The sequence below is a fragment of the Microcaecilia unicolor genome, chromosome 7, assembly GCF_901765095.1.
Source record: "Microcaecilia unicolor chromosome 7, aMicUni1.1, whole genome shotgun sequence".
Lineage (NCBI taxonomy): Eukaryota > Metazoa > Chordata > Amphibia > Gymnophiona > Siphonopidae > Microcaecilia > Microcaecilia unicolor.
The window spans coordinates 216,483,382-216,771,739 of NC_044037.1; the positions used below are offsets into that span (position 1 = coordinate 216,483,382).

General features: G+C 44.0%; 1 protein-coding gene across 2 annotated transcripts; it reads left to right on the forward strand.

The window, feature by feature from the left end:
- The first annotated feature begins 29,323 nt into the window (after nt 1–29,323).
- On the forward strand, nt 29,324–230,380 carry CWC22 (CWC22 spliceosome associated protein homolog). 2 transcript variants are annotated; one of them, XM_030210141.1, is made up of 20 exons: nt 29,324–29,695; nt 56,435–56,502; nt 64,466–64,582; nt 70,365–70,481; nt 79,452–79,700; nt 89,626–89,754; nt 115,608–115,776; nt 116,153–116,206; nt 119,672–119,807; nt 120,362–120,568; nt 120,724–120,786; nt 121,193–121,291; nt 142,437–142,518; nt 154,416–154,476; nt 192,919–192,996; nt 195,186–195,338; nt 196,122–196,249; nt 206,892–206,993; nt 214,665–214,843; nt 229,891–230,380. In XM_030210141.1, exons 1-20 carry the CDS (start codon nt 29,669–29,671, stop codon nt 230,118–230,120), a joined length of 2,448 nt encoding a protein of 815 aa, XP_030066001.1. In that variant the 5' UTR covers nt 29,324–29,668; the 3' UTR covers nt 230,121–230,380. The 2 variants fall into 2 exon arrangements, with proteins under 2 accessions (XP_030066001.1, XP_030066002.1); XM_030210142.1 differs by having other exon boundaries at nt 56,438–56,502.
- Nucleotides 230,381–288,358: the final 57,978 nt, after the last annotated feature.

The window sequence follows — 288,358 nt, forward strand, 5'->3', positions numbered from 1 at the left end:
TTCCTGTACTAAGTGCTGTGAGCCAATACATATATGCAAATAGAATATACTTTATATATCCAAATCTGTGTGGATTGCGTATTCTTTGGGAACCCACTGCCTCTGTGAAGTGGACCCCGGGACCACCCTAGACAACGATAGCTGACATCCACCATCTGCCCTCTCTCTCTCTCTCCCCCTTCCATCTACTGTCTGCCCTTTCTCTCTGCCCCTTCAATCCACCATTTGCCATCCCTCTCCCATCCATCCAGGGTCTGCCTTCCCTCTCGCTCCCCCTTCCATCCAGGGTCTGCCCTCCCTCTCGCTCCCCCTTCCACCCAGGATCTGTCCCCTCTCTCTCTCTCTCTCTCTGCCCCCTCTGTTCGGCCCCCAGTTCTAGCCCCAGCCCACATCTCCCACCTGCCCCCCTTTTCAGCCCCCAGTTTCAGCCCCACTATCCCACCAGTCCCCAATTTCAGCCCCAGCCCTTTTCTCCCACCAGTCCCGAGCTTCAGCTTCAGGATTTTCTTTTAGCTCTAATAGCTTCCCTCACCTCATTTTTTAACCATGCCGGCTGTTGTTTGGTCTTCCTTCCTCTTTTTTTAATACACGGAATATATTTGGCCTGGGCTTCCAAGATGGAATTTTTGAACAGCAACCACACCTGATGTAAATTTTTGACCTTCGCAGCTGCTCCTCTAAATTTTTTTTTCACCGTTCTTCTCATTTTATCATAGTCTCATTTTATCAGTGGCCTCTTTGTTCCAGCACTCACAATTTGCTTTCCCTCCCCCCACCTATTGTTGTTCTGTGTTTCTCTGTCAACATTTGTGGAAATATTGTGAGCTTCAATTCATTGTATGTATTTTATTATATCTTTCCGAGTGTCGCAGCTGCAGAAACACCCGAGCCAAGGAAGCATCCTTGAAGCGGTTTGTACAAAAAGGCAGCTTTCCATGGAACTTGACTCAAGGACTTGGAACCTGGAATGGGTGCCTTGATGCTACTCAAAAGTCCAGCCAGTGCCAGGTAGACATGGACTTAAGCTGCTCAGCGAAATGCACAACTGGAGGAAAAGCTGGGCATAGATTGGAGCTACCCTGCTGTTAAAAGCTGACTTGTCATATGACCCAGCTGGATAATTGGGAAGATGGGTCAGTGAAAGTCTTCAGAAGGCAAACCCACCTATCTGGAAAGTGGCAGGTGGAGTATATCAAAGTGACAGTAGGATGTGGCTAGGGTGCTTCCTGAATATTGTTTTGAGGGTTGTTGGTTAATAATAAATCAGTGGCCCATAAAACTCCACATATTTAATAAATAATACTTGTGTTAGATGTGTTTCGTTTGCTAAATATAGTAAGGGGGATGAGTGGAGTACAGGGCGGGTATGCTGACTGCCTTTGCTCATAAAAAGTAGCATATCGAATGCACAAGACATAAGTAAAATCTTATTCGTAACTTTACATTAGGATAACATGATCTTTTTTTCATTAAAAATACAAATGTCACGTTATACGAACCTTTTAAACGTATTCAGTCTGTGCATTGTTCTATGACAACACAAATCTTGATCACATTGAATCAGTAAATCAGGAGTGATAGCATGAGACTATTTCAGCAACAAATGTAGCTAAAACATACATTTCACTCTGTAGCTGTTTTTATGAAATCAAACCCTGTGCCAGCAAGATGCTGCCAAAATTCGAGGATGAAGTCTGCCAATTTCTACTTAGCTGTGACTTAGCACAGAAGTGCTTTTTATTTTACATTCTGTTATTAATGTCAGGGAGCTCATTAATTATTGGAATAGATGTCTAACAGTGGTATGTAAATAATAAGCCATTTCATTCAAAGTAAACTTACACCAATGTGATATATTTTATTTCGTTAGAACTACAGAATCTAGGTGATGCCCAGTGAAATTCATCAAAAGAGCTTAATCATTCTCTAGTCCCTCTCCCCACCCCCACCACTCAGCAGTCACTCTCCAGGAGTAGCCTAAAGGTTAGAGTAGTGGGCTGAGAGCCAGTGAAACCAGGTTGAAATCCCACTAACATTCCTTGTGATCTTGGGAAAGTCACTTAACCTTCCACTGTGTCAGGTACAAAGCTAGATTGCAATCCCTCTGGGGATGGGAAAATACCTACTGTACCTGAATATAATTTGCTTTGAATTATTACTGAAAAATGCATACACTAAATCCAAAATCCCTTCACTTCAGCCTTTCCTTCTCTCCACTCTGCCCACTCCCTCACCCAGCTGCAGAGGTCACTCTCTCTGCCATCCTATAAGACGCCCAAGTGGGGTTGGGTGTGACTGGATAAATAATAAAGCTGGACAGACGGTACAAACTCCTTAATCTTCAGCTTGTTATGTCACAGAATTGGGATTGTAAAGTAAAGCAATTTCTCTTAATTAACATTACTTGCATAGGCCTCTGCCTAGCAGGCCAAATAGTCCATGGGTGCAGGGTAACCCCACCCCAAACACCGCTTCTCAGTTCTACTTCACTTGTCGGGTCTGACTCCAGCATACTTCACAGTTGACTTCAATCAATGCTTCCTCTTGCACAGATCAGTTCAATAATATCAATGCTTCCAGCACACTTACACAACTCTCCAACACTATTGTATATCTCATTTAAGTAGTGTAAATGCTTCCAGCACACTTCAACACACTTGTACAATTTACTTCACTGACCATCATGACTTACCTCAGCCCAGTCACAGTACTTCTCATGGCAGGCTGCCTCACTTTCTCATAATGTACTAACTAATCCTGCCATAGTAACTCTGCAGTTCAGCCTCTGACCAGCAGGGTTAACACCACCTGCTGCGAAGGTGGCTGAACTGCAACTCCCCACAGGCAATATCTCTAGGGACGCTCACACTATGTCCCTCACTGCCTCACACATCCCCTTGAAACTAGTAGTCACTATCACTCCTCATTCCGCCATAACACCAGAGGCCATTTTTACTCTGTGTTCACTTATGGTTCCTCTGACTCAGTCTGCAGAAGACTAAGCCTCCTTCTCCTGTGGCTACTCTAGAACATTTTAAACACTCCTCACAATGCCAAAACATGACCATAGCTAATATCTGGGGCAGTGCACATTATGCCCTAGTGCATAGTTGCGTAAACCACCCAGCAAGGATGGACAGAACTGCACCGCCTTACTGCTAATATATATAATATTTGGGACAGCCATTACAGTGTAAACAGCTCCTGCTGGTTAAATAGTGTTTAAGTGTCTAACTACAAATATTCAGCAGGAGATAACTGGTTATTTCCTGCTGATATTCCAGTCAGTGGCTAGCCGCTAACTGGCTATATCGCGCGACATAGAGGCATATTTTCAAAGCACTTAGCCTCCCAAAGTTCCATAGAAACCTATGAAACTTAGCCTCTCAAAGTGCTTTGAAAATAAGCCTGATAGTCAGTTAGGCATGGATATTCAATGCCTAACCGGCTATGTTGAGCAGTCAAAATAGGCCACTTAATTAGCAGGCATATTTTTGACCGCTAAAAAGTTAACCGGTTAGCACTGAATATTGGCATAGCTGGTTAACTTTATAGGGGACAAAATAAACCCAGATATTGAATGCCAGTCACCGGATACAGCCCGGCATTGAATATCTGGGTTTAACACCGACGGCGAACAGCAAACCCACTACCTGCTGCTGACTGAATATCGGGCCCTATGTTTCTAAATTTTAAATATTTAAATAATATTGTACCGCTTTCTTGAGATCATATTCACCGGAGCTCAGTTAATTCATAATTACAATTAAAAAAAACTTCCAACAGGAAGTTATTTATTTATTTATTATTTTAGATTTTCCTCACACCTTTTTCAGTAGTAGCTCTAGGTTACATTCGGGTACTCTGGATATTTCTCTGTCCCAGGAGGGCTCATAATCTAGGTTTGTTTACATTAGGTCAGGTCAGAAGGACTAAATCAGCTAGGACTTACATCAACTTAACTGACCCGGACAGATCCCCTTGGTCACCCTATTATATCAGAGAACAGTGACCTCCACCCACCGGTGAGATCATCAGGCAACACACCCCACAGGATTTAAATGCAGCACACCACCACAGGTGTGCCACCAAAGAGGCATGCCTCTTCTCACACTGTTTAAAATATGGTATTTAAACTTGCCTTTTTGATAGATTTACGCAAAGAGGCTATCCTGTAAAATATATTGAAAAAGGTATAGTAAGAGCAAAACAGGTACAAAGAAAAGACCTTTTGCAGAATAAGGAGAAGAAAAGTAATGACCAAAAAGTTATTTGCACTTTATATTATGATTATCTATCTTCTGATATCATTAAAATATTAAGATCTCATTGGCCGTTGATCCAGAACATTCCATCTTTTGCAAATAAAGAATTGTTGATAGCATACAAAAGAAATAAGAATTTGAAGGATTTTTTGTCACCATCAGCATTACCAGTTCCACTTTATAAGGATAGAGTAAGGGGTCATTACCCATGCTTAAATTGTTCCGTTTGTCCAGTCAATCTAAAAACAAAATGTTTTGAACACCCTGTAACAGGAGAAAAATATCAGTTAAAACATTACTCAAATTGCAAGTCTTCTCACACTGTTTAAAATGTGGTATTTAAACTTGCCTTTTTGAATTTTTTTCCTTTATAATGTTGGAATTAAGGTGAATATTTGTATAAGTACACATGTTCTGATAGGTTGTTTTAAGATATATATATATATATATATATATATATATATATATATATATATATATATATATATATATATATATATATATACTAGTAAAAAAGCCCCATTTCTGATGCAAATGAAACGGGGGCTAGCAAGGTTTTCTTCTGTGTGCATGTGGGAGTGTGTGTGTCCCTGCCCTCTGCCCTCTCTCCCTTCCCCTGTGCCGTCTGTCCCCTCCCCCCTCAGAGTCGAGTCCTTCAGTGTTGTTTCCTGCTGTGCTGTGTTTGTGTTACAGAGATAGTGAGGGCTTCTGCCCTCTCTCCCCTTCCCCCTCTGAGTCCTTCACTGTTACAGAAAGAGCGATTTGATTTCGTGCTTTGCTGTGTTTTCCTTCACTGCTTGTGTTACAGAGAGAGCGAGGGCGGGGCAGACACTCATGGGGAAACCGGATATCTCTCCCCCTTCACACTTCCGGCTGGAGGCTTCATTTAGAACATTGGTGGTGCCTTTTATATATATACTAGTAAAAATGGCCCGTTTCTGGCGCCGATGAAACGGGCGCTAGCGGGCACAGGACTCCCTTCCCCTCCCCTTCCGGTACCTGTTCTGTCGGCCCAGGAAAGAAAGAGCCCCCTCTTTCCTCCCGTAGCGGTGGCTTCTTTGCTGCATGGTGTGGGAGTCCGGCTCTCGGCATTTCAAAATGGCCGCCAAGAGTTGAAGTCTCGCGAGGCAGCTTGAACTCTCGGCGGCCATTTTGAAACGCCGAGAGCCGGACTCCCACACCATGCAGCAAAGAAGCCACCGCTACGGGAGGAAAGAGGGGGCTCTTTCTTTCCTGGGCCGACGGAACAGGTACCTCTAGACCACCAGGGAGACACGCGTAAGGGGAGGGGAGGTGACAGGGAGGGAGGGAGGTTGGTGAGGTTAAGCGTGTGCTACCATGGGCGGGGCTATGTGGCAAAAGGGGCGGGGTTCATGTGCACGTCAGCGGCGGCTGGGATTTGTTGGAAGGGGAGGAGTAGGGCAACACGCGGAGCGTGTTGCCCTACTGCTCCCCGTGCGTAAATTTGTTTTCGTGTTCCGCCCTCGACGTCATCACGTGTGACACGAGGGCGGGGCATGAAGATGTTGTGGTGGCTTCACCACCATGAAACCACGAACCGGTGTGTGAGTGACTTCAGTGACGTCAGTGTCGTCAGAACATTGAGGCTGCGTTTTATTATAGTAGAGATATATATATATATATATATATAGAGAGAGAGAGATATATATATATATATATATATATATATATATATACACACACACACACACACACACACACACACAAATCCTATAATTTTGTATGGTGGAAGATCTGGGCAGAGGTAAGCAAGATCAAAGTTTAACTCTCTGCCTTTAGTGAACATCTATCCAGCAGTATTAGCTGATTCTTTTGAATTAATCATTACATCTCTCAGTGCACCTTCTATTAAGAATAAGATTCAAGTGCTGTATGATTTAATTTTAGCAAAAAATCTTGATATTTGTGGTATAATGGAATCATGGTGCACATTAGCAGATGTTCAACTCTTGAATCAATTATGTCATAGAAGGCAATCGACTTGAACATCAATCCAGGTCTGGAAAGCACAGAGGGTGGCATAATATTGCTTGTTAAAAAATCCTTAGTTGCTTATCACATTGTAGAGAAAGTGAATAAGAGTTAGAAGGATATTGCGCTTCTGTGGCAGTAATTTGCTTTATTTCCTTTCTATAGTCTGCCTGATGTAACTTTAACTGATCCTGCTGAAGAGTAGTAAATCACCGGGACCTGATGGTATTCATCCCAGAGTATTAATAGAACTAAAAAATGAACTTGCGGAGCTACTGTTAGAAATATGCAATCTGTCCCTAAAATCGAGTGTAGTACCGGAAGACTGGAGGGTAGCCAATGTTACTCCGATTTTTAAGAAGGGTTCCAGAGGAGATCCGGGAAATTATAGACCGGTGAGTCTGACGTCGGTGCCGGGCAAGATGGTGGAGGCTATTATTAAGAATAAAATTGCAGAGCATATACAAAAACATGGACTGATGAGACAAAGTCAGCACGGATTTAGTGAAGGGAAGTCTTGCCTCACCAATCTAATGCATTTTTTTGAGGGGGTAAGCAAACATGTGGACAATGGGGAGCCGGTTGATATTGTATATCTGGATTTCAGAAGGCGTTTGACAAAGTGCCGCACGAAAGACTCCTGAAGAAATTGCAGAGTCATGGAATCGGAGGTAGGGTATTATTATGGATTAAGAACTGGTTGAAAGATAGGAAGCAGAGAGTAGGATTGCGTGGCCAGTATTCTCAGTGGAGGAGGGTAGTTAGTGGGGTCCCGCAGGGGTCTGTGCTGGGTCCGTTGCTTTTTAATGTATTTATAAATGACCTAGAGATGGGAATAACTAGTGAGGTAATTAAATTCGCCGATGACACAAAATTATTCAGGGTCGTCAAGTCGCAGGAGGAATGTGAACGATTACAGGAGGACCTTGCGAGACTGGGAGAATGGGCGTGCAAGTGGCAGATGAAGTTCAATGTTGACAAGTGCAAAGTGATGCATGTGGGTAAGAGGAACCCGAATTATAGCTACGTCTTGCAAGGTTCCGCGTTAGGAGTTACGGATCAAGAAAGGGATCTGGGTGTCGTCGTCGATGATACGCTGAAACCTTCTGCTCAGTGTGCTGCTGCGGCTAGGAAAGCGAATAGAATGTTGGGTGTTATTAGGAAGGGTATGGAGTCCAGGTGCGCGGATATTATAATGCCGTTGTATCGCTCCATGGTGCGACCGCACCTGGAATATTGTGTTCAGTACTGGTCTCCGTATCTCAAAAAAGATATAGTAGAATTGGAAAAGGTACAGCGAAGGGCGACGAAAATGATAGTGGGGATGGGACGACTTTCCTATGAAGAGAGGCTGAGAACGCTAGGGCTTTTCAGCTTGGAGAAGAGACGGCTGAGGGGAGATATGATAGAAGTGTATAAAATAATGAGTGGAATGGATCGGGTGGATGTGAAGCGACTGTTCACGCTATCCAAAAATACTAGGACTAGAGGGCATGAGTTGAAGCTACAGTGTGGTAAATTTAAAACGAATCGGAGAAAATTTTTCTTCACCCAACGTGTAATTAGACTCTGGAATTCGTTGCCGGAGAACGTGGTACGGGAGGTTAGCTTGACGGAGTTTAAAAAGGGGTTAGATAGATTCCTAAAGGACAAGTCCATAGACCGCTATTAAATGGACTTGGAAAAATTCCGCATTTTTAGGTATAACTTGTCTGGAATGTTTTTACGTTTGGGGAGCGTGCCAGGTGCCCTTGACCTGGATTGGCCACTGTCGGTGACAGGATGCTGGGCTAGATGGACCTTTGGTCTTTCCCAGTATGGCACTACTTATGTACTTATGTACTTATGCTCTGCTTTGCTTTTGGAGTTTATCACTTTACACTATCTGTAATTCATTAATTGTCATGGGCGGGTTTTAACTTGAATTCAGAGGATTTGCCTTTAAATCAGGCTGATGTTTTAAACAATAATGGCTGCTTTAAGTTTTTTTTTCCTTCATTGATACACCAGGGTGGTTGCTTATATTATCACTGTTCATTGTATTAAAGGAGAGATTTTTTTTGGGGGGGGGAGGGGTAGCAATGTGCACAGATAGACAATATGCCTGTCCTATGGTCAGATCATCATTTTCTTTTCAGATGAAAACTGAAAAATTTTTATTAAGCATATCTTGGTCAGAAATAGTTGTATGCTTGAAACTGGATATTATTAAATTTAGGGGTAAATGGCATGAAAGGGACGCCATAACATTTGGGGAGAACACGGATTCTTTGATTTGGAGAGTCTTTAAATTAGTTGATTCCTGTTAAGAAAATTTTAAGACCATTGCATTGAAAACAGGCATCCCAATCGCCTACAAAGAATTTACTTAAGATGAGAAGGCAGCCGAGGTGTCTAGAGCATCGCTGGCACCAATCTAGATCTGTAGAAGCTCAGCAAGCATTTAAGATACATTTGAAAAAGTATGAGTTAGCACTCAGGATAAGAAGTGATAAATTGAAATTGGCTAGTAATCATCTCAGAGAACTCTCTTCCCTCCTTAAAGGGCCATTTTACTAAGCCACAACAGGCACTAGCATGTGCCTACCGTGCATCAAAAAGCACTGCCAAGAGACACGCTGAGGCATTCCGCAGTAGAGACCTGTTCACCGCACGCTAATCCTGCTCTAAAAAATAGTCTGAGTAGGTGAAACATGGGCATATTGCCGCACACAGCCCAATTAGTGCGGGAGCCCTTAGTGCCTTCAAAATAGGAGTCAGTAAGGGCTCCCACAGGTCTGGCACAACATGGTAAGCAGGCAGGGGGTGTCGACATTCAGGGGCACCAAACACTGCCAATGCTTACCAGTTGCACCAACCCTGGATCATGACACTCCACTGGCTTTAGCTCTCCCAGCTGCCTTGCTCGCTCTTTGGAATACTTAGCGGAGCAACGGGAGCATCTTTTTTCACTGCCACTGCTCTGCTTCTAGTCAAATGGGTCGGGTGCGCCGTACTCCTCTGAGTCACAAATTAACTACTGCCAGTTTCATGAAACCGGAACTAGCTAATCTGTAGCTCGGAGAAGCACGCATTGTTGACTTGCCAGCGTGCCAGACCCATTTGACTAGAGGCAGAGCAGCAGCAGTGAAAGAGGGGGAGGGAAATGGGACTTGATGTACCACCTTTCTGTGGTATTTTGCAACTACATTCAAAGTGGTTTACATATATACAGGTACTTATTTTGTACCTGGGGCAATGGAGGGTTAAGTGACTTGCCCACAGTCACAAGGAGCTGCAGTGGGAATTGAACCCAGTTCCCCAGGATCAAAGTCTGCTGCACTAACTACTAGGCTACTCCTCCACTGAACAGATGCTCTGCTACGTATTTCAAAGCAGGCCAACTAGGAGAAGGGGAAGGCTACATGGGGGGTTGGAAGGAGGGAGAAGAGAGAAAGGAGATGCTGGAGCAGGAGGGGTGCACAGACTGATATTTTGCAAGGGAGCGCTGGATACCCTAGCACCGGCCCTCCCAGAGTAATGGCCACATGCTAATTGGGAAATCAGCATGCGGCCATTTCCCCGCTGCGCTATAAGTGGCCACAGCATGCAGGAAACCCAAGCGCTAACAACAGCGCCAGCCACTTAGCTTAGTAAAAGGGCCCCTAAGTCCTTAATCAGGTAACTAGTATATACCTGATAAAAGATGTGTGCATACTGTTAATGCAATGGCAGATTGCTGTGCATATAAAAACAAAGCACTGCAAGCAGTGTTACGAGATGGTGAGGGAGGGAGAAGATGGATTCTCTGGATGGGGGCCAGTGTGGCTCTAAAGGTTTGGATGACTTTAGATTGGTAACTTTAGAAAACATTTATTATTTTAAGTAATATAAAATGGAAAGGTTCACGTTTGGATGACTGTTCAACATTACTTTTAGGTCAAATCCAAGATATAGCAGAACCACTGCTTTTGTCTACAGTAAACAGTCCACTCAAATCTGGTAGTGTTCCTGAACTTTTAAAATTTGCAGTCATCCAGCCTGTATTAAAAGGATGCAGCCCAGGACATGGAGAAACAAAAGAATTATGATCCAATCTCAAATTTATCTGTATTAACTAAGATTTTGTATGGTGTGTCCTCGGGAAGTTGCAGGACTTCTTGGACAATATTTAACTGTTGGACGATTGTCAATGTGGCTTCTGAAAGAGTCACAGTACCAAGACTTTATTCATAGGCACCTTGTATAAGAGGCTTACCGAATTTAAGCCTTCCCAGTTTTAATTGTGACCTCTCTGACCTTTGTACTTCGCAAAATAAAAATAGAAACAAAAACATGCATTTCACAAAGCAGGCACATCTTAGTCCTTAAAAAGTATTAAATAAATATAATTGTTTTCTTTTCTATCTTTGTTGTCTGGGCATTTTATTTCTACAATTAGACTGGTCCCAGTCTCTTTTCCACTTTCCACGTGTCAGTCTTCTAAATTCTTTTCTGGGTTGGCCTTTCCATTTCTTCTCTCTCCTGTCTTCTTCCTTTATTTCTCTACATCTGTTTGGCACTGATCTTTCGTTTTATGTTTTTCCCCCCTGCTTTTCTCTTCTCTGCATTTGTCCACCCATTTGATTTTACTCCCATTATCCCCTTCTCTCACCTTCTATTCCTTAGTCTCCTTTTAACTTTTCATCTACCTACTGGCTTTCCCCATCTCCCTCCCATTGCCCTCTCTGTCCATCTCCTATCCTCTTCATCTTTCATCCACTTCCTTACTTTCCCATTCCCATCCTCTGTACTCACTCTTTTAGCTATCTACTATCCACTGTGTCTCATCCCCTCACCAGCCACAGCCTCATCTTCATCCCTCTCTCTCTCGTTCCCTTGCCTCCAGGCCATTCTTCTATATTTTACCCTATACCCCATGTCCTACTGCCTCTTCCACCATCTTTTTAACCCCATTTCCACCCTCACACAATCTCTTCAGAGACCCAACCCCTTGCTCCCATACCCCTCTCCAGTACCCCCATCCCTTTTCAGTGTCTCTCATCCTCTCCAGTCTTCCAGGTCATTCATATTATGCCTCAAACTTCCCAAAACCTCATCCCCCTTTTTCCCATGCTTGTCTAATCCATTTCACACACTCACTCATTACCCCCACTCATACTTACCAATGCCAAGTACGAGCATCCCTCAAAATTCCCATACCACCCAACACTCTCTCATTCAATCACCAAGTTCTAGTCATTTTCTGATCTGTCCCCCTTCTACCCTCGTCTCATTCATCTTCTGCTTTCCAACATCTCCTGTCCATTTGACATTTCTTCTTTCTTCATGTCTAACATCATTGCTTTTTATCTGTCATGTCCAGCACCTCTCCTCTGTGTCTGTTTCTATTTCCCTCATGTTCAGTATCTGCCCTCTGTGTCATCATCCCTACCCTGTCCAGTTTCTCCTTCTCTCTTCCGTTTCTTCTGTACTCTCCCCCCCAGACAGCACTTCCTCTCTCTCCCCTGAACCTCCCCATGGTACCGCATCTCTCTCTCTCTCTCTGGCTCCAGCATTTTTCCTACTCCCCTCCCCTCCCAACCCATCTCATCTTTCTCTTTTCCCTCTGGTCAGCCATTCCCATCCCAGCATCTCTCCCTTTCTTCCCATGGGATCAGCTTCTCTTCCTCTCTCTCCATCCGACCTTCTCTTTCATGTTCCTTTTCTCCCTCCCTGTGGTCTGGTGACATCCTTCTCCCTACCCCTATGCGATGTGGCATCTCTTTTACCTTCCCTCCGTTTCAAGCATAACCCCCACCCCAGATCCCCATCTTCCCCCTATTCCAGCACTGTCCCCCCATGTCCCCATCTCCCTCCCTTTCCACCATAACCCATGTCCCCATCTTCCTCCTTTTCCAGCATTGTCCCCGTATCTCTATCTCCCCTCCTTTTCCAGTAGTGTCCCTCTGTTTCCTTATCTCCCCCTTTTCCAGCATTATCCCCCAGTCCAGGTTCTGCTGGCCAACTACTAGAGTTGCAAGGTAGCTGAATAATTCTATTTTATCATTCTGAAGTACATTTGGCATATAATTCACAACACACTTTTGAAATAATCAAAATATTTTTTTATTTGGATCCAAATTTATTTTTAAACAATGAAAGGACACAGTTAGGAGAGAAGAATGCTATCCACTGTCATGTGCGGCATCAGTTGGTATGTCCTCTGGTTCACTGCAAGCAGATGAACAGACCTGCAGATGCCCAGGCACAAGCTACCTGGTTCTCTGCTGAGCTCGCATTTTGCTGACCTTGTAGTATTTTGGGCACTTCTTTGATTACCAGTTTTCAAAAATTATATTTTTAAGGATTTTTTTTAACTTTACAAATCATTTTTTCTTAATTTTAGATTATGTTTATAATAATGTACATTACATCCAATTCAGCAAATGCCCCTCCCCCACCCTCACATTTCATGTCCACAGAAAAAACTTTTAATTCAGTCCCATTGTTTGTTCTCATGTCATATACACCAGTGGAATGCCTGTCAAAAATGAAAAGGGAAAACATGTACTTGAGTAGCCTCAGTCCCCAGCAGCAAACACAGAACATCCACATAAACATAGCGTGTACTTCAGCCCCCTCCCCACTGTCTCTGCTCCCTTGCTCTACAGAGGGAGAGGCAATTTTTAAAAAGGAGGATTGTCCAAGGGTAAACACCTGTTTGCCTTATCTAGCTTAGCTATGAAAACATGGTAAAAATAATAGGAAAGCTGAGCACAGAAAGAAAGAGCACCCTATTTACCAACCATCATATCAAAGATGACACTTGAAAATGAAGAGGATGGTAACAAGCCGCATAATCTAACATTTCCTGTGGTTAAACTGGAAACATTGACTCATGCTAGGGATCAAGAGCTCACTATCAAGTACATTAATATGAACTTGAAGTCTAGACATTTGGAGGATAATTTTATAAAGGGGCACTTAGTTAAAACACCATTTTAAGCACCTATGTGAAGCCTATTTTATAAAGGCAAGTAGGCACCTATTTGTCTTTATAAAGTACTACTATAAATGGAAAAAGTTACATTAGCCCTAGAACTGGTATAAATGTGTGTGCACCAATATTTTCAACTATGCGAATAAATTATAGTATTTTTTAACAGAAACACAGAGACAGAGAAAATGAAGGTAGATAAAGACCATATGGCCTATTCAGTCTGTCTATCCATTCCATCTTCTATCCCTTTCTATCCCTTAGAGATCCTATGTACTTGTCCAAAGCTTTCTTAAATTCAGACACTGTCTTTGGCTTCATTTCCTCCAATGGGAGGCCATTCCATTCATTCACCACCCTTTCCATGAAGAGAATTTCCTTAGGTTACTCCTGAATCTGTGTCCTTTCACCTTCATCCTATGCCTCCTCATACCAGAACTTCTTTTCAACTGAAAGATACTTGCCTCCAGTGCACTTATGCCACGGAGATATATAAACCTCCCTATCATAGCTCCCCTCTCCTGCTTTTCTTCCAAAGTAAACATATTGAGGTCTTTAAGTCTGTTCTTGCAAGCTTTATGGTGAAGACCACTGACTATTTTAGTAGCCACCCTCTAAACTAACTCTGTCTTGTTTATATCTTTTTGAAGTTACGATCTCCAGAACTGTACACAGTACTCTAAATTGGATCTCACCAGAGACTTAATCAGAAGCATTATCACCTCCTTGTTCCTGTTGGCCATTCCTCTCCCTATGCACTCAAACATCCATCCATCAACTTTTCTACCTGTTTGGCCACCTTAAGATAATCACATATGATCACATTCAGCGTAGATTATAAACACCATCCCTGATGATGTAACAACAAACTTCACCTCTGTCCATACTCACTGGCAAAATATGTAGCATCATTTCAAAGTGTGTACTTTTGCACCAGTCGGTATTTTATAAGAGGTAATTTATGCATGTATGTAGCTACATCCAGGTGTAAATGACTAAATTACCCCAAAGGTGGCAGGTACAGCGAATGCTACATACCTGTAGAGGGTATTCTCCGAGGACAGCAGGCTGATTCTTCTCACTGATGGGTATGTCCACGGCAGCCCCTCTGATCAGAGATCTTCACTAGCAACAGCGTTTGCTAGCCCTCGCATGCGCATGTACCATGTGCATGCGCGACCGTCTTCCCGCCCGAACGCGCTCGTGTTCGTCAGTCCAGTACATAGCAAAGACATAGACAAGGGAAGACAACTCCAAAGGGGAGGCAGGCGGGTTGGTGAGAACAATCAGCCTGCTGTCCTCGGAGAATACCCTCTACAGGTATGTAGCATTCGCTTTCTCTGAGGACAAGCAGGCTGCTTGTTCTCACTGATGGGGTATCCCTAGCCCCCAGGTTCACTGAAAACAACAAACAGGGTCAATTGGGCCTCGCAACGGCGAGGACATAACTGAGATTGACCTAAACTTATCCAACTAACTGAGAGTGCAGCCTGGAACAGAATAAAAATGGGCCTAGGGGGGTGGAGTTGGATTCTAAACCCCGAACAGATTCTGCAGCACCGACTGCCCGAACCGACTGTCGCGTCGGGTATCCTGCTGAAGGCAGTAATGAGATGTGAATGTGTGGACGGATGACCACATCGCAGCCTTGCAAGTCTCTTCAATAGTGGCTGACTTCAAGTGGGCCACTGACGCCGCCATGGCTCTAATACTATGAGCCGTGACATGACCCTCAAGAGTCAGCCCAGACTGGGCGTAAGCGAAGGAAATGCAATCTGCTAGCCAATTGGATATGGTGCATTTCCCGACAGCCACTCCCCTTCTGTTGGGATCAAAAGAAACAAACAATTGGGCGGACTGTCTGTGGGGCTGTGTCCGCTCCAGATAGAAGGCCAATGCTCTTTTGCAGTCCAATGTGTGCAGCTGGCGTTCAGCAGGGCGGGTATGAGGACGGGGAAAGAATGTTGGCAAGACAATTGACTGGTTCAGATGGAACTCTGACACCACCTTCGGCAAGAACCTAGGGTGAGTACGGAGGACTACTCTGTTATGATGAAATTTGGTATAAGAAGCATGAGCTACCAAGGCTTGAAGTTCACTGACTCTGCGAGCTGAAGTAACTGCCACCAAGAAAATGACGTTCCAGGTCAAGTACTTCAGATGGCATGAATTCAGTGGCTCGAAAGGAGGTTTCATCAGCTGGGTGAGAACGACATTGAGATCCCATGACACTGTAGGAGGTTTCATGGGGGGTTTTGACAAAAGCAAACCTCTCATGAAGCGAACAACTAAAGGCTGTCCCGAGATCGGCTTACCTTCCACACGGTAATGGTATGCACTAATCGCATTAAGATGAACTCGTACAGAGTTGGTATTCAAGCAGGGTCTGTGTAGGACAAGAGCGAGGATCTAGGGCCTTGCTGTCACACCAGACGGCAAACCTCCGCCATAGAAAGAAGTAACTCTTTTTAGTGGAATCTTTCCTGGAAGCAAGCAAGACCGGGGAGACACCCTCGGAGAGACCCATGGAGGCAAAATCTACACTCTCAACATACAGGCCGTGAGAGCCAGAGACTAGAGGTTGGGATGCAGAAGCGCCCCCTCGTTCTGAGTAATGAGGGTCGGAAAACACTCCAATCTCCATGGTTCTTCGGAGGACAACTCCAGAAGAAGAGGGGAACCAGATCTGACGCGGCCAGAAAGGAGCGATCAGAATCATCGTGCCTCGGTCTTGCCTGAGTTTCAGCAAAGTCTTCCCCACCAAAGGTATGGGAGGATAAGCATACAGGAGGCCTTCCCCCCAATCCAGTAGGAAGGCATCCGATGCTAGTCTGCCGTGGGCCTGAAGTCTGGAACAGAACTGAGGGACCTTGTGGTTGGCTCAAGTAGCAAAGAGATCCACCAAGGGGGTGCCCCACGCTTGGAAGATCTCGTGTACTACTTTGGAATTGAGCGACCACTCGTGAGTTTGCATGATCCTGCTCAACCTGTCGGCCAGACTGTTTTGGCCTGTCGGCCAGATATGTGGCCTGAAGACCCATGCCGTATCGGCAAGCCCAAAGCCACATTCTGACGGCCTCCTAACGCAGAGGGCGAGATCTGGTGCCCCCCTGCTTATTGATGTAGTACATGGCAACCTGGTTGTCTGTTTGAATTTGAATAATTTGGTGGGACAGCCGATCCCTGAAAGCCCTTAGAGCGTTCCAGACCGCTCGTAACTCCAGGAGATTGATCTGAAGACCTTGTTCCTGGAGGGACCAACTCCCTTGGGTGTGAAGCCCATCGACATGAGCTCCCCATCCCAGGAGAGACGCAGCCGTTGTCAGCACTTTTTGCGGCTGAGGAATTTGGAAGGGACGTCCCAGAGTCAAATTGGACCAAATTGTCCACCACTGCAGGGATTGAAGAATAATGGTGGACAGCTGGACTACATCCTCTAGATCCCCAGCAGCTTGGTACCACTGGGAAGCTAGGGTCCATTGAGCTGATCTCATGTGAAGACGGGCCATGGGAGTCACATGAACTGTGGAGGCCATGTGGCCGAGTAATCTCAACATCTGCTGAGCTGTGATCTGCTGAGACGCCTGCACCCAGGAAACGAGGGACCGAAGGTTGTCAGCCCTCGCTTCTGAAAGGTAGGCACGAGCTGTCTGAGAATCCAGCAGAGCTCCTATGAATTCGAGTTGTTGAACTGGAAGAAGGTGGGACTTTGGATAATTTATCACAAACCCCAGTAGCTCCAGGAGTCGAATAGTCATCTGCATGGACTGTAGAGCTCCTACCTCGGAGGTGTTCTTCACCAGCCAATCGTCGAGGTAAGGGAACACGTGCACTCCCAGTCTGCGTAGAGATGCCACTACGACAGCCAGGCATTTTGTGAACACCCTGGGCGCGGAGGCGAGACCAAAGGGTAGCACACAATACAGAAAGTGTCGTGTTCCCAGACGAAATCGAAGATACTGTCTGTGAGCTGGCAGTATCGGGATATGAGTGTAAGCATCCTTTAAGTCCAGAGAGCATAGCCAATCGTTTTCCTGAATCATGGGGAGAAGGGTGCCCAGGGAAAGCATCCTGAACTTTTCTCAGACCAGATATTTGTTCAGGGCCCTTAGGTCTAGAATGGGACGCATCCCCCCTGTTTTCTTTTCCACAAGGAAGTATCTGGAATAGAATCCCAGCCCTTCCTGCCCCGGTGGCACGGGCTCGACCGCATTGGCACTGAGAAGGGCGGAGAGTTCCTCTGCAAGTACCTGCTTGTGCTGGAAGCTGAAGGACTGAGCTCCCGGTGGGCAATTTGGAGGCTTTGTGACCAAATTGAGGGAGTATCCTAGCCGGACTATTTGAAGAACCGACTGGTCGGAGGTTATGAGAGGTCACCTTTGGTGAAAAAATTTTAACCTCCCCCCCGACCGGTAGATCGTCAGTCACGGACACTTTGATTGTGGCTACGCTCTGCTGGAGCCAGTCAAAAGCCCATCCCTTGCTTTTGCTGGGGAGCTGCAGGGGCATGTGGAGGTGCACGCTGTTGACGAGAACGAGCGTACTGGGGTTTGGCCTGGACAGCAGGCTGGTGAGAGGGAGGATTGTACCTACGCTTATTAGAAGAATAGGTAACAGTCCGCCTTCCCCCATAAAAACGTCTACCAGTTGAGGTAGATGCTGAAGGTGTCCGGCAGGAGAATTTGTCAAAAGCGGTGTCCCGCTGGTGGAGCTGTTCTACCACCTGTTCGACCTTTTCACTAAAAATATTATCCCCCCGGCAAGGAGAATCCGCTATCTGCTGCTGGAGCCTATTCTCCAGGTCTGAGGCGCGCAGCCATGAGAGTCTGCGCATCACCACACCTTGAGCAGCGGCCCTGGACGTGACATCAAAAGAATCATAAACACCCCTGGCCAGGTATTTAAGACACACCTTTAGCTGCCTGACCACCTGCTGAAAAGGCTTGGCTTGCTCAGAGGGGAGCTTGTCCACCAAGTCCGCCAACTGCCGCACATTGTTCTGCATATGAATGCTCGTGTAGAGCTGGTAGGACTGAATTTTGGAAATGAGCATTGAAGAATGGTAGGCCTTCCTCCCAAAAGAATCCAAGGTTCTAGAGTCTTTGCCCGGGGGCGCCGAAGCATACTCTCTAGAACTCTTGACCTTCTTAAGGGCCAGATCCACCACACCAGATTCGTGAGGCAACTGAGTCCGCATCAACTCCGGGTCCCCATGGATCTGATACTGGGATTCGATCTTCTTGGGAATGTGGGGATTAGTTAGTGGCTTCGCCCAGTTCACCAGCAATGTCTTCTTGAGGACATGATGCATGGGTACTGTGGACGATTCCTTAGGTGGCGAAGGATAGTCCAAAAGCTCAAACATTTCAGCCCTTGGCTCATCCTCCATAACCACAGGGAAGGGAATGGCCGTAGACATTTCTCGGACAAAGGCCGCGAAAGAGAGACTCTCGGGAGGAGAAAGCTGTCTTTCAGGAGAGGGAGTGGGATCAGAAGGAAGACCATCAGACTCCTCATCTGAGAAATATCTGATGTCTTCCTCTGCCTCCCATGAGGCCTCACCATCAGTATCGGACACCAGTCATGAACTTCAGTCCGAAGCTGTGCCCGCCTCGACTCCGTAGGAATATGACCACGGTGGGAGCGTCGAGAGGAGGACTCCCGTACCGGCGGCGATGGAGCTCCCTCCATCGATGTCGTCGGGAGTCCGCCTGGGAGGCAGCCGATGCCGGTACCGCAAGCGGTACCGGTACGGGGGACCTCACCACGGACGAGGGCCCAGCCATCGCCTCAGTCGTCGGTACCGGCGGTGCAACACCCCCGGCACTGGTGGAGAAGGGCGCAACAGCTCTTCCAGGATCCCTAGAAGGATGGCCCTGAGGCTCTCGTTCAGAGTGGCTGTCAAGAGAGGCAAGGAGTCCGGTAACGGCGACGAGCTGCGAATCTGTCCAGGACACGGAGGCGGTACCGGGCTGTCCACAGGGGAGTGCATCGACACCTCCTGAATGGAGGGTGAGCGGTCCTCCTGATGTTGACTCTTGGGTGCCGGACGCTCTCGGTACCGCGTCTGGAAGGCGACCGATGACGATGCTTCTTTGCCTTCACACGAAGCACGTCACCGGTACCTCCCAGTACCGAAGAGGAGGACGTGGAATCCACACGTCTCCTGTGGGCCGGATCCGAAAGAGGTCGATCCTGGGGGGGTCTGTACCGCAGGAGCCCTCGAGGCAGGCGGCGACCTACTCGAGGGCTCACCGCCACCAGAGGGGAATGGACAGCCCTCACCTGCACTCCGGAAGATGAAGCACCCTCCGACGACATCGATACCACCGATTACCTCGGTATCGCAGACTCTGGATCACTGGCAGAAGAGCTGGGTACCGCAGACGTCGACGTACCGGACGATGACCTCGGTACCGAAGACGTCGAAGCACCGGACGAGGCCCTGAACAAAAGGTTCCACTGGGCCAATCTCGCCGCCTGAGTCCGCTTCTTCAAGAAAAGACAGAGAGTACAGGTCTGGGGGCGATGCCCGGCCCCACACACTGAAGGCACGAAACGTGCCTATCAGTGAGGGAGATAGTCCGGCTGCACTGGGTGCACTTTTTGAAGCCAGTGGGAGGCTTTGAGGACATGGGCGGAAAAATCACGCCGGCGAAGTCAAAATTCGCAATGACTAATGGCACCAAAAAAGTTAGAAAAAACCCCGTAGGGGCAGCGAAAAAGGCAGCGCCCGACAACGAAAGGAAACTAACGGGAAAAACTCAAAATAAAGGAAGTTTTTTTTTTTTTAAAGTAAGAGACACACGATGGAAAAGACAAAAACCGGACACTTCCGAAAGGAATAACGCGGCGAAAAGACGCGAGGGGTCCCCTTGGGGCACAGACTGACCAAAAAACAGCCGTCCTGAGCCACGAAAAAAAGAAGACTGATGAACACGAGCGCATTCAGGCGGGAAGACGGTCGCGCATGCGCACGGTGCATGCACACGTGAGGACTAGCAAACGCTGTTGCTAGTGAAGATCTCCGGTCGGAGGGGCTGCCATGGACGTCACCCATCAGTGAGAACAAGCAGCCTGCTTGTCCTCGGAGAATTTATTGTTTACAGTATATGCCCACTTATAAAATTACCTTTTTATAAAGACCCTGCCCAACGAATCCCAGGATGCACCAGGCAGGGCGCCAACATTTTGAGACACGTCCAACAGAAGGAGACTAGGACTGCATCCCTCCTCCATTTTAGGTATGAAGGGTTCTGGGGTTACCACTAGGCCACCAGGATGTCTTTGGGGGGGGGGCCTTGGCAGGGGTCCCACTGAACCACCAGGGTTTCTAGCATTTGTGTATGTGTGTGTGTGTGTGGGGTTGTCCAGGAGTCCACCGGGGCTGACAGTGATAGCCGGCATCCTGGGCATGCGCTAAAAAGTTGTGCTTAACGCGAATGAACCAGGCAACTTTCTCCCCTTAATGCTCCAAAAGCTCCCTCATGCTCAACGCTATGACCGCTCTTAAATTTTCATGTCATTAGCATTGAGCATGAGGGGGAGCTATTCAGACGCGCTGATTGGGTGGTATTTCTGTTCCTCCAATGCAAGAGTTTTGAGTATTTGGGCATGAGAGTGCCATCAATGTTGCCAGCCAACTCTAAGGGCCCTGCTTACTAAGCCGCACTAAAGCTAAAATGAGGTTGAGAAAATATGGTCAACTTTATTACTATCTGGATTTGATTTTACCAAGGGGCTGCAAGGGTTAAAAAAATTTTGGCACTTGCCTAGTAGCCGATTGTATATGTCTGAATTTGATAAAGCCGACCAGGTATGTTTACTAAGGTGCATTAGCGTTTTAGTATGCATCTAAAAGCGCACGCTAACCGTGTAGTTGCCCATGGGAAGGGGAGGTCATCTGGAGAGGAAATAGGAGGGAGAGATACTGGACTATTTGTGAGGATGGAGAATGAGCTTGCGGAGCTACTGCTAGTGATATGCAACTTATCCTTAAAATTGAGCGTGGTACCGGAAGATTGGAGGGTGGCCAATGTAACGACGATTTTTAAGAAATGTTTCAGGGGAGATCCGGGAAATTATAGACCGGTGAGTCTGACGTCGGTGCCGGGGAAAATGGTAGAGACTATTATTAAAAACAAAATTACAGAGCACATCCGAGGACATGGATTACTGAGACCAAGTCAGCACGGCTTTTCTGTGGGGAAATCTTGCCTGACCAATTTACTTCAATTCTTTGAAGGAGTAAACAAACATGTGGACAAAGGGGAGCCAGTTGATATTGTGTATCTGGATTTTCAAAAGGCGTTTGACAAGGTACCTCATGAAAGGCTACAGGAAATTGGAGGGTCATGGGATAGGAGGAAATGTCCTATTGTGGATTAAAAACTGGTTGAAGGATAGGAAACAGAGAGTGGGGTTAAATGGGCTGTATTCACAATGGAGAAGGGTAGTTAGTGGGGTTCCTCAGGGGTCTTTGCTAGGACCGCTGCTTTTTAATATATTTATAAATGATTTAGAGATGGGAGTAACTAGCGAGGTAATTAAATTTGCTGATGACACTAAGTTATTCAAAGTTGTTAACTCGCAACAGGATTGTGAAAAATTACAGAAGGACCTTACGAGACTGGGCGTCTAAATGGCAGATGACGTCTAATGTGAGCAAGTGCAAGGGGATGCACGTGTGAAAAAAGAACCCGAATTATAGCTACGTCATGCGAGGTTCCACGTTAGGAGTTACGGACCAAGAAAGGGATCTGGGTGTCGTCGATAATACACTGAAACCTTCTGCTCAGTGTGCTTCTGCGGCTAGGAAAGCAAATAGAATGTTGGGTATTATTAGGAAAGGTATGGAAAACAGGTGTGAGGATGTTATAATGCAGTTATATCGCTCCATAGTGCGACCGCACCTTGAGTATTGTGTTCAATTCTGGTCGCCGCATCTCAAGAAAGATATAGCAGAATTGGAAAAGGTGCAGCAAAGGGCGACTAAAATGATAGCGGGGATGGGACGACTTCCCTATGAAGAAAGACTAAGGAGGCTAGGGCTTTTCAGCTTGGAGAAGAGATGGCTGAGGGGAGACATGATAGAGGTATATAAAATAATGAGTGGAGTGGAACAGGTGGATGTGAAGCATCTGTTCACGCTTTCCAAAAATACTAGGTCTAGGGGGCATGTGATGAAACTACAGTGTAGTAAATTTAAAACAAATCGGAGAAAATGTTTCTTCACCCAACGTGTAATTAAACTCTGGAATTCGTTGCCGGAGAATGTGGTGAAGGCGGTTAGCTTGGCAGAATTTAAAAAGGGGTTAGACGGTTTCCTAAAGGACAAGACAATAAACCATTACTAAATGGACTTGGGAAAAATCCACAATTCCAGGAATAACATGTATAGAATGTTTCTACGTTTGTGAAGCTTGCCAGGTGCCCTTGGCCTGGATTGGCCGCTGTCGTGGACAGGATGCTGGGCTCAATGGACCCTTGGTCTTTTCTCAGTGTGGCATTACTTATGTACTTACTAATAAAAAAAGGCCCGTTTCGGGAACAAATGAAACGGGCGCTAGCATGTTTTTTTTTTGTGTGTGTTTGATATTAAGGGATATAAATGGTTTTGAAAAAGGGGAGGGGCAGGGGAGAGGGAGGGGGTAATAGGGGGGTCCTCACAGCAGTCACTCAGATTCTCTATGTATAACACTATGTCTGTCACACACAGATAGTAAACCTATCCCCATCGTTGTACATAAAGTAAATTGACATGTATTACTTTCTGAAGAATATTTTGTTGTTATACTTGCCTGGTATTAGAAAGCAGTAGGATCATGTACAGCAGATTGTGGAGTAGTGCAGGCAACGTTGTCCTAATCGCAGTGAATTTAGATGTGAAACAGGTAGTGGGTAAATACTTCGTTGAAGCAGTAAGAAACAACACTTTTAAAGCAAGTAAAAAACAATGAATGAGCGGTTTTGTTTTAGTTTCATTCCTTTTTTTGTTTGTTTAGGTTATTTAATGTAGCGAGGCAAGTGATTTGCAAGCGCAGTGAAAGTATTGTAATACCCTCCGTTCTTGTATTCGTTTCACCGGTAGTTGTGTTTTTGTATTTAGCGGGCCCACTGAATCGCGGGAAAAGGGTAATGGGAAGCTGTTGAGAACAGTAGGCAGCAGGGCCGAAGGACACCAATGTTGTGTGCGCTATAGCGCCTCCGCGGAATATATTATCTGGTAGCAGGACGGAAGGACAACAATATTGTGGGCAGTATACCCCCTCGGCGCAATATATTCGCCGCTTTACCGAAGGACAGCAATATTATCTGCGCTATACCCCCTCCACGCAATATATTCGCCGGTAATAGAACTGCACCTGTGTTATAGCAGGAATGTTTTCCTCCTCGTGGCAGCGATGTTTCTGTGACCCCTTCTGCTGCTGACGCTCCTCTCCGACCTCCGTTGTATATATGTAGTTGGTTGCGATTGGTCCGAATACGTCTGATGTGTGTGGTAGTTGCCTGGTAACCCTAGTTTTGATAGGTTCCTGGTGCATTTCACGTGGCGTTCCGTTGCCTGGAAACTGGTTTCTCCGAGGACAAGCAGGCTGATATTCTCACATGTGGGTGACGTCACGTCGGCCCGGAGGATTTTCTAGCAAAATCTAAAAGTCTCTTCAGCTACGTTCTGTCGCGCGAGCGGTCACATCGCGCATGCGTGCGCACATCTTCCCGCTCGCCGCGCGGACACGCTCCTCAGTTGCTTTCTTTCCGCGTCTGAGGAGACACGGAGTTTTTGGCTTTGCGCGCTTCAAGCAGTGATCAATCGAGCGGGTCTCCACCCGCCTCGGCGCCTCCTGCTTTGCAGGCCCCCCGGGACTGATCTCTATCGGACCCGGCCCCGAGGAAGTGTGTGGATTCCACGTCTTCCTCACCGGTACCGAGGAGTCTCAATGACGGGCGTCGGGCGAAGGCCAAGAAGCATCGTCCTCGATCTCCTTCTCAACACGGTACCGGGAGCTCCGGGTCATCGAGGCATTCGGTACCCGAGAAGCGTCGGTGCCGAGAGGGTCGCTCTCCCTCTGTCATGGAGGTATCGACACGCAGGTCATCTGGCAGCCCGGTACCGGCTCCCCAGCCTCTGCAGATTCTGCCTCTGACGCCCACATCGGCACCGCAGCCTTTCTCGACAGCTTCTCTGGATGAGCGAATCAAAGCTTTGTTTCCTGCTTTTATGGAGACCATGCTGCACCAGTTGCGTCTGGTACCGGAGGTATCAGTACCATCGGTGCCGGAGGTTACTGCGGCATATAGCCTTTTGCCTGGGGTGAGGTCCCCTTCACCGGTACCGCCGGTATAGGTGTCGGCGGCCTTCCGAGTTGATTCTCCATCGGCGTCGGTGGAGGAAGCTTCACCGGAGTCGCCTGGGGAGTCAACTTCTCGGCACCGTCATTGAGGTCACCGCACCTCTATGTCGAGACGAGCACAAATTCGGGCTGCTCTTTCTGAGTTGTTAGCCCCATCCGATGATGGCTCATCTGATGAGGATGGAGGTCATGGACTTTTCTCTGCTGAGGATTCTCTAGGTCTTCCATCTGACTCAACTCCCTCGCCTCAAAAGCAGCTCTCCCCTCCAGAGAGTCTGTCTTTCTCATCTTTTGTACGGGAAATGTCTGAGGCCATTCCCTTCCCTGTGGAGCTTGTGGATGAGCCCAGAGCCAAGATGCTCGCGGTCCTGGACTATCCATCTCCACCTAAGTCTTCTACCACAGTTCCTTTTCATGATACACTCAAGGAAGTGCTGTTAAGGAACTGGGAGAAGCCTCTTTCATGCCCAACTATCCCTAAAAAGCTAAATCCCAGTATCGAATCCATGGGGAACCCAGTTTTGTCAGGCCTCAGTTGCCTCATGACTCTGCGGTGGTGGATTCCACTCTCAGAAGAGCTAAGAGTTCTAGGAACTTTGCTTCGGCACCCCCGGGGCGAGAGTATAGAACCTTAGACTCTTTTGGGAGAAAGGCGTATCAGGCTGGCATGCTCGCATCCAAAATCCAGTCCTACCAGCTTTTTACGAGTATTCATTTGCGGAACTCTGTGCGGCAGCTTGAGAGTTTGGTCGATGCACTCCCACCGGAGCAGGCCGAGCCTTTTCGCCAAGTGGTCAGACAACAGAAGGCGTGTTGCAAGTTCCTGTCCAGGGGCATTTATGACACTTACGATGTGACATCCAGATTTTCTGCTATGGGTATAGTGATGCGCAGACTCTCATGGCTGCGTGCCTCTAACCTGGAGGAGAGAACTCAGCAGAAAATTGCGGATATCCCATGCCGGGGGGATCATCTTTTTGGAGAGAAGGTCAAAGAGTTGATTGATAATCTCTATCAGCGTGATAACGCTATGGACTCTCTCTCCTGCCGGGCGCCTTCTGCATCTGCTTCCTCATCTAGGAAGTTTTTTAAATGGAAGAGAAGTGTGCCTTATGCCTCTAGGGGCCGTAAGTACACTCCTGCTTCTCGACAGCCGGTTCAGGCTCTGCCACAGCATGCTCGTTCTCGTGAACAGCGTGCGCCCAAGCAGGTCCCTGCGGCTCCCCAGCAAAAACCAGGGACGGGTTTTTGACTGGCTCCAGATGAGCATAGCCTCCATAAATGTGTCCGTGCCGGACGACTTGCCAGTCGGAGGGAGGTTAACATTTTTCACCAAAGGTGGCCTTTGATAACCTCCGACAGGTGGGTTCTTCAAATAGTCCGGTTAGGATACACCCTAAGTCTGGAAACCAAACCTCCAAATTGCCCACCGGGAGCTCAGTCCTTCAGCTCCCAACACAAGCAGGTATTTGCAGAGGAACTCTCCGCCCTTCTCAGCAACAATGCGGTCGAGCCCGTTCCACCAAGGCAAGAAGGGCTGGGATTCTATTCCAGGTACTTCCTTGTGGAAAAGACAGGGGGGATGCGTCCCATCCTAGACCTAAGGGGCCTGAACAAATATCTGGTCTGAGAAAAGTTCAGGATGCTTTCTCTGGGCACCCTTCTTCCCATGATTCAGGAAAACGATTGGCTATGCTCTCTGGACTTAAAGGATGCTTATACCCACATCTCGATACTTCCAGCTCACAGAAAGTATCTGCAGTTTCGGCTGGGAGCACAGCACTTTCAGTACTGTGTGTTGCCTCTTGGCTTGGCGTCTGCGCCCAGGGTATTTACCAAGTGCCTGGCAGTTGTTGCAGCATCTCTACGCAGGCTGTGAGTGCATGTGTTCCCTTATCTCGACGATTGGCTGGTGAAGAGCACCTCCCAGGAAGGAGCCTTACAGTCCGTGCAGATGACTATTCAGGTGCTGGAGCTACTAGGGTTCGTAATCAACTACCCAAAGTCCCATCTCATTCCAGTCCAGAAATTGGAATTCATAGGGCTCTGTTGTGCACAAAAACGGCTTGTGCCTATCTCCCCGAGACAAGGGCGGACAACCTTCTGGCTCTGGCCTCCAGGATTCAAGCGTCTCAACAGATCACAGCTCGGCAGGTGTTGAGACTTCTGGGCCACATGGCTTCCACAGTTCATGTAACTCCCATGGCACGTTTACACATGAGATCTGCTCAGTGGACCCTAGCTTCCCAGTGGTATCAAACTGCAGGGAATCTAAAGGATGTAATCCAACTGTCCGCCAATTTTCGGAAATCTCTTCAGTGGTGGACAATTCGATCCATTCCAAATTCCTCACCAAGAAAAGTGCTGATGACGGATGCATCCCTCCTTGGGTGGGGAGCGCATGTAGATGGGCTTCACACTCAAGGAGCTTGGTCCCTTCAGGAAAAGCATCTGCAGATCAACCTCCTGGAGTTGCGAGCAATCTGGAACGCTCTAAAGGCTTTCAGAGATCAGCTATCCAACCAAATTATTCAAATTCAGACAGACAATCAGTTTGCCATGTATTACACGAACAAGCAAGGTGGTACCGGATCTCGCCCTCTGTGTCAGGAGGCCGTGCAGATGTGGCTGTGGGCTTCCCAGCACGGCATGTTTCTCCAAGCCATCTATCTAGCTGGCGTAAACAACAGTCTGGCCGACAGGTTGAGCAGGATAATGCAGCCTCACGAGTGGTCATTGAGCATGACTATTGCCAGAATGATTTTTCGAGAGTGGGGCACCCCCTCGGTGGATCTTTTTGCCACTCAATTCAATCACAAGGTCCCTCAGTTCTGTTCCAGACTTCAGGCCTACGGCAGGCTAGCATCGGATGCCTTTCTCCTTCATTGGGGGACAGGCCTTCTGTATGCGTATCCTCCCATACCTCTGGTGGGGAAGACTTTGATGAAACTCAAGCAAGACCGCGGAGCCATGATTCTGATTGGGCCTTTTTGGCCGCGTCAGATCTGGTTCCCTCTTCTTCTGGAGTTGTCCTCCAAAGAACCGTGGTGATTGGAATGTTTTCTGACTCTCATTACACAGAATGAGGGGTTGCTTCTACATCCCAACCTCCAGTCTCTGGCTCTCACAGCCTGGATGTTGAAAGCGTAGACTTCGCCTCTTTGGGTCTTTCTGAGAGTGTCTCCCGAGTCTTGCTTGCTTCCAGAAAAGATTCCACAAAGAGATCTTATTCTTTTAAATGGAAGAGGTTTGCCGTCTGGTGTGATAGCAAGGCCTTAGATCCTCGCTCTTGTCCTACACAGACCTTGCTTGAATACCTTCTATACTTGTCTGAGTCTGGCCTCAAGACCAACTCTGTAAGGGTTCATCTTAGTGCAATAAGTGCTTATCATTCTCGTGTAGAAGGCCAGCCTATCTCTGGACAGCCTTTAGTTGTCCACTTCATGAGAGGTTTGCTTCTGTCAAAGCCCCCTATCAAACCTCCTCCAGTGTCATGGGATCTCAATGTCGTTCTCACCCAGCTGATGAAAGCCCCTTTCGAGCCACTGGATTCCTGCCATCTGAAGTACTTGACCTGGAAGGTCGTTTTCTTGGTGGCTGTTACTTCAGCTCGTAGGGTCAGTGAGCTTCAAGCTCTAGTGGTTCAAGCACCTTACCTTAAATTTCATCATAACAGAGTAGTCCTCCGCCCGCACCCGAAGTTCTTGCCGAAGGTGGTATCGGAGTTCCATCTGAACCAGTCAATTGTCTTGCCAACATTCTTTCCTCCTCCTCACGCAAGCCCTGGCGAAAGCAAGTTGCACACTTTGGACTGCAAAAGAGCATTAGCCTGTTACATGGAGCGGACAAGCCCCCACAGACAGTCCGCCCAGTTGTTTATTTCTTTTAATCCCAACAAGAGGGGAGTTGCTGTCGGGAAACGCACCATATCTAATTGGCTAGCAGATTGCATTTCCTGCACTTACGCCCAAGCTGGGCTGACTTTAGAAGGCCATGTCACGGCTCATAGTATTAGAGCCATGGCTGCGTCAGTGTCTCATCTGAGGTCAGCCACTATTGAAGAGATCTGCAAGGCTGCGACATAGTCATCAGTCCACACATTCACATCTCACTACTGCCTACAGCAGGATAGCTGACGCGACAGTCGGTTTGGGCAGTCGGTGCTGCAGAATCTGTTTGGGGTTTAGAATCCAACTACAACCCTCCTAGGTCCATTTTTATTCTGTTCCAGGCTGCACTCTCAGTTAGCTGTTTCTTGTTTCAGGTCAATCTTTGTTATGTCCTCGCCGTTGCGAGGCCAGTGAGCCTGGGAGCTAGGGATACCTCACATGTGAGAATATCAGCGTGCTTGTCCTCGGAGAAAGAGTAGTTACTTACCTGTAGCAGGTGTTCTCCGAGGACAGCAGGCTGCATATTCTCACAACCCTCCCACCTCCCCTTCGGAGTTGTATTCCTCTCATCTTTTGGATTCAACTGAGGAGCGTGTCCGCGCGGTGAGCAGGAAGATGTGCACACACATGCGCGACTGAACATAGATTTTGCTACAAAATCCTCTGGCCGACGTGACATCACCCACATGTGAGAATATGCAGCCTGCTGTCCTCGGAGAACACCTGCTACAGGTAAGTAACTACTCTTTCCCATGCATCGTCTGATAGGTTCTGCATCACTTTGCCCTCACGTCGTGACGTTAACGTCATTACGTTTGAGTGCAGGGCAAATTCATTTGGGGAGAGATACCCGTTACACACCTTTCCGCCTAGCAGCACTTCTGTTTAGTAACCCTTTTCCTTTCACAGCTCACTGTGCATTCATGGAACGAGCGAATTTTCTCCAATAACAAACAAGATGCCTGTAGAGGTAGTTTGTCCGTGTTGGGGCACCATATGGTACGGTTTCTGATTAAGCGAAACCGGAAGTGAAGTGTAGTCGGAACTCGGAATGTAATTAGAGAGTCGGAACGTAATTACAGAGAAAGTGTGGAAAGGGGTCGGTAGGTGCGAGGCTGTTGTGGTATGTTTAAGTTCCAGTGCTGCTGCAGTGAGAGGAAACAGAAATACTCCACTCGTTGGGATCTGTGATTTTTGTAGCCAGAAAAGATGAAGAACAGCGAGAGCCATATCCGGGTAAGTGTCTAGTGGGCTCTTTGTATTGTCTGAAATAGTGAAGTGGTCGTTATGGAGTCTTTTATTTCTTGGCCTTAGTTATGAGTTCAGGTGGTCTATATGAAATGAGGGTGGTCTCGGCCCAGTTCCAGAGGCCGTAGCAAAGGTAGTCACGTTGAAGCAATTGTCAAATTCTGGTGAATATATGAATTCTGCCATGCATCTCGTCGCAAGTTTTTGAGAAACATGGGATGTGACTAGAGAGAAAATGAGAAGATCAGGCATATTTTCAAAGCACTTAGCCTTCCAAAGTTCCATAGAAACCTATGGAACTTTGGAAGGCTAAGTGCTTTGAAAATATGCCTAATTGTAAACTACGCACTGACAATTTACATCATTTTATAAGAAAGCATATTTTGTGAATGTGGATATCGGCTTCGTTTTTTTTTCTTGTTAGGACATACGATTAGTGGTGTTACGTGGATTTCTCTTTCTTGACGCTTTTCAATAACGTGACAATTTAAGGCTTTTAGGGACAATGTAGGGAGTTAAGGGGCCCTTTTATTAAACTGCATTAAGCGCTAACAAGTGCTTAATGCAGAAAAAAATTGTCTAATGTGGGATGGGTATTCCATGTTTTTGACATGTGCATGTAGTAATTGCTTTTTTTGTAATTTTTTTTTGAGGGGGTATGTCAGGTGGAAAGGGTGTTCTGTGCTAACTAGTTAGCGCATGTGTGTTATTGTGCACTAAGGGGTCCTTTTACTAAGCAGCGGTATCACTTGCCAAATCAGCACTACTGCAGCAGTAGCTTAGGTGCCCTGCAGTAGTTTTGAAGTTGGCACTCCCGCTGTAGAAAATATTTTTCTATTTTCTACTATGGGGGTTATTCCTGGTGGTAGTCGGCAGAGTGGCCACATTAGCGTCCACTGCCTGATTACCACACGAGTAGCACATGAGCCCTTACCGCTAGGTCAGTGGGTGGTGGTAAGGGCTCAGGCAGTAAATAGCTGCACGCTACTTTAAATTTTAGCATACTTTTTCCTAGCCATGGTAAAAAAAAAATGGCTCAATGCATTCCAATTTCATGCATCCACACTACTTTAAAAGAACCCCTATCTGGTTAGCAAACAAGGCGGGAGCCATTAGCACCACCTAAATAGGTAGCAGTAAGTGCTCTCTCAAAATTTTTTTTAAATGGCCACACGCTAATGCTAGCAGTGCACAGTCATTAATGAAATAAATTGAAAAAAGCCCTTTTAACTTGTTTAACATGTGAGAAAAGCATATGTAAGGGCACAATAAGCCCTTTTCTTAGCAGAACTTAGTAAATGGACCTCTAAGTGTCTAGTGCCTAGTACTCAGTTGTGTACTAACCATAAGAACATAAAGAAAGTACCCACTTAGATGAACATCTCATAATGGTGACCAATCCAAGTTGCAAGTATCTAGCACGATCCCAAAGAATATCCGTACTTTTTTTGTTCTTATTTGGAGTTAAGCGGTGGCTTTCTCAAGACTCTATGGCTAAACACATAAAATAAATAGTAATTTTTTATGGGGTTTTTTCCTACAGGAAGCTGTACATACCTTTTTGAAACTTGGCTATAATATTTTCACAACATCCGCTCAGTACATGCATATCTTGATGACTTATCCTGCGCCATCCTTTTGTATGCTTTGGTAGCATGATGACTTGATTATTGCAGTTTGTACAGAACCTCAGGTTGCTTTCCCATGTTACCCGATTTGGTTGGGTTACCCCTTTACTGTACAAGTACCACTGGCTTCCAATTATATATCATATTCAACACAAGATTTTGTTGATTCACAAGATTCTTTATTCCTGTATATCTTCTTATACCTGCTCTCCACTTCTTATCTTTCACTTATCCTGATCAATAATAGGATAATTGTTACTTATCCCATGAATTTCATTTTCAGACAAGACTGTCATAAGGGACTTTGAGGCATATTTTCAAAGCACTTAGCCTTCCAAAGTTCCATAGAAACCTATGGAACTTTGGAAGGCTAAGTGCTTTGAAAATATGCCTCATTGTCAACCTTCTGAAAATCTAGATACAGTAGCTCCACTGACTCATTCTTGTTCACACATTTATTAACCTCTCCTGGCTAAGGTGATATTTTTCCTTAACTAAATCTGTGTTGGCTCTGCTGCATTAATGTGTCTAGATGGTTAGTAATTTTGTCCTTCAGAGTAGCTTCTCCATTTTGCTTAATACTGACATCACAGTCTCAAATCTTGAATTTCCCAGATCATCCCGGAGCCCTTTTTAAAAATGGTTGTTACGTTGGCCATCCTCCAGTCCTGATTTAATCTCAGTGAGGAGTTACAGATTGCAATAAGTCTACTGTTTTGTTTGAGTTCATTAGGGTATATATTTAGTTTAATCACTTCCTCTACCATCTTTCAAATGATCATCAAAGGATTTTACAATAGAATTAATAAAATGTAACACAATAAGACATATACATAGATTTAATAATATATTTAAAAAAATAAAAGATATGATACAATTAGAAAAAAATCCAATAATGCAATCAATCATGACATAAGCAAACATAAACAAAATAGGTCAAATACGCTACACATAAAAAAAGAAAATTTAATATCAGAGACCTTGAGTGCTCAAACCCTCTTCCTCTACCTGGAAGCTACTCAAATGCTGGGGGGTGGGAACAAGGGCTTAGGTAAACACAGGAGGCCAGCGCTGGGGAAGGAGAGAGAAGTGGGAGACCACTGCAGGATCAGTAGCACTAAGAGCTTCCCAAGTGCTTTATTCATGCCTGCATGTAGGAGGAGTTCTTTCTCGTGAACTAGCACCAGTGCAGCAGCAGATGCAAGATATCTCCACAGAGCAGCTGGCCCCAGGGAATACATAGGGTACCCCCCCCCCCAAAAAAAAAAACCCCTCTGCTTGCACCTCTCAATTTCATTCTAATGATGTATAAAACTTACATGGCTATGGGGCAGTGAGCTAAATTGCCTACCAAGTCCAAGACTGCAGTTTCCCAGGCAGGCACTGGTTATCTCTTTAGACCTTGGACTGGCAGTTAAGAATGGAGTGTTGCACAGGGACAGAAATCAGAAATATAACCTGTCTCATCACGTCCCTGCAGGAATCTAACCTGTCTCCACCGCAAGTAATCTCTTCCATCCCAGCTTCCGGCCTGCCCAGCCCTTGCTGTGCCACAGTCACCTTGACCCCCCCCCACTCCTCCCAAGAAAGCCAGGTTCTACAAGCAGTAAAAATTCTAGTAAAAGTAACATAAATAATTTTCTTCTGTACTCAAAGACAGCAGATGTACAGATTAGCAGGACCCAAAGCAGTCCAAAACAAGTAAAGTCAGAAAGAACACAGTTTATACTTATTGTTCAGCCGCCCTAAGGGTTCACCTTTGGGTTTAAAAAGCAAAACCATGCACATGTAAGGACTGGATAAACAAAGCAAAGTTTTAAACAAGTGCCCTTAATATATAATACTTGGTATCAATAATGAAACAGTGATAGAATATTCAAATAGCAGCCTGGGACAACAGATTTATTTTCCCACTGAGCATAATTAACTTTGTATAAATTTGGTGGCTGATAGTGTGCTGAACTGGACAATGTTGGCACATTTAGACTGACGCTGGACAGAACTTCTGCATGAAGTAAACCCTTCCCTCATTATGCAATACCTCTCTGTGAAATAGTTGTAATAATAAAAAAGGCAAGTGCATTTTTTATAATATACCACTTCAATCTACAAAACAAAAGGAGCAAATTCCCACGTTATCTCTTTTAATGTAGGCATAGGAAAAGAGGTTTTTAAATGCTGTCATCTCTGCACGAATATAACAGTTCTAGGGTGTCCCTTTAACCAGCTCCTCCAAATGACACACTGATTACAATTTATAAACAAATTACTATTCTACCTATGAAAAGTTATTTCGTTATTATACTTCCTCTGGGCATATCTGTATGCTGCACAAGTTGATATGTTTGAAAATGTAAGTGAGATTAAATAAAAATTCTACCATCAATAAAGAACAATGTGAATGCAGCAGCTAATAGGTTTCTTTGCATTGTTTTGAGTTTACGGCAATGACGGCTGTGAGAGGAAGGGGAAACAGAGACTAGCCTAACTGGCTTCAACTCCCTCCCTCCCACCCACCCACATACAGCACCATCCCATCCACCTTGCACGGTTTCCTCCACAAGTGTAACAGGTAGGGGGAGGTAGGAGCCAGGGTTCACCTGTCTGCAGTGCACTGAACCACTACTAGACTACTCCAGAGACCTTCATGCTATTCTAATGGACATAAATATAACATCTGAGGTTGGCAAGTAATATTTTTCATCACATTTTTTGGGGGTAGGAGGTTATTTAGGGCACCTATTTGTGCCTTATTTGTTATAAAAGCAGGTGTAGCTCAAAATGTCTAAGTGTTAGTCCTGGACGTTTTTGTTTTGTTCCATTATGGCTGAAAAACGTCTAAGTCTTAGGAACGCCCAAGTTACGCCCTGAACACGCCCCTGGCACTCCCCCTTGAGATTTGGACGCACTTCTGGTGGACTTCAGAGAAAAACGTCTAAAAATAAGTTTCAAAAAATGCTGATTTGGACTTTTTTGTGAGAAAAACGTCCAAATGTAGACATGCCACTTTTTGGATGTTTTTCTCTTTTGAAAATGAGCCCAGTAATAACCTATGGAACTTTGTAAGTCTATGTGGTTTGAAAATGAGCACCCATTATTTCATAGTTCTGGTCTACTAAAAATATGCATACTATGAAAGAGCATAGTAGCCAAGTAGTTAGTGCAGCAGACTTTGATCCTGGGGAACTGGGTTTAATTCCCACTGCTTTATGCCACTTTTTAGACGTTTTTCTCTTTTGAAAATGAGCCCTGTAGTATAATACTAACATAATAAGTAATGGTCCATCTAGTCTGCCCAGTAGTCACATTCATTATCAATTCAAGATTAAATCAACAATGAACGTGATATTATATTCTTGATCATGGTCTTTGTTGTTTCTGGGACACAGACCGTAGAAGTCTGCCCGACTCTGTCCTTATGTTCCAACTACTGGAATTGCCATCAACGCCCACTCCAGCCTATCCGAATCAGTCTTGTTATTTGCGGAACACAGACCGTAAAAGTCTGCCTGGCACTGTCCTCACATTCTAAATTACTGGAGTTCTGTTGAAGCTCTCTCCAGCCCATCCTAAACCAGATTGTTTTATGAGGGACTCAGACAGTATTAGCCAGCCCAGCATCGACCTTAGCTGATACTGCTAGAGTTGCCATCTAAGCACCATTCGAAATGCAAACACTTATGCAATCCTGTAAGTTTTTGTTGTATATTAAAATTTTTATATACCGCCACTTCTAACGAAGATCGCAGCGGTTTACAATAAAATTCAAATCATAATATAATAGAAAAGAACTCCATAAACGATAGGACAGAACATTTACACAAAATCAAACACACAGGGAAGTAAGCATCCGAATAGGTAACCGATAACCTGCAGCCCACAATCAACTGGGGGGGGCAAAACCCAATGTGAAGGAGAAAAAAGTTTTAAGCATGGTTTTGAAAAGATGAAAAGACAGTTTGGAACGCAGAGCAAGAGGGAGGTCATTCCAAAGTTTAGGGGCCAGAAAGAAAAATGTAGAGTGACAAGTATTTTTTATTTGGATTTTGTTCATACCTTTTTTTCAGTAGTAGCTCAAAGTGAGTTACATTCAGGTACACTGGATATTTCTCTGTCCCTTGGCTCACAATCTAATTTTGTACCTGAGGCAATGGAGAGTTAAGTGACTTGCCCAAGATCACAAGGAACAGCAGTGGGATTTGAACTGGCCACCTCTGGATGTCAAGACTGATGTTCTAACCACTAGGCTACTCCTCAGAGTTGATTCATAGTGGGCTTGCTTTGGTGAAGGAAGAACCAGATAATGAGAATCCAGGGAACAAAGAGAACGAGAAGGAGTGTAAGGAACAATGAGAGAGGAAAGATAGGCAGGAGAACTGCAGTGGAGTGTTTTATGAGTTATGCAAAGAATTTTAAACCAGGAGTGGTATTTGATCAGCAGCCAATGGAACGAGGACAGAAGGAGTGTTATAGAATCGAACCTTTGAGCTTTAAGGAGAAATCAAACTGCTGCATTTTGCAAAGTTTGAAGATGGCGAAGTTGGGAACTAGAGATTCCTGAATAAACAACATTAGCTTAATCCAAGAGAGAAATTACAAATGCATGCAACAGAGTGTGAAGATAAGAAAAATCAAGGAATTTAGAAATAGAGGGGAGGCATCTAAGGGAGAGGAAACCATGCTGGAGAATAGAAGAGACCTTGGATGAGAAACAGAGGGTCCAATCAAAGACAACACCAAGGTATTTGAAAGAATTAACAGTGAGGACAGGGGCATTGAATAAATGCTGCACAAGCAAAGGAGAAAAAGGACCTGAAATCCAACATGCAACAGTTTTAGAAGTGTTAACTACCAAACGGTGGGCAGAAAGCCAATCAGAGACGGCATTAAGACAGGTTTACACATGGCTATTATTAGGGTTACATGAAGGAACCGGAAAGAGCAAGAGAATATCATCAGCGTAGATAAAAAAAAAAAAACCTTTATATTAAAATTTTGAATCAAAGTAGCAAGTGGGCTAAAAAAAAATGTTAAAGAGCAATGGTGAGAGTACAGAATAGGTATATTGTAGGCGCCTACATGGTTAAAACATGTTAAAAACGCTAGTGCGCCTATAACGCGACTTAGTAAACAGGGTCCTAAGTTTGTAAACTCTTATTACTCCTAACTCTTTTGATACATGCATTCAATATGTCTCTCTTTATCCCTCATCCACTTTTTCTTTATTTAACTACATGTCAGTCCCGTTTACATCAGATAATTGAGACTGTACTGTATTTGTATTGTTGCTTTCAGCTTCAAATAAAAAGACCTCTAAAAATTAAATAGATAAAAAAAAACAAACCCTAAATATTAGAATAGCCTAATATATAATTAGCAGTCTTAGGGGACTTCAGTTTACATACTCATACTCCATTAGCAACCTAAGGGCCCTTTTACTAACTTGCGGGGAAAAAGTGGCTTTTTGCTGTAACTGTAAAGTGGCCTATTTTTTTCTTTGTTTTTTTTTGTTTATTAATGGCCATTTGGTAATGTTACCATTAGTGTGCAAAACCAAACTACTCAATATAATTCCCAACTATCTCTCTGGTAGAGGTTATACAATAAAATGCAAACCAGAGTACTAACTTAAAGAGAAGTATGAGAAGACTGACCTTGAAGAATATAAACAAAGTATAGAAAAAAAGTTTTATGAGTGGAGGAGAGATTCTCAGTGTTAACTCACCCAAGCGAAGCAGTACTCAAAGGTAAAATCTGCTTCTAAGGGTGGACAAGTTTCTTGATCATTGAACGTTTCCAAAATATTTTTTTAAATATGACGTGAGCAAACAAAACCAGTGCTCCCAAATTTGTCGTGATAAACATTCACCTAAAGAAATTTTTCCTTGTCATCAAGCAGATGAAGCCATTACGTATGGGTTGTGTCCATCAACCAGCAGGGGGAGATAGAGAGCACTCAACTTTTCACAGTGCCTCATGGCCAGCCAGCTCCACTGCCTCTCCAGTATTCTCTATCTCCCCAAGCAGGGTAGCTGCAGCTTCTTCGAGCTCCATCAGAAATCTGCCTGGGGGTGGCTCCTGGCTTGCCAGTTGTTAGCCGGGGTGTTAGAGGCTATAGCAGCTTCACTTTGAAGGCACATAGGTTAGCCATTTCCCTGCCTTACCCATGCCCCCGTGGATGCAGGCACATTGGTTCACCTTTCCCTGCCTTTCCCACTCATCTGAGCCTCCGGAGTTCTTATTACCTCTGCTTTCCTGACAGCATTAAAAAAAAAAAAAAAGGAACAGAGGTTTCCATATCATCATGCTGATCAATCCATAGACTGGTGGGTTGTGTCCATCTACCAGCAGGTGGAGATAGAGAGCAAACTTTTGCCTCCCTATATGTGGTCATGTGCTGCCGGAAACTCCTCAGTATGTTCTCTATCTCAGCAGGTGGTGGTCACACACAGCAGCAGCTCTGGCTAGGCCTCCAAGCCTAATTTTTAGGTTTTGTTGAGTGCCTGGGGTTGAGGGCTCTTCTTGAGCAAGTGCAAACCTGGTGGCGCCAGGTCCCTCCTTTTCTCCCCCCTCCCGCTGACTCTGTTAAAAAAAAAAAAAAATTTTGAACGTCCTTAAAGGCGTTTATTTCGACGTTTATTTAAACGTTTATTGCAGCTACTCACTGGGACACCAGGTCGTTACAGCTCGGAGCGGAAAGCAGGTAATTTTTACCTTTTTATAGCGGGCAGGGGGTTCCCCGATTGATCTCCACGTGGCCTATGGCGTCGGAGGGCGCAAAGAGTCGCTCCCCGGATCGCTTGGGCGCTTCTAGAGGGGATGCGGGGGTCTTAAAGTCTGATTCGCCCTTGTTGGGTGACAGTTTCGTGACCGATGAGTGTCCCGGTCCTTCCTCCGGTGTGGCGGTTTTTCCCGCCATAAACGCCCATCCCCCGCTGCTCGCCTCCGCCATCTTGGCCGGCCACGCGGCTCGGACGGCTTCTTCTTGGGCCGCCCTTGAGGTGGGAGACATTAATGCCATGAACGCCCTTAATATGGGTGACGGCACAAAAGCGGCTAAAGTTAAGCGCCGTTCTTCCCGCGCGGCTCCTTCGCGGAGTGTCGCGCCGGACGCCATCTTGGATGCGCAGCATGTCTCTCCCCCGCTCTTGCGAGCGCCGGTTGAGGGTGCGTCTAGGGCTGTAGCCCAGGCTGCGGAAGTGCACAGTCTGGGGGGTTTCTCCCCCAAGTTTGTTTTGCTGCTGCATCAGGCCTTCCTTATGCAAAACGCTGCCCCTGCTCCCTCGTCTGGTAAAGAGGTTGAGGCTCCCGGAGGTAAACGCCCTCGGGTTGATTCCCAGGCCTTGGAGGACTTTGTCTCCTCCGATGTAGATGAGGGCAGCGTATCTGAGTTCTCCCAACGGTCCTTTGCGGATTCCTTGGAGGAGACGGATCCCCACTCGGATGGAGCGGATGACCCCTCTGCAGCGCGGCTCTTTAGCTCAGAGGATTTGCCCAACCTGTTAGTGCAGGCCATGGGCATTTTGAAGATTTCCTCTCCGGAGGACGTCTCTCCCTCAGCCCCTGTTGGCTCCGCCATTATGCTGGGGACGAAGCGCCCGCCTAGAACCTTCCACGTGCATGATGCCATGCACACCTTAATTTCGGCTCAATGGGATGTCCCGGAAGCGAGCCTTAAAGTGGCTAGGGCTATGTCCCGCCTCTATCCTTTGCCTGAAAGTGAACGTGAGGCCTATCTGTGGCCTACCGTGGATTCTTTAATCACTGCGGTGACTAAGAAAACGGCGTTGCCGGTGGAAGGTGGCACGGCCCTAAAGGACGCCCAAGACAGAAGATTGGAGGCGGCCTTAAGGTCGTCCTTTGAGGCGGCTGCTTTAAGTTTGCAGGCCTCAGTTTGCGGCTCCTATGTAGCCAGGGCGTGCCTGACTATGGTGCAGCGGGCTTCCCCCTCGGATCATTCCTTGAGGGCTGATTGGCCGGCCCTGGAATCGGGCTTAGCCTATTTGGCAGACTTGCTGTATGATGTCTTGAGGGCCTCAGCTAAAGGCATGGCTCAGACAATCTCTGCGTGGCGGTGGCTTTGGCTGAAGCATTGGTCTGCTGACCACGCCTCTAAATCCCGCCTGGCTAGATTGCCTTTTAAAGGCAAGCTGCTCTTTGGGGTCGAGCTGGACAAAATCGTGACCGATCTCGGCACGTCTAAGGGCAAGAAGTTACCAGAGGTCAGGGCTCGGGCTAGTACTCGCCCCGGTACCTCCAGAGGACGGTTTCAGGAAGCCCGTCGGTATCGCCCGGGCAGGTCGGGCTCCTCTGCCCCCTCTTCCTTCAAGAGGAACTTCTCCCCCAAGCAGCATTCCTTTCGCAGAGACCGCCGTCCCGGAGGTGCTCCCTCCGGTCCTCCCCCAGGGTCTCGTACCCAATGACGGGGCCTTGGTCCACGCCCCAGTGCAGATTGGAGGACGGCTGTCCTCGTTTCTGGGCGAGTGGACCACAATAACTTCAGACGCTTGGGTGCTGGAAGTCATCAGAGACGGCTACAAGCTAGAGTTCTGCCGACCCTTAAGAGACGGGTTTGTACTCTCTCCCTGCAAGTCTCCGGTCAAAGCTGTGGCAGTGCAGCAGACCTTGGACAATCTGATCCGCCTGGGCTGCGGTCGTTCCGGTGCCAGAAAATCAGCTTGGCAAGGGGACGTTACTCCATTTACTTTGTGGTACCAAAGAAAGGAGGTTCTGTCCGGCCTATCCTCGACCTCAAAGGGGTCAATCAGGCCTTGAAAGTGCGGCACTTTCGCATGGAGACTCTCCGCTCTGTTATAGCGGCAGTGAAGGCAGGGGAGTACCTGGCATCCTTGGACATCAAGGAAGCGTACTTGCATATTCCCATCTGGCCTCCTCATCAACGCTTTCTGCGTTTTGCAGTCCTGGGCCGACACTTCCAGTTCAGAGCCCTCCTGTTCGGGTTGGCTACTGCTCCGCGGACCTTCTCCAAAGTAATGGTGGTCATCGCGGCCTTCCTGAGGAAGGAAGGAGTACAAGTCCATCCTTATCTGGACGACTGGTTGATCCGAGCCCCCTCTTATGCAGAGTGCGGCAAAGCTGTGAACCGGGTGGTTGCTCTTTTGAGCTCCCTGGGGTGGATCATCAACTGGGAGAAAAGCCAGCTGCGCCCAACTCAGTTCCTGGAGTATCTGGGAGTTCGATTCGACACCCAAGTGGGCAGAGTGTTCCTGCCAGACAATCGGATTGTCAAGCTTCAGGCTCAGGTGGACCAGTTCCTAGTAGCCTCTCCTCTTCGGGCTTGGGACTATGTGCAGCTGTTGGGCTCTATGACGGCCACGATGGAAGTAGTGCCATGGGCCAGGGCTCATATGAGACCACTACAACACTATCTGCTGCAGCGCTGGACTCCGATGTCGGAGGATTATGCTGTGCGCCTTCCCTTGGACCCAGCAGTGCGCAAGGCGCTGAGCTGGTGGACGCAGACGGACAAGTTGTCTGCAGGAATGCCTCTGGTGACCCCGGAGTGGATTGTCGTCACGACGGACGCCTCATTGTCGGGCTGGGGAGCCCACTGCTTGGGAAGGACAGCGCAGGGGCTCTGGTCTCCTGCAGAGGCAAAGTGGTCTATCAACCTCCTGGAACTCAGAGCCATTCGGTTGGCGCTTTTGGAGTTCATCCCGGTACTGGTGTTGAAGCCTGTACGGGTCCTGTCGGACAATGCCACGGCTGTGGCCTATGTCAACCGCCAGGGAGGTACCAAGAGCGCCCCTCTAGCCAAGGAGGCCATGAATTTATGCCAGTGGGCGGAAGCGAACCTGGAACAGTTGTCAGCGGCCCACATTGCCGGAGTCATGAATGTCAAGGCGGACTTTCTCAGTCGCCATACCTTGGAGCCCGGAGAGTGGCAGCTATCTGCTCAGGCGTTCTTGGACATCACGAAGCGCTGGGGCCAGCCGAGCCTAGATCTGATGGCGTCATCGGCCAATTGCCAAGTGCCGCGCTTTTTCAGCAGAGGACGGGACCCTCGATCCCTGGGAGTAGATGCTCTTCTCCAACAGTGGCCGACACAAGAGCTTCTCTATGTGTTCCCGCCCTGGCCCATGTTGGGCAGGGTGCTAGACCGGGTGGCAAAGCATCCAGGCCGGATAATCCTGGTGGGTCCGGATTGGCCCAGACGTCCCTGGTATGCGGACTTGATCAGGCTCTCAGTCGACGATCCTCTGCGGCTGCCAGTGGAGCAGGGCCTGTTACATCAGGGTCCCGTGGTGATGGAGGATCCCTCCCCCTTTGGTCTTACGGCCTGGCTATTGAGCGGCAGCGTCTGAGAAAGAAGGGCTTCTCAGACAAGGTCATCACCACTATGCTGAGAGCGAGGAAGCGCTCTACTTCTGCGGCTTACGCCAGGGTTTGGCGTACCTTTGCAGCGTGGTGTGAAGCGGGCTCACTTTCTCCCTTCACTGCTCCAGTTTCTTCAGTGTTGGCGTTCCTGCAAGAAGGTCTGGAGAAAGGCCTGTCGCTCAGTTCCCTTAAAGTCCAGGTAGCGGCTCTGGCTTGCTTCAGGGGCCGCCTGAAGGGTGCTTCCCTGGCTTCGCAGCCAGATGTGGTGCGCTTTCTCAAGGGAGTTAATCACCTGCGCCCTCCTCTGCACTCAGTGGTGCCTGCGTGGAATCTCAACCTGGTGCTAAGAGCCTTGCAGAAGCCGCCTTTTGAACCCTTGTCGAGGGCATCTCTGAAAGACCTGACGTTGAAAGCAGTCTTTTTGGTGGCTATCACTTCAGCCAGAAGAGTTTCCGAGCTCCAGGCGCTCTCATGTCGAGAGCCTTTTCTGCAGTTCACTGAGGCAGGAGTGACTATTCGCACAGTGCCTTCCTTCCTGCCCAAGATTGTTTCTCGCTTCCATGTGAATCAGCAGCTCTGTCTCCCTTCCTTTCGTAGGGAGGACTACCCAGAGGAATTCTCTGCTCTCAAATATCTGGATGTGAGACGAGTGATCATCAGATACTTGGAAGTGACCAATGATTTCCGGAAATCGGATCATCTGTTTGTCCTGTTTGCAGGTCCTCGTAAGGGTCTGCAGGCTGCTAAGCCTACAGTGGCAAGATGGGTCAAGGAAGCCATTGCAGCGGCTTATGTGGCCGCGGGGAAGGTGCCGCCTATCCAGCTGAAGGCTCACTCCACTAGAGCTCAGGCGGCCTCGATGGCAGAGGCCGGGTCCGTCTCCTTGGCAGAGATATGCAAGGTGGCAACTTGGGCATCGGCCCATACATTCTCCAAGCATTACCGCTTGACTGTGGCTGCTCGGGCGGAGGCCCGGTTTGGAGCTTCAGTGTTGAGGTCAGGGATTTCAATGTCCCGCCCTGGGTGAGTACTGCTTCGGTACATCCCACCAGTCTATGGATTGATCAGCATGATGATATGGAAGGTAAAATTATGTATCATACCTGATAATTTTCTTTCCATTAATCATAGCTGATCAATCCATAGCCCCTCCCAGATATCTGTACTGTTTATATTCTGGTTGAATTTTAGGTTCAAGTTTAGTGTTCAGTTCCTGTTCAGGAGGACTTCGTGTTCAAGTTTTTTCACTTGGATTCTTCAAGAGTTGAGACGAGTTTGTGTTACAGTGAGCTGCTGCATTCCTCTCCCCTCCGTTTTACGGGGCTGGATTGAGACTTAAATTCTGCCGGCACTCCCTCCCGCTTCGTGCGGCTGTAGGGCAGCTTTGTACCCCTCCCGCTTCGGCGGTGTTAGGGTCAGTCAGCTCCTCCCGCGGTTGCGGTTGCAGGATAAGCCAGATCCCCCCGCATCGGCGGGGTGGTGTCCCTCCCCCGCTCCGCGGGGATGAGCTGGACGGATTCCCCTCCCCCACTTGTGTGGGGATGAGCTGGGTTAATTCCCCTCCCCCGTTTCGGCAGTGGTGAGCTGGGCAGAGTGTCCCTTTGTGGGTGTAATTCTCTAAGTGCTGAGTCCTGCGGATGGAGCTTTGATATCGACATACTGAGGAGTTTCCGGCAGCACATGACCACATATAGGGAGGCAAAAGTTTGCTCTCTATCTCCACCTGCTGGTAGATGGACACAACCCACCAGTCTATGGATTGATCAGCTATGATTAATGGAAAGAAAATTATCAGGTATGATACATAATTTTACCTTTCCTTTGATTCTTCTATGGGACCGGAGCTGTGATACTCGGTCCGGTGAGGCAAGAGTGTTTTCTAACTCCTCCGGGGTGGGCCCGCGATCAGGGCGTTTTTGGCGCAAAACCGCCATTTTGAATTTTTCCGCCGTTTTCGGTGATGGCTGCAGAGAATGTAAAGCGTGGTTCCCGGTGTGGCAAGTGCAAATCAGCAGCGGGGCTCTGTAAATCGTGCTGTACAGGTGTAAGAGCCGGCCCGAGCATGGCGAGTGATGATTCTTCCCGCTCAGAGCTGGCAGCGGACGCCATTTTGAATTCTCCGCATGGCGCGGCCTCCGTAGAGATGGAGAGCCCTGAGCCCCGGGGGTGGGGGGGGGGACCTCGAATTGAGACTATTCAGGGAGTGGCTAGCCCCGGACGGGATCTGGGTGCCCAGGGCGAGTTTTTCTCCCCTGATTTTGTGTTGTTATTGCATAAAGCATACATGCTGAAAAGAGCTCTCCCTTAAGGGTCGTCTGAGGCCCCTTCTACTGTCCCCCCCCCCCCCCCCCCGGTGGATTCTGGCCTGGGACTGCCCGCTGAGGCTATTTTCCCTGATAATTGGCATAAAGAAAAGCGTAGAAGGGCTAATTCCCCTTCGGATTGTGGTGCACCTCCCCCCCCCCCCCCCCCCCCCCCCCCCCGTGGTTGGGCTGTGAGGATTTGGAGAGTTCTGGGAGGCCTTCGTGGTCTGAGGAGCCAGAGTTGGGTGCAGAATTACCACAGGATCTGGATGATCCCTCCGCTGTTAGGATTTTCCACCGTGATGAGCTGCCAGCGCTTATTTCAGATGCCCGACAGGTCCTTTCTATTGAAGAGCCTGACAGTGGCACGGCCTCCTCTGTGAATCCTAGGATGGCTAGTACCAAAAAGCCTGCTCGAGCCTTTCCTTTGCATGACTCCATCTAAGAGCTTATTTCCGCTCAGTGGGCTGACCCCGAGGGACCTTTGAAAGTTTCCAGGGCTATGGGGCAATTATACCCTCTGCGTGAGGAGCATTTGGCTCGCTTTGCAATGCCTAAAGTAGATGCCCTAGTCACTATGGTGACAAAGAGAACTACCCTCCCTGTGGAAGGAGGAGTTGCCCTGAAGGATATACAAGACCGTAGGCTGGAAGCAGCACTTAAACGGTCCTTTGAAATTGCAGGGCTTACTGTTCGGGCGTCTGCATGCAGTTGTTATGCTGCTAGAGCCTGCCTGGCGTGGTTGCAACAGGCAGTGGAACAGCCTGGAGATGGAGCGGAGCCCTTCTCGGATGTGGCTCCATGGCTGGAGTCGGCCTTGTCCTTTTTGGCTGATGCCCTTTATGATATTGTCAGAGCTTCGGCTAAACAAATGGCAGTAGCAGTGGCAGCTCGCCGTCTTATTTGGCTACGACATTGGGCAGCGGGCATGGCCTCTAAGCAAAGGTTGGTGAAGTTGCCCTTTCAAGGTCTTCTCCTATTTGGTGAGGAGTTGGAAAAAAAAATTGTTAAAGGCCTGGGAGATCCTAAACCCCAGCGCTTGCCCGAAGATAGGCTGAGGCCTTCCTCCAAGGGCCAGGCGGTCCATTCCTCTTATAGACCTCGCTTCCGTGAAGCTAGAAGGTACCGCCCGGGGCGTTCTGCTGGGTTCACTTCTCGTGGCCGTTTTTCAGCAGAGGAACTCCTTTCGCTCGGACAAGCGTTCTGCAGCCACCGGCTCTAGGCCTGGAGTTCAGGGGCGACCCTCTCAATGATGGTGCGCCGGCCCCCTCCTCGCTTCCTGCCATCAGAGGACGTCTTTCCCTCTTTGCCAAGGAGTGGGCCAATATTTCCTCAGATCAGTGGGTTCTGGACCTGATCAGAGATGGCTACAGAATAGAATTCAACGCTCCAGTAAGAGACGTGTTTGTGGAGTCCCGATGCGGTTCTGCCGCCAAACTGGCGGCGGTAGAGGAGACTTTGCAAGGTCTGATTCAGTTAGGGGCTGTGTCCCCGGTACCTCCCGCCGAACACGGCTAGGGCCGATACTCCATCTACTTTGTGGTGCCGCGAAAAGGTGGGTCTTTTCGCCCTATTCTGGACTTAAAATAATTAAACAAGTCCCTGAGAGTGCGGCATTTCCACATGGAAACCCTGCGCTCCGTCATTGCTGCGGTACAGCCAGGAGAGTTTCTCACGTCTCTAGATCTGAAAGAAGCTTACTTGCACATACCAATTTGGCCCCCGAACCTTTTCGAAGGTAATGGTGGTAGTAGCTGCTTTGCTCAGGCAAGAAGGTATCAGGGTTCACCCGTACCTAGACGACTGGCTCATCAGAGCAGACTCTGTAACAGAGAGCTTACAAGCTACAGCCAGAGTGGTCTCAGTACTTCAATCTCTAGGCTGGGTCGTCAATATGGCCAAAAGTCACCTGACCCCCTCGCAATCTGTAGAATATTTGGGGGCCAGGTTCGACACAGACTCGGGCTATGTATACCTATCTGAGCTAAGGCGGTGCAAGCTTCAGAATCAGGTCCGTCTGCTCCTGAGGATGCCCCGCCCGCGAGCTTGGGACATTGTCCAGCTGCTGGGATCGATGACAGCCACATTGGAAGTGGTGCCCTGGGCGAGAGCGCACCTGAGACCTCTACAGTATTCCCTACTTCAAAGATGGTCTCCAGTTTCTCAGGATTATCAATGCAGACTTTCTTGGCTCCCTGCGGCCTGACTCAGCATGGAGTGGTGGCTCTCAGACAGCATGCTGCGGCGAGGAATGCCACTGGCGCTCCCCGATTGGTGTCTAGTAGTGACAGATGCCAGCCTGAAGGGGAAGCAAGGCCAGGGGAAGCAAGGCCAGACATTGCAAGGGGAAGCATGCCCAGGGTCTATGGACACCTGAGGAGTCAGAGTGGTCCATCAACTGCCTGGAGTTGAAAGCGGTGTTTCAGGCGCTTCTGGCCTTTCAAGTGACCCTGGAAGGATTGGCTGTCAGAGTGATGTCGGACAACACGACAGCAGTGGCCTACATAAATCGACAAGGCGGCACTCCGTGCAGAGCACTGGCCGCGCAGGCCGAACAGATTTGCCTCTGGGCCAAGCTGCATCTTCAGTTTCTGTCGGCAGCTCACATTGCAGGTCAGAGCAACGTGCAAGCCGATTATCTAAGCAGGCATCAGATCGATCCAGCAGAATGGGAACTAGCAGACGAAGTATTTCTGCAGATATGTGCCAAATGGGGCAAGCCCGTGATGGATCTTATGGCGACAAGTTCAAATGCCAAAGTCATAAGTACATAAGTACATAAGTAGTGCCATACTGGGAAAGACCAAAGGTCCATCTAGCCCAGTATCCTGTCACCGACAGTGGCCAATCCAGGTCAAGGGCACCTGGCACGCTCCCCAAACGTAAAAACATTCCAGACAAGTTATACCTAAAAATGAGGAATTTTTCCAGTCCATTTAATAGCGGTCTATGGACTTGTCCTTTAGGAATCTATCTAACCCCTTTTTAAACTCCGTCAAGCTAACCGCCCGTACCACGTTCTCCGGCAATGAATTCCAGAGTCTAATTACACGTTGGGTGAAGAAAAATTTTCTCCGATTCGTTTTAAATTTACCACACTGTAGCTTCAACTCATGCCCTCTAGTCCTAGTATTTTTGGATAGCGTGAACAGTCGCTTCACATCCACCCGATCCATTCCACTCATTATTTTATACACTTCTATCATATCTCCCCTCAGCCGTCTCTTCTCCAAGCTGAAAAGCCCTAGCCTTCTCAGCCTCTCTTCATAGGAAAGTCGTCCCATCCCCACTATCATTTTCGTCGCCCTTCGCTGTACCTTTTCCAATTCTACTATATCTTTTTTGAGATACGGAGACCAGTACTGAACACAATACTCCAGGTGCGGTCGCACCATGGAGCGATACAACGGCATTATAACATCCGCACACCTGGACTCCATACCCTTCTTAATAACACCCAACATTCTATTCGCTTTCCTAGCCGCAGCAGCACACTGAGCAGAAGGTTTCAGCGTATCATCGACGACGACACCCAGATCCCTTTCTTGATCCGTAACTCCTAACGCGGAACCTTGCAAGACGTAGCTATAATTCGGGTTCCTCTTACCCACATGCATCACTTTGCACTTGTCAACATTGAACTTCATCTGCCACTTGCACGCCCATTCTCCCAGTCTCGCAAGGTCCTCCTGTAATCGTTCACATTCCTCCTGCGACTTGACGACCCTGAATAATTTTGTGTCATCAGCGAATTTAATTACCTCACTAGTTATTCCCATCTCTAGGTCATTTATAAATACATTAAAAAGCAACGGACCCAGCACAGACCCCTGCGGGACCCCACTAACTACCCTCCTCCACTGAGAATACTGGCCACGCAATCCTACTCTCTGCTTCCTATCTTTCAACCAGTTCTTAATCCATAATAATACCCTACCTCCGATTCCATGACTCTGCAATTTCTTCAGGAGTCTTTCGTGCGGCACTTTGTCAAACGCCTTCTGAAAATCCAGATATACAATATCAACCGGCTCCCCATTGTCCACATGTTTGCTTACCCCCTCAAAAAAATGCATTAGATTGGTGAGGCAAGACTTCCCTTCACTAAATCCGTGCTGACTTTGTCTCATCAGTCCATGTTTTTGTATATGCTCTGCAATTTTATTCTTAATAATAGCCTCCACCATCTTGCCCGGCACCGACGTCAGACTCACCGGTCTATAATTTCCCGGATCTCCTCTGGAACCTTTCTTAAAAATCGGAGTAACATTGGCTACCCTCCAGTCTTCCGGTATTACACTCGATTTTAGGGACAGATTGCATATTTCTAACAGTAGCTCCGCAAGTTCATTTTTTAGTTCTATTAATACTCTGGGATGAATACCATCAGGTCCCGGTGATTTACTACTCTTCAGCTTGCTGAACTGACCCATTACATCCTCCAAGGTTACAGAGAATTTGTTTAGTTTCTCCGACTCCCCCGCTTCAAATATTCTTTCCGGCACCGGTGTCCCCCCCAAATCCTCCTCGGTGAAGACCGAAGCAAAGAATTCATTTAATTTCTCCGCTACGGCTTTGTCCTCCTTGATCGCCCCTTTAACACCATTTTCGTCCAGCGGCCCAACCGACTCTTTGGCCGGTTTCCTGCTTTTAATGTATCTAAAAAAGTTTTTACTATGTATTTTTGCTTCCAACGCTAATTTCTTCTCAAAGTCCTTTTTTGCCCTCCTTATCTCCGCTTTGCATTTGGCTTGGCATTCCTTATGATCTATCCTGTTACTTTCAGTTGGTTCTCTTCTCCACTTTCTGAAGGATTGTTTTTTGGCTCTAATGATTTCCTTTATCTTACTGTTTAGCCACGCCGGCTGACGTTTAGTCTTTTTTCCCTTTTTTCTAATACGTGGAATATATTTGTCCTGAACCTCCAGGATGGTGTTTTTAAACAGCATCCACGCCTGATGCAAGTTTTTTACTCTGCGAGCTGCTCCTTTCAGTCTTTTTTTCACCATTTTTCTCATTTTGTCGTAATCACCCTTTCTATAGTTAAACGCTAGCGTACTTGATTTCCTAGTTTCACTTCCTTCAATGCCAATATCAAAACCGATCATATTATGATCACTGTTATCAAGCGGCCCTCGTATCGTTACCCCCTGCACTAGATCATGAGCACCACTAAGGACTAAGTCTAGTATTTTTCCTTCTCTTGTCGGCTCCTGAACTAGCTGTTCCATGAAGCTGTCCTTGATTTCATCAAGAAATCTTATGTCCCTTGCGTGTACAGATGTTACATTACCCCAGTCTATATGCGGGTAATTGAAATCCCCCATTATTATTGTGTTGCCCAGTTTGTTTGCGTCCCTGATTTCCTTTAACATTTCCGCATCCGTCTGTTCGTCCTGGCCAGGCGGACGGTAGTACACTCCTATCACTATCCTTTTCCCCTTTGCACATGGAATTTCAATCCACAGTGATTCCAAGGAGTGTTTTGCTTCCTGCAGAATTTTCAATCTATTTGATTCAAGGCTCTCGTTAATATACAATGCTACCCCTCCACCAATCCGATTCACCCTATCACTACGATATAATTTGTACCCCGGTATGACAGTGTCCCACTGGTTATCCTCCTTCCACCAGGTCTCAGAGATGCCTATTATATCTAATTTTTCATTTAGTGCAATATATTCTAACTCCCCCATCTTATTTCTTAGGCTCCTGGCATTCGCATATAGACATTTCAAACTATGTTTGTTGTTCCTAAGTACATCATGCTTAGTACTTGACAGTATTAATTGGCAATCTTTTGTCTGATTTTTATTGTTATTTAAAGATACCCGATCTACTACAATCTCTTTTGCAACCTCACTATCAGGATACTCTATCTTCCCTGTTATGGTGATATCTTTGAAAGATACCTTATCCCGAACCATGCTCTTTTGAGCGACTGTCGGCCTTCCCCCCATTTCTAGTTTAAAAGCTGCTCTATCTCCTTCTTAAACGCCGATGCCAGCAGCCTGGTCCCACTCTGGTTAAGATGGAGCCCATCCTTTCGGAATAGGCTCCCCCTTCCCCAGAATGTTGCCCAGTTCCTAACAAATCTAAAGCCCTCCTCCCTGCACCATCGTCTCATCCACGCATTGAGACTCTGGAGCTCTGCCTGTCTCTTGGGCCCTGCGCGTGGCACAGGTAGCATTTCAGAAAATGCTACCCTGGAGGATCTGGATTTCAGCTTTCTACCTAAGAGCCTAAATTTTGCTTCCAGAACCTCTCTCTTCTTCAGCAGACGGAGAGATCCTCGCTCGGCAGGGTTGGATGCCTTAACTCAGCCCTGGCCTCTGGGCCTACAGTATGTGTTCCCTCCGTGGCCCTTGATAGGGCGCATGCTCCTGCGGATTCGGCTGCACCCAGGAGAAGTGGTCCTCATCGCCCCGGATTGGCCCAGGAGGCCTTGGTATGCGGACCTCCGACAGATGCTAGTGGAGGCTCCCCTTCCTTTACCTCTGGTACCGAACCTGTTGTCACAGGGCCCGGTAGCCATGGAGGACGCCTGCCGCTTTGGTCTTATGGCATGGCGATTGAGAGGGCACAATTGAGGGACAAAGGCTATTCAAACACAGTCATTTCCACTCTCCTGCAGGACCGCAAGCGTTCCACTTCCGTGGCTTATGCCAGGATTTGGCGCCAGTTTGAGTCTTGGTGTGCTTCAAAAGCGATCACACCCATGCGGGCTCCTGTCTCGCCGATTCTGGACTTTTTGCAGTATGCTGTACAAATAGGCTTGGCCTATAATTCCCTGCGGGAGCAAGTGGCAGCGTTGGCCTCCCTTCGTGGTAAGGTTGAAGGCGTGTCTTTAGCTGCTCATCCAGATGTGGCATGGTTTCTTAGTGGGGTGCTTCGGCTCCGGCCTTCCGTGCGAGCACCCTGTCCAGCTTGGAACCTGGGGCTAGTTTTGAAGGCCCTGCAGGCTTCTCCTTTTGAGCCACTTCGGCGAGCATCGGAGAAAGATTTGACACTAAAGGCCGTTTTTCTTGTGGCCATTATTTCAGCGAGACGGGTGTCAGAGCTCCAGGCGCTGTCCTGTAGAGACCCATTTCTGCAATTCTCAGAGTCCGGGGTCACGATTCGGACCGCGCCTTCCTTCATGCCTAAGGTGGTTTCAGCGTTTCACCTAAACCAGCCTATTTTCTTGCCCTCCTTTGATAAGGAGGAGTTTCCAGAATCTTTTGGGCAGTTGCACCTGTTGGATGTGCGCAGGACTCTGCTGCAGTATCTGCGAGTTACTATCTCTTTCAGGATCTATGATCATCTGTTTGTTTTGCTATCAGGCCCTCGCAGAGGGTCTCCAGCGTGTAAAGCCACTACTGCCCGCTGGCTCAAAGAAAGTATCTTTTCAGCTTATCTGCTTGCCGGCCTGTCTCCGCCTGTAGCCTTTAAGGCGCATTCTACCAGAGCGATTTCTTCCTCTTGGGCTGAAACTGGAGCACTCTCTCGTCAAGAGATATGCAGTGCAGCAACATGGGCTTCTAAGCTCTCTTTTGCCTGACATTACAGGTTGGATGTGGCTGCTAGGAGGGATGCGCGTTTTGGAGCACAAGTGCTAGCGCGTGGTGTGACCTGTTCCCACCCTATATAGGGATTGCTTTGTTACATCCCATACATAATGGCTTCATCTGCTTGATGACAAGGAAGGGAAAATTAGGTTCTTACCTTGGTAATTTTCTTTCCTTTAGTCATAGCAGATGAAGCCATGAGCCCTCCTTGTATGATTGTCTGTATGCTGTGAATCTGTTTCAGGTTCTGTTCTTGTTTCCTGAAGTTCCTTCCTTGGGAGAAAGTTGGAAAACAGTCTTCAGGATTCATGTTCACTTATAGGAGGATGAGTCCATTCCCTCCAGTTTATGTTTTGGAGGATGAGTTTATTCCCTCCAGGAGGTTGTGTGTATCCCCCCCCAGTTATACAATAAGGAGGACGAGTTTATTCCCTCCAGGAGGATGTGTTCATTCCCTCCTTTTGAGTTCATGCCCTTGTTAAGGGGCCATCGTTCGCTGTGAGGAAAGTTCATGTTATTCCCATTGTGGTTTGCCATACTGCTTTGGAAGCTTCAATTACTGAAGAGGCAGTGGAGCTGGCTGGCCATGAGGCACTGTGAAAAGTTGAGTGCTCTCTATCTCCCCCTGCTGGTTGATGGACACAACCCATATGTAATGGCTTCATCTGCTATGACTAAAGGAAAGAAAATTACCGAGGTAAGAGTCTAATTTTCCCTTTTCAAATTATTAACTTCAAGTTCTGCCCTCTCACATTCTCAATAAACCTTATTTACACTACTCACTGGGATATATTCCCTCCCACTTATATCACTCATTGTCTTAAGTGCGCCTTTATTCATTACTTTGTAATGTTTATTTAGAACTTATAGCACATTTAGAGTGCAATATCACAGTTGGGAATGTGCATCATATGATTACATCAGCGCATATTTATGTGATAAAACTCTGAGAGTCGCTTGTATGGAGATAAGTTAAAAATCTATACCAATACATGATATGATATTATATGAATAACACATATGTACATGTAGGCAGGTTTATGTATGTATATAGAGAGGTGTATACTTAATAGCATCTGATAACATACATAACAATAATGACTTAAGAATAGTTTCAGACTGACTTCCAGAGCAGATCCAGGAAATTATAGACCGGTGAGTCTTACATCGGTGGCGGGCAAAATGGTAAAGACTATTATGCAGAACAAAATTACAAAGCATATTCAAAAGCATGGATTAATGAGACAAAGCCAACATGGACACCAATCTACTACATTTCTTTGAAGGGGTGAACAAACATGTGGATAAAGAATAGCCAGTCGATATCGTGTATCTGGATTTTCAGAAGGCGTTTGACAAAGTACCTCATGAAATTGGAGAGTCATGGGATAGGAGGTAGTGTTGTATTGTGGATTAAAAACTGGTTAAAAGATAGAAAACAGAGAGTAGGGTTAAAAAGTCAGTATTCTCAATGGAGAAGGGTAGTTGGTGGGGTTCCCCAGGGGTCTGTGCTGGGACTGCTGCTTTTTAACATATTTATAAATAATCTAGAGGTGTGGGTTATTAGTGAGGTAATTAAATTTGCTGATGACACAAAATTACAAGAGGACCTTACGAGACTGAGAGATTGGGCGTCTAAATGGCAGATGGCATTTAATGTGTGCAAGTGCAAAGTGATGCCCATGGGAAAGAGAAACCCAAATTATATCTACGTCATGCAAGGTTCCATGTTAGGAGTCACTGATCAAGAAAGGGATTTAGGTGTCGCCGATGATACGTTGAATCCTTCTGCTCAGTGTTCTGTGGCGGCTAAGAAAGCAAATAGAATGTTAGGTATTATTAGGAAAGGAATGGAAAACAAAAATGAGGACGTTATAATGCCTTTGTATCGCTCCATGGTGCGACCGCACCTCTAATATTGTGTTCAATTCTGGTTGCCACATCTCAAAAAGGATATAGTGGAATTAGAAAAGGTGCAGAGAAGAGTGACGAAAATGATAAAGGGGATGGGACGACTTCCCTATGAAGAAAGGCTAAAGTGGCTGGGGCTCTTCAGCTTGGAGAAAAGACGGCTGAGGGGAGATATGATAGAGGTCTATAAAATAATGAGTTGAGTGGAACGGCTGGACGTGAAGCATCTGTTTACGCTTTCCAAAAATACTAGGACTTGGGGCATTCGATGAAGCTACAAAGTAGAAAATTTAAAATGAATCGGAGAAAACTTTTCTTCACTCAACGTGTAATTTAACTCTGGAATTCGTTGCCAGAAAATGTGGTAAAGGCGGTTAGCGTAGCAGAGTTTAAAAAATGTTTGGACGGCTTCTTAAAGGAAAAGTCTGTAGTCCATTATTAAATTGGACTTGGGGAAATATTTCTGAGATATGCAGCATAAAATGTTTTGCACTTTTATTGGGATCTTGCCAGGTATTTGTGACCTGGATTGGCCACTGTTGGAAACAGGGTGCTGGGCGGAATGGACCTTTGGTCTGTCCCAGTGTGGCAATGCTTATGTACTTATGTACAAACAGGTTTCACAAGGCAATACATGGAATCAGAAACTCAAACTGTCAACAATTCCCACAATAGCCCACTACTCCAGACTGACACCACAACTAACTCGCATAAAGTGGAGGATAAACCTAAGTTGTTCCGCCCTACCTATAATGTTTTAAGGCATAATGTCATGGCTGTTCCTGTGCACCCAGGAAGTTCTTATTGGACCACATGATCTGGTGCAAGAGGTAATGATGCTAGTGTCAGTTCTGTGAAGACTATGAAGATTGCAAGTTGAGTATTCTCTTCATGGTGACGTTATGCCTTAACCAGCTGTATGTTTAATTCCTGTTGGACAACTGCTATCCTGTGTGATTTTTCCCTGCTGTAGTGGCTTGATACTGACACATTGAACTTTTCTCTGCACAGTTGATAGTGTGATGATGAGCCGTGCCCATGCCTTAAAACATTATAGGCTAGGTGGCACAACTGAGGTTTTTCCTCCACTTTATGTGAGTTAGTTGTGGTGTCAGTCAGTCCGGAGTAGGGGGCTACCATGGGAATTGTTGAGGGTTTGAGTTTCTGATATTACAAACTCTCAACCTTGTGTGCTTTACTGTCAGTACATGGAATCAGCCAATCATTGGTCAAACTCTTCAAAGTACAAATAATATAAAGTATTGAATGAGAAAAAAGCCCCTCAAATGGTAAATTTCAATTATCCCAATATTAACTAGATATATGTAACATCATGGCAAACTAGGGAAGTAAATCTTGAAATCTGTTTTGTGGAGCAGCTGGCTCAGAAGTCAATGAGAGGGGAGCAATTCTAGATCTAGTTCTTATTGGACCACATGATCTGGTGCAAGAGGTAATGATGCTGGGGCCACTTGACAATAATGATGATAAACATGATCAGATTTGATTTAATAACTGTTGTAAGTACACACAGGAAATCCAATACATTAGCATTTAACTTTCAAACTGGGAATTAGCACACCTCTATAATTAATTCAAAACTTACATCAGGTATCTAAGTTGTTCAAAGATACTATTCTGAAAGCCCAGACCAGATATATTCCACTTATTTAAAAAGGCAAAAAGAAGGCTAAAACAGCAACTGACATGTTTAAAAAGTGAGATGAAGGAGGCTATTATAGCTAAAAGAACACACTTCGGAAAGTAGAAAAAGAATCAAAGTGAAGATAATAGGAAACAGCATAAGGAATGGCTAGTCCAATGCAAAGCATCGATAAGGAGGGCAAACTTGGAGTCAAAAACATATAGTAAAATCTTTCTTGGTACATTAGAAGTAAGAAACCAGTAAAAGAATCATTTGGATTGCTAGATGATTGAGGGGCAAAAGTGTCACTTGTAGAGGACAAGGCCATAATAGAGAGACAGTACACCTCAACAAAATAGGGATACATGTGTTTGTAAGCAGCCTGAAGTCCTTAGACAATCAAGCCAGCTTTTGCTATTTGATCCCAATAGTCCAGTTTGCCTCCCATCCCATGATATTCCTAAGGAATCTCTCATGAGGGACTTTGTCAAACCCGTTCTGAAAATTTAAACACACTGTCTGTAATGCCATTTAAAAAAAAAAAAAAAAAAGGTTCCAGAGGTGATCTGGGAAATATATAGTCAAGTGAGCCTGACATTGGGTGCTGGGTAAAATGTTAGAGGCTATTATAAATTATTGATCATAGACATGAATTAATGGGACAAAGCCAGCAATGATTTAGCCAAGAGAAATTTTGCCTTACCAATCTGCTATGCTTCTTTGAAGGGGTGAATAAAGGTGAGCTGGTTAATATTGTATATCTGGATTTTTCGAAGACATTTTAAAGTATCATATGAACGACTCCTGAGTAAATTAGAAAGTCATGGGATAAGAGTTAGTGTTCTATTAAGAACTGGCTAAAAGATAGAAAACAGAGTGGATTTGAATGCTCAGTATTCTCAATGGAGAAGGGGAACCCTGCTATTTACCAAGGGGTCTGTGCTAGGACCACTGCTGTTAAAAAAAATAATTTTAAATGATTTGGAAATGGGAATAACAGGTGATTTTAAATTTACTGATGATACAAAGTTATTCAAAGTTGTTAAATCTCAAGAGGATTGTGAAAAATTGCAAGAGGACCTCAAGAGACTGGGCATCCAAATGGCAGATGACATTTAATTTGAGCAAGTGCAATGTGATGCATGTAGGGAAGAAGAGCCCAGTCTATAGCCATATGATAAGGGTTCCACATTAAGAGTTATCGCCCAGGAAAAGAATTTAGGTGTCATTTTTGTTACGTTGAAGCATTCTGCTCGGTGTGTAGTGGCGGTAGCATAGGTTTTTAATATTTGTATTGTACTGAATTTTGATGATTGATAAAACATTGTAGGTTTTTTTATTTTGTTTTATTTAAGCAGACTTCCACTTGTGAAAGAAGAGAAGGTCGTAGCTCCCGGCACAGAAGCTCCTCTCCTGAGGATAGGTAAGAATTACTACTGTACTTTAAGACATTCTGTAAGTACATGATACTAGGAGGAAAGGTTTGCAAGCCGTTCTGAGCATTAAACTGTGTACTTTGATTAGCAAATACTGTTCATACTAAGTTATCTCCTTCGTAATGGCTTTATTGAATACATTTGTTTCCTCTTTTATGCCTAAAGAAGGGTGATCATCCTTAGTCAATTTGTCTTTCATTGACTGCATATTGTCAACTTTCATGCCAAAAGCATAATTTGATTGGAAGTTTCCATCTGGTAAAACTCTATCTTGGAAGGGACCCCTAGTTTATCAGACTATCCATATGAGAGAGATTTACATTTACAACCTCCTTTGCATGTAGATCTATTTTATTCATATTTACTGTGGATATCTTAAAACTTGTTTAGCTAGACGCTGGGTCAGGTTTTGGGAACCACTCTCATAGTGCATAAAAATGCCTTGCTGTTCTTATGTATGTTTTGCTTCTGGACATTCTGTATATTTTACAATGCGATTTAATATGTTATGTCATCAATAAAAAAAACTGTTGAATGATGAAAACGTGTGGTGTAAAACTAGTTTCTTCTCATTGTAATTCAGCATTCTGTTACCCTGTTGAGGCTGCTCAAGCCTGTCCTGGTGATCCCACAATCTTTTTTTATTTTTTAGAAGGTATTTTTCTTCCCTCCCCCCCCCCCCCCCCCCCCCCCCCCCCCCCCCCCCCCCCCCCCCCCCCCCATCCTGGGCCTTGCCTGTGTCTTTCCAGGTGCCCTGGCATCTTGGACTATTTCATCCCTGCTGATCACTAGAGAAGGCTTGAGAAGTAGTGCTTGAATAACATGTTTCCTGTCACCAAACCTACACAGCCCACTTTGCCTAGAGCACTGGAGGCTAATTTAACTATTCTGCACAGAAGACAGAAAGGCTGAGCACAATGCCAGGTCTTTTAACACCAAGTCAGAGGAGGAATGGAGGATAAGAGCATAGATTAAAAAGGAACAGAGAGTGATCTGAGGTGAAGTGTGGTACTTCACCTCAGATCACCGATCCTCACAAAAAGCTCCTGGACTCTCCACCCTCCTCCCTGCTGACCTTGAATATGAGAGGCAGGAGTAATGCTCATTCACTCTTACCTCTACACTGTCATCTTGCTAAGTGGTGGCACCTGAACCCACGTGGTGCATCCCGAGACACATTGTGTGGGGTAAGTCTGCCAGATACAGCAGTAATTCCCTTATTTGGCAGACTGACCCCTTGCGATGCATCCTTGGATGTACTGTGGAGCTTCAGTTGCTGCTGTTTTGCAAGATGGCGCAGAGACAGGAGCGAGTGGACATTTCTTTTGACTACCATCTTCAAGGAGTCTGTGGGGGTGGGGGCCACTAAATGACCAGGATTAATTTTGGGGAGAGAGGGACATAATCTGTGGGCTTTTTTTCTTAATGTCTCCCTTCCTGTGAAGGACTGGCTCATGCACTGACAGGAAGGGAGACATTTTACTTCTCAGTGCAAATGACAGCATATTACCATGATGATGTTTACTGTTAGTGCACACTTTTAACACAGTAGTAATTTGCATTCTATTTGCCTCTTGCGTTGAAGAGCTGAAATATTGCGTTAGGCTTGCATTTGGAAGCTGTGCACAGGGTTGGTTCATAATTTGAATGCAAGTTTACTGCATCGGCTTCTAAATGTTTTAGTCCAGCACTTTTCAAACCTCTTCTAGAGGCAAACCTAACCATTTTCAGGATTGCCATAGTGAATATGAATGAGATGATGATTGTGCGTATCTTAGAGACTCTGTGTGTGCTAATCGTTCTCATGCATACTGATTGTGGTAATCCTACAAAACCAACTGGCTAGGTATGCCTCTAGGAGAAGGTTAAGAAAAACTTATTCTATTTTTTTATTTTTTTTTTTTGCATCTAGGGTTGTCTTTACGTTGCTGTTCAGTTAAAACAAAATCAGATTCCTTAGCATCCCTCCGGACCGGCCCAGGATTGGACTGATGGGTTGTGCACGCCTTCCAGCAGGTGGAGACTGAGAAAAAAACTCTGACTCTAGCGAGCCAATAAGAGCCCTGGTCATGTGACCCTAACCTCAGTATTTTCTCAGTCTCCCAGCAGGTAGGAAGTGAGCCCATTAGTTTCTCTTTCTTAATTTACAGTCTTTTTATTCTGTTTTTTTTGTCTTTCTCTGTGCCACAGGAATTCTTTTGAGGCTTGTTAGGAATTTTCAGCTTTATTAGCTCAGCCTCAGGGGTGCTATACTCTGGTGTCCCGGGTCCCTCCCCCTCTTCTTCCTCCTCACCTCCCTTCTATTCATGAAATTTGACTAGCAAAGGGGTATTACCTTTGGGAGAGGCAGCCAGTTATAAACAAACAAACAAAAAAAAAACTGAAGCAGTGCTCCCCATTGTTTTAACAGCAGGCAGCTCTGATTCCTGTTTTGGATGTTTGTGTTGTGTAGCTGCTCAGCTGGTTGAAAAAAAAAACAACTAATAAAATATGGAAGAGGAAAGGTTTTGCCTTGTTGTTCTTACCTTCCGTTTTCGGGGGTATATTATTTATTAGCGCTATTTTGGTCGACGGAGCGGGGCCTTGGTTAAAAAGAAAAAAAGAATTTAGGTGCAAACCACATACGCATGTGTACGTGCGTCGCCGCCATGTCAGAAAAGCTGAAACAATGCGCTGTCTGCCAGCGTCGGGGGCTTTCTTCTTCCGGCTCCTGTAAGTACTGTACCGCGCTGGGGGGAGCGTCAGGTCCATCTTTACCTTCGACTTCGGGAATTCAGTTGTCAGTTCAGGGTTCCTCGCCGTCGCGGTTGGTTTCAGCAGTTACTGAGGGGTCAGGCGCGCCTCCGGAGGCTGCTCCAGCGAATTTGGTGCGAACGGCGGCCATTATGATTCCCGCTCCGTCTTCACTGTCGCGTGCACAGACTTTGGCCCTAAGTGTCTCAAATACTGATTCTTTTAATTCAGGAGCTCTGGTACAATCTGGGCCCACTCAGGCAGGGGGTTTTCCTCCTGAGTTTGTGCTCCAGATGTACCAGGCCTTTTTGATGCAGAAAGGCGATGCAGGAGCTGGGACAGGAGATTCTGTCAGACCTGCTCCTCCACCTCCTAAAAAATTTAGGGAAGGTGATTTGCATGGAGATTTTTGGTGCGATCAGGAGATGCCCTATTTGGAAGAGGAGGAAGATCTTGTAGAAAATGTCTGGGATGATCCCTCTTCTACAGATCCTGAGGCTGCATCTTTTGCCCAGGAGGAAGATCCTTCAGTGGCTAGAATTTTCCATAAGGATGACTTGCAGGAGCTCATTTCTATGGTCTCCTCTACTTTGAACTTTGAGGATCTCCCGCCAGTTTCAGAAACCCGTAAGGTAGACTTCTTGATTAAGGGTTCTAGATCTGCTGCCAAAACGTTTCCCATGCATCAGGACATTTGGGATGTTATTAAAGCGCAATGGGAGGTCCCAGATGCGGCTTTTCGTCCGACCAGATCTATGACTCGTCTCTATCCGGTTCCAGAAGCGGATAGAGCTATGTTTAAGGTGCCGGTCGTGGATGCAGTGGTGTCGGCGGTTACTAAGCGTAATACGGTCCTCATAGATGGAGGAACGGCTCTTCGTGATGTTCAGGACAGAAGACTGGATTCTCTGCTCAGGAATAGTTTTGATGTTTCTTCCTTGGCAGTTCAGGCTGCCATTTGTGGTTCCTTAGTGGCTAGAGCCTGTTTTAGATGGGCAGAGAGAGTCCTGGACAGGAGTTCGGATGATCTTCAAGCTATCGATGTAGAGGTGGCTAAGATTGAAACAGGGGCGGCTTTTCTGGCTGATGCCCTGTATGATTTGTTGCGAGCATCTTCTAAGTCTTTGGCTTTGGGAGTCGCTGCTCGCCGATCTCTGTGGTTGAGAGGTTGGTCGGCGGATGCGGCCTCCAAGTCAAAGTTGAGCAAGTTTCCTTTTAAAGGTTCTTTCTTGTTTGGAGAAGAATTGGATAAATTGGTTAATTCCTTAGGAGATGCTAAAGTTCCTCGCCTACCGCAAGATAGGCCTCATCTGTCCAGTCGAGGTTCTTTGTTTGGTAGGGGTTTAGTGAGAGGTTTCTGTAGGTTTCAGGCTGGTCGGGACTTTCAACTTCAGAGGTCTCGTTTTTTCAACAGGACTCAATCCTTTCAGGGTTCTCGCAGAGGAGCAGGTTTCTCCAACGCAGGTTTTCGATCCCAGACACGTTCTACCCAATGAAGGTGTGAGGGCCTCTCCTCTGGTCCCTGTCGGGAGCTCATCTTTCTCAGTTCTTTCTGAGGTGGGCCCACATCACTTCAGATCAGTGGGTCTGGGAAGTTATTCGAGACAGTTATGCCTTAGAGTTCGCAATGCCTATTTCAGACGCCTTTCTGGAGTCTCCCTGCCGCTCTCCTCTCAAGGCGAGGGCGGTTCGAGACACTCTACAGAGGCTCTTAGATCTTTAGGCTATCTGTCCAGTCCCTCCGTCCGAGCACAAACAAAGTTGGTATTCCATTTACTTTGTAGTTCCCAAGAAGGAAGACTCTTTTCGCCCTATTTTAGATCTCAAGGCTGTCAGTCGCGCTCTCAGAGTCACAAGCTTTCGTATGGAGACCCTTCGATCAGTCATAGTAGCAATTCGCCAGGGAGAGTATTTGACAGCCTTAGATCTCACAGAGGCCTATTTGCGTATTCCCATTCGTCCGGCTCACCACAAGTTCTTGCGCTTTGCGATTCTAGGACGGCATTTCCAGTTTCGCGCTCTGCCTTTCAGTCTAGCGACCGCTCCACGCACTTTTACCAAAGCAATGGTTGTGGTGGCTGCGCCCCTCAGAAAAGAAGGGATTCTCGTTCATCTATACCTAGACGAATGGTTAATCAGAGCGAAGTCTTATCAGGAGAGTTGTTGCGTCACAGGCCGAGTGATGGCGTTCTTGCAGTCCCTAGGTTGGGTGGTAAATGTAGCCAAGAGTCGGTTAGTTCCATCTCAGTCTCTGGAGTATTTGGGCGTCACCTTTGACACGGCATGGGGCCAAGTCTTTCTGCTGCAGGCCAGGATTGTAAAGCTCCAGTCTCAGATACGGGGTTTACTTCAGCAGCAGCGTCCGTGTGCTTGAGATTATCTTCAGGTTCTCGGTTCCATGGCACCCACTATAGAGGTAGTGCCGTGGGCCAGGGTTCATATGAGGCCTCTTCAGTGATCCCTTCTATCCCGGTGGTCCTCTCAGAAGGATTCGCTTCTGATGCGATTGACTCTTCGCAACCGAGAACGCAGCTCTCTATTTTGGTGGCTACGGATGAAGAATCGCACTGTAGGAATGCCTTTGGAATCTCCTTGGTGGATACCATTAACGACAGATGCCAGTCTCCGAGGCTGGGGAGCTCATTGCCTGGGCAGCTGGACCCAGGGTCTCTGGTCTCAACTGGAAGCAGTTCAATCAATCAACTTTTTGGAGACCAGGGCGATCCGGTTAGCTCTGCAGCACTTCAGTTATCTCCTGGTAGGCAAAGCGGTGCGAGTTCTTTCGGACAACGCCTCAGCAGTGGCCTATATCAACCGCCAGGGAGGAACGAGATGCCGTCTCTTGTGTCGAGAGGCGGAGAGTCTCCTCGCGTGGGTGGAGGTTCACCTCACGGCCATTTCAGCCTCGCATGTAGCGGGAGTGAAGAACGTTCAAGCCGACTTTCTCAGTCGCCACACTCTCGATCCAGGAGAATGGGCTCTCAGCGATCAGGCGTTTCAGTTGATAGTGGAGCGCTGGGGCACTCCAGTTCTAGATCTTTTCGCCACCAGTCTCAATTCAAAAGTTCCTCGATTCTTCAGTCGCCAAAGGGGTGCAAGAGTGGCAGGGGTAGACGCTCTCTTGCTGCAGTGGCCCTCCGACCTTCTTTACACGTTTCCTCCTTGGCCGCTAATAGGTCGTCTCCTACAGAGGATCGAGGAACATGGAGGACTGGTAATTTTGATGGCACCAGACTGGCCTCGACGTCCTTGGTACGCGGATCTGCAACGTCTGTCGGTGGCGTCTCCTCTTCGACTTCCAGTTCACAAGTCTTTGCTGGTACAAGGCCCAGTTCCACATCCAGACCCGGCTCGATTTTGTCTTACGGCTTGGCTCTTGAACGAGCCCGTTTAGCTAAGTGGGGTTTTTCAGCGCCAGTGATTTCCACCATGCTTCGGTCTCGTCGGCACTCCACTTCTCTAAACTATATTCGCACTTGGAGAGTTTTTGAGGCTTGGTGTGCAGAGGCTGGCATTCGTCCTTTTCGGGCGTCCGTGGCTCAGATGTTAGATTTTCTACAGCGAGGGTTTGATAAAGGGCTGTATCTTTCTTCTCTTGAAGTGCAGGCGGCAGCTGTTTCCTGTTTCAGAGGTTGGATTCGGGGTAAATCTTTGGCTAGTCTTCCCGATGTGGCCCGTTTTTTGAAGGGAATCAGTCTTCTTCGTCCTCCGGTCAGATCAGTCTTTCCATCTTGGGATCTTAATCTGCTTCTTTCGACTCTGACAAAACCCCCATTTGAACCATTGCAAACATGTTCTTTGAAGGATTTGACGCTTAAGACAGTGTTTTTGGTGGCTATTGCGTCAGCTAGGAGGGTCTCAGAGTTGCCAGCTTTTTACTGTAGATCTCCATTTCTGGAATTTTCTAAGGAGCGAGTGGTACTTCGTCCTGTTCCTTCCTTTTTGCCTAAGGTGTTATCTCGGTTTCATCTGTCCCAGTCCGTTTTTCTTCCTGTTCTGGGATCGGCCTCAGGGACGCAGGAGCAGAGACGGTTGCATATGCTGGATGTTAAGAGAGTGCTTAAACGATATCTCGCAGTTACTGAGGGTTTTCGTCACATGGACCGTCTTTTTCTTCTGTTGGCTGGTCACAGTAAGGGTTTGTCGGTTTCTAAACCCACGTTGTCTAGGTGGATTAAAGAAATGATAGCGTCGGCCTATCTTTTGGCAGGTAAAGCAGTCCCGGAGTCTGTTAAAGCTCATTCGACTAGAGGGCAAGCAGCGTCCTGGGCCGAGTGTTCCTTGGTACCGCCAGCGGAGATTTGTAAGGCAGCGACTTGGTCCTCTCTCCATTCGTTTTCTAAACATTACAGACTTGATGTTCAGTGTCAGCAGGAGGCGGTCTTTGCTTCGCGAGTACTTACAGCGGGTTTGCTGGGGTCCCTCCCATAGGACTACTGCTTTGTTACGTCCCATCAGTCCAATCCTGGGCCGGGAGAAATTAGACCTTACCTGCTAATTTACTTTCCTTTAATCCCTCCGGACCGGCTCAGGCCCCTCCCATGGTCTATCTTTCTGTCTATGTTTGTTTGTATGTTCAATTGTTTGTTTGCAGAGCTGTTTTTTGCTAGTTAATATAAAAGAAAAAGAAAACGGATATTCTGTTTAAGGCCATACTGCTGCCCTGGTAAGGGTGGCGGTGAGCCATTATGGTAAGGCCATACCGCTGCTCTGGTGAGAGTTGTCGGTGAGCCTTTGTTTGAGCACGTTTTCAATAGTGCTTCCTGGTTGCTTGAATTCCTCAGGGCACAGACCGTATTCTTCTCCTTCTTTCTGCTTTGTTATTCAAATACTGAGGCTAGGGTCACATGACCAGGGCTCTTATTGGCTTGCTAGAGTCAGAGTTTTTTTCTCAGGCTCCACCTGCTGGAAGGCGTGCACAACCCATCAGTCCAATCCTGGGCTGGTCCTGAGGGATTAAAGGAAAGCAAAGTAGCAGGTGTAAGGTCTAATTTCTCCATCCATACATATGTGCCATTTATATGCAGAAATGGCTTTAAAAATTGCTCTCCCTGTTTGTAATTAGTGCAAATACAAAATTACCCCGTAATTCCTCTTTCTACAAAAGTGTTTTACTGCTGGTTCATATTGGCGCATATCTTAGGATTTATGCTAGTCATGCTGCATTTCCAGAATAAAATTTCTTGGACTCTAACCTTACTTTTTGGGTGGCTATAGATATGGTGAACGGGAGAGGTCCTTGTCCCCACCAGAAAGAAATTATTCTCATCATAAGAAGTATGATCTTGAGCACTCGGGAAGCAGGCGTTACATTGATAGAAATGAGGATACAGGGTGAGTTTTTAAGCAAAAGAAAACATTTTTATCATCTGTGTTCTGTAACAAAATTAGAATCCATACATATGTGCTATTTCCATAGCGTCCCCAGATCAATCCAGAGACTTGTGGGTTATTCCCCTCCTCTAGCAGGTTAGATAAAGAGAACTCAGAAGTTTGCTACAATAGAGCATGTGCAGCCAGCCAAGGTTGCCAGATGGGCGGTTTTCTGCGACCCGCCGTGGGAAATTTCTGACCGCTGCGGGTTGCGGTTTTTTGGGCTGCTTTTTTTTTCCCCGGGCGGTTTTTTTTTCTCCGCCGGCGCTGCGGTTTGGGGGTGGAGCTGGTGACGGCGGGGGTGGAGCTGATGGCGGCGGGGGCAGTGTTGATGACGGCGGGGGTGTGAAATTTTGGGCGGGTTTTGACACTGGTTAATTGGCAACACTGCAGCCAGCCTCACTTCAGTATTCTCTCTATCTAGCAGGTAGAAGGGAGCATAAAGTGCAGCTCTGTGGCCTGAGGCTCCTATCCCGTTCCCTCGGGTGTGTTGAGCTTTCTCTGTGGTTGAGGTGCTGGAGCACATTCTGGGATACACCTGGTGGTGCCAGGTCCCTACCCTTCTCCCCCTGTCAGCCTACTTAAATTCTGTTGAGGATTTTGGCTGTATTCCTCTCCTGTCTCTTTTAAAAAAAAAAAAAAAAGAACCAGACGGAACGATTCTCCAGTCCAGCCTCATTTTGGCTTGCTTGGCGCTTGGAATAATTCTCCGTTCAGCTTAATTGGAACGTGAGCAGGGCTGGGACTGCAGAGAAGGTAAGGCTTTTGGGGCTATGTTTTTTCCGTTGGAGTCTGTTAAGCGCGGCTCGCGCTGCAGGGCACGGTGGCACGTCGCTTCCCTGCGAGTTTTCCGCGACGGTAGTGAGTCATAGTGTGGATCAGGGGATCGCATGTTGGGCACCACGGTGCCAAAAGGGATCGTTTCTCGCTTGGCGGGAAAGTCTGTGACTGGAACGGTTGATCCGCCAGCGCCATTTTCTCGCTAGCGCCGCAGTCTTAGGATGCGGCGGCGGGATCTGCTGGGGCTCCCTCCGACAGAGAAGCCTCGATTTCTCTCCCGGAAAAGGCTATTATGGGGGCATTTCCCCCGGAGTTTGTACTCTTTTGCTCAAAGCGTTTTTATTGCACTCTGAGGGAGAGGGGCAGGAGGCGGCCATTTTCGAGGCTCTGCTGCCTCGGGCTCTGAGTTCGTACAGAAGCCGCCTAAGACGGCCCGGTTGGGTTTAAGGGGCTGGTAGATTGGAGGAGTAGCATAATGGTTAGTGCAGCAGGCTTTGAACCTGGCTGTTTGGGCTCGTTTCCCTCTGCCGCTCCTTCTGTCCGTGAGCAAGTCACTTAGCCCTCCATAATAACCCTGGGACGACATATGGATTCAGAGGGTGTCCCAGGGTCAGGGGAATCCTTTTCAGGGTACCTTGAACAGAGGGAGTTGCTCGCGGGTGAGGGAGTTGACCTCACCGCGACCAGGCTCTTTAAAGGGAAGAACTGATTCCGCTCTTTATACAGGCATTGTAAGTGCTAATTTTATATCCTCAGCGGTTAGCTCTTCCATTTGGTCGGGGCACTAGGATGCCGGCGGAAGCCTGTTAGGTTCATGAGGCTATTCTGTTCTTGGGTGTATGTGCGCGCTTGATTATTAGCATTTGTATGCGCTACCAAACACTTGCAGGGCTGAACACCTGACATAAAGAGACAGTCCCTGCTCAAGAGCTTACAATCTAGTATAGCTCCATCTTTATTGCCACTCCACATGGCACTGCTGAGGCCCCAGTGCTCCCCTGGGTTCTGATGTGCTTGCAATTCAGGCAGTTTTATATGTAGATCTTTCAGGAATGTGATTGGGAAACTAGTGTGGAGCACTCCAGTTTCTGCATATTGGTTTTCCACAGCTTTGAGTCTTCCTCAGCTTTCCAGGGGCGAGGTAGGTGACCCTTTAGTCTCCTGCAGCTGTGCCGGGACAGTGAGAGCCTTATGCTGCTGCTTGGAAAGTACTGCCTATCTGAAAGTCTCCTGGTAGAGATGCTTGTGTTTCACGAGGTGAGTTACAGTAAGACTATTTCTGGACCCTCCTTGAGGAGGTTCAGGGGGTGTGTACATCTTTAATGGAAGGGAGGAAGGGATCAGGATTAGGGATCCTACCCTAGGTTTTCATGCTTCCACTCTTCTCCTTTCTCAGACATGGCAGTACAGTGTTTTAGTTGTCAGGCTTAAGGCTGCTGACTACATGTTTCTGTGAGAAATGTTACATTTTGAGGCTAGTGCAGGCCTCTCAGGTTTCTCTCGGTTTCCTTGGTAACCTTGCACCCTCTGGGCTCCCCTGGTGGCTTTTGCTCTGTGGGTATTGTTTACATCAATCTAGTTTTATTGAGGAGGGCTGCTGGCCTTTCAGCCTGAAGGTTATAGGTTCAAGGCTGGTTTTTCCATCCTATTAGATACTGTGGGCTCAGCTAGATTTCCAGTGGGGCATATTTTATTTCATTATCTCTTATGGCTTGCTTGGCCAAGTAGTTCTTACATGACTGGAACAGTTTTCAGAACTCTTCATTATTAAATTTTGCTCTTCTCTCTCTCTCTTAGCACACTGATACTGGCCACACTTTTACATATTAGCCTCAGCTACCTGGTACTGTAGCGTACCCGGTACCTCTAATTGCTTCTTATGGGGTAGTTCAATTTCATGAGGAGTGGCCCAGGAGCTACTTCAGTGTAGAGATAGCTTAATAGTGGTTGCAATCAGCTGAGAGTAAGCACTGAGATCTAGGGGTGCGGCTTCACGACCCACTGTAGCTTGCCTTTTGTAGCATGCAATGGTACTACAGACATATGCTGCTACACTATCTGTCTCTGGTGTACCTGGTAGTATGACTGATACCCGTCAGGGCGGAGTTTTTCTTCCGGAACAGCGACGGGCGAAGCTGTGCCAGGTTTCTTCCCTCATTCAGCTGAAGGCTCCAACAGCGTTGGACTATGTTCAGGGGTCGTTCCTTGGGCCCAGAGCTGCATGCGGCCTTTGCAATGGTATCTACTCAGCCGTTGGGCTTTCCTTTCCGAGGTTCTTCGATTCATTTTCCCTGGACACCACAAGCTTCTTTTGCTCTGCGGTGTTGGCTCAGGTTGGATACTGACTCGAGGCATGCCTCCCGCCGCGTCGGAGTGGCGTGTGGTTCTCGGCCACTCAGCTGAGGGGAGTTGGTCCCCCTCGGAGTCCAGGTTGCAGTTCAATCTCATGGAACTTCGGGCATTTCGGTTGGCGCTCCTAGCTTTCGAGATGTTGTTGAGAGTTCAACCAGTCTGAGTTCTCTGCGACAATGCGACGGCGGTAGCGTACGTCATTAGGCAGGGCGGAATTCGAAGTGCTCCGCTGGCAGAAGAGGCGTCCGTGCTGTCTCGGGGCAGAGAAGCGTCGAGTTCGGTTGTCGGCGGCTCACATAGCGGGAGTGCTAAGTGTACAGGCCAACTTTTTCAGTCGCAATCGCTTGGATGCTGGGTAGTGGGAGCTTTCTCCGCTGGCTGTCAGCCAGATTTCGGATCGCTGGCGGACTCCGGTGATGGATCTCATGGCTTGATTCTACAATCCCAAGGTGACCCTGTTCTTCAGCAAAGTGCAGTTGTGGCCAAGTGGTAACAGCACTGGTCTTGTAATGCAGAGGTATCCGGTTCAAATCCCACAGTTACTACTAATAAAGCTGTGAGCAACAACAGTTAAGAGGCAGAGAGTTTGAGTCCGAAGGAATAGACGCTATTCTTCAGCCGTGGCAGTTGGAGCTTCTATATGTCTTTCCTCCGTGGCCGATGGTAGGTCGAGTAGTGGGGAAATCTCTCGTCTTCCGGATCCGGTAATACTTATTGCGCCGGACTGGCCCAGATGTCCTTGGTATGCGGGCTTGATTCGCCTCCTGATCGACGAGCCGTTCCACCTGTCTCACTGGCCGGGTCTTATCCATCAGGGGCCGGTAGTCATGAAAGATCATGCTCCATTTGGGCTTATGGCCTCGCCTTTGTACGGTCGCTTCTGAGGTGTCCAGGATAGCCGGAGGCGGTTTTTGGGACCATGTTACAGGCGCGCAAATGTTCCACTTCTACTGTGTATGATGGAGTGTGGAGGTCGTTTGTGGCTTGGGGTTCCTTGGCAGGCATTTCCCCTCAATGAGACCCTCTTGGGTCCATTCTGGCCTTTTTGCAGGAAGTGATGGTTAATGAACTGTCGCTAAGTACTTTAAAGGGTCAGTTTGCGGCATTGGCTTCCTGGAGGGGTCGTTCGGGGAGCCACTCCTTAGTGTCTCTTCCGGAGTTCGTTTGTTTTCTTCGCAGTGTAGGGCATCTCAGACCTCCTTGGGTTCCGGTGGTGCCGGATTAGAATTTGCATCTGGTCCTTAGGGCGTTTCGGCGGTCTCCTTTTGAGCCCCTGAGTAAAGATCTTGAATGTTTTCAAGTTGAAGACTGTGTTTCTGGTGGCAATGGCTTCAGTCAGGCGGGTGTCTGAGCTTCAGGCCCTTTTGTGCAGAGCCCCTTTCTCCGTTTTTTCGGAGGCGGGAGTGACAATTCGAAGGGTGCCGTCCTTGGTTTCTAAGGTACTCACGCATTTTTACGTTAACCAGGGAGTGTTGTTGCCATCCATCCTTCAAACAAGAGGATTTCCCTCACAATTTTTGAGCTCTACGGGTTTTAGATGTTAGGAGACCTCTGATGTGTTATTTGGAGGCGACTAATTCGTTTCGAAAGCAGATCATCTTTTTATGCTGTTCGCAGGGCATAAGCAAGTGAACATGACCTCTAAGGCCACTGTCGATCGGTGGCTTAGGGAGGCTATTGCGTCGGCTTACCTGTTGTCAGGGGATTTTTTTCCCTATTCGCATTCGGGCACTCTCCAAGAGGGTTCAGTCCTCTTCTTTTGCGGAGTGTCGTCTGGTGTCGTTGGAGGACATTTGTTAAGCGGAGTCTTGGTCGTCTTGGCATTCCTTTGTTAAGCATTGCCATCTTGATGTTGCTGCGCGTCGAGAGGCGCTTGTTGAGACTTCTGTGTTGGCGGCCGGAGTAGGCCGGTCCCACCCTTGATGAGGATTGCTTTGGTACATCCCACAAGTCTCTGGATTGATCTGGGGACGCTATGGAAGGTAAAATTATGTCTTACCCGATAGTTTTCTTTCCATTAGTCCCTCAGATCAATCCAGATCCCCTCCCTGGAATTTGCTTTTGTAATCTCTGATTGGGTTCAGTTTACTTCAGTCGGTTCTGTTCACGTTCCTTTGTTTCTGGATGGGTAAGGCTGTTAGGTTGTGTTTATATTTACATTTCTAAGTTATAGCAGCTCGGAGAGTTTCTTCCAAGTTTATGCTGCTTTTGCAGAGACAGGAGAGTGTTCTATGGTTCTTACTGCCTTGGTATCGTTATACTGAAGTGAGGCGGGCTGCACATGCTGTATTGTAGCAAACTTCTGAGTTCTCTCTATCTAACCTGCTAGAGGAGGGGCATAACCCACAAGTCTCTGGATTGATCTAAGGGACTAATGGAAAGAAAATTATCAGGTAAGACATAATTTTACCTTATATGCAGAAATGGCTTTAAAAATTGCTCTCCCTGTTTGTAATTGGTGCAAATACAAAATTACCCCTTAATTCCTCTTTCTACAAAAGTGTTTTACTGCTGGTTCATATTGGCGCATATCTTAGAATTTATACTAGTCATGCTGCATTTCCAGAATAAAATTTCATGGACTCTAACCTTACTTTTTGGGTGGCTATAGATATGGTGAACGGGAGAGGTCCTTATCCCCACCAGAAAGAAATTATTCTCATCATAAGAAGTATGATCTTGAGCACTCGGGAAGCAGGCGTTACATTGATAGAAATGAGGATACAGGGTGAGTTTTTAAGCATAAGAAAAAAATTTTATCATCGGTATTCTGTAAATGTAACAAGTAGTTCCTCTAAAGGATGTTTTAAATCCTTGTGCTCTTTTCAAAGTCTGATCTTAGAATAGTGATTTTTGCATTTTCCCAGCTTAGTTTTTATTGTTTAAACAGTTTCAAATAATTCAATTTTGTGGTTTTTGACATTGGCTACACCAGCTTTTTAGTGGCACACAGTTTGTACGGATGGATGGATGGATGAAACAGGAAGATGGCTGTTTAGCATGGCAGCCCTATGACAAGCTCCCGGACTCTAGTGGGCCTGCCCTACCCCAGCCGCAATCGAATGCCCGACCGAAGGCAACCAGTGGAGGGCGACCAGTGGGGCTGAGGGTCTACTCGCGGGCTGAGCCTAAAAAACACATGACCACAAGCACACGTGGTTGGCAGCCAAGGCCACCGCTCAAGACTCTTCAAAACGTGCTGACAATGCTTGCCGCTCCTGACTTGGTCCACCAGGCGTGGTGCCTGACCCGGGGCCTAGACCTATCTCAGCAGCGGAGGGACCTGCACGGGAGTGTCTGAGCCAGATAAAGCTGACAGCACTGCCACTTCTGACTAAGTCACCCGGTGCGACCGCTGGTGAAGTCAACCCCTCACCGGAGGCATGAGAGGTTCCGAGAACAGGCCACCCTGCTCACCATATCTAAACAGCTAACTTGAGTGGGTGGTAGCGGGCAAGTCCATGTCATCTTCTCACATGCTGAAAGCCTGGGAGAGGAGGAGAGCTGGCGATCGTTGGAAACCTAGGAGGTGAGGAGAACCAGCGTTGGAAACTTGGGAGGTAAGGAAAATTGGCGACCTTATCCTCCCGTCAGCCACCTGAAAAGCTAAAATCAGGTGATCCCCACGCATGACCTAACCAAGAGGGCCGGAAGCAGGCAAACTCCTCTCCATTGCCTGCTTGCTGCACCGCTGCACAGTACCACTCTATGATACCAGACCAGGTGACCCGGCAAGACGCCGGTAGATTCTATCACAGCCTAAAGCAGGAGATTCATCCTCGTGAACACTAGAATGACAGACTGCTGAGACCCAATGTGAGACCAATGAGCTGTCCACGTCACTCATTGATCTGGTAGAGCCAAAGAAAGCTGCTCCCCAGTGATACCGGACCCTTACACCAGAAGAAGAGGTCCCACATGACTCCAGATCCAACCCCCAGAAAGAACTGGAATAAGAAGTAGCAGTGACACGACCCAAACGAGAGACACATGAATAACCACATCATAGAGAAACAGAGCCATCAACAACACACAGGACGACCACACGCTACAAACCACATGGGGTGACAGGATTGGTCACAAAATCTCGGCGGAAAATTTCTACCTTTCCCCCTCTGTTTTCTCTCCCCTCCCCCACCTCTTCTTTCTCCCTTCTCATCCCTTGACACTCCCCCCAACCATTCTGCCCTCCGCCCAACCCAGATCAAGCCCAACGACAGTAACCCTTCCCCAATCGGCAACAATGTGTAACCCCTATCGCAGTGTAAACTTCAAAGAAAACCAACACTATAACCAACAAATATATATACCTCAAAGCAATCCTACTCATACTACTACTATTTTCCCCCAACCACAGCACACCCAACCTCAGCACAGACAACATACACAACATCCCATTCATTCCCCATGCGCACCCTATCCTCACACTACTGCACAGCAACATCTAGAGCCCGAATCTCCAGAAACAAGAAGGCAAAAACAACAGAAATATAAAACCAAAGAAAACTGCCAAGCACAACCTCATCAAAATTAGATGCAACAAGACTTCCCCCATCTACTTACCAATACCAATCACATACATAAACACCAGATCAGTAGTAAACAAAACAGAAAACATCCGAGACTGGATAGGAAAACCTAGGAGCACTATTCATTACAGAAACCTGGACCCAACACGAAAATGACCCTATTCTAAACAATATCTCCCCCCCCCACAGGATACAAAATCCTACACACCACAAGGCACAGGAAGAAAGGAGGCTGAGTAGCAGTGATCTTCAAATCCTTCCTCAAAACAGAACACATTTCCAAATTCAGCTCCCCCCAGCTCAAAATACTATCCTGCACAATATGAGATAACACACTCCCAAGATCAACTCTGCTGCATCCTCTTCTTCAGATGGGAGTCTGACCAAGAAAGGGTCAGACTCCCATCAAGGTTTCACTGACTTCATCTCCAACACATTCTTATCACACTCAAACATACTGCTACTCGGTGATCTAAACATACACCTAGAAAACACAAAAGATACAAGCGCCAAAGAATGTTACAATTTCCTTCAGCAATGGAACTTCCAATACCCCATCCCCCAGCCTACCCACAACAAAGGCCACACACTTGACTTAATAGCCTATAAATTCACAGAAACATATCACATAGTAACATAGTAGATGACGGCAGAAAAAGACCAGCACGGTCCATCCAGTCTGCCCAACAAGATAAACTCATGTGTGCTACTTTTTGTGTATACCTTACCTTGATTTGTACCTGTCCTTTTCAGGGCACAGACCGTATAAGTCTGCCCAGCACTATCCCTGCCTCCCAACCACCGGCTCTGGCACAGAAACATATCACATAATGCACAAAGACATAAAATGAGAAGAAACCACTTCAAACTTCTTGCAACCCTCAACTGGAAGAAAGCCTCCCCCCCAAACCACAACCACCACGTATCCTGAAGCAGAATCAACGACGAAATCTTCTGGAACAATTTTTTATTCCAATTCCTGGTTGCTACCCGGCAATTCCTCACAGTTCCTAACCTCCTGGGAGGACATATGCCTGACAGTCCTCAACAACATTGCACCTTTTTGAAAAAAACAATCAGAACCAAGGCAAACCCATGGTATAATGACGAACTAAAAGAACACAAAAGAGAATGTAGAAAACTTGAAAGGTTATGGCAGAAAAACAAAACAGATGAAAACAAAACAAATTGGAAATCAAAACTCAAGACAATTCAAAGTGAAACAGAGAACGATCAAATTCAACCACTACAGGCAAATAATTGGTGCAGATTACAAAAACACAAAAAAACTCTATAGCATAATCAGCATGCTTCTAACCACAAATCAACAGACATGCAAAACAGTAAACCCTCCTGGAGCCCAAGAACTAGCTAACTATTTTGAGGATAAAATAACTTCAATGAGAGCCTCCTTCCAGATTGACTCTGACTTGGAGCCAAACTTAGATAAACTCACCAGAAGCGAAGAGCCATTCGACACAAACGGATCACGGTCATCATTCGCAACCCCAAATTTGACACTAATTTGGCAATTACTTCACAAAACAACCAAATCCCACTGCTTACTGGACATCTGCTCCAGCTACTTACTTAAAGAACCTCCTGCCCAATTCCTAGAAAGCATCACAGCCTACTTAGCCAGGCTACTAACCACAGGCATCTTCCCTGAGGAAAAAGGTAATATCAACCTAACACCTATCCTCAAAAACCCCAAATCGCGCAAAAGTGACGCCAAAAACTACAGACCAGTGACTTCCATACCCCTTATTTCCAAATTATTAGAAAGCATTGTCAATAAGCAACTCACAGAGTTCCTGCACAACTTCCCTATACTCCACGACTCTCAATCAGGATTTAGATCTCGCTATAGCACAGAAACCACACTAACCACACTCATCGCCAACTTCAGAAGAGAAATCAGTTGAGGCAGAAACATACCATTACAATTCGACATGTCCTTATCCTTACATGGTCGGCCACTGCACCTTAATAAGAATGCTCGACAAGATCAGAATAAATGGAGTAGTATTCCAGTGGTTTGAGAAATTCCTGACCAAGAGATCATACCAAGTCAAAATGAAAAACAAACTTTCCTCTACATGGAAAGCTCAATCAGGAGTCCCACAGGAATACTCATTATCTGCAATTCTCTTCCACATCATGATGACCCCTCTAGCCAAGATTCTCGACAATCAAGGGCTGAACCCTTACATATATGCAGATGACGTGACCTGGTATATCCCATTCGAAAATGACATCAAAGATATCATACACAATCAAAAGAAGCCTAAACACAATAGAAAACTGGGCCACCACCTTCAAGCTCAAACTCAACAGAGACAAGACCCAATTCCTGGTAATAACAGCAGCATACAATCAAAACCCCTCACCCAACATAACCTTCGACTGGAACACATATTCACTCTCTGTCCAATAACCAATTCCTAATCCACATCAGAACCTTGCCTCCTATCCCATGACTCTCTAATTTTCTCAGGGGTCTCTCAAAAGGAACTTCAAAAGCTTTCTGAAAATCTAGATACACTACATCAACCAACTGACCTTTATCCACATGTTTATTCAAACTTAAGAAATGAAGCAAATTAATGAAGCAAGACTTCCCTGGCTGAACTCATACTGACTGTGTCCCATTAAACCATGTTTATCTATGTGTTCTGTAATTTGTTTCTTTATAATAGTTTCCACTATTTTCCCGGCACTGATATCAGGCTTACTGGTCTATAATTTCCCAAATCACCCCTAGACCACTTCTCAAAAAATGTGTGTCACATTGGCCACCCTCCAATCTTCAAGTACTACATATGATTTTAATGACAGGTTATATATTACTAACAGCAAATCAGCAGTTTCATGCTTAAGTTTTTTCAGTACCCTTGGATGTATGCCATCCAGTCCAGGCAGTTACTACTCCTTTGATTTGTCAATTTGACTTAGTACATCTTCCAGGTTCACCGAAAGTTTTGTTTCTCTGCATCATCACCCTTAACCTGTTTCTGGTACAGGCAGATCTCTTACATCTTCTTCTGTAAAGACAGAAGCAAAGAATTCATTGTTACTCTGCTATGGCCTTGTCCTCTCTAAGAGCCCCTTTTGCTCTTTCGTGATCTAATGGTCCCACGGAGTCTTTTGCAGGCTTTCTGCTTCTGATGTACCTGAAAAAGTTGTTACTGTGAGTTTTAGTCTCTATGGCAAGTTTCACTTTGTTTTCTTTTAGCCTTCTTTATTAATGCTTTGCATCTGACTTGTGCGTATGTTGCTTCTTATTTTCTTCATTGGGGTCTTTTTTCCATTCTTTGAAGGACAATCTTTTGGCTGTAACGGCCTCTTTTACTTCACCTTTTAACCACGCTGGCTGTCGTTTTCTCTTCTTTCCACCTTTGCAGATACGTGGAATGCATCTGGCCTGAGCTTCCAATATGGTATTTTTGAATAACGTCCACGCCTGATTTAGTGTCCTAACCTTAGCAGCTGATCCTTTTAGTTTATTTTTAACCATTTTCCTCATTTTATTGTAGTCACCCTTTCGAAAATTAAATGCAGCTGCAGTAGATTTCATTTGTGGTTTCACTTGATTATATTATGATCACGGTTTCCCAGCGGACCCAACACCACCACCTCTTGCAGTATGCACTTACACCACCACGGACCAGATCCAAAATGTCTCCCCCTCTTATTGGTTCCTGGACCAGTTGCTCCAAGAAGCAGTCGTTTGTTTACATCTAGATATTTTATCTCCCTAGCACTCCCTGATGTAACATTTATCCAGTCAATATTGGGGTAATTGAAATCACCTATTATTATAGCATTGCCCAATTTGTCAGCTTTCCTAATCTCTGTAAACATTTCTTCATCCTTCTGTTCATTCTGTCCTGGTGGACGTTAGTACAACCCTACAAGAATACTCTTCCCTTCGCACATGGATTTTCTATTCATAATGATTCCATGCTTCTGTCTCATGTGGAATGTTTATTTTATTTGACTCGATTCCCTCTTTAATATATATAGTGCAACCCCCCTCTAATTTGATCTTCTCTATCGTTGCGGTACAATTTGTACCCTGTTAATACAGTGTCCCATTGATTGTCCTCTTTCTACCAAATCTCTGAGATACCTATTTTATCTACCTCATCATTTAGTGCTCTATATTTTTTAACTCTCTCATCTTATTTTTTAGGCTTCTAGCATTTGTATACAGGCACTTCAAATTGTGTTCTTTCCTTTGATCTACAAGCTGCTTAGAAGTTGAAGGAGATAATTTGCATCCTTTATCCTGCTCTCTCATTAAGCACACCTGGCTTACTTTCAGCATTGTTGAAACCTCTCTATTGGGATTCCCTAAATGTCCTGTTTCAGTAGTATCCTTCAAGGATACTTCATATCGAACCATGCACTCCTGGGCGATTGTCAGCTTTCCACCCCCCCCCCCCCCCCCCCATTCTAGTTTAAAAGCTGCTCTACCTCCTTTTAAAAGTTAGCGCCAGCAGCCTGGTACCATCCTGGTTAAGGTGGAGCCCATCCTTTCGGAATAGTCTCCCCCTTTCTCAGAGTGTCAACCAAATCTAACAAATGTAAATCCCTCATCCCTGCACCATTGTCTCAACCACGCATTGTCTCAACCCCTGACTTTTTGGTCCTGCGCGTGGAATGGGATGCATCTCTGAAACTGCTACCATGGAGGATTTGGACTTCAGCTTTCTACCTAAGAACCTAAATATGGCTTCCAGAACCTCCCTTCCACATTTTCCTATGTCATTGGTACCCACATGTACCATTACAGCCGGTTGCTCCCCAGCACTATTTAAGATCCTGTCTAGGTGACACTTTAGGTTTGCCGCCTTTGCATCAGGTAAGCAAGTGACCAGGCGATCCTCATGTCCACCAGCCACCCAGCTATCTACATGCCTAATAAATTGCCAACTACAACAGCTGTTCTAACCCTTCCTGCCTGACCAGAAGTAGAGACATATCCTCGGTGCGAGAGGATAGTGCTGATCCTGGCTACAGGAGTACTTCCTACTACACCAGGGTGCTGCTCTCCTAGGAGACCTTCTTCCTCCAATGTAAGGAGTACCTGTTGAAAATACTCTAAACAGCTCAAAACACTGCAGCCAGGTTCATACATAAAATCTCTAGTTTTGAAAGTGCCTCCCCTTTATTAATCAAATTATACTGGCTTCCCATCAATGTGAGAATCACCTCTCAATTATGTACCTTTATCTTTCAAATACTAAATGGCACAGCTCCAGACTATATGGTACCATTAATAAACTTACCTCAAAGAAACACTAAATATGAGGCAAGAAATTATCTCAGACTACACCTCCCAAAATGCAAAAAAGTGATCTACAAAACTGTCCACTCTGCAGACTTCAGTTGCCTGGGAACCAAATGGTGGCACTCTTTACCACCCAAAATAAGAAATATACAGGAATATACTAGATTCTGCAAAATCCTCAAATCATTCCTATTCAAACAAACCCTCACAAAGGACAACCATATCTCAAACAATTAATTATTTCCTGAATTGGTTATTACTCTATTTACCATTAACTTTCTCTTTGCTTCATGTACAATTTCTCATTAATAATAGATTTTCTAAATGTTAGCATCCATAGTTATCCCAGTATGTTTATGATTCTGTATTGTAAAATTGGATTCTTACAACAAATTATTTTCTTATGCATTATTCTGTTTTATGTATCCTTTACTGTTTATTGCAAGCCACATTGAACTCAAACTTGTTTGGGATAATGTGGGATATAAATGTCACAAATAAATAAATGCAGCACAGGGGCTGCCAAACTGGAAGTGGGACTTCTCTACAATGTCCCTGTAGGTCTCCTGTGGTTGTGCGTTTTGGGGGTAATTCTATAAAATAGGTGCTAACCCTTACTAATTATACATGTAAATGTTTGGAATCGTGGCACTTAATGTATATTTGCACATATGTGCATGTATGCCAGCATTCCACCTAAGTGCTATTTTGTAAATACATGTGTATCTTGCATAGTGTGTTTTGACAGTGGGCATACGCATAGGCGAAGTCTTTGCAGAGTGTGGGTGGGACTCACTTTTAAACATGTAACTCTTACAGTTATATATTACAGTTTTATATATATATATATATATATATATATATATATATATAGCACTTACGCTGGCTATAGAGCTAGTGTAAATCCTGTGCATATATATTGTTAAGTTAGTATTCTGCAGAATAAAATTGGCACCTATATATAGGTACACAGTTACAGAATTACCTTCTTTGTATATGAGTATCCAGCAACTGTGAAAATTGCAAGTATGCCTTTGCAAGTTCCATTCATATTTCTCCTGGTGCTTCCTGAATTGAATGATCTAGGCCCGCAGATAACTAAAAGTGAAGTGAAAAGCCTTATTCGTGCAGGTCTTGTTGGTTTATTGTAATTTCTACTATTGATTTGATCTGTAACACTATGAGTTATCAGAGTTGTAGTATCGCTTACCATGCTTGATAATGGTCAAAATTAACAATGTGTATAGGGGCATGGACTGCTAAGATAAGATAAATCCAAAAAAATTAAGAGCTGCATAATTGCCAGAGAGGACAGATTGGTGCATTTAAAGCTATCTAGACTAGAATGAAGAAAACTCATGGCAAACTGTTCCAGGTTTTCATGCTAAAGCCAAGGGGGCCATCTCTATATTAAGGGAAAGGGAAATGGGACTTGATATATCGCCTTTCTGAGTTTTTTGCAACTGCATTCAAAGCGGTTTACATATATTCAGGTACTTATTTTGTACCAGTGATTAGAAAACTTTAAAATAGAATTAGGATACAGCTTTTAAAAGTAGACTTCAAAAAGATACTTCTCAGAAAGGGGTTATGGGCTGTTGGATGAAACAGCTTGAAGATGTGGCAATTGCAAAGTGCATTTGCTGTAAAATTGGAATCTGTATGTTATTAAAGTGCTGCATGGTAGTACTGTGATTACTGATAGAAAATTTCTCTTTAAAAAAAGTAACTAAACTACTTAATTCCTTTGTAATAGAAATTGTGCAGCCAAAGTGAAAGGGAAGCAGCAGTGAGACCCTTAATTAGCAAACCGGAGGTAATTTTCTGATAATTGCTAAGTGTTCTTAAAACTTTTTTAAACCCTGCATTTTAGGGAGAGAGAGCAAGAGAGATCTCGAAAGGAACGAGAGAGAGATTCTGATGGAAGGAAGTCCAGAAGATCATCTCCTTCTCCAAGGAGAAGTGAGGAGAAGATGGCGCCTCCCAGATCAGCTGATTCTAGTGAGCCCCCAGCAAAGAAGAAAAAAGATGATTTGGACCCAATCCTCACCCGTACTGGAGGAGCTTACATTCCCCCTGCAAAGCTCAGGATGATGCAACAACAGATCACAGATAAAAGCAGGTATGGGCACAGTTGGCTAGTGCCAAGTTCATCTTAAAATTTTGACTAAATACCATAGAATGAAGAATTACTAAAGTTTATACCAGCTATAATAAAACTTCAGTATTTTAGGAAATAGTCCCAGATGTGCATATGGTTTTGATTGTTTCTGAAAATACTTTGCATGATGCGTTTTTCCTTTTCCTTCAAATGGGTACTTTAGGCTTGTGAAACCACAACCCATTTATCTTTCATTTGAAAACTCTGCTACTGTTAGGGGAACTTTTTCCCTTTGGGTTATCTTGCTCATCTTCTTCTATTGGACCCTGCCATTTCAGAAACTGTCCTGTCACTGGGAGGCACATTCCTTGGTTCCCTGTGGAGCCTGGTACAGTCCTTTAGAGAGCAATGACTGAGACTTCTCCCAGGGGTTGTAAACGTTATCGTTACAGAATCTGTAGCCCCAGCTGCCTCAATAAGCAGTAAAATCCAGAAATTTAAGTCTAGTCTATATTGATGTTTCTCAACCCAGTCCTTGAGGCACTCCTAGTCCCATTTGGTTTTCAGGATATCCACAATGAATATGCATGAGTAAGATTTGCATGCATTGCTGCCTTTGGTATGTAAATCTCATGCATATTCTTTGTGGATATCCTGAATACCTGATAGAATTAGATGTGCCTGCAGGACTGGGTTGAGAAGCACTGTTCTCTATGGTAGTGCACAGCACTATTGGTTCTTCAGTGGTTCAGAGGATTAAAAGAAAAGAATATAATTTACAGTTGCCTTTCTTTTTCCCCTCATTTTATTTTGTCCTTACAGCAAGGCTCCTTTGAGCCTGCAGCTCAGACAGAATCAGCCTGTATTGGGGTGGTGGCACCATAAGCTTTTGTTTGTAGCTAGCTGCATTTTTTTTTAATACCAACAGCAAAAGGCCAAACAGACAGAAGAAGTCAGAAGTAACAGGCACAAGCAAAACAACACTTCTCCAGGGCACAAAATGGCATAAAAAATAAACTCTAAACTCAACTCCTTCTTGGCTGATTCTTATCCAAGATAGAGTTCAGAACTAGGCCTCCTGCCATCCAATTTTATCCCTATTTGTAGCCCTAAGAAACCAAACACACACACCACATACACACTTCCTTCTCCCATACCAACCCTACCCCCACCTATTAGCCAGAATCTTGGCAATAATTTAGTACAGAAATAGATCTGTATGACAAGGGTGATGTAGGATCTCTGCTTGGTTTGGGCAAGGCAATCATTTGGACTAGTTTGTAAAGAGTTAGTTAACTGCCTTGTCTCTAAAAGCAAATGAGAAGAAATATCCAAGATTGGAAGTTTGTAGGATTCAGCTTGGTTACCATCTGGACTCGGTGTCTTCCTCGAAGCGCTAGAACCAGTGGACAGATAAAATTAATCTAAGGTGAACGGCATATTCAATTGAGTAAGCTGTGTAGGAATTATCTTGGGCAGTATCAAATTTTCCAAGTAAACAGATTAATCCATAGAGAGTGCTGCCTCATACAGTATAACACAGTAATCCCTAAAAATCTCATTAATAACTGTGTTGGAGTTAGAGAGCTGTCAGGTTTTTGAAGTTGTGTTATCTTTTTACTCTCCTGCTGGGCTCGAATCAAATATGACTTTAACATCCCACTCTTGTCACGGAAATAAAGTTGATATTTATAATAAAAGCTCGCCTTGATGACTCTGTGATGCAACAGTTCATTAAGTTCTGTTTGGAGGGCAAGTAGGGAGGCTTTGTTAGCTTCTGTCGGGGATTTGCCCAAACCTATCCTCTGTGTGTGAATCTGGGTCTCTAAACGCAAGATGTTACACTTTACAATCTCACATCCGTCTTATGTGTACAGAAGGCTGTGGTGTCTCCCCTCAGAACTGCTTTGGCTGTCTCCCAAAATAGGATAATTTGATCTAAGTGTTGGCTATTAAAGGTATAGTAATCTAACCATTTCTTGTGGATATATTCCTGGTACTTGATTATCTTGGTGTAATTCCAAGGGCAACCTCTAGTGTTCTCTACCCTGATGTCCGCATTTGAACCCAGACCAGCACAGCATGGTCTGAGATGTCATACAGGCCAGTTTCATCTCTAATGACCTGGGAAAAGAACTGTCTAATCTAACCTGTCCTGGGTGGAATGTGCGCGAGAGAGGTGTGTGTAGTCTCTCTTTCTCCTGGATGGACTGTTCTGCACACATCTATCAACTCTAGTATATTACACAAGAGAGTCAACACTTAAATCCAACTTGGGCCCCTGTGGGTCATAGGCCGTGTTAAAAACTCCTCCTGTAATTATGTTGTCATCTGAAAATGGGGAAAGTAGTAGTATCAGTTTACGAAAGACCTGATTATTAAACATGTTAGGTGCATAAAAGTTGCATAATAGATATTTTGTCCACATCAGTGTCGCCTGTGCAAATACAAAACATCCGTCATGGCTCGAGTGCATTTTATGAATCTGATAGTCCAGGCCCTTTCAAATCAAAGTAATTACTCCTGCTTTTCGGTTAGGTGCTGGTGATTGTATAATCGCCCATACCCACCACCTCTGAAATTGTTTGTGTTCCAGGGAGGTCAGATATGTTTCTTGGAGAAAAGCTATGTCTACCCTCTGCCGGTGTAGCGGCTGTAGTATTTTTTTGGCACTTGAAAGGGGAACATTCCACCCTCCACATTCTAAGAAACCATTTTAAGTGGCCCCTCCTATTCCTAAAAAGCTAAGTGTAAGACCATGAATTATTGTTACTAGGAATGAGGTCGTCCCAGCCTGAGACCTTCACTTCAAACCCAAGACCCGATCAGCCTCTTCTAAAACAAATACAATGCACTCCATTTAAGTGCACGTCGGATAAGCGCATGCTCTGTTTAACTGCATGCCATACTTCAGTCCCATTTTTGGCACCATCAATTTCTATGTGGACAAACTTCGGTTTAGCACACCACTGATAAGTGCAAGATTCGCTTATATGCACGGGTTAAGACCGCTGCTCTGCAGGAAATACTCCACATAAGTGCATGGACAGAATATGGAAGCCGATTGGCTCTTGACAACCAATGAGATTTCAAATTTACCACCCCTTTAACTGCCACAGGCAGAATAAGCGAAAAAATGTTGTTAGAGTGTACACTGGGGTCGTCATCGCGGCAGCGGAACTGTAAGACTTTAACACTGGCTGAACGAATAGAAGTTCTTAAAAAATTAGAAAACAAACAAAGTCAAGCATCTATTGCTAAAGAATATGGTGTGAATCCCAGTCAAATTTCACGTGTCTTGAAGCAGAAAGACCAGCTTCTGGAAGACTGGCAAAACAATACAAATCCACACCGGAAGCGAAAATGGGCAGGAAAAACTGAGGAGGTAGAAGATGCTCTTCGGTGGTTTTCTCAAGTCAGGAGCAGACAGTTTCCTGTCAGTGGTCCACTGCTTATGGAGAAAACTAACCAGCTAGCTGAAAGTCTTGGACTAACTGAATTCAAAGCTACTGTTGGATGGTTGGAAAGATGGAAGGAGAGGAACAACATAAAATTCAAGAAACAGCATGGTGAGAAACAAGACGATGATGACTTTGGTGCTGAAAATTGGGTTGTTTCAGTTCTTCCATCTTGAACGAGTTTGCACCTCGTGACATTTTCAATGCTGATGAAAACGGTCTCTACTGGCGAGCGATTCCTGATGAAACACTTGCATTCAAACATGCCGAAACTACTGGAGGTAAAACGTCGAAGGACCAACTGACGATCCTCCTTTGCTGCAATATGGATGGGAGTGAGAAGTTGGAACCCCTCATCATTGGAAAGAGCAAACAGCTCCGTTGCTTCAAGAAAGTTAAGCGACTTCCTGTGTCAAAGGAGGCTAATGCAAATTCATGGATGACGGGAAATTTGGAAGCAGTGGCTAAAGTTAGACACTAGAATGTGGGCACAAAGGCGTCAGATTTTGTTGCTTTGTGATAATTGTGCTGCTCACAGGAATGATGTCAGGCTGTCTAACGTCAAAGTGGTTTTCCTGCCACCAAACACTACCTCTCTGATCCAACCTATGGATCAGGGCATAATAGCCAATTTCAAACATTATCGGGCTCTTGTGCTACGTCATCTGATGAGCATTATGGATGACCAGACTGGCAAGGATAAACATGCTGTTGAACTGGCTCGTAATCTATCACTGTTGGATTCCCTACATATACAGAAAGAAGCCTGGAATCATGCAACCATTGTGAACTGCTACAAGCGGGCAAGCTTTGTTAAGGATGTGGAGGGGGATGCAGCTGTTGCAAATGTGTCAGATGAACAGGTTATTGACATCCCAGCCGGTGTTACTGAAGAGGAGTTTCATCACTACATAGCTATTGATTACGATCTACAAACAACTGACGACAGCACTGATGTGGAGATATGCGCCTACACGCAGGCAACAACGGCTGATGATGAAACAGAGGATGAAATGAGTAGCGAGGCACATGCTGACGAAATTCAACAACCTCCATCTGTCACTTTTGCAAGCGCGCTGGAGAGTCTCAACACCGTGCGGGCTGATCTGGAGGCCACTGGATATCAGTGCTATGACAGTTTTTACCATCTGGCAGACGTAGTCTGTGGAACTCAGACCCATTAGTGTACAGAGGACTATAACTGATTACTTAAAGTAAGCATAATGTAAGTTAACGGAGACTGTATATGTATAATAATAAACAGTACTGTACATATGTTTATCAGATGTCAAGCTTCTTTGAGTCACAACGGTTAAGTGCACGCTCCGGTTAACTGCATGCATTTCTTTGGTCCCAGACCAAACTGATATTCTGTTAACAAAAAATACATAGCTACTTAGCTTAGGTCGAGTCTGTGCATGTCCAATCGTTTTCTTGCTGTAAGTTCTTGATCACTTCAATACTTTTTAAATATCAATCTGTGTAAAGCTCTTGGTGAAAAATCAATATTCAGGGTTCCTAGTTCCCTACATGGGCCATGTTTCGCCAAACTAACGGTGTCTTCAGGGGAACTGATCTGTAAAAACAATACATGCAGCATATAAAAAACAAACACCACACAATATGTAAAAGATAGAAAAATGTGCAAAGTTAAAATACTCAAAAATATGACAATATTCATAAATTCAGCAAAATTGATTAAACTTTGTTACTCACTGTTCGGCATAACCAGGGAGGAATAACACCCAGCCCGGTCCAAAACTTGCTAAAGAACGCCCACACATGCGGAGATTATATATAGGTTGTCACCTATATATAGGTTGGTTATGCCGAACAGTGAGTAACAAAGTTTAATCAATTTTGCTGAATTTATGAATATTGTCATATTTTTGAGTACTTTAACTTTGCACATTTTTCTGTCTTTTATATATTGTGTGGTGTTTTTTTTTTATACGCTGCATGTATTGTTTTTACAGATCAGTTCCCCTGAAGACACCGTTAGTTTGGCGAAACTCAGATATAAATCAACCTATGCATCCAATTTCTCCTATTTAGGCACACAAATGTGGACTGCACTACCAAAGACTGTGAAAATGATTTACGACCATCTTAACTTCAGGAGATCATTAAAGACTTACCTGTTTTGCAAGGCCCATCCCACTGACCCTACTTAAATGCATCAACTCTGCAACACAACCTTAGATCGTATTAGACAGATTATATATTCCTTATTATCCTTGATCCTTATTGTACCTTATATGTTTACCCTACCGGACTTGGCGTTCGCCTTTACGATATTTTGTAAGCCATATTGAGCCTGCTAATGGGTGGGAAAATGTGGGATACAAATGTTACAAATAAATAAAGAAGTCAATAAGATTCGTTTGGCAGGATTTTCCTTTAGTGAAGCCATGTTGCCTTGTTGTGAAGGCACCGGAAATCAGGGCTGAGCTTCCTTAAGAGAACTCAGGCCCCAATGAAGCCCAGGCATGCCCCTTCCTGATGTCAGCCCAGATCCGCTGAGTCTCTGCGCACGTGCTGGTGTGGAAAGACACCGCCACTGGATTCCATGGGGCAAAGTCATGGTAAGACCATAACACTGAGTTAGTGTATGTGCAGACTAGTGCGCATGCACTATGGTTCACACCATTGTTTTAGCATATTCATGGTGGTGCCACTATTGGGAAAGAGTGCGCACTATTTCCACCTTGTGTGCACTATTATCAGCGAATGCCAAAGTGTGAAATGCTGTGTTCTTTCTGCTTGTCTTTTGGTAGTACAAAAAGACCACAAAAAGTGGAAAGAACACAGAGATCTTACGGCGTGGATAAACGTTTTAGCACAATATCGGTATTTTACATGCTACTCAACAATTGTTTCTTTCATCAACGGTCTTTCTAAAGACCAGCTCATGTTCTTTTCACAAGATCAATGATAAATGTGATTATCAATTATACGCATCAAGACTCCTGAGGCAGGCATGCATGTTCCGAAACATGGTAAATATGATAGACCTTATAGACTTGCCAGCCAGAAATTCTAAAAGATCAGCACGCACATTCCTAAATCCTCACTTTCCCAGTTGCAGAGGAATAAAATACAAACTAACACATGCATCTAGCTTCTCATATATGAGCACACAGCTGTGGAATACATTGCCAATAGACCTGAAAAAAATGTACAATCTAATTAACTTTCGCAAATCACTGAAGACCTATCTCTTCAACAAGGCATACCACAATGACCCATAACAGGAACTGTAATGCATCACCTATTACTGATATCCAAAATGTCTTCTCCTTATGCTTATCGCTTAATTTTTGTACATCATCTATATTCTCTGTAGTACACAAATTGCATCTATACTCTGAAATGACGTGCTATTAATCGACTAGTTAATCGACCAGATCATCAATGTTCTTTAGATAATACCAATCGCCTCTTTTACTCTATAATGACGATCCATTATGTTAGTCACATAATCTATTATGTAAACCATGCTCTCTATGTAATAACAACTGTACCTTTTTACTCCGGAGTGGCAAATACCACAAAGGAACATTGTAAGCCACAATGAGCCTGCAAATAGGTGGGAAAATGTGGGATACAAATGCAGCAAATAAATAAATAATGAAATTCAGTGATGCCTGTTCCACTGCTAAATAAGTGACAATCATTATGTCAGCAGTTTTTGTTAAGTGTAGCTGTGGTTTTAGCAAAGCAGTCTTTTTCATTTGAAAGACTAGACTTTAGACACAGGCTCAAAGTCACATCAAAGAAGATTACCATCCATCTTTTGGGGAGGATTTGGATTTGTTACCCCCCCCCCCCCCCCCCCAAAAAAAAATAAAATCGGTCAAGATTACTCTAATATACAGTACCAGAGAAGATACCCAGATCATTATTCCAGACAAAGGAAAGTGGAAAATGATACATTTTTAGTTAATAGGGATCACTGGGCAGTCATAATAGCAATTGAATAAATATTTTTTTAGAGGCGAGCCTCAAGATGAAATGCATGAAGATGCTTTAATTTTTTATTTTTTTAGACTCTATATAGGAAAAAATATTGCTTTATCATTTAGAAGAGCAAACTTAAAACAACATCAGACTGATGGCTCTTAGGTATTATAAACCATAGACATTCTTTCGAATTTCTGAATACACAATCTAAGCAGATTTATTCAATATCCAGTTCAGAGCAAGAGAAATAAGTTGTGGCAAATTGCATTGCAGATTTAAGATTGATGAGAGTTGTACCTTCAGTCTGAAACTCAGAAATAAGCAAATGGTATTTTTATGCTAAGTTTAAGTCTCTCTTGAATAGGCTCTTAAAGTATGACTTATAAAGTACTTTAAGAGCCTATTCAAGACTATAGTTTCAAATACCTTTGGGGGAAGGAGGTTCAGAGCAGTGCTGGACTTCAAACAACCTGAAGTAGTGTTTCAAGATTTAACATTTTCAAAGTGGAATCAATCAATACAACTAACCTCAGTGTAAATAATACAGATTATATAACAGTAGAAGTGAAAGAGGCACACATTTAGTTCACAATAATGTAAAAGCATATTTGAGATTTATAACATCTGCTTAACCATTGGGCAGACTAGGTGGCTGTCTATGACGAGAGGTTCAAGGCAATTCAGTAGAAATAGTAGCTTGCAAGCAAAGCAAAAAAATCCTGACAGCAACATAGACTTGAAGAACCATCACTTCATACATTTATCTGCAGGGAGGATGAGAATATTTCAAGGAGAAAATCTAGCTATAATCAATATCCACAAATATCTGATTTATATATTTAATTTGAATAGAGGAAAAGCCTCAAAATCTAGAACATTCTATCGTTGATGTCATCAACATAAAGGAGGTCCTCTATGATGATTTAGAGGACCTCCTTTTGTTGATGACATCAATGACAGAGTGTTCTTCTAGATTTTGAGGCTTTTCCTCTATTCAAATTTAATATATACATCAGATATTTGTGGATATTGATTATAGCTAGATTTTCATCTTAATTTTGTATATCCTTGTTTGCTCTTTATGGTGCTTTAGATTTTTCTAAATATTTCAAGGAGCACATTTATATAAATAAGCATTTACCTGTGTAAATGGTGAATTGGAAACCACACTCATTGGAGTAGTTCATAGTAAATAAGTAGATTTATCAAAATGTTTAGAATATTGGCATATGTGCGCATAAGTGTACACATACACATGTGAAATGCCAAACTCCCACCCAAGTGCTACTCTGTAAAATATTTATATAACTTACATAACATGTATTTTACAGTGGTGTACACATAGGCAGAACTCCAACTTAAACATATAGCTTACAGAATGCTATAACTTATATACTTATCTCTAGCATTTAGGCATCATCTTTGTGGCTGGTGTAAGTGCTTGCACCTAACTGGATATGCACATCCATACCCAGTTAGCTAGTGTTTTGTAAAGGAGACTAGGAGTCTACTTCACTTTATGGAATATGTGCCAATCAGGTGCCTTCTGGGTGCCTAGCTGTATAGATGTAGTTCTATCTATCTATCTGTCTATCTATATCTATTTCTCTCTCTCGCTCCCCATAGGTATAGAGTTACCCTCCTTATGAGTGTCAATACATGCATATACACGCACACTTCCGCAATCTATGTTCTTGTGTCCACATTTTCATGGTTGTTCACATACAGGTTATAGAATAGTGCTGGTTACACATGTAACATAATTGGTGCTAACAACCAATAATTGCAGGTAATTGGAATTGGTTGGTACTGATTTGTAGCTGTGTGCATAACTGCACTTAGTCACTATTCTAGAAACTTGGCACACAAAATATGTAATGTGTAACTACGGGGGGGGGGGGGGGGGGGCTGCATGTGGGAGGGGCATGGTAGGGTTGGATGATGTCACTGGGGGAGGGGTCTGTCAGATATGGTCAGATTAGTGAAGGTCGGATAATCAAGACTGTACTGTATTATGTTCTTCTTTAGTCTTCAATGATCAGTAAGCATTAAAGGTATTTAATCCAGTCTTGAATTTGGTAAAACAGTGCCCACAGCTGTCTGTATGAAAACACCTTAAAAATAAATTTAGAACAGGATGTACATCTGTGAAGGCACCTAGGTGCATATGTTGCATCTGTTTTATAAAATTGACTTCTTGAAAGTTGTACAGTTACACCTGTTCCAGAGAGATAACTGTGTTGTGCATGTATTTTTAAAGATTCATACATAAGAATTGATCCTGCCCCTACTTCACCCATTTAAATGCTACATGTATACCACATAATAGTAGGTGATGTGTTTTTCTAGCACCTACTTTATGCACGTATATGCCAGGGTAATTTTATGCGTCTAAAAATGCAGAACAGTATTTTTTTTGTATTTAAGTTGCCTATAGCATTACCTCCATTATGTGTATCTAAAAACTTGAAAAACAGATTGTTTCTTTATATGTACAAGATAAAATGTAACTTTTTGTTTTATAGTTTGGCGTATCAGAGGATGAGTTGGGAAGCGCTAAAGAAGTCAATCAATGGTCTCATCAACAAGGTCAACGTTTCAAACATAGGAAATATTATCCATGAGCTTCTTCAAGAAAATATTGTTAGAGGAAGGCAAGTAATACAAGCTTACTTTCAACCTTTCCTAGCAACAAATATGAATGTATTGAAAAACATTAAAGAATCTCCCAGATATCTAAAGGAAAAAATGGTTTTATTTAGAAAGTTAGAGAATAGAGGATTGGCTGCTAAAGTAGATTTTGAGTATGAAGAGCCCACACGTCTGAACATGGTATTTATTTTAAAAAGTTTGTATCCCGCACTGCCTACAGCTGTAGGTGACTTACATAAAACATTCATAGTAAAATCAATAAATCATAATATACAAATAATATCATGGGATAATTAGCACTGAAGGAGGTGCAGGTACTGGCACTGTTAAGCCCACAGAACTTGTACAAGTGAGCCCCCTCCCTCCCCGATGCACAACACAATTGGAGAAATACTGCTGAATTTGAATTTGCATGGCTCAAATTCAGTAGTGTCGCAGAGGAGCCGGATACAGCTTGGCATGCTGCTGCTCTCCTGTTCCTTTGCTTGGGGTGAGTGCTGGGGAGGGCAGGGATCCAGAGGAAATGAACAAGACAAGCTGGGCAATGCCATGGGCAGGGTGTGTATGCTGGGTGACAGGGGAGAGTGTGGGGAGGGAGGGGCAAGCTGAGGAAGTGCCCACCCAGGGGAGTGTGTGTGTTGAAGACACAAGGAAAGGCGTGGAGGGCAAGCTGGGGATAGCATGGTTGAAGTGTGGGGATACCATAGGAGTGGAGCAAGAGGTAGATGTGGGTATGTGTATGTGCTGAGGGGAATAGGGAGAGAAAGGGCTAATGGGGTGTATTGGGGCAGATTCACAAACAGCTATTAAGGATGGGTTTGAGAGAGAGAGCTATAATGCTTTGAGTGGGAAATGGGTTTGAGAAAGCTATCAGGCTCAGAGTGCTGGGGAGGTTGAGAGAACTATGATAGTGCGTTTGTCTAGGTGAGGTACAGAGATTGAGAAGAGAGCTATGGTAGGGTGCGTGCTGAGGGAGTTGAAAGAGCTATGAAGGATGTGTGAAGGGCATTTTGAGAGAGCTACAGGAGTGTGTAATTCCATCAGGACTAAATAGCAGAACTGTATGAGTAGAAAAGATAAGTACCATATATACTCATGCCACCAGCCACTGCCCCCCACTAGGTCTACCTTAAAATGTCTCTGTCCTCTCTCTCTCTCTCTCTCTCTCTCTCTCTGTCCTTTCTTTGTCTCTCTTTCTCTCTCGTGGTTGCCAACAGCAGCAAGAACAATACACACAATACCTGCAGCTGAGCCGGAGCCTTTCCTCTGAAGTTCTTTCATAGGGGGCACGATGCATCAGAGGAAAGGGCCAGGCTGCAGGCAGTGTATGTGTATCTCTGCTGCTGCTGCTGTCATCGACAACCTCTAAAGAGAGAGACATTTTAAGGTAGCCTGAGGAGGAGGTTTTGAGAGAAAGGGGGATATACTAAACTTGGGGGCGGAGGGAAAGGAGAGAGGAAGGGCTGGAGGGGAGCCTCAGCTTAAACATGGGTCACAAGTTTTAGTTATTGTTTAGCCCAAAACTGCCCGCGACTTATACATGAGTATATATGGTAGTTATATAAGTGCTCTGCTACTCGATCTCTAGGCAAAATGTTTCCTAGCTCTTGGTGATTTGCAGTCATAAGGTTCTAGCTTCCTAGTTGTGTATTTGGAGCACAACTATAACAGACTGTGCTCACTCATGTTAGGAAAAGTAGTCTAAATCAGCATTGTCCAACCTCGGTCCTTGAGGGCTGCTAGCCGTCGAGTTTTCAGGATTTCCCCAGTGAATATGCATGAGATCTATTTGCATGCACTGCCTTCGTTGTATGCAAATAGATCTCATACATATTTATTGGGGAAATTGTGAAAACCCAAACTGTTAAGGGCCGAGGTTGGACACCTGTGGTCAACATAAATAAGATCTCTAAATGCGGGAGAGAAATATGTGAGTTGTTTCTAACCAGTTAAACTGTATGACCTACAGTTTTCTTGATAGCCATGTGTTCAGATATATTGAGGGTAATTTTATAAGGGGGCACCTAGTGTAAGCATGTTTTTTTTTTTCAGATGCCTATTTTAGGTAAATTTTTATAAAGGCAAGTAGTGTAAGTGGAAGAAATCATGCCTGTGTTGCAGGCACAGATATTTACTAGTATTTCTGCCCTGGAGCAGTTGTAAATGTCTGTGCCTAAAATTTATTTAAACAACTGCATAAATTAGTGTAGTTTGTAATCTGAGTGCATACATATGTGTACCACCCAAATTCCGTAGCTGTACACTCTTAATGGCAAAGAATGCAGCATTGTGTCAAAACATGTACTTTTATACCAGTCAGTATGTTATTGGAGGTCACTTATATGCTTATGACCACAAATGCTTGAAAATGATTTTATTAAATTACCCCCTTATGCTTTTGCAAGAAACCCTACTGTCTACGGAGGGGAGAAACCAAATATAACAGGATACTGTAGTTAAATATGCTCCATTAGTTACTCTCATTTGCTTTAACAGGGAGATGACATGTTTTGTTTTGATGACATGCTTGTTTTGTTTTCAGTGAGTATCCTAATCTAAACCAAATGCTTTTTCTGTCATTTGGGAGGAATAAAATCAATAGACAAACAGGATTATGGTAGTGCCTATTCATCTCAAGGCTAAAAGCTAGGGTGAGGAATGATGCCAATTTACACATTAGGTAAATGTCACTTATTCATGATCATAGTGAGGCTTTAAAACCACAAGACATCCTGAAAATAACAAGGGCTAGGCTGTTGGCTGCCTTCCCATCTAGTTAGCTTTGAAAAAAATATTCTACTAATTGCCATTTGGTTTTCAACAAAACAAAATGATTTTCTAAGATGCTTTTAAAACATACTATCTGGATTTCAGAATATTTCTCTGAGTTGTATTTTAGTGAAGTCCTGTCCACTAGAAGACATTTTACTATAGGATTGAGAACCCATTGCAGATCTATTGTACCTGTAATACCATCGTAATCTTTCCTGTAGTGCTGATCTGATTTGCAAACTGGAAGAAAAGGATAGGATTTCTAACATTTATTTTAATGTTAATACTATGCTAAAGATACAACTGTATACAGAGCATCCCTTAAATATGATTTGTTTTTCATATAACAGCATTTATATTTTAATTTTAACACTTTTATTTAGAAATTTCAACTTGTGTCAGCATTACTGAGAGCTCAGACCTCGCCTTAGAGCCATGGTTCTCAACCCAGTCCTCAGGAAACACTTGACCAAACAGTTGTTTAGGATATCCACACTAAAATGCATAAGAGCGATTACCGCCCCCCCCCCCCCCCCCCGCCAGTGCACCATATTCATTATAGAGATGCTGAAAACCAGACTGACTGGATATGTCACGAGGACTGAGTTGAAACCATGGCCTGAAAGTATCTAGGTTTTTCTTACCTTACATCGCTATACATTATGGACTTTATTCTGGAAGGGCATTCTGGAATCCTTTTTCAGGGACGCTTTAACCTTATTAAATCTTGCTTTGTGTGTAATGCAGAATCAGGGACCCTAATTTTATTTACTTCAGCAAGTATATATTTTGATGCTAAATTAATCTTTAAAAAAAAAAAGAAAGCAATACTACACAATCTGCGACATCTGTCTGTACACCAGTAAGGTCCAACTGCATATATATAATATAGTTGCTTCTCTCCCGTGTGATGGTCTCATACTTTGTGGTGCCATTATACCTATCTCTGTGAGAAGTGACATAGGATTCTAAAAGACAAATGCATAGCAACTCTAGAGAGTTTTCAGCGTACAATTTTTTGTGTAGGCAAACTTCATTGCATGTGTTTGACATACAGCAACACACCACTTCTCCTTTGTAAAAGTAAAAATTAAAATGTTCTGGTTTTGTAAGAATGCTTACTTTTTTGTTAGTGTCTTGCAAAAGTCTTCACATCCTAGATCATTTTTTTTTACATTTTGCTGTCTATAAACTACAGTCCAAAATACACTAAAGTAGAAGTGTATTTTACTGATCTACAACTTGTACACCATTAACATGAAAGAACAATTATGAAATATTCAGAAAGTGATTAAAGATAAGAAACAACAACGTCTTGATACAGAAGTCCATACTCTGTCACAGCAACCCAAATTAGCTGTTTCTCCAAAAATTGCCTCAACAAGGACCGCGATAAGTTAGACTACCCTTTGACCAACCAGAATAGATGAGCTGATGCAAATATTTTTAGAAGAACCAAGCTACTACTTCTACACAAAGTGAATTTGAAGCCAAGGGCTCAAAATGCTGAGCACTGAGTTGATAAAAGAACACTGGGATAAAGTTTATTCAAAGATACAAACTGGGGGAAGGATATAAAAATATTCAGTGTATTTGAATATGCATTGGTGCAAGTTAAGTCCATCATAGTTAAGTAGTCTGGCTCTACCAGAGCACTTCCCCAATAAGGCCATCCCTCAATTTCAGTAGCTATATTAGGTCCTTATGTGGAACCTAGCATTGTGCTTAGGAAGGTCACTGTGAGGCCAAGATTGCTTTAAAAGAATTAGATCTCTGATTGAATCTAGGAAAAATTTTGTGTTTTCATCAATTTTAAGATTACATCACAAACCTGGCCTTATAGAAAAATGGCAAGAATGAAACCACTACGGAGGGAAACCCATATGATGTGACACATAGAGGGACATTTTCGAAAGGATGTCTTGGTGTCAAAAATAGTCCGGAAAACCCTGACCATCTGGCACCCATTTCAACAGAAAAAATGGGGTTTCCTGTTTGAATATATGTGATATGGATGTATCTTACGCTGGAAATGTCCATCCTGAACAACCACTTTATAAACTGAAATGTTTACATTTGTAAACGGAGGAAGACAAGGCAAAAGGACGTCTGTCTGGCAGCATTCTTATGAAAATGGCCACATGGACATTCTTGCAGAACAGAGGAGTAGCCTAGTGATTAGTGCACTGGACTGTGAACCAAGGGACACAAGTTCAAATCCCACTGTCACTCTTTTTTGTAAACGTCATCCCTTCAGGAACAGAAAAATACCTACGGTACCTGAATGTACACCACTTCAGGCTTGTAGGTGTTCTATATCTTTAGGTGCAGAAAGTATTTTTCTGTTCCTTAAGGGAGCCCCCAGAAAAAACATTAATAGAATTATAGTAGGATTTGAACCTGTGTCCCTGGGTTTACAAATCCACTGCACTTACCGCTAGGCTACTCCTCCTCTGACCTGCTTGCTGCCTTATTCAGAATGACTATAATACGTGCGGCTGACATTAGAGTCTTGTGTATTCTGGTCTTTAAACTTGAGTCCCATTTCATCAATGCAGCATCACTTTTTACATTTTCTGCTTTGGATGATATATACTGCATTAATAGAGGAAGGTGACTGTTTTATCCTTTTATGTTGAACATCTTTCTCCTTCTATATTGAACATCTTTCTCATTGGGTAAATGTAGGGTCCTATGGTATATAGAACTAGCTTCCCTTTCAGATTAGGCAAAAGCTTTAAAAAGTTATTTATTCTCTAACATAACATAGAGGCATATTTTCAAAGCACTTAGCCTTCCAAAGTTCCATAGAAACCTATGGAACTTTGGAAGGCTAAGTGCTTTGAAAATGAGCCTAATAGTGTGTTACCATTGGTAGTTTCAAGTGAGAATTTTATATATATATTTTTTTATTTTTAGTGTACTGTAGAAACTTATAAGGATTGTAATTCTTCTCTAATAGGAGGACTTGTAAGTTAATCCCCATTGAATCTACTTCTTGTATCATCGTGATCTTGAACAAGTCGCTTAACCCTCCATTGCTTCAGGTGCAAACTTAGATTGTGAGTCCTCACAAAAATAACTCACCTTGAAAATCCAAATAAAAAAAATAATTGGATTAATGCAGAGTATAAGACACCATATAGTATAGTATGTGCTGGATAACATCATTCAAGTTTCTTGTTTCTGCACAAGAACATAAGAATTGCTAGACTGGGTTAGACCAAAGGTCAATCAAGGCAGTATCCTGTCTCCAACAGTGACCAATCCAGATTACAAGTACCTGGCAGAATCCCAAAAACGTAGATAGATTCCCAATTCTGTCTTAATAACAATTTATAAATTTTTTTTTTTTGTATTATTTAAACCCATCTACACTAATAGCTTTTACCCTGTCCTTAGGCAACAAATTCCAGAGTGTAATTATACCTTGAGTGATAAATTTTTTTTATTTGTATTACATTTCTTCCAGAGACATGATAGGTCGAATGCAGGCACGCACACTAGGTGACATTGTCCGATGGAGCCTCACTTGCTGGTGTTCTCTCTACTTAGAGATCTCTTAGATATTTCTGAGCACGTGTTAGGGTTCCCATTCTCATACTTATCCCTTCTCCTTAGTCTTAAACATCCACTGGATGTGGAAATTCTCTTTTTCATGCCTTGTTGTTGCCTTTCTTCTCACAGATGCTCAATATTATCTTCTTTTACCCTCCTCAGTAAGACCCTGCTATGCATGACTTTTACACTTTCACTTTGTGAGTATGGAGCTACAAACACTGGAAAACGAACAGGACAAAATAACTGCCTAGAAAGCTACTATCTTGCTAAGTGAGGCTGAGGGTTCTCTCTACCTCCCAACCTCCTTCCTCTCAGTGATACTGTAAATAAAACAAACTTTAAGCATAAAGGCAAGAAAACACACACTTCCCAAAACTCAAGCAGCACACATCCTAATAAGGAGAAACAGCCAAAACAGTCTGTCACTCTTACTGCAGGCAGTTCAGCTTCTGTCACCTCCACTGTGGTACTCGCCTCTTCCTCTCCCCCCCCCCCCCCCCTCCCAGGGCAGAAGGATAAGAATATCACTCCTCTACACTTCCTCCACCCTCTGACCCCTTCCTAGACTTACTGAGTTCCTGGAATCTAGTGGGCTGGAGGCAGTACCAGCCTTCAAAATGGCAGACAAAACCTCTTGCCCATATATGGAAGTTTGATCCCCTGGTGGTAATACCATAATATACAGGTAGAGGCATCAACAAGGCAGGAGCAAGTGGACGTGTGAAGAAGTAGCTTAATGTTTAGAGGGACAGAGAAAGTACCAGCATATAATGTGTACAGCACTCCATACATCTAACAGTGCTATAGAAATGATGACGGGTAGTAGTATTAAGTTGGCATAGATCCTGCCCCACCAGACCCCCAAGACCCCCCAGTGAGGTTGGGGTGAAAGTGTGCAGCCTCAAGGGGAGAGCCTCTGTAGTCCTTCTGCTCTCATGTGGGGATGGCAGATTCCACCACACGATGGTGCTTGCCCATCTGGCAACAAGAAGTTGCGACACGAGGAAGGACCCCGAGGCTGGTGGAGAGAGCCTGATGTAATCCTTCCTTATGTTGCAACTTCCTTTTTGTAGTAAGATTTTCCATGTGAGTTAACACCCATGCTGAAACCCTTCCTGCATTGCTATCCTGCAGTAAAGCTATGTTACTCCCCTATTAACTGCACAGGAAATTTTTTGCATGACTCCGTTTATGTTGAAAAAATCTTGGGGGGATGGCAAGGATGACATTAAATGTTTTCATTTTTCAGAGTTGATGATCAATTAAGGGGGAAAATTGGTACCTTGGAAAACATGCATGGGGGTGTTGAACCAAAATATCACTTTTCATTTGTTTAGTTTATTGACACTTATCTCCATGTTCATGTGTGAAATATCCCTTCAATTTTTTTTTTTTGCCTCTACCTCAGATCTGTTTCCATGTATTTTTTTTTCTCTTTTCTGTGGCCCTGCTGCTGTTTGCCAGGATTCAGTCTAGCAGAAGACTCAACTGTATCATCCTCACCGGTTTGATGTGACTTCATTTTCATTCTGCTCAGTCTGCAGCCCTCCTTAGTGGACTTCTGCACTGGGTGGATGAGAGATGTATGTTCTACTGAGGGAGGGGGATTTCTCTAGGTAGACAAAGCAAACTTTTTGGGAGGTCCAAGACTTGGTATAACTACAGAGGTTTCAAAACTTTGTAAAAAACGTGTCCTAAAGAGTGGATTTTTTTCCCTGTGTTTTTCCTGGGAATTTATGGACAAAATCCTGGTTTTTTTATCCCTATTGAATGATATGATATTCCTTGTGACACCATAGTCCTATATATAGAAGTAATACACAAGTGTCTTTTGGGCTCATTTTCGAAAGAGGACACCCATCTTTCGACATAAATCGGAAGATGGACATCCTCCCAGGGTCATCCAAATTGGTATAATCGAAAGCCGATTTAGGATGTCCCCAACTGCTTTCCATCACAGGGATGGCCAAAGTTCAAGGGGGCATGTCGGAGGCATAGCGAAGGCAGGACTTGTGCGTGCCTAACACTTTGGTCCTCGACCCATAATCGAAAGAAATAAGGATGTCCCTAACGAACACTTGGACGACTTTACCTGGTTGTATTTTTCTTACGTCCAAGGCAGAAAAAGGTGGTCGAAATGACCAGATGACCACCGGAGAGAATCGGGGATGACCTCCCGTTACTCCCCCAATGGTCACTAACCCCCTCCCACCCTCAAAAAAAATCTTTAAATCTATTTTGTGCCGGCCTCAGATGTCATACTCAGGTTCATCACAGCAGTATGCAGGTCCCTGGAGCAGTTTCAGTGGGTGCAGTGCACTTCAGGCAGGCAGACCCAGGCCCATTCCCCCCCCTACCTGTTACGTTTGTGGAGGAAAGAGCGAGCCCTCCAAAACCCACCACAATCCACTGTACCCACATCTAGGTGCCCCCCTTCACCCGTAAGGGCTATGGTAGTGGTGTACAGTCGTGGATTTTGGGGGGCTCAGCACACAAGGTAAGGGAGCTATGTACCTGGAAGCAATTTATGAAGTCCACTTCAGTGCCCCCTAGGGTGCCCGGTTGGTGTCCTGACATGTCAGGGGGACCAGTGCACTAGAAATGCTGGCTCCTTCCACGACCAAATGGCTTGCATTTGGTCGTTTCTGAGATGGACATCCTTGGTTTCGATTATCGCCGAAAATCAGAAACGACCAAGTCTAGGGACGACCATCTCTAAGGACGACCAAATTTCAGGATTTGGGCGTCCGTGACCATATTATCGAAACGAAAGTTGGACCTCCATCTTGTTTTCAAAATACTGGTTTCCCCGCCCCTGGATGGGGAAGTTTTGCGAGGACGTCCAAATCGAAACAAGGGTGTCCCTTTTGATTATGCCCCTCTTTATGTTTGATGCTATGTACATCTGAAAGATAAATATAAGGCTTGCAGCTGCTTTCCGAAATGAATGACAAACGGCTTTGTTCAGCAGAAATGTGAACATGTTGTGTTACCATGCTTAGCCTTTCTTTAACATCCAGCTGAACTGATCTGTCTTGGATGTCAGCCAAGATATCTTATTCAGTCCACCCCTCTTCCACTTTATTTTTGGAATGATGGTGTTTTATTTCTCCAGCAGTACTGTTTGTGTATTTTCAGGTGTTCTTTCTGCAAGAAAATGTCTTTATGTTCTGGTCATGTCTTTTCATCATGTGACCTGCAGTGCTCTTGGGTGTACTGTCTAAGAATGCTGTGTCAGGAAAGCCTTTCCAATTTGTTTTAAAACCATCACCTTAAACCTTAAAAAAAAAAAAAAACCCTTCTTAACAGTTTTTAAAACCCAAGGTAGCTAACAGTAAAAATTAGCTATTTTGATAATGCTTGATACTGCATTTTGATTACAGCTGAGCCAAAAAATCAAATTGGATAGTCTTTGAGTCATATAGACACTGTTTTGTTAGGTATGTTGAGGGGGGGGGGGGGGGGGTAATGTTTTGGTGATCCATTTCAGGTCCTTCAGTATGTAACCTCTGAATTCCCAGTTCACCTTATTCTGCTCAATTTGTGATCCATAGAATCTCACTCTGATAAATACTATCACATACTATGGTTCTTGGAATTTCACATACATGCGCCAGTTTTAATATAACATGAGTACATTAAAGGGTAATATTATAATAGGTTGCCTGTGTTGAAATCTAAGAAGGCTTCTATTTTATGAAAGTGTAACATAGTTGCCTGCCTGTGCACATTATAAAATAGGAATCCAAATGCATGTGTGCAAACTTAGCACCTGCTGTATAGATGTGTAAATGTGTACACATGTATATTTTATAAAATGCACATATATACAGCAACTCTGCCCCAACTGTTCTACTTTCCACCCCCAGGAACACCTACATATGCTATGTATGTAATCACTGTGTGCATACTAAAACATGCCTAAATGGCTGTACAGTTTTATAGAAAAAGTCTCTTCGATTTGTAAAAATCTTTATAAAATTATATCCTAGAAAGCTATTTTTTTTAATAGGGCACCTAATTTGTGCAGTAAGAATGGGCGTAAGTTATACCAGTTTTCAAAGGAAGACTATACTTATAAGTTCCCTATGAAATTAACCTACCAAAACTACAAGTACACATTTACTATGCACAACATTTTTGAGAAAATGTATGCATATTCTTTTGAAAATACAACAGTATGTATCATTCATGTGGGTGGACCTGATTTAGGATTTTGCTTGTGTCGATAGGGATATGTGCCAAATGCCATTACCTACATATATTCCAAGCATTTTTATAATGGTCCATTTCCCTATGTAAACCTTTGTTTTACGTGCATAAACAGCTTTTAAAATTACCCCCAAAGTATGCAAAAAATTAATGGTAATAGTTCACACATGGTTTGCTTGTTACATATCAGTCAGTTTGGGGGTTTTGTAAATTCTCCAGTTTCCTCCTGGGTTGGATGTTGACTCTGCCAGCAACAGCCACAGACAGAAACCCTTTAGGTGGGTGATTTTATTTTATTTAACTTTATAGTGATATGTTTTGATTATTTACTGTTAATAATAATTTGATCACTAAAAAAATTGAAATATGTTAAATATATTTTAAATGTGGGATATATTTAATCATATTTAGCATACTGCTCTATGCAAGTTGCGAGTAACATCTGTAATATGAAACAATAATAAAGTGAATAAGCAAAAGTAATGTATGCTAGAAAAGACTAAAAGCCACAGGGAGAAAAAGAAGCAGAAAACAATGAACCAAAGTTATGGAAAAGTCTCTCCAATTAAAAAAAAAAAAAACAATACAAAACTCTCTTAATCAGTTTCCTAAAGTGCAAATAATTGATTGCCAGATAAGCCTCAAGAGGCAAGTTATTTCAAGCATGAGGAGTAATAATATTTCCTGGTACATACTAACTGACTGTATCAATTGTATATAGTGACTTAGGGTTTCAGCCAATTTGTCACAGAGACTCCAGCTCTGTAGGAATCAGCGCCAGAAAGCACTGGTCTGAACACTGAAGAAAAATTGCCGCACAATACTCAACATTAACAACATAGCAATTATATGTATGCTGTTGGTGTTGAGCACTGGAAGTTAAAAGGGAAAGAATGTGCCTTGCGCATGCCCAGTCCAAGAGGGAACAGCTGTGGGCTGTGGTCTCTGATGCAGAAACCATAGGCAGAAAGTAAACCAGACAGCAAAAATGTAAAAATACACAAGTAAAAAAAACCAAACAAAAACCAAACAAACCATAACACTAGACAACACCAGAAGCAAGTTGCAGAAACTTCAGAGCTGCACTCAGGGCTACAGCTTTCTGGTACCCACAACCTCCTTCATCAGGAACTAGATATCGGTGGGGGACCCCTGAAATTAAGCAAAGATCAGCTACCCCAACTCTCCCTCCCAGGGACTCCTCTGTAAATTTGCGCACACACCCTAATACCTGCTCATACCTGTTGGTAGGTTTTAGTCGTTAGGGGCGGGGGATGGTATGCTGTTTCTCTGAGCTTTGGAGGGAATTGCTACTGGCTTTGTTTACATAGAATTTGCATAGAATCTTTGGTCGCTGCTTTCATGAACAATAAACTCCAAAAAAGGTAGACTGTGGATTCACTGCAGATTTGGTATGTGGGGGAGAAAAAGTCTCAAACTTGTAACAGGGTCATGATTCGCACAATGAACACCCAGTCTATGGATGAAACCTCTTTTTTTGCAACTGGCTTAATCATTGACAAAAACCCCCTTCCAACCAAATGTGTGTCTACAATTGTGCAAAAGAAATTGTCTTTTTTTTTTTTTTATGCTTATTATGACAGGCAATGGCAGTGAGTAATAATACTCTCTCTATCGGGTCCCTTATCTCTGCATGCTGCAAACTCTCCAGGCTCCCGTTTCGCTGAGGATTTTTCATAAGGTCTCTTCATGAACAATAAAAGCAGCGCCGAAACCTTTTGTGCATTAGGCGCACAACACAGTCCATGCTAAAACCAGTCTCATTAAAACATTGCAAGTCCAGTTAGCTTTGACCATCAGGGCCAGAGAGAGGTACATGACTGTTACTGCTTTCCTGTTTTATAGGTGCTGAAACATCACTGTAAAATCTATTTAAAGGAGATCCCCTATAAGAGAGCATTGTTTGATAAAATTAAGTAAACAAGTGTAAAATGCAAGCTTGCTTTCTAATTAAGCTGTAGCATCACTACTTCAAATGAGGCAGGGAATATTAAACATGAAACGATATGATACTGCTAACCAATGTAATTTGGCAAAAACCAGGGACAGAGTTTCCCTGTAAACGTAACCAACAACAGTGCGAGAAGCAGCATTTTGAATTACCTGGAACCAGTGAATATATTTAGGTAGTATGGCATTTAGAAAAATGAAATAGTTTATGCAGGAAGGGGTGAAGCTGTTTAAGAAAGCACAAGCATGTACAGCAGGATTTACAGATTATCTGATCTGTGGAACCATAAGTACATAAGTAATGCCACACTGGGAAAAGACCAAGGGTCCATCGAGCCCAGCATCCTGTCCATGACAGTGGCCAATCCAGGCCAAGGGCACCTGGCAAGCTTCTCAAACGTACAAACATTCTATACATTTTATTCCCGGAATTGTGGATTTTTCCCAAGTCCATTTAGTAGCGGTCATAATCGCAATCATAATTATAGAGGTTATAGACCACATAATCCCAATCTAGTTCAGTGCGGCACATAAAGATTTCTTACAACAAAAATCATTTAAAAAAATTTTTTAAAGTTGCCATCTAAGCTGCGTGTAAATACTTTTGAAATAATAAATGCCTGTGAAACAGAGTATAAGTGGATATTGTCTAACATGTATTGGAATCATGTTCCAATAATGAACTGCAAGATAAGGAAATGAACTATTCAACATTCTTTTTAACGTACTCCAGTGTATGCTGGAATGTGAATTAGTTGGATGACCTCATTTTAATTTTAAAAGATTTGAGCATAACCACTGACTAACGATGAGTAGACACAAAGTTAAATGATGTTTTTATCCTCTCTGGCTACAGAGGATATTTGAACTTCTAACTTCAACTGGGAATACAGTTGGACTTCCTACTCTTACCTCTGTGATGAAAATGTCTTATTTAGTGTTCAGACTTCTCAGTTGATGATTTGCAAATTATTTGTGCTCTGCTAATTAGTTGCCTTGTCTGTTGTAATTCTTTGTGTCTTGCTTAAAGGCTTAAATGCTTCTTGAAGAACCTTTAGATGCTTTAAGAATATAGCTGCCAAAATAATTGTTGAGACAAAGCTTTCTAATCACCTGGTACTGATACTGAGAGCTTACTATCCATAGAATGGAGAACTCTGTTTAAAACTTTGATATTTGGTTTTATGCTTCACCAGCGTTTTGCACTCAAGTAGATCTAGCACAGTATTTAGAAGCTATGGTTTGACTAGAAAAGCAATACGTTTATGACTTATCCAATGTAACTCAGTTTCTCCGAGGACAAGCAGGCTGCTTGTTCTCACTGATGGGTGACGTCCACGGCAGCCCCTCCAATCGGAAACTTCTCTAGCAAAGTCCTTTGCTAGTCCTCGCGCGCCCGCACCGCGCATGCGCGGCCGTCTTCCCGCCCGAAACCGGCTCGAGCCGGCCAGTCTTCTTTTGTCCGCACTCGGTACGGTCGTGTTTTCGCCGTGTCGAGCCCCGGAAAGTCGACCTCGCGCGTCCAAATTTATTTTGACGTGTGTTTTCTTCGGAAAAGTCTTTTCAAGTGTCGGGAAGTGCTCCGGAAACCCCCGCCGGGTTTCGTGTTAATCCTCCCCGTACTTCCACCTTTTTGCCCCGATAAGTTTTCTTTCGTCGTCGGGGTAGGCCTCTTTTCGGCCTCGGTCGAGATTTTCTCCCTTACAAATTTTTTGGTGCTCTTTTTCCGTCATTTCGGACTTTGATTTCGCCGGCGTGATTTTTCCGCCCATGACATCGAAGCCTTCCAGCGGCTTCAAGAAGTGCACCCAGTGCGCCCGGGTTATCTCGCTCACTGATCGACACTCGTCGTGTCTTCAGTGTCTGGGGGCCGAGCACCGCCCTCAGAACTGCAGTCTGTGTTCCCTGCTTCAAAGGCGGACTCAGGTAGCGAGACTAGCCCAGTGGAACGTGTTGTTCTCGGGCTCTTCGTCGGCATCGGCACTGGGATCTTCGAGTGCATCGACGTCGTCAGCGTCCAGACCATCTTCCTCGGCCGCCCGTGCATCGAGGCATCGGGCCTCTGCATCGGCGCCGAGACATCGGATAGCTGCATCGACGTCGGTGGTACCGGGACCTCGTCTGCTGATGTCGTCGGACGGTGGTGCATCGTCAGGAGTGCAGGTGAGGGCTGCCCATTCCCCTGCTGGTGGCGGTGAGCCTTCGGGGTGGGTCTCCTCCTACCCTGAGGGCTCCTGCGGTACAGCCCCCCCGAGACCGACCTCCTTCGGCCTCGGCCCCGAGGAAGCGACGGCTGGATTCTACGTCCTCCTCGTCGGTGCCGGGGAGCTCCGGTGACATGCTTCGGAAGAAATCGAAGAAGCATCGACACCGGTCGCCTCCCCGCGTCGGCACCGAGAGCTCTGGGTCGCCGAGGGAGTCGGCACCCAGCAGGCATCGGCACCGAGAGGACCGCTCACCCTCTGTTCAAGAGGTGTCGATGCGCTCCGCTCTGGACAGCCCGGAACAGCCTCCTCGCCCGGAACAGGTTCTGACGTCGACGCCTGCATCGACCTCTTTGCCTTTCTCTGCAGCCGCTCTAAACGAGAGCCTCCGGGCCGTTCTCCCAGAGATTCTGGGAGAGCTGTTGCACCCTACCCCTCCGGTACCGGCGGTGCTTGCGCCTCCGGTACCGTCAAGAGTGGCGCCGGCTGGCCCATCGCCCGGGGTGAGGTCCCCGACGTCGGTACCGCGTGCGGTGCCGACTGCGGCCACCTCCCAGGAGGGCTCCCCGACTACGTCGGCGGAGGGAGCTTCGCCGATGCGGGCCAGGGAGTCTACCTCTCGACGCCCCCATCGTGGACGTGGCTCCACTGAGTCGAGCCGGGCGAGGTTGCAGACACAGGTTCGTGAACTTGTGTCTGACACCGAGGGTGAGGCCTCGTGGGAGGAAGAAGAAGACCCCAGATATTTCTCTGACGAGGAGTCTGAGGGTCTTCCTTCCGATCCCACTCCCTCTCCTGAAAGACAGCTTTCTCCTCCTGAGAGTCTGTCTTTCGCTTCCTTTGTCCGGGAGATGTCTACGGCCATCCCCTTCCCGGTGGTTGTGGAGGACGAGCCCAGGGCTGAAATGTTTGAGCTCCTGGACTATCCTTCTCCACCTAAGGAAGCGTCCACTGTTCCCTTGCACCATGTCCTAAAAAAGACATTGCTTGCGAACTGGACAAAACCTCTAACTAATCCCCACATCCCCAAGAAGATTGAGTCCCAGTACCGGATCCATGGGGACCCAGAGCTGATGCGCACCCAGTTGCCTCATGATTCTGGAGTTGTGGATCTGGCCCTAAAGAAGGCTAAGAGTTCTAGGGAGCATGCTTCGGCGCCCCCGGGCAAGGACTCTAGAACCTTAGACTCCTTTGGGAGGAAGGCCTACCATTCTTCTATGCTCGTGGCCAAAATCCAGTCTTACCAGCTCTACACGAGCATACACATGCGGAACAATGTGCGGCAGTTGGCGGGCTTGGTTGATGCTCTCCCCCCTGAGCAAGCCAAGCCTTTTCAGGAGGTGGTCAGGCAGCTGAAGGCGTGCAGAAAATTCCTGGCCAGAGGGGTGTATGACACCTTTGATGTTGCGTCCAGGGCCGCTGCTCAAGGTGTGGTGATGCGCAGGCTCTCATGGCTGCGTGCCGCCGACCTGGAGAATAGACTCCAGCAGCGGATTGCGGACTCGCCTTGCCGTGCGGACAACATTTTTGGAGAGAAAGTCGAACAGGTGGTAGAGTCTCTCCACCAGCGGGACACCGCATTCGACAAGTTCTCCCGCCGGCAGCCTTCAGCATCTACCTCTACAGGTAGAAGATTTTTCGGGGGAAGGAAGACTGTTCCCTACTCTTCTGGTAAGCGTAGGTACAATCCTCCTTCTCGATAGCCGACATCCAAGTGTCAGTGCCGGGCGACCTACCAGTCGGGGGGAGGTTGAAAGCTTTTCACCAAAGGTGGCCTCTGGTAACCTCCGATCAGTGGGTTCTCCAAATAGTCCGGCAAGGATACACCCTCAATTTGGCCTCAACACCTCCAAATTGTCCACCGGGAGCTCAGTCTTACAGCTTCCAGCACAAGCAGGTACTTGCAGAGGAACTCTCCGCCCTTCTCAGCGCCAATGCGGTCGAGCCCGTGCCATCCGGGCAAGAAGGGCTGGGATTCTATTCCAGGTACTTCCTTGTGGAAAAGAAAACAGGGGGGATGCGTCCCATCCTAGACCTAAGGGCCCTGAACAAATATCTCGTAAAAGAAAAGTTCAGGATGCTTTCCCTGGGCACCCTTCTCCCCATGATTCAGCAAAACGATTGGCTATGCTCTCTGGACTTGAAGGATGCCTACACACACATCCCGATACTGCCAGCTCACAGACAGTATCTGCGATTTCAGTTGGGCACACGCCACTTCCAGTACTGTGTGCTACCCTTTGGGCTCGCCTCTGCGCCCAGGGTGTTCACAAAGTGCCTAGCTGTGGTAGCAGCGGCACTTCGCAGGCTGGGGGTGCACGTGTTCCCATATCTCGACGATTGGCTGGTGAAGAACACATCCGAGGCAGGAGCCCTGCAGTCCATGCAGATGACTATTCGCCTCCTGGAGCTACTGGGGTTTGTGATAAGTTATCCAAAGTCCCATCTTCTCCCAGTGCAGAAACTCGAATTCATAGGAGCTCTGCTGGATTCTCGGACGGCTCGCGCCTCTCTCCCGGAGGCGAGGGCCAACAACTTGTTGTCCCTCGTCTCGCGGGTGCGAGCGTCCCAGCAGATCACAGCTCGGCAGATGTTGAGATTGCTGGGCCACATGGCCTCCACAGTTCACGTGACTCCCATGGCCCGTCTTCACATGAGATCTGCTCAATGGACCCTAGCCTCCCAGTGGTTTCAGGCTGCTGGGGGTCTAGAAGACGTGATCCACCTGTCCACGAGTTTTCTCGAATCCCTGTATTGGTGGACAATCTGGTCCAATTTGACTCTGGGACGTCCTTTCCAAATTCCTCAGCCACAAAAAGTGCTGACAACGGATGCGTCTCTCCTGGGATGGGGAGCTCATGTCGATGGGCTTCACACCCAAGGAAGCTGGTCCCTCCAGGAACGCGGTCTACAGATCAATCTCCTGGAGTTGCGAGCGATCTGGAACGCTCTGAAGGCTTTCAGAGATCGGCTGTCCCATCAAATTATCCAAATTCAGACAGACAACCAGGTTGCCATGTACTACGTCAACCAGCAGGGGGGCACCGGATCTCGCCCCCTGTGTCAGGAAGCCGTCAGCATGTGGCTCTGGGCTCGCCGTTTCGGCATGGTGCTCCAAGCCACATATCTGGCAGGCGTAAACAACAGTCTGGCCGACAGACTGAGCCTGATTATGCAACCTCACGAGTGGTCGCTCAACTCCAGAGTGGTGCGCCAGATCTTCCAAGCGTGGGGCACCCCCTTGGTGGATCTCTTCGCATCTCGAGTGAACCACAAAGTCCCTCAGTTCTGTTCCAGGCTTCAGGCCCCCGGCAGACTAGCATCGGATGCCTTCCTCCTGTTTTGGGGGGAGGGCCTGCTGTATGCTTATCCTCCCATTCCTCTGGTGGGGAAGACTTTGTTGAAACTCAAGCAAGACCGAGGCACCATGATTCTGATTGCTCCCTTTTGGCCGCGTCAGATCTGGTTTCCTCTTCTTCTGGAGTTATCCTCCGAAGAACCGTGGAGATTGGAGTGTTTTCCGACCCTCATCACGCAGGACGAAGGGGCGCTTCTGCATCCCAGCCTCCGGTCCCTGGCTCTCACGGCCTGGATGTTGAGAGCGTAGACTTTGCCTCTTTGGGTCTGTCAGAGGGTGTCTCCCGCGTCTTGCTTGCTTCCAGGAAAGATTCCACTAAGAGGAGTTACTTCTTTCTATGGAGGAGGTTTGCCGTCTGGTGTGACAGCAAGGCCCTAGCTCCTCGCTCTTGTCCTACACAGACCCTGCTTGAATACCTTCTGCACTTGTCTGAGTCTGGTCTCAAGACCAACTCTGTAAGAGTTCACCTTAGCGCAATCAGTGCATACCATTACCATGTGGAAGGTAAGCCGATCTCAGGACAGCCTTTAGTTGTTCGCTTCATGAGAGGTTTGCTTTTGTCAAAGCCCCCTGTCAAGCCTCCTACAGTGTCATGGGATCTCAATGTCGTTCTCACCCAGCTGATGAAACCTCCTTTTGAGCCACTGAATTCCTGCCATCTGAAGTACTTGACCTGGAAGGTCATTTTCTTGGTGGCAGTTACTTCAGCTCGTAGAGTCAGTGAGCTTCAGGCCCTGGTAGCCCAGGCCCCTTACACCAAATTTCATCATAATAGAGTAGTCCTCCGCACTCACCCTAAGTTCTTGCCAAAGGTCGTGTCGGAGTTCCATCTGAACCAGTCAATTGTCTTGCCAACATTCTTTCCCCGTCCTCATTCCTGCCCTGCTGAACGTCAGCTGCACACATTGGACTGCAAGAGAGCATTGGCCTTCTATTTGAAGCGGACACAGCCCAACAGACAGTCCGCCCAGTTGTTTGTTTCTTTTGATCCCAATAGGAGGGGAGTGGCTGTAGGGAAACGCACCATATCCAATTGGCTAGCAGATTGCATTTCCTTCACTTACGCCCAGGCTGGGCTGGCTCTTGAGGGTCATGTCACGGCTCATAATGTTAGAGCCATGGCAGCGTCGGTAGCCCACTTGAAGTCAGCCACTATTGAAGAGATCTGCAAAGCTGCGACGTGGTCATCTGTCCACACATTCACATCTCATTACTGCCTGCAGCAGGATACCCGACGCGATAGTCGGTTCGGGCAGTCAGTACTTCAGAACCTGTTTGGGCTTTAGGATCCAACTCCACCCCCCGAGGGCCCTGTTTGTTCTGTTCCAGGCTGCACTCTCAGTTAGTTGGTAAATTTTTTAGGTCAATCTCAGTTATGTCCTCGCCGTTGCGAGGCCCAATTGACCATGGTTGTTGTTTTGAGTGAGCCTGGGGGCTAGGGATACCCCATCAGTGAGAACAAGCAGCCTGCTTGTCCTCGGAGAAAGCGAATGCTACATACCTGTAGAAGGTATTCTCCGAGGACAACAGGCTGATTGTTCTCACAAACCCGCCCGCCTCCCCTTTGGAGTTGTGTCTTCCCTTGTATTGTCTTGCTACATACTGGACTGGCCGGCTCGAGCCGGTTTCGGGCGGGAAGACGGCCGCGCATGTGCGGTGCGCGCGGGCGCGCGAGGACTAGCAAAGGACTTTGCTAGAGAAGTTTCCGATTGGAGGGGCTGCCGTGGACGTCACCCATCAGTGAGAACAATCAGCCTGCTGTCCTCGGAGAATACCTTCTACAGGTATGTAGCATTCGCTTTTTCCTGGGTTCAATATCAATTCATTGGAAGCTATCAAGGCAATAGTATCAGATAGACACTTGACCACCTGTAAGCAGTTGAATGTTTGAACATCAGTGACACTCAAACAGCTGTCTACCATCTGCATAAAACATTTGTTACTATGACCAAAAAAGTTCAAATTTTCACTTACCTAACCATAGAACATATTTCCAGAAGTCTTATGGGTCATTGAGATGCTCTTTGGTGAACCTGAGATGGGAAGCAATGTTTTTTTTTCCCCTGGTGGTTGATTCTCGAACAGTGAGAAAGGCCTCAACCTGTAGCTGTTAGTATGGGTTTCTTTGTGACTTCATGGATGATTTTCCTTTTTGCTTTTGGGATGATCTTGGTAGGATGACTTGTCTTGGGTAGAAAAACTGTAGTCTTCAACTTTTTTCCATTTTGTACACTGTATGACAGTGGAAGATAGATGGAGCCCTGGGGGGGGGGGGGGGGGGGGGGGGGGGGAGTTGTCAATATGAGCTACCATTAAGACTGGTTATTTAACCACAACTTACACTATGGATCCCATGCAATGACATCTGGTTACTAATAATCCAGGTTAACAACAAAGTAGTCTGTCTTAACTTTAGCCCATATTGATAACTTCCCCTGCTCAATATACCTGTGGGGTAAATTTACTTGTAACCCAATTATTTAAACATCTGATTCTAGTTAGCCAATTCCTTGTGCTAAGGAAACAGGCGTTCACTCAGTGCTTCACATTCTGATTCTGAATGCGTTGTTATTCCTACTTTGTGTATGATTATGCCTCAGGAAACATGACATTTGTTTAGTTTATATCCTTTTTTTATTGGTTAAGAAAAGGCTAGCTTCATTCAAACAACAGTATCATGATAAGAGCATGTAATTCTCATTATTATTCTTGGGGTTCATAAATATTTCTCAGTAATATAGCCAACACAGTGTGAGAGTCCACATTGACAATTTACTAAGAATTTTTGCCTCATTCAGTAGTCAGTTACTTGATTCTGTATTTGAGATACCTGTTGCTTTTACTTCTCCATGTCTTACCCTCTAGAGTTCAGATTCATAGCACTTCTGCTTGTTGGCAGCATGATTCCTAGAGCATTTAAAAATATATATCCTTATAACATAAATTATATTTAAGGTTCCCATTAGACTCACCAGAGGTGTTGTAGATCCAGCTGCAGCTTTGGTCTTTGCTACAGGCATTTACATCTGTTTTAATTTACCTTGCTGTAATCCATATCCATGATTTTCTGTAGAAAATGGCAAAATTGTTGATGTACCATTCAACTTACACAAAAAAGCAAAAGGAGAAATTCCAGTCCTCACGAATACGTAAACACCATCAAAAAGGAGTGAGAAAACAAAAAATGAGGAAGCCAAAGCTGAGTGATATTTCCAACGTGCTGTAGGTGTACAATCAAAGGACTTTGTTTGTACACCTACAGCACATTGGAAATATCTAGGATTTTTATCATCACTTAGCTTTGTACTAAAGTTATCCATGTAAAGATTGTGTTTGCTCAAAACATGATTGATTTAATTTACTAATAGGCATATTTTCAAAGCACTTAGCCTTCCAAAGTTCCATAGAAACCTATGGAACTTTGGAAGTACTACTACTACTACTACTATTTAGCATTTCTATAGCACTACAAGGCGTACTCAGCGCTGCACAAACATAGAAGAAAGACAGTCCCTGCTCAAAGAGCTTACAATCTAATAGACAAAAAAAAAAAATAAAGTAATCAAATCAATTAATGTGTACAGGAAGGAGGAGAGGAGGGTAGGTGGAGGCAAGTGGTTACGAGTCAAAAGCAATGTCAAAGAGGTGGGCTTTCAGTCTAGATTTAAAGGTGGCCAAGGATGGGGCAAGACGTAGGGGCTCAGGAAGTTTATTCCAGGCGTAGGGTGCAGCGAGACAGAAGGCGCGAAGTCTGGAGTTGGCAGTAGTGGAGAAGGGAACAGATAAGAAGGATTTATCCATGGAGCGGAGTGCACGGGAAGGGGTGTAGGGAAGGACGAGTGTGGAGAGATACTGGGGAGCAGCAGAGTGAGTACATTTATAGGTTAGTAGAAGAAGTTTGAACAGGATGCGAAAACGGATAGGGAGCCAGTGAAGGGTCTTGAGGAGGGGGGTAGTATGAGTAAAGCGACCCTGGCGGAAGATGAGACGGGCAGCAGAGTTTTGAACCGACTGGAGAGGGGAGAGGTGACTAAGTGGGAGGCCAGCAAGAAGCAGATTGCAGTAGTCTAAACGAGAGGTGACAAGGGTGTGGAAGGCTAAGTGAAAATATGCCTCTCCTGTTTACTAAGGTGCGCTAGCGTTTTTAGCACACACTAAAATTAGTGTGCCCTAAATGCTAGAGAAGCCCATATATTCCTAACTAAAAATGCTAGTACACCTATAGTGCAACTTAGTAAACAGGGCCCTAAATGCATGTGGTTAGTTAAAATATTTGCATACAATTTTAGATTTTGCATTCCATTGAATGGTGAATCAAAACTATTAAGATTGTTAGTATTGGAAAAAAAAAACTGTATGGCAGTTTTAGTTGTAACATTTATAACAATTTTAGTTTGTGTATTGTTGCATAGTATTGTGGTGATTTTTGTTTTATTGGATTATCAAAGGTGACAAGAGGAAAGAGGATAGGACTTGATGTACCGCCTTTCTGAGGTTATAATGAAAGTGGTTTACATATTATGTACAGGGAGGGTTAAATGGCTTGCCCAAAGTCACAAGGAGCTGCAGTAGTAATTGAACCCAGTTCCCCAGGTTCTCAGGCCACTGCACTAACCATAGGGCTTTTCCTGCACTCCACTAAGCAGACTAAGGGCCTTATTTTCGAAAGAGAAAAAAACATCTGAAAGTGGCATAAAGCAACATTTGGATGTTTCAGTTGTTTTTTCTGTGCTGTTTGCAGCTCTTCCAGATCTCAAAAGGGCGTGTAAGGGCGGGATTTGGACGTTTCTAAGAGTTGCACATTTTTCAGCCATAATGGAACAAAACAAAACTGTCCAGGACTAAAAATAAGACATTTTGAGCTAGACCTTTTTTTAGAACAAATAAATCAACAAAAGTTGCCCTAATTGACCAGATGACCACTGGAGGGAATTAGGGATGGCCTCCCCTTACTACCCCAGTGGTCACTGACCCCCTCCCACCCCCTAAACATGTGATTAAAAACATTACTTACCAACCTCTATGTCAGCCTTAGATGTTATACTCGGGTCCTTCAGAACAGCATGCAAGTTCCTGGAGTAGTCTAGTGCACTGTAGACAGGTGGATCCAAACCCATACTTCCCTCCTACCTGTTACAATTGTGGTGGAAAATGTGAGCCCTTCTGTACCCACATATAGGCCCCCCCCTTCACCCATATGGGTTATTGTACTAGTGTACAGTTAGGGACAGTAGGTTTGAGGGGGGGGGGGGGCGGCTCAGATAAAGGAGCAACAGTGAGAGTTTTACCTGGGAACATTTATTTGAAGTCCTCTGCAGTGCCCCCTTAGGGGCCTCATTGCTGTCCTGGGATTTCTGGGGGGGATCAGTCTACTAACAATTCTGGCCCCTCCTACATCCCAATGGCTTGATTTTCTACATTTTTCACTTGAATGGTTTTTTTTTTTCTTGAAAATGGTATTTAAAAAAAGTACAAAGCACAAAACCTTGTTTGAAACGGTGTTAAAAAAAACACGTTTTCCTTTTTTCAAAAATAGCTGCCTTTCTTGTATTGATTTTGGATGTTTTGTGCAAAATGTCCAAAGTCGTACTTAGATGTTATATCAAAAATGCCCCTCTATACCTTCAGATAAAAAAAAAGATTGTGTGGAGTAAAGTATGGTATCTAGAGAGGGTATTTTTTCTTTTTTTTTTTTACTCAATCTGGGTTAAAAAGAAATCAGCAGTCTGCAGAAGCAGAAAGAAATCAAAAACAAGCCAGCTGGCCATTTTTATGAGAGCAGGCTTGTCCAGCCCTTTTCTGTTGGGGGCCACATTTAATATTTTGTAACATTCGAAGGGCCAAAACACGCATTGTTATATTTTGCCATGTGTTCCGTTAAATAGTGGTAAAATACGATGGTGTATTTTCCCCTCCCTAGCCTTCATCCAGTCTCTCTAGCTCTCATGTACAACCCTCCCCCCAGCCTTCACCCATTCTCTTTCCCCTCACTTGGCTTCAGCTGCAGAAGAAACAGGGGAATTCCTGTGACATGGCTCTCTGCAAGCTTGAGCTATATGATGCTGGAAATTGGGTTGGGTTGGTCTCATGGTTTCAAGTCTCATGAGACTTGAAACCACGAGACAAATCTGAATTTCTGGCACCAAGTAGCTCAAACTTAGAGAGCTGAGTTGTGGATGGAAAGCAGGAATCCTGCTGTAAGTACCACAAGTCAAGCTTCTGAAGGCTAAAAAAAAAAAAAGCACTTGGTGGACTGGATTCTGGTCCTGCGGGGTAGGTTGGACAAGCCTGTACTAAGAGTATCTAGACAAGACATCAAATTTCACTGGACTTCACATTTCTTATACATAATAATGAAAAGTATGCTCAGAAACTGTGACAGATTTTTATGGTTTGGTCTAATTACTGAGGTTGCCTATACATACAATTGTGTTATTGAAACATAAGTATTTCAACTTGACTGTAATTTTGCCCCATGTTGTAAAAATGTATATCTAATTGTGAAACTGTAGGGTGCTGTTTTCATAAATGATTGCTGGGTTCTCACAAAATAATTTATTTACTTTTCTTGTGTTCATCAGAACCTTAACATTAAACTGCCTAAAACACAAAAGTCTAAAATATTTGGCCCATGAGAATAGAAAACAATTGCCCCAAATAAGGAAAGACCCATTGATTTTACTGTAATTTTGAGATGGGATGAATGAATAGAAACTTTTTATGCTTGATAACAAATAGTACTAGTTCATATAAGACTTGTTTTATTCTTGATTACAGTAACATGCTCCTGCCAGTTCCAGTTCATAAAATTACAGTTCAGCAGTTTTCTAATTTATTAATGGGTTGTATCATTTTTATTTTTCTAAAAATAATTATATTGATTTTAAAGAGATTTGCCATGAAAGCACAGCCAAGTACAGTTATGTACCTCTAAAACTACAGAGCAGCTAATTTCCATTGTGATTAATTATTACTTTTGCCACATATTTAGCTTTTGTTTTAGAAGCACCCCCACATGTAAATGGCAGCATCTAAATGTATAGAAAGGTCTGCGTGTATAAATGGCATTTCAAAACAGGGGCCCTTTACACTCGGGGAAGCAAATTTATAGATATCAAAGGGGCATGAGTAAAGCAGGACGAGTGTGTGTGTTTCTGGGAAGTCCTATGATACAGATGTGGATGCCTCCTTTCACTTAGGGGGAATCCACATCTGTACTAAAAAAGATGGATGTCAGTATTTACAGCTGCCTCAAGGCACACATAATTGCCTGGTGTAAGGGGAAGCTTTAAATCCCCCCCCCCCCCCCCATCCCACTCTTACCACCACAACCACTCTGATACAGCAACCACCCCTCTCATGCAAGTGACCACCCCAGTTTCCAAATCACCTTCCTCTGATGCAAGCAGCCACCCCCATGTGTAGCCAACCACCCACCATGTGTCACCCTCTCCCCAAGGCCCACACCCTTCATTTGAGTGTTGAAACTCCCATGATACACCTACTACACCCTGGGCTTACTCCAGGTGTTTCTGGGGACTAGTGAGGCAGGAGCAATACATACTTACTCCCACCTTGACAGGGTGTTAGGTTTAGCATATGGAGCTTATGGTTCACTAACCAGGAAGGCAATCTGTGCTCTCCATCCTGTTGAGTGTGACATCTGCCTCTTTCTCTTGAGGTTTTCTTTCTTCACTTGAAGTTTGTAAATGTTTGGTGTGTTAACCCATTCTGTTCATAATTGGGGATTCAATTCTTCTTTTTTTTTTTTTTTAAGGGGCCAGCTGTCTAGATCAGTTCTGCAAGCACAGAGTGCCTCTCCCATCTTCACCCATGTGTATGCTGCAGTGGTGGCGATTATTAATTCAAAATTCCCAAATATTGGAGAACTGATTCTGAAGAGGCTCATTTTGAATTTCCGGAAGGGATACCGTAGGAATGATAAGGTAGCTAAGATATTTCTCTTTCTGTCCATAATCATTTCAAATTAACTTTTTTTAAATTTGAAATTAGCTTAGCTTAGCGGAGTTTAAAAAGGTTTGGATGGCTTCCTAAAGGAAAAGTCCATAGACCATTATTAAATGGACTTGGGGAAAATCCACTATTTCTGGGATAAGCAGTATAAAACGTTTTGTACTTTTTTGGGATCTTGCCAGGTATTTGTGACCTGGATTGGCCACTGTTGGAAACAGGATGTTGGGCTTGATGGACCTTTGGTCTTTCCCAGTATGGCAATACTTATGTACTTATGTATATCTAACTCTTTAGAATATTGCTATATATTTTTACATACATGCAAAATCTCTTTGGTTTATTTTACAGACACTTTGCTTGACAGCTTCAAAGTTTATAGCCCATCTTATGAATCAGAATGTGGTAAGTTTTGTGTTCTGTGTTTTTCCACGATTTCTCATTCACATCTCATCAACAGGGCTTGCTCAACCATTAGGTAAGACCAGGTGGTCGCGTAGGTTAGCATCTTCTGATGTCAACAAAGAACTACTGCAGGCAAAGCAAAATAATAGGTCCTGAGAGGCCTAAATCAAGAACCATTAGCATCTTCTTGTACCTGCAGAGTGAGCACACACATGTTCAAAAAGTTTAACGTTAAGAAGTATGCATCTTTTACGGGATTTTTTTTGGAGGGGGATGGAGGTGAACAGGCCAGAGTGCATCACTTGCACAATACGTCCATGCCCTTCAACTAGATGTCCCAAGCCTGTGCTTTGGCTACATTTTGGCTTGGGCACAAATTGTTTAAGAACAAAACACATAAGTATAGGCCTAGTATTTGACAATGTTATTGCATTTCTGTTGGGCCTTTACAGCAAGGTGTAGACTGGAATGGTATGTGCTGACACACTGTACCCCATTTTAGAAGATTAGATGAGCAGTAGTTAAACTGCAGCTGCCAACTGGAAAAAAATTTCTGTGATGCTCTTCCCTCTGGCAGCATTAAGAGCAAAAGGAGAAATGTGATATTCAATCTCTGCTCCAATTCCACGGCTGTTTCTCCTCTATTCTATGCTCTTCAGGGGTAGAAGTGCATAGAGCTGGAAGAGAAATGGCTGCAGGGACCCAAAACAAATGCTTACTTCTTCACTATGCTTATTATTTACTATTGCTCACTGTTATGGTTCAAGTGAAGCACATGAAAAACAAAGAAAGGATAAAGGAGAGGAGAAATCAGAAGCCTAAAAAAGATTGAGGTGGAAAGGAGAGTGAATAAAAACTGCAAGTAAGCAGGAAATGGCAAAGAGGGAAAGAGGAGCTTGGAGTGGAGGGAGAGGAACGGGAGGTAGTAGAAAAGGAGAATAACCTTTTAGAGGAAGGGAGAATGTTTAATCCTGATGGAATTATGCACACACAAAAAACGTCATTCTTCCCATCTGTAATTTTTTCCTGCAGAATTCCACCATCATAAGGCCTCATATCCCCCCCCCCCCTTTCCCTCCTCAGGCTCCACTTTCCTCAATTCTCTCTTGAAGTTCTCTCCCCACCCCTTAAGAACCTCCCCTACCCCTTAGTGCTATCTCTCCCTCCAACTCTCAGCAAGACTCCCAATCCTTTGTATCCCCTTGGTCTCCACCCTAAAGTATATATACCAACTCTTCATCTTTCTTCCCCAGCACATACCCACACCTCATCTTCCCACACCTCACCTTCTTTCTCCTTTCCCTCTCCACACACATTGCCCAGCCTCTCCTTCCCCCTTACATACCCACATCTCTCATTGTTCCCATGATATAGCAGTCTCCTACCTGTGGCACACACATACCCAATCTTCTCCAGCAAACCCTACCCCTGTAGCACACCGCTCCCACACCAGCTTGCTCCAGCTGGTCCAATCCCATTACAGTACCCACTGCTTTGCCTTTTCTCCCAGCCCCAATTGCATAGCAAAAGGAGGAGATGACTGGTTGTGCCTCAGACTGCGTCCTCCACTGTTGTCATATGCCCAACTGTTCAATTGAACTGCGTGGCTGTATGGAGACCCACACAGCTCAAATGAAAAGATAGGGCCTGACGGCAAAGGAGAACACAACGATTCACCATCTTGCTATCACGATCTCAGTAGGAGAGGTTGCAGGGATGGAGGAGAGCTGCTAGTACTGGTGCCTGCACAGAATTCTGTGTTGCGCAGAATTCCCCCAGGGATAAACGTTGCAGGGAGAAAAAAAGTAGGGGGCTGAGAGGGAAGGTATAAGGTGATGAAGGAAGAATTGAATAAGTGATTGAGGGAAGAGTGAAAGATTATCCAAATGTGGGCAGAGACCTAGCAAGATAAGGAGGAAGAGAACCGACAGACTTGTGAACTGAAAACAGAGAGTACTATCCAGTAGTACTTTCGCTGCATTTTACCTCTTTTCTCTTCAACAGTAATTTTAGTATTAGTGTGCCATTTGCCAGACAAGGAAACTGGTGGGCCTTCAGGATTCTCCTTAACCCAGAGTCTGTTGAATAGCATAACGTGCAATGGTCATTAGATGTACTAGAAGATAAATATACCTGAATTACAGTTGTCAATTGAATATGAAAGTTATTATAGACCTGAAGAACATATTAGGGGCTCATTTTTGAAATAGAACAACGTCCAAAAAGTGGCACGAAACAGCAGATGGACGTTTTTCTTGCAAAAAGTCCAACGCTATTTTTGGAACACATTTTTAAGACGTCTTTCTATGCAGTGCATCCGAATCACAAGGGGGCATAATGGGGGTGGGGTTTGAGCATTTGCACAACTTGGACATTTTTGTGCCATAATGAAACAAAGCAAAAACATCTAGATCTAAAAGTAGGACGTTTTGGTCTGAATCTGTTTCAGTCATGATTAAGTCATAAAAAGGTGCCCTAAATGACCAGATGACCACTGGTGGGATTAAGGCATGATCCCCTCACACCCTCCAAAGATGTGAATGAAACAGTACATACTAGCTTCTGTGGCAGCGTTGGGTGTTATGGGCAGTCTTATTAGAGCAGCAGGCAGGTCCCTGGAGTAGCCTAGTGGTTAGTGCAGTTCACTGTAGAGAAGGGAATCCGGTCCCATATCCCTTTCTAACTGTTACACTTGTAGTGAAAAGTGTGAGCCCTCCAAAACCCACCAATAACCTACTGTACCCACATACATGTGACACCCGCAGGCATAAGGGCTGTTGTAGTGGTGTAGGTTTTTGGTGGGTTTTGGAGGGCTCACCATACAATATAAGGGGTAGCAGTGAAATGTGAAGTCGACTTCAGTGCCCTTTAGTGTGCCCCACATTTCTGCTGGGATGTCTGTTGGTTTTTTAGTGGTCACAAAAGAAAAACGCATGAGCACAAAATGTCTGGGAAATGGCTTTTTTGGAATCTGAAAACGTCTATGTTTGCCACTTGATTTTTGGACGTTTTCAGCAAAACCTCCAAAACCGGATTTAGACGTCATATCGAAAGTGCACCTCATAATAAAAAGAGATTTAAAAATGTTTGGTAACGTGTATTCTCATACAATATGCTCTTGATATACCACATTTATTGGGTATTCCTGAGCTTCATTTCTCCAACTGGCTCTTTATACTATTTGTAACTCCTGTATAGCTTCACTGTATCACTGAGGATTGTTGAATCTATAACATTTTAGAGAAGTGTAGTTATAACTGGAAAATAAAAGTACTGATTCCAGTAAAGTTGGCTTAAATCATTCCCACTTGTCCACAACACATCCACCCAAATACAGTACAGTTGCACTTGAAGAGTTTGATTTGCTTGTAGAAGAAAATCCTTGATACCAATTAACCAACGCAAACGTAGAATGCTGCACCCTTATTTTTTTTGTTTCATAGAAAAGTGTTTGGGTTTTTTTAGGCTCATGAAGTTCTGGCCCTAGAGATGCTCACCTTGCTCCTTGAAAGACCTACAGATGACAGTGTAGAGGTAGCAATTGGATTTCTGAAGGAAAGTGGACTTAAACTAACCCAGGTGACACCTAGAGGTGTTAATGGTAAGTAACTTGTTAGATTTTGAGACCCTTATCATAAAATGCAATAGAATCTTGGTTTATCGCATGATAATACAGGATTTTTCTGCGTGCTAAGCCCAGATTTAATTCAGCACTTTTGGGGGATAAAATATATTTTATTGCAAGCTGTGCACTAAATGTTATCATTAGTGCACAGTACCTGCATAGAGTTAATGCAGGATTACTTATCGCCTCCTTTTTAGGAGGCGCTGAATGCTCCCATGTTAACTCTGCGTTTGCCTGCTAATGCATAACAGTCTAGCTGGTTAATGTTTATACATCCACCCTCTGTCCCCTCACAAAAATATGTTTAAAAAGTCAGTAGTACATGTGAATAGGCAAAACACCACAAAACACTAATTCATTTTCGGTAGCTTGTTTGCATGTGGTAACTACGCGTTTAAGGGCTTAACGCCCTTTAGTAAAAGGGCTCCTTTGTTATTTCATAGGTAAGTTTTTGAAAAATAGTTTTCTTGGTTTATGTCCTTTTCCATTAGCATGCTCTACTTTCATATACTACTTTTTTTTTTGGCCAGCTATTTTTGACCGCCTTCGTAACGTTCTTCATGAATCTGAAATTGACAAGCGAGTTCAGTATATGATTGAGGTTATGTTTGCGGTGCGTAAAGATGGGTTCAAAGATCACCCGATCATTCCTGAAGGATTGGATCTAGTAGAAGAAGATGAACAGTTCACGCATATGCTACCTTTAGAAGATGAATATAATGCAGAAGATGTTTTGAGTAAGTGTAGTACAGATCTTTTTTGTTCTGTCCATTTTATTTGGTTTATCCTTATTTATCTGTCATAATTCTAATGATTAACCTTATATGCATTATGAAGAAACATTTGAGTTTACTGATTTTTCTTTTTCTTTTTGTGTGTGTCTTACTTTAAGATGTCTTTAAGATGGATCCTAACTTTCTGGAAAATGAAGAGAAATATAAAGTCCTTAAAAAAGGTATGTAATCAGAGCTTCTCATGTATTGGATTATATTTCTGAATATAATACAGTATGAAAACCATATAGATATGCAATATTTATTGTAAAGGACATAATTTATAGCTACTCTTTTTTTTGTTGTTGTTGTTCTTCCTCCCCATCCAGTACTAGATTCTAGCTTGTGCATGCTAATGGACGCTTATAACTTTGTGTTCTGTTTATGTAGGGGGCTGGAGGGATATTGCCACATTTGTCAAAATGTCACAGCTTTTTTCCTCCTCAAAATTCTTTTGTATCCACCAGGGGCAAGCATACACAATTCATTTTAAACATGATGAAACATTGTTTTTGCTTTTAAATGAAATAAATTAATTTTAGATTGATTAGTGACTTTTTTGTTAACTTGGGCTATTTTATTTTTCAGAGATTCTTGATGAAGGTGGCAGCGATTCAGAAAATGATGAGGCTGCTGGAAGCAGTGATGAGGATAGTGATGAAGAGGAGGATGAGGAAGATGAGCAAGGTAACCATGGATTACATTGTCTTACATATTGACAGTTGGGATGTACTGATGATAGAAATAAACCATAAATAAGGCATTTGAGTAGGCATGTGATTTAAGAGAAATTCTGACTTTCCATATGTCCCTCCTCAGAATGTTCCCTTTTTAATTTTTGTGTGGCATTTCAAGTGAAAAAATAACACTATTATATCATAAGCGCTTATTGCAGTGGTTTTCAAACCTGGACCTGAGGCACCCCAGCCAGTGAGGTTTTCAGGATATCCACAATGAATATTCATGAGAGAGATTTGCATGCACTGCATGACTCCTTAACCCAGAGTCTTCATGACAGTCTCTCTCAAGAATATTTATTGTTGATATTCTGAAACCCTGACTGGCTGGGGTGCCTCCAGGACCAGGTTTGGGAACCTTTGGTTTATTGTATTTGGGTATCTGCTCTGTAGCTAAAGAATTAATGTGTAGGAGGTCACAGCTTTGTATCTTAATGTTTTTCAACTAATTTGTTTCTCCTGTTCCAATTTGTTTGAAGTAGTGTAAGCCTAGATTACGACTGATTCTCCTTGAAAATCTTTGTAAGCTATTATAGTTGGTTTACATAGAAGCAGTAAAGGCAGAGCTTGGTAGAATTATTGTCTTTGTGAACAAATAGACTTTTCATGTATTTAAAAAAAATCCATTGTATTTCATTTATAATAGGTTAACTTACTGAAAGTTGAATCCATATTTGGATGTCAAGAACAGTTCAGTAAGATATATTTTTGAAGTCATAAAACTAGATTTGACAGCCTGTAAGTTTGGAGGAAGGACCTTTTTTAATTTAGGAAGGTAACCAGCAGGATACCTCAAAGATCAATGCTAGTCCTAGACTTTTTTTTAATGTTTTCTGAAGTCACCTTGTAGAAAAATAGAGGAGAGAGAGATCCAGATAACAGGTGATATGAGTATCTACAACAGACATGTTGGAGGATTGGTACAATGAAAGGCTGCTTTAAAAGTATAAAACTTGTCAATAGTTTGACTGCTCTTCAAAAATGTAAAATCATGAAATTTTGGGGTGCAGAAATCCAAACTGATAAGTCACCAACAGGAAATGGATCAGGGGTTATTGTCTTTGATATGAAGATCTTTGATATGAAGATTGCCAATCAGCATAACAAAAACAGTTTGAAAGGCTCATATCATGCTTGGTTGCATAGAGTTATTCTATAGAAATATTTAGTAGTGGTGGCACCAGAAAATATTTCCCATAAAATGAGAAGTTCAAGCACAGCGGGACATCATAAGAATCTGGGCAGAGGGAGATTAAAAAGAAATGTGTGGAAATACTTTTTCCTGGAAAGAGTTTGTGGACACTTGCAATTGATGAAATGATAGGAGTCAAAACTAGGGCTGCACTTTGATTAAAATTTTTAATTAAGATTACTCTCACAATTATTTAGTTCCCACTACAGCTACTTGTGAATCTGGATAAGTCACTTAACCCTCCATTGACCCAGGTAGAAAATAAGTACCTAGATATAATATGTAAACCACTTTGATTCTAAACATAGAAAGGTGGTATGTCAAAACCTATCCTCATTCCCATCCCTAAAGGACTGATAATCTCCCTGTCTTGGAATCTTTCCCTCTGGCTCATCCTGCCACCTCTAACATCACTTCCTGTTTCTGCATGGGTAGGACGGGTCAAAAGGAAAATTTTGAACCAGGCCGCATACATACAGTTCTGCTGGGGACCAACAGAAAACCACCTTTTAAGGTAGACTGGAGTGAACGGGTGATGTTGAATCGCTGGTGGGGGGAGGGGGAAGATGCCAGATCATGCCAAGGACAGGGGTTGGGAATGGAGGAGAGCAGAAAAGAAGTTTGGAGGAGACTGGAGACCTTGCAACGTGATAATTTCTTTTTTAACTCTATTAATAATTAATGCATTAGTCGCAGAGTTAACTGCGTTTAACTTGCAGATCTAGTGGAAACCATGAGGGAATGTAAGCATGCTTGGCACTGAGACAATGACACATTAGTGGGAGTGTGACCTAGTAAAACAGCAGGGCAAGTGAGGTAGGGTATTGGTGATTAAGCAGAATCTCTAGCAGCACAATCATAAGTAGATAGGTACAAATGAACAGACTGCCAGCAATTGCTCAATTCTTTTTTTTTTTTTTTTAATTGTAGAGCTGCTGTCTTTAGATTAGAAAGCTTCTTATTCTAGCCCTTCCCACTTCTTTGTTCAGTTGTGCTGTTAAATCTATATTTGGTTCTCCAGGGGACTATATAAACAATGCAGAGGCAAGCCAGAATAGAGCTACTAAAATGATAGGAAGTAACGCTTAAGTGTTTTAAGATTCAGATGTAGAAATCATTTTTCCCCATAGACACAAAATGGGAAAACCCTTCAGTAGATCTGGCCTAAATATGTGTACCCCAAAGTATGAGAAGATATGTGATGAAGCTAGCCAGTTTTTTTAAGCATATGCATGGCATACAAATGGACAAGTATTTTATAATTGAAAGCAAGTTCTAGAGCGAGGATTGATGGGTAAGGCTGGAAGAGGAGCCGATTTGGAAATAACTAAAGCAACGTTTTTCAACCAGTGCTGCTTCCCAGGTGTGCTGCGGGAGTTCAGGATTTCCCGTGACACTGCCTGATTTTTTTTTTCTTTTTTTTGTCGTTTGCAGCCTCATCTTTTTTGACTCATGCTGCATTTCTCCATCCCTTCTCCCCGACTGCGAGCCAGCAGCTCTTCTAACATTCCCTCTCCTCCCCCCCCCCCCCCCGGGGTCCTATCCAAACACCTCTCCCTCTTCTTCCCATGCTCGCAGTGCGTCAAGCTTTTCTCCTTGCTGCAGCAGTGATCAACACACGCTGTCGGCAGATGGCACTGGAATTTTTCCTCTGCATGCCCCCCCCCCTCTTCCCCCCCCCCCCCCCCCCCCCCCCCCCCCAGCTGAGGCAATTTCCTTTTTACACAGGGGCTGGGACATACAGAGGAAAGGTTCCAGGGCCAGCTGTAGATAGTGCGTGTTGATCGCTGCTGCAGCAAGGAGAAAAGTTTGATGCACTGTGGGCATGGGAGAAAGCAGGAGAGGTGTTTGGACCCATGCGGGGTCGGATGTCAGGAGAATTTGCTAACTTGTACATGGGGAGGAGGGAGCAAGGAGATGGAGTCAGTGCATGCAAATTTCTCTCATGAGTATTCATTGTGGATGTCCTGAAAACCTGACTGGCTGGGGTGTCTCCAAGATCAGGTTTGGGAACTACTGGGCTAAGAGAATCCTTGGTGGTGGGGAAAGTATGTATGCTGCAAATAATGTGTAACCAACTATTTGTATGTGCATTCATGAGAAAGTACTCGTTATGGGGAGAGATATTTAATGAAACTTCCAGTGGTAAAATGAAATAACTGTGACTAGATAAAACAGGAGCATCCACTACACTGCCATTTGGTAGTGTAGCTCCAAGTGAAGTTCTGCTACATGTAAGGTACACATCGTTGTAACATTCAGTACTTTTTTAAAGTTTGCAAAACTCAGAAACCAAGAATTATAAAATGTATGAAAAAAAAGCCAGACTGGGGAAATTTTCCTCATCAGGCTGGCGAGTACGGGAGGATTTTCCAGTAACAAAACTAAATAGAAAATAAACTTAAACTTTATTTTGGTTACAGTCTTTGGAAAAAAAGGGTAATTAAATGATGCCTCATGTTGTTCCATTTCTGAAAAATTTTAAGGAAACCCCCTTGTACAGTGGAATGCTAACTGCTTTCACAGAGCTATGTAGCTGGAATATAAATACCTTATTTTTCTGTCAGTGCATTGGTGGTCTATAAATTCTTTAAAGGTACTGTAAGTGTTTTTGATAGGTTTGCATAGGGGGGAGAGTTATCAAGCTGCATTAGGGCAGTAATCTGCATTGTTTGCCCCTTAACATGACTTAAACGACAATATTGCAGGTTGTTGTCCCTAATGCAATTTTAGTTAAGTCACTATGGGGTAAATACTAATGAGATGCAAAACATGCAAATATATATAAAGCAGTTCATTACTATCTAGAGTCTTGATTATCCGATGTAAATGGGACTGGCCCAATGTCGGATCAGTGAAAAGTTGAATAATACGGAAAACAATGGGAACCCCTCAAACAATGAACGGAAAACGTACTTTATTAACACTAATCAGCAACAAAGAAAAATGGAAAAAAATTGTACAGCAAGTAATTTGAGGACAAATACAGATCAGTACACACAGCACAGCAATTGTACAGCAGGCATTGTGAACTGAAATACTGTACAAGTACAAAACCGAGCAAGGGAAACCATATTTGTCAACTGCATATACAGAAATGCAGAACCCCTTTCTCAAGATCACTGCACATTCAGCCTCACTCAAGTTGTGTTGTCCAGTCAATAACAGTACCCAGAGATGCCAACTTTTCAACATGATTGAAGGTGCTAAACCCAATAGAAATTACCCCATCCCTGTACACAGTCCAAGGAGTTTTCCCATTCTCCGAGGACAAGCAGGCTGCTTGTTCTCACATGTGGGTTGACATCCGCAACAGGTCGGGAACTGGCTTTTTTGCAAGCAAAATATAAAAAAATCTTGTCAGAGTCTTCTGTTGCGCGTGCAGCGCGCACCGCGCATGCACGGCCAATTTCCCACCCGTCGCGTGAGCATTCCCGCTCAGTTATTTTTTTCTCCGCGTTGAGGTGTGGTTGAGATTTTTTCCCCGCTCCTCTCAGGCCCGGGAAAGAGTCTTTTTCATTTTGTGGCTTTTGCCTTTTTTTCTTTTCTTTTCGTACAATTTACTGTTTAAAAAAAAAAAAAAAACTTTCCCCCGTAGTTTTCATTATTTTTTTGCCCTTTTAAAGTTTCCTTTCTTTTTCGATGCAGCCGGGTTCCTTTCTTTTGTGCCCTTTTTTCTTTTAACAGACACAATCGCGTCTTTTGATTTCGCCAAAGCCATTTTTCTTTCCATGTCATTGAAGACACCCAGCGGCTTCAAACATTGTACTCGGTGCATCCGGACCACCAGGTGTATCCAGTGCCTTGGGCCCGACCATAGCCCAGCCGCTTGTAGTCTGTGTCTCATATGTAGACATGCCACGGACCCTAGCTTCCCAGTGGTTAAAATTTCCACGGTAAAGGTAGGGACTGCTTTTGTGCATGGGGTTAGAAACGGTAGTGCACATTATAATAGTAATTAGCTCATTATAATAGCTTTGCATTCCGTTTTCGTTAGCTGCTACTGTGACAGGAAAATGCATCGGAGAACCCTTTTGTGCATGTCCCGGCGCGCTAAACCGGCTAGAACTAGTTTAAAAACCACATTGCTGGCTCGTTAAATTTAGTGCTTCTGGCCCCTAGTCAGCAACTTTAGTGGCTGAAACATGAGAACTGTGCTGGACAGACTTTACTGTCTGTTTCCTGCAAATGAGAAAGCAAATAGGCTAGATTGGGCTTTGATGACAACACCAGCAGTTGGGACATAAGTATAGGGTCGGGCAGATTTCTATGGTCTATGTCCCAGAAATGCCAAAGAAGGACTATAATCAAGTATATCATATCACGTTCATTGTTGATTTAATTATGAATTGATAATGTGCGTGACTATTGGGCAGACTGGATCATTCAGGTTTTTATCTGCTGTCATTTACTATATTACTATTAATCCTCTCTGCTCCCAGGCTGATGCGCAGACCTCAGCTCTGACATAGGTGACATCTGATGTTTGTGCCTGACCTACTGGCGTTCCCATTTGGCGACCTCTCAGCACAGTGCCAGTGAATCAGAAACAAGCCTTACATATTACCAGTGAGTTGCAAGTTCCAACTTCTGTTCCTTCCTTGCCTGCAGTGCTACGGCTCGAACCCGGAGACAGAGAACCGACCAGAATTTTTTTAATGTACCTTTAAATTCTTGCGGGGACGGGTGCACAGCCCATGTCGATTCTGATGGAAGAGAATCATTAAAGTTATCTTTGCACCATTGCCATTTTTGTGTTCCTTTGATCATCTGCACTGTTTTCTGTGCCAGATGGAGGGACCGCCAAGCATCTATCAAACCTAGATGTTTTATCACAAAATTAACTCACTTATGCTCATGATCCAACATAGAGTCTCACATGAGTTTACAATCAATTGACGGATCCACAGTAATGCTAAAATTCCTGCCTATAATCGTCTGGTGTTCCTGGTATTAGACTACTGTGACCACCAGTTGAGAAAAAATACTTGTGATCATATATGTTAGGGGCATATAAGGTACAAAAGAGAGATTTCTTACCCAAGACCTCCCTGGGGATCTTTTATTGCTCTATATAATTTATAATCCAACCCCTTTCTGATTTTACCCCCTCCCCTATCCAGTTCCTATGCAGTTTCAGATGTTCTAGTTCGAATAAGTGAGTTTCTTGTAGCGATGCTATATCAGTTTTTCTCCTTTAAGATGATTGAGGATTTTCGTATGTTTTAATCATTGAATGAATACTGTTAACATTCAAGGAAAATATTTAATTTCATCCATAGTCCCTAAGAAAACTCCTCCACCTGTACCTATCTATCAGTTGTAATAGAGAGTATAGGGCCCCAGCCTCACCTCTATCCTTGTCCTTATCATGGTCCCTCACATTATTATATAAATAGCGCCCTGAATATCCATTCCCAAAAAGCTATCATCAGTCCCCTGCCAGAATAAAGTTCACTCCTCCCTATCCTCAACCTTCACATATTCTCCCTTTAACTCATTTATACACACACACACACACAATATCCATTCACACCAGTCATCCCACTAATAGAAAAAAACCCATCCCATCCCATCCCACATCCCTCCACCCATCCCCATCATATATACTCCCCATCGTGGATTCCCACATAACTCCCCCCTTCCCCTGCTATAATAGCAAAGCATCCAATGACCAATAATGACAGGCACACTCTTCATCTGCTCATAAAAGGTATGTGATACTTACTTGGTATGTGATACTTTATATGTATACCCGAGTTTGATTTGTCCTTGCCATTCTCAGGGCACAGACTGTAGAAGTCTGCCCAGCACTCTTCTTGTACTAAAAGTTCTGAAGCTAACGCTGAAGCCCCTTAAAATTTACACTCAATGGTGAGGTGCTCCCAAACAATTCTAGAAAGAATTCTGGGGAGCAATTACTGTGCTGGGCTCCATCAGATGATGTCACCTATCAGTAACAGTATTCATTCTGTTGTCCTCAGAGAGCACCTGCTATGGGTGAGTAACATTGCTTTACGTGTGTCCCTGCTGCATTTAGGTGCACACACATAACTTAAGCTGTATGACTGATAAAACTGAATGTTAGGCACTCCAATACCAGGTTGCACTAGTATAAATGAAGCTGGGCATCCAGGTTCCATTATAGAATAGGTTCCTACTGTACAGCCTCGGGATGTCAAAATGGAGACACCCAATTGTAGAATTTTCCCCTTAGTATCTTGCATTTTTGTTGACTTGATATAGTCACTGAATGCACAACTCTTTCCCAGTTTTTTTTTTCCAGGATCACTTTTCAAGGCTATTTTGTCCTTTTGTCTGTCTTTTAAGCTTTTCATGGAAAATGCTTATGTTTTGGAAAAGATAATTGTTTACCTGTAATTGATGGTCTTCAAAGGTAGCATTGTTATGTATACACGTAACCTACCCACCTCTCCTTTGGAAATGCATGCTTAGTTTTACTGTAAATCTAGCTTTGCTTCAGTCAAAAAGAAACTGGCAGCTGGCAGAAACAATCTGTTGGCATGAAGCAGTGTATCAAGCTTTAGAACTGTATCCTTGGGAAGCTGTTTGGTATAGTGTGCAAAAGACTGTGAGCCTTCAGTGTAAATCAGTAAAATTATCTTTGAAAATAAGTTCTTAAAGTAAGTGCCCATTGTTAAAATATATTTTAATATGTAGTAGCATGAAACTGTAGTAGATTTTAATATGGAAATCTGGGATATTGCTTCAAGACTAAATAGTTGCTTACAAATTTGTAATAATCTACATGAAAGTTTTCCACTAGTGTCTGGAACACAAATTGTATTAGGAATTCCAATTTACAAACTAGAGCCAACTGACCGACACACTGAACTTTTTTAGTTTTGCCTCTCCCCATATCTTGTACCTCGATTCAGTTTACATAGATCATCTCAACACCACCAGTACCCTCCTGTTTTTTCAGTGTGCAGTAGAACATAAGAATAGTCATACTGGGTCAGACCAGTGGTCCATCTAGCCCAGTATTATGCTTCCAATAGTGACCAATTCAGGTCACAAGTACCTGGCAGAAACCCAATTACTGGCAGTGTTGAGTCTGGTTCCTGGCAAGCATCAGCAGTGGAAGAATTAAGTAACTGCAGACTGAACTAGTCAAGGTGTATGTATTTGTGGATCTCACCCCCACATAATTCTAGGAGGTATCTGGATCTTCACATACATATTGGATGATTTATTCTCTGATTGCTGCTTGTTGCTGCCATCATTGAGCCATTTCCTAGTCCCAGCACATCCTCATACTGGGAAAGGTGATACCATCTGGGGTGGAAGCAGGAGGGCTGAAACAACTAGTTTCCAATGATTCCATTAACCAGCCAGTTGTACAGAAAGAGCTGGATCTTATATCATTGCCATGGAATCTTAGGAAACAAAGTGCTCTGCATATGTCAGAGCAGCCTTGGCACAAAACAGCTGTAAGACTCAGTACTTCATCAAAATGACTTACTACTAAGTTCAGTGCCCTCAGGGCCGGTCTTAGCAAGTGCGGGGCCCTATGTAGACCAATCTGATGGGCCCCATCCTAGCCCCCCCCCCCACCCTAGCTCCAGGGCTGGCCACCCCTCCCTCCGAGCTCCCTCCCTCCCTCCTAGCTCCAAGGATGGCTGGCCGGTCTCTCTCTCTCTCTCCCACCCACCAGCTCCAAGGCCCCCCTCCCTCCCCGCTTCAAGGCCTGTCTCTCTCTCTCGCTCCCACCCACCAGCTCCAAGGCCCCCCTCCCTCCCAGCTCCAAGGCCAGCTGGCCGGTCTCTCTCTCTCTCTCTCTCTCTCCCTCCCACCCACCAGCTCCAAGGCCTGTCTCTCTCTCTCCCTCCCACCCACCAGCTCCAAGGCTGGTCCATTTAGCTCACAGATGAAACTCTCAAAAATTAATCGCGAATGCATTCATTAATTGGTCCAATAAAAAGGGACCAGTTGCACACAGAATGCGCCCAAACTGTACAGTAATAAAAAAAAAAAAAAAAACCAGTGGCAGAAGTAAAAAAGAAAATCTATGGAAAATGTGTTCTGTGGAATATTCACGTTCTTTCACTTACAATTGTATTTCAAGTTTTAAAATGCATTACGAATACGGTGCATACAAAATGCAGAAATTTAATTCTAAAGCTGCTTGAAAGAGTAAATAAAACAAATGTTTACAATGAGAAAATAATCAGGTGGGTTTAGAAACGAGAAACATAATCGTTTTCCTTTCGACCAGATACAGTTCAACATACAGTAATGGTTATTTCTCCGAGGACAAGCAGGCTGCTTGTTCTCACTGATGGGTGACGTCCACGGCAGCCCCTCCAATCGGTATCTTCACTAGCAAAAGCCTTTGCTAGCCCTCGCGCGCCGATGCGCACCGCGCATGCGCGGCCGTCTTCCCGCCCGAAACCGGCTCGTGCCGGCCAGTCTTCTTTTGTCCGCGCTCGGTACGGTCTTGTTTACGCCGTTCGCACCTGCAGGCCTGTAGTCTGTGCGTTCTTTTACAAAAGCGGACTCAGGTAGCGAGATTGGCCCAGTGGAACGTTTTGTTCTCGGGCTCTTCGTCGGCATCGGCACTGGGAGTTACGAGTGCATCGACGTCGCCAGCGTCCAGACCTTCGTCCTCGGCCGCGACTGCATCGAGTGCATCGAGGCATCGACCCTCTGCATCGGGGCTGAGACATCGGAAGGCTGCGTCGACGTCGGTGGTACCGGGACCTCCACGTCTGCTGATGTCGTCGGACGGTGGTGCTTCGTCTGGAGTGCAGGTGAGGGCTGTCCATTCCCCTGCTGGTGGCGGTGAGCCTTCGGGTGGGTCTCCCCCTACCCTGAGGGCTCCTGCGGTACAGCCCCCCCCCGAGACCGTCCTTCTTCGGCCTCGGCCCCGAGGAAGCGACGGTTGGATTCTACGTCCTCCTCATCGGTGCCGGGAAGCTCCGGTGACATGCTTCGTTCCAAAAAGTCGAAGAAGCATCGACACCGGTCCCCTTCCCGTATCGGCACCGAGAGCTCTGGGTCGCCGAGGGAGTCGGCACCCAGTAGACATGGGCACCGAGAGGACCGCTCACCCTCTGTTCAGGAGGTGTCGATGCGCTCCACTATGGACAGCCCGGAACAGCTTCCACGCCCAGAACAGACTCTGACATCGACACCTGCATCGGATTCCATGTCTTTCTCCACAGCCGCTCTGCACGAGAGTCTCCGGGCCGTCCTCCCAGAGATCCTGGGAGAGCTGTTGCGCCCTTCCCCTCCGGTACCGGGGGTGCTTGCGCCACCGGTACCGTCGAGTGAGGCGCCGGCTGGCCCCTTGCCCGGGGTGAGGTCTCCGACATCGGTGCCGCTTGCGGTACCAACTGCGGTCGCCTCCCAGGAAGGCTCCCCGACGACATCGGCGGAGGGAGCTTCGCCGGTGGGGGCAAGGGAGTCTACCTCTCGACGCTCCCACCGTGGCCGTGGTTCCACGGAGTCGAGCCGGGCACGGCTTCAGACACAGGTCCGCGAACTTGTGTCTGATAACGATGGTGAGGCCTCGTGGGAGGAGGAGGAGGACATCAGATATTTCTCTGACGAGGAGTCTGATGGCCTGCCTTCTGATCCCACTCCCCCTCCTGAAAGGCAGCTTTCTCCTCCCGAGAGTCTGTCTTTTGTGGCCTTTGTCCGGGAGATGTCTACGGCCATCCCCTTCCCGGTGGTTGTGGAGGACGAGCCAAGGGCTGAAATGTTTGAGCTCCTGGACTATCCTTCTCCACCTAAGGAAGCGTCCACAGTACCCATGCATCATGTCCTAAAAAAGACATTGCTGGCGAACTGGACCAAGCCATTAAGTAATCCCCACATTCCCAAGAAGATCGAGTCCCAGTACCGGATCCATGGGGACCCAGAGCTGATGCGCACTCAGTTGCCTCACGACTCTGGAGTTGTGGATTTGGCCCTAAAGAAGACAGTTCTAGGGAGCATGGTTCGGCGCCCCGGGCAAGGACTCTAGAACCTTAGACTCCTTTGGGAGGAAGGCCTACCATTCTTCTATGCTCGTGGCCAAAATCCAGTCTTACCAGCTCTACACGAGCATACACATGCGGAACAATGTGCGGCAGTTGGCAGGCTTGGTGGACAAGCTCCCCCCTGAGCAAGCCAAGCCATTTCAGGAGGTGGTCAGGCAGCTGAAGGCGTGCAGAAAATTCCTGGCCAGAGGGGTGTATGACACCTTTGATGTTGCGTCCAGGGCCGCTGCTCAAGGTGTGGTGATGCGCAGACTCTTATGGCGGCGTGCCTCCGACCTGGAGAATAGGATCCAGCAGCGGATTGCGGACTCGCCTTGCCGGGCGGATAATATTTTTGGAGAAAAAGTCGAACAGGTAGTAGAGCAGCTCCACCAGCGGGATACCGCTTTCGACAAGTTCTCCCAGCCGGCAGCCTTCAGCTTCTACCTCTACAGGTAGACGATTTTTTGGGGGAAGGAGGACTGTTCCCTACTCTTCTGGTAAGCGTAGGTACAATCCTCCTTCTCGACAGCCTGCGGCCCAGGCTAAGCCCCAGCGCGCTCGCTCTCGTCAGCAGCGTGCGCCTCAGCAAGGCCCCTCGGCTCCCCAGCAAAAGCCAGGGACGAGCTTTTGACTGGCTCCAGCAGAGCATAGCTGACATCCAAGTGTCAGTGCCGGGCGACCTGCCGGTCGGAGGGAGGTTGAAAGCTTTTCACCAAAGGTGGCCTCTCATAACCTCCGATCAGTGGGTTCTCCAAATAGTCCGGCAAGGATACACCCTCAATTTGGCTTCAAAACCTCCAAATTGTCCACCAGGAGCTTAATCTTACAGCTTCCAGCACAAGCAGGTACTTGCAGAGGAACTCTCCGCCCTTCTCAGCGCCAATGCGGTCGAGCCCGTGCCATCCGGGCAGGAAGGGCTGGGATTCTATTCCAGGTACTTCCTTGTGGAAAAGAAAACAGGGGGGATGCGTCCCATCCTAGACCTAAGGGCCCTGAACAAGTATCTGGTCAAAGAAAAGTTCAGGATGCTTTCCCTGGGCACCCTTCTCCCCATGGTTCAGGAAAACGATTGGCTATGCTCTCTGGACTTGAAGGACGCCTACACACACATCCCGATACTGCCAGCTCACAGACAGTATCTGCGATTTTGGCTGGGCACATGTCACTTCCAGTACTGTGTGCTACCCTTTGGGCTCGCCTCTGCGCCCAGAGTGTTCACGAAGTGCTTGGCTGTAGTAGCAGCGGCACTTCGCAGACTGGAGGTACACGTGTTCCCATATCTCGACGATTGGCCGGTGAAGAACACATCCGAGGCAGGAGCTCTACAGTCCATGCAGATGACTATTCGCCTCCTGGAGCTACTGGGGTTTGTGATAAATTATCCAAAGTCCCATCTTCTCCCAGTGCAGAAACTCGAATTCATAGGAGCTCTGCTGGATTCTCGGACGGCTCGTGCCTATCTCCCAGAGGCGAGAGCCAACAACTTGTCCCTCGTCTCACGGGTGCGAGCGTCCCAGCAGATCACAGCTCGGCAGATGTTGAGATTGCTGGGCCACATGGCCTCCACAGTTCATGTGACTCCCATGGCCCGCCTTCACATGAGATCTGCTCAATGGACCCTAGCTTCCCAGTGGTTTCAGGCTGCTGGGGATCTAGAAGACGTGATCCACCGCTCCACGAGTTTTCTCAAATCCCTGTATTGGTGGACGATTTAGTCCAATCTGACTCTGGGATGTCCTTTCCAAATTCCTCAGCCACAAAAAGTGCTGACCACGGATGCGTCTCTCCTGGGATGGGGAGCTCATGTCGATGGGCTTCACACCCAAGGAAGCTGGTCCCTCCAGGAACGCGATCTGCAGATCAATCTTCTGGAGTTACGAGCGGTCTGGAACGCTCTGAAGGCTTTCAGAGATCGGCTGCCCCACCAAATTATCCAATTCAGACAGACAACCAGGTTGCCATGTATTACATCAACAAGCAGGGGGGCACCGGATCTCGCCCCGTGTCAGGAAGCCGTCAGCCTGTGGCTCTGGGCTCGCCGTCACGGCATGGTGCTCCAAGCCACATATCTGGCAGGCGTAAACAACAGTCTGGCCGACAGGTTGAGCAGGATTATGCAACCTCACGAGTGGTCGCTCAATTCCCGTGTAGTGCGTCAGATCTTCCAGGTGTGGGGCACCCCTTGGTAGATCTCTTCGCATCTCGAGCCAACCTCAAAGTCCCTCAGTTCTGTTCCAGGCTTCAGGCCCACGGCAGACTGGCATCGGATGCCTTCCTCCTGGACTGGGGGGAGGGTCTGCTCTATGCTTATCCTCCCATACCTCTGGTGGGGAAGACTTTGTTGAAACTCAAGCAAGACCAAGGCACCATGATTCTGATTGCTCCTTTTTGGCCGCGTCAGATCTGGTTCCCTCTTCTTCTGGAGTTGTCCTCCGAAGAACCGTGGAGATTGGAGTGTTTTCCCGACCTTCATCACACAGGACGAAGGGGCGCTTCTGCATCCCAACCTCCGGTCTCTGGCTCTCACGGCCTGGATGTTGAGAGCGTAGGCTTTGCCTCTTTGGGTCTGTCAGAGGGTGTCTCCCGCATCTTGCTTGCTTCCAGGAAAGATTCCACTAAGAGGAGTTACTGCTTTCTATGAAGGAGGTTTGCCGTCTGGTGTGACAGCAAGGCCCTAGATCCTCGCTCTTGTCCTACACAGACCCTGCTTGAATACCTTCTGCACTTGTCTGTCTGGTCTCAAGATCAACTCTGTAAGGGTTCACCTTAGTGCAATCAGTGCATACCATTACCGTGTGGAAGGTAAGCCGATCTCAGGACAGTCTTTAGTTGTTCGCTTCATGAGAGGTTTGCTTTTGTCAAAGCCCCCCGTCAAACCTCCTACAGTGTCATGGGATCTCAATGTCGTTCTCACCCAGCTGATGAAACCTCCTTTTCAGCCACTGAACTCCTGCCATCTGAAGTACTTGACCTGGAAGGTCATTTTCTTGGTGGCAGTTACTTCAGCTCGTAGAGTCAGTGAGCTTCAGGCACTGGTAGCCCAGGCCCCTTACACCAAATTTCATCATAACAGAGTAGTCCTCCGCACTCACCCTAAGTTCTTGCCAAAGGTTGTGTCGGAGTTCCATCTGAACCAGTCAATTGTCTTGCCAACATTCTTTCCCCGTCCTCATTCCTGCTCTGCTGAATGTCAGCTGCACACATTGGACTGCAAAAGAGCATTGGCCTTCTATCTGGAGCGGACACAGCCCAACAGACAGTCCGCCCAATTGTTTGTTTCTTTTGATCCCAACAGGAGGGGAGTGGCTGTGGGGAAACGCACCATATCCAATTGGCTAGCAGATTGCATTTCCTTCACTTACGCCCAGGCTGGGCTGGCTCTTGAGGGTCGTGTCACGGCTCATAATGTTAGAGCCATGGCAGCGTCGGTAGCTCACTTGAAGTCAACTACTATTGAAGAGATTTGCAAAGCTGCGACGTGGTCATCTGTCCACACATTCACATCTCATTACTGCCTGCAGCAGGATACCCGACGCGACAGTCGGTTCGGGCAGTCAGTGCTTCAGAATCTGTTCGGGGTTTAGAATCCAACTCTACCCCCCTAGGCCCATGTTTATTCTGTTCCAGGCTGCACTCTCAGTTAGTTGGATAAATTGTTAGGTCAATCTCAGTTATATCCTCGCCGTTGCGAGGCCCAATTGACCATGGTTGTTGTTTTGAGTGAGCCTGGGGGCTAGGGATACCCCCCATCAGTGAGAACAAGCAGCCTGCTTGTCCTCGGAGAAAGCGAATGCTACATACCTGTAGAAGGTATTCTCCGAGGACAGCAGGCTGATTGTTCTCACAAACCCGCCCGCCTCCCCTTTGGAGTTGTGTCTTCCCTTGTATTGTCTTGCTACATACTGGACTGGCCGGCATGAGCCGGTTTCGGGCAGGAAGACGGCCACGCGTGCGCGAGGGCTAGCAAAGGCTTTTGCTAGTGAAGATTCCGATTGGAGGGGCTGCCGTGGACGTCGCCCATCAGTGAGAACAATCAGTCTGCTGTCCTCGGAGAATACCTTCTACAGGTATGTTGCATTCGCTTTGTGTTGCGGTCTGTACAAAAACAAATGCTTAAAATTTGCCACAGATTTAGGAGCCTAATTCCTGGTTGTTTCAGAAATCAAAGGTTTTCCTCAAGCTTTATTGTACTACCACTGAGTTTATAAACTAGTCTGTAAAAATCTACAAAACAGGCATTCCACAAGAACAGCGCAGTGTAACTTTGATAAGCACTGTCTTGCGACCAATTCTTTGGGGCATTTTAATCAGATTAAAATCTGCTGAAAATGTACCTTTCATATAGCGTAGTTGTCTGCTTGAATTTTAAGTTACCTCATTGTCGAACCACCCGGCAGGTAGCAGCAGCCGTGAAAAGCGTGCGAGCTGCTGGGCGGCGCTTCGGGAGCCTTCCTTTCCCTTCCCTTGAGGGCGGGACCAGAGCTGAACAAGGGAAGGGAAAGGAAGGCTCCCGAAGCGCCGCCCAGCAGCTCGCACGCTTTTCACGGCTGCTGCTACCTGCCGGGCGCTCCGACGACGAGGTAACTTAAAATTTAGAGGGCGGGGGGATTGGAGCTTGGGTGGTCGGGGTGGGGCGACTTTAGGCGCGCCGCGCGGGGCCCCCTTGAGCACGAGGCCCTATGCGGTCGCCTCGCCCTAAGACCGGCTTTTAGTGCCCTGATAAGTATATAGATCTATTTCATGCCCATTCATTGCAGATATCCTAAAATTCCAACTGGCTATGTGTTTACTAGGATAGGTTTGAGAAGGCAGGACTTTGATAGCAAACTGCCACTAAACTAGTTACAATTTTTTTGTTGTTGATAAAAATCATGGCTATTAAAAAAAAAAATGTTAGCTGAGAAAAATATTTTGACCCAACATGTTTTGCTTTTGCTGTTTTATAGTATCTTCTTCTGAGGAAGAATAGTCTATAATTGTAGTAAGGGACTTATAGACATGTTAAAGTGGTGCACCGATGACTGAGCATATGGCTCCTAGCATGAGCTTACCACAAAAGTTTAGCACCTCATTGCAGTAAGCAATGAACATGCAGATTACTGCTGCATTAAAAAGTGTATGTTATCAGAAAAAAATAGTGCACACCACTGCAGTAATAATGGTAAATTCCTGTCTCCCCCCCCCCCCCGACAGTTCTAATTGGTTCATGTTAGAGGGGGAGGAATCGTGGAGGTCCACTAGACCACCATGAACTTTTTGATTAGTGTCTGAGGGAATGGGGGGGCATCTCTGATGGGTGGGAGAAGGATAGAAATTTAATTACTTGTAACATTGAGTCCTTAGAAAACTGAAGCAGAAAGTTCTCCTCCAGCTTCTGAATTTTCCAAGTTCTCTGTTAATTTCTCCCTATGATATGGTAAAAGGCTTTTATCAGAGAATACTTAATGTACCTTAAGAGACTGTTTTTGAAGATATTCTACCTGTAATCTGACACCATTAGTAGAGACAGGGGAATTGTCTCAGAATTGTGACTTTACTTCTAATAGTTTGGAACTTGCTGAATTCCTTGAGAATTCATAACATGAGGTTATCTCCTAGATCAGCTTGCATCTTCATCTTCACTTTGCAGCTAGATAAGAACTGGACTCTGAGGATGTTTTTAAGGGCAAGGCACAAAGAATTCCTTGACAAGATAGTACTGATTCTTTCTGATGGTTCTAGGTCATTCAAAATTATCATAAGTTGTTTCTTAATTAAAAATGTTTAAAAAAATGATGTGATCTCGCTTGGAACTACTATTTCTGTTTCCTTGTGTGAGAGATGCTTGGGTAGCTGTTAATATATTTTTTATGATCAGGCTCAGTTTTGGAGTTTATTGAGGGAAGAATTTCTCCTCTGGATATTTCAGATCAGGTGACTTTAGCAGGAAGGGCATGCAGTCAAGTTTCTTCTGTTCTATTTTGTTTTGTAATTTAGGTTTGTCTGTCCCCCAATATTGTGATCTGATCTATGTGAAGAATGCTTTTTCTTCTTATGCTGTTAATGTTACCTTTTCCTTGATTTTCTTCATGGTTCTCTTGATTCAAGCGTATTATTGGATGTTAAATTTGTAGAAAATGTGAAAAAATATAAAATTTTAAAAAGTTTGAAATGAATGTACCACCCACCCTTCTTCCTTAATTAGGCAAATGAGACTGATTGATTGTTTTATGCTAGATTTCAAGGATGCTTACCTTCATATGCCAGAAACAATATCTTCAATTTACCCAGCAGATTGAGCATTATCAGTTCAAGGCTCTTCCTTTCAGACTTTCCTTGGCGCTAAGTAGGTTCATCAAGTATCCTGACGGGATCTGCTTGTTTTCTATATTTCAACAATTGTATTCTGGCAACTACATCTGCAGATTTGGTAGTCTCGTTGAGAAACACAGCCTTAATCCTCTTTCAGTCCTTGGAGTTTCTCATAAACTTTGATAAATCAACCCTCTGATCAACACAAAAGGCTTCCTTCATTGGGGCACTTTTAGAGACAAATTAAGCAAAAGCTTTTCCTCTGCAAGACAGTCTTCAACATGTCCATGTCTAACATTTCTGTGCTTTTCTTGGGTTGCAACCAGAACCTACTTAGAAATGCTGAGTCTTATGGCATCCTTAGTGCATGTAGTCCCTTTTGCTCATCTCAAAATGAGAATACTATTATGGGACCTAAAGTTTCATTGGAACCAAACTTTTCAGCTCTTAACTTGCAACGACTCCCCTTCTGCTTGCCTGCAGACTATGCTGCAGCAGTAGACCTCAGAAGCCAACCTGCTGAAGGAACATTTTACATTTCAGCAGCATCACTGCATACTCGTCACAGACGCTTCAAACATTAGATGTGACACTTATCTTAGCCTTCAGTATAAACAAGTAAAATGCCGAGGAACATCTTCATGTCAGTCATCTTAAGCTGAACATGATATTGTATTCTCTCGCGAGTATTTGCGCACCTTAGTTGCAGTTAGACACTTCTGATCCACACAAACAATTGGTTTACAATGTTTTATGTCAGTGGGGGATGAGCAGGATCTCTTTGCCTATGCTAAGGGGCAGAATGAATATGGAATTTTCATCTAAGCCTCCCACATCCCTGGAAAGCAAAACCACTTGGTAGACAAACTCATCAGAACATTATAATCTCACTAGTAAAAAAAAGGCCCGTTTCTGGAGCCAATGAAACGGGCGCTAGCAAGGCTTTCCTGTGGCCCCCCGCCCCCCCCACCCGTCGTCGATGTTGGTGAATTGCTCCGCCTCCGCCCTCAACATCATAACGTTTGACGCGAGGGCGGTGAATTGCTCCGCCTCCGCCCTCAACGTCATAACGTTTGACGCGAGGGCGGGGCCCAAAGACTGTGTTTTTCGAGGCTTCAGAGCTTCGAACATACGAACCTTGGCTTCAGTGACGTCAGAAGCCAATAGAACGTTGAGGGTGAGTTTTAGATATATAGATGAGTAGTTGAATTTACAAGTTCTTCAGTCTGTCTTCTAGCACTGGAGAACTCCTTAGATTTGTTTGACAGCAGCAAAAATGCCAGATTGTCTCTCTACTGCTCAGTGTAGACATTTCCAAATTGCCTTGCACAGATTGCAGTGGCTACAGATTGGATTTGGTTCCCCCCTCTATATTCATATAATCCCATATAACCTAATAACCAAAATGCTACAGATATTCTAAAAGAGGAAGCATGCAGTAATTATAATTGTGCATCAAAACGCCTTGACAAAACTGATTTTCCCTTCTCAAAAGCCTATTGGTTCAGCCGTCATTCAGGCCCTTGAATTTTTTTCAGCCTTCGTAATGCAGATTTAAGGCACTCTCTTGCCTGTGAATTTTAGTTCCCTGGCACTTATAGCCTAGAAATGATCAGTGCCTAGTTGCTTCTCTGGAACTGTCACCTTCAACTGAGAACATTCTGCTGGGAGCAAAAAAATCTTCATCTGTTGTTCTTTGAAAGGTGAAGACCTCTTTTGACGTCCACTAGAGATCACATTAGAATACCTATACCACTTCAGAGATCATGTCAGAGTGAGTAGAACATAGAAACATAGAAAAATGAAGGCAAATAAAGACCATATGGCCTATCCAGTCTGCCCATCCATGCCATTTAGACCAGGCTAGGGGTTCCCAGTGTCCCAATTTCTCTAAATTCATGAGAGGCCATCTTCATATCAGATCTTCAGTACAAAAGTCACCTGTCCCTTCAGACCCTGAGCATTGTATTTTCTTATATTATGAAGCTACTTTTTGAGCTAGTGGACTCCATCTCTAAATTATTTCATATGGAAAGTTCTTTTCCTAATAGCAGTCACCTTGGCCTGAAATATGAACTATGTAAGGTAGTCTTCTGGATGCATCCTAAATTTCTACCAAAGGTTGTCACACCCTTTCACATCAATGTTGTTTACATTCTGTTCTAAGCCTCATAGGTAATAATGCCTGGATTACCCAAAGGACAGAGGCCATCAGGATGCCTGTGCAAATTTTTGGCTCATTTGACTTTAGCAGTTTTTTTTTTTTTTTTTTTTGAATACTCAAAACTAGTATTCTTCTACCTAACAGAGATAAGCCTCACCAGGTCAGAGCCACTGCTGATACCATGGCTTTTTTGAAATCTGCATCACTTGTTTGCTTCTGCAAAGCATCTCTGTAATCCTTGCTATATACTTTTATGCTTTTAAGTTTTAATTAAAGAGATTTCACACCTTTTGAAGACATTTTTATTTCATTCTGTTCTTTGGTCTGTCTTTTTTGCTTCTTATCTTTAGATAGTGCTTTTTGTCAAACTAGGGAGTTGATCCTGATTCAATCATACTTGCATGTGGAGAAAGCAAAGTTGCTTACCTGTAACAGATGTTCTCTGTAGACAGTAGGAATTAATCAGGCTTACAAATCCGTACCCCCCGATCCCGCTTCTGCCTCCCGGCCTACCTGTGCATTCCCTGGTGGTCTAGTGGCCTCTTCAGAGGTCAGGAAAGATTCCCACTGTTTCCTGCCCTGCTGCCGCTGTCACTTGGGTGCTGTGCTTTTTCAAAATGGCCGCCAAGATTTCAAATGGTAATCTCGTTGAGACTACTGCTTGAAGTCTCAGTGGCCATTTGAAAAAGCATGGCACCAGCAAGAAAATGGCAGCAGTGGAGCAGGAAAGAGTAGGGTTCTTTCCTGCCCCCCGAAGTGTATTCCCGCTGCAGCTCCTACTCCTCCTTCCTCAGGTGAGTGGGGGGGGGGGGGGGAGTGTAAAAAAAAAAAAAAAGGCATGCTGTGAGTGGCTGTTAAAAATAAATACATAAAAGGGATGCTGGTGGGAGGGGGATGCTGTGGAAGAGAGGGAGCTGTAAAAAAAAACAAAAGGGGGGATGATGTGGGAGGGAGGGAAAATTTTGTGCACAGTATTTTGCAGAGTTTGTAAACTTTGTGAGCACAATTTTAACTTTTTTGGCGCAGAATTCTGGCAGGAGTGAATTCCACCCACCTCTTGGAGGGTTGATATTCAACCTTTGAATTGAATGGACTGTTGTGTACAAGAAAAGTTCTGAGCTCTGGAAGATCTGCTTCAGTTCTGTCAAATAGTTGCCCACTTGTGTGTCTGATTAATCATGCCGTCTAAGGAGAATGCATGTATTATTACTGTATAATAAAATCAATTTATTAATTGTCCAAGGGCCCTGTTTGCTAAGCCGCTCTATAGGCATGCTAACTTTTTAGTGCACACTAATGCTAGAGACACACCCATAGGAATATATGGGTGTCTATAGCAGTAGCGCGTTTTAAAAAGTTAGTTCACCTACAGCGCAGCTTAGTAAACAGGGCTCCAAGATTTTTAAATAGTTTATATTTTTGAAATATTTTATGACAATTCTGCTATTTACCTCCACAGGACAAAAGGTCACAATCCATGATAAAACAGAAGTTAACCTGGTTTCTTTTCGACGTACAATTTATCTTGCTATTCAGTCAAGGTAAGGTGATATATTCTGAAAATAATTTTGCAGATCCAGTCTAGATTGTCATTTGAGATAAATAGTATCAATCTGAAGCATTTATCAGTGCCTTAAAAGAAAAAGAATCTTACCTTTTAAGCACAAAGGGCCCATAATTTCTTTTATTTCTCTCATACCCAACAGTACACTTGTTGCAATCACAGAGTTTTAAATCTGAGCCACACTGGTGAATAAGCACACTGTTTTGTTTTTTTTTAATTTATCTTTATCTTAAAGACAGAGTGGACAAAAGACACCACAAATGACAAAGGAGGTAACCGATAACAAATAATAATACAAATACCAAGTGACAAAAGAGAGATAACAAGTTACAAATAACAGCATTTGAATCTGCTGCCACATACCCCCATCCCGAAATCCGACCCCCGACCCCCATTGCATCAGGAAACACTAACATGAAGCTTCCCATACTTGAACTTTTGGCACAAGCAAAGGTAAACAAGAAAGGGAATGGGACTTGATATACTGCCTTTCTGTGGTTTTTGCAGCTACATTCAAAGTGGTACATAGTATGTACAGGTACTTATTTGTACCTCAGGCAGTGGAGAGTTGAGTGACTTGCCCAGAGTCACAAGGAGCTGCAGTGGGAATCAAACTCAGTTGCTCAGGATCAAAGTCTGCTGCACTAACCACTAGGCTACTCCTCAATAATCTACAACAACAAATATGAACATTGCATATGTAATCATACAAAAATAACCTTCAATTTAAAAAAAATATATATAAAGAGTGTCATAATCCCATCCCACCACAAAAAGAAATACTAACTCCCAATCATGAGACCATGGGAGAGAAAAACTAAACAAAAGTTGCATCTCGCAAGAGTCCCCAGACTTTCTCCCACTTTGCTTCTGATCTTCTCCTAATAGCAATGAGTCTTTCCATTTGATATATGTAGCTCAGCTTAGATCTCCGTTTTTGAAGCAAAGGGATATCTACTACCTTCCAAGCTGATGCCAAGGTCTAACTAAGGGAGTTTGTGAAACAGCCCGCACAGGTATATCTCTATTCAGTAAAAAGATTCCTGGATCCCAAGAGATCTGAAAGCCACTCAGCCAACCAATCTGTAACTGTTCTCTTCCAAAATGCTTTAGCCTTAAGGCAAAGCCACCAGATGTGCCCCTTATACCCCAGGACCCACACTGCCACCACAGCTATTGCTATTTTAGCTAAGGCAGATTCATAAGTACATAAGTATTGCCATACTGGGACAGAACAAAGGTCCATCAAGCCCAGCATCCTGTTTCCAACAGTGGCCAGCCAATTCAGGTCGCAAATACCTGGCAAGATCCCAAAAAAGCACAAAACATTTTATACTTCTTATCCCAGAAATAGTGGATTTTTCCCAAGTCCAATTTAATAATGGTCTGTGGACTTTTCCTTTAGGAAGCTGTCCAAACCTTTTTTAAACTCTGCTAAGCTAACCGCCTTTACCACATTCTCTGGCAATGAATTCCAGAGTTTAATTACATGTTGAGTGGAGAAACATTTTTCTCCGATTCGTTTTAAATTTACTACTTTGTAGCTTCATCGCGTACCCCCTAGTCCTAGTATTTTTGGAAAGCGTAAACAGACGCTTCACATCTACCCGTTCAACTCCACTCATTAATTTATAAACCTCTATCTCCCCTCAGCCGCCTTTTCTCCAAGCTGAAGAGCCCCAGCTACTTTAGCCTTTCCTCATAGGGAAGTTGTCCCATCCCCTTTATCATTTTCGTCACCCTTCTCTGCACCTTTTCTAATTCCACTATATCTTTTTTGAGATGCGGTGACCAGAATTGAGCACAATATTCAAGGTGCGGTCGAACCATGGAGCGATACAAAGGCATTATTGCATCTTCATTTTTGTTTTCCATTCCTAACATTCTGTTTGCTCTTAGCTGCTGCAGCACACTGTGCAGTAGGTTTCAACGTATCATCAACAACGATACGTAGATCCCTTTCTTGGTCGGTGACTCCTAACGTAGAACCTTGCATTATGTAACTATAATTTGGGTTCCTGTTTCCTACATGCATCACTTTGCACTTGCTCACATTAAACGTCATCTGCCATTTATACGCCCAGTCTCGTAAAGTCCTCTTGTAATTTTTCACAATCCTCCCGCGATTTAATGACTTTGAATAACTTTGTCGTCAGCAAATTTAATTACCTCACTAGTTACTCCCCTCTCTAGGTCAATTATAAATATGTTAAAAAGCAGCGGTCCCAGCACAGACCCCTGCGGAACCCCACTAACTACCCTTCTCTACTGACCATTTAACCCTACTCTCTGTTTTCTATCTTTTAACCAGTTTTTAATCCACAATAGGACAGTACCTCCTATCCCATGACTCTCCAGTTTCCTCTGGAGTCTTTCATGAGGTACTTTGTTAAACGCCTTCTGAAAATCCAGATACACAATATCAACTGGCTCACCTTAATCCACATGTTTGTTCACCCCTTCAAAGAAATGTAATAGATTGGTGAGGCAAGATTTCCCTTCACTAAATCCATGTTGGCTTTGTCTCATTAATCCGTGCTTTTGAATATGCTCTGTAATTTTGTTCTTAATAATAGTCTCTACCATTTTGCCTGTCACCAACATCAGACTCGCCAGTCTATAATTTCGCGGATCTCCTCTGGAACCGTTTTGAAAAATCGGCGTTACATTGGCCAACCTCCAATCTTCTGGTACCACGCTCGATTTTAAAGATAAATTATATATTACTAACAATAGGTTCTGCAAGTTTATTTTTCAGTTCTATCAGTACTGTGGGATGAATACCATCCAGTCCAAGAGATTTGCTACTCTTTAATTTGTAGAACTGCCCCATTACATCCTCTAGGTTTATAGAGAATTCATTCAGTTTCATCGACTTGTCAGATTCAAATACCATTTCTGGCACCGGTATCTCACCAAAATCTTCCTCGGTGAAGACTGAAGCAAATAATTCATTTAATCTCTCCGCTATGGCTTTGTCTTCACCGATCGTCCCTTTTACCCCTCGGTCATCTAGTGGTCCAACCGATTCTTTTGCCGGGTTCCTGCTTTTAATATACCTAAAAAACATTTTACTATGTGTTTTTGCCTCCAACACAATCTTTTTTTTGAAGTCACTCTTAGCCTACCTTATCAGCGCTTTGCATTTGACTAGACATCCCTTATGCTGTTTCTTATTATTTTTAGTCGATTCCTTCTTCCATTTTCTGAAGGACTTTCTTTTAGGTCTAATAGCTTCCTTTACCTCACTTTTTAACCATGCCGGCTGTCGTTTGGTCTTCCATCCTCCTTTTTTTAGTACGAGGAATATATTTGGCCTGGGCTTCCAGGATGGTGTTTTTGAACAGCATCCACACCTGATGTAAATTTTTGACCCTCGCAGCCACTCCTCTAAGTTTTTTTTTTTTGTTTGTTTGTTTTTTTCACTGTTCTTCGCATTTTGTCATAGTCTCGTTTTTTAAAGTTAAACGCTAACGTTTTGATTTCCTATGTATACTTCAAAGCTAATATCAAATCCGATCATATTATGGTCACTGTCATCATGCGGCCCCAGCGCGTTTACCTTCCACATCAGTTCATGCACTCCACTAAGGACTAGGTCTAGAATTTTTCCTTCTCTCGTCGGCTCCTGTACCAGCTGCTCCATAAAGCAGTCCTTGATTTCGTCAAGGAAGTTTACCTCTCTAGCATGCCCTGATGTTACATTTACCCAGTCAATATCGGGGTAATTGAAATCACCCATTATTATTGTGTTGCCCAGTTTATTTGCATCCCTAATTTCCTTTAACGTTTCTGCATCCATCTGTTCATCCTGGCTTACAATTCAGACAGCTTATAACTGAGGCCAAAGTTTTGCTGCCTATGTATCATGTCTGGTGTTTTCCTGTCCCGTAAGTATACAGGGCCACTACCAAGTGCCTAGTGAAAATAAAATTCTCACAGATTTGCTTCTAGAGGAGTAGCTTTACTTCTCAAATTGCTTTTAATGTTCTTCCCAGACAAAAAGTGGGTCAACTTAACATAAGCAAAATCATAGGACCCAGTCATTCGCCAAATCTTCAACTAGGAGAATGATAGAATCTTCCACCACCTGCCTCCACCTAATGAGGCCTAAGACCCTCCCACTGATGATATGTAGAAGAGGTCAGAACTGACAAGAACAGTGGGTTAGCTCTAATTAGGGGTATGCCTTGATAACTGAAAATCTGGAGATGAACTTATCGTATCCCAGACCTGTAGTGTATGGAGTGTAATTGGGCACACGTTATCACCCAGTGACCAAAACATTCTAGGCCAGGGGTCCTCAAATCCAGTTCTCTAGGTCCACAACCCAGCCTGGTTTTTAGGATTTCCACAATGAATTCGTATGACATCTGTTTCCATGCAATGAAAATAATGAATGCAAATAGATATCAAATATTCATTGTGGAAATCTTGAAAACCCGGCTGGGTTGCAGACTTTGAGAACCCCTGTTCTAGGCAGCCACATAAAGTAGCTCAGTTGGATGGGGCCTACCAAAGCTTGTTCTATCGCTATTCAAAGTTTACTAGAGTGATTTTGAACCACTGTATTTCCCCATAGGCCTGGGCAGCTTTAAAGTAAAGCCCCACATTGGGCCCCCTTAGCCCCCTTAAAGCAGTCCTTAAATAAAATATTTAGCTGAAAGCTTAAGTTGTTTTTTTTTTTTTTTTTAATCCCTCAAAATAAACTGAATAATACTCTCCTGAAGACCCATGAGCCAGTGTTTGGATACAGCAACTGGCAAGACCTGAAAAAGATAAAGGGCTCTTGGAACATTCATTTTAACTGTAGACATCCTACTAAACCATGACAATGAAACGCCCTTCCACCTCTGCAGATCTAGTTTACTAGTTCAAAGGAGGGTCTGGTAATTAAACATGAATAGGTCTCCAAATTGCCTGGTGAGCCACACCCCTAAGTATCTGATGCCATGTTGCACCCATTGAAAGAGGAAGGAAGACTGCAGAACCTGAATGGTCCCACTTGTCTAAAGTTTAGTTGTAGGCTTCGAAGCCTGAGACACAAGAGAAAACTTCAAGTTCAACCAGCAAGTTGGAAAGCGTTGTAGTAGGGAAGGACAGGGAAATTAAAACATCAGCCACAAACAAGCTAATCTTGACATCATGAGTTCCAAACCTAATTTCCACCATGTCTGAATTATGTTGAACTGAGGAAGCTCCATGACAACAAAGAGCAAGGGGGGCAATAGACATCCCTGCCTAGTATCCTTGCCTAGTATCCTTGGAAAGAGAGAACATTTCAACATTAGTCCTGAATGGCATATCATAGCATAAGAATAGCATACTGGTCAGACCAGTGGTCCATCTATCCCAGTATCCTTCTTCCAACAGTGGCCAATCCAGGTCACAAGTACCTGGCAGAAACCCAGTTAGTAGCAACATTCCATGCTACCAATCCTGGGGCAAGCAGTGGCTTCCCCCATGTCCATCTCAATAACAGACTATGGACTTTTCCTTCAGGAACTTGTCCAAACCTTTTATAAACTCAGATACTCTAACAGCTGGTACCACATCCTCCAGCAGCAAGTTCCAGAGCTTAGCTATCTGTGAGTGAAAAAATATTTTCTCCTATTTGTTTTAAAAGTCTTTCCATGTAATTTCATTGAGTGTCCCCCGGTCTTTGTACTTTTTGAAAGAGTGAAAATCGATTCACTACTTCTCGCTGTACACCACTCAAGAATTTATAGAGCTCAATTATATCCCCCCTCAGTCGTCTCTTTTCCAGACTGAAGAGCACTAGCCTCTTTAGCCTTTCCTCATATGGGAGGAATTCCATCCCTTTTATCATTTTGGTTGCTCTTTTTTGAACCTCTTCTAATTCCACTATTTCTTTTTTGAGATACAGCGACCAGAATTGAACGCAATACTCAAGGTGAGGTTGCACAGTGGAGTGGCATAGAGGCAATAAAATATTCTTGTCTTATTTTGTATCCCTTGTACCTCCTTGTATGTCTTTGACATCTTTATTCACACTGAATGTTTTAGCATATTTTTTTCTTGTTACTAAGCCTTGGATTATTCAGTGCCATATGAGCTCATAGCAGTAGTAATTCACAAATGGTGGTCAACATGTTTTCAGTCTGTCTAAAACATTTTCTTTGGCTTTCAGTTAAAAATGCAACTCTACTTAATAGTAAACCTCTGAAAAATTCAGGCTTTAACCACAGTATATTTGTGCAAACCTTGTAACAATATTTTTTTCCAATTTGTATTTTTGTGTTCCCATTCAGAAAATGTTTTTTTCATTATATACCTGTAGAATGGTTTTTTTTTATGCACAGGACCCCAGACAAAACAATATGAAAAATAAGAATTTTAATTCTCTTAATGCTGACATATGTTTTTTAAAACTTATCTAGGGAGTAATTTTATATTGGATTGTTTTTGCATATAAAGGGCTAGATTCTGTATATGGCACCTGAAAATTCCACATGGAAAAAAATATGTCTAGGCGTATTCTCTAAAGTATGCCTAAAGTTTTATAGAATAGGCTTAAATTTCTGCGCAGTATATAGAATTATGCCGAGCGCCTTTTCACGCGACCAGATTTAATCACGGCCATTTACACCATGTTTTACTTGACATAAATCCCAACACCTAAATTAGGTGCAGATTGGGTGTATTCTGTAATAACACATATAGATTTTAGAAACGCCCACACCCTGATCATGGCCACTCCCTTTTTTCAACTATACTACTTAGAATTTACACGCACCAGGTTACAGAAATGAAAATTTCTGCGCGTCCATTTTGGGTCTGAGACCTTACCACCAGCCATTGACCTAGCGGTAAAGCCTCACGCGGTAACCGGGCATTAATAACCTACGCGCGTCGGAAAAAAATATATATTTTTGGGGCATGCGTAGCGGACGCGCACCAAAAATGAAATTACCACAAGGGCCATGCGGTAACTCCATTTTGGCACGCGTAGACGCTTATGCGGCTTAGTAAAAGGGCTCCTATGTTTCTTCATAAAGCAGGCTATAAATAGGTACCTACTTGACTTTCTTCACATGTAGACAGCCTGTTATAAGATTACCCTCTGAGGGAGCTGACATTAAAGCCTTTATCATACAAAGAAATATTCTTCTCCTCAGCCGTGATTCTGCCAATACTACCTCTGATGTTCATATTGTGGAATGATTTTTTTTTTAATTTTATTTTTAATTATAGATTTTTTTTTTTTTTTTTTACGATAATGGAAATAAAGAAGATATAGAAAAATCTTCCATAAGAAATCATACATAAATCAATATACAACATTATGAAGAATTGCTGCCTCACACATTATCCCGGTGCCAATAACAAAGTTCGGTTTATCCCGGTGCCAATAACAAAGTTCGGTTCAGTTGAGATATATACCATCACTATCTTAAAAAGAAAAGAGAGAAAAAAAATAAAACTGACAATTCTTACATCATCTAATGCTCTGTTACTTGCTTATCTAACAAAAAAAACCTCTAGGTGAGTAGGTTTCAGGAAAATGTACTGTAATTATTACCTTGATAGGAAATACAACACCTGCATGGGAAATGTAGGAAAAAAGAAGCACCCAAATCCAAAACATTAGGCTTCGTTTATAAGAACTGCTGCATTCTCCGCTGAGTCAACTTAGATACATCAGGAAAAATTATTATTGTATAACCCACAATAAAGATCTATTTTTTTTTTTAAAGAAAAATAAGCCTTAAAAATGGTTACCTTATCTATCTCATTTTTAAAAATGACAGCCAAGGTTTCTCTCGTGGAGATCAAATCCTGAGAAGATTTTAGGAATTCAGTTAAATTTGTAATAGAAGGATCCTTTCCCACTGGAGAGACCTAGGTTAATCACTTACTACTGCAGTTACATAATACTATTTAGAGACAAAAGAATTTCCACTTTAGAGAACTGCAGCACATCACGAAGGTAATTCTGCAGTAATATAAGAGGAGAAATAAGGTGTCTTAGGAAAATTTAAGAAACCTCAAATTCCTAGCCTTACTACTAATTTTCCAAATCTTCAATGTGCCTATTCAAACTCATATTGTCTTTAATACGGGCTGTCCCTGCAGCCTGCACTGCATTCACTTGCTATTAAAATTGCTTTCTAATTTAAGTAATCCTTGCTCTTTCAATTTTTACAGTAGTCCGTTGAGAAAATTTCACAGAGTTTCCAACAGATCCTTGCAGATGAAAATTATTCTTGGATAATAGGCACCAAATGCCTTTCAAGGATATATCCCCAGAAAATTCTCCAGAAAAAGAGGACTGCGATTCCAAATCCATTGGAAACCCAATAGGATTTGGTAAAGGCTTTCATTCAGAAGTCTTGGGAAGAAGCCAAAGCTAGAGGAGTCGTCCCTGGTTGAGATATGTTTATCGTGACCTCTCCTCAAGGTCCCACACTGGAAGAAGTAATGTGGAATGGTGGGGGTGGTCTCAAATTGGGGCTTAAAGTGGTCCATGAAATAGAGGGTGTTGATGGTAGAGAACTAGCAACAAAACCAACAGAGGGTGGAAAAGAACAACGGTGTCCCACGGTAAATCTCAGGAGCAAGAACAGGAGTGGGAACAGAACCAGATTCTTCAAAAAGCAGACCAGAGACGTCCAAGATGTGAAATATAATTTATTTGAGAAAAGACTCTACAAGGTACCCTGTTTCAGCATGACTGGGTCACTCACTGGTTTCTGAAGACTCGTGTGTCTGTCCATAGGGCCCAAACAGGAAGTGCAGATGATGGAGCAATCTTAACTTTAGCTTACCATTTACCCGTTGCCAAGGACAAAGCTACTGCCAGGCGACTTAATTCAACACTCAAATCCCCCCCCCCCCCCCCAAAAAAAGGCCCCTTCATACACTGTGGTGCATCAGGACACAAGTAGCAGCTCTCCTCATCACCCTCTCAGAGGAGACTGGTCTTATCTTCCCCAGTAGGCTGGTTACATCTGAGGCAGGGGCAGAGTTTACTCCCAACTCTTCTTTACTGCTTGCACTGTTCCCCTGTCAGCTCCCCTGCACTTGCTGGGTTCCGGTGCACCAAGGGTAGCAGCTCTTATTTGTGGAATGTTATAGTTTAAGTATGTGTTAAACTTTGTAGAAATGGTTTTGTTTTGTATTTTCTTCTTACCAGGAAATATGGCAGCTTCTTGTGCCCTTCTTAGTTGTATAGTACTGTAGCCTAATTGCTGCTTGATCAAAAGCAAACATTGCAGTATTGTTTATTCTATTCTGTTCTGTTTGTTTGTATACTGCCCACATTCCAAGTAGGATGTTTGTGCAGCGCTGCGTACGCCTTGTAGCGCTATAGAAATGCTAAATAGTAGTAGTAGTAGGATTCGTAGTGGTTAACATTCAGGAAATGAACTCAACATCTGAGGGATGTATAATCAACAACAAATTAATAAATAATCACATTAGTTTTCAAACAATGGTTTCCTTTTACTAAGCGGCGGTAAACCCAACGCGGGCTTACCGCTTGCTATAAAGGAACTACCACCGGGCTACCACAACAGCCTGGCAGTACTTCAATCCGTAGCGCACCGTCATTTCCGGCACTACAAAATTTATTTATTTTGTAACGCCGGAGTATACCCAGCGGTAATCGGGCAGTTCCGCTATTGCCTCTCCTTTTTAGCTACAGCATGAGCGCCATAGTAGGGAAAGAAATAGACAGCATTCAGGGTATGAATATCTGGGCCCTACTTTGAGCAGCACATACATTGTGTATGCCTCCTTCTTTCTCTCCATCCCCACTCCCCAGCCGCTAACCCCACTGCCCTAGGACTCTTCCTTTGAGACACAAGAACATAATAAATGATATGCTGGGTCAAAGCAAAGGTCCTTCAGGCCCAACATCCTGTCTGGGCTTTTAGGAAGTGCCCAGCAGAACCTAAAAGGTAGATCCATTCCTTGTTGCCCCCTCTCAAGAATGTGTGGGGCTTTCCCAAGTCTACTTAGCTAATATTGGAATTTTCCTGTGGGAACTTGTCTGAATCTCTTTTAAGCCCAGTTATTCAAGGTGGCTTGCATATATCCTCCAAAATAAATTCTGTACTTTGAGCATTGAGTGAAAACTACTTTCTCTAGTTTTGTTTTAAATCTGCTTCCAATTAGTTTTATAAATTGTCCCCTAACCTTGTTACCAGTTGAAAGTGTAAACAGTTCCCTATTTGTGTTCCACCTTCTCTGTCTTCTCTTTTCAAAGTTCTTTAGCTTATTTTTGTATGGGAGCCTTCTATCCCCTGAACATTTAGATGATCCCTCTGTTCCTTCGGTAGTTCCACTATATCGTTTGTTTGTTTGTTTGTTTGTTTTAGATGGGACTGCTACAACTGTACACAATCATCAAGTCATGGTTATATCCTAGATATTATGACATTCTGTCTGTTTTATTTTTCATTCCTTTCCGAATAAATCCTGTCATTCTATTTCCTTTTTTGACCACCACTGCATACACTGAGGAGCCGATAAAATAAGCCATGCATTAGAATTATGTGCTGAGCTTCAAAGAGTACAGTTTCCCAATGCATGTGCACTCCAACTGCAGTAAGCCTATGATATACGAATCTGCGTAGAAAAATTTGCATAAAACCAGAAAGGTGCTTTCAGTCACTACATTAACAGTTTACTGCAATAGGCATTAGCTGCAGATGTCAGTATTTAGTGCAGAGATTATAATGAGATCAGGAAGAGTACCATATACATATGCTTCTGTGTATGTCCATGTGGCTGACTTTTGGTTAGTTCTACCATACATGCAGAATAATGTAGTCACTTTAATAACTCTCCCGTATAAGTCAAGTAGTAGAATATCAGGGGCAATAGAATACCTTTTCAGTTGGAGGGGCCAAATAGGCCAATTTATGGGCTTTCTCCCAAGCCATGTAGTTGTTGATGTATGGTCCTAGTAAACCCACCCCATTTCACTGCCTAAGAAAATCAGCAAAATAAATAAAGCTTGTCGAGTAAGTCCTTTGGGGTTTTTTTTTTCAAAAAATATGTGTGAAACCCCATGTTAAGTAACAGTGTTTTCCTTTCTGGAGAAGCTTTAGCCAGTTGGGAGGTTTATGATCTGAAAGCAGCTTTCTGACGGATTCAACACTAGGATCAAAGAGCAGTAGTGCTTTATGCACCTGACAAAGATCACAAGCAATTCAGTGAACATAAGTTATTTTCTCCAGGGTGTACCTCACTTTTTTTTTTTCCTGTCTTTCAGGGTGAAATGTGTCTATTAAGATTTTGTGGTCTATAACTTTGGATTTTATCAAAAGGGAAAGGGGGGGAAATGGAATAGAACTTGACATACCACCTTTCTGTAGTTTCTGCAACTACATTCAAAGCAGTTTACATAGTTTATACATGTATTTATTTGTAGCTGGGGCAATGAAGGGTTAAGTGACTTGCCCAGAGTCATAAGGAGCTGCAGTGGGAATCAAACCCAGTTTCCCAGGATGAAAGTCCACTGCACTAACCACTAGGCTACTCCTCAAAAGACTTTGTGTTCAATAATTTAAATATGGTATTAGTTTTGCAAAATATTTGTGTTTACGTATTTCATTCTGAAGTTGGTGCTAATTTTCAAACAGAAATATCATCAATATAAATGGGATGAAACAGTTTGAAAACTTGTATACAAAATTGTTATTATTTTTTAAACCTTTAAACCCCTTCCTCTCATCCAAATGCATCATTGCTAAACTATGAAAATAGTAAGCTACATGTTCCAACTTCTAGGTAACCTGTTTGAAATTGTTAACCTTTCTTACTCTATGTAACATAAGTATCTTTTTATTTATGTGAACAACGGACAGCAAAAGTTGGAATTAATTTTTGTCTTTTTTGCTGCAGTTTAGATTTTGAAGAATGTGCCCACAAATTGTTAAAGATGGAGTTTCCTGACAGCCAAACTGTAAGTTTTCTTTGCATTTTTCTTTCTATATCTAAGAATTGTGATTCTTTTTTAATTGCAGATTTATATAACGTTATTAAAGCACCTGTGCAAGTAATGACAACTTAGATTTAATATAAATGGTAAGCCAAAATCAAAACCTGGAATTCCAAATTGGAGCCACAGGGAAATAATGTAAATTTTTGCTAAGCAACACACAGTCAGCAGCAGACTGTGACCAGTGCAATCAAGCAAGTTAAGTGCTATTGCAAGAGATTATTGACCAGTTAACATTGCTAACTATCTTATAATTTTATTACAACATATGAGCTAATGACATAATGAGATGCAAAAATATGAAAATAAATCATTACCTATTAGTGCAGAATGTTTCCCAGATCTATCCGCTGCGTTTGACACTGTCAATCATGATTTACTTCTTGCCACACTGTCCTCTTTTGGGTTCCAAGGCTCTGTCCTCTCCTGGTTCTCCTCTTATCTCTCCCACCGCACCTTCAGGGTACACTCTCATGGATCTTCCTCCACTCCCATCCCACTATCTGTTGGAGTTCTCCAGGGATCTGTCCTTGGACCCCTTCTCTTCTAAATCTACACCTCTTCCCTAGGCTCACTGATCTCATCTCATGGTTTTCAGTATCATCTTTATGCTGATGACACCCAGCTATATCTCTCCACACCAAACATCACCGCCGAGACCCAGGCCAAGGTATCGGCCTGCTTATCCGACATTGCTGCCTGGATGTCCAACCGCCACCTGAAGCTGAACATGTCCAAAACCGAGCTCCTCGTCTTTCCACCTAAACCCACTTCTCCTCTTCCTCCACTCTCTATCTCAGTTGATAACACCCTCATCCTCCCCGTCCCATCTGCCTGCAACCTCGGAGTCATCTTCGACTCCTCCCTCTCCTTCTCTGCGCATATCCAACAGACTGCCAAGACCTGTCGCTTTTTCCTCTTCAACGTCAGCAAAATTCGCCCTTTCCTCTCTGAGCACACCACACAAACTCTTGTCCAAGCTCTCATTACCTCTCGCCTTGACTACTGCAACTTACTCCTCACCGGCCTCCCACTTAGCCATCTATCCCCCCTTCAATCCGTTCAGAACGCTGCCGCATGTCTTATATCCCGCCAGAACCGATATACTCGTGTCACCCCTCTCCTCAAGTCACTTCACTGGCTTCCGATCAGATACTGCATACAATTCAAGCTTCTACTCCTTACCTACAAATGCACCCAGTCTGCAGCTCCTCACTACCTCTCTGCCCTCATCTCCCCCTATGTTCCCGCCCGTAACCTCCGCTCACAGGACAAATCCCTCCTTTCAGTACCCTTCTCCACCACTGCCAACTCCAGGCTCCGCTCATTCTGCCTTGCCTCACCCTATGCCTGGAACATCTTCCTCAACCCCTACGCCAAGCCCCTCCCTACCCATCTTCAAATCTCTGCTTAAAACTCACCTCTTCAATGCTGCCTTCGGCACCTAACCTTTCGAGAAATATAGTATGCCCTATCAGATTGACTCTACACTTGTCTTTTAGATTGTACACTTGTCTCTAGATTGTACACCTGTCTTTTAGATTGTAAGCTCCTTGAGCAGGGACTGTCCTTCCATGTTAAATTGTACAGAGCTGCGTAACCCTAGTGGCGCTTTAGAAATGTTAAGTAGTACTAGTAGTAGAAAATGCGATATTGCGTCAGGAAGTTAAATTTGAGTTTTGTGGTACTGTCCGCATATCTGCATGGATAATTTAGTATCTTCATTAACATATTTGCATCTCGGTAACATGCAACCTTAACATGTAAGGTAAACACTGTTACATGTTTTTAAGGCCTAGTTTATTAGATTGGCTCTTTTGTATCTGTATATGTTGTTTGCAGGGATTTTTTTCAGAAATCTATTGAATAAACAGAACTCATTGTCCAGATGAGCGGGGTATGTTCCCTTCCAGCAGATGGAGCAAGAGAACGAAAGCTCACAGTTGACCGCTCTCATTATAGGAGGCTGGTGCTGCCTTCAGTTTTTCAGTATCTTAGAAGTCAGGTGATGTAGCTCAGGGCAGGGGTGGCCATTCACATGTCAGTTGCTAGTCACCTTTGAGATGTTTGTAAGCGCCCAGTTCTTTGTGAATTTTGGTTAAGTCTTTGGTAATCTATTGTGGATTAAAAATTGGTTAAAAATAGGAAACGGAGAGTAGGGTTAAATGGTTAGTATTCTCAATGGAGAAGTATAGATAGTGGGATTCCTCAGGGGTTTGTGCTGGTACCGCTGCTTTTTGACAAATTTATAAATGATACAGAGATGGGAATAACTAGTGATGTGATTAAATTTGCTGATGACACAAAGTTATTCAAAGTTGTTAAGTCATAAGAGGATTGTGAAAAATTGCAAGAGCACGTTACAAGATTGGGAAACTGGGCATCCAGATGACATTTAATGTGAGCAAGTGCAAAATGATGTCTGTGGGAAAAAGGAACCCGAGCTATAGCTACATGATGCAAGGTTCCACATTAGCAGTCACTGCCCAGGAAAAGGATCTAGGTGTCATCGTTGATGATATGCTGAAACCCTCTGTTCAAAGTGCAGAGGCAGCTAAGAAAACAAATATAATAGTTGTAGGTATTAGGAAAGGAATGGAAAACCAAAATGAAAGTGTTATAATGCCTTTGTATTGTCCATGGTGCGACCGCACCTCGAATTCTGTGTGCAATTCAGGTCACCGCATCTCAAAAAAGATATAGTGCTATTAGAAAAGATACAAAGAAGGGCAACAAAAATGATAAAGAAGGTGGAATGACTACCGTATGAGGAAAGGCTAAAGCGGCTAGGGTTCTTCAGCTTAGAGAAGAGACTGCTGAGGGGAGATGTGATAGAGATCTATAAAATACTGAGTGGAGTGGCGTGGGTAGACGTGACTCGCTTGTTTACTGTTTCCAAAAATACTAGGACTAGGGGGCACACAATGAAGCTTCAAAGTAGTAAATTTAAAACAAATTGGAGATAATATTTATTTCTTCAACATTGGGCAGACTGGATGGACTGTTCCGGTCTTTATCTGCCGTCATTCACTATGTTATATGGAATTAAATGCTGGAATTTGTTGCCAAAGAATGTGGTAAAGCAGTTAGCTTAGCAAGGTTTAAAGTTTGGATAATTTCCTAAAAGAAAAGTCTATAAGCCATTATTTTGATGGGCTTGGGACAATCCACTGCTTATATTTCTAGGATAAGCAGCATAACATTTGTTTTACTGTTATGGGATCTTGCCAAGTACTTGTGACCTGGGTTGGTCAGTGTTGGAAACAGGATACTGGGCTTGATGGACCTTTGGTGTGTCCCAGTATGGCAACGCTTATGTTATGTTCTTGTGACTGTAGATGTGTCCTAATAAGGCATAGTAGCCTTTAAGTCATCAATTTCAGGAGGCATCAAAGAGATGATTACCTCAAAACAGACCAGAAAGGGCTGGGTTGTGTAGAGTATGTGTGTGTTTGCCTGCGCATACAGCGAGAGCAGCCATTTATAAATTTACACATACACAAACAGAGGACTGGCAACTCGGTATTTTTTTTTGTTTACATGGACGTGCCAATTTTGCATTCTCCACATCTACTACCACTGGTTAGATGGTCTCATTTTGTAAAGCCTTGGGCAAAACAAGCACTCTTTTAAAATATGTGCGTGCATCCAACTGGATGATGATAATTTTATATATATATATATATATAATGTAAATGCCCTTTATAGAGGCCCAGGTATATGGAGTTATCTCATTGCTGGATAGTGTTTTTGACTGCATAAGGTTTGGTTCTTTTTTTTTTTTTAATTTTTAAGGTCGTAGTATTTTTATTAAATTAAAAAAATAGAATAACAGAAGACAATTCTGTGTAACAGTACAACAGCATACAAATTGCAAAAATCATGTAAAGGACAGAAGAGAGAGAGAGTGGTGAGGAAGAAAAGAAAAACACTTCTCATCAAGCATCTCTAAAGTAGGACAATAACAAAGACCACTTCTCCTTATAAGTGATATAGTGACATGACTTTTTAGCCAGAAAGGTATCATATTTATAAGTCTGAAATACCAAATTCCACCATTCTTGATATGTGACTTGACCCAGGGTCTTCCAGTGCCCAAAAACTACTTTCAAGGCTAAAGTGAGCAAAGTATTAACAAGTAAGCATTCATTATGGCTTAAGGAAGAGCGAAAACATGGTCTCTGAGCAACATATATTTATACAGCATAGGACCATGGAAATGAAATATATCTGTTAAAGTGATCCAAACATTAGTCCAAAATGATTGAAGGCATACACAGTCAAAAACAAGGTGTCTGATAGTACCCTGTTGAGCATGACAAGACCAACATAAACTGGGAATGGACGGATTAATGGTATGCGACCTGAGGGGCGTCCATAAGGACCGGTGCATAAAAAAATAAAGGGACTGCGTGATGGCCGCAGACCTGAAACACTGAGCGCCAGATCTGCGTCCAACTGCTATCAGAAATGGGCTGCTGAATATCTTGTTCCCAACATCTATGCAAGCCCAGACATGTAATGGAAAATTTACTTAAGAAGAAAATATAAACGTGCGATGCAACATGTCTTGTTGACTGAAGACGTGTGGCTACATCAACAAGGTCAGGGGAATGAAGCAGCATGGTAAGTCGCTTTTTTTCAACATGGAGCTAAGTTGTAACCACTGATAGAAGTGGGAGTTCTATAAGGGGAAGTCAGCCTGCATAGCTGAAAACGACTTCCAGGTATGAGTATTTAAATCAACAAAATGACCAAGTTGCCATATTCCGATTCGTTGCCAGTGAGACCAGGAAACCTGCTTTTTACCAACTGTGAACTTAGGGTTATTCCAGATGGGCATGCTGAAAGTAGATGACCAGGGGATGGGTAAGAGCTTGTCAAACAAGGTCAATAACTTGTGAGTGGTATGGATGATGGGATTGGAGGCAATATGCTTTGGAAGTTGCATACCTACTAAAGAAGCAGGAAGTAAAGGGCTAAGTAAAGTCTGCTCCAGCAGCAACCATCTGGGCGGAGGTTCTGCGGTAAAGGTTTGGTTCTGATGGTAAATTGGAAACCTAAAACTAGAGAAAGACATGGGGATGGGGACACGCAGTTAACCGTAGGGACAGGGACAGAACCTGTTTGGATGGGGTGGAATCGGGAATAGAGCCCATGTGGATTGGGAAGAACTTTGGGGGTCTTTTACTGAGGCACGCTTTCATTTTTAGTTCACGCTAAAAATAGGCCAATGTATTCCTATGGGCGTCTCTAACGTTTAGCGCGCACCTAGTTTTAGTGTGCGCTAAAAACGCAATTGTGCCTTAGTAAAAGACCCCCTTTGTCCCTGTCCCTGTATCATTCTCTAATAACTTGAGAGTAGCCTTAAACAGAGAGTAGCTGTTCCAACTAGATGGAACAGCTTCTATAAAATGTTAGTATCAATATGTAAAAACCTAACACATCTTAGACAAGTAGCAACTGAATTCAGTGATACTAAAAACTGCAGATGCTGCTTGTGGAATTAAATGAAACACTGTTAAATGACATAATTTGTGTCTTGTCTGCCTTTGATGTGGCAACAAGAGTCTTGTCTGCTGATCAGACTCCTACTATCTGCAACATCCTGCCATCATGTGCCATTTGTTCAAGCATCTTACTGTTGCCAGCAACAATGGATGAATCTGTTGCACTATCAAGGAGCATTTCCAACACTTAATTGACCCTTATTTTCCTGTTCATCCAGTACACAGTGTTGGTTCTCTTCTCCACCCACATCTGAAAGACAATCCAGTTATCTTCCCAGATGATGTAAAAACACAGGCAACCTAATCTTTGAGAAGGTTGTACCAAAGCCAGATCGAAATAAAAGGCTCGAGTACCTCAACTTCAACAACTCAGGATACTCCGCAATCTACATTTCCAGAAAGGGTCACATCTGTGGAAGAGCTCATCTCATAAAGAATGAAAATGGATGTTGGCAGTTTTATGAGCGACTTTATGGAACAGTGCCTCCTTTGAAGGCTGTTGTTAATGAATTGGACAGTTATTTATGTTCGAGTGATGCAGTCAACAATGTTTTGATTTTTTTTTTGGAAAAACGAGCAGAAGTGCTGGCTAAAACTGGCAAAACTTACATGGGGGCTTCTATGCATTCATGCTACCAGCACATCTTCTGAGAGGACATTTTCTACCATGGGAAGGGCTGTGGAAGGCAAGAGAGCTAGATTGAATCCTGAGATTGTTGATGACATATTATTCATCCACAGATTAATAAACCATAACAGTGACATATTTCTTTCCTGCTAGGGCATACAGAGTGTGTTGTATTTGTACTTCTGGACAATTTAACAAGGTGGATTGGGGTAGTAGAAATCAGCTATTGTTGAGGTTGGAAGGGTAGTGTGTGACGGGGGAGGAGGGGAGGGAAATTATTATAGTTGCTCATTTTTATTCTTGTTTTCTGTTTGTGATTTATAAACAGCAGTTGTAAAAGAATATTGATCCTTTTTATACTTTAATAAAAAGATTCAAATATAAAATCTTAAGTGTTCAAGGCTTGTGCAGATAAGGACAGAGACCACAGGGACGCAACAGGGATAGAGACAGAGCTCACGGGACGGGAACAAACTTTGTCTCCGTGTCATTCTTTACTTAAAACATAATAATGCCTTCAGTTGTCTTAGCTTTGGCATAGGATAATGAGGAGCTGAAGGTCCCTTATAAGCTAAGTGAAGTCAGCTCAAAGCTTTCTCCTCCACCTTTGGCTCTCTTTCTGGCAGGGGACATAGCCCAATTATCTGAACTGGTCTGGCAAGACTCAAGAAAAGGATATTAACTAGAGAGTCGAAATTTCACCTTAAATGTATCAATTATTCATAGCTACCTATTAGATGGCTTCGCGTAAGATAATTTATTGTAAACTGAGTTGAAGAGAATTTGGTTTCATAAACACTGACCCTCTATTTGCACTTTTTCCATGCTTTTATCTCTTTATTGTTTTTTACTTTTTATTGTGAGTCATTTGTATATCCCACGGGATTGTGATATGTGATGCCTAGAAGGCAAATAGCTTTCTGCATACTTAAGAAAAATGAAATTATAATAGGAAAGTTATTCTTATCTGTCCATTAGTTGTGACTGGCAGAGATTGGAACATAAGAGAGTATTTGATTATATTCATTTATTAAAAGGACTTTGATAGACCGCACAGTTAAAAAAAAAAAAAAAAAGTATCGAAGGCGGTTTACATTAATTAAAAAAAAAGTTTTAAAAACCAGACAAGGCATGATACATAAGGACAGGGAAAGTAGAGAGCTGCACAGGAACGGGATTCACGGGATTCCCACGGGGAGGTAAGCAGTTCTGCGGGGTTCCCGCAGGGACAGAAGCCATTCTGTGGGGTTCCTGCGGGGACGGAGGCAGTTCCTGCGGGGTTCCTGCGGGGACGGAGGCAGTTCCTGCGGGGTTCCCGCAGGGATGGAATCAGTTCTGCAGGTTTCCCTGGAATTGTAAGCTGCACCTGCACCAGCCTCTCATCTACCAAGTACCAAGTTCTTTGAGTGCTGTCTCCTCCTCCTCGTCCTCCTCTTCTTCCTTGCTTTGACAGCACAAATGTGGAAAGTCTTCCATTAAGGAAGTGGTAGAGACACAAATGATGATGGAATTCAAAAAGGCATGGGATGAACACAGAGGATCTCTAATTAGAAAATGGAAGTTATAAAAAAAACCTGACCTTAAATGGTTGCATGTGTTTGGATGTGTCAAGTGATGCTTAGATGGCGACTCTGGCTATGATGAACTAGGGCGGATACTGGGCAGATTTGTATGGTCTGTGTCTCATATAAGGCAGTCTGGTTTAGGATGGGCTGGAAAGGGCTTAGACAGCAACTTCAGTGGCTGGAACATAAGGACAGTGCTGGACAGATTTTTACAGTCTCTGTCCCACAGATGAGAAGACGAAAAGACTGGAGTGGGCTTCAACAGCAACTCCAGCAGTTGGAACATAAGGATAGGGCCAGATAGACTTCTATGATCTATTTTCCAGAAACACCAAAGACTATAATCAAGTATATAATATCACACTCGTTGATTTAATCATGAATTGATAATGAGTGTGACTATTGGTTCAGACTGGATGGACCGTTTATTTGCTGTCACTTACTATGTTACAATTAATCCTCTTTGTTCCCAGGCTGATGTGCAGACCTCAGCACACTGAGCAGAAGGTTTCAGTGTATTATCGACGACGACGACACCCAGATTCCTTTCTTGGTTCGTAACTCCTAATGTGGAACCTTGCATGACGTAGCTATAATTCGGGTTCTTTTTTCCCACATGCATCACCTTGCACTTGCTCACATTAAATGTCATCTGCCATTTAGCCGCCCAGTCTCGTAAGGTCCTTCGGTAATTTTTCACAATCCTGTCGCGAGTTAACGACTTTGAATAACTTTGTATCATCAGCAAATTTAATTACCTCGCTAGTTACTCCCACCTCTAAATCATTTATAAATATATTAAAAAGCAGCGGTCCTAGCACAGACCCCTGAGGAACCCCACTAACTACCCTTCTCCGTTGTGAATACTGCCCGTTTAACCCCACTCTCTGTTTCCTATCCTTCAACCAGTTTTTAATCAGCAATAGGACATTTCCTCCTATCCCATGACCCTCCAATTTCCTCTGTAGCCTTTCATGAGGTACCTTGTCAAACGCCTTTTGAAAATCCAGATACACAATATCAACCGGCTCCCCTTTGTCCACATGTTTGTTTACTCCTTCAAAGAATTGAAGTAAATTGGTCAGGCAAGATTTTCCCACCCAAAAGCCGTGCTGACTTGGTCTCAGTAATCCATGTCCTCGGATGTGCTCTGTAATTTTGTTTTTGATAATAGCCTGTTCCATTTTCCCCGGCACCGACGTCAGACTCACCGGTCTATAATTTCCCGGATCTCCCCTGGAACCTTTTTTAAAAATCGGAGTTACATGGGCCACCCTCCAGTCTTCCGGTACCAGGCTCGATTTTAAGGATAAATTGCATATCACTAGCAGTAGCTCTGCAAGCTCATTTTTCAGATCTATCAGTACTCTAGGATGAATACCATCCGGTCCAGGAGATTTGCTACTCTTCAGTTTGCTGAACTGTCCCATTACGTCCTCCAGGTTTACCGTGAAGTCAGTAAGTTTCTCCGACTCGTCCGCTTGAAATACCATTTCCGACACCGGTATCCCACCCAAATCTTCCTCGGTGAAGACCGAAGCAAAGAATTCATTCAATCTCTCCGCTACGTCTTTATCTTCCTTGATCGCCCCTTTTACCCCTCAGTCATCCAGCGGCCCAACAGATTCTTTTGCTGGCTTCCTGCTTTTTAAGATCAGGCAGTCTTAGTTCAGAAGGACACCTAGTTTGATCAAGCACATGCTTTATGTACATCACAATTTGGGTTCTGATCTCATCACAGAACTGAGGTGCTTTTATTTTCTTTGTTGGACAAACTAAAGCTACATGGGCTTTGATATCTTTTTTTATTCAGTTCAGCATTGTAGTTGTTTTGATACTTAAGATCACAACCTTCTTCTGGCTAGACTATGAACACTGGTTTTGATGGTGTGGCCTTATTAAGGGTAATTTAAGCAGTGCTTTTTTTTTTTTTTTGTAGGAAAAAAGATACCGGTACTCATTATGGGAGGGGTCACCACCTTTGACTCGGCCCCTCTGGTAGCCACACACACAGTAGCCACACCCTTTATAAACAGGCATCATTGAAAATATTATACCAGTATAGGAGAAAAAAATAACTTGTGATTTTTTTTCATTATAAATAATTTCTGTAAGCTGTTACAGCTCCAGTATACCCAGTGCAAAATAAGACAGCAGATGTGAATTCTCAAATTGGACATATTCCAAACACTAAAATGAAAATAAAATTATTTTTCTACCTTTGATGTCTGGTGACTTTGTTTTTCTGATCATGTTGGTCTCAGTCTCTGATTCTGCTGCTCTCTATCTGTTCTCTTAACTCCACTTCCAGGGCATCGTTTCCATTTATTTCCTTACTTTCCTCATTTCTTGCCCCACGTCCCTAACTAAAAGCTGGGTCCTCAGTGGAATTGACTGTAGGAGGTATAACGTGGATCCAGCTTTTGCCTATTTTCTCCATCCATGTGCAGTTTTTCTCCTGTCTTCCCTTTCCCTCATCTCCATCCATGAGCATCTTCTTATTTTCTCTTTCCTCCCCTCCATCCGTATGCATCTCCTTCCTCTCTCTCTCCTCTCCTCCATCCGTCCAGCATTTCTCCTCTCTCTCCTGTCCATCCATGTACAGCAGTTCTCCTCTGCCCCCTGTCCTTCCCTCCATCAATTTCCAGCATTTCTCCTCTCTCCTTTGCCCTCCCCTCTCATCCATGTTCAGCGATTCTCCTCTCTCCCCTTGCCCTTCCATCTCATCCATGTCCAGCGATTCTCTCTCTCCCTGCCCTCCCCTCTCATCCATGTCAGCGATTCTGCCATCCCCCTCTCATCCATGTCCGCAATTCTCCCCCCCCCCCCCCCCCCATCCTCCTCCTCTCGCTGCCTGCCTGCTTAGAGTCCGGGCCCCCAGCATCAGCCAGTACAAGGCCCGGCACAAGTGCTGACAAGCCTTTGCGCCAATGCCACGTGCTCGGGAAAGCCCTGTTCCGCCCTCTCTGACACATCATGTATGCGTCAGAGGGGGCGGTACCAACAGGGCCTCCATGAGCGGATAGGCTTGAAGGCTGAGTGTGCTGGTGCCGGCCGGGTCTTGTACTGATTGATCAGGGACTCGGACTCTAAAGCGAGGAAACAGGAGCAGAGGGGGACTCGGGAAGTTTAAAAAAAAAAAAGTGTCAGTACGCCATAACCATCGCGTACTGGCACAAAAAAAAAAAAGCACTGAATTTAAGGCACCTATGTTAAGACTATTTATAAAGATGTGTGTTTCTACTGTTTTTTTTTAATACAAGTGTAAATGATAGGTGCAGACATTACATCATCCCTACAGCTGGCCAGGGATGTAGCAATGGGCAGACCTGGGCCACCCAGTTAGGGGCTCAGACCCAGCCAGCAGTGCTGCACCTTTAACATCATTGGCATGGAAGGGAGCAGGCTGGGCTCCCGCGGTCCTGTATCTCCCTCCCTGGGAAACTTAGATGGTGCATCTCTATGTTTATTGCTACGACTAGAGTCACAACCCGGAAAAAGGGATCGGATGTCATCATTGATACGTTGAAACTCTCTGCTCATTGTGAAGCAGCAGCTCAGAAAGCAAATAGAAAGTTAGAAATTATTAGAAAAGGAATTAAAAAAAAACAAAAAATGAGAATATTATAATGCCTTTGCATTACGTCATGGTGTGACCTCACCTAGAATACGTTTTGCAATTCTGATCACCACATCTCAAAAAAGATATGGCGGAATTAGAAAATTGAGAAGCAGCAGCAGTAACAGGCTTAGTCCTGCCAGAAACCTCTGCCTCTGCTGCCACCTCTTTAGTACCATAGTGTTGGGGCTGGAAGGGAGAGAGAGCACTCCTCTGAACTGAGTGAGACCTCACTCACATTTGGCGCAGGCACACCTTTGCCAAGCCATACTTCTCCAGTTGTCACTGTGTTTATGTCTGAATGCTGTTATGCATTCAGCTAGACAAACTAGGACTTCTGCAAGGCCAAAAGGGTGATTTATTTAATGTGGCTTTTGCATGTAGACGTGCATGCATCTTTTCAAGTGGCCATCTTACTCGTTCCCTCACAGATCCGTACTTTAACTTTCTAATCTCTCCTGAGAGAGAATGCAAAGAAAAAAAGCACATTGGTATGTTCATGTTCAGCAACCTCTGGAATGGAGAGCAACAAGTCTGTGATGAATGAAGAATCCTTCCCAGGACTTGTACAGCGCTGCGTAACCCTGGCAGCGCTATAGAAATGCTAAGTAGTAGTAGTAGTAGGACATAAGTTAAAAATTGGATAAATACAGCAGGCCCATAGCATGCTATACTGAGTGGAGGAGTAGCCTAGTGGTTAATGCAGTGGACTTTGATCCTGGGAACTGATTTCAATTCCCACTGCAGCTCCTTGTGACTCTGGGCAAGTCACTTAACCCTCCATTGCCCTGGTACAAAATAAGTACCTGAATATATGTAAACCGCTTTGAATGTAGTTGCAAAAAACCTCAGAAAGGCAGTATATCAAGTCCCATTTCCCTTTCCCTTTTATAAGGAAGCACCTAGAACAGTATAAATCGTGGTATTTAGCCATTATGCATGTAAATGGGCTCTATTGTCCCCTGGTGTGGATTTTGTAAATTCTTATGTAGAATCAGTGGCTTGTACTTTGCTGGTGGATAACACATGGGAGATGGGGGTTGGGGCAGAGTGTGCAATTAGGTGCATGAGTGAAAATCTTATGCACATTCTTTAGAAATCTAGGCATGAGCATTTACATCACCTCTAGGCTTGTGTAAATGTTCACATCTACAATGTAGGTATGGAGTATGCTGCCTACATTCCTTTATAAAATACTAGCGTATGTACCTAGGTTGGTTCCTTCTTCCAAGCTTAAAGTAGGTACCTCATTATAAAATTATCTTCTACTAAACAGTCAACATCAAGATCTTAAATGGGCCAAAATACCAATAGGCCACCACTGAAACTCCTTCACAGTCCTCATGGCTGTATTTCAGATCAGCTGCATCTTGACCAACAGATTTTGAGGTAATCCTAATTAAAACTGAACATAAAAGTTGTCCTACAGGGTCAGATCAAAGGCCCATTAGCCTAGTATCCGTTTTTTAACCATGGCCAATCCAGGTCACAAGTAACTGGGGGAATCTCAAATAGTAGCAAGATTCCATGCTGCTTGCCCCAGGGATAAGATGGGCCTTTCCTCAGGTCTACCTTTATAACAGTTTATGAACTTTTTCTCCAGGAACTTATCCTAATCTTTTTAAAACCCAGCCATATTAACTGCTTTTACCACTTGCACCAGCAACGAGTTACAGAGCTTAGCTATGCAATGAGTGAAAAAAAAGTATTTATTTTAAATATACTACTATGTAACCATGAAGTTTCCCTTAGTCCTTGTATGTTTTTGAAGGCCTAAATATTGATCTGCATTTACCTGTTCCATTCTGCTCAAGAATTGCTTTGCAGTAATCCAATTTATATGTACCAGTCCTTAACACTTGAGCCATCATTATAAGATCTTTTCCCTGTAGATGTGGCCTGATCTGACCTTCTTCTGATATTTGAAAGGCCTTAGATAATGTAGGGTCCAACAATACCATAGGTCACATACCACTGATAAAATGGGTAACTCCTGCCTATACAAATTCATTGAGAGAAGTGGTTCAGCAGCATCTTTTCCTACTTATATTATATAAGTTAGTGTTCAACGCTAGCTCATGTTTCTTGGCCCCAATTTGGTGATTACTACCAGACATGAATTTATCAAGCCAATTCTTCAATCCATGCCCTTTGAATTGGAAAAATTAACTAGACATTTGCAAAAGCATAACAAATACCCATAGTCAAAGCAATTTGTTCAAAGGGCCAAAAATGTTGAAGACTGAAGGAGTAAATATGGACCACTGTGCAGCCCCCACACATGAGATCCTTGCAGTAAACTGAAAAAATTTCCCAAGTCTGCAGAAGATAAATCTAACCATTTGAGAGCTATATTTGCCACCCTACTGGCTTGAATGCTAGATGTCGGCTGAGGTATGACGAACTCTTTCAAAAGCAGCAAAAATATCTAGTAAAAAAACCATCACCACTATCCCTCAAAAGCCAATCCAAAGAGCAGTTGAGAGTTTCACTATGAAATCTCTGATGTATTTGCTCCTGCTATAATGTGCAATTCCTGATGGCTCCCAGATTTGTCAAACAAAGTGATATGAAGAATTTCCCTTGGGAAATTAGTTTCTCAAAATCTGCCAGTAAGATATGAGTATTACCCAGAAAATAAGTAATTTTACAAACTGTTTTCACCTGTAAAATACCTCTACAAAATTAAATCATGTCTAAAAGTATGCACAAGTAAATGTGCTCAGGGGAGGTTTTCAATGCATGTGTGCAGAGTTGTAATTACATGTAGATTTTATGTAATCCCTCGTTATAATGGGGATTACTGAACAGATGAGAAACCCCCTCCTGAGAGTCACTGGGGGAGGGAAGTAGGTTGGAAAGGGGAGAGTGAGAAGCCTAGCCCCAAGAGGAGTGTTTCTGGGAAGTTGCTGAGGAAAATGTTTCTGGTTATTGAATGACAGTAGGAGTGGAGTTTGAAGTTAATAAAAGTTGTTGTTGCACTAAGCTCAAGGGCTTTGGGTGCCTCTCCCCCCTCCAGGACCCTTTGTTGAGAGAGGGGTCCTGGTAGGTTCAAGAAGAACTAAGGCTGAACTAAGTGGCGGTTTCAGCCAATACCAGCATTAACTGTGAAGTGGAGGAATGCTGTAGGAAATAAGCAGTGGAACCCAGCCTGGGAGTTAGAACAGGGAAGGGGCCTGTTCAGAGCCATAGTTAGTAGCCCTGAGAGGTACACCCTTTGGGAGAGAGAGATTGGACAGACAGGGAGGTCTGATCCATAGTGGAGATCGCTTTCTGCATCAGTGCTGCAGGCACAGCCTTAGGTTGTAAACCCAGAAAGGATGGGTAATGGACAGGAGGATTGGTAAATATGTACATAATGTAGTATTTGCACAAATGGACTAGAGAATTTACAACATATCCTTGAGTTGGTTCCTGAATTATGTGTACAAGATATCTAGTAGGATTCTAAATTGACTTGTTCTACTCTGGAAAAAATTCATTTGCCTCCAGAATATTAAAAAAAAACGAAAAGAAAAAATGTCTGGATGAACTGCCTGTTGCAGAAATTTAGTAAAGTTCCTGTTTGTTTTACAAGAAACCTGGACTGGAGTTTTTCTTTTGGATGAAAATGAAGTTAATTTGCTCCCGGACTAACAAAGAAAAGCAAAATTTTAACAATCTGGCTTTAAAACCCTACAGCCTACTGGATTTAGTCTGGCCTCGGCCTGCACTCAGCTCAGTGATAGAGGAAATTTTAGAACCTTTAATTTTTGTGGCCCTGGCCTCGGGTGCTGACCTGCGAAGAGCTAGTTAGTGCCTGGACTATGTGTGGTGAGATCAGGGTTACATTTATAAATATGCAGTTTATAAATGTGCTTGTATTTTATGGGCTAATATTTGTCTCCTTCCATGCAGACATAAATGGCAGGACCCACAATCTAAGCACTATTTCTGCAGAATTTGTGCTCGTCTTTTATAAAGACACGTGGAGGGGCATAATCGAACGCGAACACCCATCTCCATGGGTGTCTATCTTCGAGAATGGGTACGTGAAGGGGCGGGACAAACCGTATTTTCGAAAAAAAATGGGTGTCCATCTTTTTTCCGATAATACGGTTTGTGCCTGGCAAATTAATCGGATTTGTGCGAATTTGAGCTGGGCGGTATCGTTTTTCAGCGATAATGGAAACCAAAGGTGCCCAGCTCAAAAACGACCAAATCCAAGGCATTGGGTTGTGGGAGGGGCCAGGATTCGTAATGCACTGGTCCCCCTGACATGCCAGGACACCAACCGGGCACCCTAGGGGGCACTTGTAACAAAAAAACAAAGCAAACTACCTCTGAAGTCCATAGCTCCCTTCCCTTGGGTGCTGAGCCCCCCAAATCCCCCCCAAAACCCACTCCCCCCACAACTCTACACCATTACCATAGCACTTATGGCTGAAGGGGGGCACGTAGATGTGGGTACAGTGGGTTTTGGGGGCTGTTTGGAGGGCTCCCATTTACCACCACAAGTGTAACAGGTAGGGGGGGGATGGGCCTATGTCCATCTGGCTGAAGTCCACTGCACCCACTAACAACTGCTCCAGGGACCTGCATACTGCTGTGATGGAGCTGGGTATGACATTTGAGGCTGGCATACAGGCTGGAAAAAAAAAGTTTCTAAAGTTGTTTTTTTTTGGTGGGAGGGAGTTAGTGACCACTGGGGGAGTCAGGGGTGGTCATCCCCGATTCCCTTCGGTGGTCATCTGGTCATTTAGGGCACTTTTTTGGGACTTGTTCATGAAAAAAAAAGGGTCCAAAAAAAGTGACCCAAATTTGCGCTAAAAACGCCTTTTTTCAATTATCGGCCGAGGACGCCCATCTCTCCTCGGCCGATAAACACGCCCCGTCAACTTTGGGCGTTTCTTGCGACAGATTGCAGTTGAAGACACCCAAAATCGGCTTTGGATTATACCGATTTGGCCAATTTGGGTCGAAATATGGGCGTCTTTCTCTTTCGAAAATATGGCGGCTAGACTCCTGGATCAGCATTTTATAATAGCTAAAAATAGGCGTGCTTAGATGTTCTACCAAACATCTCTACCTGACATTTTTAAATTTTAACGAGATTTACATCTGCTGCACCATTACTTTCAACAATCTGGACAGATAGGGTTACGCAGTCCCTGTGCTTTCATTTGCACAACTACTTCACTGATTACTTCTGCATGATGTAACTGGACAGTTAAGGGGGTCTTTTACTAAAGCTTAGCTCGAGTTATCTGCAGCAGGGCCCATAGGAATAAAATGGGCCCTGCTGCAAATAACTGGAGCTAAGCTTTAGTAAAAGACCCCCTAAGTGTAAAACCTAGAAGAAAGCACTAGAATTATAAGAGAAATAATTAAATCAAAAATGTTTTCCTTTTTTCTGAAGCATAAGAAAAGACATTAAACAGCCAGCTTAGATTGATTAATCAGTGAATTTAAAGTGAGTGCACTCATTTGTCAGTGTTGCGTACAGATCTGTGTCTTAAGACCTGATTTAATAAGCTTTATTTCCATAGAGACAGAATGGAAGAAAAGCTTAGTAATCAGGCCTGTAGTGACATATTCCACCTCAGCACTGTAATAAATTGTGCTTATTGTTTATACATGCACTATTCTGGTTTCAGAATGTTGGATATTATTAGGAAAGGTATGGAAAACAGGTGTGAGGATGTTATAATGCCGTTGTATCGCTCCATGGTGCGACCGCACCTTGAGTATTGTGTTCAATTCTGGTCGCCGCATCTCAAGAAAGATATAGTAGAATTGGAAAAGGTGCAGCGAAGGGCAACTAAAATGATAGCGGGGATGGGGCGACTTCCCTATGAAGAAAGACTAAGGAGGCTAGGGCTATCAGCTTGGAGAAGAGACGGCTGAGGGGAGACATGATAGAGGTATATAAAATAATGAGTGGAGTGGAACAGGTGGATGTGAAGCGTCTGTTCACGCTTTCCAAAATACTAGGACTAGGGGGCATGCGATTAAACTACAGTGTAGTAATTTAAAACAAATCGGAGAAAAGTTTTCTTCACCCAACGTGTAATTAAATTCTGGAATTCATTGCCGGAAAATGTGGTGAAGGAGGTTAGCTTAGCAGAGTTTAAAAAGGGGTTGGACGGTTTCCTAAAGGACAAGTCCATAAACCGCTACTAACGGACTTGGAAAAATCCCAAATTCCAGGAATAACATGTATAGAATGTTTGTACGTTTGGGAAGCTTGCCAGGTGCCCTTGGCCTGGATTGGCCGCTGTCGTGGACAAGATGCTGGGCTCGATGGACCCTTGGTCTTTTCCCAGTATGGCATTACTTATGTACTTATGTATTTAGTATACATTAGCCCTACAGGGAAAATGTGGAGGTAGGTATGTGGCCTCAGTTGTAATCACATGCTTATTCAATTGACAGAAAACAATGTAATATTTATATTTAATTAAAATAGTAAAATAATTACTGTAAACCACAAAGGATAACTGTGTTACAATTGCATTTGTGATGCAAAATAAGTTCTTTTTCAAAGATTGCTGACTTTAACAACAATGGTATTGGCATTTCTTCTTTATTTTGAAACAAATGGCTATAGTAAGATAAATATGAAGATGCTTTAAAAAATCTATTTATGGATTTAAAAATATTTTAAACTAATAAGTATGAGAATGTAGGGAATAGTAAATATTTGATTCAGTACAAAAATCTTTTTAATTTAAAATCTAATGCCTATGATTACTAAGGTGTGCTATGGGCGCGTTAGCATTTTAATGTGCGTAAATGGTTTACACAAGTTAAACGCTAACGCGCCCATAGAAATGTATAGGCGCGTTAGCGTTTAACACGCCTTAAATGTAAAGGTGCGTTAGAAACGCTAACGCACCTTAGTAAACATACCCCTAAGTCAATAATATTTCTATGCATTTTTAGGACTGAGAGAGAGAGACCTTGATTTTAACATCAGTTAAGCATATCTTATACAGTTAAGCATATCTTACACATTTTTTTATCATCATACAGTATTATGTTTTTGTTCACATTATCATTCACATCTTTTTATTAATACACTTGTGGTTTTCTTTTTAAATGACAACGGGTTTTGCAGTACACAGAACATGTTAATGCTATTTTTAAGAATTGTCTTTTAAATGACCTTTAGTATTTATCATTTATTTTCACTTATCTTAACACTCCCAGTGTGCATTCATTTCTGCAAAGGTATATTATTTTCTACAGGGCTGTTTATACCATTCGCACATGCTGCTTTTGTCCACGATGTGCAGTCAGGTTATATAATTATTCACGCCTAGTTTTCGTTTGCTGCTTTAAAAGGCACAGTACGCATGAGTGCATTCGTTTTTGGGGGTTTTTTTGGCACTTTTCAAGTCTGTGATTCTCCATTCCCAAGTAAGGCAATAAGGGCCTCTTTTACCAAACCCTCTAGCGATCCAGGCCCGGCAATGCTGACAAAGCCGCATCGTCAGTATTGCCACACGGGGATCGCTAGCGGAGTTTGGTAAAAGAGGCCTTAAGTTGCGTATGTAATATGGATTATGCTTCTTTTATGGGATTTATTCTTTGCTTTTACACGATGCTGGTACTGCTCCACACGGATCCATCAGCCCACATAACACTGTGATTGATCAGTCCCGGTGAGGGGACACAGTTTTGCCTTGGTAACGTTAGTTTGTTAGCCAGAAGGAATTCATCACATAGTTAAGGTTCTACTTGTGCACTAGCATACATAGCGCGATGTTTGCACCGTGTGCTATATAGTTTATTCACCGATAAATATTATTATTGTAGAGATATCCTTTTTCCAACTCTGTTTACATTTTCCCTTCAGTGATTCATTTTAATCACCCAATGATGATATAGTGTGATCAGCTGTATTGTTTGCTATTTTTACATTCACATTCAAATAGTAAGAATCATGGACTGTTACAGGTTTCATTTTACTTGTTATGTATTCTTTTAAAGAGCAGATTCTCAATATATTCAGCATTCTCCGAGGACAAGCAGGCTGCTTGTTCTCACTGATGGGTGACGTCCACGGCAGCCCCTCCAATCGGAATCTTCACTAGCAAAGTCCTTTGCTAGCCCTCGCGCGCGCACCGCGCATGCGCGGCCGTCTTCCCGCCCAAAACCGGCTCGAGCCGGCCAGTCTTCTTTCGTCCGCACTCGGTACGGTTGTGTTTTCGCCGTGTCGAGCCCCGGAAAGTCGACCTCGCGCGTCCTTTTTCTCTTCGACGTGTTTTTTTCTTCGGAAAATCTTTAAAAATTTGTTCGGGAAGTGCTCCGGAAGCCCCCTCGGGTTTCGTTTTGCCCCTTCCCGTATTTTCAGACTTTGCCCCGGTAAGTTTTCTTTCGTCGTCGGGGTAGGCCTCTTTTCGGCCTCGGTCGAGATTTTTCTCCCTCAAAGTTTTGGTGCTCACTTTCGTCATTTCGGATTTTGATTTCGCCGGCGTGATTTTTCCGCCCATGACATCGAAGCCTTCCAGCGGCTTCAAGAAGTGCACCCAGTGTGCCCGGGTAATCTCGCTCACTGACAGGCACGCGTCGTGTCTTCAGTGTCTGGGGGCCGAGCACCGCCCTCAGGCCTGTAGTCTGTGTTCCCTTTTGCAAAGGAGGACTCAGGTAGCGAGATTGGCCCAGTGGAACGTTTTGTTCTCGGGCTCTTCGTCGGCATCGGCACCGGGGGTATCGTGTGCATCGGCGTCTTCAGCGTCCAGAGCTTCATCCTCGGCCGCCAGTGCATCGAGTGCATCGAGGCATCGGACCTCTGCATCGGCGCCGAGACATCGGATAGCTGCATCGACGTCGGTGGTACCGGGACCTCGTCTGCTGATGTCGTCGGACGGTGGTGCATCGTCTGGAGTGCAGATGAGGGCTGTCCATTCCCCTGCTGGTGGCGGTGAGCCTTCGGGTGGGTCTCCCCCTACCCTGAGGGCTCCTGCGGTACAGCCCCCCCCCCCCCCCCCCCCCGAGACCGACCTCCTTCGGCCTCGGCCCCGAGGAAGCGACGGCTGGATTCTAAGTCCCCCTCGTCGGTACTGGGAAGCTCCGGTGACATGCTTTGTTCCAAGAAGTCGAAGAAGCATCGTCACCGGTCCCCTTCCCGTGTCGATACCGAGAGCTCTGGGTCGCCGAGGGAGTCGGCACCCAGCAGGCATCGGCACCGAGAGGACCGCTCACCCTCTGTTCAGGAGGTGTCGATGCGCTCCACTCTGGACAGCCCGGAACAGCCTCCACGCCCGGAACAGGTTCTGACGTCGACGCCTGCATCGACTTCCATGCCTTTCTCTGCACCCGCTCTGAACGAGAGCCTCCGGGCCGTTCTCACAGAGATTCTGGGAGAGCTGTTGCGCCCTACCCCTCCGGTACCGGTGGTTCTTGCGCCACCGGTACCGTCGAGCGTGGCGCCGGCAGGTCCATCGCCCGAGGTGAGGTCTCCGGCGTCGGTGCCGCGTGCGGTGCCGGCTGCCGTCGCCTCCCAGGAAGGCTCCCCGACTACGTTGGCGGAGGGAGCTTCGCCGATGCGGGCGAGGGAGTCTACCTCTCGACGCCCCCATCGTGGACGTGGCTCCACAGAGTCGAGTCGGGCACGGTTGCAGACACAGGTCCGTGAACTTGTGTCTGACACCGAGGGTGAGGCCTCGTGGGAAGAGGAAGAAGACCCCAGATATTTCTCTGACGAGGAGTCTGAGGGTCTTCCTTCCGATCCCACTCCCTCTCCTGAAAGACAGCTTTCCCCTCCTGAGAGTCTGTCTTTCGCTTCCTTTGTCCGGGAGATGTCTACGGCCATCCCCTTCCCGGTGGTTGTGGAGGACGAGCCCAGGGCTGAAATGTTTGAGCTCCTGGACTATCCTTCTCCACCTAAGGAAGCGTCCACTGTTCCCCTGCACCATGTCCTCAAAAAGACATTGCTGGCGAACTGGACCAAGCCTTTAACTAATCCCCACATCCCCAAGAAGATCGAGTCCCAGTACCAGATCCATGGGGACCCAGATCTGATGCGCACCCAGTTGCCTCATGATTCTGGAGTTGTGGATCTGGCCCTAAAGAAGGCTAAGAGTTCTAGGGAGCATGCTTCGGCGCCCCCGGGCAAGGACTCTAGAACCTTAGACTCCTTTGGGAGGAAGGCCTACCATTCTTCTATGCTCGTGGCCAAAATCCAGTCTTACCAGCTCTACACGAGCATACACATGCGGAACAATGTGCGGCAGTTGGCGGGCTTGGTTGATGCTCTCCCTCCTGAGCAAGCCAAGCCTTTTCAGGAGGTGGTCAGGCAGCTGAAGGCGTGCAGAAAATTCCTGGCCAGAGGGGTGTATGACACCTTTGATGTTGCGTCCAGGGCCGCTGCTCAAGGTGTGGTGATGCGCAGTCTCTCATGGCTGCGTGCCTCCGACCTGGAGAATAGAATCCAGCAGCGGATTGCGGACTCGCCTTGCCGTGCGGATAATATTTTTGGAGAGAAAGTCGAACAGGTGGTAGAGCAGCTCCACCAGCGGGACACCGCATTCGACAAGTTCTCCCGCCGGCAGCCTTCAGCTTCTACCTCTACAGGTAGACGATTTTTTCGGGGGAAGGAAGACTGTTCCCTACTCTTCTGGTAAGCGTAGGTACAATCCTCCTTCTCGACAGCCTGCGGCCCAGGCTAAGCCCAGCGCGCTCGCTCTCGTCAGCAGCGTGCGACTCAGCAAGGCCCCTCGGCTCCCCAGCAAAAGCAAGGGGCGAGCTTTTGACTGGCTCCAGCAGAGCATAGCCGCCATCCAGGTGTCAGTGCCGGGCGACCTGCCAGTCGGAGGGAGGTTGAAAGCTTTTCACCAAAGGTGGCCTCTCATAACCTCCGATCAGTGGGTTCTCCAAATAGTCCGGCAAGGATACACCCTCAATTTGGCCTCAAAACCTCCAAATTGTCCACCGGGAGCTCAGTCTTACAGCTTCCAAGTTAAGCAGGTACTTGCAGAGGAACTCTCCGCCCTTCTCAGCGCCAATGCGGTCGAGCCCGTGCCATCCGGGCAAGAAGGGCTGGGATTCTATTCCAGGTACTTCCTTGTGGAAAAGAAAACAGGGGGGATGCGTCCCATCCTAGACCTAAGGGCCCTGAACAAATATCTGGTCAAAGAAAAGTTCAGGATGCTTTCCCTGGGCACCCTACTTCCATGATTCAGGAAAACGATTGGCTATGCTCTCTGGACTTGAAGGATGCCTACACACACATCCCGATACTGCCAGCTCACAGACAGTATCTGCGATTTCAGCTGGGCACACGTCACTTCCAGTACTGTGTGCTACCCTTTGGGCTCGCCTCTGCGCCCAGGGTGTCACAAAGTGCTTGGCTGTAGTAGCAGCAGCACTTCGCAGGCTGGGGGTGCACGTGTTCCCATATCTCGACGATTGGCTGGTGAAGAACACGTCCGAGGCAGGAGCCCTGCAGTCCATGCAGATGACTATTCGCCTCCTGGAGCTACTGGGGGTTGTGATAAATTACCCAAAGTCCCATCTTCTCCCGGCGCAGAGACTCGAATTCATAGGAGCTCTGCTGGATTCTCGGACGGCTCGCGCCTATCTCCCAGAGGCGAGGGCCAACAACTTGTTGTCCCTCGTCTCGCGGGTGCGAGCGTCCCAGCAGATCACAGCTCGGCAGATGTTGAGATTGCTGGGCCACATGGCCTCCACAGTTCATGTGACTCCCATGGCCCGCCTTCACATGAGATCTGCTCAATGGGCCCTAGCTTCCCAGTGGTTTCAGGCTGCTGGGGATCTAGAAGACGTGATCCACCTGTCCACGAGTTTTCTCGAATCCCTGTATTGGTGGACGATTTGCTCCAATTTGACTCTGGGACGTCCTTTCCAAATTCCTCAGCCACAAAAAGTGCTGACCACGGATGCGTCTCTCCTGGGATGGGGAGCTCATGTCGATGGGCTTCACACCCAAGGAAGCTGGTCCCTCCAGGAACGCGATCTACAGATCAATCTCTTGGAGTTGCGAGCGATCTGGAACGCTCTGAAGGCTTTCAGAGATCGGCTGTCCCACCAAATTATCCAAATTCAGACAGACAACCAGGTTGCCATGTACTACGTCAACAAGCAGGGGGGCACCGGATCTCGCCCCCTGTGTCAGGAAGCCATCAGCATGTGGCTCTGGGCTCGCCGTCACGGCATGGTGCTCCAAGCCACATATCTGGCAGGCGTAAACAACATTCTCCGAGGACAAGCAGGCTGCTTGTTCTCACGACTGGGTGACGTCCGCGGCAGCCCCCACCAACCGGAAAGAAGCTTCGCGGGACGGTCGGCACGCAGGGCACGCCCACTGCGCATGCGCGGCCGTCTTCCCGCCCGTGCGCGACCGCTCCCGCCAGTTCCTTTTTTTCCGCTCTGGAGAGAGTTGTGCTTTGCCGCTCTCTCTGTTTCAGCCGCCGGAATTTCGATCGCGTTTACGCGGATCGTCGCTTTTCTTTTTCTCTCTTGTTTTTGGGTTATCGCCGGTTTCCTTTTCAAAAAAAAAAAACCTGAGCGTGTGGAGCACGCGCTCCCCTTTTCCCTCGCTTCCAGCGGGGACGCCGCGTTGCGGCCTAGTGGCCGCTCGGTCGTTTCTTTTTTCGAGGTGTGATTCCAGCCACCATTGACGACTTTGACTTCGCCGACGCGATTTTTCCGTCGATGTCCTCGAAGGTCCCGAGTGGATTTAAAAAGTGTGGTCGCTGCGGCCGGCCGATCTCGCAGACCGACACCCACGCTTGGTGCCTCCAGTGCCTCGGGCCGGAGCACAATATCAAGTCGTGTTCCCTGTGTCTCGGTCTCCGGAAACGGACTCAGGTTGCGAGGCAAGTTCTGCGGGACCGTCTTTTTGGAACTTGCGCCGGCCCCTCGACGTCGACCTCGACGGCATCGGTACCGACGCCCGGTCCTTCGGTACCGGTATCGATGCCCGAGACATCGGCACCGATGGCATCGACCCCAGGAGAACAGGTCCCGTCGGCCCGCCGGTCCTCCGGTGAGAGTGGAGGTGAGAGGCCGCGTGGGCAGTCGGCCCCGGTCACTCCCTCAGCTCGTGGGCCACGGGACCGAACCCTGTCTGACCCGGTACCTCGAGACCGAGGGGGATCGACCTCCTCCTCCTCCATGCCTTCCGGCGCCGGTGACGGGCATCGCAAAAAGAAGGATAAGAAGCGTCGTCACCGGTCGCCCTCGGTGCATCCGGATATCGGAGAGGAGGCGACGCCGAAGCGTACTCGTCGAGAGGAGAGGTCCCCGTCGGTTGTGGAGGTACCGACGCGTCGGGGTTCCGGCACCTCGGTGCCGTCTCCTGGCCCCCATCAGCTTCTGACGCCGACACCCCTACCGGCCCCACCGCCTTTCCCGGCAGCGGGCCTGGACGAGTGCCTCAGAGCCATCCTTCCGGGGATCCTGGAAGGGCTGATGCGCCAGGCTGTGCCGGCGCCGGGGGTGCTTGCGCCCTCGGCGCCGATGTCTGTGGCGCCGGCGAGCTCTAGCCCGGCGCCGAGGCCGTCGACACCGCCGCCGCTTGCGGCGCCGGTCTCGACCGCCACGCAGGTGGAGTCGACGTCGATGGAGGGAGCTCCGTCCCCGCCGGCGCGGGAGTCCACCGCTCAACGACACCGAGACCCTGGTGCCTCGACGTCGAGCCGGGCCCGGTTCAGGACTCAGCTACATGAGCTTATGTCCGATACGAGGATGAGGACTCGTGGGGGGAAGAGGAGGACCCTAGATATTTCTCCTCAGAGGAGTCTACGGGCCTTCCCTCGGACCCCACGCCTTCACCGGAGAGGAAGCTCTCACCTCCCGAGAGTCTCTCCTTTGCCTCCTTTGTGCGGGATATGTCTATTAGCATTCCCTTCCCCGTGGTCTCTGTGGAAGAGCCGAGGGCCGAGATGCTCGAGGTCCTCGACTATCCATCACCACCTAGAGAGTCCTCCACGGTGCCGCTGCACAATGTCCTCAAAGAGACACTGCTTCGGAACTGGGTGCGACCATTAACTAACCCCACCATTCCCAAGAAAGCAGAGTCCCAATACAGGATCCACTCCGACCCAGAGTTAATGCGGCCCCAATTGCTCCATGACTCGGCGGTCGTGGATTCTGCTCTCAAGAGGGCACGGAGTTCGAGGGATACCGCCTCGGCGCCCCCGGGGCGGGAGTCTCGCACTCTGGACTCGTTTGGGAGGAAGGCCTACCAATCCTCCATGCTCGTGACCCGCATCCAGTCATACCTGCTCTATATGAGCATTCACATGCGGACCTATGTGCAACAACTGGCGGACCTGGTCGAGAAGCTCCCGCCGGAGCAGTCCAGGCCTTATCAGGAGGTGGTCAGGCAGCTGAAGGCGTGCAGAAAGTTCCTGTCCAGGGGTATCTATGACACCTGTGACGTGGCATCTCGTGCTGCGGCCCAAGGTATAGTGATGCGCAGGCTCTCATGGCTGCGTGCCTCTGACCTGGACAACCGCACCCAGCAGAGACTGGCCGACGTCCCTTGCCGGGGGGATAACATTTTCGGTGAGAAGGTCGAGCAGATGGTGGACCAACTGCACCAGCGGGAAACCGCCCTCGACAAACTCTCCCACCGGGCGCCTTCAGCATCCACCTCCACAGGTGGACGTTTTTCCCGGGCCCGGCAGGCTGCACCCTATCTTTGCAAAGCGTAGGTACAACCAGCCGGCCCGAAGGCCTCGTCAGGCACAGGGACAGCCCCAGCGCGCTCGTTCCCGTCAACAGCGTGCGCCTAAGCAGCCCCCTGCGCCTCCACAGCAAAAGCAGGGACGGGCTTTTGACTGGATCCACGGGAACATAGCCGCCCTCAAAGTGTCCGTACCGGACGATCTGCCGGTCGGGGGGAGGTTAAAATTTTTTCACCAAAGGTGGCCTCTCATAACCTCCGACCAGTGGGTTCTCCAAATAGTGCGGTGCGGATACGCCCTGAATTTGGCCTCCCTGCCTCCAAATTGTCCTCCGGGAGCTCAATCCTTCAGCTCCCATCACAAGCAGGTACTTGCAGAGGAACTCTCCGCCCTTCTCAGCGCCAATGCGGTCGAGCCCGTACCACCCGGGCAGGAAGGGCAGGGATTCTATTCCAGGTACTTCCTTGTGGAAAAGAAAACAGGGGGGATGCGTCCCATCCTAGACCTGAGAGGCCTGAACAAATTCCTGGTCAAAGAAAGTTCAGGATGCTTTCCTTGGGCACCCTTCTGCCAATGATTCAGAAAAACGATTGGCTATGTTCCCTGGATTTAAAGGATGCATATACTCACATCCCGATACTGCCAGCTCACAGACAGTATCTCAGATTCCGCCTGGGCGCACGGCACTTTCAGTATTGTGTGCTGCCCTTTGGGCTTGCCTCCGCCCCACGACTGTTTACAAAGTGCCTCGTGGTGGTGGCGGCGTACCTACGCAGGCTGGGAGTGCACGTGTTCCCATATCTCGACGATTGGCTGGTCAAGAACACCTCGGAGGCGGGAGCCCTCCGGTCCATGCAGTGCACTATTCAACTCCTGGAGCTGCTGGGGTTTGTGATAAATTACCCAAAGTCCCATCTCCAGCCAACCCAGTCTCTGGAATTCATAGGAGCTCTGCTGAATGCCCAGACGGCTCAGGCCTTCCTTCCCGAAGCGAGGGCCAACAACCTCCTGTCTCTCGCTTCGCAGGCCAGAGTGTCTCAGCAGGTCACAGCTCGGCAGATGTTGAGACTTCTGGGTCATATGGCCTCCACAGTTCATGTGACTCCCATGGCTCGTCTTCACATGAGATCTGCTCAATGGACCCTAGCTTCCCAGTGGTTCCAAGCCACCGGGAATCTAGAAGATGTCATCCGCCTCTCCACCAGTTGCCGCACTTCACTGCTCTGGTGGACCATCCGGACCAATTTGACTCTGGGACGTCCATTCCAAATTCCGCAGCCCACGAAGGTGCTGACGACGGATGCATCTCGCCTGGGTTGGGGAGCTCATGTCGATGGGCTTCACACCCAGGGTCTGTGGTCCCTCCAGGAAAAGGATCTGCAGATCAACCTCCTGGAGCTCCGAGCGATCTTGAACGCGCTGAAGGCTTTCAGAGATCGGCTGTCCTGCCAAATTATCCAAATTCGGACAGACAGTCAGGTTGCAATGTATTACGTCAACAAGCAGGGGGGCACCGGATCTCGCCCACTGTGTCAGGAAGCCGTCGGGCTGTGGCGCTGGGCGTGCCAGTTTGGCATGCTCCTCCAAGCCACATACCTGGCAGGCGTAAACAACAGTCTGGCCGACAGACTGAGCAGAGTCATGCAACCGCACGAGTGGTCGCTCCATTCCAGAGTGGTACGCAAGATCTTCCGAGAGTGGGGCACCCCCTCGGTGGACCTTTTCGCCTCTCAGACCAACCACAAGCTGCCTCTGTTCTGTTCCAGACTTCAGGCACACGGCAGGCTAGCGTCGGACGCCTTTCTCCTCCATTGGGGGACCGGCCTCCTGTATGCTTATCCTCCCATACCTTTGGTGGGGAAGACCTTACTGAAGCTCAAGCACGACCGCGGCACCATGATTCTGATAGCGCCCTTTTGGCCCCGTCAGATCTGGTTCCCCCTTCTTCTGGAGTTGTCCTCAGAAGAACCGTGGAGATTGGAGTGTTTTCCGACTCTCATTTCGCAGAACGACGGAGCGTTACTGCACCCCAACCTTCAGTCTCTGACTCTCACGGCCTGGATGTTGAGGGCGTAGACTTCGCCGCGTTGGGTCTGTCGGAGGGTGTCTCCCGGGTCCTGCTTGCCTCTAGGAAGGATTCCACTAAAAAGAGTTACTTTTTCAAGTGGAGGAGGTTTGTCGTTTGGTGTGAGAGCAAGGCCCTAGAACCTCGTTCTTGCCCGGCACAGAACCTGCTTGAATACCTTCTACACTTATCAGAGTCTGGCCTCAAGACCAACTCAGTAAGGAATCACCTTAGTGCGATTAGTGCTTACCATTATCGTGTGGAAGGTAAAGCCATCTCTGGAGAGCCTTTAGTCGTTCGATTCATGAGAGGCTTGCTTTTGTCAAAGCCCCCTATCAAGCCTCCTACAGTGTCATGGGATCTCAACGTCGTCCTCACCCAGCTGATGAAACCTCCTTTTGAGCCACTGAATACCTGCCATCTGAAGTACTTGACCTGGAAGGTCATTTTCTTGGTGGCAGTTACTTCAGCTCGTAGGGTCAGTGAGCTTCAAGCCCTAGTAGCTCATGCTCCATATACCAAATTTCATCACAACAGAGTAGTGCTCCGCACCCACCCAAAGTTCCTGCCGAAGGTGGTGTCTGAGTTCCATCTTAACCAGTCAATTGTCTTGCCAACATTCTTCCCCAGGCCGCATACCCGCCCTGCTGAACGTCAGTTGCACACATTGGACTGCAAGAGAGCATTGGCCTTCTACTTGGAGCGGACACAGCCCCACAGACAGTCCGCCCAATTGTTTGTTTCTTTCGACCCTAACAGGCTAGGGTCGCTGTCGGGAACGCACCATCTCCAATGGCTAGCAGATTGCATTTCCTTCACTTACGCCCAGGCTGGGCTGGCTCTTGAGGGTCATGTCACGGCTCATAGTGTTAGAGCCATGGCAGCGTCAGTGGCCCACCTGAAGTCAGCCACTATTGAAGAAATTTGCAAAGCTGCGACGTGGTCATCTGTCCACACATTCACATCTCATTACTGCCTCCAGCAGGATACCCGACGCGACAGTCGGTTCGGGCAGTCGGTGCTGCAGAATCTGTTTGGGGTGTAAATCCAACTCCACCCTCCAGGACCCGAATTTATTCTGGTCAGGCTGCACTCTCAGTTAGTTGTTCTTCGTAGGTCAATTTCTGTTATACCCTCGCCGTTGCGAGGTTCAATTGACCTGGGTTCTTGTTTTGAGTGAGCCTGAGAGCTAGGGATACCCCAGTCGTGAGAACAAGCAGCCTGCTTGTCCTCGGAGAAAGTGAATGATACATACCTGTAGCAGGTGTTCTCCGAGGACAGCAGGCTGATTGTTCTCACCTACCCTCCCTCCTCCCCTTTGGAGTTGTGTGTTTCATCTTTTGCTAGTCATTCAACTGGCGGGAGCGGTCACGCACGGGCGGGAAGACGGCCGCGCATGCGCGGTGGGCGTGCCCTGCGTGCCGACCGTCCCGCGAAGCTTCTTTCCGGTTGGTGGGGGCTGCCGCGGACGTCACCCAGTCGTGAGAACAATCAGCCTGCTGTCCTCGGAGAACACCTGCTACAGGTATGTATCATTCACTGTCTGGCCGACAGGTTGAGCAGGATTATGCAACCTCACGAGTGGTCGCTCAATTCCCGAGTGGTGCGCCAGATCTTCCAAGAGTGGGGCACCCCCTTGGTGGATCTCTTCGCATCTCGAGCAAACCACAAAGTCCCTCAGTTCTGTTCCAGGCTTCAGGCCCACGGCAGACTGGCATCGGATGCCTTCCTCCTGCATTGGGGGGAGGGCCTGCTGTATGCTTATCCTCCCATTCCTCTGGTGGGGAAGACTTTGTTGAAACTCAAGCAAGACCGAGGCACCATGATTCTGATTGCTCCCTTTTGGCCGCGTCAGATCTGGTTCCCTCTTCTTCTGGAGTTATCCTCCGAAGAACCGTGGAGATTGGAGTGTTTTCCGACCCTCATCACGCAGGACGAAGGGGCTCTTCTGCATCCCAGCCTCGGTCCCTGGCTCTCACGGCCTGGATGTTGAGAGCGTAGACTTTGCCTCTTTGGGTCTGTCAGAGGGTGTCTCCCGCATCTTGCTTGCTTCCAGGAAAGATTCCACCAAGAGGAGTTACTTCTTTCTATGGAGGAGGTTTGCAGTCTGGTGTGACAGCAAGGCCCTAGATCCTCGCTCTTGTCCTACACAGACCCTGCTTGAATACCTTCTGCACTTGTCTGAGTCTGGCCTCAAGACCACTCTGTAAGGGTTCACCTTAGTGCAATCAGTGCATACCATTACCATGTGGAAGGTAAGCCGATCTCGGGACAGCCTTTAGTTGTTCGCTTCATGAGAGGTTGCTTTTGTCAAAGCCCCCTGTCAAGCCTCCTACAGTGTCATGGGATCTCAATGTCGTTCTCACCCAGCTGATGAAACCTCCTTTTGAGCCACTGAACTCCTGCCATCTGAAGTTCTTGACCTGGAAGGTCATTTTCTTGGTGGCAGTTACTTCAGCTCGTAGAGTCAGTGAGCTTCAGGCCCTGGTAGCCCAGGCCCCTTGCACCAAATTTCATCATAACAGAGTAGTCCTCCGCACTCACCCTAAGTTCTTGCCAAGGTCGTGTCGGAGTTCCATCTGAACCAGTCAATTGTCTTGCCAACATTCTTTCCCCGTCCTCATTCCTGCCCTGCTGAACGTCAGCTGCACACATTGGACTGCAAGAGAGCATTGGCCTTCTATCTGGAGCGGACACAGCCCAACAGACAGTCCGCCCAATTGTTTGTTTCTTTTGATCCCAATAGGAGGGGAGTGGCTGTGGGGAAACGCACCATATCCAATTGGCTAGCAGATTGCATTTCCTTCACTTACGCCCAGGCGGGGCTGGCTCTTGAGGGTCATGTCACGGCTCATAATGTTAGAGCCATGGCAGCGTCGGTAGCCCACTTGAAGTCAGCCTCCATTGAAGAAATTTGCAAAGCTGCGACGTGGTCATCTGTCCACACATTCACATCTCATTACTGCCTGCAGCAGGATACCCGACGCGACAGTCGGTTCGGGCAGTCAGTTCTTCAGAACCTGTTTGGGCTTTAGGATCCAACTCCACCCCCCGAGGGCCCTGTTTGTTCTGTTCCAGGCTGCACTCTCAGTTAGTTGGTAAATTTTTTAGGTCAATCTCAGTTATGTCCTCGCCGTTGCGAGGCCAATTGACCATGGTTGTTGTTTTGAGGTGAGCCTGGGGGCTAGGGATACCCACTCAGTGAGAACAAGCAGCCTGCTTGTCCTCGGAGAAAGCGAATGCTACATACCTGTAGAAGGTATTCTCCGAGGACAGCAGGCTGATTGTTCTCACAAACCCGCCCCGCCTCCCCTTTGGAGTTGTGTCTTCCCTTGTCTTTGTCTTGCTACGTATGAGACTGGCCGGCTCGAGCCGGTTTCGGGCGGGAAGACGGCCGCGCATGCGCGGTGCGCGCGGGCGCGCAAGGGCTAGCAAAGGACTTTGCTAGTGAAGATTCCGATTGGAGGGGCTGCCGTGGACGTCACCCATCAGTGAGAACAATCAGCCTGCTGTCCTCGGAGAATACCTTCTACAGGTATGTAGCATTTGCTTTACACTTTGAGTAACAGCTCATGTGATTAGTGCTGATCTGTCGGTAAGCCCTAATTTTGATCTTTGTATTATTCACTTTCTTGTGGTTTCACGCATGTGTGGATGCATTGTTGTATATTTTGTCACTTAATTTTTATTACCATATATTCATCACATACTTGATGACATTGTTCACTTTATTGAATTCTAGTGGACCTTCACACACATTCATTTGACACGTTCATATTTTTTTCAGCAATGAATGTTGCATTGCATTAGGTGAGCTGGTTGATATTGTTTATTTAGATTTTTAAAAGGCATTTGACAAAGTGCCTCATGAAAGACTCCTGAGGAAATTGGAGAGTTATGGAATGGGAGGTAGTGTTCTATTGTGGATTAAAAGGTAGAAAACAGTGAGTAGGGTTAAATGGTCAGTATTCTCCATAGAGAAGTGTAGATAGTGGTGTTCCCCAGGGGGTCTGTGCTGGGACCGCTGCTTTTTAACATATTTATAAAAAAGTTCTAGAGATGGGAGTAACTAGTGAGGTAATTAAACTTGCCAACGACTCAAAGTTATTCAAAGTTGTTAAATTGCAAGATGATTGTGAAAAATTACAAGAGGACCGTACGAGGCTGAGCATCCAAATGGCAGGTGACGTTTAATGTGAGCAAGTTCAAAATGATGCATGTGGAAAAGAGGAACCTGAACCATAGCTACGTTATGCAAGGTTCCACATTAGGAATCACCGACCAGAAAAGGGATCTAGGTGTCATCACTGATGATACTTTGAAACCCCTTTCTCAGTGTGCGTTGGCGGCTAAGAAAGCAAATAGAATGTTAGGTATTATTAGGAAAGGAATGGAAACAAAAATGAGGACGTTATAATGCCTTGTATCGCTACATGGTGTAACCACACCTTGAATACTATGTGCAATTCTGGTCACCACATCTCAAAAAAGGTGTAGTGGAATTAGAAAAGGTACGGAGAAGAGCGACGAAAATGATAAAAGAAGCTGGGTCACTTTTTTTTATCAGGGTGTATTTATGTTTAGCTTTTTGGTGCACATATGTTATTTTCCATTGGATTCTGTTCAATCTGGTTTCTGGTCACAATACAGTTCTTATGTTGTTAAATTTTATTATGTCTTTTGTACATGTAACATTTACTATTTGTTCATATTTTAGATTGACCCCTGAGCCTGGCGTTGTTGCCAAAACACAGCCCGTGTCAGGTCATAAAGCGCACTTGTACCATTTCTTGAGAGCCCTTTGTGCTGCTTCTTTGGATTGCCTGTGTTGTGTACTTTGACCCTCTCCGTTGTATGCTTCTATATTAAGAACAGCCCATGAATAGGACGCAGTGCTTTCTTATCAAATATGACAATTCTAGTTACTAAAAGGAGTACTACATATATTCATTCTACAGACCAGTCTGTTAACGAGCTGTTGATTTAATTCTGTTATTTAAATTTACCTACATTTTTTTCTTTAATCGGGTCAACAGACTAAGATTAAATCATACATTAGGATTATATTCCATAAAACAAGAGTTTTATATTCAGTAAGATATGTTGTGGGAATTGCAGTTAAATCACAATTACTCATAAATGATACCTCTGTGGCTAAAGGTTTACAACACACAGTGATTATGAGAACCAATGGAAATATGGAAAGCAAGAACATTTTAAAAAACTGCATGGTATATTAGATTAAAATATTTTAAATGACTGTTTAAGGGATATCCTGGTTATTAATATGATATATATGTGCTCTACCTATGCAATAAGTTTCCTAATTACAAAGACTGCATACATTTTCTAACTGCAGCTCCTTTGTAACATCGGAGCATGCTAGGGAGGTAAAATTCCTTGATGAAATCAAGCACAGCTTTATGGAGCAGCTGGTACAGGAGCTGACGAGAGAAGGAAAAATTCTAGACCTAGTCCTTAGTGGAGCACATGATCTGGTGCGGGAGGTAATGGTGCTGGGGGTGCTTGATAATAGTGATCGTAATATGATCGGATTTGATATTAGCTTTGAAGTAAGTATACATAGGAAATCAAATACGTCAGCGTTTACCTTTAAAAAGGAGACTATGACAAAATGAGAAGAATGGTGAAAATAAAAATTAGAGGAGCAACTGCGAGGGTCAAAAATTTACATCAGGCGTAGATACTGTTCAAAAACACCATTCTGGAAGCCCAGGCCAAATATATTCCGCGTATTAGAAAAGGAGGACAGAAAACCAAACGACATCCGGCGTGGTTAAAAAGTGAGGTGAAGGAAGCTATTAGAGCCAAAAGAAAATCCTTCAGAAAATGGAAGAAGGAACCGACTGAAAATAATAAGAAACAGCATAAGGAATGTCAAGTCAAACGCAAAGCGCTGATAAGGAAGGATAAGAGGAACTTCGAAAAAAAGATTGCGTTGGAGGCAAAAACACATAGTAAAAATTTTTTTAGGTATATTAAAAGCAGGAAGCCGGCAAAAGAATCGGTTGGACCGCTAGATGACCGAGGAGTAAAAGGAGCGATCAGAGAAGACAAAGCCATAGCGGAGAGATTAAATGAATTATTTGCTTCGGTCTTCACCGAGGAAGATTTGGGTGAGATACCGATGCCAGAAATGGTATTCGAAGCTGACGAGTCGGAGAAACTGAATGAATTCTCTATAAATCTGGAGGATGTAATGGGGCAGTTCTACAAATTGAAGAGTAGCAAATCTCCTGGACCGGATGATATTCATCCCACAGTACTGATAGAACTGAAAGATGAGCTTGCGGAGCTATTGTTAGTAATATGTAATTTATCCTTAAAATCGAGCGTGGTACCGGAAGATTGGAGGGTGCCCAATGTAACGCCGATTTTTAAAAAGGTTCCAGAGGAGAACCGGGAAATTATAGACCGGTGAGTCTGACGTCAGTGCCGGGCAAAATGGTAGAGACTATTATTATTATTATTATTATTAGGAGGTAGTATTCTATTGTGGATTAAAAACTGGTTAAAAGAAAGAAAATAGAGAGTAGGGTTAAATGGTCAGTATTCTCAATGGAGAAGGGTAGTTAGTGGTGTTCCCCAGGGTTCTGTGCTGGGACTGCTGCTTTTTAACGTATTTATAAATGACCTAAAGATGGGAGTAACTAGTGAGGTAATTAAATTTGATGATGAAACAAAGTTATTCAAAGTAATTAAATTGCAGGAGGATTGTGAAAAATTACAAGAGGACCTTACGAGACTGCGAGACTGGGCGTCTAAATGGCAGATGACGCTTAATGTGAGCAAGTGCAAAGTGATACATGTGGGAAAGAGGAACCCCAATTATAGCTGTGTCATGCAAGGTTCCACGTTAGGAGTCACGGACCAAGAAAGGGGATCTAGGTGTCATCGTTGATGATACGTTGAAACATTCTGCTCAATGTGCTGCTGCAGGTGAGAAAGCAAATAGAATGTTAGGTATTATTAGGAAAGGAATGGAAAACAAAAATGAGGATATTATAATCCCTTTGTATCGCTCCATAGTGCGACCGCACCTCGAATATTGTGTTCAATTCTGGTCGCCGCATCTCAAAAAAGATATAGTGGAATTAGAAAAGGTGCAGAGAAGGGCGACGAAAATGATAAAGGGACGACTTCCCTATTCTGAAAGGCTAAAGCAGCTAGGGCTCTTCAGCTTGGAGAAAAGGCGGCTGAGGGAAGATATGATAGAGCTCTATAAAATAGTGAGTGGAGTTGAACGGGTAGATGTGAAGCGTCTGTTTACGCTTTCCAAAAATTCTAGGACTAGGGGGCATACAATGAAGATACAATGTAGTAAATTTAAAACGAATCGGAGAAATGTTTCTTTACTCAACGTGTAATTAAACTCTGGAATGCGTTGCCAGAGAATGTGGTAAAGGTGGTTAGCTTGGTGGAGTTTAAAAAAGGTTTGGACGGCTTCCTAAAGGAAAAGTCCATAGACCATTATTAAATGGACTTGGGGAAAATCTACTATTTCTGGGATAAGCAGTATAAAATGTTTTGTACTTGTTTTTTTTGGATGTTGCCGGGTATTTGTGACCTGGATTGGCCACTATTGGAAACAGGATGCTGGGCTTGATGGACCTTTGGTCTTTCCCAGTATGGCAAAACTTATGTAGCTATAGTTGCCTGTTCATCAAAGCTAATTGCAGATAAATAATTGTGGAAGGCTAGTGAGGAATAGAGGAGGAGGATGGGGGAGAGGGAGATGAGAAGTTGACAGGAGAAAAGGGAAGGAGGAGAGGTTTAAAGTCATGTTCCTTATCTAGAATTGCTGGATGTGGAAGTGGCATCGTAGCAAACAAGGCAGGGACAGCACACCTAGAGCCAGAATCTTCAACATTCTTTTCTGTATATCATAAAATGAATCTCCCCTTGATCTTGTCCTGGAAAATTGCTCATCACTACCAAGTCTCCATCAGCAGAGGATACGTTGTTGAGCTACCATGGCTGTTATTCTAGCATATGTCTGACCACTGTAAGAGGAAGTAGAGGGACTGCAAAAGACTAATTCAAATACTTGTTCCACTTTTTAAGAATGAAGGACGGAGACCATGCTCCAACAAACAATGGATCATAAAGGAAGGGTAATAGCTATCCTGAGAAGTAAATTGGTTAACGGCATTCTATGGAGATACATGGGATCTGTACTCCCTTCCCTGCATGACCCCTTCAGCTGTGGCACTTGCTGAGGTTTCTGCTTCTGTCTTCTTTCCATTCCAGAGTGTATTCCATGCTTTCACTTTTTTTCCCCTTCTCTTATTCACACGTTCTCACTCTTACCTGTATCCTTTTTATTCTCTCTCTTCCCCATTTCATCATTCCTCTTAGAGACCTCCTCCATGATCTGTAGGTTCTTTTTAATTTTATTTTTGTTGCTTTGTGTAATGTTTATGGCGACTGTTTATCATCTTTCTATTTATCATCTTTCTACAGTATTTCTCTGATGTCTGGCAAAAGGAGGTAACTGCTCAGTTTAATCAAGAAAGAAGTTGCCTAGACCTATACATGTTTTGTCTAATTTATCCCCCATTTCAGTCCCCCTAGAATGTCTGTTGGATAATTGGATAACATTGTTGATTAGTGAAAGCTTTCTGAATAATAAAACAGCCTTAACTTATGATTTAAAAAGTGATAACACTATTATGTTAATAGTCACAGAGTACTGCTTGAGGCTGATGAATTTTCTTTTAATTTTCTGAAAATGTACCCTCCTTAGCATAAGTTAGTGATTTCTTTGAGCAGGCTAAAGGAATAGGACAGGAAATTTTCCAGTGGTTAAAGCAGTAGGCTGAAAACCAGGGAAGCCAGGGTTTGGCTTCTGCTTCTAATACACCTTGTGACCTTGGACAAGTTGGGGCATAATTATCAATGTGGGCTATAGTTAAGAGAGGTTATTTTACCACTAACTTGGTGCTGTTTTTTTGGAAAGCTCTCATTTTATGCAATGAGACTTTGTTACTAATAACTGGGGTTAACAGTAAAATAACCCATCTTAATGGTAGCCCACATTGATAACTTCCTTCTTAATCTCGTATTGTGTTAGGTATCCTCTTAGACTGAAAGCTCCTTGAGGCAGGGACATGTTGTGTCTAAATATTTATCAGCATTGTATAGTACTGCATAGGTCCAGTATCGCTATAAAAAATAAGTGTTATTAGAGCCAGATAAATAATGGGGTATAGTTCAGTATTTTTTTTTTAAGTACTTGTTTCACTTACTTGTTTCACTTGAGGGCTCAGAAGACTATTTTAGCTTTATGGAGATAGTTTTAGCAGTGACATTGGAATCATCCATGATTTTAATGATTGGAGGCCTCTGTGTCCACACAAAGTTCTTACTTTCACACATTGCATAGATTGACTGAATTGACTGGATGTCTTGGGTTTCACCTAGGTAATCAGTAAGCCCATTGATGCAGCAGGATAGACAGTTAACCTTATCTGTTACTCAGATTCTCTGGGGTTTTGCCTAATAGTGGAAGAGGTTTTAATACATTTACTGTTTTAGTCAAATCATTTTTAACTTTTAAACTTGTGGGGAGCTTTCCTCTGATTTAAGACTTCACTACTGCAGAACTGGTATACTCGAGAATGCTTGCTAAAAGCATTTGCTGCTTTTACAACAAATTACTAAGCACTTTGGTTAATGAAGTGGCTAACCTTCAGATCCTGGTTTTCTTAATAAGCAAATGTACCACAGTCCATACCTATCTCCATGATTAAAGGTCATTAGCTATGGGTATCTGATAAGATCTAGAATTGAAATGTTGTCTGCTGTAGCTAGTTTAAGGGCCCTTTTACTATAGCTTAGCATGTGCTAAATGCAGTTTGCCCTATTTTATTCCTATGGGCCACATTGTGCTTAGTGCATGCTAAGCTTTAGTAAAAGGGCCCCTTAGCTTGGCTACCTAAATGGTTCCTATGATGAAGAGCAACTTTCATTATCTTCTTGTTATGACATTTCTTGTTGATCACAGATCTCATTTTTTTTTTGGTTCATTCATCGGTCTCCTTTGGCATGAACTGTTTATGGGAGGCATCTTTTAAACTGGATTTGCCTTCAAATAATATTTATAGACTATGGTTTCTGCAGATCACAGCAGATAGACTCAGTAGTAGGGCTGGTCTTAGAAAAGCTATAAATAATATCTCCCTAACGTGTATTGACTATCAGATAACTAGCATATACAGAACATGGTTTTGTGTATATTAGGCACACGTTAAACGATTCCTGTTTATCTGGTACATTAATTTTACAAAACCAAACTGTTGAATGTAATTTTTTTTCTGATACATTGCTAAGAAGTGTGTTAATGTTGTTTCCAAACAGAAAGAATTGTGTAACATGATACTTGACTGTTGTGCTCAACAAAGAACATATGAGAAGTTTTTTGGCTTGCTCGCTGGGGTAAGTTTAATATTTGGTGTCTTTACACGGTGACCATGTTAGCATAGGACACCAGCAGAAGTGATAAATAATAAACTTTTTATTATTATTATTTATTTATTTCGTTGAATAGCAGAGCAGTTTTCTTTTCCTTTGGGCTTCATGCTGAATCGAACTGACCACTGTTAGGTTACAAACCCATGATCATTCATTCATGATTATCTAGGGCAGTGTTTCCCAAGTCTGATCCTGGAGAACCCCTTGTCAGTCAAGTTTTCAGAATATCCAAAATGACTATGCATGAACTTGATTTACATACACTGCCTCTATTATATACAGATCTTTTTCATGCATAGTCATTGTGGATATCCTGAAAACCTGACTGGTAAGGGGTACTCTAGGGCCAGACATGGAAAACACTGACCTAGGGGTTGTGGCGAACAGTTTTCCCAGCTTTTGTATCCCCTCCCAAATCAGTTCAACATTTGCCAAGAGTCATAAACTGTGTCTTCTGAACTTGGCAAACACTAGACATCACCATTCAACAAAGACTGAAAATTCTTGTCTCCTACAGCTCCAGACACTGCCTCTGCAGTATCTTCACAGTTAGGTGCTAAGCAATTTAGGGGGTGGGGAGGGGAAGAAATCAACATCTGCTGATGTTGATAGTAAGTCAGGTAACATATTGTGTGATACATTTTTGAGGGTTAAGTTTGCAGTAGTATCTTCTAACTGTGCATTATATTGAGGACTAATATTCAAATATAGCCAGTGAAAATATAACTTTTCTATCCATGGATTTTCAGCCCATATATGGATAATATTGAGTTGATATGGTTTGACTGTTCCGATGATTTATCTGTATAGTAAAGGGGCCTAAACTAATGGGCATAGTTAGCAACATCGGGTACCATAAAGATGTGTTATTTTACTGTTAACTCCCAATTATTAATAAGTAGATCTTGTTGCACAAAATGTGACCTTTGCTAAAATAGAATGAGTTAGGGGCATAGTTATCAAGGTGGGCTACTATTAAGATGTATTATTTTACCTCCAACTTGTACTGTTTTAGCAGAGCTCTCATTTTATGCAAAGAGACCTAGTTATTAATAATTGGGGTTAAAAGCAAAGTAACACGTCTTAACTGCTGCTGCTTGTGATATTGGGCAAGTCACCTAACCCTCCATTGCCTCAGATACAAACTTAGATTGTGAGCCCTCCAGGAACAGGGAAATACCCAGTCTACCTAAATGTATCTCACCTTGAGCTACTACTGAAAAAGGTATGAGCAAAATCTAAATAAAATAAATAAATAATGGTAGCCCATGTTGATTTCTGATGGCATAGTAACCACATAAAACATATATTCAGCGCCTTTGATTATATGTATAATGGCACAAATATACCTATTAATTTGAGTGCCAGCATTTAAATTAATATGGTCTCTGCTGCTACTAAATATTGGCCCGTTGTGAATTTCACACAGTGCATGGACTGATCTTTGTACTGCCTTATAGGACTGGGCACAATGGTATAATCGTGGGTGTTGGTCAGAAAAGCTTGAGAATATTCTGGTTAAAGGATTTGGAACTGAAAGTAAGAGGTCGGTCTCATTTCCTAGAAGGAGTTAGGAATTTAGAAAGGGAAGACGTATGCTGCCTCTCTCTAGATTCCTTTGCAGTAAACTCCCTGGTGGTGCTTCTGTCATTTTACTGTTCTAAGAAATCCAGCAGTGGAGTGAAGAATACCCCATTTTGAGGAAGTAAACCTCACTATGTCTCTCTCTCATATGAAAAAGAAGGCACTGATCTGATACAGACAGAGCAAAGATCTTTGCAGGAGTGGTGAACAGTATGTATCAGATGCCTATTCAGAGAAGGAAAAACAGGGGACTTTGGTCAGGGAATCCATCATCTATTCACATGAAACCTAATGTCCATAAGAAAAACAAGGGTGTCCCATAATACTGATACTGGCTGTATCATGTGAAAATTTTGAATCAAAACTTTAAAAGTTGTAGCTGTTTATTTTGGAATACCAGAACACTGCACAGTGCCTCCATGTCAGTGCTTCTCAACCCAGTCCTTGTGGGCACACCCAACCAGTTGGATTTTCAGAATATCCACAACCCACCAAGTTAGATGTGTACTCAGAAGGGTGGAGGCTACACATACAGCATTTTAAAGCTGTTCTTATATTGCTTATTACAGCGTTTCTGCATGCTGAAGAAAGAGTATATGGAATCTTTTGAAGACATTTTTAAAGAGCAATATGATACTATCCATCGTTTGGAAACAAACAAACTTCGAAATGTTGCCAAGATGTTTGCTCACCTTCTGTACACTGATTCAATTCCATGGAGTGTAAGTTGACAAAAATAACTTCTAGCTGCCTTGCTCACTTGAAAAAGGATTAAAAAAAAAAAAAAAAGCTCTCTGGTGTGCAATGTGAAATTGAGGGCTATTTTTACTAAGCAGCGGTAAGGCCAACGCAGGCTTTCTGGAAGTACCGCCAGGCTACCGCAGCAGCCCGGCAGTACTTCCCACTCCTAGCACGCCGTCGTTACCCGGTGGTAATTGGCAGTACCGCTCACTGCCCGGTTACCGCTAGGTTAACGTGGGAGCCCTTACCACTACCTCAGTGGGTGACGGTAAGGGCCCTACCCCCCCCCCCCCCCTGAAATGGCCATGTGACCATTTCCGGCAGGAAGGCAAGTCTTTGCTTTTACCAGCTATGGTAAAAGGGGGCCTCAGCGTGCATGTAAAACACACACCAGTGCCAGCCCCCTTTTGCCTCAGCTTGGTGAAAGGGGCCCTGACTGACTTAATTATATCTCATTTTTTCCTCTGGTACTATGAAATACAGACGGTCAGGTGGGGGCATCTAAAATACTGAGGTCTTTAGATATGACCTCAGTTTGCTAGTTAAACCAATCAAAATTAGGGCAAGTAGGACTTAGTAGCATGTGCCAGATTGATCCTGGTTTTACAGCTCTTATAGCAGTCAAGTAGGACTGAACCAGGGCAAAGTAGTGATCTTTTACAGCAGATATGTTCAGGTGAGCTCCAGAATTTAGCTTTTTCGCTTGGTAACCAGCATTTTACTAGATGTATGTGATAAATATTTTGTATGTTTACTACTTGTAGGTACTTGAGTGTATAATACTCAGTGAAGAAACCACCACATCATCCAGTAGAATTTTTGTCAAAATATTCTTCCAAGAGCTTTGTGAATATATGGGACTTCCAAAACTCAATGCCAGACTAAAGGATGAGTAAGTCAAAATTTCATACTTTGCAGGCTTTTATTTATGGATTCACACATAGATTGTTGGCTACTCTGTGGATTTGTAATTTGTTGTAATGAACACACATTCGGACATCCAAATGAAAATCGAGGGCAAGGGGGAAGACTAGCAATCTCACTTAGATTCCCAAATACACTTGAAAGCAGTTTCAGGCAAGGCTTTCTTTTGAGTGCCATACTAGCAGCAAATGTTAAAGAGGTTTCTATGATAGTCCAAAGAACAATGTGATGGGGCAGGGAATATTAAAAAAAAACATATATATAAGGGGAACGGGAGCCTAGTTATCAGTGCAAAGCATTGTGTTCCAAAGGTTTTCAGGCTCTTAAAGGTTTTCTTTTACACACTAAACAGGCTTATTATGGAGATGTAACCTAAAATCACTGTGGACCTGTGAACAAACTACTCCACAATGAGCTAAACATTTTAGCAGGCCATTTGCAATGATCTGTGAGGTTCAGTTTGTAGATCTGACCTGTTCCTGGACAGTTTTATCAGAAAGTTTTCCTGGAGGGGCAATTTTCAAAAAAACGTGTAAGAATTGAGATGTTTAGCTCATTATGTTAAAAAAAAACAAAATTGTCCATCTTAGAGTCATTTTCAAACAGGGAAAATCTGGGTTTCTCTTTCAAAAATGGCTCTAAGATGGACATATTTGCACAGAAGACGTCTAAAAAGAAGAGCCATTTTCCGAACTGACACATCCAACTTATAACACCAAAAAACAAGCACTAGAAAGTCTGGCATTGTTTTGAGAGAAATGGCCACACAGACGTCCCTGCAGATCAGAGGCACCCAGGTACAGTTCCCACCAGAACTCTATTTTGTATTGTATTTCTGTATTGTATGGCATTAACGCACACCTAACCCTTTATAAATTAATATCACAAGGTCACTTTAGCACATGGAACCTTAGGAGTGACAGCTTATGCCAGGTCAACACAGGAGTAAGTTAATCCATGCTAACACTCATGACACACCCATTCTCCAGTTAGGTGCTAAGCAATTTAGGTACAGTTTTTATAGAATAGAGCCTAGCGCTTATATGTGTAACTGGCAATTAGTGACATCATTTACCTACATATATGCTTCTATTCTATAAAGTTGTGCACACAATTAGCACCTAAATATAGGTGCCCTTTATGGACTTACCATTTAAGTGGTGAATCCTGTATATAATAAGAAAATATAATTGATAGTGATGAATGGTAAATGCACAATGGAAACAATAATGAATGTGTCTAGACTCTAAAAGGACTAATGAGAGGATAATTCTATAAGGAGCTACTTAGATTTAGGCAACAAATATGCTTGTAAATGCTGGTATTCTAATCATTTATGCACTTGTGAATATAAAGACAGACATATATGACAATCCGGCTACATACTGTTCTGTAAGTAAATGCCAGTCATTAATGACTTGTACTTTTGTAGGTGGGCATTCACATGAGCAGAGTTTGGACAGAGAATGGGCAGGGCACATATTTTATAAGTGTAAATTATAGAATACTAGTAAAAAAGGCCCGTTTCTGAGACAAATGAAACGGGCGCTAGCAAGGTTTTCCTCGGAGTGTGTATGTTTGGGAGAGTGTATGTGAGAGTGACTGTTTGAGAGTCAGAGTGAAAGTGTGAGTGTGTGAGAGAGAGAGTGAGTCTGGGTGTGAGTGTTTGTGAGAGAGTGTGTGTGTGAGAATGAGAGTGTGTGCAAGTGTGTATGTGAGACACAGTGTGATAGAGAGTGTGTGTGTGTGGCCATCCATGCTCCTCTGTCCCCTGCCCCCTCCATTCATCCCTTTCCAGCATTTCCCCTCTTTGCCTGAGGCCTGCCCTGCAATCCATATCCATCCATGCCCATCTGTCCCCTCCATTCATCCCTATCCAGCAATTCCCCTTTCCATATCATCAAGCTGATCAATCCATAGACTGGTGGGTTGTGTCCATCTACCAGCAGGTGGAGATAGAGAGCAAACTTTTGCCTCCCTATATGTGGTCATGTGCTGCCGGAAACTCCCCAGTATGTTCTCTATCTCAGCAGGTGGTGGTCACACACAGCAGCAGCTCTGGCTAGGCCTCCAAGCCTAATCCTTAGGTTTTGTTGAGGCCTGGGGTTGAGGGCTTTTTTGAGCAAGTGCAAACCTGGTGGTGCCAGGTCCCTCCTTTTCTCCCCCCTCCCGCTGGCTCCGTTAAAAAAAAAAAAAAATTTTAAACGTCTTTAAAGGCGTTATTTCGACGTTTATTTAAGCGTCTATTGCAGCTACTCACTGGGACACCAGGTCGTTACAACTCGGAGCGGACAGCAGGTAATTTTTACCTTTTTATAGCGGGCGGGGGTTCCCCGATTCTTCTCCTCGTGGCACATGGCGTCGGAGGGCGAGGGCGCAAAGGGTCGCTACCCGGGTCGCTTGAGCGCTTCTAGAGGGGATGCGGGGGTCTTAAAGCCTGATTCGCCCTTGTTGGGTGACAGTTTCGTGACCGATGAATGTCCCGGTCCTTCCTCCGGCGTGGCGGTTTTTCCCGCCATAACGCCCATCCCCCGCTCCTCGCCTCCGCCATCTTGGCCGGCCACGCGGCTCGGACGGCTTCTTCTTGGGCCGCCCTTGAGGTTGGAGACATTAATGCCATGAACGCCCTTAATTTGGGCGACGGCACAGAAGCGGCTAAAGTTAAGAGCCGTTCTTCCCGCGCGGCTCCTTCGCGGAGTTTCGCGCCGGACGCCATTTTGGATGCGCAGCATGTCTCTCCCCCGCTGTTGCGAGCACCGGTTGAGAGCGCGCCTAGGGCTCTTGCCCAGGCTGCGGGAGTGCACAGTCTGGGGGGTTTCTCCCCCGAGTTTGTTTTGCTGCTGCATCAGGCCTTCCTCATGCACAACGCTGCCCCCGCTCCCTCGTCTGGTAAAGAGGTTGAGGTTCCCAGAGGTAAACGCCCTCGGGTTGATTCCCAGGCCTTGGAGGAATTAGTCTCCTCCGATGTAGATGAGGGCAGCGTGTCTGAGGTCTCCCAACGGTCCTTTGCGGATTCCTTGGAGGAGACGGATCCCCGCTCGGATGGAGCGGATGACCCCTCTGCAGCGCGGCTTTTTCGCCCAGAGGATTTGCCCAACCTGTTGTTACAGGCCATGGACACTTTGAAGATATCCTCTCCGGAGGACGTCTCTCCCTCAGCCCCTGTTGGCTCTGCCATTATGCTGGGGACGAAGCGCCCGCCTAGAACCTTCCACGTGCATGATGCCATGCACACCTTAATTTCGGCTCAATGGGATGTCCCAGAAGCGAGCCTTAAAGTGGCTAGGGCTATGTCCCGCCTCTATCCTTTGGCTGTGAGTGAACGTGAGGCCTATCTGTGGCCTACCGTGGATTCTTTAATCACTGCGGTGACTAAGAAAACGGCATTGCCGGTGGAAGGTGGCACGGCCCTAAAGGACGCCCAAGACAGGAGATTGGAGGCGGCCTTAAGGTCGTCCTTTGAGGCGGCTGCTTTAAGTTTGCAGGCCTCAGTTTGCGGCTCCTATGTGGCCAGGGCGTGCCTGACTATGGTGCAGCGGGCTTCCCCCTCGGATCATTCCTTGAGGGCTGATTGGCCAGCCCTGGAATCGGGCTTAGCCTATTTGGCAGACTTGCTGTATGATGTCTTGAGAGCCTCAGCTAAAGGCATGGCTCAGACAGTCTCTGCGCGGCGGTGGCTTTGGCTGAAACATTGGTCTGCTGACCACGCCTCTAAATCCCGCCTGGCTAGATTGCCTTTTAAAGGCAAGCTGCTCTTTGGGGTCGAGCTGGACAGAATCGTGACCGATCTCGGCACGTCTAAGGGCAAGAAGTTACCAGAGGTCAGGGCTCGGGCTAGTACTCGTCCCGGTACCTTCAGAGGACGGTTGCAGGAAGCCCGTCGGTACCGCCCGGGCAAGTCGGGCTCTGCCCCCTCTTCCTTCAAGAGGAATTTCTCCCCCAAGCAGCATTCCTTTCGCAGAGACCGCCGTCCCGGAGGTGCTCCCTCCGGTCCTCCCCCAGGGTCTCGTACCCAATGACGGGGTCTTGGTCCACGCCCCAGTGCAGATTGGAGGACGGCTGTCCTCGTTTCTGGGCGAGTGGACCACAATAACTTCAGACGCGTGGGTGCTGGAAGTCATCAGAGACGGCTACAAACTAGAATTCTGCCGACCCTTAAAAGACGGGTTTGTACTCTCTCCCTGCAAGTCTCCGGTCAAAGCTGTGGCAGTGCAGCAGACCTTGGACAATCTGATCCGCCTGGGCGCGGTCGTTCCGGTGCCAGAAAGTCAGCTTGGCAAGGGACGTTACTCCATTTACTTTGTGGTACCAAAGAAAGGAGGTTCTGTCCGGCCTATCCTCGACCTCAAAGGGGTCAATCGGGCCTTGAAAGTGCGGCACTTTCGCATGGAGACTCTCCGCTCTGTTATAGCGGCAGTGAAGGCAGGAGAGTTCCTGGCATCCTTGGACATCAAGGAAGCGTACCTGCATATTCCCATCTGGCCTCCTCATCAACGCTTTCTGCGTTTTGCAGTCCTGGGACGACACTTCCAGTTCAGAGCCCTCCCGTTCGGGTTGGCTACTGCTCCGCGGACCTTTTCCAAAGTAATGGTGGTCATCGCGGCCTTCCTACGAAAGGAAGGGGTACAAGTCCATCCTTATCTGGACGACTGGTTGATCCGAGCCCCCTCTTATGCAGAGTGCGTCAAAGCTGTGGACCGGGTAGTTGCTCTTTTGAGCTCCCTGGGATGGATCATCAACTGGGAGAAGAGCCAGCTGCGCCCGACTCAGTCCCTGGAGTACCTGGGAGTTCGATTCGACACCCAAGTGGGCAGAGTGTTCCTGCCAGACAATCGGATTGTCAAACTTCAGGCTCAGGTGGACCAGTTCCTAGTAGCCTCTCCCCTTCGGGCTTGGGACTATGTGCAGCTGTTGGGCTCTATGACGGCCACGATGGAAGTTGTGCCCTGGGCCAGGGCTCATATGAGACCGCTTCAACACTCTTTGCTGCAGCGCTGGACTCCGATGTCGGAGGATTATGCTGTGCGCCTTCCCTTGGACCCAGCAGTGCGCAAGGCGCTGAGCTGGTGGATGCAGACAGACAAGTTGTCTGCGGGAATGCCTCTGGTGACCCCAGAGTGGATTGTCGTCACGACGGACGCCTCGTTGTCGGGCTGGGGAGCCCACTGCTTGGGAAGGACAGCGCAGGGGCTCTGGTCTCCTGCAGAGGCAAAGTGGTCTATCAACCTCCTGGAACTCAGAGCCATTCGGTTGGCGCTTTTGGAGTTCATCCCGGTACTGGTGTTGAAGCCTGTACGGGTCCTGTCGGACAATGCCACGGCTGTGGCCTATGTCAACCGCCAGGGAGGTACCAAGAGCGCCCCTCTAGCCAAGGAGGCTATGAATCTTTGCCAGTGGGCGGAAGTGAACCTGGAGCAGCTTTCAGCGGCCCACATTGCCGGAGTCATGAATGTCAAGGCGGACTTTCTCAGTCGCCATACCTTGGAGCCCGGAGAGTGGCAGCTATCTGCTCAGGCGTTCTTGGACATCACGAAGCGCTGGGGCCAGCCGAGCCTAGATCTGATGGCGTCATCGGCCAATTGCCAAGTGCCGCGCTTTTTCAGCAGAGGACGGGACCCTCGATCCCTGGGAGTAGATGCTCTTCTCCAACAGTGGCCGACACAAGAGCTTCTCTATGTGTTCCCGCCCTGGCCCATGTTGGGCAGGGTGCTAGACCGGGTGGCAAAGCATCCCGGCAGGGTAATCCTGGTGGGTCCGGATTGGCCCAGGCGTCCCTGGTATGCGGACTTGATCAGGCTCTCAGTCGACGATCCTCTGCGGCTGACAGTGGAGCAGGGCCTGTTACATCAGGGTCCCGTGGTGATGGAGGATCCCTCCCCCTTTGGTCTTACGGCCTGGCTATTGAGCGGCAGCGTCTGAGGAAGAAGGGCTTCTCAGACAAGGTTATCGCCACTATGCTAAGAGCGAGGAAGCGCTCTACTTCTACTGCTTACGCCAGGGTTTGGCGTATCTTTGCAGCGTGGTGTGAAGCAGGCTCTCTTTCTCCCTTCACGGCTCCAATTTCTTCAGTGTTGGCGTTCCTGCAAGAAGGTCTGGAGAAAGGCCTGTCGCTCAGTCCAGGTAGCGGCTCTGGCTTGCTTCAGGGGCCGCCTGAAGGGTGCTTCCCTGGCTTCGCAGCCAGATGTGGTGCGCTTTCTCAAGGGAGTTAATCACCTGCGCCCTCCTCTGCACTCAGTGGTGCCTGCGTGGAATCTCAACCTGGTGCTAAGAGCATTGCAGAAGCCGCCTTTTGAAACCCTTGTCGAGGGCATCTCTGAAAGACCTGACGTTGAAAACAGTCTTTTTGGTGGCTATCACTTCAGCCAGAAGAGTTTCCGAGCTCCAGGCGCTCTCATGTCGAGAGCCTTTTCTGCAGTTCACTGAGGCAGGAGTGACTATTCGCACAGTGCCTTCCTTCCTGCCCAAGATTGTTTCTCGCTTCCATGTGAATCAGCAGCTCTGTCTCCCTTCCTTTCGTAGGGAGGACTACCCAGAGGAGTACTCTGCTCTTAAATATCTGGATGTGAGACGAGTCATCATCAGATACTTGGAAGTGACCAATGATTTCCGGAAATCGGATCATCTGTTTTGTCCTGTTTGCAGGTCCTCGTAAGGGTCTGCAGGCTGCTAAGCCTACAGTGGCAAGATGGGTCAAGGAAGCCATTGCAGCGGCTTATGTGGCCGCGGGGAAGGTGCCGCCTATCCAGCTGAAGGCTCACTCCACGAGAGCTCAGGCGGCCTCGATGGCAGAGGCCGGATCCGTCTCCTTGGAAGAGATATGCAAGGCGGCAACTTGGGCTTCGGCTCATACATTCTCCAAGCATTACCGTTTGACTGTGGCTGCACGGGCGGAGGCCCGGTTTGGAGCTTCAGTGTTGAGGTCAGGGATTTCAATGTCCCGCCCTGGGTGAGTACTGCTTCGTACATCCCACCAGTCTATGGATTGATCAGCTTGATGATATGGAAGGTAAAATTATGTATAATCATACCTGATAATTTTCTTTCCATTAATCATAGCTGATCAATCCATAGCCCCTCCCAGATATCTGTACTGTTTTTATTCTGGTTGCATTTCAGGTTCAAGTTTAGTCTTCAGTTACTTCAGAAAGACTTCGTGTTCAAGTTTTTTCACTTGGATTCTTCAAGAGTTAAGACGAGTTTGTGTTACAGTGAGCTGCTGCATTCCTCTCCCCTCCGTTTTACGGGGCTGGATTGAGACTTAAAATTCTGCCGGCACTCCCTCCCGCTTCGTGCGGCTGTAGGGCAGCTTTGTACCCCTCCTGCTTCGGCGGTGTTAGGGTCAGTCAGCTCCTCCCGCGGTTGCGGTTGCAGGATAAGCCAGATCCCCCCGCATCGGCGGGTGTGGTGTCCCTCCCCCGCTCCGCGGGGATGAGCTGGACGGATTCCCCTCCCCCACTTGTGTGGGGATGAGCTGGGTTAATTCCCCTCCCCCGTTTCGGCGGTGGTGAGCTGGGCAGAGTGTCCCTTCGTGTGTGTAATTCTCTAAGTGCTGAGTCCTGCGGATGGAGCTTTGATATCGACATACTGAGGAGTTTCCGGCAGCACATGACCACATATAGGGAGGCAAAAGTTTGCTCTCTATCTCCACCTGCTGGTAGATGGACACAACCCACCAGTCTATGGATTGATCAGCTATGATTAATGGAAAGAAAATTATCAGGTATGATTATACATAATTTTACCTTCCCTGAGCCCTGCCGTCCCAATCCATGGCCATCCATGTTACTCTGTCACCTGCCCCCTCCATTCATCCCTATCCAGCATTTCCCCTCTCTGCCTGAGGCCTGCCCTGCAATCCATGCTCCTCTGTCCCCTGTCCCCTGCATTCATCCCTTTCCAGCATTTCCCCTCTCTGCCTGAGGCCTGTCCTGCAATCCATATCCATCCATGGCCATCTGTCCCCTTCATTCATCCCTATCCATCAATTCCCCTTTCCCTGAGCCCTGCCCTCCCAATCCATGGCCATCCATGTTACTCTGTCCCCTGCCCCCTCCATTCATCCCTTTCCAGCATTTCCCCTCTGTGCCTGAGGCCTGCCCTGCAATCCATATCCATCCATGCCCATCTGTCCCCTCCATTCATCCGTATCCAGCAATTTCCCTTTCCCTGAGCCCTGCCGTCCCAATCCATGGCCATCCATGTTACTCTGTCACCTGCCCCCTCCATTCATCCCTATCCAGCATTTCCCCTCTCTGCCTGAGGCCTGTCCTGTAATCCATATCCATCCATGCCCATCTGTCCCCTCCATTCATCCCTATCCAGCAATTCCCCTCTCCCTGAGTCCTGCCCTTCCAATCCATGCTCATCTGTCACCTGGCCCCTCCATTTTTCCCTATCCAGCATTTCCCCTCTCTGCCTGAGGCCTGCCCTGCAATCCATATCCATCCATGCCCATCTGTCCCCTCCATTCATCCCTATCCAGCAATTCCCCTCTCCCTGAGTCCTGCCCTTCCAATCCATGACCATCCATGCTCATCTGTCACCTGGCCCCTCCATTTTTCCCTATCCAGCATTTCCCCTCTCTGCCTGAGGCCTGCCCTGCAATCCATATCCATCCATGCCCATCTGTCCCCTCCATTCATCCCTATCCAGCAATTCCCCTCTCCCTGAGTCCTGCCCTTCCAATCCATGCCCATCCATGCTCATCTGTCACCTGGCCCCTCCATTTTTCCCTATCCAGCATTTCCCCTCTCTGCCTGAGGCCTGCCCTGCAATCCATATCCATCCATGCCCATCTGTCCCCTCCATTCATCCCTATCCAGCAATTCCCCTCTCCCTGAGTCCTGCCCTTCCAATCCATGCCCATCCATGCTCATCTGTCACCTGGCCCCTCCATTTTTCCCTATCCAGCATTTCCCCTCTCTGCCTGAGGCCTGCCCTGCAATCCATATCCATCCATGCCCATCTGTCCCTTTCATTCATCCCTATCCAGCAATTCCCCTTTCCCTGAGCCCTGCCGTCCCAATCCATGGCCATCCATGTTACTCTGTCACCTGCCCCCCTCCATTCATCCCTATCCAGCATTTCCCCTCTCTGCCTGAGGCCTGCCCTGCAATCCATGCTCCTCTGTCCCCTGCCGCCTCCATTCATCCTTTTCCAGCAAGTCCCCTCTCTCCCTTCCATGACCCCCCCTCGCATCCATGCTCCTCTCTCTCCCATGTCCCAGCCTGGCCCGCCCTCTTCTCCTCCCCCCCTTCGCATCCAGGCCCCCCCCTTCGCATCCATGCATCCGTTTTTTGTTTTTTTTTTTCTTCTTTTAAAATTTACCTCCGTGGCGGTTCCAGCAGCGAAGCGTCAGGGAAGGAGGCGGCGCTCCCGACGTCTAGGTTTCCCTTCGCTGTGTTCCGCCTTCTTTTGACGTCATCCTTAAGAACTTGAAGGTGGAACACAGCGAAGGGAAACCTAGACGTCGGGAGCGCCGCCTCCTTCCCTGACGCTTCGCTGCCGAGCGATGCGGTTGGTTGAGTGTCATTGCTCCGCCCTCGACGTCATCACGTTTGACGCGTGGGCGGGGCAGACACAATGCGATCTCACCCCCTTCACTTTTGGCTAAAAGAGGCTTCATAGAACGTTGGAGGTGCGTTTTATATAGAGAGATGCTTTACATGTATACTTTTCACAGTCTAGATGGAAGCATTTACACCAGCTCTATAGTTGACGATTACGTGCTCGAATGTAAAAACATATGCGCATGTTTGACTGATTATGCTATTATTCTATAAAGAAAATTAGGCACTTGTTTAACAGAATAGGCTCTAAGTAGGCAGGTTCTTATAGACATGCCTCTAAACAGGGCCGTACCAACACGGTAAGCGAGGTAAGCATGGCAGGAGGGCGCCATCCTCTGGGGGGCGCCCCGCCGCACCATGCTTACCTCACCCTCTTCTCCCCAGATCCTTTTTTTTGTTTAAATTTACCTCTGTCCGGTGGCAGCGTAGCGTTAGTGAGAAGGAGGCGACGCTCCCCCGCCCCGACGTGTCAGTCTTCCCTTTGCTCAGTTCCGCCTTCTTCTGACATCAGAAATGACGTCAGAAGAAGGCGGGAACTGAGCAAAGGGAAGACTGACACGTCAGGGTGGGGGAGCGCCGCCTCCTCACTAAAGCTAAGCTGCCACCGGTCAGAGGTAAATTTAAACAAAAAGAAAATGATCTGGGGAGAAGAGGGCGGGTAGTGTAGTGATAGTTTTGGGGGGGGGGCAGCGGGTAGTGTAGCGATCGTTTTCGGGGGGCGGGCGTGGGGCCAACTACAGGGGGGCGCCGGAGACCCTAGGCACGGCCCTGCCTCTAAATACCTAGATAGTAATGCTAAACATTATTTAGTAATATGAATTACTTTAAATTGTAAAAACAAAAAACTTGACACCGTATAGCTGTGCTTCGTGTGCTAGATCTGTGGTTATTTTCGATAGACATCTACAAAGCAGATGTGAACATTACTTTTGAGCATAACCCTAAAATTTCTTAATTGAGTATCTTAACATTAGTTTATAATCCTTGTGTGCTTTAATAGTTTGAAATACAATTCTTTTTTTTGTTTGTTTGTTTTATTAGAACGCTGCAGCCTTTCTTTGAAGGTTTGCTACCTCGTGATAGCCCAAGAAACACTCGATTTGCCATCAATTTCTTCACATCTATTGGACTTGGTGGACTGACGTGAGCACCTTTTTTTTTTTTTTTACAAACTTAGAGCCCTGTTTACTAAGCTACACTATAGGACCGCTAGTATTAGAGATGTCCATAGGAATATATGGGTGTCTCTAAGGTTTAGTTTGCGCTAGTTTTAACGTGCACTAAAAAATGCTAGCACACCTTAGTAAACAGGGCCCTTAGCTTACATTAGTACTAACACAGAAACGCATATAAATTTAAGCTATCCAGAGCATTAAGGTGGTATTGTTGTCAGGTAGCATTTGTTTTGGAATTTAAAGTTGTATTCCATATCTTTAGAAATAAAACAAGACATGGGGCACTTCAAAGGGATTAATGTTTAGGTTCTAAAATGAAGTAGATTTTTCTGAATCATGTTCCGTATTTACTTTTCTTATGTTAAAGTTCTGTAGAAAACTCCTGAACTGCATATATGGTTAAACATTTGGCGCTATTTGACCTGAAGTTTTGTTACCTAATTTCCTTCAGGGAAACTGACCTTGTAAGTTCATCATATCTCTGTCCCCTTACTTAATAACTTTTGAACCATACATTAGTTTAATTCAGATTTCTGCATCCATTAATTCTATGCTCAAACTGTGCCCTGAATAACCCTTGAACATTTAGGGCCCTGTTTACTAAGGTGCGTTAGTGTTTTTAGCGCGCCTACATTTATCGCGCGCACTAACCATGTAGGCGCCTATAGGGATATTGTAGGCACGTACATGGTTAACGTGCGTACAAAACATTATCTTGCCTATAACGCTGCTTAGTAAACAGGGCCCTTAGAGTCCCTTTTTGTCCGATATGGAAATAGGACAGTTTATTTTAGTTGAAATGTCAGCTTTGTTGCTAATCACATATTTTGAAGTTAGCCACATGCTACTGTATGTAAGTCAGCTTTTACTAAAGAAGTGGGGAAACAATGTAGAGGTATGGCTTTGGGAATGCTTATCAACATAGATAATGTAGAGGAGTGATGGGGGGGGATTGCATTATATATTGTGTATACACTCTGCTTCGGTATGTTTTTTTTTTCCAATGTATTGTAAATGGGAGGTGTTGGGGAGCAGCTTGGAAAGCACAGTTTGTCTCTTTGTGTGTGTGTGTTTCCTTGCATATTTGTGGCCTTAGACAGGATTATAATGCTCATGGAAGGCAGTTGACACTGTGGAATGTTTGCAAGGACTCCATTCTAGAAACTCCCTTTTCTCCGAGGACAAGCTGACCATATTCTCACATGTGGATTACATCATCCACGTCGCCCAGTGCAGAGCTTAAACAAGCTACTAGAGTGGAGGAGTAGCCTAGTGGTTAGTGCAGCGGACTTTGATCCTGGGGAACTGGGTTCTATTCCCACTGCAGCTCCTTGTGACTGTGGGCAAGTCACTTAACCCTCCATTGCCCCAGGTACAAAATAAGTACCTTTATATATGTAAACCACTTTGAATGTAGTTGCAAAATACCACAGAAAGGCGGCATATCAAGTCCCATTTCCCCTTTAAGAGCACTCGCAGCCTTCTTGCCATGAGAGCGTGGGACCATCAATCTCTTCTCATCCGCAGTGAGGAGAGATTGTGAGTGTCTCACATTCTTCACAGCGCCTGGTGCATGAGTATTATTTTTTTTGATTTATGCCTTCTCTTTGGGGTTTTTCCCCCCTATTTTTTTTCTTTTCTTAGGAAAAGTTCCTTTCCCCTTCCTATACGTTTTACAGTAGTTTGATTTTCTCCTCGTTTAAGTTTCCTTTATTTTTGGAGCACTCCTTGTCGGCACCGAGCAACATCGATGACCAGCATTGGGCAAAGGCCAAGAAGCATCGGCATCGATCCCCCTCGACACATGGTGCTAGTAGCAATGTCTCGATGAGCGCATCCAGGCCATGTTCCCTGAGCTCTTGATGGGGTTTTTACACCAGTGTGCATCAGCATCTGGAATGTTTGCACCATCTGTGCCTCTTGCTGCTGCCCCACAAGGCCCTCAGCCTATTGTGAGGTCTCCAACACCAGTATCCCGTGTGGCACCAATATTGCTTCCACCTGTATTGGCACTCCCTTGACATCAATGGTGGAAGCTTTGCTGGAGTCGAGGATGGAACTGGCAGCTCCTCAATGCCCTTCTCAAGGACATGGATTCTCTGTTTTGAGGCAGGCTCGTTCTCAACCCTCCCATGAGGGGTTTTTTGCCATCACCGATGAGCACTCTTGGAAGTCTGATGAGGATCCATGGTACTTCTCAGAGGAGGAGTCCTATGATATCCTATCTGACCCCTCTCCTCCAGAGGAAAGGAGAAAGTCTCCACCTGATTGCCTTTGCTTCTCAGGTTTTGTTAGGCAAGTGGTGACTGCTATTCCTATTCATTTGGAGGTGAAGGACGAGCCCAGGGCTGAAATGTTTGAGGTTCTGGAGTATGAATCTCCTCCTAAAGAGACTGTGACAGTCCCTCTTCATTGGATCCTGAAAGATGTTCATGTGAAGAACTGGGAGTCCCCTCTGTTGGTCCCTGGCTTGCCCAAGAAGATAGACACCATATATCAGATCCAGAGTTCCACAGGATTTGACAAGCCTCTGTTGCCTCATCATTCCTTGGTGGTGGAATCCATGCTCAAGACAGCCAGGAGTTCTAGGGATTATGCTTCGGTGCCCCCTGGCAGAGAAACTAGAACCCTAGATTCTTTTGCATGGAAGATATATCAGGCCTCTGCATTGGTGTCAACGACCCCCAAATTGCCCACTGAGATGATCTCACTTTAGCTCTCAGCACAAGCAGGTACTAGCAGAGAAATTCTCCGCCTTCTGAAGGCCCATGCGGACAAGCCCATTCCACAAGGGGAAGAAGGGCGGGGATTCTATTCCAAGTACTTCCTTGTGCCAAAGAAAACAGGGGGATGTGTCCCATCCTAGACCTAAGGGCCCTGAACAAATTCATGGTCAAAGAAAAGTTCAGGACGGTTTCCATGGGCATCCTGCGCCCCATGGTTCAGGAAAAAGATTGACTATGCTCTCTGAACTTGAAGGATGCTTACAATCGCATCCCAGTACTTCCAGGTCACAGGAAGTATTTTTGATTTTGGCTAGGGACACATCACTTCACATCACTACCTTTTGGCCTCTCGTTGGCTCCCAGGGTTTTCACCAAGTGTCTTGCATTGGTCGCTGCATCGCTATGCAGACTTGGGAGTCCCATGTGTTCCCCTATCTGTGCTTAGGAGTACATGCAGAGAACTATTTGAGTTTTGGAGTTACTAGGGTTTGTTTTAAACTACCCCAAATCCCATCTCCATCTTGTTCAGCAATTGGAACTCATCAGATCCCTGCTAGGCACTCAGCAAGCATGGGCTTTTCTCCTTGCGCCAATGGCAGATAACTCTTATCCTTCTTGTCACTTGGGTCCAAGCAAGCCAGTATGTCACAGCTCGGAAGATGTTAAGATTGTTAGACCACATGACCTTCACTATCCGTGTCAAGCCCATGGCACATCTTCACATGCAAACTGCCCAGTGGACCTTAGTTTCCCAATGGTGCCAAGCTCGGGGAACCTAGCGAATGTCATCTGAGGGTTCAGTCTCTACTTTGGTGGACAATTCGATCCAATTTGACTGTGAGATTTTCATTCTAAATTCCTCAGCCCCAGAAGCTGCTGACAACTGATGCATTCCGCCTGAGGTGGGGGCTCATGTGGATGGGCTTCACACTCAGGGAGGTTGGTCAGCTTAGGAATCAGATCTTCAGGTCAACCTCCTGAAGCTACGAGCAATCTGGAACACTGTAAGGGCTTTCAGAGATCAGCTGTCCCACCAAATTGTACTCATTCAAACAGACAATCAAGTTGCAGTGTATTACACCACTGTGTCAGGAGGCCATCCAGATGTAGCAGTGGGCAGCCCAGCATGGGATGCTTCTCAAAGCCACTTAACCTGTTGGGCAAATCCAACAGCCTGGCTGACTGACTGAGCAGGGTCTTTCAACCACATGAGTGGTCTCTCAACATGGACATTGCCTGCAAGATCTTCCAAATAAGCATCTTCGCTTTCTCACCACACTCCCCCTTCATATAAAACACTTCATATTCTGATCTAGATTTAAACTTTAGAAATTACACACTCAAGCAGTGATAAATCTTGTGTGTTTGTGGGTGGGGGTATTGGGTGAATTTGTGATTTGACAAGCGTGCTGACTATGATGGAGAAGGATGTGGGGCAGTGCTTTGATTTTGGTTTTGATATGGGGGGTGTGAAATGAAAAGAGATACACCAACCTTTATCTGCTGCTCCCCCATATTATCTCCCGGTCTGTTTGCCTGTAACCAGCTACTGGACAGAGAGGGCACTTAAATAATTACCAACATTCCACAGCCCCTGTTTCCCAGAGAAAGCAATCTAGATTTTTTTGAGAGAGTTTATCTGACCTGATGTTTGTTGTTTCCAACTCAATGGAAAGGATTCGACATAAGGGTTCAAGAATGTCTATCTGTATGACTGGGGGCAAAGCAAATCTCTGAAAATGTAACAAAGTGGGATAAAATTTGGCATGAGAGGGGCATTTTTGATATGTCTAAATCTGATTTTGGGGATGTATTGGGGGGGGGGCAGCATTCTTAGTAGACTGGCCACATAGACATCCCAGCAGAGCAGTGGAGCACCCACGGGGCACTGCAGTGGACTTCACGTAAAAGGGCCCAGGTACACATCTCACCGTTACCCCTGTTGTATAGTAAGCTCTCCAACACCTACCAAAAACCTACTGTACACCACAACAATAGCCCTTATGCCTGCATGTATCACCTATATGTAGATACAGTAAGTGTTTGGTGGGTTTTGGAGGGCTCACACTTTCCACCACAAGTAAACCAGTTAGAGTGGAATATGGTCCAACTCACTGACCACTAGGCTACTCCTGAAACCTGTTTGCTGCTCTAATAGGAGTGGCCATCATATCTGAAACTGTCATAGAGCCTGGTATGTGCTGTCACTGTCACATCTTAGGAGGCTGAGAGGGGGATCATTGACTACTTTGAGAGTTAAGGGGGTTATTCCATAATCCCTCTAGTGATCAATTGGTCATTTATGCACTTTTTAGAAACATGACTGCAGATAAGGTCCAAATGGCCCATCCAGTCTGCCTGTCCTCAGTAACCACTAACTCCTCCTTTCCCTAAGGAATCCCACGTGCCTACCCCATGCTTTCTTAAATTCTGACACAGTCTTCGTCTCCACAATGTCCACCAGGAGGCCATTCCATTCATCTACCACCCTTTCTGTAAAGGAGTATTTCCTTAGATTCCTCCTAAGCCTATTTCCTCTTAATTTTATCCTATGCCCTCTCATTCCAGAGGTTTCCTTCATTTGAAAAAAGCTCACCTCCTGTACATTAAAACCACTGAGGTATTTAAACATCTCTATCATATCCCCTAGACGTTTTCAGTTTGTTCCATTATTGCAAAAAAAAAAAAAGTGCCTCCTATGTCCCTCCTAAAACGCCCCCCTTGAAATTTGCACAAACTGTGGAGCAAAATGTCTAAAATCAGGGTGTTGAAAATTGCAACTTGGATATGTTTGAGATAAAAACTCCTTCTGCCACCTTCTGATTTTTTTTTATTTTGAAAATGGGCCAGATTGTTCCAGACGCATAAACTCCCTCCTTTTTTTTATTTATTTATCTTTTTTTAATGGCATAAGCAGAAACGTAGATATAGGGAATTAAAGCAGTTAAGGAGTTTGAAAGGAGAAATTTCTACCTTCACACAACTACCCCTACCTTTTAAAATTACCCCCATAGCTACCCAATAATTCCAATTATTCCCATCCCTCAAAACTACACCTCACAACTAATCACTCTCATCAGCAATCCTTAGTCTGTCATCCCTGACTTAACGCCACCCTCACTCCATCATCCCAAGTACTCCCACCCCCCACAACTAATCCATCATTACCCAACTAACTGAACTCCAATACTAAATGCACCACTACCCATCGTCCCCAGTACTTCCATAACTACCCTACCATCCCCAAATATCCATCCTCCCAAATCTACCCCCTCCCCACAGCTATCCCAGCTAGTGTCATCCTTCCAAAACCACTCACCACAAATACTCATGCATCCCAAAACTACCTTCTAAACCTAACCTCCAACATTACCCCACCTTCCAGCTGCTCCCTCCCCTCCTCTGAATCAGATACACACAGACAACTCAGCACAACATGCTTTCCCTACTTGTTAGTTTTCAAATTAATCTGAGATACTAAATTTTTGGTGCACAAGATAAAAATGGGAGTGACGTTCTGTCCTTTGGGGAGTTATTGTGTCCACAGATTGACAGTCACAGATCCATTTATATAATTTTTTTTCAATAAGCATAAGAGAATTTGACATTTGTGTGATCTAAACACATTGCTATGTCAGTGAATATTTTTAGCCTAGTTTCGCACAAAAAAATTGGCCTTATAAAATCATCATGACTGCATTCTGTCTTAACCCAATAGCTTCAGAACTATCTGTACACATTTATTCAGAATTCTGCCACAGATAATAAAGCTGTTGACTCACAATCCATGTTTCCTCATCTCCCACTACACTTAGAATTAGTGTTTTGTCATCCTTCTTCCCCCCCCCCCCCCCCCCCCCCTCAGGGGCAAAGTCTCCAAATGGATTACATTTGCCCATGGAAACCAAAATGAGCAGAGGTCGCCCTAAGTGGAGAGACAACCACAGGTCCAAATAAAAATCCTTTATTGACTTGTGGTTGTGTCTCCATTTTGGACCACCTCCTCTCCTTTTAGTTTCCTTATATGATCTTCTCTGTGTTAATGATGTTAAAATTGCCCATACCATGACAGTAGTGAGCCTCATTCTTATGTCACAGTATATTGAGTATGATCCATTTAGTTCAGTTGTAATCTCAGGGAAGTCATAGCACACTAGTGCCATTGAGCTGCCTTGCCCTGAGTCCAGTGCCTGTAGGTTCTAGGTTGCGTACTTATAAATACAATAATATCACTTAAGTGATCTCTTTAAAAAAAAATTAATAAATAAAAGTAGCCAGTAAATATTCAGGTGGTGGCAGTGGTTTTTTTTAGACACTAACCAGCACCAGCTGAATTAGGCCCCATTATTCAATGCACGGCCCTATCCGGGCACCCGCATTGAATATTTGGGGCTGACTGGCCAAGAGTTTGTTGGCGTGATTTATGCCGGTCACTATTCAGCCCGGACCTGCATACAGGAATTGGTGATTCCACTCGCTGAACCCCCCCACCCCCAACTATCACCAATTTTCCAATTTTGATTCCTCCCATGACCCCACCACTGTTACAAGACCTCCACAATTCCAATCGACCCTGACACACACACACACCCCGGGCCTACCTTAACCTCTCTGGTGGTCAAGTGGGCCATCAGGCAGGAGGGAACCCCACTCTAAAATGGCAGCCACAATTTCGAGCAGTAGTCCTGCTCACAAAAAATTGACAGATGCTAATACAATTGTATATTGCTGTCTCATGTATTAATAATGTGATAATAATGTGATCTATTGACAGACCCTTTCAGGAATGATTTGGATAACTACTACACCCCTTCCTTTATTAAACTTCCTCCATTAAGAGGCTCATGTTTATCTCAAAATGTTGCTTGAGAGTTGATTGTCATTTATTTTTGTATTCTTTCTCTCGTGATCAGCGATGAATTACGTGAGCATTTGAAAAACGCACCAAAGATGATTATGACCCAAAAACAGGATGTAGAATCTTCAGATTCTTCCTCAGCTTCATCTTCCTCAGATTCAGATAACTCTGATTCTGATGGCTCCAGCTCATCCAGTGACAGTTCCTCCAACAGTGACAGTAATTCCAATTCAGGTATTTACAAAGATTTTAATGTATATATATATAAAAGAATCAAAAATCAGAGGCTGTGCTACCCATCTACATTTCAGGGATTCTTCTCATTGATAGAATTGATCAGATTCAGACCATAGCCCTAAATATAAAGGGGAAAAATGGCATAATACCTTTTCATGCTTCTATTAATCAGTGTACAATGAATTTGGATTTGTTGCATTTGGCCCACGGTATGATGTAATAATTATCAAAGAAAAGAAACTTGTGCTTAATTTCTCATATTTTGTCTTCTATTGTAATATATTACCTAGAGCAGTAATTATTCTCTGGGTAATTATCCGTAAAGATGGAGTATTACACTGGAGAATGCTTAAAAATAAATTGGTTTTAAATGAACAATAATTCCAGTTACCTTTTTAATTAATTTTCATCTCTGTATGTTGTCATTATCAAAGTTATTTGTGTTAATCTAACCATGTTAATCTTCCTTCCACTTCATTTTCTTCCCTGGATTGCTATGGGGGTGCTTATAATGTTCAATTTAGAGCATTACAGTCAGTTCTGTGTTTATTACATTACAGTCTACTACCATAGCATTAAGTAAAAGCAAGTGCTAGATGATTAGTATGGAAACCATTAGAGCCTAGATGAATGTTAGAGCTGAGATGATACTGACATTTGTCTCCAAGGTTCCCCCCCCCCCCCCCCCCCCCCCATTCTGTATCTATATATTTATAAATGATCTAGAGATGTGAAAAACTAGTGAGGTAATTAAATTTGCTGATGACAGAAAGTTATTCAAAGTTGTTCAATCTCAAGAGGATTGTGAAAAATTACAAGAGGAACTTTCGAGACTGGGAGTGGGCATCCAAATGGCAGATGACGTTTAATGTGAGCAAGTGCAATATGATGCATGTGGGAAAGAGGAACGCAGACTATAGCTACATGTTCCAAGGATCCACATTAGGAGTCACTGCCCAGGAAAAGGATCTAGGTGTCATCGTTATGCTATGTTGAAACCCTCTGCTCAGTGGGCAGTGGCACCAAAGAAAGTAAATAAAATTTAGAAATTATTAGGAAAGGAATGGAAATTTAAAAAATGAGATTATTATGCCTTTGCATTGCTCCTTGATATGATCACACCTTGAATACGGTGTGCAATTCTGGTCACCACATCTCAAAAAAAGATATAGTGGAATTAGAAAAGGTACAGAGAAGGACGACGAAGATGGTAAAGGGATAACTTCCCTATGAGGAAAGACTAAAGCGGCTTGGAGATGTGATGGAGATCTATGACATACTGAGTGGAGTGGAACTGGATGTGAATCGCTTGTTTACTCTTTCCAAAAATACTAGGACTAGGGGGCACACAATGAAGCTACTAAGTAGTACATTTAAAACAAACTGGAGAAAATATTTCAGTGTGTAATTAAATTCTGGAATTTGTTGCCAGAGAATGTGGTAACAACAGCTTAGCAGGGTTTAAAAAATGTTTGGATAATTTCCTAACAGAAAAGGCCATAAGCCATTATTAATATGGATTTGGAAAGATCCACTGCTTATTTCTAGAATAAGCAACATAAAATGTATTGTACTGTTTTGGGATCTTGCCAAATACTTGTGACCTGGATTGACCATTGTTGGAAACAGGGATACTAGACTTGATGGACCTTCAGTCTGTCCCAGTAAGTCAACGCTTATGTTTTTTTGACCTTGATGAATATTCTTTTATCAAGTTACTTATTTCTCAATATTAACCTGTTTACATTGTAAGCTGTTCGGGACAGTGGCCTTGAAACTTTGTTCTATATAAGTAATATCCATGCCTAGATAGCTTTATTCATAGCAGCATAACAAATAGAATAGAATATGAGCCCCTTCAAGAAAATAACTTTTGGGCTGGCCTTATAGCTAAGACTAAAGTACTGTGAATGGTGCCACAGCAAACCATATTTTAGCTCCACTGTTGTTTGTTGCCTCCATTTTTCATCCCAGTGAAGGAAGGAGAGACGGGAGCTGTTGCCTCAGTGGTAGTCTTTGACCCCTATAAAAGATGATGCTGGCCAAATCTTGGAGTGTCCAGTTGCTTATAATATGCATAATCTACTTGAATGTATCATAGTATGTTACAATAAACAGGGAGTTTGCTCTAGTAGTTAGAGCATTGATCTCTGATTCAGTTAAAGTCCTGGGGCCCAGTATCTAGCAGACAGCGAGCAGCGCATGTGCTGTCTGCCGCCATTGCTAAACCTGGATATTTAATGCCAGACCATATGTGGCGACCAGCATTGAATATCCGGGTTTATGGCTTCTAAAATGTTAGCGCTGAATATCGGCATAGCCAGTTAACTTTTTAGCAGTCAGTTAGGCCTGCTATTTATCCATGCCTAAAACAGCTATGTTAGGTGTTTAAACACTATTTAACTGGCCAGGAGCAGTTTGCAAATAATTTTGAATATCGGGGGGGGGGGGGGGGGGGGGGGCTAGTAACAGTTCAAGACACTCCTTTGCCATAGACTCTGTGGGACTCTGGACAAGTCATTCTATCGCTCTGTGCTTGCAAGACCCAGTTGAAACAAGGTATGTCTCTTAGATTGGACTTTCTCAATTATTAAATTTAAATTTGCTAGCCTCTTTATGCATGCTATCCATACTATTAATGTCTTTATAAGTTGAATAAAAGATTATTGCAGTATAAAGATTCTAAATTCTTTTCCAGGCTAGGCTACCAAAGATGGTTGGTTAGGGTACAAGGGACAAAGAAAGTGGCCAGTATTGGAAAAATGAGAGACACAGATTTATATTTTTATTGATTTGTAATGTCTGTTAAAATGTGCAAAAAGAATTCCTTCAAATTCAGTTAACAGCATATGGTATGCTTTGTGCATGTCCTTGTTTGTTTTTCCCTATGCTGTGAGAAATCTCTCTGAGAACTGGTGTGTATTTTTGCTGACAATGTGGCAGGAAGGTTAGCAAGAAAGCAGTGTGTTGTATTTTGTGTCATTTTTTGAAAAGCTTGTCAGATGGCTAATGTAACCTTACGTTTGACATGGTAGTATAATAAACATTGGTATTCTAAAATCCTTATGCTACTGTGATGCAGTCTAGTTTCTTGAACACTTGGTGCTTCATGTAGTTGATGGCACAGCATGAAATTCTGCACTTGGTAAGCTTCCTGGTTTGAAATTAATTTGATTTAGTGTATGATTTCAGCAGTGAGCAATTTTTTTGTCCTTCCTTATGATGAATTAAGTGGTACATTGGATATTGCTGTGATGTGCAGTAACACTGTATTTAGAAATCTTTTTATGTTAGCAGTTGCTGTGCAGAGAAAGTGATATATTGATGTTCCGAAAAACCCATGCATCTACGTCAGCACCACCTCTCTACTTCCTTTCTATAAATAGAGGCATTTTGTATATGTATAAAATCAGTACAATAGTGAAGAAAGAAAAAATCCAAACAGGTAGAATGTCTATTTTTCTCCATGAGCTATAAATTAAAGCTGCCTAAATATAACTTCTACAAGAGGTAATTTCAAATATTTCACATGCAATGCAAAATCTTAGTAATTCTGACCGACAAAAGATTTTCTCAGAGGACAAGCAGGCTTATTAATTCTCACAAGTGGGTGATGCCGACCCACGTCGCCTGGTCTGGGATTTATAAAAGTAAAAACAGAGCTTTGTGGAGTGCGAGATGCTCCACCATGCATGCGCAAGTGCCTTCCCGCCCGCCATGTGAATGCAGTCTTCTCAGTTCTTTTTTTCTACCATGGTTTTTTTGCTGTCTCCTCATGCCACTCGGTCCTAAAGAGCTTTTTTTGTGCCTTTCGGCAATTTTTCATACATTTTTTTTCTCTCATTATTGTGTTCCTGTTGTGGAACCTCCTTTCTTTGTTTTCCCTTATGTTTTTAGTTCATTTTCCTCTTTTCTAAGTTTCCTTTATTTTTCGTCATCATTAGGTCACGTTTAGACCTTGACCTTGGCCGAGAACTTTCCCTTTCTTCTTTGTCGTGCCTTGCCCCTTTTTCAGGCACCATCGATTCGTTTAATTTAGCCGAGGAAGTTTTTCCTTTCATGTCCATGAAAGTTCCCAGTGGCTTTAAGCACTGTACCCAGTGCAGTCGTACAGTCTCTGGGAAAGACACCCATTCTTGGTGTCTACAGTGTCTTGGGCCTTATATTTATTTATTTATTTATTTATTTATTTATTACATTTGTATCCCGCACTTTCCCACTAAAAGCAGGTTCAATGCGGCTTACACAGTAATACGTAATTCAGAATTTTGTTAGATAAGGTAAGAAATTAAGTATAACATAGTAATAGAATGGATGGGTAGGTAGAGATAGGCGATAGGGAGGTAATGTCGTTGTCTCGTTGGTATATGTTAGGTAGATGGTTTAATAAGATTAATCTGTGTCCTTTGGGTAGGCTTGCTTCAATAAATGTGTTTTTAGTGCTTTCCTGAATGGTAAATGGTCATAGATTGATTGGATAGGTCTAGGGAGGGCGTTCCGGAGTTGGCTGCCCAAAAAGGAGAAATTGGATCCATAATAAGTTTTGTACTTGAGACCTTTACAGTTGGGGTAGTGCAGGTTGAGGTAATTTCGCAAAAATAGACATGTTTCTTGCTGGGAGGTCAACCAGATTTATCATATAAATCATATTCTCAAAATCCCTCTCACCTCCCCTTGGAGTTATCGCCTTTGTTTTTGTTTTTTACTTTGTTTTTGCTTTAGTATAAAACTGAGGTGACACGTTCATGCGGCGGGCAGGAAGGCACTTGCACATGTACGGTGGAGAGTGTCTTGTGCTCCACAAAGATATGTTTTTACTTTTATAAATCCCAGTCCGCGCGAAGCGGGTTGGCGTCACCCACTTATGAGAATATAAAGCCTGCTGTCCTCACAGAACACCTGCGACAGATAAGTACCTTAGCTATACTTACAATTGATTGAATGTGTTTTAATTGGCAATTAGTTTGGATTTGAATTTTGGTCTGGACTTTTTCTTACTGATCTCATGTTTTTTGTTCATACACTAAAAGCTCCTGCTTATAGAACTGACGTGCATTGGATATCTTTTATTTCATTAACAAGCCAGGATTGAATTAGGCGGGTGATGTCATTCGATGGTGCCCACATGAATCTCCTCCCAGAGCTGAGAACTCTAGTGTAACGTTCTGAGCACATGTGGCCCTTCCAGTGTGCAGTGGTCTCATCTGCTTTTCAGTTTTGTTTTTTTCCACTGTACCCAAACAAACATGAAATAAAGCTCTCCCATGTTTGTTTTCAACACTTTTTTTCATCATGTTTGTCTTAGTTTCTTATTTTTTCTTATGTTGCCAAAATTGGGATTTCATCTTTGCCCATATTGTGGAAATAAAATCCAGAACATTGATGCATATACTAAGTGTCTCTTGTTCCTCAGTCTTGACTGTAAACTTTGTTCTAAAATGTCAACAAGAGCATGAAGCAACCATCTAAATCACCTAAGAGAACATGTGGATGCTCAAGAAAGTGCTTCTAGAAAAATCTAACAAAGGACCTCTTCTACGCAGAAATCAACTACTCCTGTGCAGACCAGGCACAAATCTTCCATAGAGAACTGACCATAAGCGTCTAGTCCCCCAGAGGGCAGATGCCCTTAAAATATTCATGCTCCCAATGTAGCCACTTCTGGAGTACCTGCAGATGCCTGATCTGAGGCAGCTTGCATCAATATCGTCCAAAACGCTGATGAGGCAGAAGCATATCATAGATTCTTCTACCAATAAGAAGAGGCGCTTAGACTCACTCCATTCACATAAATATCAGTGCAGTGCTAGTACCGCTTAAGCTGCCCAACGCTACTGCAAAAGGCCTGTTCAGCACAGACAATTATATCACTGTAGTCCTTTGCACAATGGTCTATGCCTAATACACTGGTGTTAGTCACAGTATCAGATAAGGTTTACTTGTTGACATCTTTCCAGCTTCCTGAGCATTCTCACTCTTCTTCAAAAGATGTTTGCACCCTTTCTGAAGGACTATTTCAAAAATCTATCTGATGTTCCTTCCCCACCATGCTATGGACTTCTAAGGTATTTATTTTTATTTATTTATTGGGCTTTATTAACCATCTATGTAGAGATTCACTCAAGGCACTTGCTTTTACATTAGAGAGCCATTCCACTCCGCTGGCCTTACCCCTGCATAGAAAAGCAACTTATTCAGACCCTAGTTTCATCTTCAGATTCAGAGGATGAACCTGCTTGCTTGCTTCTTCCATTCTCTCTGAACCAACTTTCATCTAATGTTGAGAGTCTCCCTAGATCCTTTTGGTGGTCAGCTGTCTTTAGTGGTACGTGAGGAGGAAGAATCTACAGGTATTTCATCTGACCACTTTCCACCATCACAGTAACACAGCAAATGATGGCAGATAAAGACCTGCATGGTCCATCCAGTCCCCCTTGCAAGGTGGCCAGATTCTCCTGCCACTCTGTGCAGGTTACACTCCTTCATTGTCCTCTATTGGCAGCACAACCAGGGCAGTTGGCAATTTTTACCATGCCTATCACATTTAGGCAGTTATATTATTCTGCAATATCACGTTACCATGCCAATAGTCTGGTTTTATTTATGGTAGCTTCATCACAGTCAGTATGATAACAGTTAAACTAACAATCCAATCATATTGCTAATTAAATATGTTTTACTCTCTAATTTCAACCTTAAGATGTTTTCCCTTCCCCCATAGAGATACATAACACCCACACTCATAGCATATGATGTGATATAATATGAGTCTCCATATGAGGACATTTCCTATCCAAAATTTGTCAATAAATGACTAATAACGTTCATTTTTCCCTTCAGCAGGAAGAGGAACCTAGATTGGATGTCTGACATTTTAAAGTATATAGAGGCCCCTAAGACAACAGTTAAGCTGTGCATGGTATGCTTAAGGACCAGCAATTCCCTATGTGGCAGAATATACTCTCTATTCAACCTATCCAACCATCTCCGGGATTTAACAAGGTCTAGGTATCAAGCTTTTCAGTAGTGCTGAAAGAACTATGGAGAAAGACAACAAAATTTAGAGATTTTTCTAATACTCCCCCTGGAAAGGATTTTTGGTTGGTGGGTCATTTGGAGAAGAAAGTATTTTAAGGAGCTGTGCTGTCTGCAAGAATAGCTGCTCACCAACTCTATATAGTACTCTATATGTGAGAGAAGCTAGTTTCCATACATTAGCATTGCAAACCGCCCTGCTGCCATTGAACTAAGAGCAGAATAGCAAGTGCCCAATAAACAAACATAATGAATTTGGTACCCACCTAATCAGGGCAACTTATGATGCCTTTGAAACCTTGGCCAAAGGTTTTGTTTCTGCAACTGCAGCCCAATACCTAAAATGGTTGCAAGTTTCCAGCTTGTGAAAGATATCCGTTCCTGATTAGCTGATATTTCTTGTACTAGAGACTCCCTGTTCAGGAAATAAGTAAAAGAAGTGATGGTGAAAATACCAGAATCTGATATTTTGATTTCCGTGTGCTATTATATTTCTTCTAATGTAAAACAGAGTTTCAAGAGGGATGATGTAATGTGTCCAGAGGAACCATTTAATTTAACTCAGTTCTTGGAAACTTCCCAGGACAATTTCACAGAGCGAGCCACCCTCTTGTTCTCTTTGGTGCCTAAAAAGTACAGTGTTAATTTTGAGGTCTTATTTAAGAAAAAGGATTATTTGTTTTGTGGAGGTAAACTTCAAATATTTCCTGATGCGGCTCATACCACACAATTGTGTAGAAAGCCATTTCTTCAATTAAAATCTTGCATGCTTGTTGTAGGGGCAACATTTTTTTTTAAGTTCCCCTGCAGTTTCATAATAAAGGTCTTTGATTTAAGTTATACTTTCTTTGATCCTTTTCAGTTAGAATGTTTTCTTTTAGATAAAGAAGCTAAGTGATCTTTGGATGATATATTTGTAATTATCAGTTAGGTGAGGGAATAGTTAAATAGGTATAATTTTATAGGTGTACTAGAGACTTCCTCTTTAGAGAGGAAGTAAAAGAAATGGTGGAAATTATTGAAGACCATTGTTCCACTCTTCAGCATCTGCCAGCAGTTTAATCCTCCATATTGGCTACCTTTGCCAGGTGCACTTTATTCAACCAATACAAATACAGTCATTATTACCACAAAAGATTCTGTTATCAGAAACAACCTTAACTTGCTCAATATACTGTTGGCCTAAGGCCAAGACAAAGAGAGAGAGAGCTCAACCTAAGCAGGTGATCCCTTCCTAACATAAGTAGTGGCCTTCCTTTTGACTTATGCTTCTCGTGTCCAGTCTCTACAAAACAAAGAGAGAGAGAGGAGAAGGAAAGAGGTTTACTGAAGAGCCCAGAGTACGTCTTGATTCTGTCTCATCTGTGGTAAGACTTCTGGAGACTTGAACTTGGGTGGAGCAGCCAGCAGTGGTAAGTCCCACTAAAGTTTGACTCAGAACCACAGGTAGGGCTTCAAGTTCTACTTGGTGGTGCAGGGGAGGGATCCCCACTCACTGCTTGGGACCACGCGATGCAGTGTTTTTATGATGGGATGAATAACGACTCCCACAGAGGCAGTTAAGCAGTTCCAGCTGTGGGACCCATCGGCTGGAATCATGGTGCTGTAGTGCGTGCAAGCTGGGAATCCCGTAGGACACAGAGAAAATGGTCGGTGGCAGCACATCTTCGGATTTGGCACAGCATCTGAATGTACTGGGGACTTCAGGCTGTCCGGCAGTGCCAGTGCGCAGTTTGATGCAGGAATGGGCACCATTTTGTCAGGACCAACTGTTAGTGAGGAACAGCCTTTGTATGATCACACGTGGAGCACAGCCACCATTTTACTACTTCAGGGCCCAACGGAGCATTCAGTTGCATCAGGATCTTTGTTTTCTCCAGAGTTTATATTGCTCCTACACCAGACCTATTGACTGAAGCAGGGACAGTTGGAGTTTTTTTTTTTTTGTTACATTTGTACCCCACGCTTTCCCACTCATGGCAGGCTCAATGCGGCTTACATGGGGCAATGGAGGGTTAAGTGACTTGCCCAGAGTCACAAGGAGCTGCCTGTGCCAGGAATCGAACTCAGTTCCTCAGTTCCCCAGGACCAAAGTCCACCACCCTAACCACTAGGCCACTTCTCCACTCCAAGATGCTTCAGTTTCTTGCCCCGCTGCCCTCCAGCTCCTGAGACCTCCAGAAGTGAGCAGATGAGGCTTTCTTCTTCTCCCTCCTTGTCTGATGTGGCCTCGGTTTATTCAAAGGAGCCATCATTGACGGAACCATTAGAAGAGGGAGATGGCCAGAAAGTACTGAGCTTGTTTCATAAATAGGAGCTCAGTACTCTTATTTCTGAGGCGCACTGGTAGTGCTTGAGGAGCCTTGTACTTCAGCATCAGGAACCCTGTCTTCATCATGAGGGGGTTTAGATGTCCTTCTAAGGCCTTCCTGATGCATTCTGACATTCAGGACCTGATTACAGTTGGGCAGAGAAAACTTTCTCTGTTTGTTGGCAGCTCACATTACTGGATCCAGGTACTCCTTGGACCCAGGAGAATGGGAACTATCCAGCCAGGGTATTCAGCTGATATTGGAACAATGGGGGTCTCCGCTTCTGGACTTGATGGCAATGAAACAGAATGCCAAAGTGCCCAAGTTCTTCAGCTGTTGGAAAGAATAAGGATTGATGCCTTACTGCAGCCCTGACCGTAGACGCATCTACTTGTATGTCTTCCCTCCTTGGCCCATGGTACGCCATGTGTTGAGAAGGATCGCCTTGCACTGAGGTTGAATAATTATAATCCTGAACTGGCCGAGGAGGTCATAGTATGCTGATTTGACTGCTGGATGGGGGTCCTCTCCGTCTTCTGCAGGTGCATGGCCTACTGAAGCAAGATCTGGTGCCCATGGAGGATCCGTTTCCCTTTGGTCTTAAGGCTTGGCCATTGAAAGGGCTGGTTTGAGACAAAAGATTATTCTGATTCGGTCATTGTTACCTTGCTTCTGGCTTGGGAAAGCTCTACATCCATTGCATATGCGAGGGTGTGAAGGACATTTGAGGGCTGGTGTTCTGAGTGCGGACTTTTCTCCCTTCTCTGCTCATATTGCACACAGCCAAGTATTTCTCCAGGCAGGCCTTCAGAAAGGATTGGCTTTGGAATCTCTAAAAGTTCCTTACGAGACTGGGAGACTGGACGTCTAAATGGCAGATGACGTTTAATGTGAGCAAGTACAAAGTGATGCATGTGGGAAAGAGGAACCCGAATTATAGCTACGTAATGAAAGGTTCCACGTTAGGAGTCACCGACCGTGAAAGGGATCTAGGCATCATCATTGATGATACGTTGAAACCCTCCGCTCAGTGTGCTGCGACGACTAAGAAATCAAATAGAATATTAGGTATTATTAGGAAAGGAATGGAAAACAAAAATGAGGATGTTATAATGCCTTTGTATCAGTCCATGATGTGACCGCACCTCGAATATTGTGTTCAATTCTGGTCGCTGCATCTTAAAAAAGATATAGTGGAGTTAGAGAAGGGCGATGAAAATGATAAAGGGGGTGGGACGATTCCCTATGAGGAAAGGCTGAAGTGGCTAGGGCTTTTCAGCTTGGAGAAAAGACAGCTGATGGGAGATATGATAGAGGTCTATAAAATGAGTAGAGTGGAACTTGGTAGACGTGAATCGTTTGTTTACTCTTTCCAAAAATACTAGGGCTAGGGGGAATGCGATGAAGCTACAAAGTAGTAAATTTAAAACGAAATGGAGAAATTTTTCTTCACTCAACGTATAAACTCTGGAATTCGTTACCAGAGAATGTGGTAAAGGTGGTTAGCTTAGCGGGTTTTAAAAAAGGTTTGGATGGCTTCCTAAAGGAAAAGCCAATAGACCATTATTAAAATGACTTGGGGAAAATTGACTGATTTTTTTTTTCTGGGATAAGCAGCATAACTTGTATTGAACTTTTTGGGGATCTTGCCAGGTATTTGTGTTTGGATTGGCCATTGTTGGTCACTGTTGCCACTTTGATCTGTCCCAGTGTGGCAGTACTTAGTATTTAGGTTGCAGCTTTGGCCTGTTTTAGGGGCTGATAACAGAAAATGTGTCTTGTTGCTCACCTGAATATCGTTTGATTCTTGGGGAGCAGTATGGATACACCATGTCCAGATTGAAATCTTAATTTAGTCCTTCGGGCTCTGCAGAAGCCTCTTTTTCAGACACTCTGGAAGGCCTCCTTGAAAGACATTACACTAAAGATAGAGTTCTTTGTGGCTGTTGCTTGATATGTAGGGTTTTGGAACTTGTGGTGCTTCCTGCATATCTTTTGTTGTGTACAAGTTGTCCAGAGAGGCCCACACATTTTTTTCTTCTGGTTAGTGTGAGGTTAGCAAGTTGTTTAAGGTTTTTGTGTTTATTCTGAGTATTATCCTCACTGCAGGTTCTGGAATTGTGGGAAGAACTGATTGAAAGAAAATTATTAGATAAGACCTAATTTCTCAGTTCTTCTCAAGTAGAGAGCTGCACGGCTTCCGTCCCCGCGGGAATCCCGCGGAACCCGAGGCAGTTCCTGCGGGGTTCCCGCGGGGATGGAAGCGGTTCTGCGGGGTTCCCGCGGGGACGGAAGCGGTTCTGCGGGGTTCCCGCGGGGATGGAAGCAGTTCTGCGGGGTTCCCGTGGAAGTGTAAGCTGCACCTGCACTAGCCTCTCATCTACCGAATACCAATTTATTTGAGTGCTGTCTCCTCCTCCTCTTCTTCCTTGCTTTAACAGCATAAATGTGGAAAGTCTTCCATTAAGGAGGTGGTAGAGTCACAAATGATGACGGAATTCAAAAAGGCGTGGGATGAACACAGAGGATCTCTAATTAGAAAATGGAAGTTATATAAAAGCTAACTTTAAATGGCTGCATGTGGGTGGATATCTCAAGTGACACTTAGATGGCGACTCTGGCTGTGATGAACTAGAGCTGATACCTGACAGACTTGTATGTTCTGTGTCTCATACATGGCAATCTAGTGTAAGATGGGCTGGAAAGGGCTTAGACAGCAACTTCAGTGGCTGGAACATGAGGACAGTGCTGGACAGACTTTTACGGTCTGTGTTCCACAAATGAGAACATGAATAGGCTGGAGTGGGCTTTGATGGCAACTCCAGCAGTTGGAACATAAGGATGGGGCCAGATAGACTCCTGTGGTCTTTGTTCCAGAAACACGAAAGAAAGACCATAATCAAGTATATAATATCACACTCGTTGATTTAATGATGAATTGATCATGAGTGTGACTATTGGGCAGAGTGGATGGACCGTTCAGGTCTATTTGCTGTCACTTACTATGTTACTATTAATCCTCTTTGCTCCCAGGCTGGTGCACAGACCTCAGCTCTGACACAGGCACGAGAATCAGATGTCACCTGACCTACTGGCGCGTGATGTGGCGACCTTTCAGCACACACTGCCAGTGAATCAGAGACAAATCTTACATGTGCGCACCAGAGTGTTCCAAGTTCCAACTTCCGTTCCTTCCTTGCCTACAGTGCTGTGGCTCAAATCCAGAAAGGGAGCTGACTGGAACTTTCTTTTATGTACTATTAAATTCTTACGGGGATGGGTGGGGATGGGTTAAATTCTTGCGGGGACGGGTGGGGACGGGTTGGGATGGTTTAAATTTTTGCGGGGATGGGTGGGGATGGGTAAGATTCCAGCGGGGATGGGTGGGGACGGGTAAGATTCCAGCAGGGACGGGCGGGGATGGGTAGGATTTCTGTCCCCGTGCAACTCTCTATTCTCAAGGCACTTTCTCATTCCAGAAGAAACATAAGGGATGTGCCATATATTCAGTCACAGAGAACTCAACAGTTAACCTTTAGAATGGCCACCATCTCTTCCATTCTTTGCTCAACAAAGGAGAATGAACGTGTACCTTGTATCTGAAGAATGCATGCACGCATATTCCAATCTATCTTAACAAGTAATACCTCAGGTTTAGTCTTCAAACATTTCCAGTACAGAGTCCTTCCCTTTGGCCATTCTTCAGCCTCCATTGTGTTTTTCTAAGTGCCTCATTGTGGTAGCTGCACACCTTCACAAGTAAGGACATTTGGTATTTCCAAACCTGGACAATTGTCTTCTACTTTAGAAATGTCAAGTAGTAGTAGTAGTGTCTCAGAGTCGCAAATCTTAATTCTAGAGAAGATAATTGCTCTTTACAAGCTCTGCAATTCCTTATTTATTTATTACATTTGTATCCCACATTTTCCCGCATATTTGTAGGCTCAATGTGGCTTACATGGTACTGCAGAGGCGTTTGCCAAATCTGGTGAGAACAAATACAAAGTGGTACTATGGTAAGATAAAGTTTGTGTGGCCATAAGCTAATAAAAATGCAATGTCATGGCACCATTTCAAAGGAGCAAGAGAAATTTGCCAGTTCAAAACAAAAATGAAAAAGATCTACTTTTTATATTATAGTGTAATACCAAGGAAAGCTAATTCCTTTTCCCAAGATAACCCCATCCCTAATATCATTAGCATTCTGTTTTTGCTCAGCAGTTTTTTTCTACTTCTTTGGGCTTCCCAATTTAGGTAGAGTTAACCTTTCACTGTTTAAAAAGGTATCTCCTAGTAGCTATTACAGTGATGCTGTTCTCTCCATGGCCCATTCCACTCTGAAGCACCATAACAGGCACACACCAAGTATGGCCACTAGGCATTGCCTTTAAGTAATCTTAGTCTTCCTTCTTTCTGCGGACTGTGAATGTTGTTGCTGGGACATCCCCAACCCTGGATGGCTAAGAGAACAGAAGCTTGGCCTGCAAGTCAAAGTAGTAGTTTCCTCTTCCACCTTTGTACTTCTAGCTAGCGGCATGAGCTGCTTTTCATAACTGTCAAGGGATTTTCCTCTATTTTGTTATCCCAGCTTTCTCTACCTCTTAATATATCTAGTCTGGTTATTGTTATGAGGGTCATAGGCCAGAGGCATGCAACAAGGCTCCTTCTGCAGTGTTGCAAACTTGGATCCTGAATCCAGCCTCTAGATGTCACGTCTTAAGCAATGAGGATATGAGAATGCCTCTGCACATCTCCAGCAAAACCCAAGGAGCAGGAAACGCAGTTTGGGGATTTTCCATATAGAAGTGCTCAGCACTTCATTCTGAGCCAGAGGCCAGTTACTGGAGACTGGTAGGGGTGGAGAAGAATTGAGAGCGAGACACTACCAAGAACAGGTTGGTAGAATAAGAGAGCAACTGGGTAAGGGAAGGGTAGATGGATTGGGTTTAGTAACCCCTCCCCCCCCACCACCCCAAGGGCAGAGAATGGGAAAGCAGCTTTAGTAAGGCCCTAGAAGATCTGCAGCAAACCATGAAGACGGAACCCCCCAAGACACAGGAGCCAGTATCTGAAAAGCTCTTAAAACTTGTGTCTTCGCTTCCTTTCATCCCTTTTCTTAGGCCTTGATGAGGGTGACAGGAAGTTGAGAGAGTGGGCTCAGTTTTTCACTCCTAGATCCTTAGACTAGGCTTTTATGCATTTTCTAAGAGATAACAGAACTGAATTACTTTATCTGTCATAGTCCTTTGCCATGTACTTCAAGACTGCATTGTGTGTAACTATCAATATTGCCAGAGCAGTGCAGGTAATAGAAGTTCCGTGTTTCACGTAACTGCACTGACTCTTTGAATGGCACCAACCCAAGAGGGAATAGTAGTAATTCTTGCTATATGTTATTAGCTGGGAGATTTCCCAGAGTAGGGTAGATTGCCAGCAAGTTCCATGCAGTGACAACTTACAAAGGAAATGGAACGCAGGCAGTGCTTTCTGACTACTTTTCCATCTTCTTGGACATCTCCCTCCAGCTACTTGGAATCAAATCTCAGTTTTCTTCTCTTAAAAAGACTTCATGTGCTTAGAACTTGAATTATGTTACCAAAATGCACTAAGAGAATTCTTATAGAAAGTATTTCTTTTTTATCTAATTTCACAATAATTGTATTATCATTAAACAAACTATTTGTGCTGCACTTTCAGATGCATCTAAGGGGAAAAGAAACAGACACCAAAGGAAAAAGAAAAGTAAAGAGTCCCACAAAGCATCTAGCAGAAAGCAGGCCAGTAAAAGGAAAGAGCCTGAAAAGAAAGAGAGGAGACAGCACAGAAGCAGCAGCGATAGCAGAAGAAAGTCAGGAAAATCAAAACGTCATTCTGACTATGGCCTGCACCCCAAGATGTCTCATCGTTCATCTCTTCTATCTCGCTGAAAGTACTTTTTTTAAACAAAATTAAAAATAAATTCCTTGATCTTTTACTGCATGTAAAAATCTGGGAGTGTACATCCTCACTAAATTGTATGTGAACCATCTCACAGTGTATTAGATGGTTATTTTGCTTTGTATTACAGAGAACTGTACAGTATCCTGCAGTATAAATGCAGCTATATACAGCACAGGAAACCCATAAACCTTCCTGCAAACTTCAGTAAGATATTTACAGAAATCCATTTGGGGAAGATTTGCTTTTTTTTTTTTTTTTAATAGAAATCCATTTTTGGTTATTTGTTACATTTTTTTCATCTTTTTGATTTTTAAACCCTATATATGTGTAGCTGAAAAGTATTTTAGATCTTGAAAAGAAAGTGTGTTCTACAGTTTCTAATAATGGACAAGTAAATGAAAAATGAGTGCCTTTAACAATAACTCAGGCCTGTGAAGAAAAGAATTTCTAGAGCCCCTGACTATATGGTCATACTTAGCTATATGAAAACAGACTTTATATGTATATATTTATTCAGTTGTACACTGTAGTGTTCTTTAAAAGGTATAATGTGGCATTCATCTCAAGCAAACCTCATCCCACTGTCAGTGTTTCCAGTGGCAGGGCTTTCTTACTATGGTTCGTGAAGAGCCTTGTACCTTGGTACTAGAGATGTGTTGTGTAGTACAGAAATTTGAAATTGAAGTATTTTGAGGCCAGGTTTATGTTTTATGGATGTCAGGAAATTAGAGACTGGGAGTGTATTGATAGATTATATTCTACAGCAGTGACCTCTGTTGGTGGAAGAGCTCTTTCACTGCTGTCAACAGGAAGGAGGAGGCAGCAGCAACAGACAGTGTCTGGGTACTGATAGTTCACTGGAGGACAAGTTGGCCCCTACCCAGATAATTGCTTCTGCTAAACTCCTCAGTGCTTACATATAAATTTGCAATTCTTATAAATTTGAGTAGTTAGAGAAGTGTTTATTTCAGTCTTCTATTTCATCACAGAACAAATCTAAGCAAAATTGAAGGAAAAATCAGAGCAGTGGTTGATACAGGGTTGAAAGCATTAGAAGCAAGTGTCAGTGTGGCACTTACTAACTTTGATCCATATTTAACAGTGTTCTCAGAAGTAGGGTAGAGGTCAGAGGTTCTGAACCTGTAAATCCTCACTTTGATTTCCCCTGTTCAGCACTAATTCTGTGATCTTGATGTAATGCCATGTACCTTAAGAGGGTGATTTAATAAGAGGTCACCTAGGTATTTGAGTAGGATGGCACCTATTTTATAAAGACACAAAAAATAAAAATAGTAGCACAGATCCTGCAGAAATCATGCCCACAGTGAAGGTGTGAACGTTTGCCCAGTAGCAGGCATAAACACTAATGCATAAAAATACCCATATACAGTGGTGGAAATAAGTATTTGATCCCTTGCTGATTTTGTAAGTTTGCCCACTGACAAAGACATGAGCAGCCCATAATTGAAGGGTAGGTTATTGGTAACAGTGAGAGATAGCACATCACAAATTAAATCCGGAAAATCACATTGTGGAAAGTATATGAATTTATTTGCATTCTGCAGAGGGAAATAAGTATTTAATCCCTCTGGCAAACAAGACCTAATACTTGGTGGCAAAACCCTTGTTGGCAAGCACAGCGGTCAGACGTCTTCTGTAGTTGATGATGAGGTTTGCACACATGTCAGGAGGAATTTTGGTCCACTCCTCTTTGCAGATCATCTCTAAATCATTAAGAGTTCTGGGCTGTCGCTTGGCAACTCGCAGCTTCAGCTCCCTCCATAAGTTTTCAATGGATTAAGGTCTGGTGACTGGCTAGGCCACTCCATGACCCTAATGTGCTTCTTCCTGAGCCACTCCTTTGTTGCCTTGGCTGTATGTTTTGGGTCATTGTCGTGCTGGAAGACCCAGCCACGACCCATTTTTAAGGCCCTGGCGGAGGGAAGGAGGTTGTCACTCAGAATTGTACGGTACATGGCCCCCATCCATTCTCCCATTGATGCGGTGAAGTAGTCCTGTGACCTTAGCAGAGAAACACCCCCAAAAACATAACATTTCCACCTCCATGCTTGACAGTGGGGACGGTGTTCTTTGGGTCATAGGCAGCATTTCTCTTCCTCCAAACACGGCGAGTTGAGTTCATGCCAAAGAGCTCAATTTTGTCTCATCTGACCACAGCACCTTCTCCCAATCACTCTCGGCATCATCCAGGTGTTCACTGGCAAACTTCAGACGGGCCGTCACATGTGCCTTCCGGAGCAGGGGGGACCTTGCGGGCACTGCAGGATTGCAATCCGTTATGTCGTAATGTGTTACCAATGGTTTTCGTGGTGACAGTGGTCCCAGCTGCCTTGAGATCATTGACAAGTTCCCCCCTTGTAGTTGTAGGCTGATTTCTAACCTTCCTCATGATCAAGGATACCCCACGAGGTGAGATTTTGCGTGGAGCCCCAGATCTTTGTCGATTGACAGTCATTTTGTACTTCTTCCATTTTCTTACTATGGCACCAACAGTTGTCTCCTTCTCGCCCAGCGTCTTACTGATGGTTTTGTAGCCCATTCCAGCCTTGTGCAGGTGTATGATCTTGTCCCTGACATCCTTAGACAGCTCCTTGCTCTTGGCCATTTTGTAGAGGTTAGAGTCTGACTGATTCACTGAGTCTGTGGACAGGTGTCTTTCATACAGGTGACCATTGCCGACAGCTGTCTGTCATGCAGGTAACGAGTTGATTTGGAGCATCTACCTGGTCTGTAGGGGCCAGATCTCTTACTGGTTGGTGGGGGATCAAATACTTATTCCCTCTGCAGAATGCAAATAAATTCATATACTTTCCACAATGTGATTTTCTGGATTTAATTTGTGATGTGCTATCTCTCACTGTTACCAATAACCTACCCTTCAATTATGGGCTGCTCATGTCTTTGTCAGTGGGCAAACTTACAAAATCAGCAAGGGATCAAATACTTATTTCCACCACTGTAGTTTATAAAATTAGTAAATTACAGCTCTGCCCAAATGCCCTCTACAGCTATACACCTACTTGCAATACCCATACTTACAGGCATGGCCTTATTTTAAAGGAGGCCTTTCACACAGAAGAAAAAAAAAGATTTAGAACATCTCTTTAATATGAAATCTTTATTTTCTACAGAGACATTTGTAACAGGAATGCTGTGTAAAACACACTGTAGAATACCATATCCAATTTTACTGTAAATATATCCTAAAGATAATTAAGAGAAAACTTATTTAACAAGTACCTCTTTAAAAGAATTGTTGAAAATGAAACACTTATGTGGGAGATCCTGGCCAAATCTAATCACGTTATACTACTACTACTAATCATTTCCATAGCACTACTAGATGTACATAGTACCGTATACATTATGTGCAAGAACTCGTCACTAGTGGGCTCACAATTTAAAGTTTGGGGGGGGGGGGGGTTGTACCTGGGGCACTGGAGGGTTAAGTGACTTGCCCAAGGTCACAAGGAGCAGTAGTGGGAATCAAACCCAGTTTATCAGGATCAAAGCCCACTGCACTAAACATTAGGCTACCTTAGCTGTTATTATAGATGCATCATGTTCAATGAACTTTACAAAAAGGGGCTCATAATTGTATTTTTGGTGCATCTAGCCATCCCCCTTCAAGTTATATTCAGCTCCCAGCTGTGTTTTTGGAAGAGGTTTAGAGTTGATCCACAAGGGCTCTTCATTCACAATTTATAGGTAGAGTGTGGTTTTTTTTAAGGGGGGGGGGGGGGTTATCATGGATAACCACCACCCTAGCCAGTCTTGCCTTTGTTCCAAGCCACTTCCATCTAAATTAGCAAAAAATATTTCGTGGCTGACAGATAACTAGTGGATAATAGAAATGACCTGTGTACCATTCAGACATCCATAATAGAAGGCTCTTCTTTAGTAGTAAGGTAGATAGAGAAGGCAAGCATTTCTTTGTCAGGCAGTCCAGGAGTAGAAACAGAAAAAAAAAAAAAAGTGAAAATAAATAATAGCTAATTTTTCATATTACAATTAGATATTTATTTTCACTTTTTGATGTTTTATGGTTCTCGTCCTAGATTGTGTTTTCTATGAAATCTTGCATCTGTCTCTTCCTTTGTCAGAGATATGTGACAGCTTTGTATGACCATTTTTGCTGAAGAAAACCAGGAGGCAGTCCTTACACATGAGGCGATGCAAGATGGGACCCAAGCTAGAGGAATCTGTTCAAAGCTTAGAGCATATCATGAGCCTTCTTGAGAGGAAGATTTACAAAAAGACTGCTCAGCATGCCATCTTCTTTTTGGCCATACATGCCATGCATACTTGCAAAGGTAGATGTGCCAGTTTCTCCCTATATTAGCAACTTGATGACTGCATGATATTAGTAGAACAGGGGCAGAAGTATGGAAAACACATGGTGAAACAGCAGCAAGAGCTTCTGCAGAAGGTGTTGGTGCCCATAGACTCTTATAGCTATGGACATGAACTTTGAGGTTTAATATGCAAAAAAAAGCATGCTGATATGCAGTGGCTCATTTTTATCTCCAGCACTTGGATTCTGTATGGCATGCATACATTTATTGCCAATTGGAAACCCTAATTACCAATTACAAAGTACTCTACTACTAAAATCAACAAACATCAATACATTTATTGTTTCCATTTGTGCTTACAGATAATTCCCATAACCCTAAGTTTCCATGCAACTCACTTTCAAATGTCATTCACAGCTTCACCCACTCAGTCAAACGACACTCGTAAAATCCACTCATATTTTTCAATATTTGCTACTTAGAATAAATGCATCATTAATAAATTCTTTAGAGTGTAGACAGGGTTGTTTCCTGCTGGATTTGAGTCCATCACTTTGAAGCTTGTGGGCGGATCCTTGGATTGCTCGTCTGCTGAGGTGCTCAGATGACTATGGACTATAGTTCCTCCTGATGAAGAAAATCCACGAAATGCGGTCTCGCATGGGGAACTAGAGGAACTAAGGTGGAATTTAAGTTTGGTCACGAGAGTGGCCGTAATTGTGGGTTTTCATGCAAGCCTTCCTTATACAGCACAGCGGATCCATGAGGAGAGTCAAAACACAATATACAGTGGTAGAGGATGTAACGGAGGAGTGAATATATATCGAGATTTATCATTCCTCCATACACGGGGATTTTGAATGTTTGGAAACAACTGACATATTGACTTAGATTTTTTTGCATTTGAGGTTATACAATGAGATTAGACTAATAACAGCGGTCTGTGCTGACCATTTGTGGAAGTGATGGACTCAAATCCAGCAGGAAAAATCCCTCTCTACATTATTAATGCTGCATTTATTCTAAGTAGCAAATATTGAAAAATATGAGTGGATTATACGAGTGTCGTTTGACTGAGTGGGTGAAGCTGTGAATGACATTTGAAAGTGAGTTGCAAGGAAAGTTAGGGTTATGGGAATTATCTGTAAGCACAAATGGAAACAATAAATGTATTGATGTTTGTTGAATTTAGTAGTAGAGTACTTTGTAATTGGTAATTAGTATTGACCGTACTCTTATAACAAACCACATGACTATTGGAAACCCTGCCAGATCACCCACTGAGAAGTCCATGATTCACTTCTCAACATCCTACTACTACTTAACATTTCTAGAGCGCTACTAGGGTTACGCAGCGCTGTACAATTTAACAAAGAGAGACAGTCCCTGCTCAAAGAGCTTACAATCTAATAGACAAGTGAACGGTCGGTCTGATAGGGGCAGTCAAATTGGGGCAGTCTGGATTCACTGAACAGTAAGGGTTAGGTGCCGAACGCAGCATTGAAGAGGTGGGCTTTTTTTTCCTCACCAGGGTAAAAATGTGGAGATTTTATTCCAATTATTTCTTGATCCTAAAGAAAATAAGAGGACTCTATTCCATCCTAGCTCTAAGGGCTTGAGCAAATATCTGGAAAATTGAAAAGTCTGAGATGATTTTATAGACACCTTAATCCCAATTTTACAGAAAAAAAAACAGACTAGCTATACTCCTTGAATTTAAATGATGCTTACAGCCACATTTAGATATTTCCTGTGACTTGAATTATCTTGGATCTATAATAGGAAAACACCACATCCTATATTGCATACTGCCCTTGGGCCTTGGCATCAAGAAGATTCACAAAATATCTAGGCTTAGAAACAGTACACCTGTACAAAATAGAAATACATGTGTTTGTAAGCAACCTGAAGTCCTTAGAAAATCAAGCCAGCTTTTGTTATTTGATCCCAGTAGTCCAGTTTGCCTCCCACCCCATGATACTCCTAAGGAATCTGTCCTGAGGGACTTTGCCAAACCCCCTTCTGAAAATTTAAACACACTATAGGACTCATTTTCAAAGCACTTAGACTTACAAAGTTCCATAGGTTACTATGGAACTTTGTGCTTTGGAAATATGACTCTGTGTCAGCCAGCTCACCATTATCCAGCTTCATTCCCTAAGGCACATTTTGTTTATAATTTCCAAGTATGACTTCTAAAAAAAAAATATATATATATATATAACATGGCCACTTGCCATTGAAAGCATTCTGTTGTCATGGCTGAATTGCCGATTTTGTAATTGAAGGCATCCAGTAATGAGGTATTCACACGTGTGAGAACTCTATATCCTGCCTGTCCTTGAAGAAAGTAATGTTGCTTATGTATAACAGGTGTTGTCTGAGAGCAACAGGATACACAGCCTAAAAAAAACCCCTACCCACTTGCCCTAGGAGTTTGTTTCTTTTCTTTACTGCATTTCTATTCTGCCTACCTTTTGTGAATTACAAGAACACATTCATTAATCCAGTAAAACCAAGATAATTAAACACATAAATAATATGGTACATATTGTAAAAATACCTCACATATATTGCTCTATAACCAATCAGCAAGCAAAGATCAAAAGTAGAACATACATCTCAAAAACTGTTGTATAACCTATCAGTGCACAGACTTAGGCTGCCGCAAAAGTCTGTTTAAATGAATATGCCTTCAATCCCTTCATGAAAGCCTCAGTTGTAAGAGTTAATCTTAAGTCAACAGGTAATCTGTTCCATTCACATGTGCCAGCTGTAGAAAAAGCCCCAAAACTACTTTTGACAAAATTAACTTTATGAATTAGCAAAAATGATAAATGCAAAGTTCCTCTGGATTTCAAGGCTTATGCTGTAACTAAGTGACCTTTTTACTAAACCAATAAGGGCCCTGTGTGCATGCGACTATGCAGGAAGTGCCACCCATGCTTGGTTGAATTTTTTTCAGAAAGCTCTAAGCTAAAACTAAATAGCCCTATTGTGGGCTCTGTTGGATGATGCCACCCCAAGTATGAGAGTTGTACTATGTCCTGCTGTCCTTGGAGAACACCTGATGGATGATTAGAACATAAGAATAGTCAGACTGGTCCATTAGCCCAGTATCCTGCTTCCAACAGTGGCAAATCCAGGTCACAAGTACCTGGCAGAAATCCAAATAGTAGCAATATTCCATGCTACCAATCCCATGGCAAGCAGTAGCTTCCCTCATGTCTGTCTCAATGACAAACTATTTTGCAGGATTACTTTTGCTTTGTGTACTTTTTCTCATGCGCTGTACCATACCTATCAGAGTCAAATTTATTGCCGTTTACACCACATTATCAAATTGTTAGTATATAAACATTCATAGGCTTATAGAGTGTTTATCTGACATCTGTTTTTTAAGACGCCTGTTGATTACAGGATGGCTTCCTTACAGGGTAGGTGTTGGTCAAAATATTGCTTTAGTAGCTAATGAAATGGCTAATCCATTATAGACCATTTATTGGTGTTATATTTTATATGCATTCATGGTAGCTTCCTCCTGTCCTTGGCACCATAACCTTTTAAACTTAGCTACCTAGGCTACTTCTTCACCCACCTCCAACTAGGACAGTCATTAGTGTCACTGATGTGCACAGGTGCACTTCCCCTGCCTAGTAGATGCTCTTGAGTGATGACTGCAACCCGTTTTAGATTAGGGTGTAGATTTTGCCTTTATGTTGTCCCCAGGTACTCCTGGTTCTGGGAATTAGAATATAGTCTACCATGCAAGCATATAATGATAACAACTGGGCCAACTAGCTGGGCCCTATAGCAATATTTCCTAATTCATTTTTTTTCATTGCTTAGACACTTACAGATTAAAACAGCATAATTAAGATGCTCATGTATAATTACCTATAACCTTGACATATTTTCTTTTCCTGCTGGTCCACTAAGCTAAGAATGATGCAAAAAAGTGCAAAATTTTCAGCATGATCAAGGTAGTCCTATCAAATCAGTTTGAGCCATTTTGTGGGTGTGTTTTTTTAAATTATTTTACTGTTTCTATTTTTTTTTTTTTTAAACTTCTAAAGCAGTGTTTTACCTGTGGAAATGAGCTTGGCACAGGGTCCCATTTTGCACAGTGAAACCCTGTGCTAGAATAACCTGACTTAAGGTAAAATAGTCTGTCCTAACAGCCCACTTTAATAACTCTCCCCCCTCCCCCATGTTTAATGAAGTATGGAATTTGTAAAACATGTAAAGAACAACAATATATGCATTTTTATGCCTGCATGGACAGACAAGTGCATCAGGTTCATTTGTTAACCATTTAGTTATCCCCTCAAATGCCTGCATTAGTGCTGAACAAGTCTTGTGTGGCATGAAATTTATCCTGATGCAAAATTACACCTATTTTAAATGTGTTTTAACGTGAGAGTAATATTTTGAAACACCAACTTGGCTGTATCATCAGATCACGTTTATTAATGAAATTCTATGCAACTCTCTAGGAAACTACAGATTTGATTAACATATTCTTTATGTACAGCTTTGGAATACAGTTGTTTAATGGTTCTTACAAGTTATATTTTTCACCTGCAAGCCAGCGTGTACAAAAATGAAAATGAAGAATCCAGTATTTTCTCAAATAAGTCTGTGATGCTTGAATGTAGTAGCATCTCATGGTTATAGTGCACAGTCTGAAGTAGTCCTTTTATTAAGCTGCTTTAGGTGCTTAGGAATCCTGTGGTAAAGGTAAAATGTGCACATGCTAACTGTGCGTTAAATATTTTTAATATTTTTTTTGAGGGGACATGACATAGGCCATAAAGAAGATGTTCCTGTGTTAATCAATTAGCTACATTACTGCACCCTGGTTAGTGCATGGATAGCACATGAGCCCATACCACCTACAGAATGGATAAATATTTTAAATGGTCATGCACTAACGGCAACATTAACAAATGGCCATTTTTACGGCTGTGTTAAAAGTGGCCTTAGTACACAGGAAAAGTCCACGCAAGAGCATGCTAAGACCACCTTGTGCCACAGCTTAGTAAAAGGATCCCCTATATAGGCTTTGGGCAACAGAACATTTTTTTGGTTGGTGAGTGGCCAAACCATCCTCTGCCTGACATTCTTTCCCATATTTTTTAGTTGCTGATACTGTGTGAGGATAAAAATTAGTAGCTGCCATGGCCTACCCCATTCTGCTGTTTATGGACAGATTGATTCTGAATTCATTCTCAATTTGTATTTGTTTTCATTCAGTCACAGTCAAGTGACTACCTTTATTTCTGCAAAGTAATGACACCTCAGATGTGTTCCAGCTGTTCTGTGAATTTTCTGAACACTTTTAAATCGGAACATTCCCCCATGTTTTCTTCTATGTATAGTATGTTTCTTAGATTGCAAATCTGAATTTATTTGTAATGTTGTGATAACTAGATATAATGCTAATTTAAAACAGGTTTCTCTTTTGTGCAAAGCTTTATATAATGTGAATGTTTTTCTTAGATTGCTGGGGCTCTACTGAAAAAGGAATTTCTCATTCTGTCCTAAGGAAAAAAAAATCTTTATTTAATAAGAGCCTCGTTTTACATCCTTAGAAATGCCTCTGTTTGACTGTGGTAAGATTAAGTATATTATGTGGATATGCAAATTGTATTCTGTGAACAATTTTTTTTTATAAATACACATTTCCTAATTTTTGAATCTTTATTATGCTGGCAGTAATGACTGGATTACAAATCAATCTTTTATTTGAAAATGAAAAAGAATATTAGGAAAATCAGATCATGTGTTTAAAACAAAGCAACCAAATACAGAAAAGACTGTAACAGAATACCCAGAAAAGAATAGAGGAACAGCTTTTGGCAAGAATGCTGTGAACTATATAGCCAAGTTAATTAGAAAATTGTGTAATCCAAAATAGTCCTTTGAGGAGCAGTGGCCAAGCAAACAGATTATGAAGAGGCTAATAATTTTTACTGCATGGTGGTTCAGCAGTAGTTGTCTAACCTGTATATGGTAGGGAAAGGTGGAAGGCAATAACATAATTTTGTATGGTTTTATCAGAAAACATACTAGTACAAGTATATAAAAGTCCAAAACTGAGAGAATGCCTGTGTGGCTTCAAGCATTCAGAAACATTTTTTATAATAAGTACAGAGAGAGCAAGAGGAGGGATGAGAAAGAGAATTAGACAGAAGTAGAATCCTGAACAAATTTGCAAAGCAAAAACAATCTCAAAATATCTCTAAACTGAATTAGCCGTCAGTGTATGAGAATAGTGGGAAAGAGGAGCCACAAAATGTTGAAAAAATTTCTTCTGGATTGTATACCAAGTCTGGAGCGAAAAGCACACCGCCAGAGGGGTCCAGTTAATGAGCTCTAGGAGCTGTGACCAGAGCAGCCAAAGGAAAGAGCCCAGCTGTTTGAACCCCAACCAGTGCTGCTTGATCCATAACCAGGGTTTTCTGCTATCAGTGATCTCAGCAAGCACCTGAAATTGTGCAGCCTGAAAATATAAAGAAAAAATGTGGATACCCCCCCCCCCCCCCCTTCAATTCAGGCTGGTATAGCATATCTGCCAGCACCCTTAGCAGCTTTCAATTCCAGATATATGCAAAAACCTTACGTTTCAACTGGCAAGAAAACTGACTAGGTATGGGCAGTGGCAACACCATAAATAAATATAACAACTTGGAGAAAATAATTTTCACTGCATGCACCCTCCCTAGCCAGGATAGCTCTAGGCTTTCCCACCCATCCAGATCAAGAAATAATTCCCGGATCTTGGGAGGGAAGTTGACTTGAAACAAACCTTGCAAAGTGGGTGTGATATTAACTCCCAAATATTGAATAAACCAAGAAGCCTATCAGAAAGGAAACTGATTCTGCAACAACTGAATGAGTTCAGGAGCCAGGTTAGAGCCAAGAATTTCCAATTTATTCATGTTGACCCTGAAACCAGAAACCTCCCCTTACTGATGCAATATTCAAACAACCTCTGGGAGCAACCAACAAGGATCTGTGAATGTTAGTAAAACATCATCATCAAAAAGCATCACCCCCCCCCCCCCCCCGAACATCCCAGTGAGCTTGCAAGACTCGGGCCAAAGGTTCAATAGAAAGGGCAAATAACAGCAGCAAACGCGCACACCTTGTGTTCCACGATGCAAAGAAAAGATATTGGTTGAAGCCCTATTAATTTTTAAAAAGGCTATAGGTTGAACATATAAAAGACAAAGTCATAATAATAAAAAAAATGCCCTGAAAAGCCCAGGCGATCCAACACAGAGAACATGAAGGGCCAGTGCACCATGTCAAAAGCGTTTTGAACATCAGCTTTGGCTGCTGTGTAATATTGACCTGATGTACCAGGTGTAAGGCCTTCCAACTATTATCAAATGTTTGCTGTCCCAAGATAAAACCAGCCTGGTCCTCATGGATCAGATATGGCATGACAAGTTGGAGTCATCTAGCCAGTATTTTAGTAAAAAGTTTATAGTCTGATATCAACCTATAGGAACCATATAATTGAGGATCCTTTACTGATTTTAAGCGGACTGTGATGGCTGCTAATCACCACGAATATGGCAATTCCGTCTGCATCTCCAAATCATTAAAAACTCACACCAACAGAAGCGCCAAGATCTTACCATAACATTTAAAACATTTATTGGTAGAACCATCAGGCCCCGGAGCTTTGCCATTTGGAAGATCTTGTATGGCCCATAGGACCTTGTCCAGCATGATAGATTGAAACACAGCCTCCATCTCCTGATGCTAGAGCACCAGTAATTGGGCCTGATCTAAATAGCTAGATATCTTATCTTCTATAGGCATTTCATCCAGCTGATATGAATATTCATAATAGCTCAGAAAAGCAGTTTTTATATCCCCGGAAGTATGATGCTGCACCCCAGCATCATCTATAATAGTAAGAATGTGAGTACTCGTGTTTTGTTTTTATAGTTTAAAAGCTAGCAGATGGGAAGCTTGATTACCAAACTTGAAGTGAACTTATCTAACTTGTTGAAGGTGCTTCGAGATCTCCTCCAGCTGGAGCTCGTTAAGTTTGAGCCACACTTGATGGATTCGCTCTGTGAGCTGAATTAAGTGAGAACTCTACAGCGCCTGTGTTGTAAGACAAGAGAGCTCTGCATACAGTTGCCCTAGCATGATGCTGTAGATAGGCCTATAACACAATTATTTTCCCACAAATAATTACTTTAAGGCCTTCCCAAAGATACCTCCTCATTATCATTAATGGTGATATACTTTAAGAGTTCTTTCTCTAATTGGGTAACATTAAGGGGCTCCTATCCCATGAAGCTCCAATTTCCTCTGGAGTTTTTCATGAGGTACTTTGTCAAATAATCCAGATACACAATATCAACCAGCTCACCTTTATCCACATGGTTGTTCACCCCTTCAAAGAAATGTAGTAGATTGGTGAGGCAAGATTTCCCTTCTCTAAATCCATGTTGACTTTGTCTCATTAATCCATGCTTTTGAGTATGCTCAGTAATTTTGTTCTTTATAATAGTGTCTACCATTTTGCTCTGCACCGACGTCAGGCTCAACGGTCTATAATTTCCTGGATCTTTGGTCTGACCCAGTATGGCAATCCTTTTGTTCTTATGTTTTCATGTTTTTAATTGACTGGCATTGCTACCTGAATGTCCACCACCACCATGATCATTATAACCTTCAGTAACACAATATGGATGGTTGCCTATCTTCCACCCTGCTTGTAAGCATCCCATATATCTGTTTTTCCTATTCTTAGGCCTGGCCAATTTCTCAATAACCAGTCTTTTAATTCACACAACAGTTTCTTCAGCAGCCCTTTTACCTTATTTTATCTGTAGATCACTAACTGCTCAGCTCCAGTTAATAGTTCCCTCTGGACTCAAGGAAGATCTGCCTGCCATTGCAGGTACAGTTGCTTTTCATGCCCTCTTTTGGGATTATGTAGTTCTCTATCTTGAAAATCTTTTTTTTTGTTCCTTTCTATAGCTTTGTTACTACACCTCTGTTTTCTCCTTGGTGGTGTGTGTATACCATCACAGTGGCTATGATGAAACTTCTTATCCTGTTTTCTTTGTCTATTTCTGTGTATAACTTTGTTTCCCTCCTAGTTCATCCAGTAACCTTGGATTGTCTTTGGCACTGCCCTTTCTTTCCTTCACACATCCAAAATTCAGCTAATTGGTGTTATTTCTTCCTCTATCACAGCAATAAAAGGCAAAAGAAAAGGGAAGGGAAGGCCTCAGACAAAAATAAATAGCAAAAAGAAAGGACTTGTAGCTAAAATTAATTTCAAAAAACAATTTTATAAACCATGACAAAAAAGTGAAAGAAAAGTATGTTTATTCCTGCCTGAAGAGAACTAAGATGCTTACCCATTCCTAGAGAGCATAAAGCTAAAAGTAAAAGAGATATTGTATTATGGAAAATGCTAAATGTTAATATTTATAGACCCTAGGTTTTATTAAGTTTATGTTTACAAATAAAAGTAATGAATTAAAGAGAAGAAAACACCAGTAAATTAGAGAACAGAAGACAGAGATAGCAGGTCTGGTCAGAGGGAGGGAATAGGAAAAATGAAACTGTAGCGGGAACATCTCATTCATACAGGCAATCCTTCAGGGCTTGGTGCAATCTACAGGTATTAATTTGGTCATAGTTTTTATTCTAGAACAAGAGAAGTAAAGTATTTTATTTTATTTTTATTGAAATTTACAAATTATATTTCACGGTTCAAACACTTAGGGCCCTGTTTATTCAAGTTTATTCAGTAGTTTGATATACCGCCCTATGAGAGGGCCTTCAGTGTAGTTTACATAATCAATATATGGTCAAGGAGGAAAGTTATAGACTAGGTAGAAATGAGATAGGGGAGGGGGTGGAGAACTCCATAAATATATAGGGGAGAGGGTAAAAGAAGGAGATCCTAAGCACAAACCGATTGTGACAGAAAAATCCTAGGAGAGAAGCTATGATGTGCTAGGGTGGTTGAAGGCATCTTTAAAAGGAAGGTTTTGAGGGTGGTTTGGAATTCAGAATGGTTGGTCAAAGAGTGCAAAGGTGGGCGTAGGAAATTCTAGAGGGTAGGGGGCCATTACACTTAAAGTTTTGAAGCAGAGTTGGCATAAGGAAGTGGCAGATAGCAGGTTAGAGGAGGTGTAAGGAATCTGGTGTCGTGGGGTATAGGGGAGTGTTCAAGTGAGAAATTTGAAGATAATTCTCAGCAGTACAGAGCCAGTGCTTGTCAATAAGTGTGACATGGTCATATCTTTTGGAATTGTATAAGGGTTTTCACAGTGGTGATTTGAACTAGTTGGAGGCAGTGATTTTCAGAGAGGGAGATGCCATAGAGACTGTTGCTGTAGTCTAGTGAGGTGATTACAAGAGAGTGGATAAAACCCTGTAAGGCTAGTTTAGTAAAAAGGTGGTGAGCTGATCATTTTAAGTTTGTAAAAACAGCGTTGAACTATGGTTGAGATATGAGAGTGGTAAGTAAGATGAATTGAGTGGGGCAAAAGATGACAGGAGAGCCGGCAAGGGTTATCGGCAGATCTGGAAGGGAAGTCCTGGAACGAGTCATGAGGAAGGCCTGTGTTTTTCCTGGGTTAAGTTTCAGCTTAGAGGAAAGAGCTAGCTAGCCACTGTACAAAGCTTTTCATTAAGGGAAGTGTCGCGTTCTCAAGGACCTTGGCATACTGTCAGGCTTCTTCCCCGGGAGCACTGGGTTTGTGAGTCCTTGGACCACTACCGTGGAGCGGCGGTGGCAGGCAAGGTCACCTTCAAGGTAGAGACGAGGCAAGACTGGACTGGAACCCCAGACTGGAGTTCTGCACAGGAATACACAGGACTGGAACGCACCGGACGGGTGCGCACTGGACTGGAGCCCACTGGACTGGAACACACTGGAGCAGAGCCCACTGGACTGGAACCCACTGGACAGGAACACACTGGATCTAGGCTTCACGTAAGAAGTAGCACATATGAGTTTATCTTGTTGGGCAGACTAGATGGACCGTGCAGGTCTTCATCTACTATGTATGTACGCTTAGCCACCGTTCCCCGAGGGTTGAGCCCTCAGGTTCGGGCGGCCGGCAGGGCTTACAGGAAAACTGGAACTGGAAATAGCAGGCAGGAACAACAGGAGTCAGGATACAGAAGTGCCCCCAGGCACCTAGGCGAAAGCAAGGCAGACAGGCAGGGACAGTCCGGGTTCCGGCAATAGTCAGGTCTGACCGCAGGCAGAGAATATCCGGGTCCAGGTAGTAGTCGGGTCAGACAGCGGGCAGACAGTAGTCAGATTCAGGCAATGGTCAGGTCAAGGAGCAAGACTATGGCTGGAGCTCCAGTAACTAGGAGTACTGGCAACAGACAGGACTAGGGCTGAAGCTCCAGAAGCAAAAGAAAACACACGGGAAATCCAGAAAGCTAAACACAAGAAGACTAGTAAAGCTGTACAAGCTAACAGGAAAGCTATGCCCAAGCTAACCAGTCACAAGCTAGAAACTCACTAAGCAAAACACAGGAGAACTAGTAAAGCTGTACACAGGCTAACAAGCAAAGCTGTGCCCAAGCTAACTAGTCATACGCTAGGAACTCACACTGAACTGGACAATGTAGCAGTGCACAGAGCACTCTGACATACCAGGGACCTTAGACGATGCAAAGGCTGCAGTCTCTAAGTGCTTAATAAAGCCCCTCAACACCAGAGGTGCAGCTGCAGCAATCTCTAAGTAACTACGGAGGCTGTTCAGGTACAAACCAAAGAGCAGGCAGAAAGCACAGTGAAACACAGAGGCTTCCCACACCCAGGTGTAGTGTAGTGAAGCAATTAGAGTCATGCTGGAAGCAGCCAGCACAGAGAGAGAGAGAGAGAGAGAGAGCTAACCCAGGCAACACCCACAGGTGCAGTATAGTGAAGCAATTAGTGTCGTGCTGCTGGATGCAGCCAGCACAGGGAGCCAGAGCTAGCTCAGAAAGGACAGACAGAAGAAACAGGAGCCAGCTAGGAAGCTGACCCCCAGGAACAAGGTAAGTCTGAGGGTGGTCACGGCCACAGACGTGACAGGAAGTGATTTCAGGGGAATTAGTTTCATCAAGGATTGCAACAATTTGTATATCGTCTGCATAGATGTATGCCGTGAGACTGAGTTTGAAAGATAGTAGAGGGGCCATGTACATGTTGAACAAGGTCGGTGCAAGCAGAGAGTCTTGGGAAACCCCACAGCAAAGGTTGTGCAAATCAAAAGAAGAACTGTGCCATTGAACGTATTATTATTATTAGGATTTATTTACCGCCTTTTTTAAGGAATTCACTGAAAGCAGTGTACAGTAAGAATAGATCAAACATGAGCAATAGGCAATTACTTATGCAGATATAGCAGGATCTGATTATTGCACTGTATTGGTACTGTCTTCAGACTCAGAACGCTTCAGAATTCAAACGATAGTCCCACGAGAACATAGTAACATCTGTCTAAGAAGTAGTCTTGGAGCCAAGAAAACACTGTACCAGAGATACTTAAGTTGGATAGGTATTGTAGGAGAATAGAATGATCAATGAGGTCGAAGGCAGCAGATAAGTCGAGGGATAGGAGGAAAACCAATTTGTTTAAGTCTAGGTGGTGAAGAATGGTAGTGTTGAGGCCAAGAAGTGCCGTTTCTGTACTGTGTGAACTTCTGAAACCTGTCTGATAGGGGTGGAGGGCATTGACTTTCTCTAGGTAATCATTGAGCTACTACTACTACTTATTTCTATAGCGCTACAAGGCATACGCAGCACTGTACTGGCAAAGAACTACATGTTCAGTTAGTTTAGAGACAAAAGGGAGTTGAGTGATCGGACGATAGTTCACTAGGAAGGATGATGAAAGATTTTGGTCCTTGGGTTTAGGGAGAATGCAGGCTGTTTTTCATGATAAGGAACAGAACCATCAGAGAGACTTTGATGAATCATAGTGTGTAAAAGTAGGCCAAGTGAAGAGCAGAATTTCTAACCGTGCTAATATTCTTATGGGCGTCTAAATAGTGGAGTGGAGGAGTGGCCTAGTGGTTAGGTTGGTGGACTTTGGTCCTGGGGAACTGAGTTCAATTCCCACTTCAGGCACAGGCAGCTCCTTGTGACTCTGGGCAAGTCACTTAACCCTCCATTGCCCCAGGTATAAATAAGTACCTGTAAGCCGCATTGAGCCTGCCATGAGTGGGAAAGCACGGGGTACAAATGTAACAAACAAACAAAAAAAACCACTAGTGCGCCTTTGTAAACAGGAGGAAATACAGAAATATCAAATGAAGGTAATTAAGCTTAAATAGCTACTTTAACTTGAGAAAAGAAATAAAGTCCATGACAACGTGAGGAGGTGAACAAGTGAAATTCAAAAGGAAATCAAGAACTATGTCAAACTCCTGACATCTATGCAAAAAGACAGAAGCAAAGTAGCCCTCATCCAGCTAAACAGAAATCTTTGTGATTCATGGGCATCTGCTCTAATTGAAGAATTGGCAATCAGTCTCTTGTTGCTCAGAAAGGCAGAGAGTTGCAATGGTTCGGAAAAAAAAAAAAACATATTTCAGCAGATTCCATTTAATACATTTGCAGTGATACTTCAGAAAGAAAATGGAGAACCGCTGGTTTAAGAAGGAAGACATTCTTCCTTCATTTCTGAGATTCTTTGGTTAAATCAGGAAAAATTCTAACTTGACAACCCAGGAAGGTAACATCTCTTAAGATTTTCAACAATCAGATTGTAAAGCCAGTGAGACAATTAGTGTAGCCAAAGTAACGGATTCAGAGTCCGAGGTCTCCAATAATTCTGAAACATTCAACACATCAGCATCAGTATCCTGGGCCCAGTTGCTGAGAGTCAGTTTTTAGCCAAAGGGAGGTAGTATATACGAGTTAATGGAGTAAAGCATTTTTAATTACAAGTTAATCTTGATGGTTATGTTCAGAGAAAATGTTTAGAACAGATGTTTGCAGACCTTGAATGTAATGGATGCACTGCAATGTCTAAAATAGATAATTGCATGTCTGAATACACCACAAAAAATATGCTGGTTAGGGTGGAGTATTCTGCTGGAATCTCTAAAAAAAGATCTTAAGCATGGTCATGTCATTAAATTTGCTTCTTACAGTTTGACAAACATAAGCAAGTTGGAAACTCATGCTGATTTACTGCTACTATTTTGAGTTCACTTGCTGAGCTTCAACAGCTGACCTCACTTTACCTTGATAGTTATAACATGTACTTTTTTGACATCCACAAAACAACTGTGTTATGCAATATGTTTACTTCCACAGTTTATCATCATCATCAAATGATCTGAAGAAAAATATGAGGATATGAGGTACAGTCTCACACATTACCATTGCTTTAACATTTGTCATTTACTCTGTAACTCATTTTTGAGCTAATGTATTCACAGAAATCTCTGAGGGTTAAGATGATATCATTGACTTTCTTTTCTCAAGAGTAAATTAGAGATGTGCACACATATATCAAATCCGCAAATAGTTTGAATTGGCTCTTATATATTTCTGAAATGTGGTAAAACAGTAAATACAGGGAATTTTTTTTTTTCGATAAGTTATTTGTTTTTCTGGACTCCACTAATGTAGGTATGGTGGTTAATGATTTGGTTCAGTGAATCCAAGAAGAAGGCTTTGAAAATAGAAACAATTTGCACTATTTTGAGCAACAATGTTTCAATAGCTTTTGAGGTAAATATGCGGGATAGTCAAAGCCCAATCTATGCATTCAAGTCCAAACACCAAAAATGCCTGCAAGGGTAAAGGATCATGGATTTAATACACCGCCTTCTGTAGATACAACCAAAATGGTTTACATATATGCAGGTACTTGCTCTGTCCCTAGTGGGCTCAAGGGCAATAGAGGGTTATGTGACTTGCCTAGGGGCACAAGGAGCTGCAGTGGGAATTGAACCCAGTTCTCCTGGTTCAGAGCTCACTGCACTAACCATTAGGCTACTCTCCCATTGAAGGGGATTCATCAACATGTGGTAAAAGATCGCCTTTTATCGTACCTTGATTCCCCGTGGGATTCAGCAACCTTCCGGATCCCAGTAGTGCAGGTTGCGGAATCCTGTGTAAAAGAATAATACTGCTTGCAAGCCACCTCACAAGCAGTGTTATTCTATGTGTCTGGAAGCATTGGGGCGCAAAGCCATGGCCTGATGCTTTTGCCCTAATGTGCATGGGGCCACAGGGCTGCTTGTAACAGCCCCCCCATTCAGCTGTGCCCCCAAGCATCATCCTTCCCTCCTGATCCCAGCCACCCCACCCCCACATATCATCTTTCAATGCACAAGACCCTTACCTGGTGGTTCAGTGGTTGCTGGGCAGGAGCGATCCCCCTTCGTTCCTGCCTGGCTGGTTCGACATCCAAAGTGGCACCCCTAGCAGTAATCTCATATGACTACCACTAGGGTTCATATTTTTCTTATATGGAAATATCACCCCTAGCAGTAGTCATGCAAGACTACTACTAGAGACACTATTTTGCAAGGAGGAAAGGGTAAAATTCTTCCTAGTCTTAACTTGACTTCCAAAACCCTATGGCATAGCCTAACTGTATGCCATAGAAACAGGTTACTGCCCTTTGTTACTGATTGGGTTTTAAACCTCAGCCCCGAAGGGCAGTATATTGGTGTTCAGTGTAACTGAGCTTTGTTCAATAGCCACTTGATTTGTTCCATTCTAACAGTGCCCTTAATTAAGTTGCACAATAATAGTTTTCAAATTGAGAGACCCTCAAACCACCACAAATAGTACTTTAATATAATATGGCCTGCTTTACTTGGGGGGGGGGGGGTGTCTTTTTCTAAATATAGACAAAACCCTTGCACATGAGAGTTCTAAAAAAACTGGGTTTGGATTCTGATTGAGAGGGCCCCAAAAGGATATAGTAATCTGGGCAGTATTAGCATTTTAACTGCCACTATTTGCACAATCCAAGATGTCAACCACCTTTCTAAATCAAGGTGAAGCATCTTCACTCTGTGTACCCTGTCAGATTTATTCCACGAGAGCAAATGGCCAGGCCCCCCTAAATAGATACCAAGTTTACAGTGCTTGTAAATCAATGTCCACATTCAAGAGATCCATCTTATTCATGTTAGTCCTAAATCTCAAAAGAGGCCCATAGTCCTCCAATTCTCTTAATAGCAGAGATAAGGAATTTCCTGGATCTATTAGCAAAAATAAGATGATATCCTCAAACATTGGAACTTTGTACAATTGCCTACCTCCCTCCAGTCCTTTGATATGGTCATTTGCTCTAATCTCAGCTGCTAAGGGTTCCATTGCAGGATAAATAGGAGAGTGACAGGAGGCATCCCTCTCTATATAACACAACCTATTTGGTGTGGCTACTATTAACCTCTAGACAGGACAGTAGATCTGAATATAGTAATTGAGTCCACTTCATCCATTTCTCTTCCAGACCTACTTTTTTTTGGGACCACAAACACAAAGGAGCAAAGGACCCAGTAGAATGCCTTCTCAGCATCAACTGCCAGCAGGAACATACTGTGGATTCTCCTACCCTCTAGGCTTCCAAGTTTACGTTATGAATCATACAGATATTATCCAGAGTGCATTGTTCTTTTATAAAACCTGATTGGCCTTGATGGATTGTGTGGCATCTGATTCTTTATTCTGTTCACCAAGATCTTGCTTAATTTAACATCCACACTCAACAAAGAAATACCATGGTATGCTGTTCAGGATCTTGGCTCTCCTTTAGTATCAAAGTTAACCCTGCCAACCTCCAGGAAAGGGGAAGCTTCTCATACTCCAAGGCATTGCACACCTCAGTTAAGGGCCCACTAGTTCAGACAAAAAAGTTTGTAAACCTATTAATAAGTCCAACTAGCCCCAGAGGTTTTCTATGGGGGAGCACTTTAACCCCTCTATGCGGGAAATGGTCCAGTCCAATCATTCCCTGCCTTCAGCTTCTAGTCCAGAAAAGGGAATACATCAAAATACTCCTTTATTTGGGGGATAGTATTTGGAGTGTAGGTTATGATTATTATTATTATTTATTTCATTTGTATCCCACATTTTCCCACCTTTTTGCAGGCTCAATGAGGCTTACAATAAATCATAAATGGTGGAGATATAATGGAATTCACAGAAGAATCATGGTAACGTGATACTGGTATAACAGAATAGTAGTATAACAAGCAGATATTATAAGGTAGTTCTGAATATCTGTGGAGGAGTCGTGTATGTTTACATTTGTTGATCTTTGTGGTATGCTGTATTAAAGAGATAGGTCTTCAGTAGTTTTCGTAAGTTGGTTCGTAAATCGTTTTTAGGTTGCGTGGCACTGCTTTCCATAGCTGTGTGCTCAAGTAGGTGAAATTTGACGCATGCATTAATTTGTATTTTAGGCCTTTGCAATTTGGTAAGTGCAGGTTAAGGAATGTGCGGGATGATCTTTTAGCATTCCTGGGTGGTAAGTCTGACATGTAAGCTGGTGCTTCTCCGTGAATGATTTTGTGAACCAGGGAGCAAACCTTGAACGTGATGCGTTCTTTAAGTGGGAGCCAGTGTAGCTTTTCTCGTAAGGGTTTAGCACTTTCATATTTTGTTTTGCCGAATATGAGTCTGGCTGCAGTGTTCTGGGCTGTCTGAAGTTTTTTTTATTATTTGCTCTTTGCATCCGGCGTAGAGTGCGTTGCAGTAGTCTAGATGACTAAGCACCATTGACTGTACCAGGTTGCGGAAAACATTCCTTGGGAAGAAAGGTCTTACTCTTTTTAATTTCCACATTGAGTGGAACATCTTCTTGTTGTGTTTTTTGCATGGCTCTCAAGTGTTAGGTGTCGGTCGATGGTAACTCCAAGAATTTTTAGGGTATCCAAAATTGGAAGGTTCAGATTTGGTGTGTTAATGGTGGTGAATTTGTTCGTGTTATATTGAGAGGTAAGTACTAGGCATTGGGTTTTTTTCTGCATTAAGTTTCAGCTTAAATGCGTCTGCCCATGAATGCATGATATGGATGCTTTGGTTAATGTCTTTGGAAATTTCCTTTAAATCTTGTTTGAATGGGATGTAGATCGTTACGTCGTCTGCGTATATGTATGGGTTGAGGTTTTGGTTTGATAGTAGTTTGGCCAAGGGTATCATCATTAAGTTGAATAGAGTCGGTGAAAGGGGTGAAGGTTCTTCATAATTCTCTTACAATGTGTCTCTATGGTCAACCACATGTAATAGAGTGTCATAAGACATAAGCATTGCCACACTGGGACAGACCAAAGGTCCAGCTAGCCCAGCACCCTGTCTGCGACAGTGGCCCATCCAGGTCACAATCACCCGACAAGATCCACGGAGCAAAGCATTTTGTACTGCTTGTCCCAGGAATAGTTGATTTTTCCCTACGTCCATTTAATAACATTCTATTTATTTATTTATTTTATTGCATTTGTATCCCACATGAAGCCGTCCAAACCTTTCTTAAACTCTGCTAAGTTATCTTTAATGTATAGAATGGCATTGCACTCTTTTAAAATTTTCAGGCTTCTAGCCATTGAGCAGCTATCCTTATCTCCTTGTTTAAAAAAAAAATCTCTGCTGCAAATAGGATATATGGAAATCAACATCCTCTAACTTGAATTCCCTTAGTTCCTGCTTCTTCCCATCTAGCTGTCTTAAAATGTGATGAGCCCCAGTTCCCTTCTTATGAAGCATATGAGGCCAAAGCTATTGTCTTTCTCCTTATTGCCACTTTCAAACTTCCCAGAGGGTGATCGGAACTATATCTCCTGTGTCATCCAATGCAAAGAATTCTATTGCACCACTAAGCTGCTTCCATGTCTTCCTGATTTTGCAAAAGATTGTCATTAAGCATCCAATATTTATCCGCAACTCCCAAGTCAACCTCTTCTATTTTCACCCATAGGAGTGCATCATATCACGTATTATTTCCAGTTCTGCTTGCTCTAATCAAAGGCACTATCCCTTCCTCTACCCAGATCATATCAATCCTGGAATAGCTATTCACCTATGAGTAGTATATATAGAGGGGCATAATTGAACACGAATGCCCATCTCCATGGGCGTCTATGTCCGAGAACGGGTATGTAAAGGGGTGGGACAGACCGTATTTTTGAAAAAAATGGGCATCCATCTTTCGTTTCGAAAATACAGTTTGTACGGACCAAAATGCCATGGATTTAGTCATTTGTGAGCTGAGCGTTTGTTTTTTTTTAGCGATAATGGAAAATAAAAACGCCCAGCTCATAAACGTCCTAATCAAAGCCATTTGGTCATGGGAGGGGCCAGGATTCGTAGTACACTGGCCCCCCTGACATGCCAGGACACCAACTGGACATCCTAGAGGTCAGTGCGGTGGACTTCAGAAAATGCTCCCACATGCATAGCTCCCTTACCACGGGTGCTGAGCCCCCAACCCCCCTCCCCCAAAACCCACTACCCACAAATGTACAACACTACCATCGCTCTTAGGAGTGAATGGGGCACCTACATGTGGGTACAGTAGGTTTTGGAGGCCTCCCATTTACCAGCACAAGTGTTACAGGTAGGGCGGATGGGCCTGGGTCTGCCTGCCTGAAGTGCACTGCGGTACCCACTAAAAGTGCTCCAGGGACCTGCATACACACAGGCTTCTAGGACTTGTTGCTGCTGTATAACCTTGGTACACCAGTTGACACCTGAAGACTAATCTCTTTGAAAATGTCCTTTATTTGAATAAGCACATTTACTCACAGTTAACTGCAGATCAGAGGTTGTGCCCCACTGGCAAAGAGTCTTCGTAGTACTGAGATTAGCAGTAGGTCAGAGCTGGCAGAATGCTGTACAATGCCCTCTTTCAGCAACATTCAAGGGAAGAACTAAGTTCTGTAACGTGGCTAACACATGGAAGGGATCAAAAACTGTGTTAAAAACATGGCCACTACCTCATGGACTACCGGAAACAAAACAGGCACACTCTGACCCAGTAAGCAGGGGGAAAAGCACCATGGGAGTACAGCCTACCAACTACCAACATCGTGAGCATTTAACACAAGCTACTGGAATCACGGAGTCCAATACCCTACACCCACCACAATGCATTGCTGATGTGACTCTGCAGAGCGCATAACAGAAAGGGTGTCACATCCGAGAGCCACATCAGAACCAGGGAAAGGCTGTCACAGGATAGAACACATTCTGCTGTCATGGAGGTGGGTACGGCATTTGAGGCTGGCATAGAGGCTAGAAAAAAACGTTTTAAAGTGGGGGTTTTTTTGGTGGGAGGGGGTTAGTGACCACTGGGGAAGTCAGGGGAGGTGATCCCCGCTTCCCTCCGGTGGTCATCTGGTCAGTTGGGGCACTTTTTTGGGACTTGGACCTTAAAAAAAAAAGGGTCCAAATAAAGCGGACCAACTTCTTGTCCAAAACACCCTTCTTGTTTCGATTATCAGCTAAAGATGCCCATCTCTCCTCGGCCGATAACCACGCCCCAGTCCCGCCTTCGCCACACCCCAGACATGCCCCCGTCAACTTTGTTCGTTCCTGCGATGGAGTGCAGTTGAAGACGACCAAAATTGGCTTTCGATTATACCGATTTGGTCACACACGGGAGAAAGACACCCATCTCCCAATTTGGGTTGAAATATGGGCGTCTTTCTCTTTCGAAAATAAGCTGTGTTGTGCATGCCAGATGTCTGACAATTTCAATATTCTTATCATGTGTTTTAGCTTTTCGGTCCCTCCTTGGTCCCTAGCTTGCTTCCCCTGAGTTGTCCCACGCTGGTTGAAGCGTCAAGTTAAAGTCCTCACTCAGAACCTGCCTATCCTCCACAACTTGTAGAAGCTCCGTGGTGACTTCATCATAAAAGGACCCCTGCCTATTATTAGGTGCATAAATGTTTACCAGAGTATACATTTGGTTATAAATCCACCCAGTCACAGTTCATTTCACCTCTTGATTCTGGTACGGCAGTGATTTCTCCAATAAGATATCTACCCCATGTGCTTTAGACCCTTCTTGAACTGCTGCAAAGGGAGTATTTGAGAATCTACTATTGTACACCACTTTCTCATCTTTGCATTTTGCACAGCAAATGAGTTTCCTGAATAAATGCCACATCTGCTTTTAACTCAGCTAATTCCTGGTACAGGAGCTGACACTTTCTGAAATGTAAAGATCTCCATGCACAACCTCTTAAAGCACTATCCCCAAATACTAGAAATGATGCCTACAGTTAAGCGTGCAAATGCATGCCCAGTTATAGAATCAGGTCAGTTATGCATGTAACATAATTAGCTAATTGGCACTAAATTGACCCTTAATTGGAGATAAGTACCAATAATTGATGTAAAGCACTAACTGGCACTAATTAGCAGCAGCACATAGATTACTTTTTTCTCTATTCTGTAAACTGAGGCCCCCATGATCAAAAGTAAACATGGGTGCTAGAAGCGCCTTATTAGCATCTTCAATTACCAGCGCAAAATGATCAGAGAGGTCTAGCATGGCAAACAACGAGCACACCAGGCCTTAGTGCAGATAGTATGCAAATGTAGTCAAGCTTATTTAAATGAGGTCATTTTTTCTTCCTCCCCAATGGTCATAAAAGAGCGCCTGAAACAAAGGTGCCTTAACTCTGTAAAAAAAAAAAAATAAATAATAAGTCCAGGTCCAAGAAGGTGTTGAGTTGGAAGAGAGGATTTTCCATGATTCCTTCTGTAAAATCTACCAGTTTTGATTGCTTTTGGAAGCAGAAGGAAGCCCATGCAAGCCCTTGAGTGTTGGTTGTGAGAAACAGCAGACCCGAACGTGAAGCACACATTGGTATTCTTGTCCTGCATCTAAATTTAAAGCAGCCATGATTTTATAAAAAAACAAAGCAAACGTTGGCATGTGTTACTTGCATCTAAATATAAGCTTCCAGAAAAAAAAATTAAAAATGCTTATATTTAGGCTGCAGAAAACGGAGCCTATCAGGGGCATTTTGGAAAGAGAAGGGCGCCCATCTTCCGACACAAATCTGGAGATGGGCGTCCTCCTCTCAGGGTCGCCCAAATCGGCATAATCGAAAGCCAATTTTGGGGATCCTCAACTGCAGTCTGTCACGGGGATGACCAAAGTTCACGGGGGCGTGTCGGAGGCGTAGCGAAGGCGGAACTGGGAGGTGCTTATCACATGGGTGTCCTCAGCCAATAATGGAAAAAAGAAGGGCGTCCCTAACGAGCACTTGGCCGACTTTACTTGGTCCATTTTTTTCTTGCAACCAAGCCTCAGAAAGGTGCCCAAACTGACCAGATGACCACCGGAGGGAATCGGGGATGACCTCCCCTTATTCCCCCAGTGGTCACTAACTCCTTCCCACCCTAAAAAAAAATCTTTAAAAATATATTTTGTCAGCCTCAAATGTCATACCCAGCTCCATGACAGCAGTATGCAGGTCCCTGGAGCAGTTTTAGTGGGTACAGTGCACTTCAGGCAGGCGGACCCAGGCCTATCCCCCCCTACCTGTTACACTTGTGCAGGTAAATGTGAGCCCTTCAAAACCCACCTGAAACCCACTGTACCCACATGTAGGTGACCCCTTCACCCCTTAGGGCTATGGTAGTGGTGTACAGTTGTGGGGAGTGGGGTTTGGGGGCTCAGCACAGAAGGTAAGGGAGCTATGCACCTGGGAGCAATTTGAAAAGTCCACTGCAGTGCCCCCTAGGGTGCCCAGTTGATTTTCTGGCATGTGAGGGGGACCAGTGCACTACGAATGCTGGCTCCTCCCAAGACCAAATGGCTTGAATTTGGTCATTTTTGAGATGGACATCCTCGGTTTCCATCATCGCCGAGAACCGGGGACGACCATCTCAACATTTAGGTCGACCATCTCTAAGGTCAACCTAAATGTTGAGATTTGGGCGTCCCCGACCTTATTATCGAAACGAAAGATTGACGCCCATCTTGTTTCAATAATAGTGGTTTCCCCGCCCCTTCGCCGGGATGTCCTTAGAGATGGGCGCCCTTAGAGATGGTTGTCCCCTTTCGATTATGCCCCTCCACATGTGCTTTATGTTCGGGTTTTACTAGGCGCGTTCACTCAGGAGCTGAACTTACCACTAAACTCTTCTGCACGTGCGCCAAGCACAATCCTGCTGAACTCCCTATTGCTCAAAGCTATGAGCATGCCAATACATGTGATATGAACATCCATTTGTGATGTACTGACTTGGATGTCCTTTCTAAAATGCCACTCCAAGTTACTAACTCCTTAACTTGATTTTTTTTTTTTTTTTGGGGGGGGGGGGTACATGAAATTTTATTAAGTTTATAAAACATATGGTAACAAATGGTGTTGAAATACAGAGAACTATCAAAAATACAAAACAGCTATGCACAGTAGGCAGCAGCACAAATGACAGTTAATACAAGTATGCATTTAATTATGTGACTAGACATGAATATACGGCACTATTAGACAGTAGAGCATGAGGAACTCATAAAAGCACTAAGTGGAGTCCAAATTGAGCATTTGTTAATTATTGATCCCTAAAGGTCAGCAGATGCAAGTTCATATTTGTGATACAACAAAACAGACTGCCACCAAAAATGTTCATTAAGCAATGAAGAATTTTTCCAATTCGCCAAAATCATTTGTTGTGCAATAGTAATAAGTATATCAAAAACAGCTTTATGATGATCAGGCAGATCAATAAGGAGGTCTTTTACTAAGCTGTGGTAGTATTATTAGCTCATGGTAGAAATCAGCTGGCAGTAAACATCGAGATGCCTATTATATTCCTTTGAGCGTATCGGCGTTTACTGCCAGCTGATTTCTACCATGAGCTAAAAATGCTACCGTGGCTTAGTAAAAGACCCCCTTAGTGAAGAACAGGATTTTAAAATGATTAGCTGTAGTGATAAAGGGATATTAATTTTGAAACTTTTAGATATAGTGCACCAAAGATTATGCCAAAATGGCTGAATCTGTGAGCATTCAAAGATCATGTGAAGTAGTGTTCCAGGCTCTGTGTGGCTGTGTGTGGCAGTGCCAGTGCCAGCAAAGGCTGGAAGATAATTTTGCACTTCGTAGCTTTCATGACGTCTAAACAGCTCTGTCGTAAAAACAAACAAAAAAAAACAGTGACTATAAAAAATTAGCTGCAGACAAAGGTTTGATTAGTGATGACTAAAGCTTAATTTGTAGATCCTCAGGGATGGAGTGGTTGGTATCTTTTTTTTTCCCAAAGTGATTGAAGAGTGATTTTGTTCTTGTATTGATGCGACAGGAAGATCTTGAATACAGATGAAGCAGTATGACCATTACTCAGCAGAGAGTTGGTTGCTAAATGGTAGGATTAAAACAATTATTAATTTTCCATATACCGGATTCTTTCAAACAATGAGATAATTGAAGCCAATGAAAAAATTAAAAAGAAGCTAAGTGGAACTGGGATTGTAATTCTTGGAAGGGCTACACAACATCAACAATACAACTGTAAATATCTTTCAAAGACCAAATGTTACAATCTGCCCATGGTTTCCAGTAGAAAGTATGGTTGTTAATCAGAAGTTTAGGATTTTTCTATATGGAGACATGCAATGAAGTGCATATGGGATGTTCAAATAACTGATCCAAATCCTATAAACAGATCTTAGTATTGACTATAATGAGATTGTCTTTCTGTGTGTGTACCAGGGAAGTGGTGATAAGGAGGTTCAGAGGGATTGGTAGGGCTAAAGAATGTTCTAGTCAGAATCCTAGAGGAGAATAATTGGGAAAACCAATGACAACCTTGTTGTATTATAAAAGCATTACATAAGTACATAAGTATTGCCATACTGGGAAAGACCAGAGGTCCATCAAGCCCAGCATCCTGTTTCCAACAGTGGCCAATTCAGGTCACAAATACCTGGCAAGATCCCAAAAAAGTACAAAACATTCTATATTGTTAATCCCAGAAATAGTGGATTTTCCCCAAGTCCATTTAATAATGGTCTATGGACTTTTTCTTTAGGAAGCCGTCCAAACCTTTTTTAAACTCCACTCAGCTAACCGGAGCTTTTGAGTCCGATGATAGAAACTTGACACCAGCTTAAGTCATTGCTGGTTGTTAACCCAAGGAATCATACTTACCCACCTGTTTACTAAGCCGTGCTAGTGGCCGCCATGCGCTAACGCTGACACAGCCCATTCACTTTGAATGGACTGTGTCAGCATTGCCGTGTGGCTTAGTAAACAAGGGGGTAAATATGTAATTTATTTTCTGTGAAACCATCATTTTAATAGTTTCACGCCTGCCCCACCAAGACAAGTGCAAGGGATGCCAGGACAGGAGATTTTTAAGAAATTTTGAATTATTATCGCCATTATGGGTTATAGTGTCAGGAAGTGTGTGGTGTAGCTCAATACCTAAATATTTGTTGTTGTTATTTTTCTGGTGACTAAGCTAAATGATATGACTAGACTAAATCAGGGGTAGCATGGATGTTAGGGGGAGCACTTTGGTTTTAGATTGATTGATTTTATATCCAGAAAACAAAGAAAAAGTATGAATTAGGGAGAAGAGTGAAGGTAATGAGGCTGGAATAGAAATATGTAATAATATACTGTCTGCATATGCAGACACTTTAAAGTGTATGTTTTTGTGTGTTAAGTTTGTGTTACAAGTCTGAGAGTTAATTGCTATTAGGAGCGGTTCAAGGGCCAAATTAAAGAGGTATGGAGATAGAGGACACCCTTGACTTGTGCCCCTATGTAACTCTATATAATCTGAGAGATGATTATTTGCAACAATTCGAGCTGTAGGATTAGCATACAAGACAAATTCCATCAGAACCACAAAGTATTGTAAAATATAAAAGAGGTAAGACCACTCCACCCTGTCAAAGGCCTTTTCCACACCTAGCGAGAGAATGATATCTGATCATGTGATTTGGCAAGATTTAACAAATGGAAAAATAGCCTGGAGTTATCAGTGATAAACCTACTTGGCATAAAACCTACTTGACATGGGAATGTAACTTTATCAATGACCTTTTTTGTGTGTGTGTATTAGCCAAAATCTTTACAAGTCTTTTATACGGATGTATGCACTGACTAATTTGTATTGTTACTTTTATAATGTGTTAGATACATTGAACCCGATTTGTATTGTTAATATAATAATCTGTTAGCCACATTGAATCCAATTTCATTGGGAAAATGTGGGGTATAAATAAAATTCCCCCTTAGTCTTTCTGCTTTAGCCTTGTCCTCCCTTAGTGCCCTTTTTATCCTTTGGTTATCTAAAGATCCAGTTGACTCCCTCAAAGGCTTCTTGTTTCGAATGCATCTGAAAAAGTTTGAGTTTTTGCTTCCACCACAAGCTTCTTTGCAAATGCTGTTTGCCTACATATATTACACTACCTTATTAATCCTTTCCATCTGTCTTGCCAGTTGTTATGCTAGTTCTTGTTTTCTTCATTCAGATCCTTTCCCCCTTTTTGAAATATGTTCTTTCCTTCCACCTTTTAAAAAAAATTCGCAATACAACTGCTTAGGGCTTTCAAGATGGTATTTTTAAATAATGCACATGCTTGATGTCAACCCTTAACCACTGCAACTATTCCTGTTAGTTTTTTCTAACCAGTTTCCTCATTTTATTACAATCTTCCTTCTGAAAGTTAAATGCTTTTTCTATAGTTTTCCTTAATGTATAGTTTTCCTTAATGTTCTCTCTCCAGTTATTATGTAAAATTTGATGATGTTTCATATTTTTTCTATTTCAATAAAAATTGAATCATTAAAAAAATTGATGATGTTATGATCACAATTGCCAAGTGGACCCAACATCATTACCTCTTCCACCAAACCGTACATTCCACCAAAGACTAGATCTAAAATAGATCCCTCTGTTGTCAGTTCCTGATCCAGCTACTCCATGAACTAGTCATTCATTTCATCTAGAAACTGTACTTGCCTATCATGTCTTGATGTACAATTTGTCCAGTCAATACTGAGGTAATTAAAATCACCCATTATTACTGGGTTGTCAATGTTATCATCCTATATATCTGTTCATTCTGGCCAGGAGGATGGTAGTCTACATCTACTGCTATTCTCTTATGCTTCTCACATGGAATTTGTATCAATCAAGATTCTACAATGCATTTTGTTTCCTGAAAACTTTTATCCTGTTTGGTCCGATGCCCTCTTTAACAGATAGCATCATCCCTTCACTAATTTGATCCATCCATTAAAATATAATTTCTACTCTAGAATCACAGTGTTCCGTTAGTTATCCTCCTTCTACCAGGTCTCTGAGATACCTATTATATCTACTCTTCATTCTAATTCTCCCATCTTATTTTTTTTAGACTTGAAGCATTTGTATAGAGACATTTCAAAGTATGTTTTTTATTTGTATTAACAACCTGCTTTTTCAGTTGAGTTGGATAATTCAGAATCTTTTCAGCTCTGTCTGCTCTTTACCTAAAGGCACATGCCTTTTTTTTTTGCAACCAATTTGGATGCCCTAACTTCCCTATTTTGTTAGTATCCCTTCAAAGAAGCATCATTCCAAACTATGCACTCCTGAATGACTGTCAGCTTTCCCCTATAATCTAATAAATTAAAGTCACAGTATTCTGTGAATGAATAGAGTACAGATGGCATAAGAGTCATCATCTGCTCCAATCTAAAAAAAACAAATGGGCACAGAGGCGGTTTTCTTTTCTGTCATATGTGGCAAGCATTGTGGCAGAATTGTACTGTTCATTGAACTGTTTCACGTCCCCTTACTGTCAGTCTGGTATCTTACATTCCATGTAAAGTCTTTAATGTTTATTTCTTCTTTTCATTTTTCTTTTAAACTCTCATGCATTTCTGTATTCTTTTTTTATTAGAGTTATAGATCGCTGTTCCTAGGGACTGAAGCTCTGTTTTCATTTTTGAACATTATTCTGAAATCTTACACTTTTTTTTTTTAAGTCATAGTCTGTTTATTGATTTTATGTAAAACAGAAACATTTGAAAATGTCATGCAAATGACAACAATAAGCAACGTCACATGAGAAGTGTTAGCTACACAATGTGTGAGAGGAAATTGTACAATATGAATTTAAACATAATGGAGAATTATTAAAGTGAATTCATATTGAGCTTCATAAACTATGGGGCCCTTTTACTGAGCGGTTACTGTGCACCAATCTGGAGCTACTGCTGGCCCAACGTGGGTGCTGGCTGTAGTTCCACCCCCCCAGTGCATGGCATTTCTGGCACTAGCAGAAATATTAAAAAAAAATATTTCCACAGGGGGTTACCCAGTGGTAATCAGGCAGCGCCATGTGCTACCTGGTTATCACTAGGTTAGCATGGGAGTCCTTACCGCCACCTCAATGGGGTAATAGTAAGTGTTCCCCCCCACCTACATGGCGATGCGGTTAGAGCAATCTTACTGCAGTAACCCGGCAGTAACTGAGCAGTGCGCAGTGATGCCCGATTACCACCGGGTTACTCCCACGCAAATCATTTCTAGGGGGTTTATTTTTTCCCTGGAAATGGCACATGCTTGGGACAGAACTACCGCCAACAGCCTCATTGGTCTGCTGGTAGTCACAATTTAGTATTCGGTAAGCCCGCATTGGGCTTACCAATGCTTTGTAAAAGACCCCCTAACTTAGTAAATTTTTTGATTAGCTTTCAAAGGTAACCCTTCTTCAGATCAGAAATGAGCAAATAGAAATAAAATTGTTGTCCACTAAAAGGGTAATGTTCTGTTTCTGTCAGTGGCGTACCAAGGTGGGGGCGGTCCGCCCCAGGTGCATGCCGCTGGGGAGGGGGGTGCCGCACGTCTGTCAGCAACGCTCGTTCCCTGCTCCCTCTGCCCTGGAATAGGTTACTTCCTGTTCCGGGGCAGAGGGAGCCGGGAACGAGCGAAGCCGACAGGCGCACGGCACCCCCCCCCCCCCCCAGCAGGTAAAAATGCACCCGGGGGGGGGTGTTCATTGTTTCACTGGGGGAGGTGTCCTTTCGCCGGGGGGGGGGGGGGGCACGCTGCACCCAGCAGGGGGCGCATCGGCGATCCGCCCGGGTGTCAGCCACCCTAGGAACGCCACTGATTTCTGTTACCTCCCTGTGTCCAGCTTCTCTTCTCTCTTCCTCTTCCACACCAATGTGTCTCTCTCTTCTCCAACCCCACCCAGCTTCTCTTTCTCTCTTCCCCCACCTCCCTTCCAGAATCTGGCTTACCTGCCAGCCCTCATTCCTGCTGTGGGTTCAGTATTTGACTCCTTCATTCATCCCCTTGTTCTGGCATCTCATTCCCTTACCCCCTCCCTACCATGGGTCTAGCACCTCTCTCCCATCCAGCCACCTTCCTCCCATAGGTCCAGATCCCCCCATCCCTCATCGCATGGGTCCAGCAACTTTATCCCTTTCCTCCAGCCCCATCTCCTCCCATGGGTCCAGCACCTTCCTTCCTTCCCTCCAGCCCACCCTCCTCCCATGGTTCGAGCACCTTTCTCCCTTTCCTCTTGGTTCCTTCCCATGGGTCCAGCACCTCTCTCCCTTCCCTCCAGCATCCCCTTTCCTCCCTTGGGTCCAGCACCTTTCTCCCTTTCCTCCAGCACCCCTCCTCCCCCCATGGGTCTAGCCAGCACCTTTCTCCCTTCCCGTGTGCCTGACATCTCTTTCTAACGCTACTTGTAGCTTACTTTTTCTTGCAGCCTGGCAACAATTTACAGAAGCCGGCTCCATGGCCTTCCTTCTGCTGCATCCTGCCCTCTCTAAAACAACTTCCTGTTTAGTGGTTAAAACAGGAAGTTGCAGTAGAGAGGGTAGTGTGCAGCAGAAGGAAGGCAATGGAGCTGGTCTGTGTGAATCACTGCTAGGTTGCAGGAACATGTAAGTTATAAGCAGCGGGTAGAAAAGAGGTGACAAACTTCCAGGGAGGAGGATGGGAAGGGAGCAAAATACTTTTTTTTCCCCGCAGGGTCAATGCTTTTTACCATTCCCACAGTGCATAGAAAGTTTTGTTTCCACATCCACGGTAATTCTGATTGCAGTGTTACAGTTATAGTGGTAATAACTGTGTCATTCTCTAGTAAAGAGTGCTTTCCCATAACACCAGCAACAGACATAAACAAGATCAATGGTAATTTGTCATTGAAATACACTCAATTATTGGAAATCTACTAAGATTACTAGTGGCATATCTATTCAGAAATACTTGGAGTGGCAACAGGTAGGCAAGTTAAGTATGGGGGCCAAGCTAAAATTACATTTCTATGTATCAAAACCCTCTTCCCCCCCCCCCCCCCCCCCCCCCCACACACACACATTTTCAAATTAGCAACATAAGACTCCAGGACCTTCTATACATAGAGAAATCCTCCCTCCTGCAGTCATTTTCAGCCTCCTGGAAGGAATGAAGTCTAAATTCTCTTCAAGATTGGCCAGAATCTCAATATAAACCCTGAAGCTCCAGTTCTGTATCACAAACTCCATATTGCTCAACATTCCCCTTACAACTTGCTAACAAAAAATATCTAAATTGTGATTATCACTTCAAGAACAGCACACACTCCTTCCACTGCCAGGCACTTTGTTTAAAGCACATGGGTTGCTGTCTGTGTAGTGACTCTACTGGATATAGAGACCACTAGTCCTGAGTATTTTTATTTTGGGTGACAAGGGCCACCTTTGCCACAAAAGTCTGCTTTCAAATAGGGCCAGACACTTTGCAAAATAACACAAAACCCTGCAAATAGACTCTAAAACCCAATATAGAAAATTTGCCATACCATAGCAGCTCTATCCCACCTATGAAAAGACAGTGCTACAGAGCACCAATTTACATGCTACAGGGAAACTGGAACAAGCTGTTACACATTCTTACACAGACACTTCATACTAGCAGAATCCTTCACCTTAGTCACACATGCAGAACATGAACAGACCCTCCCCTGATACAAAATAGGGGACCACAAAAAGCATGCAAACAAAAACTGACATGGAGACTCCCTCAGAAAGCATTGTAATACTGGCAAGAGAGAAACTTAAGTCCAAAGGGGAACAGGAAAGTAACCTCTATGAATGTCCAAAGAAACCAGAGGAGTAGAGGATAAACCACTGAGTTCCACATGGGGAGTGTTGCCTTGACGACATTCCCCGTTTGGAACTCAGTGGTTTTTCCTCTACAATAAGAGAGAAATATATATGCATTTTCTCTTGTATTCTGCTAAATACTAAAATAGAAAGGATGTTAGAGGCTGAATGAAACAAAAACCTCCCCCCTCTCCCTATGATCACTCTGCCCCCTCCCCTCAATCTGCCTGACCACCCAAAAGTCCTCCCCAAGCCTACCTTTAAATGCCTTGGTGGTCTAGTGGCCTCTTCTGATCAAGAGCGATCCCCAGTTGCTCTCAGCCACTTGCTTGGAGAACCATATCGGTTTCCTTTTTCTCTTGCTTTCATTTACTCTCCTCACAAAAAAGTTAGTAGCCGGTTGGGGAAAAAGAAGCCCTAAGCTGGGGATCCAAGATGACTGCCGTACCTATGAACACCAAGGAGCTGCTCTCTTAACTAGAAAATAATGCCGAAAAGACGGGGGGAAACAGCAGCCCGAGCTTCGCTGCCGCTTCCCCCTTTACCTCTTGGCCCGATGAACCAGTATGTCAGACCCTCGGGACAGAATATCCGGATCGGGAGCGGTCCCGAGAGTGGCGCCGGCGTCTTGGAGGAATCGGCGAACTCCGGGCAAAGTGTTTTGCTGAGCCCCGATCAGAGGACTCCGCCCCCGCAACCGCGGTTTACCAGTTCTCCCTCAGGAGGATCAACGGGGCCTCCGCCTTTGAACGGAAGGGTAATCCCTGTGAAGGAAGCTCTTGAACAACGCGAGGAAGAGCCAGAGGGTCAGTTTATAACTCCCGAGATGACCATTGCGGGGACCCAGGCTGCGGGACGAGGAGAAGAATTAGCAGGCTCTCAGGATCTACTTTCGTCTTATTCCTTTAAAATTCCGGAGAAACCTTCTGAGGTAACGTTGGACGCTTTATGGGACTTAATGGCACAGTCCGTTAAGACCTTTACTGGTCAATCTAAAGTTTTATCTGAGAAATTGGTTTCTATAGAACAGAAGGTAGTTAAAAATGAATCTGATATCAAAGGTTTAAAAGACAATGAAGAAAAGATGGATAAAAAGCTTCTAGAGGCTGAAAAATTACAACAAACTATGGTGAAAGATGTTGTAAATCTGAGAAGGAAGATGGAACTTTATGACAATTATATGAGGTATAATAATATCAGATTTATAAATTTCCCCATGGTTAAAATGGTGAAACCTGCAGACATGCTTAAAAGATATCTATTGGAAGTGTTACAAATCCCACAAGAAAATTTACCACCTTTCAATCAAGCATATTATGTGCCACAACAAGATCTTCTGCAAGAACAAAATGTCTCATTAGATGTTTCTGCATTATTAGAGACTTCTGAATCTGAACAAGCTAGGCCGGCAACCTTGATAGCTACCTTTGCATTATCATCAGATAAGGTTTGGCTATTTAGAATGTTCTTTAGAAACAAGGACAAATTATTTCTTGGATTTAAAGTAAATTTGTTCCCAGATGTTTCAAAGGAAACTCAAAAGAGAAGAAAACAATTTCTTTTGTTAAAATCAGCAGTTCTTCAATTGGGAGCCGTATTTTATTTGCGGTTCCCATGTAAATGTGTGATTCGATATAATTTGACGAAGTATGTATTCACAGAACCCTCACAGCTAACATCCTTCTTAGCCTCTAAGAATACAACAGGAGTAAAATAAGAATTTTTTTTTTCTGTTGTTCTAGGTATTATTTGAAGTTGTTTAACCCTAGAATGCATATTGGGGGCCTTTTAGGCCCCCATGCTTACATTTTTGCTATTATCTGCAAAATTACTTTAGTTAGAATTTTGAAACTCAAGGTATTACTCAAGTATGTCATTGTTGATAATATCCAGTTGTTCATATAATTTTTTTCATAGGCATTATGGTGTAACAATGCTTGTTTGGTGAAAACTACATCTGTACGAATTGGGGGCCTTTTAGGCCCCCGCTGTTTTTATCATGTTCTCAGAAGTGTTTGTGTCTCAAGTTACTTTATTTGTACTCAGTAATGCTGGTGGAGGGGCCAGGGTGTGGATAATAACATGTGAGGATGTCATGTGATTTTTGGAGGGAGTGATAAGGCCATGACATCACCTCAGGTCCTCTGAACACTGAGGACAGTATACACTGTGAGCTAATTGCTGAAGGACCTGTGATAAGATAAGCTGTTGAGAGGAAATCTGTTTCATTTTCTAACATCTAGTCAGCAATGGCACAGTCTTCCTCCAAGTGTCTGACTGACCAAGAGATTGAAGCGATTATGTTTCAAAGCGATGATGAAAGTGAACTATCTTTGTCTGATGAAGAATATCTGCCACCAGCTAATCAAACATCCTCATCCAGTGATTCTTCTGATGATGAAGAAGTGAATCTAGTGGATCCTCAAGAAGTGATAAGTAGAACATCCAAAACGAATGTTTTTTGGGACAGTAATCCTACATTAGTCGGACGTACTCCAATACACAATATTGTGAGACAGGCTCAAGGAGCTGTGGGAAGTCCCAGTTACTTTACCCCTAAAGATGTATTCTGTACTTATTTTTCTGACAATATTGCAGAAGAGGTCCTATTATGTTCAAACCTAGAAGGAAGACGTATCGCTTCAGCAAAAAATAAGTCCTGGAAAAATATCTCAAAAGAGGAACTTTATGCATATATTGGACTTTTCCTGCTGGCAGGGAGTCAAAAATCGTATGATGTCCCAATACGAGAATTATTTCTGGACCCACTTTCTGATCCACACTATAAGGCGACAATGTCAGTGGGCAGATATGAGGAAATTAGAAGGATCATTCGCTTTGATGATAAGCGAACTCGTGCAGCGAGGTTTGAAACAGACAAATTAGCCCCTATCAGTTATATCTGGAACATATTTATCAAAAATTGCACAAAACTTTACAATCCTAGTACTAATGTTACTGTAGATGAGCAACTTGTACCGTTCAGAGGACGCTGCAAATTCATACAATACATGCCCAGCAAGCCAGCCAAGTACGGTATAAAAATCTTCTGGATGTGTGATTCTGCAAATTATTATGGCATAAATGGCGTAATCTACTGTGGCAAAGAGGTTGGTGCACCAGTACAGAAGGATCTGGGGTCTGAAATAGTCAAAACTCTTGCTGTTCCAATATTCAATTCAGGTAGAAACATCACCATGGACAATTATTTCACCAATGTTGAACTAGGCAATTTTCTGCTTGCAAAAGCTATTACACTTGTTGGTACTATAAAGCAAAACAGACGAGAAATTCCAGCAGCACTCAAACACAATCGTCAGCGAGCACTTTATGAGAATGTCTTTGGATTCAATAACAAAGCGACTTTGGTATCTTACAAGGCAAAGAAGGAGAAATCTGTAATTTTACTCAGTACCATGCATCACGATTGCAGTGTTGACAGCAATAACCAAAAATTGAAACCAGAAATCATCCTGCATTACAATGCAACAAAAGGAGGTGTAGATAAAATGGATGAGATGGTGGGAGAATATTCGTGTAAGAGGCAAACAAAACGATGGCCTGTAGTACTATTTTCAAATATGCTTGATGTAGCAGCCCTAAATTCATTCATTATTTATACAGAAACTCATCCTGAATTTCATGCACAGAGGAAGGACAGGAGACGCTTATTCTTGAAGGACCTTTGTCATGAACTTGTAATACCTCACATGATAGAGCGAAGCGACTTGAAATGCTTGCCAAAGAAAACTAAAGAAGCAATGAAACGGTGTGGCGTACAGTTTCAGATTACTCCAGAGCCAGGAGAAAGAAAACGAAAGCGTTGTTTCATGTGTCCAAGAAACATAGAGAGGAAAACTGAGCGATATTGTTCCACTTGTAAGGAAACTGTTTGCAAAGAACACTCTTCTGAAAAAATAACATGTCAGAATTGTTTGGAAGACTAATATAATAGAAAAGAAAGTTAGAATAAAAATGTAGCTGCAGCTAGTTTGCTATAGATTTCTATGCATTTTTGTGTGTTTTCATGTCTTTGCGTGAAATTTGGGAAAAAAAAAGATTTTTGGTGTTTTCTGTGAAAATTATAATTAAAATGTTGTCCACTATTCATATTTTATTGAGCAATTTTGAAATAAACTTGTGAAAGTTATTTAAGTGTGTTTTTCTACATTATGTGCATGGGGGCCTAAAAGGCCCCCATGACGTTAATATGTATATTTTTAACGTCATGCGTTCTAGGGTTAAAACAATTTTCTTCTAGTTAACCTCCATATATTGTATCTTGGACTCACTCTATGGTGGGCTTGAGTAATATATTTCATGTTTTTTTTCTTCTAAGTTGTTGTATGTACAGGCATCCTGAAATATTTACTTTCATGCTCAAGGTTATATATCTTGATATATTTTGTAAAATGAATAAATAAATAATTAAAAAAAAAAAGTCAGTAGCCTTATTTATAGCTCCTTTCAGCCTGGTTGTCTTTCCACTTCTCGTATGTCCTTCCAGCCCATCAGCTCTTTCTTCATGTATTCCCCCATTTTACGAAAGTCAGCATGTTTAAAATCCGCGGGGGGGGGGGGGGGGGGGGGGGGGGGGTGTGATTCGGTGTGATCGTCGGTATTGTTAGTGCATCCAGAATCGCCCACATTACAATGGTAGTTACTCTTTTGTATTCCGTTTTCGTTAGCTGCTTGCTTCGTTGGGAAAAGGCTTTTAATGCATGCAACGGTTATCCTTCGTTAAAGGGTTGTTAGAGGGTCATTAAGGTTTAGTGCATCTGGCCCTTAGAGACTTAACTTGCCCCTGACTGTCTCTAGCAGAGTGGTAGCTCATATTGTCAGTTCAGGTTTTCCCAGGCCACAATGTCAGGTGAGCTGCCCTCTCCCAGTTCTTATTAAGACTCAATGTGTATTATTCAGGAATAATTTTTAACAATACAGAAGAGAGCTTAATGTTTGCAGACTGATGGTGAGGATTATATGGTTTATACAGAACTGTTTCTGTTCCAATATTTCTTGTAATGTCTGTTGCTGACTCTGCTGTACCTGTACTGTGGTCTGAAACTGTTGTCCATTAGCCAACAGTTGTAGCTGCTGTTTCATCTTTTCCAAATGTACCACGATCATCAAGAATTCCACATTCTGTTCTTTAGGTCAACATATAATCCTCTGTTTTTCCTGGTCTCCCAAATACAAATATGTTCCCAAGTACTCTAACTTGAACTGAAAAGGAATAAGTATCTATCTTATGCAGACCACCTTTCTGATGTGGTTACTGGTAGAAAACTCATGCCTCCAATAAAATTCCACATAGGAGAGTGATTCTGCTGTGTTGTTTGTAATCAACTTTCCCGCTGTGCCGAGAAGTCCCACTACTGCCACCATGTAAACCAAGCACTGACCTTTCTAGCCTTTAAAGTCTCTTCCATGGAGGGTTCATCTCCTCATAATAATCTACAGCACTGTAAGGCAGCATTCTCAGTAATATTTATAAACATCTCTATATCTTACATAAAAGATATTACTATGTCTTGCACAGATATGGAAAATCAAAGAGACCATTCTCAATTAACAGACAAAGGCCATTTGAACAGACTCTCTCTCCTAGGCTTGTTAGAGCTAACCTTTTTCTAGTATCTTTTCTTTTCTACGTACATCGCAATCTTTATCCTGGGATATAATATTTGCAGTTTCCCTGCAAAGTTGAAGTAGAAAGAGATTGTCCTTAACTCCTCTTTCACAAGTTCCATGCTGACCTCCTTGTGACTCAGCTTTGTTCCTTTCTCTCTGTTCCTTTTGTTTTTATTCATTGATAGGTGTTTTGTTTTTTTCTCTTTTCATCAGGAGTCAACATTAACTTGATAGTAACCAGTCAAATCAGTATTCTAATAGGACAAACTACAGCATTTTAGCATGTGCTGTTGGTAGTGCACAGTAAAAATCCGGCAGCCAGTCCCCCTTCCCCCACCCCACTCCTCCCCCACCCCCACTCTTGCCGCCATTAGATAAACCCAAGCTCCAAATTTTTAAAAAAGGTTTCCCAGGTTTGCTTACTCTCCCTCCCCTCTTGCCTACCACTTAGTCTTACTCAATCGTTGGGGTCCAAATGAGATATGGATGAGGGGGGGAACCAAGCGAGTGGGAAGGATGAAGTGAAGCCCAGTGGACTTTGAGGGCAATTTTATAACAGTGCACCTATATTTAGGGGCCTATTGTATAAAGGAAAGTAGGCACATATTTTTCCTTTAGAGAATATTAGTGTAACAGGTAAAAATAGTGATTGTAATTTAGATGTGAGCACCATATAGCTGACGTATATGCTCATGCTGGTGTAAATAGCTAAAACATATGCACAAATTATTGTAATCTAGAATTTACACACATTAATCCCCTAATTCTAAAAGGTCACTAAAAATTGTGTGCACAAATTTGCGTGCATAATTTAACAATGAACTTTGTAACAAGAAATTATTGGCATTAATTAGAATTTTATGCACAAGTAGAAAAAGGGAGCACTGAAATGGGGGAGGGTCATGGGTGGAACAGGGGTGTTCCTAGCATTTACATGCATTGTTAGAGAATTGGGGGCATACACACCTAAATTAGGTGCACATATTTGCACCACATTTCAGTTGGTGAAAATGGCTGCACCTAAAGTTAGGCATGATTCCCGAGCATAAGTGCTATTCTATAAACCATGCCTAATTTTAAGCACAGCTTATAGAATAATACTTTTTTCAGTGCTGATTTTTTTCGGCACCATATATAGAGTTCATCCCTAACTATGCTCCTTCCTATGTTCCTCCTAGGCGATTCAATAAATTGGCATGTCAGTTACATGCTACTTACATATGTCACTGCCAAGAATATTGGCAGTTACATGATTAAGGGCTCTGCTTACTAAGCCGTGCTATAGGTGTGTTAGTATTTTTTGCGCATGATAAAAATTAGCATGTGCAATGCTAGAAGGCACCCATAGGAATATATGGGTGTCTCTAGCATTTACCACGTGCTAAAAATGCTAACGCACCTTAATACTATGTAAGCCACATTGAGCCTGCAAATAGGTGGGAAAATGTGAGGTACAAATGCAACAAATAAAATAAATAAATAATAAACATGGTGTGCTATCCTACTTCTATAAAGGTGTGCGTAACTGGTTTGGTGCATAAGCACTAGGGCACATGCCAATGGGCAGAGCATTGGCGGGGGTGCCAAGTGACATATATACTGTACTGAATCCTGTAAGTTACACATGCCCTTGCTACACTAATGTGCCGACAGTTACACCATGTCTACATGTTTGGCGCACCAATGATGGCTTGTGTTAGTATTCTATAATGGAATCTTGGCGCCAAAGTCCCATTATAGCAAGATTGTCCAACCTCAGTCCTCGAGGGCTGCAATCCAGTCGGGTCTTCAGGATTTCCCCAATGAATATGCATGAGAACTATTTGTATGCACTCCTTCCATTGTATGCAAATAAATCTCATGCATATTCATTGGGGAAATCCTGAAAATCCAACCTGGCGAGGGCCAAGGTTGAAATACCCCTGCATTATAGAATTGGTGCTCAGTGTGTACCAATGGGATGCCAAAACTGACATGGAATTTTGCAGAATTACTCCCTACGTGTCATCACATTTAGAATTCTCTTGATAGAATAGTATGTGACTGAAATATTGGCATGTATGTCCACATGACACCCAGATATTGCAGTATTCTGGTCATTTGTGCAAATACTTGGTGCCTAAATGTTGGCACCCACTATATAGAATCACCTCTTCACATGTCTTAGGTTCAATCAATGGGGAAGAGAAGGGTGTGGGGAAGGTTGTAAATGAAAGAAAAAAAACAATAATCCATTCATTATTTTTTTTTTATTGCACTTACAAAATAAAATAAAGTGACATAGGAAATATGTTTGACATTTCCGATATCGTTTTAAACAAAAGCATATCATTACTTAGAGGATATCTTAGAGAGAAAATGTTCTCCCAATAAGTCAGCAAAATCCCTTAGCTGCTCTTAAGATAGACTATTTAAATTTGCTTCTAAAGGTGACCTGACTCTCAGGTAATATCTCTCTTTATATGTGGTTTTATAATATCTATCGAACAGATGTAGAGTCCCTTCTCACTATCCATTCTTGGGCAAAATTGGTTAACAGCAAATGAATAATCAATAGATATATAAATTAAACTCAAAATAACCTTCCAGTCTCATTTAACAGTACTTCTAAAGCGTTCTTATAATATTTCACAAGCAACATTCATTGTTATATATAAAAAGGATGTAGAGCAAAAACTCACCAACATATTACACATCTAATACAGATTCACTGTTTTGCTACAAATGAAATGAACACTATATTACTTGATAATGTTATAGAAGCAGGATGTTCTTTAAATTGTGCTTAATGTGATATCATCTTCCCTGGTTGTATGCGTCTCTTTTTTCTTAACTATTTCAGCCCCAATGAGCATACATAATTAACAATGTAAGGCAGGCATGTCGGACTCGTGTCCTTGAGTGCCATAGACAAGTCTGGCTTTTAGGATTTCCACAATGCACATTCACAAGATATATTTGACCCAAAAAACAAGTTGTTTTGCAAGATTTAGCTCTTGAAAAGCAAACCTGCTCATAGCAGGGATTAAGATAAAGTATGAATCCTACAAACATTAAGGGGCCATTTTACTAAGCTGCTAACAGGCATCCTGTGGTAAATGCCATTTTAGCTCTCACTAATTCACGCACTAACAAATATTTTAAAATTTTTTGAGGGGGCATGTAAGGGAGTGGAATGTAGGCCAGGGGCGTAGCCAGACTTCGGCGGGAGGGGGGTCCAGAGCCCGAGGTGAGGGGGCACATTTTAGCCCCCCCCAGTGCTGCCGACCCCCCCGCCATTGCTAACCCTCCCCCGCCGCCACCACCACCAACTTTGACAACCCCTGCCAATGACCCTCTCGACCCCCCCTCCTGCTGCCAACCCTCCCCCGCCACCGCCGTTGTCACCATGGGCCACCTTTGCTGGCGGGGTACCCCAATCCCCACTAGCCGAGGTCCTCTTCTTCCTGCCAAGGCTTCATTCTGTTTCTGATGTCTTGCACATTGTACGTGCAGGACGTCAGACTCACAGAAACAGAACAAAGCCATTTTGCAAGGCTTCGTTCTGTTTCTGTGAGTCTGATGTTCTGCACGTACAACGTGCAGGACATCAGAAACAGAACGAAGCCTTCGTGGGAAGAAGAGGACCTCGGCTGGCGGGGATTGGGGTTCCCCGCCAGCAAAGGTAGCCCACGGCAACGACGGTGGTGGGAGAGGGTTGGCGGCAGGATGGGGGGGCGAGAGGGTCAGCGCGGTGGCATTCCTAGGGGCGCTGACACCTGGGGCGGATCGCCGATGCGCCCCGCCCCCCGGGTGCAGCGTGACCCCCCCCCCCCCCGGCGAAAGGACATCCCCCACCCCGGCGAAAGAACCCCCTCCCCCTGGGGTGCACGCTGCTGGGGGGGGGGGGGTGCCGCGTGCCAGTCAGCATCGTTTGTTTCCATGCTCCCTCTGCCCCGGAACAGGTTACTTCCTGTTCCAGGGCAGAGGGAGCATGGAAACAAATGACGACGCTGACCGGCACGCGGCACCCCCCCAGCAGTGTGCACCCGGGGCGCCCCCACTGCCCCCCTTGGTACGCCACTGGGTCGGCGGCAGGGGGGTCCAGGGCCAAATCTACGGGGACCCAGGCCCCCGTGGCCCCACATAGCTAGGCCACTGGTATGGGCATAGCTGTGCTAATCAGTTATGGGCCTTTTTACAAAGGCACGATTTGCTTTACGTGCATGCAACTTGTGCCAAAATGAGACTATTGCCAGATTTGGTGGTAATTTCAGATTTGGCATGCGCCCATAACGCCAGGACAAATTATTTTTTTTATTTCCAACCATGCACAGCGTTTCCAGCACATTTTTAAAAATTCTTTATTTATCAATTTTAACATTCATAATTTATACGTATGAGTGATAATACACAGCTCTGAAAATAAAAACCAAATTACTCTGCAAGCGTATCCAGCATTAATCGGCAGTTTGAGTGTGCCGACCGGTCACCGCAAGTGTAGCATGTGAGTGCTTACCGCTAGGTTAATGGGTGGCAGTAAGTGGACGCATGCTGGTTTCAATTTTAGTGTGCATCCATTTTCTGGCCCCTTAAAAAAAGGCCCTTTTTCCTAGATGCGGTTAAAAAATGGCCCAGTGTGTGCCTAAAAGACATGTTCACACTACTGCAGGCCACTTTTTACTGCGGCTTAGTAAAAGGACCCCTTGGTGCAGCTACATTCACATACTGATTAGCATGGAATTTCGCGTGATCTCATACAACCTACAAAATGGGTGGTGGTAACTGCCCACACGGTAAAATTTTTTAATGGCAATATTAGTTCATGGCCATTAATACAAAAAATATCAAAAGGCCATTTTTATGGCTGCAGTAATAATGACCTTAGCACTCAGGCCTGCACAAGGACGCACTAAAGCGACTTTTTGTTGCAGCCTAGTAAAAGGACCCCTAAAGTTGCTAACCCAGTAAAGGCCTGGTAAGAAAAGAAAAGGCTGTGCTTTACCTACATTTTTCCCTACTATATCTCTCTCCCTATCTTCTTCCTGATGTCTGGACTGGAATAGTGCTAAAGAACATGAGTGATTGACTGTCAAACATATGACAGTAATCCAGAATGAAATTTATAAAGCGTCCAGGTGTTCCCCATTAAAACCTCACCTAAAACCATAGAGATTAACATCTCTTTATATCAAATTGAAAAATTTATAACTAGGAAATTCTAAACATCATTTTCTGCTATGACATCAAGATTTTTTTTTTTCATCAGCTGCATTGCAGTCTGATTTGCAAAAATACGCTATACATTGCTTTCCTTTCAGGAATTCCATTGCTCTGGGTTAGAAGAATTTATTTTTAGCTCACCTTTGGAGGTGAAAATATGTGGTAGATCAATTCAAATGACACAGAGATTCACAATAGAAAGAAAGGTAATTAGTAAGGCAATTAAAAGAACAAAGAAATATAAATTAGAAACACTGAAATAACAAAAATATGCATAGCTGATTTTAGTACCTGGAGTATAATCCATAATTATAGGTTACTTTGAAATTTTAAATACTGTTAATATTAGGAAAAATTCAAAATAGTTAATGTAGCTCTGATGCCTTTAATATTGCATTGTTCTTAAGTTGTATAAAACAAAATTGGATGAAAACACAAAAACATAATAATGTCTACTTTTATTTATGTTGAAATAAATGTGTGTCATTGGCCCTTATTTTAGAAGCCCTATTTGTAATTTACGTGTGTAAATACTGACATTTAAAGAAAAAAAAGGAAACGAACATTCCACAAAAAAGCAAAATATCAACACAAGAGTAGAAGTTACCATAAATCAAAATAAATTAGTCCCAAAACCATCAATAAAAATATACATTAAAAATGTTTATTCTTCTTTAAAACAGATTTCCATGTTCTTCAAATGCAGCATGCTGGTAATGCCCAACATGGGCTTTGTTTCAGCATGCAGGCCTTTGTCAGAGGTCCACTAGAGCAGCAAACAAGTTTAAGCAGGTCAATTCAACCGTATGGCAAACTGCATGTAATTTGAACAGCGGTGCAGTATACTTAAAGCCAGGGCTTTTTTTGAAGGGGTACTTGGGGGTACTGAGTACCGGCACCTTTTCCATTGTCTGCTAAAATTGACCCATGGACCCCAACTTTTAATGAAAGAGCTCAGGCTCTACACACCAATTCTGCCTTGTCATATATTCTGTGACTGGTTGTAGGGGGCCTAGCTATTGTGGGGTGAGTCCCTCAATGATCACCCCACTCCTGAAGAGTGGCCTAGCATTTGAGTACCGGCACCTTTTTTGCTAGAAAAAAATGCACTGCTTAAAGCAGATTATCAACGCTACTAGTGATAAAAACACAATGTCTATGCCCAGGGTCTGTCTGCTGAAACACAGCCTATATTGCGTATTACCTGCAATACTGACATTTCTACATGACAACTCAATTTTTAAAAGCTGAGATTTATATGTGTAAATCTGTAATAGATGCATACCGCAAGGGGGAGTGGATTGAGCAGTGCTTGGGTGATAATAGGGCAGGACCTATTTCAGAAGGGAAATACACATCTATGATCACAGTGATCAATGTCAGGATTTACAGCGGCTTCTGGGTTGTATGCCTCTTCTTTTTCTGAACCATTTCAGCCCCAATGAACACACAAAGGGCCTCTTTTACAAAGCCGCGCTACTGATTCTTGGTACGGCAAATGAGAGGAAGCCCATTCAATTCCTATGGGCTCCCTATTGTTTGCTGCGTGGGAATTGCCAGCCGAGGTCCTCTTCTTCCGGCGCAAGGCTTCGTTCTGTTTCTGTGAGTCTGACGTCCTCCAGACTCACAGAAACAGAACAAAGCCTTGCAGATCAGCCAGTGGAATCTTTAGGTCTTAACAGCTCGATTGACTGGCACATCTTTTATTAATAACCTGAATTTAGGTGTTGCTGTTCCTTTAAGAGAAGAGGGAAAATTTCATATAATGAATTGGAGAAGCCTAGTGATGTAATTCCCATCACAGGAGAAACATATATGAATGAATAGCCATGGCATGTGACGTTGCAGATGCCATTTTGAGAACACAGTTGAATAACTGAAAGCAAAGGTAGGCGGTGGCAGCGGGAGGGGGGTCCAGGGCCAAATCTATGGGGGCCCAGGCCCCCATGGCCCCACATAGATATGCCACTGGTTTAAAGGGGAAAAGGCCTCAGAAAGTCTGTGGTAATTCAGCACTCTACAGACTGGTCTACGGTGCCCAAATTCATGCAGTACTCTTCAGACCTCATTCTATAATTGGCCAAAAAAAAACCCTCATTTAAATCATGCCAGTTTTAATCATTTTAAAGGTTATAGTTAAAGCAATATATTCAGTTTTCTATACTCTCTTAACACATGGTTATAGCGCACTTATATTTATAAAATGGTGCTAATTTTTGGAACAGATAAAAGTAATGCAGATCACTAATATATATATATATATATATATATATATATATATATATATATATAGAAATATAGATAGGGGTCAGTTATGCAAATGACATAGTAAGCATTTTTTAAACATCAATCAGCCCTTTTAAATATATTTAATATATTCAGCATTGCTATCTGTATAATGAAAGCATAAGAACATAAGCATTGCCTTACTGGGACAGACCGAAGGTCCATCAAGCCCACTATCCTGTTTCTATCAGTGGCCAATCCAGGTCACTAGTACCTGGCATAATACAAAAAAAGAGTAAAATAGTTTAAATGCTGCTTATCCCAGGAATAACTGTTAAATGTATTTTAGACCGTCACTCTGTCCCATGGTGGAGGCTGAGTCAATGATTAAGACACAAACACGTGCAATTGATTCACCTATTGAGTGAAAGATATATTATCGTGTATTATATATGAGACTCTTCCTCACTTTAGTCTAACAGCCTTTAAGACTATTATATTTGCATTCATACATTGTGTATATTTTTTGATATCCCAGGAATAAGCAGTGGATTTTCCCAATTCCATCTTAAAAATGGCTTATGGACTTTTCTTTTAGGAAATTTTTAAACCCTGCTAAACTAAAGTCGTCCCATTTCCTTTATCATTTCATCGTCCTTCTCTGTACCTTTTCAAATTCTGCTATATATTTTTTGAGATATGGTGTTCAGAACTGCAGGTCACTTTGTTTTTGCTGCAGATGCTGATTGCAATAAAGTCTCTTTGGTTCTTCAAGTGGGCTCCATCTCCTCATTGTTTTCACTCTTGTTCAGAATTGCACACAATATTTGAGGTGTGGTCACACCATGGATTGATACAAAGGCATTATAATATTTTCAGTTTTGTTTTCCATTCTTTTCCTAATAATTCCTAACATATTTGCTTTTTTAGCTGCCACTGCACACTGAGCAGAGGGTTTCAATATATCATCAACAATGGGGCTCATTTTCAAAGCACGGAAGGCTAAGTGCTTTGAAAATATGCCTAAATGACACCTAAATCCTTATCCTGGGTGGTGACTCCTAATGTGGAACCTTGTATGACATACCTATAGTTTGGGGTCTTCTTTTCCACATGCAGCACTTTGCACTTGTTCACATAAAACCCCGGATGCTATATAGCACACCTAGAGATCTATGCCGAAATCTCCACAGATGTCTTAACAAGCCAATCTGTTTTTAACAGCACTTAAGCAATAATGAGCACTAATTGGCAATAATTAGAAATTACATGCAGAATTCACTAAGCGTATTCTGTAATGCACAGCGCCTAAATTCTAAAGTGTGCAGTTGAAAAGGGGCATGACTATGGGCAGAGAAATGGGTGTTTTGTGGGCATTCCCAAATGTATGAGTGCTGTTATAAAATATGGCCAGTCTGTGTAAATCTATGCGCAGGGATTTACCCCAAGTTTTCATTGGTATAAATGGATGTGCGTAGTTTTAGGCGCTAGGATATCAACTAAGCATATTTCTACATAATGCGCCTAAATCTTATAGAATACGCTTAGGCAAGAATGAGTTCCATGTGGATTTTCCAGGAGCCATATATAGAATCTCCCCTAAAATGTCATCTACCATTTGGATGCCCAGTCTCCGAGTCTTGTAAAGTCCTCTCTTAACCCTCGTCCCTGATGAAAGTGTTTGAAACCCGCGGAGTCGGGCGGTTTCAGGGGAAGGTGTCTGTCGAAAATCTTTTTCTATTCTCAGCAAGACAATTTTGAGCTAAGTACACTATATTTTACAATATTTATTATTGCAAAGTGGTTTAATGACATTTATAGCACTTGGGTGATGGTGTATGAATTACACATAAGAAGTACCCTCCCCAAAAAAAGTTCATGAGTAACCCGATGAAAGAAGTGCTATACCACTGATTAGCAGCTTGATTGTCTGCACTGAACAGTGGGTTATATCTGAGGGTACTCAAAAAATATGATATTATATGTCATCTTTTGCAAATAGTTATACTATGTGACATATATAGTACAGTTTTTGGTGGCTACAGTCCTGGTTTTTGTAGTAGCTATATTGTATGTTACCAGAGACACGGATATTTTTGATTTCGTATTCTGTTTATGGAATAGAATGTGGCACCGGGATCCAGGCCCAAAAATTTACAACAACTGAAACCTGGTGTAAATCCTCACATGTAAATTTTATAATAGTGTGTGCATCTCTAGTGAATGTCCCTGACCCGCCCATGCCCCTCCCATGGTCATGACCCCTTTTCAGTTAAGGTAGAAAATAAATTAATTGAATTCAATGAACTGTGGTCTACTTACTTTTACAGCTTTAACCAACAGACACAAAATCCATTGACATACAGTTAAGGAAACCTAGAATGCTTTTCTAACTTTCAAGTTACAAACTGTTAGAGATGGACAAAAATGTCTGGAGTCACAATCAAAATCTCTGCTCTTAATCTGAGAGTCTACTTCAATCATGGATTGTGAAAATCAAAACAAAACAAAACAATCCATATAAATCAGTAGCAAAATATCCAGATGTGACCTGAAAGTGTGTTCATTTTCTCTACTATATTATCAGTCATGAGTTTGAAATCAATAAGTTATGCCTAACAAATGAGACCTGAATGACAATTTTCTTGACCCTGTCTACAAAGTGCGACCTGGAGAGATCAGATGAATTATCCTGATTTCATCTGTGAAGTAATTCTGAACTGTGAGTACCCATTGGCACTTTCTTTCTTTCAATGAAAGATTCTAGTTAACAGCAAAGCTCTTGTTTGAAATTTTTTTTTTTGCTATCAATAAGGTGGGCCTACATTCTATTCATTTACCCAAACATACACATACACACACACACACACACAAACAAAAAAAAGGGCATGAAACCCAAATGGAAAGGACCTCAAACTCTTTGGTGGAAAAGTTAAATGAGGGCAACAAAAATTTCAAATATAATAACATAGCCATGCATTGATCCATAATCCAGCATTTGTTTCAGAGCTAGAATTCAGTAAGAAAAGCTGTATGCCCTAAATGCAAGGCCGGATTAAGTCCAACTGATGCCCTAAGCACATCCCAACAATGGTACCCCTTAGCCCTTCCATTGCTTAAATGAAAAGACATTTAGACTCAATAAGTGCTAAGATATATCATTATTGCAAAAAAAAAAAAAAAACCATCATCATTCCATTTTGGATCCCGGACTAATGAATAATTATCGTCCAATGTCCAACTTGCCATGCTTAGCAAAAGTGATTGAAAAAATTGTCCATGATCAACTGATTGAATTTCTTGATTCTCATCAAATTCTTGGCAAGTATCAGTTCAGTTTTTAGAACGATCATGATACTGAGACATTATTATTATTTGTTACATTTCTATCCCACATTTTCCCACCTTTTTGCAGGCTCAATGTGGCTTACATAAAACCGTTAACGGGGTTAGCCGATTCTGGTCTGAACAAATACATAGTATGAATAATACATGGTATGAATGAATACAAAGTGATATTGTGGTAGAATGAGGTACATGTATGGTAGGTACAGTTGGAGGGAAATTAGAGAGGGAAAGGGGGAAGAGGAGTCACGTAATGTCCGTTATGGTCTTTGGTTACATTGTGTCGCAAGTGACCAGGTATGTTTATGTTGGGTCTGTGGGGTATGCTCTTTTGAACAGGTCTGTCTTTAGTGCTTTCTGAAAATTTAGGTGGTCGAACGTAGTTTTTATTGCTTTTGGCAGTGCGTTCCATAGTTGTGCGCTTAGGTAGGAAAAGCTGGATGCATAGATGGATTTCATATTAGGCTATTCTAATATTTAGGTGTTTTTTTTTAATCTATTTAATTTTTAGAGGTCTTTTTATTTGAAGCTGAAAGCAACAATACAAAATACAGTAGAGTCTTGATTATCTGATGTAAACGGGACTGATGTAGTTAAATAAAGAAAAAGTGGACGAGGGATAAAAAAAGGCATATTGAATGCATGTTTCAAAAGAGGAAGGAGTAATAAGAGTTTACAAACTTAGGACCCTGTTTATTAAGTTGCATTATAGGCGCGTTAGTGTTTTTAACACATTTTAACCATGTTTGCGCCTACAATATACCTATAGGCACCTACACAGTTAGCACATGCGCTAATTGTAGGCACGTTAAAAAGGCTAACGCTCCTTAGTAAACAGGACATTAAGAGGCATATTTTCAAAGCACTTTGGGAGGCTAAGTTCCATAGGTTTCTATGGAACTTTGGGAGGCTAAGTGCTTTGAAAATGAGCCCCTAAATTAATGTCCCAAGTTTCTTACCTAGCACTGCTGCCTTTTAACTAGACAGGAAACAGAAAGAAACCCTCATGCATCTCATTAATGATGTTGTGATGTCTCATATGTATATTGGATAATACAGAATGTCAGATAAGCGAGAATCTACTGTGGCAGAACTCAAAAATGGATTGGATGAATGCAGAGGATCCTTTGCCTTTCCACTGGTTGAACTTTTTTCGGTACGGTTTACCTTTAGTTTTTCATCTTGTCTCTCAAAGCCTTTATTTAGGGTTTATTCCTCACATATGGAAGGCAGCGGTGGTGGTTCATCCATTGCTTAAAAAAACCTTCACTGGACCCCTCTTCCCCAGGCAGTTATTGGCCGGTTTTGAACTTATGCATCCTTTCCAAAATCACAGAGCATGTTGTCTTTGACCAATTGTCCTCTAGATCAACAATCTGTCTATCCTTCATCCTCATCAAACAGAGTTTTGCAATTTTCACAGCACTGAAACCACCAGAGCAGCTCTTCTAAGTGAACTTCATTCCAACTTGGATACTTGTCAGGTTACTCTTTTGGTTTCTCTGGATCTGTCATCTGCTTTCGATCTTGTCGACCATTCACTGTTACTATCCCGTCTAGCCTCTGTTGTTCTTTCTGGTTTAGTCCTCTCGTGGTTTGCTTCATTTCTATGTTCTCACTCATTTTCTGTAATCACAGCCTCCTATGAGTCAGCCCATTTTCCTCGGTCATGTGGGTGCCTCAGGGTTCTGTACTCTTACCATTGCTCTTTAACATTGTTTTTTAGCCCACTTGCTACTTTGATTCAAAATTTTAATATAAAGTTTTTTTTATCTACGCTAATGATATTCTCTTGCTCTTTCAGGTTCCTTCATCTAACCCTAATAATAGCCACTTGCAAACCTGTCTTAATGCCGTCTCTGATTGGCTTTCTGCCCACCGTTTGGTAGTTAACACTTCTAAAACTGTTGCATGTTGGATTTCAGGTCCTTTTTCTCCTTTGCTTGTGCAGGATTTATTCAATGTCCCTGTCCTCACTGTTAATTCTTTCAAATACCTTGGTGTTGTCTTTGATTGGACCCTCTGTTTCTCATCCAAGGTCTCTTCTATTCTCCAGCATGGTTTCCTCTCCCTTAGATGCCTCCCCTCTATTTCTAAATTCCTTGATTTTTCTTATCTTCATACTCTGTTGCATGCATTTGTAATTTCTCTCTTGGATTAAGCTAATGTTGTTTATTCAGGAATCTCTAGTTCCCAACTTCGCCATCTTCAAACTTTGCAAAATGCAGCAGTTTGATTTCTCCTTAAAGCTCAAAGGTTCGATTTTATAACACTCCTTCTGTCCTCGTTCCATTGGCTGCTGATCAAATACCACTCCTGGTTTTAAATTCTTTGCATAACTCATAAAACACTCCACTGCAGTTCTCCTGCCTATCTTTCCTCTCTCATTATTCCTTACACTCCTTCTCATTCTCTTTGTTCCCTGGATTCTCATTATCTGGTTCTTCCTTCACCAAAGCAAGCCCACTATGAATCAACTCAGAGGAGTAGCCTAGTGGTTAGAGCATCAGTCTTGACATCCAGAGGTGGCCAGTTCAAATCCCACTGCTGTTCCTTGTGATCTTGGGCAAGTCACTTAACTCTCCATTGCCTCAGGTACAAAATTAGATTGTGAGCCCTCAAGGGACAGAGAAATATCCAGTGTACCTGAATGTAACTCACTTTGAGCTACTACTGAAAAAAGGTATGTACAAAAGCCAAATAAAAAATACTTGTCACTACATTTTTCTTTCTGGCCCCTAAACTTTGGAATGACCTCCCTCTTGAGATACTGCTGAAAAAGGTATGAGCAAAATCCAAATAAAATAAAAAATACTTGTTACTCTGCATTTTCCTTTCTGGCCCCTAAACTTTGGAATGACCTCCCTCTTGCTCTGCGTTCCAAACTATCTTTTCATCATTTCAAAACCATACTTAAAACTTTTTCTCCCTCACATTGGGTTTTACCCCCCCCCCCCCCCCCCCCCCCGTTGATTGTGGGCTGCAGGTTATCGGTTACCTGTTCAGATGCTTACATCCCTGTGTGTTTGATTTTGTGTAAAAGTTCTGTCCTATCGTTTATGGAGTTCTTTTCTATTATATTATGATTTGAATTTTATTGTAAACCGCTACGATCTTCGTTAGAAGTGGCGGTATATACAAATTTTAATAAACAACAAAAACTTACAGGGTTGCATATGTGTTTGCATGTCAAGTGGTGATTAGATGGCAACTCTAGCTGTATCAGCTAAGGCCGATGCTGGGCTGGCTAGTACTGTCTGAGTCCCGCATAAAACTATCTGGTTTAGGATGGTCTGGAGAGAGCTTCAACAGAAATCCAGTAATTTAGAATGTGAGGACAGTGTCAGGCAGACTTTTACGGTCTGTGTTCCGCAAATAACAAGACTGATTCGGATAGGCTGGAGTGGGCGTTGATGGCAATTCCAGTAGTTGGAACATAAGGACAGAGTCGGGCAGACTTCTATGGTCTGTGTCTGGATAATGAATGTGACTGCTGGGCAGACTAGATGGACCATTACTTACTGTGTTAGTATTATACTACAGGGCTCATTTTCAAATGAGAAAAACGTGTAAAAAGTGGCATAAAGCAGTGGGAATTAAACCCAGTTCCCCAGGATCAAAGTCTGCTGCACTAATTACTTGGCTACTATGCTGTTTCATAGTATGCATATTTTTAGTAGACCTCTCTTCTTGACTTGATTCATGCTGGTTTTGATAAAGGTTCACGGTTTCTTCTGGTATCACTTGATATCTCTGTGGCTTTTGACACTGTTAATCATCAACTACTGTTGCAGAGATTAAAGTCAATTTTAATAGATGGTGTGGAGATGTATTTTCAAAGCACTTAGGCTTGCAAATTTTCATAGTAACCTATGGAACTTTGTTAGTCTAAGTGCTCTGAAAATGAGCCCCTATAGTCTATAATTGGTTTCAGTCATATTTATTGTTGAGGAAATTTGGTGTATTTCAGGGTTCAGATCAATCACCACTCCTGAATATGTCCTTAGGAGTTCCATAAGGCTCAGCCTTATCCGCAACACTGTTTAATATCTTTCTCAAAGCTTTATGTCTTCTGCTTAACACCCTAGGGCTTGAATACTGAATTTATGCTGATGACATACAGTTTCTTGTGAGAATGGATGAATCATTGTCTAAGCCTTTTGATTTTTTAAACTATCTTTAAGTATGATTAAACAATGGATGACGAGTAACTGCCTGAAACTGAATATGATTAAAACTCAGATCATGTTGTTAACCACTAATCCTATTTTATCTTTACCTACATGTTGTACAATTGATGGTATTAATATACCATTTGTACAGAAAATCGAATCACTTGGGGCTTCTTTTACAAAGCGAAGCTACTGATTCTTGGTGCAGCAAATGAGAGAAAGCTCATTCAATTCCTATGGGCTTCCTCTCATTTGCCGCATGGGAATCGCTAGCACGGCTTTGTAAAAGAAGTCCTTGGTGTGGTCATTGATACAACTTTGTCTATGCAGGATCATGTACGTAATATTATGAAGAGAGTCTTCTGTTTTTAAATTAAGAGTGGTGAAGTGATTGAAACTTTTTCTGATGGATGACAATTTTATAATGGTTGCACAAAGTGTCATTTGTCCTCATTTCGACTATTGTAACAGTTTGTTAATGGGAGTAAAAAATGAGCCATAAAATCTCTACAAATTGTGCAAAATGCAACAATCTAGATGTGAACATATCACACCTGTTTTGATGGCATTACATTGGTTGCCAATAGAATTTCAGATACATTACAAGATATTGTTGTTGGTGTTTAAGTTTATGATTAATAAATTTTCTCAAATTGTATCAGCTACTCTACATTTGCACCAATCCTCATGTACTTTGCAGTCAGCAGCTGCTTTTTTTATTTGTTGGATTTACCTTCTTTTTGTTTGATATATCTTGAAGAGAATCGATTATCAATATTCTATGTAATGTACCCAAAATGTGGAATGATTTACCATTGATGTCCGCTTTATAAGGGATATGAAAGATTTCAAAGCTTCCTTAAAGACTATTTTATTTGGTCAGGCTTTCAGTCTACATGTGTGACTTTTATAAGCTCACAAAGTGAATCATAAGTTATGAATCTGTTGATTATTATATTGTATATTTTGTTTTGTATTACTATTTGATACATCAGATTATAAATGTTGAGTTGTTATCCACCTAGAATCCTAAAGATAGTGTGGAATAGAAATTTTGAACATGAATAAATAAATAAATATTTACGATGATTAGAAAAACACTGAAATTCATATTGGAAACAGATATGGCAGACAGCAGTGAAAGAGATAAGGGCATGATAGCTAGGGGAAAAAAGTCCTGTGATGCCCCTCCCCCTTCCCTTGGTGCCCTAAGCATGTGTTTATTTAGTTTAATGGTTAATCCAGGGCTTTTCTATTACCCATTTTTGGACAATTAAAATTGCTTTTACTTTAACAAAAAATTTTAATTAGAAAAAAAAACTTTTCATTGTCCAGACCTCTGTAATTAATTTTGGAAGAAATATTATATGAGCAGTGTCTGCATGCATGGATGTCATCAATAACTGGGATATCTGTGCAGGTGTGAGGCCTACTTCTGATCAGTAGGTTACTTGCAGGGGGTGGTGTGGGGGGGGGGGGGGGTCAGAAAGGCCTGTTTGTGGCAGTCAGAAAGTGCAGCATCACTCATGCATGAAAAATAATACGCCACTCAGGAATTTCTGGGTAGCAGGGTGAGAGAGTTCCAGGGGGGACTGCACTGTTAATCTCAATGGAATGCACCTTAGTTACCCATTTCCCAGGGACCAAGCCAAACAAGTGGACTGGTGGCAGCAACACACATCTGTAGGTAAAGTTTCTGACATCAGCAGGAGGCACTATTCCTATCACCCTAATAATGACTTTCATTGGTAAGAGGCAGAAAGAAAGAGTAGGCTAAGGTCCACAGACAGAATACTCACCAGATATGCCACCCCCCAGGCCTAGGCAGTAGATGTGATCACCTTCTCTTCAGGTTAAACATTCTGATGCAATTAGCTGGAAACCTGCAGGACCCAAGGTGGCATTTGATAGTATTACTGAACTATCAAATGCCACAATCTTAAAGTGGAGGAGCAGAGGAGTAGCCTAGCGGTTAGTGGAGGAGTAGCCTTATGGTTAATGCAGCAACCTGAGAACCTGGGGAAGTGGGTTTGATTCCCACTGCAGCTCCTTGTCAGGGCTGCCGAGAGACCCAGCCAGGCCCAAGGCAGAAACGGACCACTGCGCCGCCCTCCCACTCAGACTGCCACACTGCCCCCTCCCCCCCCCCACACACACTCAGACCACCATTGCACCAACTTGCACCGCCCGCCCCCATACTGACTGCTGTTGTCCTCTCTTGGTCCTGCTGCATGTGCCACCCAG

Excerpts from the sequence above, each read along its gene's own strand:
- CWC22 (XM_030210141.1), top strand. The coding sequence starts at position 29,669 with ATGAAGAACAGCGAGAGCCATATCCGG. Across the intron at positions 192,997-195,185 it reads TTTTTGGCTTGCTCGCTGGG|CGTTTCTGCATGCTGAAGAA; the intron begins GTAAGTTTAATA and ends TGCTTATTACAG. Across the intron at positions 214,844-229,890 it reads TGACAGTAATTCCAATTCAG|ATGCATCTAAGGGGAAAAGA; the intron begins GTATTTACAAAG and ends CTGCACTTTCAG.